Source organism: Nipponia nippon, unplaced genomic scaffold (genome assembly GCF_047370975.1).
Source record: "Nipponia nippon isolate SJK-2023a ecotype South Korea unplaced genomic scaffold, ASM4737097v1 scaffold_9, whole genome shotgun sequence".
Classification (NCBI taxonomy): domain Eukaryota; kingdom Metazoa; phylum Chordata; class Aves; order Pelecaniformes; family Threskiornithidae; genus Nipponia; species Nipponia nippon.
The window spans coordinates 3,077,587-3,364,082 of record NW_028262413.1 but is presented as its reverse complement, the minus strand read 5'-3'; the positions used below and the strand labels follow the sequence as shown (position 1 = coordinate 3,364,082).

General features: G+C 51.2%; 3 protein-coding genes across 15 annotated transcripts; all 3 read right to left on the bottom strand.

Moving 5' to 3' along the window:
• Nucleotides 1-2,316: 2,316 nt before the first annotated feature.
• PLXNA1 (plexin A1) lies at nucleotides 2,317-123,076 on the bottom strand. Of its 3 annotated transcripts, none has more exons than XM_087744426.1 (32): nucleotides 122,972-123,076; nucleotides 107,078-108,424; nucleotides 100,496-100,678; nucleotides 70,781-70,921; nucleotides 68,533-68,633; nucleotides 67,938-68,061; nucleotides 65,654-65,807; nucleotides 64,927-65,026; nucleotides 55,580-55,694; nucleotides 49,283-49,483; nucleotides 39,872-39,968; nucleotides 39,307-39,497; nucleotides 35,605-35,756; nucleotides 35,127-35,247; nucleotides 34,674-34,810; nucleotides 33,962-34,129; nucleotides 32,979-33,072; nucleotides 31,809-32,048; nucleotides 31,485-31,628; nucleotides 30,505-30,739; nucleotides 29,024-29,166; nucleotides 25,746-26,002; nucleotides 21,273-21,339; nucleotides 16,217-16,363; nucleotides 15,230-15,389; nucleotides 14,552-14,655; nucleotides 13,985-14,081; nucleotides 13,089-13,279; nucleotides 12,027-12,196; nucleotides 10,081-10,293; nucleotides 6,319-6,469; nucleotides 2,317-2,846 (listed from the first exon to the last, which is right to left on the bottom strand). In XM_087744426.1, exons 2-32 carry the CDS (start codon nucleotides 108,278-108,280, stop codon nucleotides 2,751-2,753), a joined length of 5,697 nt encoding a protein of 1,898 aa, XP_087600552.1. In that variant the 5' UTR covers nucleotides 108,281-108,424; nucleotides 122,972-123,076; the 3' UTR covers nucleotides 2,317-2,750. The 3 variants fall into 3 exon arrangements, with proteins under 3 accessions (XP_087600552.1, XP_087600553.1, XP_087600554.1); XM_087744427.1 differs by having other exon boundaries at nucleotides 122,914-123,030; XM_087744428.1 differs by lacking the exon at nucleotides 122,972-123,076 and adding an exon at nucleotides 120,766-120,916.
• A 26,588-nt stretch (nucleotides 123,077-149,664) lies between these two features.
• Nucleotides 149,665-264,879, bottom strand: CHCHD6 (coiled-coil-helix-coiled-coil-helix domain containing 6). 5 transcript variants are annotated; one of them, XM_087743525.1, is made up of 10 exons: nucleotides 264,703-264,879; nucleotides 262,105-262,234; nucleotides 260,818-260,887; nucleotides 258,440-258,584; nucleotides 229,961-229,981; nucleotides 224,355-224,438; nucleotides 203,376-203,446; nucleotides 187,335-187,470; nucleotides 164,675-164,821; nucleotides 149,665-150,217 (listed from the first exon to the last, which is right to left on the bottom strand). In XM_087743525.1, the coding sequence occupies exons 1-10, from the start codon at nucleotides 264,790-264,792 to the stop codon at nucleotides 150,194-150,196; spliced, it is 918 nt and encodes a 305-aa protein (XP_087599651.1). In that variant the 5' UTR covers nucleotides 264,793-264,879; the 3' UTR covers nucleotides 149,665-150,193. The 5 variants fall into 5 exon arrangements, with proteins under 5 accessions (XP_087599651.1, XP_087599654.1, XP_087599653.1 ...); XM_087743528.1 differs by lacking the exon at nucleotides 164,675-164,821 and adding an exon at nucleotides 158,971-159,013; XM_087743527.1 differs by lacking the exon at nucleotides 164,675-164,821.
• Nucleotides 264,880-266,433: 1,554 nt separating this feature from the next.
• On the bottom strand, nucleotides 266,434-285,698 carry TPRA1 (transmembrane protein adipocyte associated 1). Of its 7 annotated transcripts, none has more exons than XM_087743520.1 (13): nucleotides 285,464-285,597; nucleotides 280,755-280,957; nucleotides 280,484-280,616; nucleotides 280,240-280,287; nucleotides 277,883-277,969; nucleotides 276,185-276,257; nucleotides 275,078-275,157; nucleotides 273,770-273,880; nucleotides 273,285-273,345; nucleotides 272,135-272,237; nucleotides 271,408-271,488; nucleotides 270,085-270,320; nucleotides 266,434-266,567 (listed from the first exon to the last, which is right to left on the bottom strand). In XM_087743520.1, exons 2-12 carry the CDS (start codon nucleotides 280,943-280,945, stop codon nucleotides 270,086-270,088), a joined length of 1,203 nt encoding a protein of 400 aa, XP_087599646.1. In that variant the 5' UTR covers nucleotides 280,946-280,957; nucleotides 285,464-285,597; the 3' UTR covers nucleotides 266,434-266,567; nucleotide 270,085. The 7 variants fall into 7 exon arrangements, with proteins under 7 accessions (XP_087599646.1, XP_087599647.1, XP_087599648.1 ...); XM_087743521.1 differs by lacking the exon at nucleotides 266,434-266,567 and adding an exon at nucleotides 267,414-269,958; XM_087743522.1 differs by lacking the exon at nucleotides 266,434-266,567 and having other exon boundaries at nucleotides 267,414-270,320; nucleotides 285,464-285,698.
• Nucleotides 285,699-286,496: the final 798 nt, after the last annotated feature.

The window sequence follows — 286,496 nt, the reverse complement described above, 5'->3', positions numbered from 1 at the left end:
CTTTGGGCCAACCTGGCACCAAAGGGAGCCGCGGGCACCCCTCTGCCCCATTGCAGCGGCAGCGAATTCTGCAAAGGACCCCGGGAGGGTTTTGTCCCACCGGAGCGCCCAGGGAGAGGCTGGCAGCCGGCGGCGGCCCCGGCGCGGGGCGGGCAGGCACACAGCTGTCCTTTAAGGCTCTCCGAGTACCACATTTGAGATGTGAACCTCTGAATTTTTTCTTTTTGCTTTGATTTTTTTTTTTTCTTTTGGACAAGAAAGTGACAAATTAATTTCAAATAAAAAAAAATAGATAACAGGTCTAAACAAACCTCTAATATTCAACACTTGCAGTTTTTTTGTTTTATGGTTTTTTTTTTTTCTTCTGTTTCTTAAAAAGATCAACTCAGACTAAAATCTAGCACAGTCATGCAACAGCCCACAGCTCTCAGAAATCCAGCGACAGCTCAGGGTTCGTAGGTTTGGGACACAGTTATTACTTTTTTTTCAAACATAGTTTTGCTGTTGTGGTTGGGGTTTTGTTTTTGTTTTTGTTTTTTTTGTAATCAGCATCTTCTCCTTTCCCTCCTTATTAAAACAAAACAAAACCAAACAAAATTACAACATAATGAGAGATGCGCAGGCTTCAAACGATTGTTCTGCATGGTGAGAAAGGCTTGGAAATTTCTTCCAGACCATTTGGTATCCTTTTTTTTTTTTTGTGTAGTTGTTGTTTTGTTTTAACTGGCTGTGTAAATTCATTTCATATTTATATTGGTTCGATTCTCCTTCAGTTAACTATACAGCACCCCACTGGGGCATGAGAATTAGATTGTAACCACATATATATATATACAAACTTTTCTTCTTCTTTTTAATTAAAAACTTCATTATTTCATTATTTCTCCCTCTCCCCCCCTCAACTTGCGATTTAAGGGAACGGACAGAAATCAGCTGGGCTTCTTTCCACTTGGATTTCGACAGCCACCCGCTCCTGGCAGAGTTTGGCCCCGTCTGCCGTGGCCCAGGCAGCGACGGGAGCTCTCGGCACAGAAAAGGGAAGGGTTTTGCTCATTTTTTTGGAAGTTTTTGGTTGCCTGCTGCCATTCGGGGCAGCATTCGGCACCTTTTCATCTCTGGAAAGCACAAACCCGCGAGGATCTGACATTACGAAGGGAGCAGCCGAGGGAAGAGACCTCAGGTTTCCAACGAACCCCCCGGCAGGGCGGAGGCGGCGGAGGGGAGATGGGGTGACAGCGAGGAGAGAAAGCGGGAGAAAGAAGGAAAAGACAGAGAAAGAAAGGTCAATCTTGGGCGGAAAGTCCTGCACACATTTGGGCTTCCCGGGTGGAGGAGCGGGCGACAGCCCCATGGCGGCCGAGCATCCCAGTCCCTCCGTGGGCTCGTCACCCAGCGGGGTTTGCCAGGGGGATCCCGGTCGGGAGACGCGGATGAGCTGCCTCCCCTTTCCCTGGGGATTTGGTCCCTTCCCCTGCATCAGCACAAAACGATGATGGGGGCTGGGGGGAAAAATAAAGGGGCTTCGTTAAGGCTGCTCCAGCGCCAGGGGATTTGCCAAAAAACCCCAGGCTGGCTCTCCACGAACCCTCCCGACATCCCCCACGGCCCCGCAGCCATCCTCCGCCCCGCATCGTCCCGGGACAGGCAGGGGCAGGCAGCGCTGCCCAGACCTCCCCGCGGCCACTGGACCAGCAAAAGGAGGACGAGCTCAACAAAACACCAACCATCTCTCAGCGATCCCCCAGGAAAAGAAAAACCAACCTTGGGATCTCCCTTCCTCTCTGACCATGACCTCCAGAACCACTCCAGCAGCATTTAAATAAGAGCATCTATTCAGCTAACAAAACTCCCACCTTTTTTTTTTTCCAATTTTTTTTTTTCCGCACTAAACAACATTCAAATAAAACATGGCACAGGACATATTTTAAGAAATATCAAAGCTCAGGGATTTCTCCCTTTCCTGCCCACCCCCACTGCCCCCACCCCCAAATCTCCCCAGCATCAGTCCTTTAGCTTATTTTTTAAAACCGTTTTTGTTAGTTTGTTGCAAAAATTTAGCATCTTTTTTTTTTTCCCCTCCCATTTTTTGTTATAATTTTTTTTTCTTTAAATTAAAAATTTTGTTTGTCTCGTGTAAATTGTGCAAATATAGCAGTTAACACTAGTGGCAGAAGGCCAGAGAGAGAGAGAAGGGGGAAGAGACAGAAAAAGAGAGGAGGAGGAGGAGGAGGAGAGGGGGCGGACAGCTGGGGGGAAGGAAGGGAGAGCAAGTCAAGTACAGTAAAAATAGGAGCCCACCCACCCTCCCTCCACCAAAGTAACAACAACATCCAAACGCCGTCCTAGAAAGCCCCGCGGTCCCGACCCTCCTTCCTCGCGGGCTCCGGGGCTCTGCCCGGGCAGGGGATGCCCAGCGGGTCCATGGGGCAGGCGACCCCCTTCTCCTCTGCCCGGCATCGCCTCTCTGCAAGGTCCCTGCTGCATCCCGGGTGGATCGAGGGGTTTGGGTGTGTGTCAGGGGGTTTTATCGATGTTGCTGCTGCCGTCGGGATTTGTTTGTTTGTTTGTTTTTTTCCGCTAAAGCGCGAGGTTTCCTTGTTCGTTTGTGGGAAGCGTGCGGAGGCGCGGCGGCTCCCGCGGGTCCGGCCAGCCCCAGCCCCAAAGTCGTCTTCTGCCCGCGGCTGCCGCTGGCCGGCCCTCCCTCCTGCCACCTCCGCTGCCCGGGATGCTGGCACCACGCCACCGCCTTCTCAGCTGCTTAAGGCCATTGTGTCGATCGCCTGCTCCAGCTTACTCCTCAGCCGCTGCCTCCGGGCCTGCTCGTCCTTCTCCAATGCAGCTAAAATCTGGGGGAGAGAGGGGAGAAGAGAGAGTGAGGAGATGCCCTGCTACCCAAAGTGGCTCCTTGTTGCCTGTGGCCACACTGGCTCATCGACGGCATCAGGGCACGGGGATGTGGCCCCATGGCAAGCGGGGCGCATTCATTCCCGTCCCTAACAGGGCCAGGAGGCGCGAGGTGGAGGACACCGCTCCGAGCGCTGCCACCCCGCAGACAGAGCCTCCCAGGACCCCCAAGGGGCTGCAGTAACACCAGGGACCTGCTTAATACTAACGAGAAGCCAACTTGCACATGGGGAAATGAAGAAAACCAACACCCATCATCAAATGGAGGGTGAACCCCAAACCCAAGATGACACCTTCCCACCACGTCTGTGACTCCAACAAACCTGTAACGTCCTAGGGAGGCAGAGGCTGTGTTTCAGAGACCATGATCAAGCCGTGAACTGGTTCCATGAGCACAAAAAGACCAAATCCATGAGGCTTCAGCTGCCGCCAGTGGTAAAACCCCGCTCATCTCTCCCCAGGGTGGACAACTGGGGGGCACTGGGGTGATGGAGGGGGACACGAGATGGATGCACCAGCAAAGCCTGCCTCGCTGGGAGCCCGCAGTCCTGTGTAAGGGGTGCACCCACAGACATCCAAGGATGACCTTCCTCCCTTGAAATCCCCTTTCTCTAAACAAGCTCCTGGCCGTGATGACAGATCACAGGGTGGAGGGACGGTCCCCTGCCCTGTGCTGGATGCAGCCATGCCTCCAGGGCCGGGGAAGGACTGGCGGCAGCGGGAGGGTGGAGGTCGAGGCTCAGAGTGGGGAGAAGGGAGTAATGAAGCATAAGACAAAGGGGCAGTTGCCCTCCCAGCAGCCAGGAGTCTCGTCTCACTAACATCACGCCAGCAGAGCAGAAAAGCTGATTTAAAAAAACAAACCTGACAGAAATCTCATCTCCTCGGGTGAGCTAGTTGAGAGAGCAAATTTTTTGCAATTAAATATCAAGGCATCCGTCAAAGGGGACTTGATTAACCATTTCATTGGCCACATAATTGGAAACAAACTGTTGTATAATTAATAGACTTACTAGGAGGAAGGCAAAGTCCATCAGGAGCCCTACAGGTAACTTCTTAATGGGGAATCAGCTCCCTTTGATTAAGAGCTGCTGCAGCGCCGGCGGGTTGCGGAGCGGCGCGTGAGGCATGCTGTGCAGCATCCACCATGCTGCCATGCAGCAGCCTCCGGCCACCGACAGCTGCTGGCTCTCCACCAGGCTTTTTTGGGACAGGACCAGGCTGGTCCCTGCCTGCTGGGACAGTAGGAGATGCCCGATGGGGAATCTGTTCCCAAAGGAAGGGGGAACACTGCATCTCGACACTGGTGCCAGCTCCCTACGAGTGGGAAGATTCGCCAGCGAGAGCCAGGCACATCTGATTTACCTCCCTTGGCAGCAACGACCCTGGGCTGCAGCTGGACTCACGAGAACTCACAGATTCTGCCACAAAACCTGCTGCTGGGGACACTCCCCCGCCATCCACCTCCGCCGCCACTGTCGGCCGTCACACTACAGGCAGAATAAAATAACTATAATAACCCACGTGCCTGAAAGGTGGCTGAGCTGGAACCAAATGAGATTGGTCCAAGAAGTGGAAGAGGAGCTTCCTCCGCCTCTCCCAATAAGACAGCCGTATCCTGGGATGCCGAGGTGTCGAAAGATTCATAACCTGTCCCTGCATTTATTTGCTCCTTTTCTATCTCAGCCTTATTGGCAACAATGCAGTCAAAGGAAACCTGTGCCGAGCATCGAGAGACACCCAGGTTTGTCACCTGCTGTAAGGAGCCAGGACCACTGATTACCAAGATGCAAGTACCCAAATGAAAATTAATTATGATTTTCATTCACAGCCAATGACAGCATATTATTGCACTGAACAACAGGAAAAATTATTCTCTCCCATTTTGCATCAAAGCGGGTGCAATCGGGCTGCATATAATTGTGCTTAATGAATGAAAACAAACAAAGGGAACAGCTGCGATTTATTAATCCTATTACAAATAATAAAAGAAGTTCCTGAGAGCTGTGAACACACTTGCGATGCTCAGAGAGCGGGCAACAGCAAGGTGCTCAACAGATGTCAGGCTGCCGTTAGCGGGCAAGAAGAGGACCTGTGCCCCTAAAGAGCAGCTCGTTAATGCCACACTGTCCCCTCCCTGCTCTCACCAAGGCTTGGAGGATTATTTAAGGCTTGGGGGATTTTCAGCCTGGAGGAAGCGAGCACTTGATGATGGCTGAGGGATGATGGCTGCCCTACAGCAGATCTAGATCCTCCAGACTGCTCCTCTTCCACTCTCGTGGTAGCCACAGAGCTGTTGTACAAACTGTAAAACCCCCAAAACCCTTCACAGCCAACTCATCACACAGCTATGGGGACCTCCTGGATGTGCCATCCCAAGTCGTTTGGGGAGTGGCAGAGCGGTCCCACCGGCATGGTCATCAGTACATGGCCAGCAGCTGCACGGTGGCCACCACGCCACACCCTCCCGAGCACCAGGGTTTCCTCCCATCCCTGTAGGCAAGCCAGGCCCTCCTCCTCCTCACCCCTGCAAAGCACATAGCTCCACAAGGATTTTGGCCACCATGGTCCCAGCACTGACCTTAGACCCAGGGGGCAGGCCCATGGATTCCCTAAATTCACACCTCAAAGAGGTGCTGGGAGATGCCTCTCGGGATTGCTGCGGGGTATGACGGGGACCCGGTGCCCTCTCTCTGTGGGCGAGAGGCTGGCTCTCCCGGCTCTCTGCGAGCAAGGAGATGTTCTGGCACTCTGTCACCTAAATAAGCCGCCATTCCAACACAATCGTCAATCCCCCCCTTTATCGGGACAATAAAACATATACTATCATGTTATATGTACAGATCTACATTTTACTGTAGTTACATATTTTATTGCTTTAATAAAAAGATGCGGGGTGTGGATTTGAGCAGTGCTTTATGAAGTTAATTTGTATAAATTACAACAAAGGGTTTTTTAACCATTCTTACTGATGTTCACAAAGCAAGGACTGAAGAGGCCACCACATCCTCTAGCATCCCCGGGGAGCGGAGCCAGACGCTGCCTGTATAATCACACGGCATTGGTACCGCTGCGGCGCCGGGCCGGTGGCAGCGGATGGGGAGGCACACTGAGATAATGCCGTGAACTCCGCAGCCCCGTGCAGCTCGTGTGCCAAATGTGTAGAAAAATAGGTGTTTCCTACATTACTCACTGCAGAAAATATGGGGAACGAAGCACTGCCTACACCAGCGCCTGGCTCCACGCCTCCCAAACCTTTCCTTCCCCACCAGCCCAAGCACAGACACAGACTATGTTGCTCTTTCCCGCATTTCACGGGGTGTTTTCCTATAGGAAAAAGTGAGGGACTGCAGAAACGCGGGCAAAGGGACACGGCTCGCAGCCCAGGCTTGACTCCCCATCGCCACGTCTTACCTCATCCTTGTACTTGGTGATGTAGGAGTAGATCTCGTGCAGCGCACTCATACTGTTGAACTGGCTGAGGTGTAACCGCGACTGCTCCGCCAGGTACGCGCTCATGTCCTGGTCACTGATCGCTGGCATTTTAGCTATATCTGCATAATATCTGCAAGGGAGAAACAGAAGAGTGGGTCGAAAATAGGGACAGACAGAAGGGGACGAGCCCCTGCTGCGACGCTCGCTGAGAACGGCCTCTGGAGAGGCAAGGTGAGGAGCAGCTTGCCTCCAAGCGGTGACGTACCACGATCACCATTATAACGCCGCTGCTCATCGAGAGGTCTCCGAGCACTCTGTGGAGTGGTCAGCATCATTAGGACCATGCTCCCGATGGAGCAGCACCAAGCCCAGCCCAGCCCACCATGCTGGGAAGCCAGGAGCCGCTGCTCTGAGAGATTTCCCAGCCTCTCCTAAACCACACATTTTTCCTCCTTCCCATCCCGCTGGCATGTTTTGCCACCAAACCGCATCCACCAGAATACTCCATGTCCGCAGCCACATGTAAGGCTTTGCTACCGTTCTCCTAAGGTCACCGCGTCGCTAAAGCCAACGATGCCCCTTTGCATTCAATTAAATACTTGGTGCGTGGACACAAGACAAGTTCACATCCAGCACTTGCAGTGATACACGCCTGCGTGGTTATATCGTCCTCAGCAACAGGCATTCAACACAGCCTACGAGTGCCGCTGGCCATGCTCAGAAGTTACCGCTCACCAAAAACCTCAAGGAGCTTTCGTTTTCAGCGAAAACAGAGGTTCTGCAGATATGTCTGTGAACTCAAAGGATCCTGGGCAGCAGAGAAGGTAGCTGATGTCTTAGGGCATGCCTAGGTCAAATGACTTGGTGCTTTTCTACCTTCTTTGTGCTTCTCTGATGGTTGCCACCAGCAAGATACTACCTCACATTTCCTAGAACACCTTAAGATTCGTGCTCACGGCTGCCTCGTTGACGGGCTCCGCAAATACAGAGAAACCCACACACAGCTTACATTGTCCAGAATCGTAGTGGAAAACCAGAATATCCCGTTTCATCAAAACGCAGAAGGGTCAAAGCCTCAGCATCCCGTTGCAGCAGGAGGGTTACACCATGTGGATGCACCAGCAGACTGGCCGCTGAGGTCCTTTTGGAAACCAGGGTTGTGTCCACAGGTCTCTTATTAAAAAAGAAACCTTACTCACAGCAAATGAGCCCTGGCCGCTCCCACCACCTGGAAACAGAGAGTGCCAGTCTCTTCCAGGTTTGCTTTACTCCTCATAACTCCTCCAACTACTCAGTGAAGTTTCCGGTACAGTGATTAGCGTCATTAGCATCATCAGCCAAACGCTGAGGTGGAACACGGCTGAAGCACTTAGATAGGAGCAGATGGCGGCAAGACCACTTGAAGAGATGAATATGAGGATCCACTCCATCCCACGGCGCTGAACTCAGCTAGTGATAAAATACTTGGGCAGTTTTTACAAGGAGGCTCGTTCACACCCAGAAAGTGATGTGAGAGATTTCCTGGATGCTGCCAAGAGAGTCTGAGGTGAGGACCTCTGATTAAACCAGGCATCAGGAGATCCGCTCGCTATGCCACTAGAGAGATCACCCCGAGTGACATCTCCTAAAGCTGGCATTACTTCCACCTGCGCTGAGGAATATTAGGGACAATATGCCCAATGTTCTCAGTTCCAGCCAGCTTTGATTAGCAAAGAAAACCCATAGTGATCCTCCTGGCCACCCTTTAATCCCATAGGTGAAGGGCCCTATGGGGAGGGACTCATGGGAGGTGAACGTACAAGGGAGACCTGCTGAAGAAGAAAGCTTTTGTGGCTGCCGCAACAAGATGTCCAGGTAATATGCAGCAGTTTTACATTCTGGGGTTTATCGTGACACAAAGGATGGCAGGAAACCATCATTTTTCAATACAAGTGTGCATGGCTCGTGCGGACCAAGATCCCAGTCACACCTACCATTTCCAGAGGACACCTGCCACAGCCATCACCCCGGCAGCAGTCCCCTTGGGTTTCCCCAGGCTCCCCACCTCCCAAGCCCTTTACCGTGCTATTCCTGCCTCAGGATGCCCTTTTTTCAGCTGGTGCCTGAACCAAGGCAGCAGGCAGACCTGCTGTTGGGACTAGAAGTCCCACTCAGCCACCCATGCACCGCTCCCATCCTGCCTCTGCAAAGCCTTGCGACCATAACCGTGCCAAAAGGCAGGAATGCTGATTACGCCGTAAATCCTGGCAGCAGAGAAGAGGTAGGAGATGCAGTCACACCCTGCACGGGGCAGCTCTGCCCCCTGCTCAGCTGCCTCTGGGACCGCACCAGCGGTAAGCGATGGCAGGAACATCTGTCACCGGTGAGATCTCCCACCTCCTCCCCAGGGACACAGCATGTCTAAACCAATGCTTCACTCTGGAATGGTTTTATACCTGTTTTCCTCCGGGCATACACAGAGCTGAATATTTTTGTCACAGAGATGGCAAGGTCAGAGAAATTCACCTTACGAAGTTTGTGATGTTTCTACAGGACCCCACTCCAAAGCCCCCCGCAAAGAACTTTCTCCTATTACAATGCAGCTCATCTCTCATCTCAGCCATCGTATTTCAGGGGCATCTTTTCTGCTGATCCAAGCCCTATCTTCCTCGAGGGAAGAAGCTTGTCTTTGTCCCTGCCTGCAGAGCACCAGGCATGCCAGTGGTGCGACAAAAATAACTGTGTACAAGCGAGTATCCAAAGGATGATTTGGGCTACAAAGTCCCACGCCTCCAAATTAGAGAATATGATGCTTATTGCTGCCTGGACATCTTTCATTTGGTTCATTCTGTATCTGGTCTGCTGAAAAAGGGAAGGGTCCTCAGTTAAAAAAAAAAAAAAAAAAAGAGCATGATCTATAGCACAGCATATCAACACAAGGGGAAAGTTGCATCAGCAACCTGAAATCTGCCATTTTTTAAGCTTGATGAAGTCCCACTTTGCCACACAGTACTATGTTAACAGTAGCTCTATTTGGAGGACATCTCCTAGGTTTCTCTCCCAAAAGGATAAAGCTAAACACAGCATTATGCCTGAGCGCATCAATTTGCAATCAGTAGCATTCAAACCCTGAACCTTTAACACTGAATTAATTCAGTGGGACAGAAGGATGCCTCTCATCAGCTAACAGCGAAGGTGGAGGGTGTCGGAAGGAGTCAGGGAACCTGCTCCTCTCCCTGCTCCTCGGCACAGCGACAGCAGCCCGAGCACTGCCTCAGAGCATGTGCTCTCATCAGGATCCCAGGCGAGATGTACAGATGGATGAAAGATGGGAAATGGTAATTTTCAACCATTTCAGCAAAACCTGTGTATATTGTCATGGTACAAAAAAGGTACTTCTCTAGTCCAAGGCTGACTTCTCGCTGCTCTTCGAAAGCAATCAAGGGAGGTGTTAGCAATTCCCTAGCACAGACCAAGTTTTTACAACAGAAAACGTTAGACAACCTGAAAGTGGAGGTTGCTTTTAGCACCCCTTAAGCAAGTCATAAACGGCTCTGTCAAACAGTCTTTGCAAACTCATTCCAGGAGACAATCACGAGAAAGCATCATCTCCCAAACGAGATCACCTTCCGCAAGCGTTAATACGATCCCTCTTCAGACACTGCCAAGAGGAGACCTCCCAAAGACCCAAGTCCCCACACCCACGTACGTCCATTTTAAGTCCTCCAGGTGACGCAAGGAGATATTGCCAAATCTACTCACCTTTCTACCCAGCTCTTGTAGTTGGGGATGTCCTTGGCGTACAGTAGTTTGTTGGAGGGAGAGTCTTTTCCTAGCTTGTGCTCAGAAGTTGAGCAGGAGTCCATGAATGTCTGAGCCACCACGGATAGGCAGGCATCAGTAATACTGTTCTTGTGAATGTCAAACACAAACTGGGGGTTCTTAATCACATTCACCCAAAAACGTAGAGGTAGACTGAGAGAAGAAGGAAACAGGAGTCAGCACCTGAACCGAGCTCTGCGTGGCAGCCAGGGCACATGCATCTCCAGTTGCGGAGGAGCAGCTCCCCATGACCCAGAACTGGGTGGGATGCTTTTCCCAGCACCCCAGGAATGCCACCAACCTGGGGTAAATGGCTGCTCCCCTCTGCCCCATTGCAATAGCATCACCCCCACATGGCCACAGCTCCCCGTGAAGAAATTCCTCAGCACTGCCAACATCTCCAAAGGTAAACGAGGGCAGCGCAGACCTGCAGTTTCTCCAAGGATCCACTCATACTGAAGAGCCCTTGCTGAGCCCCTGGGCCAAACCAGGCACGGTCCCCTTCTCTTGTATCAATAAGCCTGTCTACAGCGCCGTGTGGCATTTCACACATCTCTCCTGTCGGAGGAGGGGGTTAACTGGACTCCTCAAGGGACTCATTAGCACATTTAACACCAAAGGAGAATTTAGGCAGCCTCAGACGCTGGAAATAAAGCTCTCAGCTGTGGAGGTGGGAGGTCTCCTGGTCAGCCACCGACTGGATGTTCGCTGCGTACTGACACAGGTGCCACTCTCCATGTCTCCGTTTCCCAATCCTGCTGCCCCTCTCCTCTCCCAGGAGCATCTCAGGGTCTCCTCCCACCAGAAAGCCTCTCCGCTCTGTCATCCCTCAGCACCAACACCCAGCAAATGCTTTTATCTTAGACAAAACACACTTCATTCCTCAGGACTTTCCTAATGAGGGTACCGGGTGCATGTACATATTTCATTTGTGAAGGGAATGGCCTCAAGAAATTAGCTCCACACGCCGAATTAGCGCCCAGAGATAAGCACAGGCATTAGTATGCAGGAGCCTGCACGCCCAGCCCCTGCGGAGTGGGGCTTTTTTTTCCTCCCTTGCCTTTTGCTCCTTCTTTTAATATAGAAAACCGAGTTATAAATCAGTTCCAAGCACTTCCACACTCTCACATCTCCATTTAAAAATGTTTCTTTTCCTGCCCTGCTAATTGCCAACAGTTACTGAACTATACAAAAGCAATTTGGCTGCCATTTAACAAATGCCAGACACGGGAATGTACGTACCCGTCTCCAGTAACAGCAAGATCAGAGAGATGAAATCAGTGAGGCAGCAGAAAAGAAAAATGCCGGGGGGGGGCTGCGGAGCAGGAGCCAACGCCTGCTTGAGCCCTGGCCCCAGCACAGCACTTAGGGAGGTCTCACCAGCCGCTCCACCCCGCTTTTCAGGGAGCGATTAGCAAAGCCGACGGGCTGGCTCTGCGGGCGAGCTTATGGAGGATGCATACAGGGCTTTACGCTGACTTTGTTAGGGCACGCTTGGCCAAGCGACAGGAGGGAGCATGGAAACACCTTTAGGACAGTCAAGATGAGAATCGGGGCTGGCATCTCCGGGGGAGCCCGGAGGGTGGAGAAGCCTGAGCTGCCTTTGCTCAAGGTGAGACGGGAACAGAGCCGCCGTGGTCCTCGGCCGACTCCAGCCATCAGGGGGAGCGTGGTGCCTGGGATTTGGGGATGGAAGGGCTGAGGGAGCATTGCATTCCTGGGATTTTTTTCTGCTGGAGGAAGGCATGCGAAGGATTTACCCACACCCGAAACACAGAGATATGGGCCTCTCTTGTCCTGGATCATTTCCAGGAGCATATTTCTGCACCCTGTGGGAGGGGTTGGAAGTATCGTTAGCTTTGATATCGTTAGCCCCTCTCCATTACCAGTTACTCTTCCAGGTGTGCCTGACATCGTAATCATTGATCTGATGCTTATCAGCTTGTTCATCCAGGAAATCAAACATGTACTTGATGGCGAGGGGCAGCGCGCTCCCACGATGTGCTGTGCTGAAGATGGTCTCAAACAGGTCATCCACGAATTTCTGCAGGGTGCCCTGAAGAGGAGAAAGAGAGAAGGGTGGCTCAGCAACACCCAGCACCAGCAGAGAAATGAGCTTTTAACTAAAGGTCGGCCTTTAAACCAATTTCACTTCTATTCCTACCACCTGGAAGAGAAGCACAGTACAGTCTGTGTAACCCTACTGGTTCTCAGTGGTTTATACTGGGAAACAGACACTGCAGTGATATCTCCTTCTCTGCACGATCTGGCATGCTAAAAGCATATAAATAAAAGCACCATATAGAGCAAAAAACAAGTGAATGTATGTTATATCATGGTCTTTTTTGGGTCCCATTAAGGTACCCAAGACCTGATGACAGACATCGCTGAACAAGCCCTTGTCCCACGAGGCAGGGAGCCAAGTCAGAGGGGAGATGGCTGCGCCCAGTCTCTGCCATTCTGAGCCACAGCCCTCTGCTCCTCTCTAGGGACATCTCAGACACACAGCACCCGCTCGGCACTAGAGAAGGTTTTGTATGTGCTGAGGGAAGGGAAACCCGCTGCGATGCCAAATGCCCCGGGTAATTACCCTTCCCACATCACTGATTTTGCAGCTTTATCCCAAACGCCAAAGGGGATGCGGCACCTGCCCCAGGGCAGCTCTGCTTTGCAGTCCAGCAGCTTCTCAAGGATATAGGGAACAGTAACAACACCAAAGGGTGCAAAAAGCAAACAGGACAATCCAGTCAAGGGATATTCACTGAGGGTTCTGACACAAACAAAATCACCCCCAGCTCAGGAAAGAGACCAAGAGAGTAGCTCCTCCTGTGCTGAAGCAGCAGGCTAACAAAAAAGCAGTGCTTACCACTTTTGGACAACCCAAATCACTACTTTTCCCCACTCAGATATAAAAAGCCAGGCAGCAGCTCTGCGTCTCTGGGCCATACCTTGGTGGCTAACAGGCGGGTCAGGTAGATTTCGGAGACCATCTTGCTGCCCCGGTCACCCTCCCGCTGGTCCATGTGGTCGTGGTTTTTCACCAGGTGCCAGAGCTTGGTGCCGCTCTCCAGGTCCGGAGTGATCATGGGGGTCCGTGAGCGCAGGCTGTCAGGGCTGCTGGCTGTCCGCAGCATGCTCTCTGCAAGCACCGAGCAGAGGGGGACACTCGTACCCTGCCCACCTCTGCCTCGCCGCCAGCCGCTCCGTCCCCCTTCCCTCCACTGCGGCTTCAGGGCACGTCATGGCCATGAAACAGGAGCTTTGGGATCCAGCCTCTGCAGTCACCATGGCCTGGGAGCTCTGCTGGGACCATCCTCACAGTCTGCCGGGCTGCGTTCAAGCCTGGCTGAGGTACAGGAGCCAGGACCATCGTGGAAGGGTTTCTGCGGAGGTCTGTCCTGCTCGCAGCACGCAGCTGCCAGGATCACAGATGCCTCCTGTGTCAGTCTGAGCCCACCACACCATTCCCTTCCAAACCAAGGCTGACGTGAGCTTGCCAGCATGTTCGCTGGAGTCCTCAACTCTGCTCATTTAAGCACAAAGTGCCTCTGTGCCTATTTTAATTAGATTTCAGGGGAATAAAAGGGAGGGGATCCCTTAGCAGCAGCCATATGACACGTGTCTTTCTCCCCCGAGTCTGACACATTGCAAAGAGAGATGGCTCTGAGGGCATCTGCTCCCTCTCCAACACCAGAAAAAATAGCATGGTGCAGGAGAAGCGGGGGTTTGGAGGACCTTGTTTACGTGAGCCAGTTACAATCACCCGCCCTGTGCCTTGGTCTGCAAGTCCAGCCCAGTGCTGCCGCCCCTGCCCGCACAGCGGAGGATGCCCCTGCGCGCTCACCGTATCTGCTGAGGGACTTGGTGAAGGTGGAGGAGTTGGAGATGTTGTACGCCGAGTTCTGCTTGGGCACCAGGGCTACCGAGGAGCCATCCGTCACCTGGGGGCAGAGATGGCATGAGATGCGATACCGGAGAGGCACAGGAGGAACAGCTCCGCAGCAGGGAGAAACCAGCCCAGGAGGGATGAAACTACACTGCACCCCACCCCAGGGACATCCATTTCCAGCAAAGGAGACCTACGTGTCTACCTCTGCGACAGCTCAGGGGAAAGGGTCAGAACAGGAACGCACCAGAAACCTTGGCATGAAAATGGCAAAGTAAGGTCAGAGCAGGAAAGAGCCCCTCTGAGTCCTGGAGATGCCTCGTTTAGTGCTTCCTTGAATGGAAGGACCATAAACATGGGGCTCAGACAGGGAAGTCCCTGCAGACCTCCTGGCCATGACCCTGCATGAGCAGCATGGTCTGGAGAGCTGAGCCCAGGCCCTCACCAAGCTGAGGAGGGAGAAGAGATGCTCAAGCTCAAAGCAGCTGGTGATTGCTCAGTGCTCTCCACCATGGACAGCCTTACCTGGTAGTGGGCCAGGGTGTTTAGCCTCTTCCAGTCATTGTCGATCTTTGTGGTGACATCTTCATCCTGCAGTATGATCCGGGCCATCCTGCCCTGCCGCCACTCTGTCCCCATGAGGGAGAAGGGCTCATGGTTAGGGCGATAGGACCACAAAGCCGAGGGAAGGGTAGGAGCACGGTCTGGGCATCAACAAAAGAGTGCTCCCACCACCTTCTGAACCCCAGGACTGATGATTGTCAATATGGTGTTGGATGTTTCTAAGTGCTCAAGGAAAGACAGCATCGATTTGACCCTGGCGACCGTTCCCTTTGCTACTTTCCTCTTCATTCTCTTGCCCCTCCTTTAAGAACAGGACTATTAACGCTGTTCTCAACTATTACTGCCCTCCTCGGACCTCAGCCACCTCAAGCCTGCAATCCAGACCACAGCCAGAGCTGAGGAGGCTCCTCTCCCCATCCTCTCTACTGGCAGAACCCACACTCTCGTGCCAGGGGTCCCCACACACAGTCAGTGCCACCAGCACAGCAAAAGCAGACTGGACAAGCACAAATGCTCTGGTCCTTCCAGGTCCCCTCTCCCGTAGGAGATGCAGATTTTCCTGCCTTGAACAGTTTTTTTGGCACTTCTGCTCTTAGTCACATCCCTGCTCCCCACAGGGAAGTGCCTGGCCTCTCTTACCCAGGTCCATGTCTCCGGCTTTGGGTCGCTGGGAATAGGGCACCCCCTTGTAGACAGCATCCAGCAGCTTCTCTTTCACCTGCGTGATGGTGTCGCAGTTCAGCACCTTAACAGGGATCTCTGGGGCGTTCTCATTCTCGGGGTTCACACAGTTCAGGGTCTGCAGAGCACAGGGGGGCAGAAAGGCTCGAGAGGTTGTGATGCACTGGCTGCAAAGCCAGGTCCATGGACACAGGGCTACAGCTGTCTACAGGCCATGTCTTCTCACCTCCTGGGCCGCTGCGGAGTTGCAGCCACATGGCACGTTCCTGCTCCCCCTTTCTCCCCACCTCTCCCCGCCACCCTCAAATCTCCAGCTATTTCCAGAAAGGTAGCACAGTATCAGTGAAGGAATCCTGGGCCAGCAAACCGTGCCCAGCTCACCAAAACCAGTCTAGCCTGAGCGACGCCCGGGCACACTCCACTCCCCTCCCAACCCCACCCCAATGGAGACTGAGGTGGTGAAGAACCAGCTGCAGGCTCAGCCAGGGGAAAGGCCTGGTTTATCATTCAGACAGAGGAGTTGGCTCATATGGGGGAAGAGAAGTATCTCTCCATCTCCTGCAGTAATCTCAGCTTTGATCCCCATCCAACATGAGCCGCTGGCTGCTCCAGGTAACATGTGCTCAACAGCATCTCTGGCCCCATATCTGTCAGGGCCATGAGGTTTGCTGGGAGAGGCATGGGGGGGGGGAATTCAGTTCATGTTTGACTTTCTCAGCTCCATGGCAAGAGCAAACCTTGCCATGCAAAGGCCCCATTTCTGACCCTAGCTGAGATGGGCACCACAAAGGCAGGGCAAGAGGCACCCCAGGGATGCCGGAAAGAAGAACAAGAGACAAACCACTCTCTGCAAAGTACTTTGGGTGCCTCCAAGACCTTGTTAAATAGCTGGACCTAGCAGTCCTGGCAAGCACCACTACCAGTGAGGCTTCTGCTTGCACTAACCAGCATTTTGTAGTCAATCTGCTGCCGGATAAGCTTGTCTTCACTGAGGGAGTAGCGAGCCTCTCCTGTGATGGCATCAATGGGTCCCTTCTCCATCTGCTGCTTGATGGCGCAGTAGAGCATGAAGAGCGGTTCCCCAGCACACTCCTGCAGAACAAGGGATGGAGGAAAGGGAGAGAGAGAGAGGTGAGAAGGTGCCGGGCACCAGCTTTGCCTTTCAAGAACCACCACCGTGTCAGGAGCCTGCTGTAGCCCTGCAGCATCGAGCCCCATACGCAGCTGTATAAAGAGTCTCCAGCCCTTGCTCAAGACCACAAGGAAGGGGGCACATGGTAAAATTGGTCCCATGGAGGAACTCATTCTCTCCTTCCAAGCCCACTGGAGATTGTTCTCTTGTCTACCAACCCCTAGGCTCAGCTTCCCAGAGTTTCCAGGCACTCCCCAGTGAATTCTTCTCATTCTACAGGCCAAAAATGAGCTAAAAAGGTTAAGCTCCGGGCTAGTGAAGAGCAGGTTGGGTCTGGGAACTTTGTGTATGGGATACAGCCTATCTTTTGAGCTGGCCCAGCCAAGAGAAGCACCTGAGGACTGGGAAAGGCACGCTGTAGTGGGACAGCCTGGGGGCTCTTGCCCAGGTATCACGATGCAGTTCTGGCATCTGCCAGGAGCCCAGTCTCATATGAGAGAAAGTCAAAGGAGGTTTCTCCATATGATGGCTGGGCACAGCCAGCCAGATCCACTGGGAAGGAAAAGCAAGAGAGCAACTCACTGACAACCCTACCCTGAGTCTCCAGCTGATGGAGGGGACCAGGCAATGAGGTTTCCTGCAGTCAAACCACTTGCCACCTACATGGCCCCACTGCCAAACCCCTATAGTCAGGCCAGCCTTAGCCACCAGGCAGAGCCACATCAGCATCTATCTCACAGGTGGGAGGAAGGGAGAGGGAAACTGGACCAGGTGCTTCACCCAAAGATGCTGGAACTGCAGTGACCCAGGAGCAGCAAAGGACCCAGCAAGGGTTGGAGGCACCAACCAGCCTGGAGCCATGAGTTGGCATTGGGGGGCTGGAAGTGGACACCCCTTTATCACCTAGGGCCCAAACCTCTCCCCTGAGCTGCATCCCAGTGAGCCCTTCCAGATACAGGCATTAGCCCTAAGGGAGAAAAAAGGGTACAATGGGAGCAGAGAGGACGGGGAGAAGTCCCACCAGATTTTACCCCACCCGCCCTCGCCCCTCCCTCTCGGCCGCCTCACAAATAAATTGTACTTTGGTGCAAAGTGCGGCTGCTCTCCCTGTCACCATATGCTGTTAGCATCTCGTTAGCATCTGCGGTAATTAAAGAGACAGCTGCTAACGAGCAGGAACAGGCATACATCATCCCCAGACCTTCCAACAACACGCATGTCTTTGAAATTATGTTTCATTTGCAAACTTGGCTTCATTAAGTCAGCTTGAAAAAGTGAGAGACCCAAGGTGGGTGCTACGCTGCGCATCACCGGCCGCCCGGCAAGGCGGGAGTGCCAGGCTGGCCGCAGAGCGGTGAGCCCCCGGCGGCTCCCACGGCACCCCGAGCCCACCCCTCCGGCCACGGTGGCATGACTTGTTTCTTTCGGCTGCTTGTAAAAACTCCTTGTAAAACTTCCAAGTCTGTGGAAGTGGTGTGGATAGAAGATAGCCTGGAGCGGGATTCCTGCTCACATCTGGCACAGCTGCTCCCGTCTCAGCCCACAGATTTCCCCTCTCCGGCGAGGCATGGTTGCTGCCCCGCCCGTCTGCAGCGTTGTGCCCACCTCTGGGGATCCCCCACCAAGAGAGGTCGGTTCAGCCCTTCCCACACTGGCAGTCCGGCTGTGCTTCGGGCACCACAGCATCACCTCCTCTGCTCCTCGGGCATCAGCCGGGCTGATGGGGAATAAATCTCTTTTTGGATGCTGGTCCTATGGCTTCCCCAGAGGGATGGAGGCATCAGTGGTCCTGGTGATGGATACATCACTCCTCCAGCACCATGCAGGTTTTGGGGGGCTCCTACAGGCCCCAGGATCCTCATCTCCTTCTGAGCTGTTGGGTGCCCTAATGTCAACCGAAACAGCCCCTCTGCCCTGTCCCCCTGACTCTATGAATCCTGCACATTGCAGCTTGGCTTCCCCACCTGTTCCACATGTGGGTCCTACCCTTAAAATGCAAAACCTCACTCCCAACCTCACTGTCCCCACCAGCTCTTGAGGACGGGGGCTGAGATGCTGCTGTGGGTCACAGCTTACTAAGCCACAACAGATGAGGATGGTTTAGGGCTCATTCCTGACAGAGACCAACAAAACGAACAGGGACCGCAGAAACCAGCGCCAGGCCGTTGCCTCGAGATGATCTCCATCGGGTGAGATACAGGAGGGGACCGCTGAGATGGGGCCGGGCGGCTCCACAGGTTGATGGAGGGCAGCCTGCCCCCAGACGCGGCCGTGCCCACACTGCCAGCCCCAACGCAGTTTGCTCGCTGCTGGGGGCCTGAGGGGGACTTTGGGGGGCTCTCCATGCCAGCCGAGCCGGAGGAGGGCGACTGCAAACACCCCCACGCATGCACACGTCAGTAGATTGGGAGCAGGCTGAGGCAAGCCAGCTAACGCTCAAACTGTCTTATTGACTAGATCTAGCTCATCAGGCACCTAATATCGTGCATTTTTCAGCACTTGTCTCGATTTATCCCTCTCCCTTTCCCCAGGGTGTCTCATTAAGCGTCTGATAAATGCGACTACAGGGTCCCTGTGAAAGTGCCAGCCCTCGCTGGCTCCCCACGCTGCTGGCCCTGGGCAGGGGGGGCTGTCCTGTCCCTGTCCCTGTCCCCGTCCCCATCCCTCGCCCCAGCACATAACAGCCGCGCAATGCCGAGCGCCCAGCCCTGCTCCGGGCAGGTTTGCTGAGAGCTGATCTGGCAGCTGGGCACACGTCCGCCTGCCTCATTTACATGCACGATTACCGCGGTTTGGTGCAGTTTCCCTGCTGGCAAACTGCCTGCTGTGATACCTCCCCATCCACTCCATGGGTTCCTCCTGCTTTTGATGCCACCTGTGATCCTCGCTGCTGGGAGACAGGCGGCAACAGCCCCCGTGGTGTCCTCTGGTGGGACCGACCCAGGAGGGGCCATGAACGCATCCTCAAGTCTCTTCCAGTCTAACTCAAGTGACCCAAGTGATGGAGTTTCAACCACTTTCCCAGGGAGATGATCCCCAGCGTAACAAATCTCACAGCCAGCAGGTTTATCCCAGCCCTCCGCATATGTTCCTCCTGTAACGATGCATCTAGATCAGACTTCTCTCTCCTGCTACCACCCAGAGACTGCAGGCGTTTTCCCCCGCCAAAGCCATGGCGTAGTCAAGGACTTTATAAAAAAGCATTGCCCTGGTCCCATCCCCACGTCTCTCTCTCCTGCTACTCCTTATCCTCAGACCTGCCCCGCACTGGCAATGCGCCCAGAAGCCTCTCCAAAGGGGGACAGAGCTGTACCAGGACAGATGCAGGACAGTGGTGGCACAGGAGCTGATCCAAAGCAGCTTCTGAACAAGGTGAACATGCCCCCATCACCTCCCCACATGGCCCAGCCCAGCCAGGAACAGGACAAGGGCATCAAGTCACGCACACTAACGCAACATCCCCAAACGCCTCTGTGGGCGTTCAAAGGCTGTGCGCTGTGCTTTGCTCGGCCAAAGCACAACCTTGTCCACTTCAAGGAGCCCTGGAGGAGTTTATCCACAGTGAGAGCTACTCCTGCCTGTCCCACCGACCCCGCAGAGCGCAAAGAGCCGTCTGCCGGTGTCCTGCCTGATCCCACCGGGCACTGCCGCTGCAGGGGCGGAGGGTGGCCCCGCTGAGCAAAGCCCCGGCACGAAGAGACAGCGGGAGGTTTGACATCTCCCCGCGACCAGCACAGCTTTTCTCCTCTCCCACCCCTGGAAAGCAATCTCCGCCACACGCTACAGCTAGATTTTTATAGATACAGGCTATCCCTCGACAGAGGCAAAAAGCCAAGTGCATGTAAGTGATATTATAAATCACCTCTCGTTGACGATCACTTGAGTTCTGCACAGACTCCTGCTCGCTCTCATCTCTTGGCTGGAAATGGTTCAAACCCTCTTTATCTTAATGAGGGATGAAATCCCACAAAAACGGCTGCGTGCCACCCAGCCTCGCTGCGCTGACGCCAGGCAGGATCCCAAGAAACAGCTCTGCTGACTGACAAACCCATGGTGGGACCAGAGACGCCGTTCACTCCACCGGTGTCATCCCGAAGCAGCAGCAGGACCGAGCCGGCGGTCCACGGGCTGGAGCTGCAGCTGTGTAACCCGCTCTAGCAGGTGGAAGCACCGGTGTTGATGGGATAAATGTTCTCAGTGTGGGTTGGGTGAACCAGAGCTAAAAGCAGCCCTTACGCTTTGGCATCCCTGGCTGCCCACAGGCCCCACGGGGCATCCATCCCCACCGGGTCGCCTTTTGGAGGGGAAGCAGCAGTGGAAGCGGAGATGCCTGGGGGAAATGATTCCCCTACCAAGGAGCCTCAGTGTCAAAGAGATGCAGCATTACATGAAGACTGCAGCACATCAAACTACAGCTCAAACAGGCAGAAATATCCTTCAAGCACAGTGATGTCTACAGAAGGACCAGATCCCGGGGCTTTTTCCTCCCGAGTTACACAAGCAGAGGCGAGGAGGGAAGAATGGGGACCGCTCCGAAGAGATTCAAGACTCAGCTGAGTTGCTTCAGCTTTATCCTTTCTCCAGGCACCGTTTTTATGAAGATCTCAAACCCACTACGCATTAAGCAATCCTGGTCTGGATTTCATTTCTCAATCTCAGCTCTTTCCCCAAAAGAAGACCCAGAATCACTAATCACATCTCAGAAACACAGGATGGGAACGGAGGCCTGGGAAGCGATCTCTGCTCCGGGAGGGAGCGGCAGCACTCAGGAGCACGTCCGCCCCGGCTCTGGGTACCACCCCGCCTGTCCCGCTCAGGCAGGAACCACCTCCCCACCCACGCGGGGCTGCCGTCCCTTCCCAAACTCACCTTCAGAAACTTGTACAGCAGAAACGTGAACCAATTCGTCAGCATCTTCTCTGCCACCGACTCTGTTCTGTAGGGAAGGCAGAAAGCAAAGCTGTCAGGAGAGGATATTAAAGGTCTCTGATCTCACCCATTGCCACCTCAGCCTTGGACTGTGGGTAAATTATTTTTGCCTTTAAAAGGTCACATCTGGAAAGGCAGGAGCCTCAAAGGAACGGGGCACAAGCAAACAGCAAAAGCTCTAGTAAAAAGCCTGCCCATCCACACGGCTGAGCCACAGCAGCCCCACAGGACGGAGAAGCAAATTGGTCTCCGGCGTATTTGGAGAACCGGAGGGAGCCGAGCATGACCTTGTCCCATGAGCAGTCTCATCCAGGGGATGACCAGCTTTCTGCTTCTCCCTGTTACCTTCTACTTAAATGAAGTTTGTTTCTTCCATCAAATCCCATTGGAACCAGACAGCTCCCTCCACAGGAGGATCATATGAGACACCTAAGCCAGGTAAAATGTCACCGGACCTATCTCAAGCTCCCCAGTTAAAGCACAACCTGAAGGGAAGAGCTGAGGTTGCAAGGCAGTCAGATCCTGACCCCCATTCCCGCGACAGGAGCACCTCCTCCCACATCGCCAAGTGCCGATGGAAGCCCCCCTCCCCACCTGGGAGCTGCTGCTCTGACCCCTGCTCCTGCAAGGCTCTCAACACCGCTATCGCCCTGCCACAGGCCCACCACTACTGGGTGACATGGGACATCCCAGCAACACCCAAAGCAGCCTTTGATCTCTACAGCCTCCAAGCCCAGGAACCGCAGTAGAGCAAGAGGACAATCACCACCAATACTGGAGGGATGCAAAGAGTTTTCCCCAGCAGCCTGCACAAGGTCTGTTCAGAAGAACCGCTGGAGGAGAGGACACCTGGTTCTTGGCACTCAGTGGCGGTGACAGCGAAGCTTTAGGAGGCCACGCTCTGCACCCTCGCTTCTCTCCATGCCCCTGCCCTTGGGCCTGGATCTGGGTGGCTCTCGGGCAGGGATGCAGAGCCCTGCAACGCAGAGAGGGCACCAGTCCACAGGCACATGGCCTTGATTAAAGCCACCACTGGATTTAGGTCTGGAGACTTTGATCTCAATATGATTTTGGTCAAACTTATCCCCAGTACTAATTCAGCTGAAAACAAGGGGATTAAAGGAGGAAGAAGTAAGAGCAGTGGTTGGAAGCTCAAGCTGTTTTCCATGTACCTTTGGAGCACTGTGCAAAGACGCTGTGCCAGGCTTGGGATTTAACCCTTCCCTGCCTGCATGGTGGAAATCCTGGGTCTCTGTGTGTCTCCTCAGAGTGGGGTGGTGATGTAGGAGTTTGTAGCAAACGATGCTGCAACCACCTGCTCAAAAAGGAGCTTAAAAATGGAGCCGTGCCTCTCAGCTTTTGGAGATGCAGTTGAAGGAAGCAGCCAAAACTATCTTAAGAAAACCTATAACTTGCCCCTAGTTTCCTAAAGCATGGTTCAAATCCAGATAGCAACATGCTCCAAAGCGGCATGGCCGGGAAGGTCTGAGGGAGTCGCCTGTGCCTGTTTGGGACCACCACCGTGCAGCACGTGCGCAAGAGGGAGAGCAGGATCCTGCAGGATGGGGGTGAGACGTGGTGGGTCTGAATAGGACGTGGGGACCTTGGGGTGCTGGTCCTGCAGCCAGGACGTGCCGCACCAGCAGAGGAGAGGGACAGCCTGGCATGGAGGGAGCTGAGGGTGACGCAGGATCCAGGTGAACCGCGCAGCCCTACAACGGCAGCTGAATGCGCCTGTCTCTGCACCGCAGCCTGGTCTTGCTGCCATAAGATTAAAATTCCCTTTAACACGTCCATTATTTTTAAAGTGGCTTTCACTTCCTTTAAAGTAAAAATGCCAGCCAGCCCCTCGGCCCTCTCTGGTTAGGCTGCTTCAGCTTATCCACCCATAAATCATCGGATCAGCCACTTGCAAACACAGGTGCTCCTGGAAGCACAAGCAATACCGATAACCTCAAGGACGTGGCTGCTTTCCTGTTGCACCAGGGGAACGGACACAAATGGGCTGACTCAAGAGACAAAACCCAGAAGGAACCCAAACCTCAGAGCCACCGCAAAGCGTCCCACTGCCCAATGCCATGCAGTGCCCAACGGCAATGCCATGCCCAGCAGATGGGACAGCACCAGTTCCCAATGGCCAGATGGCTGGGGTAGGAAATCCACTTTCCCATAGTTTATTTAAGCTGATTCAGGGTCGTATGGTCCCAGTCCAAGGCTTTCTCTTGTGCTAATGGGGCTTAGCCCTTTTTGCCCTCCCTGGAATAGCACAGCTCTCCTTAAACCATTAGGGGACAGTAATACCTGAGTCTCCAGAGGAGGGAAGCCTTCCTGCACCCTGCCAGGAAAGATGAATCCATCAAGGGGAAGGAAAAAAGAGAGAAGGAGAGGGACGTGGGTAGAAAGCCAAGGGACGGGGTGGACTGAAGCTATTCAGCAGACACCCTCCCCGGCCCCAGACCAGTCCTTCACTGACAAGCCTGTAACACTCAGCTGAAGTGCCACCACCCGGGCTCTGGCATATGTTTGTCTATATCCGCGACGGAGCCAGATGCCACAGCAAAAGGGGGATTATCCAATAACAAAATAAATAAATAACAGCCCTCGCCAGTTAGATCAACATTAATCCAGTTGCCCTGGGCGGTAAGCACACTCTCGCGCCCAGCAGCACGGCTAATCAAAAGGACGGAGGAAGCACAGCCCTCAACATCGCTCGCTCTATGCCACAGCTGCAGGAAGAACAAAGTCTCTTTAAATATGACTCTCAGAGGCACAAGCAAGGTACCGGCCAGGGGACCTCGTCCCTGTCCTAAGCCTCCCGCAGCTCCACCTGTGATGGACCCCCAAGCTCCGCGGCTGGGGACCGATAGTCCTCAGGCTGCTGGCTCTTGCCGCGCCAGCGCGGGCTGGGCTGTGCCCTCGTGCCGTTCCCACAGCTCAGCCACTGCAGCTGCTGGCCTCCCTGCACTGCCTTTTATTTATATTTTATTGATTTACTTCATTCCGGAGCTTTGCTCCAATGGCAGTGGCTTTGTGATGCTCTGAGAGACCCAGGAGCTGGAAATGCAGTTTAAATATTTCAGTGAAGCCTGGCGTCATGGAGGGACAGTAAGAAGGGAAAGAGCCTAAGGATGCACTCGGGAAACAGAGATGGGGGACAGGGGACGGTACCTCCAAGACCCACCCCTCTCCTGGCGAGCCACGGGTCTGCGCTGCACCCCCCCTCCGGCACGTTGCTAATGAGGTGCTTTGAGAAATTAAGGGCTCCCTTGCAACGTGATAAATGAAGCAGAGAGAGTAAGAAAGCAATGTGCCTAAAGAGACGGGCAAGGGGAAGGTAGCAGGGATGTAGCTGGGATCAGCTCACATCTGCGTCCACTCCAGGCCTCTCCCCAGGGCCAGGCACCAAAACCCAACAGGCTTTGTCCGGTCTGGCCATGCTGTGAACATCGGATGATGTTTGAAAGATGTTCTGGTTTTCTCGAGCCTTTCTGGTGACATGCCAGCCCTGTGGCCCTCAGCCATCCCTGCATCTCCGCTGGAGGCTGGTGGCATCGGGCTGGTAGAGGCGGAGATGGGGAGGCACAGCACGGTGTGCGAAGGGAGAAGACAGCACGGAGGGCCTCGAGCTGGGCTGGTGGACTTTATTAATTGTTTTTGTTCAGCACTTGGTGTATCTTTCAATATTCATCAGCCCGTGATGAAGGAGAGCTCAGAGCTATCGTTAAATATTGATGGGCCAGGCAGACTCACAGCAGGGCTTGGCAGGCTGCCTCCTGCTCGCGCTCCCCTCGGCCCCAGCGAGACTCCCAGTTTGAGAAGATCCACTTGGCTTTCCCAGGAAACCCGCCACGTGCCCAGCAAGGTGGGCAAGCCCCGAGGAGGCAGTGGGCAAAGGAGGACTCTGGCCTGCTGTGAACCTGTAGAGGCACCCACACAGAAGGTCGGCAGCAAGGCAGCCACCAGGCAAGGCGAGAGCCACCCCAAGTGCTGGGAGGCTTGGGGGACCGCCTGGTCACCTGGAGAAGGGAAGGCAGGTGGGAGCATCGCTGCAGCAACACGCAACAGCGCCTGACACCAGTGCGCATCCTCCCTGCACCAGCCTACACAGCCGACAGCCACCGAGCCTCTTGCTCCCTCCTCCCCAGACAACACGAACCTGCACCGGCCAAACCAGAGCGAGAACATCCCATGGGCAACTCCTGAGCTGGCTGGGTCCAGGTGGTCCCACATCCCTCTCATACTTGCATGCAGACAGGCAAGGAAATGCTTGACCACAGACCCAGTGCCGACATTGCCACAGCCAACACCAAAGCCATCACTGACGGCATCCCTAAAGGACACCAGCTCATGTCCACATGGTCAGAAGAACCTGGGCACTGTCCCACAGCTCCAGCCTCTCGGATGGTCACTCACCTCCGCAAGAGCAGCTTGGGGTGGTTCTTACTCTCCAGGTTCTTCTCGATGAGGTCAGAGAGGAGCTGCTTCAGCACGCCCGTGGCGTACTCCATCTCGCCCTGCAGCGCCGTCATGATGAGGGAGGCCACGTTGCCACGGTCCCGCATGGAGAAGCTCCGCTGAGCCTCCAGAGTGCGGATGAAGGTCAGCAAGAAGTGCTTCTTGTTCAGGAGCTGCCCAAAGAGGGTCAAGGACTTCTCCACATTCGCCTGTACCTGCAAGGATAGAGCAAAGCTGGGAGATGGGCACGAGGGGGAGGGCGATGAGGAGAAGGTGGCTGGGCTGCATAAGAACCTGGATTCACCCTCATCCCCCAAGAGGAAAGGATGAAAAAGGGTCAAAAAGCAGCTGGATTTGCTCTCTCCATACTGCTAAGCTTCCTCTTTGGCGATCAGCCTCAGCTCCCTCCAGAAGTATTATCTAGTTTGTAACATCTCAGCATCAGGTTAACACAGTCTCAGGGCATCAGTGTGTATATATATATAAATGTTTATATATACACTCACACGCTTCCATACAAAGACTCTCTCCCACGCGTGTGCAGACACATACACGCGCTTCCCTCCCATAAACAAACTCTCTCCCAAACACACACACCAATTACAATTTTCAATTTCAGCTAACAAGCAGCTCAATTCCCACCCAAGTCACTGCAACGTGCACTTTGGGTATTGCACAGAAAGCAAATAAAGCCACAATCCTAAGCTCCGCCAGCGGCAAACCCGCCTGGTTTTGGGGGGCTGGATTTCAGACAGCGAAGCAAATAGCAGAAACCTGGCTCTGCCCCACTCCAGACACAGCCTGAAATATTCCCTTTCCTCTTGAGACGTTTGAAGATGTACTTCTGGCCTTACTTGGCCACGGAGGATCCAGCAGGGATTGGGGCTGGGATTCTTTCATCCCCATGCTGCCATCGTCAGCCCAGCTCTGGTCAGCCCTGACCAGGTTTCTTATCGGAAATGAACATTTTTATAACACAACGTTTTCCCATTAGAAAAGATGGTTTCCTCTGAATAAAAGCCTTGCTGTGGTAAAACGTCAATTTTAATTCCCCCCCCCGCTCTGTCTTCCTGATTTGGAGAATAAGTGAAAAATTTCATTTCATGTCGATATTTGGAGACAAAACAACACTTTTCATTTCAAAACACCAACTCAAAATGAAGAACAGGGTTTTGACACATCAAATCATTTCACTTCAATCAAAACTTTGGATCGGCGCTCTTCAGTTCAGAAAAAATTCCTCATGGTTGTAACCTCCCCTCCAAAATACTCTCTCCCACTGGAGAAAAACCCTGTTTCCCACCCGGTCCTTGTTAATTCTGCAATACAAGCCCCCAGGTGCCATTGGCACCCTCATCATCCCGGCGAGGGGGGACGCCTGCCCCAGAGCAGCCCCGAAGGGCGATGGGGGAGTGACAAACCCTGTCCGTCCCTGTCCCTCCCTCCAGCCTACGTGGGGACGCAATGATGCTGGTAACTCCGGGCATGCAGAGATGCCAGTTGATTCCTCAGCATGGGAAGACCCAAGAGCTGGCTGGAGACCTGCCAGACCCACCAGTAAAACCGGGGCAGAGGGGGATGTGCTGCATCCCCACCCCTGCCAAGACCAGGCAAAGGAGACCAAGGGATGAAAGGCTTTCTCCCTTCAGAGAGGTTTTCTCCCTTCAGCAGAGCTTATCCCTCGATAAGATGGGAAACGGGTCCTGCCCAACAGCGAGGATCCCATTGGAGCCTTGGCAGAGAGCACGGGAGGGCATGAAACCGCCACCACAAGCAGCACGGCAATACCTAAGCCCCCCACATGCCTGGCGCCTCCCTGGGCCCCTGTGTTTAATTTGCTGATCATTAGCAGAAATAAATGAACAATACTGAATTAAAAATTTAATCAGGCTTAAATTCACACAAAGCAACAAACCTCCCCCCTCTAAACGTAAAGAGAAAGGGAGCTGGTACCGACAGCGCAATGCTTGCTGCGGATTAGCCTGTGCGTGAGCAAGTGCCGTTTCCTTCCCGTCACTTGCAATAGCTAATGTTACACTCTGAGTAAAGAGACAAATAAAAGCAAACCTGATTAAATTATATGAAGCTTACACAACTGTAGTTGCTTTATTTAATCTCTTTTGGGGATTTTTTTTTTTTTTTTTGCTCCTTTGCAACTTTAACCCCTTGTTTCCCAGGCCAGGCTGAGCTGGTGTGCTCTCTCGAGTGGGATGTTTTGAATTAGGAGCTGGAAGCAGACAAACTCCCACCCAGCCTGCTGCGGCCAATGCAAAATTCCTCCTCTGCTATCGTTTTTGATACCCTTTCCACCCCTCTCTCTTTAGGGAAAACCCTTAAGAGCAAGAGCAGAGGTGAGAGGAGAGCCAGGCGTTTGCACAGCCAGGAAGGGCTGTGCCCCAGGGAGGGCTGCAGGCGGCTGGGAGCATCCGGAAACCCGAGCTGCAAGGGGAAATCCATGGAAACCGGGGTTCCCGCCGCCCTCCGGAGCTGGGATTAGGGACCAGGGAAAGAGAGCAGGCAGCGGGCCAGGGCCCCGCGCTGTAGCCATGCTGGCGTACACCACCAGCACGTGTGCTTGCAGTTGGTAAGAGCTTGTTGTGTTGTAATTAGTGACCGTGCATCTTGCACCAGGGCCGATTACTTCTCCTAAATACATTGTGAAGCCCACGTCGACATTAATTACCGTGCCAGGTCAGCAGCGAGGGGAAGCTAAGGTCACCCCCCTCCTTTCTCTAATCAAGAGCGGCCTCGGCAGCCCAGCAAACGAGAAGCCAATTGCTGTGCAATTGCACGCACTAAATTAAACAGAGGTGGGGAGGCCGGGAGAGGAGAAGCAGCTGGTCTGGGGAGCAGGGGAAGGATGCCAAGGATGGGTTCTGCGTGGGGAAACGGAGCCAAGCAAGCAGGCGATGTCGGACAAGCCTGCTAGAAATGAGCGGCCGGTCAGGCATCAAACAAACCCAATTGAATAAAGCAAGTGCTGTAGAAAATGACAGCAGCAATGATATTAATATAAATATTGATACTAATGTCAGAGAGTGCAGTAACCGTTCGGCAGCCAGTCCGCATTCACGTCGGCTGCCACGCAGCAAGATGCTCTTTGCCGCGCCAGCCCGGGCCAGCATCCGACCAAAGCATCTCTCCAGCTCTATGCGTGCGGCATGAGGACTCATGCAGGGCCACATCCCCAATGTGAAACACTACAGAGACAGACAGACAGACAGACGGTACCGCACCTCCATCTCCTTCAGCACGGGGTGGTCTTCTATCCCTGGGAAGAGAACCCGCATGGCGTAGGTGCGGTAATCCAGAAAGGGGATGCCAGCCCCATCCAGGTCATTGGTCAGCTCGTTAATGTCAGTCTGCAGCTCAGCGAAGGCTGGGGTGGGAAAAGAGGAATTAAGCACCACATCCCGGAGTCCCAGCACTGGCACCCAGCCTCCGCCGCACCCCCCGGCACCCCAGCCGTGCATCAGCTCCGCATCCCTCCCGCTGGCAGGCTGCGATCGCTGTCCCCATCTCACAGATGGGGAAACTGAGCTGCGGAGGGTGGGGATGACTACCCCAGAACATATCAAGTGGCAGATTTGGGAACAGGACCGCTGTGCCCCAGAAGGCTCAAATCCCCCCTGCTCAGCACTCACAGCCTCCCAGGGATGTTGGGGGCAGCGGGGAACAGCAAGGCTTGAACAAAGCCAGAGATTCTGGGGGAAAACATTAGCCTAAACCACAAAAATGTCCTCATTTCTTTTTGACCTAAATACTACTGGAGAGAAGAGCTTGAACACACCCACCCCGGCACCTCCCGATCGGAGCAGAGGCAGCTGTGACTCCCAGGGGAACGCAATGAGGGGGGGTCCTGAACCTTTAATTGCACCTACAGGGAAAAGCTGACGGGAGAGGAGTCCTGGATATGCACCAGAGAAAGGGGTTGGGGCGGGGGGAGAAGACCCTCAAAAAATCAAATTAACGGCACTTTAAAGGGAGCCGAAAGCCAGGCAGAGGACTGCAGGCACATCAGCCTGACGAGAAAAAACAAACCGTCAGCTTGAAAGGCGTGCTATCTTATCTGTAACTAGTGGGACTAGAAAAGAGAAAAGGCAGGGAAGAGATTGTGCCTTTTAATTAAAAGCAGATCCTTTTATCTGCCAGCTGTGGAAGACAAGACACCATCCCCTCCACCAGCTCCCTCCCCTCTCCCTGTCACCAGTGCCATCCGCAGGCGTGTGTAGGGATGGGGATTTGGGGGACCAAAGGGTTCTTCTTTCTTTCCCCTTTTTATTATCTTGGTTTCGGTACCTGCTCCATCTGCAGCAACTGGGCTGCTTGTGGCTGTGGCTGGCAGGGTCGGGGCCTCTGGAGCCAGCTCAGGGGGATAATGGGCAATTAGGTTTTATCAGCAGGATCATACAAGGAATTCTGTCCAATTTCACAGCATCCGTCTGTCACATAACAAGAGACCGACTGCCCGCTCACAGGTAGCCCTCGCTACCCTCCTTGCTCTCTTTTCTCCCATTTGGAGAAATGGAGGGGAATTCCTTAACTTGAAAAATCCCCAAATCCCACCCAAAATGAGTTCTCTTCCTCTGACAAAGCAGCTTTGCCTGTTCCCATTCCCGCTCCGGAAGGCAGCGGGAAAACAGTAGGAGCACGCCGAGCCTCAGGAGGGCACGAGACCCTCCAAGAGCCCCACGTTAGCGGCACAAGGATCCCTCACCCTCTTTGCACTCCAAGGCCACCCGGGACTCCAGGTTGTCCATCTGCAGCTGGAGGCGTTTCAGGGTCCGGTCGGCATCCCGGGACTTGCGCTTGTAGGCGATGAGGACAATGATGATGATGAGGAGGAGCAGACCACCCCCACCACCGATCCCGATGATGGCGGGCAGGGTAAGCAGGCTGTCCGAGTAGATCTGCAGCGTCCCCGGGGAGAACTCGAACCCTCCAGCCTTAATCTGTGCCACGGCGGGGAAAAAAAGGACCTGGAGTCAGGAGGCACGTGCCCAGGGCAGCCCTCCCTACCATGCCCGCTGTGCTGGGAACTGGGGAATCACTCCCAGGCCAGGGTAAGAAGGATGTGGAAAAACACAGGGATGGCAGGAGCTAGTCTGGAGCAGCGCGGCATGCTTTAACGGGATGCAGGACACACGCTGCCAGCGTGTGCGGAGCAGGCAGAGGGTTTGATGTCTCATTCAGACAACATTGCAGTAACAGATGGGATGTGAAGTGAGTTTCCCCATGGGTGGGGAGCCTGAGGGGGGACTGCACCGGGTCCCTTTCAACCTGGCGGGGTCCCGGAGCATGAGCACTGCTGTGCTACAACCGCACAAACAAAGGAGCCTTCCTTACGGTGCGAGCCGGCACCGTGGGGAAGGGGTGGGAACCCCCCTCGCCTTGGCACCGGCTGTGCCTTGGCACCCAGCGGGGAAGGGAGGTTGTTGGCAGGGCCAGCCAGGGCGCAGGAACGCCTGGCTGAGCACGCTGGGGAAGGGACAAAGTATTTGGTCCTACCAAACATGTAATTAGAGAGAGCAATGCCCAGGGAGCAGGGAGACGCCTCCTGAGGATGCTCCTGCACGTGCACCCACTATCCGGTCCTCATCTGAGGACGAGCACGTAGCAGGGCCGGTGCCAGGATAAAGACCGAACCTCTGCGACACACGGGACACGAGAAGCAAAGGCACCGGTGCCAGCACTTACCGTGACTTTGTGCTGGCCGGTGAGGTTGGGGGACTCGCAGAGGAGCTGGGTCTCGGAGACGGTCAGGGTGCAGGGAGTGTCTCCGATCAGCACCGTGTAGTTCAGGCGGGAGTTACCAGCAGCCGGAGGGAGCAGGTTCCTGCCCTTTGAGGGAACAAGGAAGGAGACTGTCAGTTCTCATGCAATGGGGAACGCTTTAAAAAAAACAACATAAAGCAAATTCGTGCTCTCGCAGTGCAGGACTTTGCCCCACGACAGACAAAAAGCCACCTCCACAGAGGGATGCATACCTAGCCCTCTGCCCCTGGGTGCACGCTGCCTTACCTTGAGGATGAGGGGAGAGCTGGGCTTCAGCTCCAGCATTCCTGTGGGGCTGAGCGGCTCGAAGACAGGGTCTGGGTAGTAGACGAAGTTGGTGGTGTTGATGATCAGCAGCGCCTGGACGTTATCCATGACAAAGCCGATCTCATCTGGGCGGTCACCAATCTCCGGAGGGCTCCGCACGGGGTTGTCAATGGAGGGTGCGTAGCACACCATGGTGGTGTCGTTGTAGACAGTGCAGTTCTGCAGGAGGCATGGACCGAGGTCAGACCTGGCTCCCGACAGGGAGGTCAGGATCCGACCCCACAAGGATCTCTGCAAGCAGCAGCTCTGGACACAGGGTTTAGACTCAGGATCTCCTGTCCTGTGCTATTACATCAAGAGGCACCACATTCAGGGCCACAAAAATGATCAGAGAGCTGGAACACCTCTGCTGTGAGGAAAGGCTGAGAGAGGTGGGGTTGTTCAGCCTGGAGAAGACAAGGCTGCGGGGAGACCTTATTGCGGTCTTTCAATACTTGAAGGGGGCCTACAAGAAAGATGGGGACAGACTTTTTAGCAGGGCCTGCTGAGACAGGACAAGGGGTGATGGTTTTAAACTAAAAGAGGGTAGATTCAGATTAGGTATAAGGAAGAAATTTTTCACGATGAGGGTGGTGAAACACTGGAAGGGGTTGCCCAGAGAGGCGGTAGATGCCCCATCCTGGAAACATTCAAGGCCAGGCTGGATGGGGCTCTGAGCAACCTGATCTGGTTGAAGATGTCCCTGCCAACTGCGGGGGGGTGGACTGGATGGGCTTGAAAGGTCCCTGCCATCCCAAAGCGTTCTGTGATTCCACCCCAGGGCAGAGAGAGAGACTGCTGTCTGCAACGGATGTGCGACGGGTGGCAGGTGGGAGCTCGCTGGGGACGGGCTCTTTCTGTCCTACCCTGCAGACAGCCCACAAACCTCCCATCAGTTTTGCATGCTCAGATCTCAACCCTCTCATGGCAGCACCTGGCCGGAGGCCCTGCAGTGAGATTGGTGCCTCTCTTTGGGCAGCAGCCCTAGACCTCAGCCCTTCCACACCATCACACCTGATGGGCAAGGGATGCACGTTCCGCTCTGCGCTGCAGAGGGACGGCATCCCTCCTCCTTGTGCTCTGCTCCCCTCCCCAGCCAGCACCACTTACGTTCTCCCTTTCAGAGTTGCAGTACTTGGCCCGGATCCTGGGCTCTTTGATGGTGGCCAGGTTGGTGCCAGTCACGGTCAGCAGTGTCCCACCACTAGACACATGGAGACAACGGGTCAGGAGAGGCAGCTTGGCACTGGGTCCCCACTTCTCGGAGGGAAGCACCCATCCTCAGCAGTCAGATGCCCATCTGCCCCAGCCTGGGTGCACCCAATGCCCCGGGGACCTTTTATCCCACCCAGATGTCACCACAGCCAGCAGGATCTGGCATTCACCACCACCGCATCATCTCAGCTGACCCAAGGGCCAACTAGAGATATAAACCCTGCTAATTAACAGTAACATCCCACCCTGTGTCCAGGTTTGGGGTCTGAAGGCAGCTCCCAGGCTAAAGGAGACCAAGTGTCCACAATGGGAAAGCATCCTGAGGAGGAGGAGGTCCATCCTGCCACCGCCTTCTCCACCATGCAGGCAGCGAGTGGCAGGGCAGGCTGAGCCCTGCCGGGTTTTCTCCACGGCTTGGTGTTAAAAGCCCCGCAGTCCCGGAGAGCTCGGCCATGCCCCTGGGGAGCTTGCTCCTCATCAACACCCTGGGGAAGGTTTCCCTTGGCGCTAGCGCTTAATGGATTCCTTCGCCTCCTCTCCAGGCAATTCAAGCCTTTTAGAAAAATATGTAAACATTTCAAAAAATCCCCCGATGGGAAATATTTTAATTTTATTCACTGCCGCCAAATGTCAAGCTGAAATTAAGCAGATCCAAAGCGCTCTCTGCTCTTGCCCCCTGCCAGGCTGAGCACTGCAGGCCAGGAGTTAGCAGGACCCCAGTGCCAAGCTATTGCTCACACTCCTCTCGCCACGTCTCTGGAGCACGGCGCAGCGGCTATCGCAGCAGCACTGGGATGTACCCATCAGGAGAGGGGATCCATGCGGAAAACAGCTCCTCCCACATCCCACAAGCACCCTGCGGGCACCCCTCAACTCACCTGTTGATGCTCCACTCAGGATCGATCTTTTGGATGGTGGGGTCCTCTGTGTAGTTGTACTTCACCTCTGGGTTGCTCAGCTCTGCCCGGTTGATGTTGATGAGGATGGGGGAGCCGCCGGGGGTGTGCCCGGGGGGGGTCCTGCACCGGATCTCGCGGGCGCTTCTCCTGGGGCAGAAACGCACAACCTGTCAGAGCCCAGGCAGGAGGAGGCGAGGACGGCCAGGGGCGGCCGACGCTGCTCGTGAGCCCCCTGCCCCAGCCCCTCTCCCCTGCTGAAACTGCCGGGGGTGGGGAGAGAGAAAGGAGGAAAAAAAGAAAAAAAAAAAAAACCAAGAAATGAAACAAAAGGCAGCCAGGAAAGACTGAGCAGCTCCTGAGCGTTCCCATCGCGCGGCTGCTGCAAACAGCAGCGATTAGGGCTGATAACCAGTAATTACCGCAGGAAAATATTTAAAGAGCCGCTCCATTATCATCCCTAATCTAAAAATTATCCACTTCATGCCTCAGGGCTTTGTGCTTTTAGAGAAAAATCCCCGTTCTTTGGGCTCTTCCTGCAGCCTCTGACACACAGAGGTTTCGGGGGGAGACGCCTCCGGCTGCCCACGGGGTTTGGCTCCTGGGGTCCCTCCCAGCCGCTGCTCTGTCCGGGGGTCCTGCTGCCTCTGGAGGTGCCTGTCACCCATCCTCCGCCACCCTCCGTGCCCCTCACCATGAAAAAGCACACGGCCGTCCCCCGATGGTCACGGAGACGTTGCTGCCAGCATTGAGGTGGCTGCCTTCGATGGCAATCCAGGTGCCACCAGAGAGAGGGCCCCGGGCTGGGACCACGCGGGAGAAAGTGGGTGTCTGTCAAAGGAAAAGAGCATCCTTGGCATCAGATGGTCCAGGGGCCAAAACCCGCACCCCCAGGTAGCCCCAAGCAGGTGACAGGGATGCAGAGGAGAGGAACCCATGGGACAGCGGCATGAGAGCTGGCAGTGCCAGCGTGACCGCAGAGAGGCAGAGCAGTGGCAGCCTTGGAGAAATTCAACCAGCGTGACCCAACGCCTGCCCAGAGCATCCCCACCTGCCCCCCAGGGAAACGATGGCCAGTTTTCCAACTCGCCTGGAAAACCACCCCAAATCAGCCGGGACCAGCCCTGTCCCCCGGCACAGGGCTTACCACAAAGGTGAAGCTCTTGGGGGACGTGGCCCGGTAGCTGGGCGAGCAGTCACGGATGCACACTTCTACCCGCGCCTCGTGGACCTTGCTCAGGCTGGCATCTCCGATTTCACACACGATCCTAAGGGATGGGGAGAAGGAGCCCTCAGTGCCCCGGCACCAAGATGCTCCCTGAGCCATGGGGGGGATGGACCGGCTTCAGAAAGGGGCAGATCTGGCACCAAGAGAAGGTCCCAGGTGCCAGCAGGGTCCGTGAGAAACTAAGGCGGTGGCTGTTGGCACTGCCAGCCCTGGGGGGAGCTTCCCAAAGCCTTTGGGCTCCTCCCAGAGTGACCACAACCAGCAGGTACTTCTCTCCCAGTCCAGCCCAGTCAGCCCCGTGTCTTCTTGCAGCTGTGGGCAGCGTTTGAGCAGCAGCACCCCGACCCCCACGTACCAAGGTGACCTGGAGCACACCCACCCCTCGCCAGGCACTTACTGCTCAGCGCTGATGTACTCGCTCTCGATGGGGATGCACATCACTTTGCCAACTCGAACGCCCCCGCGAACGTCGTCAAACTTCAGGCCCAGGTTCTCTCCGGTGATGGTCAGACGGGTCCCTCCTTGCCTGGGGCCGGTCTCGGGTGACAGCTAGGAGAGAGCATGGCCTGTCAGCTGAGGGAGCGGAGCCACAGGGACACCTCGCTCGGGCAGGCTGCATCCCAGGCAGCATCCCGTGCTCCTCCCCCATGAGCAGCGAGGACAGATGGGTTATGATAAATGCCAGCGCGTCTGCAAGGAGCACACAGAGTGGGAAAGACCTCCTGAATGACAGCCACGTCCATAAATCCTCCCAGGAACAAGACAGAAGATGCCAGATGTGTCCGAGCAGAGGGTTGGGATTTGGACGCCCTGCTGCAGACGGAGCTGCCTCACAGGTGACAAGGACACGGACAGGAAGGAGACAGGGCAGCGTCAGCCATGGCTCCAGCTGAGCCATCGAGGAAGCACGTGGATCTGCTTGGCTTTTGGCCAGGTCCCACGTACCCAGGGATGAGGTCCCCACATCCAAGAAGTCCCCAAAGGAGAAAGCATCTCCACCAGGTCCCCGTGTATGGCAGGCGGGGGGGAGAAGGGTTTCTCTCTGCCAGCAAACCCTGTGCTGAGGCCGGCTGGGAAGGGAGGGCACCTCACCGCGGCGCTGCGCCTCATTTACCAGGATGATGCCCAATAAAGCAGACAGGTGTGGCCTGACAGACGGCAGCGGGATGAGGGATGCCTCCAGCCAGGCAGTTCTACACCAGCACTCGCCAGCCCCAGGGCCCAGCGCCCATCTGCGGCGCTAACCGGGATGAATGGCAGGGCTGCACACCCGGGCTGGGACCGGCAACGGGGCTGGGTCACCGGTGACACCAAGACGGAGCAGGGGAAAAGCCAGCCACAGGCATCAGGCAAGGGAGAGAGTAACAGGGGCTGGGTCGGTCCAGGAGGAAGGTGCGTCCTGAGCCAGGGAAAGGGACGGTTTTGTTGGAGGTGATGCCCCCCTTGGCTCGAGCTCCGGCGGCGCTGGCCCTGGCACCAGGAGGCATCTCTGCCAGTGCTAAGCCCAGTGCCTGGGCAGGCTCACGCTACAGCCGTGCTCACGCTGCGACCAAGCACGTGCCAGCTCTTTGCATTCCTGGCAAATCTGGGCGGCTGCAACCCTGGGGCCTGAGCCAGCTGGAGCCTCCTCCTCCTCCTCACACAGGGCTAGTCCTGGATACCAGCCCCGCAGCGAGGAAAGGTGGACAAGCACAGGGTGGGAACCATGCAGCGGTGGATGCTGTCCACATCCCCAGCCCTGATGGACCACGCAGAGCTGGGGACCATTTCTGCAGGGCCCCACTGCAGCCATCTCCTCTCTGGGGTTAACCACCATCCTCCAGATTCGCACCGGGCTGATCACCTTCAGCACGCTGGAACGTGGCAGCCAGTCCCCCCTGCATGCAGGCAGCCTGCGGGACATGTTCCAGGGCAGCGGCAGAGCCGGGACCGGTGCCTGGGGCCCCGGCTCCCACTGAGGCAGCCACAACTCATGACTTTCATGGCAACAAAACCCTTCGGGGCTGTGGAGAACTGCTGTTTGCCTAAACCCAGCTCAGCCCCTGCCCAAGTCCGGGATCGGGGCTCATTACAGCAACTGCAGCCAGCATCAGGTTGGGTCTTCCCCCTAAATCGAGCTCTGCCGGGGAGGCTGGCAAGAAGCGGCTGTTTGTTTGGCGTTTCTAAATGAGTGTTAAAAGCTGCTCTGGCGCGTTAGATTTCTCCTCCTCCACGGCAAAGCTGACAAGGGCCATGCATTTGGGGAGAAACGAGCCTGGGAATGAAATCACATCGTTGGCCACCCAGTGCAGGAAGGTCAGGGCTCAACAAGGTACACGGGAGGAAGGAGCTGGCCGGGAGAACTGGGGCTGCCCCCAAGCCTCCCCTTTTCCCCCTCCACCTCCAAACCCCTGGCCCCAACAAACACTGATGCTCTTCTGCTAATTGGTTTCACAGAGTCCTTTCACATCAACAAGCAAACAGCTCCGGTGGGCGCAAGCAGTGGGCTCGCTCCCGGCTCCAGTGGCCACAGCAGGGCCAGGAGGTGCCGAGGCCGACGTGTTCTCCTTTCCCAAGGGAAGGAATATCACTCTGAGGGTCACAGCCAGCACCGGGCAGGACCCCGCGGAGGTTTGGAGGGGGCTTGTCCCTACCACTAAGCGATGGGTGAGTGATTCTTCACCCATGGTCATCTCCCAGCCGAGCCCCACCACCCATGAAGACGCCTGCACCTGGCTGGCTAGGTTGGAAGGAGGCTCCAGGTCCTCCCAAAAACACTGTAGGAGATTCCTCTTTTCCCCCACCACCCCATGGTGCCCTCTCCACACCAGGCTGCTCTCTGGACCATTTCCACGCCTGCCCACTGCCCAGGGTGCGGGACAGGGGTTGTGGGAAGCAGCAGGCACGGGCAGGCTGCCGGAGAGCATCACACCAACAGCTACGCATGTCCACACCGACGACCAGCTCCCAGGGCAGAGCGGCACCAAGGTCAAGCCCACCTGCTAACAGATCCGTTTCTGCTGCACCTGCAATTACTGCAAAATTTCCTAACAATTCAGGGGCAGGAGAGCTGCTACCGAGGCTGGACACCATCAGCTGCTGGGAAGCTGCTGTGAGCAGTGTGCATGTGGATGCCCACAGCCCTGGCCACGCGAGGACAAGAGAACAGGGCACAGCCTCCAGCGAGGCCACCCCGGGCATGAACCGGCCACCACGGTCTCCACTCCCACCATCCCCAGGGGTCCAGCTTTGGGAAGTTTAGCCTGAGCATAGTGGGAAGCCATCGGGGACACAGAGCCCTGCAGCCCCACACACAACAGCGGACCTCCTCATAGGGAAGCATGCTCTAGGGCTCGACTCTGCTCCCCCAGGGAATGGATCCCTTCCACCAGCACTCTGCCAGCCCCAGGCATCTCTCTGCAGGCAGTACTTCTTGCAGGCAGGGCTCTTTGCAGGCAGGGACGTGCCCGGGGAAGGGGGCACCCCCCTCTCCCTGCGCGGCTGCCACCCTGCAGACCCCTGCGAAAGGCAGGCGGCGCTGGGGAAGGCACAACTCTCATTTCCAGCTTCCATCAGATAAGACACTGAAACCCAAACAGATCAGATCCTGCGCTAAGACTCTGGTAATTAACACCGGTGAGGCCTGGCCAGCCGCGAGTAAACAGAAGGTATCCAGCAGAAATACCCACCAGTCCCTCCTCGTGCCCTTGGAGCCCGGCCCAACAGGCACGTGTACATTAATATACGCAATCTTATTAAACGAAGGTCATAAAAGCTGTCAGGGAAGGGGGATGACGAACTACCGGCACGCATAGTGACAAGAGGAGGAGCCACACGGAGCTGTGGCTTTCCTGGGATCCTCCGGCTGTGCGCAGGAGGAGCGGTGGCAATCTCGGAGGCGGGCCAGAAAGCCCAGTGCACAGGGGTGGTGGAGAGAGGATTTTAGACTTGGAAATGAAAAGTGGTGACTGGAGATGCTCAGTCCTAAACGCCGAGTAGATTTGGCTGCCGTGAGGTGCCACCGGAGAGCCCCATCCCCATCTCCATCCCCATCCCCATCTTCCATTTCCCATCCCAGTCCCCCAGCATGGGACATCACTGCCCATCTGTCCCCGCGTACCTTGGTGATCTTGGGGTCGGCGCAGCGGCTGTTGCCGCTGCTGGCGTGCATCCAGCTGCTCTCGTGGGCCAGGCAGTGCTGCCTCAGCGAGCAGCGTCTCTCCAACACGCACCAGCCGCACTCGAAGCGCGGGTCGGCCTTGAGGCACAGACCGCAGCTCTCCCGCAGGGCCGAGCACTTGTACAGGTGGGCTGCAATGGCAGGAGGAGCGCGGGGGTCAGCATGGCCCCCCCAGCCTACAAGTACAGGGTTTTGGGGAGAAGGGCACCCGCTTTCGCCCCCTCCCGCTGCATGCATGCCACCAGCTCCCAGGGGGACAAACCCCCACAGGCAGGAGGCACCAGCACCCTGGACTCAACGCCAAAGCAGAGCTTTGGGCTCCCTCCCAAAGCTTCTTGGAGAAAAGGCTCTTGCTTAGAAACCCATCTGATTGATGCAGCAGCAGCATCGCTCCCTTCCCCAAGGCACTGGTGCAAACTGCAGTCGCAGCCAGGGGAGAGGGGTGGGCTGGAGGCTGTGGGAGGCACTGGGCTGCTTTCCCACCCCTGTCCCATCCCTCACTCACCCTGGATGTTCTGGGGGTTGTCGATGACGAAGTTCCCATTCCAGACCACAGACAAGTTGACCGGCAGGTCGCTGATGTCGTTCCCTTCGTAGAAATACTGCAGGAGGGGACAGAAGGAGGCAGAGCCCGTTAATCGGCGAGGCGAAATGCCCCAGTGAGGGGCACGGAGAGGTGTACGACCCCGTTACGCAAATGTCTCCCATCAACACAGAAGAGAGGGATGGGGCCCTGGTTTGGACTTGCTGGCTAGGAACAGACAGGTCTAAGAGCCACTGGTCAAAGCATTGGACACAGCACATGCAAACCAGTAGGCTGGACTGGTGAAAAAAAATAAATAAGCAAAATACAGGGTTTCTAAATAGACCCAAAACCCATTAACCCAAAGGTCTGAAGCTGCTGCTGCTGGGAGAGGAGGAAACAGATGGTGTCTCTGCGGCACACATGTACCTCTCCCCGCCAGGCACCCGAGCCCTCCCACATGTCCTCCCCGCTCCAGGGACGCTCAGTCGGATCTTTGGGATCACATCTGGGATCACACTCATCACTAGTGAAGCTCAAGGAGGACAGGCTGGGCACATGGCAGGAGCGGATTTGGTAGAGCCACCCCTGACACCTGGTGGGAGGAGGTCCCCCGCAGTCCCCTCCGGCCCCATCACCCATAACACAATGCCACGAAGCCATGGCCTTGCGGATGTGGGTGGGATAGAGCCAGGCACCAGCCCGGTGCCATGCCAGCCCTCAGAAAGGTCGTGGGAGAGCATCCCTCCCCCCCTCCTCGTGCCGCTGCTGCACCCCCAGCCACCTGATTCCAGCCCCACACTGTGCTTGGCCATCGGCTGTACCCCGCTCCGGGACCAGCATCATCACCCCGATCCCCTAAGCTCCCATGCGGGGAGGTGACACCAAGGGATCCTGCCCCTCAGCTCCAGAGGACCCCAAACTCAGGCCCCAGCACCCGCTGCTGTCCAGATGTACCCATGTCCATTGCTCCCTCCAGCCCAGCCAGTGCCTCCTCCCCACCCAAACCCCTCTCCCCTGCCTCAAAACCCAAGCCCCAGCCCTGGCAGCCCCATCAATATTCCCCGCACAGTCCCTGCATGCAGGCGGAGAGGTTTAATCGATACAGAGGCAGGAAGGCAGTCGGAACCATCCCTGACAGCTAATGACCTCCTTCAGCAAGAGATTCCCCGCTCCTCGCCCGAGAAAATGACAGGCGTGTCAGAAGAGATTAAATGAATGATTCATGGGTTGCTGGAGTTTGTTAGGGAACGGCGGACACGCCCTGAGCAGCTCACCTGGCCCTGGGCTGGCCACAGCCCTGCCACCACCTCCAGCCAGCCCAAGCATCAACTCTCACAGCCCTGGTGCCACACCTGGAGGAGTTGGCCTCAGAATCTCCTCCGGCACTGCCCCAGCTGCTGCCCCACAGAGCACATTTGTCCCTGCCAGCGTCAGGGACCCCTCCGGTGGGTCTGCTCTGCTCGACCCCCTCCGCGGGAGGCAGGGACATGGCCCACGAGAGAAGCCAGCGTGCCCAGGCGGCTGCAGGAAGCAAGAGGTGTTGGGTCCTTCTCGCCTCACCATCAAAGCTGGTCCCTCCCGTGCTGAATCCCTCCCAACCGGGCAGCATCACCAGCCACAGTCCAGCATCAGACACAGCTCCAAAATGGGGCACACGCCCGATGTGAGACATGGCTACGGCAAATGAAAGGCCAAGCCTGGTCCTCAGTTACACCTCTACAGCTTCTGGCTAGTGGTCCTATGTCCAGGGGCCACCCCACCCAAACGCAGGCTGGAGGACCCCAAAACGCAGCCCTCCACTGGGAAGAAGGCTGCTGCTTATCAACTGTACACAGCAACTGTAAGGCACGAGACATCCAACTGCAAACTCAGCCCTTTCTTGAGCACCCAACAGCTCCACCATCATCTCCCCTCTAGAGGAAGAGCCCCATCGCCCCCCACCGTGCAGCCTCTCGGACACGGCACCTCTCGCAGTGTTTGCTCAGAGGACCTTCAGCCACATCTGCACCATGCACCATCTACAACCAGGACCTCTCAGCAACATCCCTATCACCAGGCCTGGGAAGACGGAGCCAGAACCGGGCTGGAAGTCCAGATCTGTTCACCTTCCCCTATCTTACACCCACCCAAGGACATCCCCGACAGGACCATGATGAGGAGCTGGCCAGACCCACAGCAGCAAGCAGAGACCATCCCCTGGCAGCAGGAGGGAGGGCGGCGGCGGCACCGGAGCAGAATTTAGCTGTGACGAGCCACGTGGCAGCGTAAGTGAAATTGGCATTTTCAATTTGTACTCTGACATGTCTCATTTAGGGCCCTGGCATCTCGGGAAGGCATCCAGCCTGCAGCTGTCCAAAACACTTATTTGCATCTCTCTGCCCCGGCTGCTTTTGGAAATTAGTTCTTCTGGGAGGTGGGTTGGAGGAAGAAGAATAGGGGGAGAGGGAGGGAGAGCATTAACTCTTCATGCACCAGCCCTGAGACAGCACATGCACAAGAGACCGTGTCCCTCCGAGAAAGGACGGGGCTCCTCCTCCAAACCACCACGCTGAAGATGCTGAATTTGCCAGGGCGTGGAGCTGGAGCGGATGGTGGGTCGCTGCTTCGGCAGCCGGGAGCACAGGGCTGCCCGGAGGGAAACAGCAGGCAGGAGCAGGAGTTTCGGTGCTGGCTGGCATTTGTGGTGTGGGATCACCAAGGGAACATGGATAACAGTGAAAAATGCGTCCTCGGCATCTGTGTCCCACCTGCCCTGCAGAGATGGGCAGCGAGCCGACGGCTTGGATGCCATTACTGGTCCCAGTAGGATGCAGGAGCTGGAGCAGCAGCTCAGCTGCATGCGGGCAGGAGCTGTGGCTGCAGGGGCTCAGGGCTCAGCCTCCTGGGATGCCAAGATCCATCAGATCCCTCTCTAATTTCCAAAGCACCTCTTATTTTGAAGGACATTTTCAAAAGACCTCCCTGCAGCTGCTCTTGCTGTAACGTGGGCAGGAAGGTGCCCTCTCCACCCACGGCACAGCCACAGCCAGGGAGGCAGCAGCAGCCCGGCCGCAGCAGCTGAGCAAAGCAGCAGCCGCTTTCCAGCCCTGAAAACCCCACAACCGGTGCGGATCAGGCCGGGGGGGGGGGTGCTTACAAGTCTGTACATCCCACGGGATCCAGACAAGAGCCCACGGGCAGCCAGCAGGTCCCATCACGCTGGCTCCTCCCTGTTTCTGGCTAACACGGTGCTAAACATCCAATAAACACTTAACCATTATTAACTTCCCGGTTAATCAATTGCTGTGGCTGGCAGCGATCTGGGATAAGTCGCGGAAGGGGAGAGGAGGCCAGGGTGGGTGCAAGCGGGGGATGCGCCTACCCAGGCAGCCCTGCTAGGAGACCACCTTTCACTCTACAGAGGCCCCCGGGACCCCCCAGCTGTGCCGAAGGATGGTGCGGCACGGCAGCTGCTGCAAGGACAAGTTATGGATGGGAAAGGGACGTTTGATCTCGGAGCAAAACATGTCAGGCACAGCCCTGAGAGCAAACCACCAGCACCCAGAAGAGAGAAGCATGCTCGCACAGCAAGGCCCGCAGAAGGGGATGGGAGAAAAAGATGTCATCGAGTGAATCAGCAACAGAGACGTGTGAGCTTCCTGGCTCCTTACCTAACCCAGCCAGTCTTTCAGTCCCTCTCTGGAAGAGCCTGCAAGGTGCCGACGGAGGACACACCAGCCCCACCGACCTGGATACGGTATTCCCAGCAAGGTCTCCTTCTGCAGGGACGCAGTTCAGGCAAGCAGACTCCTCGCCAAGACCTTCTCAAGGCTCTTCACCCAAAACTGACCTCAAGCATTTTCCCACAGCCGAGAACCTCGTGTGCCTCTCGCGGCTCCCATTCTCACACCCGCCCCATCCCCCCGTGGCAGATGCCCGCCGGCCCAGCACGCTGCAAGGGCTGTGGGTGCCACCTCCCCTGAAGGTCTCACATTTGGTTCCAGCAAGCCCACTGCTCACCTGCCCACTGGCAGCGATGGGACCTGAGAGGCGTCCAGCTCCCCTTGGGGTGAGGGATTCAGCACTCCGAGGAAGCCGTGCTCCCAGGGGACAGAGCCGCAGCCAGCGAGGGGGCACCCCAAATCTGGGGGTGGATCACACTGAGATGCGCTTCGGGATGCTCATGCAAACACCGTGCCAACTAGCCAAAGGCACTAGCCCTTCCCAGCCCAGAGGCAGGGTGGCCCCGTGGCCATCCCACCCCTTGCCGCAGGGCATCCATCCCACTCCAGCCACAACCCGCACAACCCAGCGGGTGAAGGAAGGGAGGGACCCCGCTCCCCAGGGAAGGCAGCGGAGGGGCTGCTCCTCTGCCTGCTGCGAGCAAACCCACACATCCAAATTTCCCTTGCAACCCCCCTCCCTCTCACATGCACCATCCCCCTGGGCTGCATTTCTGGAGGAGCGCTTGGGCTGCAGCTGTGTCCTATTTTTCTGTAGTTGATGACCTCAACTCCTTCCCTGCACTACGGGGACGGCAGTAATGTACATCGCGTCTCGCCAGGGCTCAAGTGCAATTCATCATTATTTTATCTGCTGGAATTTAATTGGATCCTATCAAACTCTCCTGATACTCCCTTTTCACTTTAAACACTGCTGCAGGAAAGATAAATGTAGGCATCACTAGGACGGAGAGCACGGCTTTGTTGGCGAACGGTGCTGGAGTTGCGGGCTCCGGTCCTGTTTCCCTCTCCATGGCTGGTTAATTAGAGATACATATACTGGAGGTGCGCAGCGCTCAGAACAGGGCATGTGTGTATGATTTATGTTCCTCTATAAATACACCCTAGGCCTAGTAAAATACCGTCATCCACACAACAGCACAACTTGACGGTAACGCTTGGCCTCTGATTCTGGATCTCCTTTTCCTCTTTTCACATAAATCTCCTCCTTTCCTCCCCCACCACACACAAGCTTCTTTGCCTGGATTCCTCCTGCCCGAAGTTTGGCAGGGTGTAAGTGAGAACCCGAGACCCTGGGAATATGTCAGAGCAACACCCAGGCTCCACCGCAATAAAAAAAATACCCAGAAAATGTAAATCTACAGGGTCTTGCCTGCCTTCCCAGCATCCACGCCTGAGGCTGGGCACCCCGGCCTCAGCATCCATGCTGGGTACCACTCCCGTGCCCACCCCGCCAGCCCGGCTTGCTCTGCACCCACGTCACTTTGTCACCGGAATAAGTCGCTCCCGGGTGAACATCCCGACCCGAGCTTGGCCGGAGCGGAGCAACCTCCGGAGCTGCAGCCAAAATGGGTGGGCAGGGTGGGCTGCTCGGGCCAGGGGGATCGGCGAGGAAGGAGCCAAAAGGGCACCAGGGAGGTGACACAGCTGCTCCTCGCCACGCGGGGCTTTGGTTAAAAGGAAAGGGAAATAATTGAGGCGTGAGGCTTAATTTAAAGAGCTGAGATAACAAACTCAAATGCTCGTGGAAAGGAGATCGAGGTTCTTCCTATTTTTACATTTAAAGGGAAAGAGCAGCTCTGGGGCTATTTCAGCCTTAAGAGGAACATTCTGGAGAGAAAAAGCCAAACCCCTGGCAGCAAGAAGCACCTGCAGTCATTTTGCCAAGGCCAGGACTAAATCGGATGAAGTCCAGTGTTACAAGCAGTAGTGCGGATTCAGGACTGTGGTACTTTCCAACAATAAAACTTTTTTTTTTTTTTTTTTGTAGCAATTGGAAGGATGAGCCCCGTTTAGGGATGGCAGATGGGAAAGAATGGGCAAAGGCAGGGATGCCTGGAAAATGAAACTCAGTAGCGTTATCCACATACATTAAGAGACAGGTCACCATTTCTCCATCCTCCGCTGCAAGAAGCAAGCCTGGAAATATCTGCCTCCAGAAGATTTAAAGTAACCAATTAACAAAAAACTAGTTTACTGGCAAAGAACTTATTTTCTTAGCTAGGCTTGTCTTTCCTATTTGCTTCTTTACAATGCATGCAGAAAGCCTTTAGGGTTGTTTTCGTTTTGAAGAGCAGAAAGAGACCAAAGTGAGGAGGCAGAAAAGAAGAAAAGGGGTTTTTCTGCTTGCTTTTTGCCCTGGGATGCATGGGGAACAGCAGGCCTGGTCTCCCTCAAGTTTGCTGAAGATCTATTGGGTGTCTCAAATGATGTTTATAGTCGACACTCAAACCTTAATGAATGGACTGCTGAATATTTAACCAAGATGTCTTTTCTTCAAAGTGCTAACAAGTCATTGGAGTTTGACAAGCACTAAAAATAAACAAAAGACAAAGAGTTTCAAGCGGGCTTGACTTATTATCCCTTCCATTCACCCACTATTCAGGGAAGCATCCCTAATTCCGCAGAGTAATTAACCTCTTGTTTAGATCCCATTGAACTCCTGGAAAGAAAGTGTGCTTAAATGCCTTCCCTAGGCCAGGACACCCATTCCTCACTAGCTGGCTGCGAGGATGTCATCCTTTCCTTATTTTTCCACTCACCAGTGTCCTCCACACCAGGAAAGATCCAAAATCCTAACCCAACGGATGAATCACAATGGAAGAACCGGGCGGGTCATGGGTGGGTGACTGTGCGGGAGCCTGAAGGGCTCTCCACCAGCCAGACGGACCGCAAAAAAGATGGGGAGGAGACACATCACAGGAGCAGGAATCTGAATCCCCCACACCATAAAGCAGCCTGGCCAAATGCTCTCAAACATTAAAGCAGGTAAGCAGACCCTGAAAGCAAGACAGCTTCTTTCAAGCCAGAACTTTCTTCTTCCTTCTGTGAAGCCACCCTGCTCCTGAAAGCCAAGTCTCCCGCCTGCTCCTGTGCCCACGCAGCCCCCAACACCTCCCAGTCTCTGCGCTCTCCAGTCAATTTGCTTTGCTTTCTAGGTGTCCCTGGCAATTTTTTAGGTCAAACGTCCACCACTGTCAGCCCAAGAGAAGGTGTCGGTCACCTCAGCTCTGGGGGGAACCGTAGAGTGGGCAGGCACACTTCAAGCCGTCCCATCCCTTTGGAGAAGAGCTGCAGAGGCCGTGCAGCTCATGACACCGGTGCTGGCAACCACGGCACCCCTTGGGAAACACAGGCCATGTTTTTTGCTTCTGCCTCTCTCTCCTGCCCTGCAAGTTGAAACTTACTGGGGAGAAATGAGTCCAAATGATTCAGACCCCCTGCCCTGAGCCCCACCTCTGTCAGGGAAAGGCTCTGCTCTGGCGCAGGCACCTCTCCCCCGACACCCCGCATACCGCTGCCAGCACCGTGCAGCCGTGCTGCTTCTCTGTAGGGAGCATCCTGAGCACACACCGTCCCAAACTGCTTTTGAATGAACTAAGCCAAACCGCACGCTAGAGAATTGGGCAAGAGGGAGCCGCCGGCTCCGCCAGCTGCAGGCAGGGGAGACCTGGCAGGAGGCTGGGCTGGCCGAGGGGCTCCGGGAGCCAGGGCAGGGCCCCACAAGACTTCCCATGCCCCAGGCGGAGGCGGTTTTGCCTCCCGGGTGCTCACACATGTCTGCACCCAGCCGGGGTTGCCACAGGCTGGGCTCTCTGTTTGGGACAAAGAGGCCCCATTTCTTCCACCCTTTGCAACAGGGCGATGGTTCCTCCAGCCCGTTTCCAGCCGCAGGTGCTCCGGCAGTGGGGCCAGGCACGGGCACATTGCAGAACAGCCCTCGGACAACCAAGCAGGTAGTGGGTGTAACCAGCCTCCTGTCAGGACGAGGGCAGCTTGGCTGAGCTCCAAGAAACCTTCCACATGGCTGCGACGGAGACAGAGCAGCCAAGCTTGGCTACCAGCAGCAATGAGAGCCCAGCGAAGGGACCTGCACCAGGGAGATGTCTCTCTGCACACACATCCATCATGTTTCCCTTGAAGCACTAACACGGAGCCGTGTAGGCAACAGGCAAGACTGGGTCCGGGGGCAGTTCCACGTGGTGAAGCCCTGGTGAGGGTCATGATCAACACCAGGGACAAGCAGCCAAGCCAGCTCTGCTGGGCAGCGTTCCACCTGGCTTCTTTTCTTCCCTGAACGCAGCAGCAAGACGACAAACCTTTGCTTAAGCCGCCTCGCTAATGGCTTCTTACAGCAGAGCCCTGCAGGCACCGCTCCGGTCCTGCACCTCCCCAGAGCCTGCACTTTGTGCCGCTGCCTGCATTCACCTCCAGGCCAAGCACAGATCCACTGACAACATTTCCAGCTGGCAGCTCAGGATGGGGAGCATTTCTGCTCCTCGCAAACCGCGTGTCGCTGAGGAAGAGCCCCGGCAGCACGGCATCCCCCCGGCAGCACGGCATCCCCGTGGCACTGCCGCCCAGGGCAGGAGGCAGCGACTCGGGATGCTCCTCCTGCCCAAAGGCTCCACAGCCCCAGGAGCGCAGGAGGAGGGAGGCAGCTAGGGCTCATTTTCAATGGCTTCTAAATGTCACTCGTGCCACCAAAGGACAAGGGAGCAGGGATCGGTGCTGCAAATGAGTTTTCACAGTGTGAGTGATGGAAAACAAATTTTAAAAGGATTAAATGGGAGGGAGAAGGGAGGAGCTGGCTCCATGCAGATGAGGGCAGGTCAGTGCAGAGCCCAGCGGGCAGCCAAGGAGCTGAGCAAAGCCGGCTCCCAGGGGGGCGATTAACACACTGGGTGGGTTTGCTCATGGGCTTGGTGCTCCCTGCACAGAATTGCTGCACAGCAAGGGGCACGCACACAGCTCACTGAGGGGCCGCAAAACACCCTCTCGCTTAGGGATAAGGCAACCGGAGAGGGCAGAGCAGGCAGAGCTGCATGCAGGAGAGAGCTTAAGTGACAGAGCTGCAGGGAGCAAGGACAGAGAGGCAGGGAGCAATGCATCAGCAGGGCCGGGATGGAGGGCAGGCAGCTGCCGGTCAGAGCCGGCGACGGACAAGGGCTGCAGGGAAGGTAGGGAAGCGCTCGGGGGGCTGGCAGGCATGGCTGCATGCAGAGAAGTGTGCGCAGCAGGACAAGGAGAAGGTGTTAGCTCAATCCCGCCTGTAAAGTGGGATGGCTTGGTGTCAGGGGGAAGCAAGCGCAGGCAGAGGGGAGGGGGAGGCAAGGCTCCGGCATGTCCGGGCCAGCTGGCTCTGGCCCAGGCAACTTTCTTCAGCTTTCCAAAGCCAATTTCCTTGGAAGTGCTCCTAAAGCCTGGCGGCTCCCCCGGGGCAGCTCTGGCGTTGATCCTATCCAGAATGACTGCAGGCAGCAGCCTCCCCGTGCACCTGGGGGAAACATCGGGCAGCCCACCCCACACCCCCCGAGCACCAGAAACCCCCGTTACCTGCCCACGGGAGAGCAAACCCGGCTGTGCAAGGAGCCGGGAAGGTCCCGGGGCAGGGCAGGAACGAGGGGCCCACAAACGAAGCACACGCGGAGGCAAGCCATGCACTCACCGAGGTGTTCTGGCACTGGATGCTGGTGCTGTTGAAGCGCAGGGCGGTGACACGGGTGGTGCTGCCAGGGATGTGGAAGATGCACTCGTAGTTGCGCTGGCCGGACTGCGGCTGGGGCAGGTTCTTGGCCGTCAGGGTGATGGGTTTCACTACGCCCACGGGGATGTAGATCTGGGTGGAGGGCAGGATCTGGGGGCAGTCCTGCAAGGCGTACAAGCGGCAGACGATGAGAGGGGAACACCACACAGCCTCCCCCAGCACCCCTGGGACCCCCACCCTTAGCTGGCAGGCTGGGCAACGTGCTATGAAAATACCACCTTGAGTACACGCTTGAGTAAATCCTTATGTGCAGCCAAGCCCAAACCAGCATCTCATGGCTGCTCGGGCCAAAGCCCTGAAGACAGAAAAGGAGAGCACATAGAAATCTGGGGCAGGGCAGTGGGGTGTTTTCCACAGCTCGGGTTGATCCAGGCGGGAGGTGGGGAAAGGATTCAGCTATGGGACCTTCAACCTGGCACCTCGACAGCAGCACGTTTGGATGAAATGACTGGTAACAAGATGGGCTTTAACACCATCATTGCAGTCAGTAGGTTTCAGAGCTAACGCCCACTGGGCTGTGCATTGTCAGGCTACTCTCAGCTCTCCTGTTTCCCTTACAGCCTCCATCCCCCTTCCTTCCCGAGTGGATGGAAAAGCCTTTTCCCCCTTTAATACTGCAACGTGCTTCTGCAGTGTTGCAGAGAACCTGCTCTGCAGCAAATTTTGCTGCTGCTGCTGCTTCTATCTGTGGCCAGCTTGAAGGAGCATCACCCCAACCAGCCTGGGTGCAGGCTGCCCAGAAGACAGCACCTTCGACCAGGGGATGCTGGTGAGTCCAGGCCGGGGAGGAAGGCAAGGGCAAGGGGCTCGGCACCACCCTGCCAGCCCCCCACGCTCCCCAGGGAAGGAGCTGTTGGAAGAGCAAAGCACTTGACTTTTAATAGCCACGGGCTCCCAGCTGCTCCAGGCGAGCCAGTAAGCCTTGCATGCAAAGCACAGGGGAGCGGGATGGAGCAAAAATAAATGAGCTCAGGCAGCAAAATAGCTCCGTGGCCCTGGTGGGTGCCACTTCGGCAACAACAGCCTGATGCAATCCCACGCCAGCCTTGCCGAGCCTGGCGGAGGTCTCGCACCTACGGCAGCGACTCCTGGAAGCGTCGGCTTGAAATAACGTCAAGGGGGAATAACGTGTACTGAAACGAGCTGCTCCGAAAACAGGAACGGCAACAGTAGCGCCGGGGGTGGACGCAGCCGCCCTCCCGCTCTCACAAGGCTGCTGACGGCCGCAGCGCGGCTGCGGGGGCAGCTCTCCCCCAGCAGCGAGCCGGGCCGGACCCTGCACAGCACCGGGCTTTATCTCAGCCGGTAGGATTAATCTAACTTTCAAACAATGCAAAGAAATGAACAGGAAATTGTTTCATTTAGCAAATATTGAAAAACCCAGCTTGTTTTACTCTTTAAGTTTCCTGTTCTTCACAAGCCAAAAGCGCAATTTTTAAGGGAAGAAACTATTTAGCTGCAAAACATGCTAAACAAAAGGAAAGCAGCGAGGAACAGTGGTGCCAGCCCCAACCCGGAGATGGTGACAGGGCTGGGACAGTCTGGGGATCCTTGGCACTGGTCTGCCACCTCCCTGCTCCATATCACGGCTGCCCCCCGCTGCAAAGCGGGGCTGAAGTTGCCTCCCCTTTGAGAATCAGCTCAGGGCTCACAGCGGGGAGACCCCACGTGCCCGCTGCCATTTATAAGGAGCAGTCCCCACCGTTGCAAGGCGGTTGCTTCCCACTGGCTCAGAAGTGCTGACAGATGGAGATGTCCCCGTCTGCTTGATCCCCCTCCGCATTGCAGGGGGACCCCGTGGGTGGCACACGCCTTCCCCGCGGGGCACGCACACACTCGGCAAGGATTAGCTCCCAGCTCACTCTCTCTCCAACACTTTTACTTCCTCATTTTTCCTTAATTATTGCTGCCAGCCCGGCCGGGGCGGTGGGTAAGTCCATGTCACCCCAACTGGGCTCACCAGGGATGCTCACAAGACCAGTGCCCGGGGAGCACGGCAGACACGTGCGTCCCTCTCCCTGCGCAGGCAGGCAGGCCGGCAGGCAGGCAGGCAGGCGGGAGCGTTTTGCTGACTCGCGGTTTGAGCCGAGTCCCCCCGCGACGTCACATGCTCCGCATCTGCCGGCAGAAGTGTCTCATCCAGCAAAAATGTCAGCCTGCGCTCGAACAGGAAGCACCTGGTGCTGGTGGGCACCCGGGGTGCCCGGAGGGGTGGGGGCACCCGGACAGCTCATTTCCCCTACAAGCAATTCCAACCACTCACTCCGGCACTGCCCAGCACTTACATCCCTTGGGAACGCTCTGCACAGCCCATGGAGCTCCCTGTCCTGCCAAAACCAGCCCCCCCGCCCGGCAGAGCCCCGGCTCCTAGAAGCAGGGAGCTACAAAGGGATGGGACAAGCAGAAAAGCAAGACCCTGACACACACATTCCCAAACATTGCACAACTCGGATTTTCTCCGTCAAAACCGATTTTCTAGCTGGATGAGAACATGACAAGGGTGTCCAGGTTTGCTCAGAGAGGTAAGAGCTTTAGAGTCACCCTGCAAATGCTGTGGTTTGGGTTTCTCTGCCAGCTCCCAGCTCCAGCTGCAAGGCTGGGCCATCAGCAGAGATGGGGATGAAGGCAGCCTGGGGCTGGGCTTGACCCTGGCTTTTGGGGGTCTCTCACAAAGTCCTCAGCCATTCCCACTGGTGGAGGAATGAAGAACAAACACAAGCTGAACCTGCTTAGACTGAATCAACGCACTTGGTCCCCGCAGGCCAGGACCCTTTCACCCTCCGCGGCAGCTCTGCATCAGCAGGGGCTGGCACAGGAGAGCAGCTTTTTGGGGTGGGAGAATCCAGCACCCATCACTCATCACCCTGTGGCCACTGCTGAGCACCATGAGCAGGGACAAGCAAACAGCAGCCTGGGCTGCTTCCTCACCCCTTCTCCACCCTTGAACCCTGGGGCAAGCCACAGAGGAGGGCGATCTCTGAAGCCCAGGGTTCAAAGCCACCGCAGCCGGCGGGCAGGGACATCCTTCCTGCTGCCACCATTCCCAGACACATTTACGTGAGTGGTGGCTCCTACCCACGCCCCGTTCCTGCCCCACCACCCGCCAGAAATACACGCAAACACCCCACACACCCCAGACAGAGTGCCGTGGGTCGCTCTTTGAGTTTTCCTACAAAACAGCTGCTTTCCCACCCAGGAAACCGTGGTGAACCACCCATGGGAACCGTCAGAGATGGAGTTAAGCGCTGCTCTGAACCCCCATCCCTGCCTCTCCTGACCAGTGCCCACACACTCCAACAAACACAGACAGACCAAATCCTGCTTAAAATAATCCTCCCAGTTAGACATCCTCCCACAGAGGGGATGGGGCTGGACGTCCACCATGAACTTGTCCAGCGGTGCCATGGGCTGGCACCAACTCCCCCTCACTCGCCGCACTGCCCTGCTGGGGACCGGGACCGGCCAGGAATGGGGACGGGATGTCTCATCCCAGCCTGGACACACAGCCCACAGCAGAGGCTGGTCTGAGGGTGTCTCGCCATCCCCACCGGGAACTGTCGAGGCCACACCAACGTGCAAACAGGCTGAGCCAGGCGCTCCAAACCTCAAGGCAGGCACTGCTCCAGGTCCCAGTGCGGCCAAAAAGGTCTGCCGGGGAGCAGCCTGCCCACGCTCAGGAGTGACACGAGTTCCCAAGCAGCTGGTCTGTGGGAGAGCTGCACGCTTCCCAGAGACAACACCCCGGAGGGGTACAGCCAGATGCTTTTGGGTTCACCTGGCAGGGAAGGGGGAAAGCCCAGCAGCCTCCCCCGTGCCCTCGGCGAGGGGAACGGGCAGATGAGAGCCGCCAGGCTCCAGTGGTCTGGACACCACATGTTGCATTTGCAGAAGCAACGCCAGGGCTGGCTGGAAGCGCGACCTCAAGAGCAGGCTTCTGGGATGCCTGGGACAGGCCAGTTCCTCGCCGGATTTCTTCAGGGCACAAGCTGGGAGACAACAGCTTTTTCTCATCTTTTAACATTACTGAATGCCCCCTCGTGTGGGGCCGCTGGGCTGGGCTTGTTCTGGCCCACGCATCACACGCTCGAGTAGCCATGAGCACAGTGCAACGCCCTTGCACTTGGATGATACCTCCAGGGAGGTGAGGGATGGTACCAGAGCCCGGAGTTTGGCCATTTGGTGGAAGGGGCGGTGGAAAGCCACCACCATGCCATCCGAGAGGCACGGAGCGCTGGTGGTGGGGCCACAGCACAGCCCAGGCAGCTGCACGCTCGCCGGCAGCGCGGGGGCAGGAGGGGCTGTTTGACAAGCGGAGTCTCGTTCCTGGCGCTCGCCTGTTGCTGTGCAGAAATGGCAAGCGCCAACCCCGCCTGCCCACGTGCGGGAGCGATGGTTGGGCTTTTCCAGCTCTCCCGATGCACTTGGCTGAGAGGCAGCTTCGCTCAGCTCCACGCCCAGAATAAGGATCATGACAAGAGCCCAGCACAGCCCTGTGCAGGGACACCGCCATCTTCTGCAAATCCATCTGCTCCCAAAGTCAATGGAGGCTCCAAACTGCACCCAAGTATGAGACCCAAGCAGCTCTCTTTGCAGGTTGCAAAGCCCAAATGTTCCCCCACAGACACAGCAGCTCCCCCGGGAGAGGCAGCAGGACCAGGCGCTCCCTCCGGTTTTCCACAGGAAAACTCTACAGAGCAGCTCGGTGGGCACCCAGCATCCAGCCAAGGTCAACCCACCCCAAGGGAGCAGGGAAGCCATGCAGGGCTCAGCCCCAGTACGCGGGAAGGTGCTCCTCCATCCATCCCATCCCAGCACAAGAGTGATGGTGCTGCTGATGGCTGGGCAATGGCTGAGTAACGGTCCAGCTTTCCTGTCCTCTTCTGGAGGGCTTTAGCTCCTCAAGTGATGAGGGAGGCAGAGGGGAGGAAGAGGAAAAAATTAACTGGGGCGTCTTGCACGCAGATGGATCCATTTGACTCCACGTGTGCTCCCAGCCCAGCACAGAAGCAGGGGGACACAGGGAGGACAACAGCCCTGAGCTAGAAGGACACCCAAGAGCCCACAGGTCCTCACCAGGATGAGGGCAGACCTCAGAAGACACGAACTACAGGGGATGGAGATTCACAGCTCCTCCCGAGCAGGGCGATGCAGACGCAGGCTTCCTCTCAGTGCCGGCCAGGATGGCAAAGACCTTGTGGGACATCTCAGCTGCTTGCCTTCACACATGGCTTGTCAAGTGGAGACAAGCCTTTCTTGTTCACCTCTGCTCCTGGGGATCTGTCCTGGCCTAGGAGGCTGATGGAACCTGAGCTCTGCTGGAGCTCAGAGACCAAACTTTATCCGAGATGATCTGGGCAAACGCTTTCTCCAGGACAACGTCCATTTGAGCCACTCCCGTGAGGACAGCATGTGGCTTTGCTCCAAGCAGCAACCATCAGGCAGCAGGACCCTTCCCCCTGGGCCCTTGCACAGGCAACTGGACACCCAGGTAAGTTCAACCAGAGCCCCCTTCCAGGACAGGGACAGGGGAGAAACTCTCCTCCCCAAAACTCTCCCTTCTGGACCCGAATCAACACTTACTGTACAGCCAGCAGTCGCTGGCCAGACCTCCAGACCCAACCCAAACAGCCAGTGATGCCACCACAGGCTGGGGACGCCGGGACCTCCTGCGAGCGCCCTGCCAGTGACAGGTTTCCCCTGTGGGCGGCATGGATGCTGTGCAGGATGAACCCCCGCAAAAGAACAAGTTTCTTAGCAAAGCCTTTGAGACGAAGAAGGCGTGAGGTGCAGTGAAACGGTTTGTTTTACAGACTTCAACCTTCCCCTCTCTGGAAACAAGTTGTTCTGCAATGACAGTTCAAGCTTGCTCCCTTCAAAAACATCAAAGCAAAATGCTTTAGCGTCTCTGCCTTTGTTTTTTCTTTCACTCAGCCTAAAGTGCTCTCGGCTGTGCCCAGCTTCCCAAGCAGCCTCTCCACAGCGGCACTCCTCAGCCACCACAGCCTCTCCCCACCGGCACGCCGTCCCGGCAGCGCTTCCCGCTCCTCCCTCGCTGCTTCCCAGGCAGCCCCAGCACCCCGGGCAAGGTGGTAGGAAATGTTTCCAAAGCAGTTTGCCCTCTTCTAAACCCTTCTGTGTAGGGTAGGGGGGCCGTGACAGGACTGGGACAGGAGAGGGGAGCCCGCTTGCGTCACCTACCTCGGAGAGCTTGACACGTCCCTCCAGGAAGGAGCAGTCAGCGGCGTTGTGGGTGCAAATGTGGCGGTACTTGCACCAGTGGCAGGGGAAGGAGCCGTTCACGCAGGACAGGCAGCTGCGGAGAGAGAGAAGCAGGCAATGTTAGGGCAATGACGAGGCAGGGTCCACCGGGGCACTTCTCGGGCTGCTTCTGTGGGACAGCATCCATAGGTGATCCTGTATGATCCTGTATCACTGACACCTCATGTGTGGGGCGAGGGCTGTGTGCCGGCAGGCTGGGAGGGGAGATGCCTGCACACCCTGGACCCCTGGGCTTTGCCCACGGCAGGGCGAGGGGAAACGGCCTTTCTGGCACCGCAGGATGTGTGCCCCAGCCAGGCCAGCCACGCTCCCTCCTCCGCTCGGCAAGCTGACCCGGCCTGCCCTGCTCCTGGGGTGGGGCCGAGCTCCAGACTTTGGGAGCTTTATTTGGGTTCCCTGAAAGGCGATTTTAGCAAGAGGAGGCAGAACAAGGGCCCTGCACCGCAGGGAAACAGGGGAGAAAGGGCCAGATTAATGCATGCACATTGAGAGGAAAATTATAACTGGCAAAAGGTTGGGTCAGATTAACATTTCAGGACTGTAGTGCCTTTCAGCCGCTCACAATAGGTTGTGTGTGACCCCCTCCCTCGGCCCCCTCATCCTCAGCCCTCCGCGGCCGCGCGTGCGTGTGCGTGCACGCTTCCACCCCCTCCCTCTGGCCCGCAACGTTTCCGTCTCTCTCCCCAGCCTCCTCTCCGGGCTCTTTGTGCCATGGGATCGTGCATGTCCCCCTCTCCCCACCTCTCCTGGGGGATGCTGGGGGCACCCGGGGGTGCCAGGAGCCCCGTGCTCTGCTCTGCACCCCTCTTTCCAAAGAAACAAGCCCCAGGGACCTGCTGCCTGTTCCCTACGCAGGAGGGGACATAGAGAGGCCCCTCCTTGTGCAACCATCCACACAAGCAGCACCAAAACAGCCTGTCCCCTTGCTAGCCCCCGCCAAAAGCACACCCTCCCAGCACCATGAGGCATCCCTGTTTGCAAGCACAGGGGATCCCGCGGAGGTCCCCGGGCAGAGAGCAGCTTTCAGCGCCCTCACCCTCTGGGTATGGAAGGGGCTGAGCCCCCCCCGGCCATGCTGTCCCGGGGCAGCAGCGAGGTCCTGCATTAATGCAGCGAGACTCCACCGGGCAGGTCTGCACCAGGCATGTCCCGTGCAGCCCACGCTGCCCTCCCAAGGAGGAGACAGGGGAGCTGCTGAAGGATAAGCTCGAAGTCAAGAAAAAGAATCAGCCTGGGTTTTGCCTGGGTTTTGTTTTTTTTTTTTTTTTTGGGGGGGGGGCGGGAGAAAGAGAAAAAAAGAAAGCAGCAGCACCATTTTTCTCCCTAGAAGGCTCATACCTGCTCTCACTGATCCGAGCACGAACAGGATCAGGCCCAAAGCAATTATATTTAAACAAAGGCAGGATCTTCTTCTGAACACAGCTCTGGCAGGAGGCAGGCAGCCCTGCCCAGCCTGATCCCGCTCCTAAATCTCATGCTACCTCTCTGCCTCTACCCCCGGGGAAATGATGGGGAAATCACAGCATCACCGTGCGAGGCGGCAGAAAGAAAACCTTCCCGGAGAGAGGGATGCTCGGGTGGCAGGGCCTGGCACACCGAATCCCTTGCCCTCCAGCAGACCTGTCACTTTGGAGGTGTGGGGACGGCACACGAGGGAGCCGCAACGGCGGGCAGTGCAGGGTGCAGGCAGTGCAGGGTGCAGGCAGCGCAGGGTGCAAACGCACACCTAAGGCTTCGCAGGGCCACCGCCCTGGGGTTTCACACATCATTACATATACAGCAAGAGCTTCCCAAATCCACGCGCACACTCTAAGGAAATATTTAATTAAGCTGCTTGCAAAGGGGGCTGGAAGTCATTTCCATGTTTCGCTCACATTTTCACTTCCAAATGAACAGCCCTTTTAGCTTTACCCACAAATATGCTAATTGAGATGCTCCTTATGCAAATATATGCAATTTTATTTCAGCTGCAGAGATTCAACTTAAAAGCAGAGCTGTAGCCTCCCATCTCTGGTTGCTTTGATGGAGGGAGGTGCAGGGGGTGGGGGGGACACAAACAAAGCGAAAGGACCGCTCCTGCCCTCCCGATAAGGGCTCAAGCAGCGACCGGTGGGCAGGCAAATCCGAGATGTGGAGGCAGCGGGGCAGGGAAAGCAGGGGTTAATCCCCATGGAAGTAGAACAACCACAGAGAGGTCATTTAAGAGAGGAGCCTGGTCCAAGCAGTTGCAAGCCACGCGCTGGGGCATAACCACCAACCCTCCCATGAAATCAGCCCTCCACAAAGGACAGATTTTCCAGCCATCAGGTCTTTCAGGGTCTGCAAAAAGACTTCCCAGTTCCCTCTGCACCACCCAAAAGCAGCCGGGAGAAGCACCCGGCACAGCCCTGCCCCGGGCACCCCGGCCCCTGGAGCTGCAGCTCCGCTCTGCAGTTCTTCAGCCAAATCTTGGCTATTTCAGGACCCTCCTCACCTGAGGGTCTCGTTTGCTGTTTAACTACTGCAGGTCCCAGCCGGCCTCTGCTTGCCAAAGAACCTAAAGCATCTCCCATTATCCTCCACATACACCCCGAGGTGTGTGGTTCCCCCTCCTCCTACTTCAGCCCTCTTGGCTGCTTCTAACTCAACCGAGCCATTTCTGAAGCCCCATCCTCAGAGATACATTTCACACTCTCCCTTCTGCCGAGGTTCTCCATCTGCCATAAGGACATCAAACGCTGCTGTAAGAGCACTCACCACCACGCGTCTCGCTCCACAGCGTCTCTGCTGCGTTTAGAGCCTGGCTGGGTCAGCACCCCGCGGCTGGCCAAAGACTCTGTCAAGTGGCAAGCAAGTCAGCGCCCGGGTGCCAGTAACACGGTGACACCCCATTTCCAGCCTGCCTCGGTCCTGCCGGCCTCGGCATGTCCGTTTGACTGCCCCAGCTCCCCGCAAGGCTGCCCAAAACCCAGGGCAGGAGCCGAGGCAGGGCTCCCCGGCTGCAGGTCAGGCTGGGCGGTGTGGCCGGGGCCGTATCTCCGGTGTGTCCGTGTGTCGCTGCTGTCTGTTCCCAGCGCAGAAGCAGGTTGCTTGGCAGCATGATGCCATCTGTGCCGTCTCTCTCCTTCCCACGGTCAGGCACTCTTCCCTCATCACTTCTTGCCTAAGAGGCTTTCATCACTCCTGATAATTAAAGGGAGGCTCTCCTTCATGTGTTGAAGTCTCCCCCCCCTCCCCGAGGCGTGCCGGGAGTGCGAGAAGCCCAGCCAGGCAGAAAACCGAGGCTGGGGGTGCAGCGCAGACACGGACCCACAGCTTGCTCCCCATCTGCCTCCTCCGGAGCCCTGCCAGGGGCCAGGCGGAGAAGCCCAGGCTGGGCAGGGGGAAGGGGGTCAGACCCACCAGCAGTGCCCCCTTCCCTCCCAACGTCCTCGTGCAAGAGGAGCGGCACCAACCTCAGACCTGCATTTCAGGATCACTCTGTGCAAAAAGTGCCCCATCCAGAAACAAGTCCAGGCTCACTGCCTGCCTGCAGCCTCCTCCAGAAAGAGCAGGCAGCCCTGCAGGCACCAGGGCAGCTCTGCCCACCTCTGAGTAACCCAGGGGCAAAGCCAGAGCCTCCCTACAGCCTCCACGCTTGCCCCCGACTCACTACACAGCCGGGTCAAGACCTCCTGACGTTCCTCTCCTCCACTTTCCAAACTGATCCTAAACTTGCTGAGGCCGTGCTAGGGAAACACCTGACATGGCTGCAGAAAAGCAGCGGTGCGGAGAGGGCGGCAGGACAGTGAAGGAGCATCTCAGAGCTGGGCGCATATCCAGGGTGGGTGCAGGATCATGAGCATCGCTGCAGGACGAGCTCAGCCCCAGGGGTGGCTTTGGAGACCGGCTTCTCGTTGGGTGCACGGGCAGCTCTGCAGAAGGCACGTCCTGCCGCCACGGCGAGGTCGCAGCTGTCTCCACGCCTGATCCGAAGCGATGCTGCAGCTGATGGGAAGCATGGGAAGCCAGCAGCACCGGATCCAGGCTCCTCGCTCACTCTCCTTCCTGCGCTCCCAGCCCCAGGCACGCTGTGCACGGGGGACAAGCCCGCTCCCTTCTCTGATCTCCATCCCGAAGGAGTTCAGAGCTCTTCAGCGCACCGAGTGGGGAAGGCAGAAAACCAAACCGGCGTCCATAAGCCTGAGCAGCAAACACGAGAGGGACAGGGGGTGCGAGCATTGCACACGCACACTGAGGCTATTTCCATGGAGCAGCATGCTCCTGGAGGAAGGACGTGCAGCAAAGGACAGGGACGAGGGCAACTTCAACAGCACCAAGAGCAGAGCACGGGAGGTCCACTGAGAAGAGAAATTATAAACACGGTGCTGATGGAAACAGCATCTGCGCACGCACAGCACAGCCTGCCTGCGAGCCCCCCGACTGCTCCTCAGACCTCCTCTTGGCAAGGAGGATGCATCCTTAGCGAATACGCAGCTCCAGCGTAGCCCGCATCTGGAGCAGCAGCTGTCAGGGGTGAGGGGCTGAACTGCCGTGCTTTGGGCTTTATATCCATCTCTCTGCCCCAGGGAGCAGGGGGGGAAATCCTGAAGAGCAGCAGTCAGTGCCCCCCAGGCCCCTACACAGACCTAGGAGCAGCCCTGCCCTCCCCAACTGGTGCCCAGACCCAAAGCTGGGAGAGCTGCGGGGTGGGAGATCAGCTCTCGCCTCCCTCCATCCCTGCCCATCTCAATCTGTTTCTGCCCTTCCAGCCCAGTGTTTTTCCGTCCCTGCAGGGTTTTGCCAAGGGCCTTACTCTCAGGAGAGAGGGTGGGCACACAGACCCGCTGCCTGGTGGTCCAGGGCATCCCCCATCACGCTGGCTGGAGGATGCAGAATCAGGCCCTGATTTTTAAGATGGCCAGAAACATGTAATTCACTTGAAACACCTTCAGCCACCTCCCCTCACTGAAACACAACACCCTGCTGCACCAGCCTCCTCCTTCACAACAAACATGACATAAACCAGGTTATCCTGAGCAGTCTTTGGGGCAATCCTATGGGATTTTCCACCTGCCCCAGCCCAGGAGTATGCAGGGATCTGTTACCGCCTCGCAGCTCAGCCGTGCTAACTCAGATACACTCACTCTACTGCTTGCAGCCATCTGTCCATATCTTCGAAAAGAAAGCAGCTGTAAGCATCTGGAAACAAGCAGCACTGGGCCAGCGGAGAAGCAGCCGCGCTGCGTGCGGGCAGCCCGGGACACGGCCAGCCAGAAGGGCCGCAGCGAGGAGCCCAGCGGCACGAGGGCTGGCATCATCCCACGGATGCCACCGTGTGCCTCCTCGGCCACCAGAGCAGCCCAGCCCTGCTCCCAGCCCCTGGGGCCGTGCATTAAAATCCCATTTACTTAATGGAGGCTTATAGGGAAAGCCTGACCTGTGGGGCAGGGCGACAGCAGAGCCACATCTCTCTGGCCGGGAAGAGCTAGAGCCACTTGCCACGTCTGCCCCTTGCTCCAGCCTCAGAGAAATTCAACACCCTGCCACTGATGGGACTTGGGTGTCACAACCGTCACCGCAGCGAGGCACAGCCACGAGGCTGGTACCATCCTGACCACCTCCCGGAGGAGACACAGCGCAGGCAGGCACCGGCACAGGTTTCCAGGCTGTTCGGATCCCCTCTCGGCATCAGACCTGCTGACCTGTGATTTTCCCCCTCTCCAAAAAGCCAAACCACAACAGGAATTACAGACCATTTTCCAGAGGAGAAACCCAGAGAGCAAACATGGATATACTGGAAAGACATACATCTTGGTACTCCCTGGAATTGCTCGTTGGCTTTCTGGGCAGATTCCCCGCTCACCCACCTCGCCAGCAAGCTCGGGCTCTGCTGGAGGCAGGCAGGGAGCCTGGTGTTACGTCTTTATCTTGAAAGGGGACTCATTTCCCCATGAATGCTTTGAAGAGGGAGTTTAACGCTGACAAAGACGACCTCAACATCTGCCCGCGCACGCGCTGGACACGGGCTGATTCATTAGACGATCAAAGGTGCCGAGCGGTCTTTAAATGCCTGCGCTTGATCAATGTCCCATAGGAAACCCTCAAGGGAACCCACCCCGGTCCCTGCCACGGGGTTTTCCATCCCATCCTCCATCACAGGAGCCACAGCCTGTCCCCAGGAGCTGAGCCTGCATGGGCAGCCCTGTTCCCCCTCCATGGGCCTGCAGCGACCCTCAGCCACCCACATCCCCCTTTGCAAGGACTCACTTTTCTGCACCGACCTCCAAGTTTCCACTCCCCCATTCAATGCATCTCTCACAGCTCAGCCAGAAACACCCCCTGCATCAAATGCACAAACCTTCACGAGCAAGATGCCCAAAGGATGCCACTGCCTGGAAACGCCTGCCTGAGCCCCACAGGAGCCCCGAGGCTGCCGGGGTGCGGGTACACCAAGCTGGGACCCCTAGAAGCTTGCCAGTGACCCTGCTGGAACAAGGAAGGGTGCGAGTCCCAGACCAGGGGTCCCAGAGACCCTGCACGGAGAAGCACCCCAGGAGCCAGCGATGCTGGTCTGCAATGGGGACAGTCCCGTCACACCAGGTGACACTATAAAGCCCTGCAATAACAGATGGGACAGCAACATGCTCTACCTGGAAGGCAATCCCTTGGCCTTGACCGTCACAAGCCAAACAAACGGGCAGCACAACCTCCTCTGTGACCCTCCTTCCCTGCAGGAGAAGGGGTTAACGTATCTTCCCTTTTGCGACTCCTCCCTGGACCAGCCTGGTTCCAGCAGTCCTTGAAAACCCACAAGAATTATAGAATCATAGAATCATTAAGGTTGGAAAAGACCCTTAAGATCATCAAGTCCAACCGTTAACCTATCACTGCCAAGCCCACCACTAACCCATGTCCTCAAGCACCACGTCTAACCGTCCTTTAAATACCTCCAGGGATGGAGACTCAACCACTGCCCTGGGCAGCCTGTGCCAGGGCCTGACTGCCCTTTAGGTGAAGAAGTTTTTCCTAATATCCAATCTAAACTTCCCCTGGTGCAGCTTGAAGAAGAAGAGTTTTGCAGGGCGGTGAGAAACAAGAGAGTCGGGATGCTCACCCAGCAGCAGCATCAGCCCCACAGCCTGCAAAAGGGCTTTAGCGGCGCAATTTGCTGATGCCTTTCCAGGCATCTGCTCAAAATAAGAAGGGTCAGACTCTCCCCTGTGTACATGGTGGAGCTGTGTTGGCTTCCCTGGAGCTACCCCAGCTTACACGAGCGATGAGCTGCCTTATAATCCTCCAACCTCTCCGTAGCCATCTGAAAAAATCTCACCTAAACGTTTTGTCCTGAGCTGAGAAATGATTCGACACACAGGCCTCTGGCTCCCAACCTAAGCAAAGCCGCCCAAATATAAAAAGAAAATGTAATGCACGGTGATCAGAGATCTCCACAGGAAAAACATTAGCCTCGTGGAAAAGCATACTGTTCCTAATACAGAATTTATCAGGCTGACGTATAGATTTTCCTCCACAAAATATGAAACCTGGTTCTGAAAGGCTATTAACTCCGAAGAGATCCATTAAAGACGCCTGTCTGCAAATGGTATTTAAAAGTATTGCATCATCCTAGGTATTGTCATGCTCTTTGGCTATGACTCGACTGCAGGTCACATAGTTAAAACTGCCTCCAAACCCTAAAATTCTTGACGTAAAGAAAATAATAATAATGTTCACCAGCCTAGAACATGGACTTTTCTATCAGCTCCAACCGGAGTCCATAAATATTAATGCATCCATAATTAGCCTTTTTAAATAATGCATCCAAAATTAAACATCAACGTAGTAATAAATCAGTCAGGGCTCTTTGTTGTAGGTTTGTTTGGCGGGGGTTGGGTTTTTTTTTTCCCTCCTGTGTCAGGCATATAATATAAAATGCCAATTCCCTCACCACCTCTTCCCGCTGGACCAAAATGCCGGAGCCCCAACTGGACCGAATCTGATGCCATTTGAACTTAAAAGTCGTCTTTCTTTCATTTAGAAAAATAAAAGTCACATCTGCTTTTTGATTTGCAAAATAATGACATGCAGCCAGCCCGAGCCAAAGCTGAGCTAATGTTATTGAAACCGCACGATGTGAAGGGAGACAAAGCTCATCTCGGGAGTCAAGGTGAGGGAGAAAGTCAAGTTTGCAAACTCTCTCCTCCCTCGCCGGCACAGCGCTCCCTGTGCAAAGAGCAGGCAGGGCAGAAATCCCCGTGGTGCACAAGGTTTGCAGGGGCTCTCTGACGCATCCCCCTCGGAGCTCACCGCAGGTACCCAGCCGGGGTGCCCGCATCCCACCTGCTTTTTCCTGATGAAAGAGGAAAACCCAGCTCATTTGCCAAACAGGCTTTGGAGAAGCCATCTGCAGCAGAGCCCCCGAGCCAGCCTAGACACTTCGCAAACAGCCGTCCAAAAGAGAGCACTCTGCATTTGCTTATCTATAATTACTGATCAGCCGGAGCGCCACCATCCATGGGAAGTTTCTGGCAGGGTAATGAAATCACTCGCATTCTTGAGCTCCAAATTCTTTGCCCAAACACACCCCAGCATCTTCTCCAACGTTCCCACAGCAGAGCCATCTCACCGTCCGCAGCTCCTCATCAGGAGCTCGCTGTTAGAGGCTTTAGACACCCTGCTTAGACAGCACATCAATAACCCACACCTCCTCTATTTCATTACATACATATCTCAAACTGCCTAAAAACCCCTACGTGGAGCAGATTTCAAGGCAGTCTGACAAGAAAGCAAATTCACAATTACTTCCAGTTAGGAAATTCTTGGGTAAACACCTCAGGGCATGCAGCATATTCCATCCCGTGTTGCTGTAACTTCCCAGCTTGCTCTCCAGCAAGCCTGGGAAGCAGGTACCGTTGCAGGAAAACACAGGCTTCTCCTTTTGCATCTCCAAGTCACTCCTATTAACTGTTTCCAGGAATAACAAGATGCTTGGCATTTTCGGTCACATGGATTGCTACAGCCTGCAATGCAGTAATCTCGCTTTTTCTTCCAAAGCTTTGCCAAACCCAAAGCCCTGTTTTTAAGTGAGGTTTTGCCCTGATACTACACATTCCCACATGCCCAAAGCCAACTGTGGGTGCTCTGGTCACCATCCCAGTTTACAAGGGCAAAAGGAGGAGGTTTCTCACTGCAAATGCCCTTTCCTCTTGCAACACCAGCACCCACAAAGCTGAGATCTCTCTCTCCCAGTCTCACGTTGCCCCACCAATCTCTTCCCGGAGCACTCTCGCGAAGCCCAGGCCACTTACGACTGATGGACGCTGCAGTTGTAGAAAACAAAATCCACAGAGGCAAACTTCTTCCCCGTCTCCTTAGATTTCAGGTAGAGCTTCACCACTCGCTTGTCCCCTGGGAGAGACCCAAGCAGAAAAAGGCATCAGAAGGGTCAGAGGGCATGGCCCAGCATTCAGCCCAAGGCTTGCGATGGGCTGCAGGGAGCAGAGCATCACCAGTCAGCCCAGTTTACTAACAAAATCCCCCGAATCTGGCAATCAAAAGAAAGTATTCACCCACCCAGCAGAGCCCCCGTACAACTCTGGGCCCCTACAGCTAACGGCAACCTGCTGGCATGGAGGCAGGTGCCTTGGGTTGTACTGGTGATACTCAAGGGGAGCTTAACAGTTCTGGGGTCACCAGAACATCCTAGAGCTCATGGCCACCTACAGCACATCTGGCCAGGAATGGTCCATAGGCAGGAACGAGGCCAGGGTGCCCAGGACTGGCGCACAGACCGCCACAGTGTCAGCAAGTAGCTGTGCCCATGGCTTGGAGGAGAGCAAGGACCAGTCCCCCATGAACAGCAATGTCCTCCTCCTCCTACACCCCGAGAACGCAACTGGGGTCCTGCTCAGGGGCCAGGGATCGCTGTCAGGGGAGGACTGTCCTCCTCCACATCTGGCTGTGGGGCAACAAGGGGGGAAAGGTTTGTCTCGGGCTTTCTTCCCACCCCAGGGGAAAAAAAAAAAAAAAGCTCACCGCGGCCCCTAGTGATGGGGATGACATCCTTGGCAGAGGGAGAGCTGCAGTAGATCTTCCCATCTTCAATGCGGCTCTCGGACTCGGTGAAGTCTTCAAAGGAGCAGTTGACTCCCGCCGAGAGGTCTGGGACGTTCCAGGCCTGCAGGACCAGCTGGGGAGGAGAGGCAAGAGCATCAACACAGAAAACTAGCAAAAAAAAAAAAAAAAAAAAAAGGACTCCCCCATGTCTGCTGTGTAAGTCCAGCCAACAGAAAAGACCAGGGGTGCGATCCCTCCTCCACCACCCACATGTGGTGGGGAGACCTGCTCCGGGCTTTTGCAAGCGAGCCCCCCATCCATGGACCTCCTCACTCAAGCAAGGAGAGAGGATGTAAACGGGTTAAAAGATGGAATGACTCACAGCCTCCCGTCCTTTGCCCTCACTGTACCACAAGCCATTACGCCTCACCTCTACAGAGACCAAGCACAGCATTGGGCTAAAGAGTGTTTCACGGAAAGGCATCTGCTCCGGCAGAGGCGAGGAGGGGAGGAATCCACCTCTTCCCTCGCAAAGTCATTCCCGGGGTCAGCAGTTCTCACTTTACAAAACGCTTGCCTTATTTCTAATTTGAATTTTTCGCAGCTTCCAGCCATTAATTCTTGTTATGCCTTTCCTTGATAGATTAAAAAGCCCTTTAGTCCCTGATATTTGCTCCTTGTAAAGGCACTTATACTCTGTAATCAAGTCACCTCTTAATCTTCCTTTTGATAAGCTAAGCAGATTGAGCTCTGGAAGTCTCTCACTGCAAGGCATTTTCTCCAGCCTTCAACTCATTTACATGATGTTTACGGGAGGTTTTCAGCCTCCCCCTTTCAAAGCCGGACTCCAGCCCGAGCGCAGCATCCCCATGTCGACCACACCAAACCTCGGCGCAGCATCCTGCCGTCGGTCAGGGAGATAACCACCCGAGAGTGAAAAATGCCATCCGGCTCCCGGCTTCACCCGAGGCGCACTGAGAGCCCCACAGCAAGGGCTCGGCCCTGGCACTGCTTTCCAGGATGCCGGGCAAATGCCTTTTCCCTCCATGTCTAACTTTAGACTTGGCAATATCAAGCCCCAATTTATCTGCTAAACCAGTCCCACTCAGACCCAACCGCTCTGAAGGAAATCTCACCCCGTAGCAGCCCCCAGCCCCAGCATCCTCCGCAGGTCCCATCCGCAGCCATCCCGCATTTATCTCCACATCACCAATGAACGTTAGGCCTGCAGAAGCACTTTCCAAACCGTTTCCATCCGGTGACAATTCCCCTCTGATGGGGACTTTTTGAGATCTGTCACGGAGCCAGTTCTTAATCCACTTAACACGTGCTTTATCAATATTGTATAATGCTAATTTTTAATCAGAACGTTGTGTTGTACCAAGTCAAATGCCTTGTAAAAGCCTAAAGACATCACATCTCCGCAGTCCCTCTTCTAATTCAAGTCATAATTTCACCGAAGAACAAAACGTGGTTTGTTTGACATAAAACCACATTGACTGGCATTAATTATATTCCTATCCTTAATTCTTTATCCGTTGTACCCTGCATCAGTTTTTTTCCTTTAGTTTTTCTAAACCTGATGTCAAACTAAGCAGCCTCTGACCATTTGGTCCTTTCTGCATCTGGGCAAAAAAGGAGCACCTTTTCTGTTTCATGGGCTTTTCTCAACATTCACTTATTTATTACAAAGTCATATTATTACAAATATCCACAGGCCACGGAACTCCTCAGCCAACTCCTAGGACTCCTGAGTGCCAGATATCCAGACCTGGCAGTTTTCAAAACTTTATTGCTAGTATATGCTGTTTCATATTCTCTTCACGGTGCTAATGGCCTGGAAAATACTTCGGGGAAGTCCATCATGCTTTCTGTCTGCGCGGACAGAGCAGCAAGCTGTGCATCGAAGTCTCATCCCAAAATATCCACTGCAGGCCAGGGTCACAGACAGGCTATTGAGCTAGACAGATCGCTGGCCTATGAATGGCATCTCTGATGTCGGTGTTTGTATTACGGAGAAATATTTATTGCTCGCTTATGTCTTTTCTGACTAATCATCAGCTGGTTTATTATCCCCATCAATAGGCCAGCCCTCATCAATGCCCTGCACTTTACTATGTTTTATTTGTCTCGGACCTTTCTTCCCCTTTCTCCCTATTTGTCGTATACTCATTACTTATTTTTAATTGCCGCCTCCCCAGCCATCACCTCCAGAGGGTCAGGAGGTGGCTGGGGGGGTCGGCGGGCAGCAGAGGCGGCTTACCGGGACCTCCGACATGGTGACCGAGATGTTCTTCGGCTGGACAGTGAGCTGGACGCACTGCCGCAGGTCGGAGGCGAAGCGCTGGGGCTCGTCCGCCCGCTCACACCGGTCCTTGCGTGAGCATCTGGAGGGGGATGAAACCACCACGGTGAGGAGGAGAAGTGGCCGGGGTCCTGCGCAGCTCTGGGCTGACGCCACAGCAGACAGACCCTTTGGCACAGAGGTGATGCCCAGCTAGGGACCTTGGGTGCCTGAGGCCTGAGCGGGAGCTCTGCTTTCCCCTGGTGCCAAGCACTGGGGATTTCTGGGGTCTTTTATCTTCAGCTTTTGTTTTTGGCACAAAGATGCCGAACCCGGGAGCCCATGGGCAGGATTAGCGGGCCCTGAGGGCAGCTGCACCACACATGGTGCTTGTGAGCACTGCCTGGGTGCCAAGGGAAGAGATGACGGACCCCTTGGACCACTCCATCCCCCCACGGTTCAGGGCCAAAGTCCAGGAGGGGTCTCCTCAAGGAGACCAGTGGTGGGGACGGACACGGTTTACCAACCACAGTTCACCAACCACCGTTCTCAGGAACGATCCTGAGGTACTTACATGTTGTGGAGGACGCACCAGCCACAGTGGGGGTCCCGGGAGCCCAGGCACAGCTCGCAGCTTTCGTACTGCTCACAGCTCTCCACCGGCACCCGTGTCACCTGCGGGGAACGGGCAGGGAGTGAAGGAGGACGGGCTGTGTGTTTCCCTGCTGTGCCCATGCCTGGACCGCGCAGAGACAGACCCAGCACAGATTCACCCTGGTCTGTTGGAGAGGAGGCAGCAGCAGGGAGCAGGCTGAGCCCCCTGCCATCACCCACTCCTCTCCGAGGCCCAGGCAGCACATTTGCAGGCAACACCTCCACCCCAGGGAGGCTTTTACCCCAACCAAGCTCCTGCCACCATTGCATCTTTGCAGGGTTGTGGGAGCGGGCTGTGCCGGCTCAGCCCCACACCGGCTCCCAGCGCCGGCCAGGCACCCCATGTCTGCTGCAGCCCTGCTCTGAAAGGGTTACTGGTCCTTTATTAATTGCTCCTCCAGATTTGATTAAAATCCCCTCATTCGCCAAGCCCTTCGAGCTCTGTTACAACTGTTCACTTAATTACTTTCCACCAGCACTCTGATAATGCCGAGCTGTAGTAGGGAAGAAAGCGGGTTTTATTAAGGAGAGGGGAGGAGAAGGGGCGGACGGGGAGGGGGTGCAGAAAGCAGGGAGCTGCCTGCTCGCCTGCCGCGAGGAGCCGGCAGCGCCAGGCAGCTGCCCGTGCCTCAGTTTCCCCACTGCTGCCACAGGGCAGGACTCAGTCGTTAATTAAAATTTGCAAACTTCTTTATTGAAGGCTAAATCCGGGGTGCCCTCTCTCCTTCCAGCCCAGCAGGGGATGGGCTCAGCATGATGCCTACAGAGCTGGGATAAGGCTGGCCAACCAGTACCCTCCAGTTTGCACACTGATGAGGATACCTATAGCATTCCCATTTGTTTGTCCCCAACATCACTTCAGGCAGGCGGTGGCGAGGGGGTCGGCAGCGGGTCCCCCCCAGGCAGACCCCGCACAGGCGCCTGCCGGCTCCCAGCAACCACATTGGCCCTTGGGGGAAATCCATGGCCCCCGCATCCATGTCTCCAACATCTCCCCCGCAGACAGGAGGCTTAGCTGAGCCAGGCCAAGGACAGAAACACAGCCAGGGACAGAAACACAGCCCAGGACAGCTGCACGGAGGAGCCCAAACACAGTTTCTGCCCCTCCTGGAAAGCTACGTGTTTCCTGCAGCAGAGCAGAAAACAGAGACAGGCGCTGGGAGGAGGAGGGAAAGGGCTCTGCTTTCCCCGCGGGGCTGTCTAGACAAATCCACGGCCCTACTCCAGCATCCTTCCCCCTCCCAAGCCCCTGGGCTGGCGGCCAGGAGACCTGCTACATGCTGAGCTCAGCCATGGTCCCACCCGCGCACACCTCTCCTGAGCAGAGCAGTGGAGATGCTGTGAGATGCAGGCACGCCACGTCCCTGCATGGCTGCCTTGCGTCACCCCACCAGGCACGGTGCACGTCCCCACTGATGCCAGATCCAAAAAGCGCCACCGCCATGGCACGAACCTTCTTCACCTGCTCCAATGCAGCCCACGGATGGATGAACTAGCACCAGCAAGCTCTCTGGCAGGTCAGGGATCACGCAAACAGTTGCAAGGCCAACCAAAACTTCTTATCGTGAGCCCTGACCGCGCTGCCAGGACAGCAGTGCTGGATCTGGATTGTGTCTGTGCCTCTGGTTAGCTCGGCAGGAGCAGAGGCAGGGACCGAGGTGTGCATGCTGGGGTCTGGGGGCACACAATCACCTCCACCCCAAGGTGCAAAAGCTGCCTCCCCGGAGGAGAAAAAGCCATTTGGAGCAAGGAGCTCCTGCTAACCTGCAAAAACCCTGCTCAGGAGGGGATGGCCAGAGCGGGGAGGAGGTTTATGGCCAGCCCCCTGCAGCAAGGAAGGGTCAGGCAGCCCTCGGTCCCTGGTGACCACTGGGATTTCAAGCAGCTGCTGCAAACAATTAATGCCTGGGGCACAGCCCCAGCGAGGAGAGGAGCAGCAGGGCCACAGGGTCAGTGCCTCGGGGCAGTGGTTTTGCAGAGGAGCAGGGAGGAGCTGCCTCCGTGCCCTGGGACAGGAGTCCCCAGGCAGCTCTGACCCCGGGAAGCAAAGGCCAGACCCCACCAGGGAGCTGCCCAAAAGGCTTCCCAGCACATGGGACTGCAGGCTGGGGCCCCAACGTGGGCTGCCAAGTCAGGAGAGCGGAGGGGCTGCCCTTCCCTCCCCTTACCTGTTTCTCCGTCATGGCGTAGATGTGCTGGCGGTCAGGGCTCAGCACCAGGTCTCGCAGGATGGAGCTGCCCTCGTGGGCCACGACGTTCTCATATTGCAGGGCTTGGTGCTTCCTCTCAGCCGGCAAGTCCACCAGGATCTGCGGGGAGAGCAAGGGGGGTGAGCATGGTCCCACGCACACCTCAGCCCCCACTCAGGGAGTGGGATGGGGAACACGCCCCGTTAGGGAAGCCACCCCTCCATCCCATGCCAGCGTGGCCATGTCACAGCCACCACAGCACAGCAAAGCAGCAGCCGCTCTGCAAACATCCCAACCCTTTCCAAAAGGCCAAACTCCAATGTTTTCTTCCCTTTTCTGCATTTGTCCCATGTTTATGCTGATGGTGTTCACCTCTCTCCAAGGAGGGAAGCCACATCCATGGTTCTCACGCTGTACTCCCCTGCATGCTGCCCTGCTTCCCCCACTGCTGCTCAGCCCTAAAGCCCCTCCAATGCGCAGCATGGCACAGACGAGCGCCCAGCTTGCAGCAAAGCAGCAAACCCCATCTTGCTGCAGCGGTACTGAAAGCAGCCCGCATGCCGCACCGCACCGAGCCCCGGCCAGGCAGGACGCTGCAGGACGCAGGCAGGGCTCCCACCTCCCCATCCATCAGAGGAAACACTTGGGCTCGTGACCGGGAAAGTCAAGAGGGTCTCAAGGAAGCTGAGGGTCAACAGAGGTTCAGAAAGCGCCTTTGTTCCCTGAGCAGGAACGTGGCAAAGGCTTTAATCCCCTTACGGCTCACAATTACATTAAAGCTCTTCCTAAGCACACAGGTTTCTGGCTGTACCAGCAATAACCACATCACGAGGCACCATGGGGATGGAGGCACCCACCGAGCAGGAGCTAAACTCAGCTGCGCTACTTGTCATAACCTGGTTGCCACCTCCACGAGCAAGAGACTCTTCCTGCTAATGCCATTGCTTGCGATACCCCCGGATTCGGGCACAGGGCAGCCTCGGGGAGATAGTGCTGGCGAAATGGATCGCCTCCCCACTGCATGGGGCTAAATCCACTGCTCTGAAGCACCCTCCAAAATGCATCCCACAGCCCTGCCCTGATCATCACACCCACTCCCGCGGCCTGGCACAGACGTGCCCAAGCCCTTGAGCCCCCCATGGCAGCCGCGCTAGCATCCCGGCCGCCTCGTCCCCCTCCTGTAATAAATCGCCGCTGGCATTTGCATAGTTCCCAATCAGGAGGATACGGGCCGGGAAAGCAGGATCCCGGTGTGCAGCTGATTAGCATGGAAATGTATGCGGCTCACAAACAAACCGGGGCCCGTTTAATTAGAGCGGCGCCTTTGATTCACCGCCAGCCTCCTGCATGCACCAGCCCCGGATTATTTTTAGGCAGTTTTACAAAACAAATGTATTTAATTAAGAAAGAGACCCCTGAGCAACCAGAGCAACGAGTCCTGCACAGCAGTGAGCAAAGAGGCCACGGTGACTGGGCTTGCAGGGCCAGGCTAACTCTTAGGAGCCCACGGCACAGCCAAAACCCCCCCGTACATCCTGCCACAGGACTGAAGAGCCTTTGCCATAACCCAAACTGGTCCTGGTACCCACCCACCTTCTCAGCATCCTTTGCCAGACCCCTACACGGACTCTGCTCCCCATCACCCCCGCCCTGGGTACCACTGTGTGCTGGGGAACCTAGAGATGCCAAAAGCCCATCCTAAAGTGTGTCCTTTTTTGGGGGGGGTGGGGGGTGTTCTTTCTCTGCTCAGGTCCAGGACCACATTCGCCTCTACTCCAAACATCAGAGATCAAGCCCCAGACACCTGTGGCACAGGGCCCAGGACACCCCCTGCCCAGCGGTACCCAGCATCACCCCCAGGACCCAGCCCTGCCTCCCCGCATCCCCTCGCAGGTCGCTCCCCTCTTGGCTCTCAGCTTCTCCCCTACAAAGTCCTGTCCAAGCCAGTTCACCAGAAGAGGGTAACAGGGAGCATCCCCCCTCCCCAGCGAGGCACTGTCTCCCCTCCTTCCTACAGCAACGTGACAAATACACCTTTCCAACCCTTTTATGGGCCGCAGTTGCGGCGCAGAAGAATCGATATAGTTTTACCCTGGTTCTAAAATAGATCTATGGCTGGATGTCGCGCTGGCAGTAATTTTTAACTAGCGGGGTAATTTCCCCATTACATTATTGCATTGCGCAGTGCTGGGAAAGAGAAAGAGATGTATTAAAAAAACCAACAGACGTGAAGCACTTCCAGTTAATTTGAGGCTCCAGGAAGAACCTAAAAATACTCTCGGTAGTCAAATGGGGCTGGAGCCCAGCCTGCCGCACGTCAGGGTGCTCTGATGGGGGGCACGGGGCCACCCCAGGCATGCACACGCAGGAACCCTTCTCTCTGGCACCTCTCCTCCCCCTAAGGATGCTCTATAGGTGGGTTTGCGATTCCGGAAAATGAAATTTGGAAGGCCTGGCAATCAAGTTGTTTTCTAGTTGGCCAAAAGGCAGGGCACGAGGGAGATTTTGAGTTAGCTCGTGTAGGCAAACCCATCCTGCTGCTCCTCCCCAGCATCCGAGATCACTGGCAGACAGACCCCAACATCACCCCACGGCAGGAGAACCCGACTGCCCGCAATGCCTGCTGCTGCGCGGGCAGAGGTGGGAACCTGGCATCAGGGCCTTTCCAGCGGGATTAGCCTGATGGGAACCTGCTCATCCTGACTGGCGGGAAGGGGACAGGCTGTTTGGACCACAACATGGTGCATGGGATGCACAAGGTACCTCCCATCTGATCTCTTACAGATGCTGGGAGGGAGGGACCGCTTCCCCCCCGCTCCCTGCACCCGCGGGGTAGGAGAGGATGCGGTTTAATCAGAGCAGCCCCCCTCGGAAACACGCTCCTTCCTGCCCACCCCGCCTGCCTTCCCACCCGGGGGAAAAGACATTTACCAAAAATAAATAAATAAATAAACCTATTAACCTTTCTCCTCATCCTGACGCTGATATAATTACCCAATACTAATAATTACTCGCACTAATTTCTCGCTCAGGATTCCTGCCCTCGCTCTCGCCTGCCTCGGGCTGGCTTCAGGCAGCGGCTCGTGGTGCTGCCTCCTGCGAGGGCTGGCAGGAGCCCCGGGGGACGGCTGGACCCTGGGGCCGTGCCAAGGCAGAGGAGCAGGATCGAGGGTCAGCTTACTGGGCTGCTGCCTCATTAAGTAAATGAAGGAGACCAGAGGCAAGAAATTACAAGCTCCCTGCTGGGGTGAATCATCTCAAAGCAAGCCCAGAGGCCGCCTTCTTCCAGAAATCCACATGCATGCCCTCCCCACCCAAGCAAGGAGGGCACCCCATGGGGTGAGCACCCAGCACAACTTCACTCTGAAGAGGGAAGGGTTTCAGACCTGGTCCCTCAGAAGCCAAGCAAGCTGGTGGAGCAGCGCAAGGCCAGGAGATGCAAAGGCATCTCACCTCACCAAGAGGCCCCTCGCCTCCCAGGCCAGCCATGGAGAACCCCGGCAAAGGAACGATGAGGAAAAGGACAGCATGCAATGCTTCAGCCCCCGGACACCCTGGTGTAATGAGTGACAGCGCACAGCACGCCCTGGCTGGGCAGAGGCAAAGTCCTCCCCCAGGAGGCCCAGAGAGGGTTCCTGGGGATGGTCTTGTCTTGGCTGGAGAAGGGAGTTGCCATCCCATACAGGTTTTGGAGAAGAGCAACATCACCTTGCTAAGAAGCATGCAGTCGTGCAGTATCACGGCTGGACAACAGCACCAGCGGGTCCTGCTGCTGCCTCGAGCCCGATGCTCCCTCGAAAGCTCAGCTCTCCTTTACAAACCATGATGCTGGAGCATCCAGAAGCTTCTGCAGGGCCCAGGCCCCACCACAGCCAGCGGTAGTGAAGAGCCACTGCCCTGAGGAGACAAGGCTGGGACCTGAAACCCATGTGAAAGCAAGGGGAAGCGAAAGCGCCGGGAGGGCAGAGACAACACATCAGAGGAGAGACGGTTCCTCCCATTGCAGCACGCTTGCTCCCCTGGGGAAGACGCCCTCCAGGCTTGTCCAGATGAAGAGGCACCTCCCTGCTGCCGTAACCGCTGCCTGACTGCTGCTCACCAAACCACCACGGGGAAAACCTCTCAACATCCTTACAGCCACCAGCAACGGGTGCAAGGCAGAGAGGGGCATCTCCCCAGGGCCGCCTTTTGGAAAGACGGTGGTGAGAGGAACGAAGGGCAGTAGCTGTGACCTGGTGGTCACCCAGTGCTGGCAGTGGGTCCGGACGAGGATGGCGATGGAGGACAGGGCTTTACAGCTCAGCCAGAGCCAGGGACGCCAGGCAGACAGGGAAGGCAGCCGCAGACATGCCAAGGCTGCTTTCGGATTTAACGCGTGTCGGCAGGGGTCTGGCCGCAGCCCGGGGGCTGCTGGGCTGGGCCACCAGCTCCCCGCAGGACTGAAAACAAGCTCTCGGGGGCACACGTGGAGGGTCACCAAGAGACCGGGTCTCGCTGCAGGGGACAACCCCCAAGCCCACCGCTGGGAAGAGGGGGCTCTTCACCGCTCCGCAGCCGGTCCCCCCGCGGGGCTCTCCCACCCCAGCCCTCCATCTCCCCCGCTCCGGAGCTCTCAAGCCCCCATCCGGGGTCCCAGTCGGACCCCTGCAGACCCCTCCTCCGGGCAGGAGAAGTGCTCAGCCACGCTTTGTACTCTTATCTGTACAGGGCTGTGATTAATTCACAGCGGCTGGCAGCAGCTACAAGAGGAGGGCGCTTTTGCCCACCTGCCACACTTCAAAGGCAGGGACTTATCTGCCTGAAACACACACTGCAGCCTTTTCATGGGGACCCTTTCCAGTTCCACGGGGCTCACGTGGCACTGACGGGCAACGCAAAAGAAAGGCTTATTTACGGGATTGCATTTCAAAGCCTCCCCACTTCCCTCCCAACATTCACTGGGGGAAGCGGAGAGTCCCCCAGCCCCAGGGATGTCCATCGGGGACAGAGACTGAGCAGGGGGGATGAGACAGGGCTGCAAGGAGAGGATGCTGGATCAAGGTCCCTGTCCCACCTTCACCCACGCCCTGGTCCCCTCCTGGACCCCATCCTCTTGCCGGTGAGCAGCTCCGTGGCACGTCCCTGAGCTGGAAGGAGGAAAAGGCTTTGACCTGTGCAGAGGGCAGAGCCCAGGACCAAAACCTTCCCCTCCCCATGCCACCGTGCTCACGGCTTAGGCACCACTGAAGCCCGGGGCTCCTGCACCCAAACCAGTGGGTGCGCATCCCGCCTCCATGGGAGCAGGGCCGTGCTAACAACCCCAGCATTCTGCTTTGATTTTGGCACCGTCCGCCCAAAGGGCACAGGGCAGAGCAAATAAAACCAGGAGAGGAGCAGGTCCTGGCAGAGTTGACCCCCAAACCATGGGGCCACCTCCCAGAGGCAATAGAGGACCCACACAGCCTGGCCACCCTGGGGCAGAGGTGACAACTGCCGGGTGGTGTCAAACACCGTGCTGACGAGCCTACAGCCGGAGTATCCCGTGTCCAGCTGGGGCAGCTGGCAGGGGAGAGGGACCCCCCTTGGGATGCCAGCCTGCACGGCCCCTCCCGGCACGTGGCCTGGGCTCACCCCGAGGCAGCAGGCAGCATGGGGACGGGGACATCGGCTGCCCCTCCACATGCCTCCCCCCGCCAGCCGTCCCCCAGGGAGCAGCAGCACTGGCAGCTGCCACCTGCACACCCCTCTCTGGTTTCCAAAGGAGGGTTAAGGGCTTAAAAATGACATTCCTGGATCAGCTGCTCCGGGGAGGATGCACACCTCTCCCCCACCCCACGCCGGGAAGGGGCAGGGGCAGGGGCTGCCCAGCGAAATGCGGGTCCGGGAGCAGCTGCAGAGCTGTGGCATCAGCTGTGTCTGGGGGGCACAGCTGATGGGGACGGGGGGCTGGGTGCTGCTGGAGAGGGGGACACCAGCATGCAAGAGCAAGGAGGAGGCGGTGGCTCCTGCTCCCTCCCGCTGTATTGTGGTTACCAAATTTTGGCATCCCAGGGGACAAGGATACGCTTCCGGTTTTGCTCAGGCATCAAGAAAATCGCCACCAGGAGAGCCCCGGCCATGCTTTACCGAGCGGCACACCCAGCCGAAAGGGTACAGGCAGCCAGCAGCAAGGGCACAGGCAGGGTTTTGGGGATGCATCTCCCAGAGGCTCACACGCGGGGCTGGGGACAGGACGGCCCTGCAGAAATATCCCAGCTATGCGGGGTGGGCTGGCAGACGGCACCCTGGCTACCTCCACTCCCCGCCGGCCGGCCACCCGCCCCGCCAGCTGCCTGCGCAGGAATGCACCAGCCGGGCGCAGATCAGACACATGCCTCCTCCCAGACCGGCAGGCAGCTGCCTGCTGCCAGCTGCTCGAACCCGGCATGCCGGGGCCCCGCAGAGGTGGGTACCGTCCTCCCGGCCCCCTCCGCGGGGAGGAGGTTTCACCAGCCCCTCGCATGGGGCTGGGATGCTCCTGCCTCATCACTAACCCGCCGAAGGAACAGGGCGAGATGTGCTGCCTGCTTCCATTCAGGGAAACCCATTCATTTTATAAAGATGAATACAAGCAAGGCTTTCATCCTGGGCCCAACATCGCCCTGAGCCGGAGAATATTGGGACTTTAATTATATCAGTATAATAAAGCAAAAAACAAGGAGGTACTTAATCTAAATCAATGCTCACAACAGCAACAAATGCCAGCGACTTGCCAACACTGACAGGTATGACACCGGTTAATCTAACCGGTTTTGAAACCACGTTATTACTGGTGCGTCATCCCCAGGCAGCATCCCGAGCTCGGCCATGCGGACTGAGGACAGACGCACTCGCTGCACCTCTCTAGGGAGGTGGGCTGGGAATTGCGTGAAGGCACTGGGGTTTGCCATAGGAGAGAGGGGGAGGCAGGGGGGCGACGCTGCCCAGCGGGACCCCGAAACACAGCACCACCTTCCCCAAAACTCCTCAGCTGCCTTTTTCTTTCACTCAAACTCATTTCCATCTTTTCCTCTTGTTCAGCCACCCACACGAGCGGTGCTCCCCCATGCCGAGTGGGCTCGGCAGGGCCGGCCAGACCAGCACCAGCCCACGCGGCGTGGCATGGCACGGCACAGCATGGCACTGACTGGTCCCTCACCCACTGCCTGCAAACCTTCCCAAAACCTCCCCTGAGCAGGTCTGCCTGCATTGCTCCATCAGCACGATGGGGAAGTACAGCCCAACACACTGCTCCAGCAATTTTGACAGAACTAAAACACTGTCAGAAAAATCTTTTCAATCTTTCTGTACCAAAATGGAACTGCTGGAATGAGGGAGAGAGTGCCAGGGCACCGCGCGGGAGCGGTGCCTTTGCTGGAGTCAAACCCGGGTGCAGGAGGGACCCATGGAGGCAACAAAGCAGGGGAAGGAATTACAAGCACCCCCCCATTGGGAGCCACACGGCGTGGGCAGGTTAAGGCACTTGTCCTGCTCCCCTCCCAGCAAAGCCCCAGGTCCCGTCACCGTCCCCCACCAGCCCCTGGCCCCGCGGCCGCTCCGGCGGTCTTGAGCCATTGATTTCCCAGCTTTGCCCTTCAAAACTCTCCTGGCTCAGCGCCCGGTTCGTACCGTCTAGTCACTCAGGAGCAAAATATCTCTATTATTATTGCAATTATTTCCCAATCAGCATCACTCAGGGCTGAGGCAGTCGGGGGGGCCCCCCAACAAGCGAATCGATGGGCAGCCTCTGCCCTGGGGGCTGCCGGGGACCGGGCGGGAGGCGCTGGCAGCTGCCAAGTGGCACGGGGAAGAGCGGGCAGAGGACAGGGGAACCCAGGGACCCCTCCATGCGATGCCGTGGCCCAGCAGGGTGGCAGTCCTCCGTCTCTGCCACCCCTCAACTGAGCAACAGCAATGCAAAATAACCTGTGCACGGAGTGTGCACGCAGCCACCGAACCTGCACATGCTGGATGCGATGCAAGGCTTTACCTCCGAGGCGATTCACGGCTGCTAAAGAGAACCGACGGGAGCTCCAGGGCATCCCCGGGGACGGCGCACAGCTGCTGGGGCATCAGTTCCCTGGGGAGGGAGCAATAGAGCACCCCAAAACTACCCCTCCAGCAGCAGGGTGCCCGCACCCGGCTGTGCCCTCTCCAGCGTAAATGCACAGCGAAAGCCCAGCGCCGGCCCCTCACCGCAGACACGTCCCTCTCGAGGGAGGGGAGCGCAGGCGGGTAAGCGAGTCCCGCTCTTTCTCAAGCCACGGGAAGAGAGGAGGGAGCTGCGGAGGTAGGAGAGCCCGGTAACAGATGGGGAAGGAATTTTAGCCCTGCAAAATGGAAGGTAAGGGCAGAAAAAGCACACAGCGAAATGGGATGGGGACGTTCTCACTGCATCCCGCTGTTCCTCTCCGTGCAGGAAAAAGCCCTGGGTGACAGCAGTGAAGGGCAGAGCACATCAGAGAAATACAGGATTATTTTTTTCCCCGTTTATTAATTACTGTAGGCATCCCAGGCGTCCCTGCAGGCCCTGGGTTCTCTGAAGCCATGGCGATGTGTCACCCTCCTGGCTCCCACGGGACTCAGACTACACGTGACCAGCCTGGGGTGAGTTAATACCTAAACGTCCCAGAGAAGTCCCTGGGAAGAAAGCTCTTGCCTGAAGGACTCAGTACTCAGTTTTCCAAACAAAAGCCATCCCTTCACTGCCAAGGCACCGGCTCCTCCAAGGAGATCGCATCCTTCTGTCCCATGGGGACTAGCCCAGACCCTTGGCTACCAGTCTCCTGCAATGCACAGCCCATCGCCCTGGCTGGTGAGCAGAACAGACCCAGAGCCACCATCCCCAACCTCTCCACAGCTTAGAAGTTGCTATTTCTCCTGCAAATCTAAAGCACCATGTATTTTCCTCCTAACAATGCTGCTTAGCTCAACAGGGCGGCACAAGTCCCCCTTCCCGAGCCTCGGCACTCTTCTGGCCATGCAACCAGACCAAGACAACCCCAACACGAATGCCAAGGGTTTGTCCCACCACCTTCACCCTCCTGGTCGCTTGGGACATGCCTATGGCCAGAGGCTCAAATCCCCGCTGCCTGCCAGCAGTGATGGGGATGCTCCCCTTTCCCGATCTCCATCAGGGGATCCCAAAAGGCAGGGAGGAGGCAGCAGGACTTCGCCGAGGATGCGGCGAGGAGGAAGGACAGGCTCCTGGGGCTGCAGCACAGCTGGAGATCAGCTGGATCCTTCCTCCCCCCTCGGCTCCAGGAAAATAGCTGTTTCCTTCCTGGTCCCTAAAACAACACAGCAGCAGGACAGGAGCTGCCCGAGGACAAGGCAGGGGCCGTCGGCCTTGCAAAGAGAGGAGGCAGCAGCAGGAAAAGCCCACGCAGGGGAGGCTGTGGAGGGACGGACCCCAAGGGGAAGGGCTGCTTCAGGGTCCCCCCGCGGCCGGGTCCCCTCCCACCCCAGCACCCACACCAGCAGCCCCACACACAAATTCCACACCAGCCAAGCCCCCGTTTTGGTGGGGGCAGCCTGTGCAGCCCTCCCAGGCTGCTGTGCAGGGCACCATGGCTTGCATTTGGATTTACCCATCCCTCAGACTTCCCGCTGGAGCCCTACATCTCACAGCATAACCCCACAAACTCCAAAGCCTTCTGCAAGCCCATCTCAGCAGCTCCCAATTCACCCAGCTCCGGCCACGTAAGTGCACCAGCCGTCACTTCCACAACGTACAAGCCAAAAGCCATTTGCTGCAGCAATACATTGCAGCAAGGGGGATATTATAGGAACTAAATCTGCTGCCCGTTCACCTCCACCCAGGGAGAAGGACAACACTGACTGCACCAGGGGATTCGGCTTCACCTGTTTAACACTGGCTTTCATCCCTCCCTACCGATCAGGCCTCTTGTTACCACAGCTCTGGGCTGTCCTGGTGTGTTATCTCCACGGACAAATCACACCGGACTGCCCAGGAAAAGCTGATAAGCAATAAATGATCAGGGTCTAAACATTGCAGGGCACAGTGACAACATTAAATATTAACACCCAGCACAGGACATGCACCCAGGACTGGACATGCAGAGTCTCTTAAAAATTCAATGCCAAAATCATACATTGCATGACGTACTTCATAGGAACGTAACCCATGGTATCGGGAGGAGGCAGAAAGTTACAGCCATAGCTTTTTTAAAAATTTTTTTCTTTTTAGATCAACATCTCCACTATTGACACGTCACGATCAAAACTCCAGGCTCTGCCTTTCCTCCCGAAACAGTTCCTGCTCCAAACATAAGCACCTCCAAGATTAGAGGGAAAATCTCCCACCACTCCGCACTCGGTGTTCCTGGCGATAACAGACAGCTAAGCCTGGCTTCGGGCTCAGTGCAATGGAGAGCGCCTGCAAATATTTTGCTTCAGATACGCTCAGACCCTCTCGCTCGCTCTACCTTGAGCTCTTGATGTGTTTGCTAAAATTCCCTGCTCTCACCTTTTGTTTGCATTTTAAGGCTTTGTTCCCACACCCTGAACCTCTGGCCCTCCTACAGCACCTCCAACCCCGAGAGCCGCATCCCTGGCTACACTATACCCTTCTCTGCGTCTCCGTAAAGACAGGGGAAACCTATGGGGCCACAGCTCCCCACTGTGCAGAACCTGGAGTGATGAAAAACACTTCTCTGCAGTGGGCTCTCCGTTCAGAAAATTAGGCTCTTCAGTCTGCAGATAGGAGCAATTTCGAAGGAGAGATTGAGAAGATTTAAATATAGAGATTGCTTTCCCCAAGGATGCTGCTCAAGATATTTAAGAGCTCAGATTTTACACGGCGTGGATTTCCTTTGGCACCGATGCAGAACTCCCCGCCCTGCTTCCCCAGGCAGCAATCCCTTCTTCAGGCTGTCGGGGAGCACCGGGTCCCGTCAGCTAACGCAGAGCACGACGGCGACCGCAGGGCTCGCTTGGGAGGTAAACTGGGGTGCAGGGGGGATGGAGCCCACCCGAAGCTTTCCAGGTGCGACAGCACCCAGCCACAAACTGTTGTAACCCTGGCTTTTGCAGGTCCGTGTGATGGGAAATGAAAAGCCCAGCTAATTCTAAATAAAGGACCCCTGGGCAGGTGAGGCTGCTCCCTGAAAGCCCAGCTCTTGCCAAGACCAGAGCACACGCTGCATTCAAACCCAAGTTCTGAGAAGATCTTTGAGGAACACCTGCCGCCCTCCCCACCATCCCCACCGCCGTCAGGGGACCTCAAGCGGAGCTGCCACCCGCTGTGACTTGCTGGCACCGTGGCCAAGGAGCTGCTCCCAGCCGGGGATGCAGGTCGGCACCCAGCAGCCCGGCAAAAGACGGGCAAGCAGCAAGCACGGTCGGACCTCACCGGCCCGATGCTGGAGGGAGAGGAGATGGGGATGGGCAGACAGCCCCCGGATAAACAGCTTTATCCCAAGATGCAACCCTGGCAGGCACCCATCGCATGCCTGAATATCTGTAGAGGGAGGCCAAGGGGTGGGAAATGATGTTAATTAAAGTTTTAATTACTGTAACCAAACGAGTAGTATAATTACTTTATTCTCACAGAGACTTCAAACTGATTAAGGACCACGTGCGCAATCTTCGGGTTGATGTGGTTTTTAATTAAACGTGCCGTCAAAGACAGTGAGAGGGGTGGGCAGGACGATGGCTCAGCCCTGTCTGCTCCTGCCTGGACCCCCCCAGAGACCCCATGCCAGGAGGGAGCCCAGGCTGGCAGAGACACAAAGGTCAAGAGCAGCAACCAGTGCCAAAGGCCAAAGGTAGCTGCTTTGGGAAGACCAAAGTCAGGGGGATGCACACAGGTGTCTGAAAGCAGAAGCTCCTCTCCTATACATCGGCCCTCAGCTTCACATTCCCCCAAAACATCTACCTTTACGAACATCTCCAAAACAACCCCGCACGGGCCCCGAAAATATTAATGAACTGGTGCTGCCAACTGGAGGGAATGATTAAAAAACAATTTTGCAAAGGTATCCTTTTCAAATAATAATAATACTAAAAGACAAAGCAGTAGAAATTAAATTCCCAGTCCCCTACCTCAAATAAATAGTATCAGAATTTGAAATGAGACATAATTACCCCGGCAAGGTTAAAGCCGCTAATGCACGCGGAATACAGAATCACCATCCATCATAATCATATCTCATATCGCAGCCATTATTTATAATTAGGAGAGACGGTTTAAAAAACACATAAAGACGCCCATGCAATGCAGTAATTCTTCTGTTATTGCTCCTGGAGGGCCAATCCTGCTCCGACTTGCGGAGTCCAGGATCAGGCAAAAGTAATTCCCCAAAAAAGCCCAAAAGCCATTCCCAAAAAGCTCCTTGTCGGGAATGGAAACCCACCTGCGAGCCCTGCCTAAGCACCGGGCTGGCGGCAGTAGGACACAGCCAGGCTGCGCTGGCTCTCTCCCAGCCATGTCAAACCCAAGCAGGCTCACAAGGCATCCACCTAGTCCTTCTCTCTTAACTACACTGAATCTGTATTTTTTTTCCCCAAATGCCAGAGCAGGAAGAGCAATGCTGAGCAGACACCAGAGCCACAACCCGGCTCAGCGAGGCGATGGCCAGCCTGCTGGGCTTTGCCTGGGCTTTCTCACCCGCTGGGTGGTTTGTTACCTATTTTTAAAACCACAGAACGAGTTACAGCAAAAGCTGGGGAAACCAAAAGCTAACCCCAAAGCTGCTGAAAGCTGCCTTCCTTTGAAGCACGGGCTTTGCAGGCTGCCCCCATGTCCCAGTGAAATATTAACAAGCTCCCAGCAAAGCAGGAGGAAATTACCCTAAATAGATTCTGGGGAAGGCCGCAGATGGCGGTGCCTACACGGCACAGCCCGGCTCTCGAGGTACCCACTTCCAAATCCCTTCTCCTCCCAGCAGCGAGGAGCAGCGAGTCTGCAGCCCCATGGGGACATGCAGTAGCTCCAGCGCTGAAGCCAGAGCAAAGCCCTGGCACAGAAACGCACAAAACACCAGGACGCAGTGCGGTACGCAGCTGGTTCAGAGCCCCAGGAATCTGGGAGAGGTGGTTTTGCACCCTTTGGTGAAAATTAGAAAGCAACAGCAGTTGGAGAGGGTGTCCTGGGGACACAGAGCTGCGATGGCAGAGGCTACAGCAGAAGCCCAGGGATGAGACTGTGGAAAGGACAGACAAACGCAAGCACACGTGCGTAAATCTAAGCTACAGTGGGTCTGGAGAGGGAAAAGCAAGCTGGGATAAGCACAGGGGAGAGCTGAGGCACAGCCAGAGAGGCACAAGTCCCCAGCAGAAGCAGCCCCGAAAAGGAGCTCAGCCCCACCACTGGCTGCAAGCAGCCCAAGGGAAAGAGCCAAAGCCAGCTCGCCCCACCAGTCTCATGACTCTTAATCACAAGCAGAGCTGCACTTTCTCAGAAGTTTCATTAAGCTGTAAAACAAGAAAAAAATAGGGGGGGGGGGTGGTGGCAGGAATCAAAAAAGCCAGCTCGCAGACGCATGTACAAACACATGCTCTCCAGAACCCAGGAAACGTATTTCTCATGAAGGCTGAAGCAAACGCAGCGAAACACCAGCCGGAGTTTCCAGCCAGGGTCCCCGCACCAGAGGTGCCGCGCTCCTGCGGCACGAGAGGACAACGGCGCAGGGAGCAGCTGGCAGGGGGGCACGTCCAGAGAGAGGGGCTCTGTGCAGAGCAGCACCAAGCTGCTGCCACCACCGAAGCGGGGGGATGAAGCGTTTTGGGGATCAGCCACCGTGCCCACCTGGCTGTCAGCTCTCCCAGGCAGGTTGTCTTCTCGCATGGTGGGTACCAGCCTATGCGCCCCATCGCTCTGACCTCCAGGGCTGCACACGGGGGATGTGGGGCATCTCTTGGGCTTGCCCTGAGCATTTTCCAGCTCCTCCTCTATTTCAGACAGCCAGCACACTGCCCAATGTGCCAAGGATCAGGCTAGTCTTGCAGGATCAGATAAGTTTGGGGAGGACCACCTCAGTATGCCGGAGAGGGGATGGTCCACACGGGGCTATGGAGGAGGAGCACCGCAAAGCCAAAGGGGACTGGGTCATCCCCCCGCAGCCAGTACCTCCCCAGGCCCTGAAATGGCCATCAGCACCTCGCCGGGCTCTGGCTGCCATCCTTCAGCCGTCTCAGCCCTGATGGCACACGCCAGAAGGATTTCTAACATCAGTGGCGGCAAGTTTACCGCAACCAAAAGGAGCAGAGAGAGGAGGAGGTGCTTCGCAGGATCGGGCAGAGGATCACTATTTGCCCTTCCAAGTGAAAACTAATCCCCCCTTCCCCCTTTTTATCCCATTGAAAACTTGACAGAACCTCCTAGCGCTTTGCAGTTGAAATTGGCAGGTCTTAAATTAATTGACTGCAATTTTACACAACAACATGTTTAGCTGCGAGCTGGCCTGCAGCCCGCTTGGCTCGCCACCACTCCCCAGACACATTTCAAGCAACCTCCAAAACTTCATAACACATCTAAGGCAAGGCGAGCAGGCTGCCAACGTGACCCGCTCCCTGCCAAAAACCAGCCCTGCCTCCCCGCGCCCCAGCCCCGACCCTGCTCCAGCTCCTCCGCTGTTTTCCCCCACTCTCGTTAATGGCTTGTTAAATTATTCTCATCATCTCCGAGGATTTTTGCTCCTCCAAACGGCGAGGAGCATGGGGCAGGCTGGGTTACGGGCCCGCTGCTTTGCCATGGAAACGGCAGCAACGGGACGAATGCACGCAACAGGGGCAAGAAAAGTCAGGGTTTTTTTCTTATTTCAATCCATCCTGACGCATTCCTGCTCTCCTTCCGCTTAATACCCCAAAGGATGGCTTTCACTTTGGGCTTCGACAACGCAGTGGCAGATCTGCAACGTCCCCGTCTGGGGTAATGCAAAAACACAAAACCCCGGCGCCCAGGAATGAGACGGTGCCTGCAACCCACCTCCAACCCATCCAAAAAACAACTGCACTTTTCTTAGGGGAGAGTCTGAGCTGGCATCGCCGCTCGCACGGAGCCTGCCTGCAACCCAGCCCCCAAAACGCGGGGCTGGTCCTGCCCGGTCCCGGCTCAAGGTCTCCGAGCCTCGCCGCGAGCTCCCGCGAGATGCTGCCGCCGCCTCGGCCAAGCGCGAGCCCCAGCGATGAGTCAGCCCCGGCTCCCAGCCCTAATCTAATCCCGTCCCCGGTGCCGGGCCGCTTTCCAGGGCATGTCCACAACATGAAAGGCGCGCTCTCGCCGTGCTGCTGGGTCGAGAGCTGGAGGAGGAGAGGGGAGGATTGCTCCGGCTCTGCCTAGGACTTGGGTTGAGCAGCTGATGCTCTGCAAAAGCCAAACTGGGGGTGGGTTGTTTGTGTGATTTCATTGCTTGAACAAACAGAAACATCCTGTATGTGATTAAGGGCCTTTATGAAAAACACACCAGCGCCGAGTCCCGCAGCTGGGGCCGAAGGTACGGCTGCGGCTGGAAGGCAGCGCGCAGCAGGGCTCGGCTGCGCTGGGGTGAGCAGAGCTCCGAGGCAGATTCACACAGCCACAGCATCCCAGGGACGTTTCAGGCCATGCACGGAGACAGACATCCCCCACTAGGAAATCATCTTCCCCAAAAAATGTCATTTTTTTCATGCAAACCTCCCCAAGCCCTCACTTGCTCTATGGAGCAAGAGGCACAGCAGCGTTACCAACAGCCCACGAGCCGCAGACGACGGCTGCATGGGGAGAGGCAGCCAAGGCGCTAACATCACTCTGAAGCATTAATTCTTTCCTTTATCACCTTCTGCCCCAGGATATCAAAGTACTCCACACACGCCTATAGCTTGCTCCTCCTTTTGGCTGCCGGCATTGCCATCCGCAGATGGCACGGAGGAGAAAGGGGTAGCGCAGGCAGGTGAAGCAAACGGACCACAGTCCCCACCGCCGAAAAAGGGAGGACTCCAGCTCCTGCCAAAAACCGGGACTTGCCTGGACTCGTGCGGCCGTCACCTCTGCAGCCCCTGCCCTCCGCTCCGGCAGAGCTGCCTCTGGGGAACCGCGCCAAGAAAACACATGCTTTTGTTTAACGAGCACAGGCTGAGGGAGGAAAAAGAGCTCTTAAACATTACACACACCCCAAAAAAAATAAAATTGAAGTTTTGAAGTTGTTTCTCTTTGGCAAGGTTCAAAATAGGGCAAGGTTTTTGTTTTTGCTGGGAGGCTTTAAAAAAAATGTATTTCATCCAAACCATCCTTGAAACATTCTTGACATTTACTACCATAAACTTTTCCTCCAATTAATTGCTTCTATACAACTATCATTTTCCTGATGAAAAACATCACCAGAAACTCGCGAGCTATTAAAAAAACGCTCTCTCTCTCTGTTTCTCCCTGCTCACGAGCACAAACAGAATTAGGGAGGTTAGGGGGGTCAGAAACAACAGTTTTGACTCAACAGCCTCGGCCGGCGAGAGCTGCCACCCGCAGCTGGGACGCCGAGGGCAAGACTCAGAGCTCACTAGATGCTTGGAAAAATACCCTGGCTCCACAGGTACGAGGTACCACCTCCAGTGCTGACTCAGAAATGCACGCTGGGCCAAGTCTCAGCCAAAAAATGTTCTTAGGGATTTAGGCTGGGTTTATAGGCAAGGCTTTTGCAGCATGGTGATGAAGATGCTCGTGCAAGGACTGCAGCACATGGAAGGGGGGGAAATGAAGCCAAGCAGAGGTGAGCGGAGATACTCCCATCCCAGGAGGGAGGCACCGAAAGCCACCTGGGCAGATACGGTGTCAGGGAGGACCGGAGCTGTTCGTCTATTCCTTAATTGCTTCCATTTCCAAAATGAAGCCCAGGTCTTGTTTCAGCAGCCCAGGCGAGCAAGCGTCGGGCAGAAAGGCATCCCCGACTACGGTCTGAAAGGATGAGGCTGTGGAGGGGAAGGCAAGCCGTGATGCTGGACTCCATGAAGGAGCACAGAGGAAGCCCCTCCACGGCTCCCCACCCCTCCTTAAGCTGGTGGGATGCTGTCGCTCTCCACCGCTGGGATCAGCGGCTGAAGGGAGGACGAGGCGCAGGGGGATGCACTCGAGGCACCTCGAGCAGCGCATGCCATGGGGACCACGGGTGGCAGGTGCCATCCCGGCTGTGCCAGCCCCCACACAGCCTCCGGCCAGAAACATTGACAATGCCATACAACTGAGTTACCGCCATTTAAGGAGCCCTCCTGCAGATGAGCGGAGGTACCACATCGTCACGCAGCGTGCCCTTAGTCACCAAGATGAACCACGCTTCGAACCTCGAGCAAGCACATTTCTCCCCCTTATTCCCTCCTCCTCCATCCCCACACCAAAGGTAGCAACTTTGCCCCCCTTAAAACAAGAAGCCACCAGAGAACAAAGCCAAAGCTCACAAAACTGAGAGCCCAGCCATCCTGCTTCCCCGCAGCATCGAAGCCGACTCATCCTGCTGGGAGGAGAACCCAGGCATCCCATTCCCAGGTTATTTGCTCCAGCCGCAGGCTCACACTTTCCCACCAGCAGATTCGGGGGGGAAGGAGAGACAGGAAGGAAACCCCCAGCTGAGACGGGGAGTGCTTATCTCACCTGCTAGAAGAGAAACACATCTTTAATTTTAAACGTTGAGTGTAAAAACAGATCCCTCGAGGCTCATAAACATACCAGAAAGAGAAGGAGAGTAACACCAAGAAACCCTGGGGAAATAAACGGAGAATTCAATTTGGGAAGTTCCCATCCCTCGTGCAGGGCGGGAATCAGCTGGCACAAGCCATGCAGGCGAGGTGTAGTTTTGAGCTTTTTGGTTGTTTTTTTTTTAAGGATTTTGCTCATTTCTCACAAATACCATTAAATGCATCACCCCGCCAGGAAACCAAGCACCGCGGCGGTGAGCCCAACCCCATCCAGCATTGCCATCCGGGGGGCAGAGGCTGCTCCCCTCCCTCTCCCGCAAAAGCTGCCGGTACGGAGCGCGCCGTGGGAGCCCGCTGCCTGCACCCCCCAGCCCTCCAGCCGTGCCCGCAGCCCCCGAGGTCCTGCGCCCTGACCTCCTCATCGGGGCCGCGGAGCCTTTCTGCGTGGCTGCGTACATACCAGCCTCGCTAAGACACCCGTTTTCCACAGCTAATTACAGGCGCAGTCACCCTGGCCAAGGCGCAGGCCTATTTTTGGAAGCTTTTAAAGAAAAATAAATACATATATATATACACACATCAAAACTGCATCATATTTTTACTCTGTGAATTTTTTCAGTTGCATTTTGCTCAACAGCTGCTTGTTAATTTTTGACCGCCGTCAATGGAAAGCAAAAAGCCAGGGGAGCCAGGGAACAGCCGGGCGCTGACCCAGCCTCCGAGAGCAGCAGACCTGCTGCCTTCACAGCTTCCAGGACTGCAAACCACTCTACAAACCTCAAGCTTGCCCGTAAGCACCCCTGCTGAGCCCAAAATACACTCTCGGAAAGATTTTACTGCATCTTTCAGTGGAAATTTTGCTTTAAGTTCTGGTTGGGAAGAGCATCACCAGTGACACAAGTTTGGTGGAGCTCAGGTTTTGGCAGGGGAGGACTGGGGGGACACAAGAGGGCTGAGGAAGACTTCTGCAAATGAGAAAAGCCCTGCTGGAGACACACGGATGCCGTCTCCTTCGGGGTGGGAAACGGGCCCGTTTCCCACCCTGAAGGAGACGGCATCCCTGTGCCTCCAGCTCCCTCTTCCCCAAGCTTTACCGGAGAACAGCTCACAGCAAAATCATCCACATGTACATTTAAAATCGTCCCTTCATCCGCCACTGCCCCAGCTCCCACCCACGCAGCTCCAGAGGTCCATCGCATCCCACAAGGACACCAAGTTGTCCCCAAAAAGGCAAGGAAGCCCCTTACCTCTGCAGCCGCCCGGCCGAGCGAGCGGCATTGCCAGTGTTAAGCCTCCAGCTACTGCAGCACCAGGTTTGCTCTGCAGATGCCGACACATAATTAAGATCTACCGGGCTCTGTCAATCACTGAGGGGAAAGAAACAGCAGGGAAACCTCCCCTGGGACACGGCAGAAGCCCACGCGTTACTGGTGCCAGGGTGCCCGAGGGATGGCGGTGGGGTGGCACAAATCCAGTCCACCCCTGGAGCAAGCAGCCAGGCTCTCCACCCTCCAAACTGCCTCTTCTCACCTGCTTTGCGAACTGTAACCCCCCCAAAGACAAGCCTGTGCTCTCCCAGCGCAGCATCGCTCCTAACGCTTGCTAAGATCCAGCACAAGGAAATGGCTCCTCTCCCCACTCCGCCTGCTGCCTGCCCTTGCCAAGCGGCATCCCCAGGACCAGCAGGGACAAGAGGTCTCCAGGAGCAGCTGGAGACCAGCAGCAGGATGGCCAGGAGCCCTTCGCCTGGACCCATCCATTGCCAAACTCTCCTCTGGTGCCCAGCCCTGGGGGGCAATTCCCTGGCTCTGCCCTCAGCAAAAGGCCCCCCCAGCAGGGACCCCCCTGCTAAGGGGGCTGGGGGCGTGAGGGGACCTTCCTGGGGCTCCAGGCAAAGGGAGGAAAGGACCAAGGAAAGCAGAGCCAGCAGAGAGCAAACCTCCCCCTGCCCCAAAACACTCTCATTAACCCTTCCCCTCCCAGCCAAATCACAGAGCTTGGACCCACCTGCTTTCAGCCCGCACCGCAGCAGCTTCACGGAGCAGGATGGGAAAGCTGCACCCCAAGAGCACGCAGAGCCTGGGGAGCAGTAGGACAACCCCCCCCTTATCCCCAGAGCATCAACCTTTCCCCGGGACTGCCCGGCGGGATGAAGCGGCATCCCCGCTACCTCTGAGCCGTGCACAGCCGTGCTAGCGCACAAATTGCTTCATTAAATTTCATCGCATTAAGCCAGTTTCATGAATTTAACATTGTCCCCGGACTATTGTTTGCCTGAAAATTAAATTACAGCAACATTTGTTGTTTCAACGAGTCTGTCAGTCAGGGACAGGGCCAGAGGAGGGGATGCAGGCGCAGGCGGGTGATGCCATTTCGGCGGCGGGACTCCTCCGGGTGCGTGGCTCCGGTGAAGGTGGGAAACGCAGCCGTGGCTTCCTTCGCGGGGGAGGGAGAAGGGAAGAATTAAGCTTAATGCGCTGTTTCAACCCAAGCCAACCACGCCAGATACGGAGAGGCGAGCCAAGCTGCCCGGAAAGGGAAAGCATCGCCGTTTTGGAGTGAATAAAGGCTCCAACTGGTCCCAGCAGCCACTGGCCGGCACAGCAGAGCACCATCCCATACCCCTCCGGGCTGCACGGACCCTGGCTACGTCCGCACGAGGAGCTCGGCGCAGCAGTCCGGGGCTTTTTGATCTTTCCAGATTACAAAGCTTTGCCACGTACAGGAACACTCTGAAAAATTTCTCATTTATTCTTCCTTTTCCCTTGAGCAGCTCCTCTCTGCAGTATCAGAAACAAAGGTGACAACCTTTTGCTTTGTAAAGAAAACCGTCAAGTGAAGCGAACTATAAATAGCACCCAAAACTGACCCGCATCCCCAGCCGAGGGGAATGAAATGAAGACGAGTGAACGAACAGCTTCAAGGTCAGAGAGACTATTTTTTTTCCCTTTGTTCAAGGTCTGGTAATTTTTATCCACGCAGGAGAGCAATACAAAATACATCATTAGGGTTGTAGCTAATAAAAACCACGCGGGTTTTTTCATCTGGGCGTTGTTTCCTTCACCCGTACGGGGATTACGGCGGGAGGGAGATGCTTCCCCCGGCAGCGGCTCTACCAGCACGACCCCTCCCTGCATCCCCACACCGAGCGCCCCGGCCGTGCCAGACCTGTCCCGGCACAAAGCAACCAACCGATGCTGCCCTCAAGAGCACGAAGCATGGCAAAATTAAAGCGCTATCAGATCACCCTGCCTTTCTCCGCGAGGCTGTAGGGATGCTCCCCACCACCATGGCCCGTCCTCCGTCTGCAGAGAGCCGGCTTGTCACATTGTGCTGGCTCTCTTCCTTCTCTCCAGCTGCTAAACGGCATTAAAAGAACTAAGCATCCATTAAATAAAACTTTCCCACTATTGCTTCCCATGTAGACAATTGCTCTTGCTGCCACAGGGAGGTTTTGCGCCGGCGGCTGGTCCATTGGCGCACAAAGAGTGGGGAGGTGCCAGAATGGGCTCTGGTACAGCATGGGCCACCCAGGGAAAGCGCCTGGCAGCCCCAAAATCCAGCACCAAACCCTGAACGATGGCACTCCCCCTGCCCATCATGTCCCTCGCTGCGTCGCCCTGCAGCCCCACCCTCCCCCTCCAGTCTTAACCCAATTGCAATGCTAAGGAAAGGGGGGGGGGGGTATGGGGAAATTTCCTAGCTTGGAAGCAGCTGGGGGGGACGCAGGGAGGTTTACTCAGTGCAAAGCCCTTTAACACAGTTCCTCCGAGGTGAGATACGGGACCCACCAAGGGCAGGAGAGGAAGAATGTGGGGCTGGTGTGCAGCAGCCAGAGCTATTTTGAGCACTGGTGGGGGAGGAGAGATAAAAGAGAAAGGCAAAATGGAGGAAAAAAAGTAAGAAGGGGAAATGTTTCCATTCTGGGTAGAAAGAGAATGAAAAGTGGACGCAGTACTTGCAGTCTATCCCATGGACTCGGGGCTTTGATGCGCCTCCTGCCCCTGCCTGAGATGCTCTGTCCTGCTATACCGCCCAGCTCTGCCCACCAGCCTGCTCCGGTTCACCCTCAGCCACGCGGCTGCGTCCAGTCAAGGGATTAAAGCAAGAACCCATCGAACTCATTTCATCACAAAGCGCCATCATGTAAAATGCTAAGTATCCTCCTTATTGTGGTGGCCTAAGCCAGGATGAGCACGCACACCCCCAAGGCTGGGAGACCCCTTACCTCAGCCGGGCGGCACGTCTAACCCCCGTGCTGCAGCTCTGGCTCTGCCGTCCTTTGACGAGCAGAGCTCCCAGGTATTTGCTCATCCGCGAGGCACGGCAGAATTACGAGCACAGCCCTGATGCCCGGGTTTGTTTGCCCTGTATCACGCAGGCTAAGCATGATCCAGGCAAGATGCAGGCTGAGCGCTCCGGTCCCACCCTGGGTGCTTCTTGGGTACTCAATGGGGTGGGGTTTAACTCCTGTCCCACACCCTGCCACCCCAACAACATCAGCCCCTGGGAGAAACAGGGGTGCAGTCCCAGGGGTCTGCACCCTTACCACCACCCAGCGCCTGCCCCGGCTCCTCCATCTCCATGTTTCACCCCACAATGCTGATCCCGTGGGGCACCTTCCTGCTGCCTTCCCCGTCAGTACCAGCCTGCCATTAGCATCCGTTCTACTCCTCCATTTCAGAAAAGCCCATAATTAACAAGGGCAGAGGATAACAGAGGCCAAACAGCAGCTCTTCCGAGCAGCCTGGGGCTGAGCACTATCCCTGCCTGGACCTGCAGCAGAGACAAATGACCCCTGCACGTATCAAAGCCTCGAAGATGGATGACAGGCTCCAGCGGCCAGCAAGGGGTGGCTGGTGTCCACGTCCTGCATCCCGAAGTGCCATACCGCACCTCCACCTCCCTCTTGATTTATGATGGATTTTCCTCCCAGTCTTGGAGGGGAGGACCAGGGAGGTCAGCCCACGGGGACTGGGGATGGCTGACCTTCCCCGCTGTCACCTGAAGCGGTGCTGGGACACACAGAGACCCAGACAACATCAAAACCAGCTTGGCGGCCCCTGTTGCACATGCATCTCCCCCTCCTCCAGCATCCTCCCTCCTCCAGCAGGCCACGGGTGCAGGGCAAATCCCCCAGGCACCATTAATCTGAGCTAATGGGGTTGCACAAAGGCAAGGCAGGACACCAGCACTGCCCCTTCCCACCCAGGCGTACATGAGCCGCAGAGCTCCCTCATCCTCCCTCTTCTCCTCTGCCTTTGGTGGGAGGTCAGGGCTATTCTCCCACCTGAAAAGCCAAAATTAGTCAGTGTTCAAGCCTGTGAATAGGCACAATGGCTCCAACAGGAGGGACCCAACAGAGCTGGGGCCTCCCAGCTCATTTCCATCTCAATGGGGTGGCTTTTCACCCTGCCCCGTCCCCATGGGGCCACCGCAGAGGTCCCCAGCAAGAGGCGAGGTCCAAAGCAAGAGTCGCACTCCCGCTTTTCCCAGCAGAATAGGGGTCACAGCCCTGCATTCGGGGGCAGAGAGATGCAGAAGGAAATGCTCAGCAACTTCATGCTTCACCAACCAAACCAACCCCGCCGGCCGGGAGGGAAAACCCGGTGCTCGCTGCCAGCACTGCATGTCCCCAGCAACGGGCACGTCCAAACACCCCTTTTCCTAACGCAGGTCCCCAGCAACTCTCACCCAGAGGTTTAGGGGGGCTCAGTGTCCCCACCAACAACCCAAAGCATCGCTCTTCTGCCTTGCTCTCCCAGCGCTGCTGAGCCACGGCCACCACTGCCTTACCCAGCTCCACAATGACGGGGCAGGACCAGCGACAGCATGCAGGCACAAACCTGCAGGCTCTTGCTTTCTCCTTTCCCAGTCCTATTTCCATCCTATTTCCAGGGTGGCAGCCCCTGCCAGGGCACAGGATGGTCTGCAGGGACCTCTACAAAGGTGATGCTGCTGTGTTTAGCTGGTACAGACCTGCCAGCTCCTGAGTACGCCCCACGGGGCAGCACGAGCCGGCTCAGGGGGTTGCCAAGAGGTGTTTTGCCCTCAAACCCCTTTTTCAGGGTGACTACAGAAGCCAGGTTCGCACCCAGCAGCCCTTTTGAAGACGTGGGGTCTTAGGGATCCACCTCCATCCCTGAGCCTCCTCCAGCTTCTGCAACATGCTGCTCCCCAAAAGTCACCTTGCCCCAACAACAGCAAAGCCCGGCAGCGATGCTGCCTTCCCCATCGGCGGCTCCGTGGCAGCCGGAGCGGGCTGATGGATTGGGGTTAGGCAACGCGATGCCTGCGGGCGCCTGGCGCCGGAGCCAGGGAGAGGCGAGACGTGCACCGTCAGCGCTTTCGGCAGGGAAGGTTGGAGCAGGGCTGGCTGCTGCTGCTTCCCCGGCTGGCCGGGCGCCAGGCTCCCAGCCCTCGCTCACCTGCTGGCTTTGTGTGGAGAGCAGAGCAGATGGAGGGGGAAAAAAAAGAGGGTTATGGCTTGTGAGTCAAAAAGCCTGGGGGCATGGGGGGTGGAGGGAGCGGGGTTTGGGTGGAGGGAGCTCCCCGACACCTCCTCTCCCTCCCTGAGGCTGCGCGAGCATGCCGGAGCATCCCTCAGAGAGCCAGGAGCATGGAAACGCTCAGCCCCATCCATCCCGCACGAGGCAGGAGCCCGAACCCCGGCGGTGTCCCCCTCCAGGAGTCACTCGAGGACGGAGCTGGCAGCTGTCTGCAGCCCCGGCCCCGCCGCCCCGGCCGGTCCCGGAGGCCAACGGTTCACGATGAATTTCTAATTGTTTCCTCCAACAATGAGACATCCTGTTCGGAGCCAGGCGGCTCAACAAAGCCCGACGCAGGCGAGCAGGGCCCCTTCCTGCTGAGCAGGAGTGAGGCGATGCCGAGCGCTCCCCACCACAAGCGGGGGGCCGGGGAAGGCTCCGCCGCCCCCTCCCCACTACTCGATCCACTTAACACGCCAGCTCTCCAGCCTCCACCTTGATTAAAACAGCTTAACGACTCCGGCGAGAGCTCTCGAGGGGGCGGGGAGCCGACAAGAGGTATTTGATGGATTCACTTTGGCAACCGTCGGCTACCTTGTCATGCCAATAAAATTATTGCCATTGATCGGGGAGAGGCACGGACGCATGCTCCGAGGAGCTGATCTCCCTCCCGGGGCTGGGAGCAGGCGCCCACGGGGGCTGTGTGCGTTGCAGGGAGGGGGCAAGGGGTCCCCAGGGAATGGGATGGGATGGGGACGGAGCAGGAGAGGGCAGAGGGAAGAGGCAGGAGGAACAAAAGGCCCTTGTGCCGGGCGGCCAGCTGGGGAGAGGCAGTAACACGGGCAGGAGAGAGGATTTCCAGGGGCTGCGATGGGGTCGATGCTTGGGGAGTCCTCAAGGGTCACCAGCTGACACTGCCGAGGCCAGGGCAGGCTTCACACCCCAAATCTGCCCCCCCAAAAAAGCCTGCCGAGGTGCAGGCAGTAAGCAGGGTAGCCAGCAGCGGGGTCACGAGGGGGGCCGAGCCCTCCCGAGTGCTCCGGGAGCCGGATTTCACGCGCCGAGACACAAAGGGGCCCTTCTGAGCCGGAGCCGCTTACCCTGAGCGCTGAGCAGAGGGTGACGCGAAAGGACCCGCGGGGACGGGGACCGGCAGAGCAGTCAGGGAGCCTGACGGCTTCTCCTTCCAGCTCATGTGGACCGCAACTGGGTCGTGCCTCGTACCCGAGAGGCCAACTTACGGGGGCTTTCATTATGGGAAGAGAGCCAGCAGGCAACAGGGAAATTCCCAAAAAGCCCCCAGTCAGCAGCTCCCCTTCCCCACAGCACCTATTTTCAGCTCATACTGCCCAGACACACACCAAGGGTTGCGAATGCACTGAAGCATCCTTCTCCAAAGCTTTAACACAACCCTACACAAAGGGGGTGCTTCCACAGGCTGCCAAATCTGGCCCCCCAAAGCACCCTATCTCCCTGCCCTTGGCAGGACAGGGGGCTGCAGGGGAGCTCCTCAACCCTCCCCAGGACAGGAGCGCCACGTCCCGTTGTGTAGGGATGGGGATGACCCACTTAGCATGAAGAGGTTATTTATTATTATTATTATTAAAGTGGAGAAACCAAAGAAGCCAGACGTGGGGCCAGTTCAGCTGTGCTTTCCGTGGGAGAGAATAAACAAGCTGCGGCAAGCTTGAGCCCCGGGGGGGAGCAGATTCCCGACGGAGACATGTCTTGATGTGTTCACACCCGAGGCCAGCCGGTTTCAGGACAGGGCAGGGAGCTGCAGAGATTACGGTGGTGACTGGGCAGCCAGATAATCCTCCAAAAAATGAGAGCTCGGCTGGCTGCGAGGGATGTGTGGTCCGATGTTATCCTGGCTGGGATGCACCGGCTGCACTGTCCCACAACCAAACAACCTTAGGGATCTCCAGTGCCTGGACCCCAGGTGGTGCTGGCTATCTCCTGCAGGGCCGCGGCAGGAGGGACAGCTCGCAGCCTCCTTGCTCTGCAGCAGCCAGAGGGACAGCAATGGGCAGGGAGCCACCAGCTGCTTCGCTCACCCCCCCCAAAAATAACCAGGAGGCACCCAAAACTGGGTCAACCCACAAGGGCCACACCGGAGCTCAGCGGAGCCCTAAGGCGGTGCCTTGTTTGTATAACGAAGAGCAGATGGCAAGCTAACGAGGGCAGCCCGGTCTCTGTGCTGCACTTCCCAGGATGCCCCACCGCCCCATCTCTGAGCCGCCAGCCCAGCTCGGTGCAGTTACTGGGAGGGGGTTGCACCATCAGCACATCCCCTCCAGTACCGCCCTCCTTCCCTCTCTCCATTCAAGCACACCCAAAATCGAGTCCTTGGCACACATAGGTTAAGAGGCGACTACGGGTGCAGAGTCAGCCGTGCCTTTCCAGCACGTGGCTGAGCACTCCCATTGCAATTACACACACAGCTTTCTGTCCACCCGAAAAATGGGGAAGACAACCCTGGGAAAACCACGACCACCCAATACAAAGATTGTCAAGCAAGGTCAGGTGGCTTCCAGGAAAGAGCCAAGCATTAGGAAGCAAGCCTCGCTTCCCTTGCGTAAATATCCCCTGGACATCCCCACCGCAGCGTGCTCATGGCTCATGTCCCCGTATCACTTCCCCATCCACAGCACCCTCAGACCGCAGGGTGCAAGGCCGGGTCCCTGACGCACCAGCTCGGGAGCGCGGAGGAAGCGGCTCACCGCCAGCCCCAGCAGCCCCAGAAGTCATCCCCGCATTGCTCACCCGGGCAGCGGCAGGAATGCCCCAAGCACCCCAATCCCATGACTGCTGGCACAGAGGACAGCGAGCACGTGGGGCTGAGGGCTTTCCAAGCCTGGCCCCTCCACATAACTTGGGGCCAGCCAAAGATAACCGCTTGCCTGGTAACCCTGCGGGGACAAGCTGAGAGTGGGCTGCCATGGGTTTTGCTGCTGTGACCTGCTCAGCATCCCAGGGGGTCCTGTATCTCCATCCACCCCAGTGCCGCCCCATCCCAGCCCACAGCCAGTTTTGCAAATCTGACATTGCTTGCAATATCCTTCCACCCCCCCGAAATTAGGGTCTCCCTGCAGCTGCGGCGGCAGCAGGTGCTGCCCAGCACCCCGGCCTCACGGCGGCAACTGTTGGCGGCAGGGCCGGGGAGAGGCTGCAGGGCAGCCAGAGGCTCGCGTGGCTTTTTTGGGGGGGACAAAGGAAGGCTCTGTCTGCACGCAACAGCCTGGACAAATGCTGGGCATGGGAGCTGCCATCCAAGGAAAATCCAGACGTGGCAGTGACTCTGCCCTGACCTTACCCCGGCCCAGATGGTGAGATCGGTGCCCCCTCAGCAGAGCAGCATCCATTCCAGGGCTCCTGGGGATGGGGAGGGGAGCACCCAGCTGTCGGCACAGCCCTCCCTCCCCAAAGGAGATGCCAGAGAAGGGCAGGGGGGACCAGCAGGAGGGCAGAGAAGCCACCAGGCTGTGCCAAGCCTAACGCAGGTGCTTGCCAAGGGGACGGTGGGAAACGCCAATGGTTTAAAAGCAGAGGGATTGCAGCCACTGCTGAGGAATGCACCCCTCCTGCACCCTCTGCCTGGGGGAGCCACCTTGGCCACACTGCTGCACCCCTGCCAGGCATCCCATCCCCTGGTTGGGGACAGGTCGGCACCATGCGGGGACAGGTCAGGAGCCCCTCTCTCACACTCCCCAGGCAGGGGGGAGCCCTCCCCTCCCTCCAGCCCTGCCAGCAGCCAGGCAGCAGGATCAGGTAGCTGCTGAGGCAGCACTTTGCCGGGCTGGCCAGGCAGGGGCTGCCGCAGAAAGGCTGGGCTGCCCACCCCAAGGTCACAGCAGGCGACAAGGGGGGGACCTGGCAGCGCAGGGCTCGGAGCCTGCAAAGTGCTTCCACACTGCCATCGGAAAGCTCTGCGACCCCAAACGTTTTGGGGGCTCCAGGCAGGACGAGTCTACAAAATCTGCCCAGCATCCCAATGCTGGGACAGGACCGAGACCCACCTCTCCGTTCCCCATGGAGCTCCTGCTCCATGTCCTCGTGTCCTGCAGGGCCAGAGAGCCAGACCAGCTCTTTGGGGCACCGAGTTTAGAAACCAGCAAAAAGAAAACTGGGGAAAGCCTTGCAGGAGAGGAGGATGCTCAGACCACACCTGGGCTCCAAATCCTGGCCTCAGCCATGACTTTGCAGCATGCAGCCTGCACCCCAGCCAGGCACCCACCCTAAATTGCTGCTTGAAAGTGGCTCTGAAGGTGCAAAGACCAGAAAAACACTGAAAAAAGGAGGGAGAGGAAAAAACAAAACTGCCGTGTAAAAAGCAACTACCAGCCCCCCTAGACAAATAAGGAGCTAGAGGTGTAACGTTTTCCCCGTGGCTTTGTGAACCCTCCTCCCAAGGTGCCCCTTCCTTCCCATCCCCACTTAAAACCTCCCATCTGGAGCCCAGCGGCAGGAGAAGCTGCCAGCAACGCGACACCGGTCCCTCCGGATCCCTCATCGATCCGGAAGGGAGGACGAGCTGCCTCCGTCAGCTCCCCGCAGCCCTGCTCAGCCCTCACCATGCCCCAGCTCCCCGAGGGCTGCAGAAAGCCAAGCAGAGGATGCGGGGCTGGAGAGGACCACGAGCATCCCACCCCCCACCCCAACACATGCTGCCCATGTCCCCCCTGCCCCTAAACGCGCTGCTAATTGGCAGGGTTGCAGGCAGGTCGGGCGTCCAGAGGGAACACGGGCAGGACGAGCAGAATGTATAGGGACTATCGCTCGCAACAGCACCTGCGCCTGGTTCCTGCCAGGGAGGTCACCCTGCCTCCTCCAGGGCACCCTGACCAGCACAGATCAGGAGAAACAGCAAAAATGCAGGGTGCTATGCCCAGGATGGGGTGCTGAAGCACCTCACTAGCCACAGAGCAACAGGCTGGACCTCCCGGCCAAGCTCTGGTCCTCCTGCCCCTGGCAGGGACCATACCACAACCTTCACGCTGCCTTTCCCTGGCTGAGGATGCAGTTAATGCAAGCTGTGTTTATACAGGGCATGTACAGCTGTAATTATAGGCACGATGTTATGATAACAGGAAATCCGTGCCCTGTGGAGATGCAGGCAGAGAAAGGCACGCACGGAGCCATTTGCTAATTGCCACCAACAAACAGCCTTTTGTGCTGTGGCGGGGTACGGGAAGAGAAGTCTGCCCCACGCCGGGCTGAAGCCAGCAGCACCCACCTCCACCTACTCTGCCCAGGTCAATGGCAAAGCCGTACGGACCCAGACAGACAGAACCCACTCCATGGCAGCTACAGGCCAAAGCCACCTGCCCTGAGACACAAGGGGACAGGCTCTGATCCACCAGCGGCCAAGACTCAACTTCCCTAGGTTATAACCCTTCCACAAGACAGAGGTTTTGGTTGGTAGAGAAGAGCAAGGGGAAATTGCCCCTCACTGGCCCTTTGCACGTTACCCCCAATATATCAAGTCATGCTATAATGGAGGCATAGCCCTACCTGCACCCCCAAAGGGCTGGCGAGGTAAGCGGTCACCCCTCCCCATCAGCATCACTGAGGGCTTTCCTACCTTTTTGATCTTCCCACTCCGCGTGCCCGCAAAGACGACAGTTTGTCCTCTGTAGTCGTAGGCCGCCACCGAGGTCATCCCATCCTCCTTATCCACAAAGAGCGGAGTCCCCTCGATGGTGACGGTCCCGCCCAGCGGCTGGTTAAAATCCTGGCCGCAGAAATTGTCGTCGATCTGCAGCGGCTGTCGGAAGAAAACAGAGGAGAGATGAGCTTTTTCCTAAGGCCTTGACATGCCAGACCTCCCAGATGGCCATCAGCCATCTCCCACCTTCACCCCATCGGCTACGGCAGCTTCAGCAGCCCCATCCCTTGTCCCTCCTGCTCCAGCCATCCCACCTCACCAGTCAAGGGGAGGGATGAGCTGATGCTTCCCTAGAATTCCCTACACGCTGATGTAAAGCACTTGGGACACATCCAAGGCATGCAGCCCCTCTCTGCATCTGAACAAGCTTTGCAGACCAAGACCAAGGCTCTCGGTACTCTGTATCTTACAGAGCAGCACTTACAAACCCAGCGGGAGCCAGCGCACCATCCCTACTCCTCCTCCATCCCTGCTGCTGCCATCTCAGACACGTGGGATGCCGGCACGAGCTCCCCAGCACACACACGCTCCTCTCCTCCTCACCCCGGCGCTGACTTCAAAAAGAAAACGGCTTGGCAGTAAGGCAGGAGGGGCCGAATCCTGTGCCCGAGCCTTCCCCCAGAGACAAAACATTTCCCAGCCAAGGCTGTGCCAAGACAAACGGGTCAAGGCTCCTGAAAGAGCCTCACTTCACATAGCAGAGCCTCCAGCAAAAACGCTACCCACCTGCCAGCTCTGTTCCTCCTCCCACAGGAACGTCTTTGGGAAATCCCCGCATTTTTTTCATGCTGCCTTGCCCCAGACAAGGCGCCTGGCTCAGCCAGCTGCCTCCTCGGTTCAGCACTCGCCCGCGGGTCTGGGAGAAGCTTTTGCAAGCTCTGCCCGGGCAGAGGCAGGGCTGCAGGGGCTCCTCTCTGCCCTCGGGGCTGTGACGGCAGGGACCTCCGGCGAGGACAGTCACGCCGATGGGCAAGGCAAAACCAGAGGGATGCCCCCCATGAAACGCGGGATGCAGGCAGGGGAGCGGGACCAGGACCAGCTCCGCAGCACTCACCCCCTCCATCGAGCATCCTCACCACATTGCCCTGACCTGCTGAGCAGGACAACAGACCCTGGCCATGGGTATCCAGCCTGGAGGGCACATGGGCCTCCCGGAGGTCCCACGCTAGGCAATGGCCTCATGCGGTTGCACAGCACCACCAGCATCCACCCCCAGCAGCCCCCGGCCCGTCCCAGGCAGTGAGGGGCTCTGGCCAAATCCCCAAGGGTGGTAGTGAGCCTGGGCGCAGGAGGTTAGGGCAGCGAGGCAGGCACGGCTGACTGGGAGGCAGCCTGCTCTGGCCACAGGATTTTTCTGCTTCAAAAGGTTCCTTACATAACTTTGAATTTAAAGGGGAGAGAGGTTTTTTGGCAAGCAGCGGCCTCCAAATGCATGCCAGTCCCCAAGGGGTTTTAAATCCATACAGCATGTGCACGGAGCATATGGGAAAATGCCGAGCTCCCGAGCTCCACGTACACAAGGGCAGTACATAGCTCCGTGATTCCCACTCACCACTGCCCGGGAAGCGAGGGTCAGCCCGGACCGGCTGCCACCAGCAACCCGTGGTCACCCACGCGGAGGAGTGAAAACACGGCGCTTTCCCGTGCCCCGGCGCAACGCACTCGCAGCCACAACGCCTTCAGCCTCCTGCAGCCACGGCCAGGCTGCTCGCCCTCCTCGCCGTGCCGCCATGCCGGCCCCAAGGCCCACGGTCCCGCTCCTGGCTGCAGTGGGGACTCAGCGCCGTGCCAGCCTTCCAGTGCGGGAGGACCAGGAATGATGCCAGCTGGTCACATTTGGCCTCCCCAGGCGGTGTGGGGATGCTGGGCTGCTTCCTCAGTTACTCTAACTTCTGTTTTTGCTGGGTGCCTGAGTTAGTGTACAGCCAAAGACAGCCTCCCTTCCCCATCTGACCTTTGCTCATCCTTCCCTAAACTGGGGGAACTCCTACAGCCAGGTGCGAGAGATGCGGGGATCCCCAAAACAGGAATGTGGGGCATCAGGCGCCTCTGCAGCCACAGAAAAAGGGGGGGAAGGGGAATTAGGACCTCTCCACCCATCCTCTGAATCCCAGCCTTGCAAGCGCCCTCTCCTATCCCTCGGCCACCACACGCACAAAGCATCCTCCTCTGCATCACCAGGCTAGAGATTTTAAAACAGCAGATCCAAGAAAATGATCTTCCCAAAACCATGGAGTGAGACAGGAGCGATGCTCCAGCCAATACCCAGCTCCCATCCAGATACCTGGGACCCTTCAAGCGCTTTGCTGGGAAAAAACACTCTCTGGCCCCGACAGCCCCTCCACCCCGGTAAAGCATCCCAGCACCTCCCACCCAACCGCCAGCAGAAGCAGAGGGGTTAAGGGCAATGCCATGAAGGTATTTAAGCCCTGGCAGCCCCTGGGTGCAGTTTCTGCTCTCTCCGCACTCAATCTGCAGCTTCCCCAACCCCTCGGCTGCTGAATATGCAAGAGGAGAGATGTTTACAGTGTTTACTCCTCTCTGCTTTGTCTCAACAAACTCTCTGGGAAACGACAAATACAGCTGCGCTCCGGGACCACGAGGAGCGCCCGCCGCTGCCGCGATGCCGACACCACCTCGATAAATAATTACGCCGACAATTAGCTCATTAACAGCAAACTGCCTCGTTAGGAAAGCGCAGGCAGGCAGCACAGCGAGGTCGGGCCAAGGGCAGCGGTACAGGGGTTATGGCACCAACCGACATCGGGATGCGGGGAGAGGCAAGGCGGAGGGATAGAGGGACAGAAGGACGGAGGGACAGAAGGACAGAGGGACAGCTGTCCCCCAGCCGGTGCCGGCAGGGACCGACACGCACCACGGCACGCGAGGGCCAGTGACCTTGCAGCATTTCAGCTTGCAGATGCTGGGATCTGCAGGAGGCATCGAGCTCTGCCCGCTCTCCCATTTGCACGGGTGTTTGCAGGGACTGTGGCCTCAGCCCATTGCAAGCAGGGGTTGTTTGCTTTGGGGGGTTGGGGGTATTTTTTATTTATTATTATTATTTTTTTTGTTTTTATTTCAGTGCTTTCCTTTGGCACCCTTCTTGGCTGCTCCTGGCCCCCACACACCCCAGGCCCCCACCTCTGCGGTGCTGCAGCCTTCTCCTCTCTCCCAGCACTAACCCGCCTCCCCAAAACAGGGTCAGGAAACTCGGATTTCCCGGGGGAAGCAGCCTGCCGGAGCGGGGAAAGCAGGCCCGCAGCACTGAGTGAGCAGGAGCAGGCCATCTCCTTGACGTGCCTTGTCTCATTGCCTCCCTTCAAGCCCACTTACGAAAGCAATGAGGGAGCAGACAGCAGAGGCGAGGCTCGTGGAGCTCAGCGTTATTAATTAGCCAGTAATTCGCCAGTTAACACCATTACAGGCACACCCCATCCCCCTGTGCCCCTCCAGGGGCTGCCATGGAGGATGCAGGGGACACAAAGAGCCAGGGAAGAGGTTGCAGGAGGCAGGGACCAAGTGCTAGGCTGGGATGCCAGGCTTTTTGCACGTTCATCACTGCCCAGGAATAATCCCAGCGTGGTAGTTTGTTAACATCTGCATTTCTCTGGCTGTCCCTGGGAAGGATCTGGCTTATCCCGGCCCAGTTTGAGCCAGTTTGTCACCAGCCATCACCCTGTGCCAGCAGGCTGGGCAGCGAGCCCAACTAAGGACTCAAAACTCATTTTCCCCCCTGGGTGATGCTGCTGGCTGCGGGCACTGGCTCTGCCCACACTGCCAGCCTGGGGGTCGAGGACTCCGGGAACCTCGAATCGCTCCCTGCTGCAACATCTCCACTGCCGCTCCAACTTGCTGCCCTCTCCCAGCCCTGCTCCATCAGACCCTCGTCCCCCATGAACAGGGGGACAGGCGTGCTGAGGAGATGCACTGAGCGTATCTGGCCACAGGCACGCAGAACTCAGTCCCTGCATTGCACAGCAACAGCAAAGAGCCGAGCTACACAACACCGAACCCCTCTTCAGTGAAACACCGCGAGCAGCAAAACCTCTGGACAGGCTCAGGAGTGATTTAGGCAGCGAGGCTGGCGCAGGAGAATGGACCCGACAGTCCCGCGAGGTGCCTTTGCCGTGCATGCGAGTCCATGCATGGGTCTGAGCACGCCAGCACAAGGGGTGTCACTCGCCTTCCCGCTGCCGGATCGCTGGATCCCAGAAGGGGAGAAACAGGAGACAGGAATTTGCTCTGCTCGCCAGCACTGGGGAGGAACCGCTAACATCTCCCGAGCTGGCTGCCAAGCCTGGCGGCCTCTCCTCCTGGCTCCGGCACCGGCTCCAGAGAATTGGAGCTGCCCTGCAGCACTGGGGGATGAGCATCCTTCGGCCCCGTGCTGCTCAAAGTCTGGGAACGGGGCACCGGCAAAGCCTCCTCCAGCACGGACCAGCCTCAGCCCCTTGCCACCGCAAAAGAGCGGAGCGAGAGCTCTTGGGACATTTTCCATAGGGAAGGGGTGTAAATCCCAAGCAACTACTGACTTAAGCAATGACATTCTGCCTCCTTAAAAATAAAAAAAACCAACACGCCCTTTATTTTCTGGCTAGCCCTCGCCACCGAGAGATCCATCACTGCCACAACCCGCCCCAGAGGTGGCTGCATTTTATTAGGGGCACAGAGATGCCTGCCAGGAGGAGGTTACATGCTCCACAGGGTCTGGTTTGGCTTGTGCTCGGCACAGCGGGGGCTGAGGGCTTGACTCATGATCCAGCCATGCCTTTCTGGGCTCTGCTCGGCAGCTGGAGCAGGACGGGGACAGAAAACACCACCTGGCTCCCCTGGGGAACAGCGGCACCCCCCAACCCAACCCATTCAAAAGCAGGAGCTGCCCCATCCCGGCACGCATCCTTCCACCCTGCAAGAGCCATGTCTGCAGGACCCAAAGAGCATCTCAAGATCCACCTACTCATGCAGGCTGGCCACCAGGTAGCAATCCCAGGAACCTCCTAACACGAAACCCCCCCAAAGGGGTCAGAGCCCCCTCCCCAAACCCAGGGGGCACAGTGCTGCTGCGGAGCGCCGGGGGAGGCAAGCCGGGAGCGCAGGATGAAGCGGCGAGCATCTCCTCCGCCGGAGCCAGCAGCTGCGCAACCCAACAGGCAGCAGTGTAATGATTTCATCATTTTCCAGCAAAATTGAATTAGTTCAAAGCCAAAATCTGATTTGCGAGCCCAGCGCTCTTGACAGCAAACCCTTTACTTTGTCAGGCAGCTGTTAGCTGTCTCCTCCGGAGCTGCGGGGAGGACGGTGGGAGGGAAGGCAGGACTGCTCCGCAGGGACGCCCTGCCCACCTGCCTGCACCACCAGGCACCCAAAACCCTGCTCGGGCAGGGCTGGGGGCTTGGTGATGGGTGCTGAGCACCAGCAAGCGGGGCTGGGGGGAGGTGGGCAATAGCAGGGGTGTCAGGATCTCCACCAGACCCTCCCAAATGCGGACACTGGCACCCCAAAACCCCTCTCTGCCAATCATCTGACCCTGCCTGGGAACTACCCAGCCCAGCTTGGTGATGCCCAGTGTAAGACCTCCCCGCCACCCAGAGCCGTAGCCTCCTTGCAACCACTCGTAGTTTATAACATTGCCTGGAAAAAAATCCAGCAATAGTAATAGTTCAGCTGGAAAACAAACCCAGTGAGCCAAGCAGGGAGGTCCCCCATTCCCCACCATGCACAGGCCCCACACAGAGCAGTTGAGCCACAAGCAGGGGCCAGACGTGCCCATGTGGGCACCAGGCAGGAGGACACATCTCTGGGGACAGAGGGGAGTGCTCCCTCGGTTCGGAATTGCTGCTCTGGGATGCCAGCGCTCACCTCCTGCACTTCTGGATGACAGTTTGCACTGGCCACACTCAAAACCCACGTTCCTGACAGCGCCCTGTGCCCTGTGTCCTCTCCAGCACCTCATGGAGAGGACGTGGTCTCCCCATACTGAGCATGACCAGCTTCTACCGGGACCGCCAACCTCCCCGCCTCCCTCCATCAGGTCTGCGCTCCCCATCCCCGACATCCTAATGCCCCCAACACCTTCCGCTCGGCCACCACCAAGCCCCAGGTGAGACGACACAAATTCACATGCCATCTGCAAGGGATTCCCCAGCAGAGCCACAGCAGATACCCTGAGGGCTGAGCATCCCGGCCTCCCAGCCCAGCTCACTGACATCTCCCAAATCCACAGGGCAAGGGAACCAGAAGCAGGCACCTGCATCGGCACAGGGCCCCTTGCTTGGGGCTCTCCATGTGCACCGATGCAACCCAAACCCAGATAGTTGTCCCGCACCGAAGCAGTGATCTCCGCGAGGAATGCTATCGAGCAAGCCGAGCACCCAGCCCTAAAGGCACCAGTCCTCCCACTGGAAAAACACAGCTCAGGTCACTGGGAAAGGTTCAGCCAGAGAGCACCACCAGGAGCCAGAAACAGCCTGGCTTGGGTAGAGACAAGCGGGAACTTACCGAGTTGATGCAGCCCAGCTCCTTATTCAAGAGCCAGGGCAGCGAGAGTTTCCCTTCCCCTCTGTAGCATGACTGGATACGCTCCTTGATCTTATCCTTGATCTTCTTCAACGTGAAGAGGCAGAGCACAGACTCCTTGGGAGGCTTAACCCTGTTTTTCTGGCCCTGGGAGAAGATGGTGAAGAGGATATCCTCCCGCTCCGAGATGCCCAGGTACTTGGCCAAAGCCTTGCCAGGCTTGGTCAGGTAGGCGTCCTGGATCAGGCGGTACTCGATGCCGTCCTGCACGCAGCCGATGGGGAACTCCACATAGGAGTAGAACTTGGGGTCATCCACACAGAGGCGGACAATCTTGGAGGTGAAAAACTGCTCCCCGGTGGAGTCTGGCGAGGTGAGCTGGGTGTCCAGCTGCAGGGTCAGGTAGTAAACAAACTGCTCACTGCTGAAGCTGTAAATGTAGTAGATGTCGAAAGTGGGGAACTTGGAGAGCGTATCCGAGGGGATCTTAAGCTGGGAGGAGACAAACTCGTCCTGGTAGACAAAGCCAAACATCTCCGCGTTCTCCTCGTTGGCCATCAGCTTGCGGCTGGAAAGGGTGGGGAAGTACTCCGACTTCCCGTCAATGGGCGTCCCAATGAAGAGCTTGTTCTGCCCGTTCAGCACCTCGATGATGACCCCAGACATGGTGCCCGACTCGTTGACACTGGAGAGGTAGTGCTCCTTGCGGTGGTGGGGCTCACCCAACTTGAAGAGGTCGTCCAACCGCAGGAACTGGCAAATACCCTGGGAGGCACTGCCGCAGGCGATCAGCCGGTTCCCCGAGTAGTCCACCAGCAGCAGTTTGTTCACGTTGTTGGTGGTGACCAGCCCGTGCGGGCAGGACTGAACGCTGGGCGGAGGGTAACACTTCTCATTGTCCTCCACGGGTCCCGTCACGTGGGTCCGCAGGAGCGTGAGGTTATTGGAGAGCTTGTAGATCCGATTGACAGCCCCCACGTAGACCTCCCCGGTTTTGTTGTGGACCACCAAGTGTGTCAAGCTCCAGTCTGTAACCGGGAAAGTCCTAAAGGGAGACTTGGGGCTGCCTTCCGCCAGCGGTAGCCAGGTGCTCCCCAAGAGCAGTAAGGTCCAAACGTTGATGGACAAGTGGTGCTTGAGCCAAAGAAGCCACATTGCAGCAGCCTCACATCCAGCCGAGGCCATGCCCAAACCCAGCCACAAAATAAATAGAAACAAACCCAAACTAGAGGGATGAGGGAGGGAGGAGGAGCTAACGGGACACAGTCTCCTCTGCTTCCGCTGCGCTCGGCATTCAGGGCATCCTGGGCACAGCCAGTTCGGTCAGCCCTAGAGGGAGAAAGACAAAAAGAGCGGGGTTAGGAGGCTTCCCTGCATGGTGTCAAGCCTGTTCCACCCCACCCAGCAGAGACTCTGCCACTTTGTGCTTTTCTAGCAGGCAGCCTAACAAAACGTCCCCCATCACCTCCTGCCCCGGAGGAAGACGCGTCCCCAGTGCAGGGACCAAGGGAGCCTGCGAGATGCTAAGGACAACCCCACCTGGTCGCACACCACGTCCCAACCAAGGAGCTGCCATACACTTTGTCTCATCATCCCAGCCTCTGCCACCACCCAGCAGCCCCCTTCGAGGGGCAGCACCCTGCCCTCGCCCCCACCCAAGCCCCCTCGGGAAGAGCAGCAGCCGTTCAAGCGTGCCTGCAGCCGCTGGCTGCACCAGACCAGCACGTCCCCACAGGCAGCGGCCTGGTGATGCACGCCAGCACACCTACCGCATACAAACGCCTTGGCAGGGCGTAGCTGGCCCTGACCTGCTTTTACGACCACCAGCAGCACTGAAGTGATAGCCGGGGATGGCTGCTAACAAGCCTCGAGAGGAGCCCCCAGCCTGCTGCCCCTGCTCTGCTCCACCGCGGCACTGGGAGTGGATGCAAAAACCCAGTTTGCAGCAGCACAGCCTAAGCCCCTACACAGAGGGGGATCTCAAAAGCACCTTTAAAAGGAGCTGTGAGAGCCGAGAGCCCTGGCACACTGCCTACCTTCCCTGCCACCTGCCTGCCTGACAAACCCCAGGAGGGCCATGGGCAGGAGGAGGTGGGGGGGAGCAAGCGGGCACGGCAAGGAGAACCACATCCTTCTGGCATTTATATGCATTAAGAAAGGCAGGGCCAGCCATCAGGCAGTTGGCTTGAGAGGCTCCGGAGGGACGAGGAGGCACACGCAGGGAGGACAGAGAGCTCTGCACGCTGCTGTGCCACAGCTGGGGCTCGCCAACACGGAGCAGCAAAGCAGGAGGAAGCCAGCCAAAAACCCCACACCAGTGTGACCTTTGCACCCACAGCAGTGGGGAGGAGATGGCCACAGGTAGCCGATGCAGATAGCTCTGCCCTCCGTGTCTGCTCACCAGCCCCTCGGTTACACACACACACCCCCCATCTTCTCCATCCCCCTGCACAGGCACGAGCACCCCTGGGCTAACCTGGGGTTGTACAAACCCCCCACAGCCTGTCCCACCGACACCATCACGGCCCGTCCACCCGGGGTGGGACCATCGCTCCCAAGGTCCGCAGCCAGGACATGAGCTCAGCCCTCAGCTCCCCACCCCAGCCGCCGCAGATAAGCCGCTCTGAAAGCGAGCGGAGGACGAGAGCCTCCCTCTCCTTATCGCCCATCTCTGACTCAGCCCAGGATAACCCGCAGGAGGATCCGCACCAGGGAGTGGCGCGGGTAGGAAATATGGCCCGCGGTGACTGCGCGGCTCTGCCGGCATCGCAGACCGGGCAGGGTGTCATCAGAGGGCAGCCAGCTGCACAACGCCGTAACGGCAGGGCTGCGTGGGGCCGAATGGCTACCCCAGATCTCGGCAGCCTGCTCTTAGCAGGGCTGTGGGACCCACCAGCCAGGCCCCACGCAAACCCTGGGGGGCTGCGTCGTCACCAGGCCGGCGGCTGGGCCATACCGGTACCCCAACATCCCATATAGGATCCTTCAATTCTGCTGCCCCCTTCCCAAGCCACGGACCCAGCCAGGGAGAGGTCTGAGGGAAGGGAGAGACTTCTTCCCCCTTCTCCCGCTCCCAACGAACACAAAACCCCCCTCTCCCTTCCCAGAGCAAGCCTTGGCTGGGCCCCCGGCGCTTTGGGCAAAGCTTCTGCACCACTTCCAAACCCTCTCTGCAGATCTCGCCACCCTGCTCCCTTCTGCCCCCCAACACATCCACCTCCAAGGCAACAGCCTCAAGGGAGGTCTGGGCAACAGCGTATGAGCAATGCTGAGACCAAAGCCAGGTGCCACAAAGCTCTGTGGGTGTGAAGACAACCAAAGCACGAAGCCACCAGCCCTGGAAATCATCCCCATGGTCCTAATCCTAATTCCTACCACCTTTTCCAACATTGGGAGCCTCCTAGCAAAGAGCATGCAGCCACACCACTGCCGGGGCGAGCACGCTCCCGGGGACAGCCACGCTGCCCGGCATCTTCATTTTTTGGGAGGTTTCCCATCCCAAGAAGCCAGCATGGCTCTCACCAAGCCGCTGCAAACCATGCGGCTGAGCCCCTCCAGGAACAGCATGGCCGGCTGCCTCGCAAGGAGATCACCATCAACACAAAACCCACACACCAGTGACACGAAAAAAAAAAAAGAAAGAAAGAAAGAGGAGCAGGGAAGGCGGTGGAGGTGAAAGTGGGAGCTCAGTGCAGCGTGGGGATGCCAGCCAGAGCATCGCCCTGCTGGTACGGGTGAGGGGGGCAGGGAAGCCACTTTCTGAGTGCGTTTCTATGATTCATCGCTTCTATTTCAGGGAGCGGGAGATCTGGAGGTCGGGCTGCTGCCACAAAGCAGGGCTAGAAAGCCCAACAGGAGATTCCCAAATTAATGCAGGAAACTGCTACTCAGGAGCTGGAATGAGAGCAAAGCGAGGCAGAGCTGGGGCGAGCAGAGACGACACTGCAGAGCTCCTCCGAGATTTCTGCTCCTAAATATACATTAGCAGCAACATCTTGTCCTAGTGCCCTGACGCCAGCGGGGCTTTTGTCCAGTCCCGCTTAAAACCATTGCAGTGATTATTATAAAAAAACAGCAGGAAAGGTTAGCTTGTCTGCTTTCTTCAGGATTAAATGATCTGGGTACCTGAGACTCAGATCAAATTAAAGTGGGGTCCAGCCCCGCAGTGGTGAGGGCAGCAGGGAGCCCTGCACCGGAGCACAGGCGCCTGCGTGGCCCCAGCTCCCTGCCCGCGGGAGCAGCCAGGGAGGAGCGGCGCGGGGGCCAAAGGGCATCTCCCTCCCGTCACACCGCCTCCAGCACTCCTGGAGAGGTCACGGTACAGCTAACGGCAGGGCAGCTCCTCCGCCGGCACACACTTCAAACCGCACCGCACCACCCAAATCCCATGGGGCTGTGTCCAAGTAACACCTCGCCCTGAGGAGGACCCAGCCCAGGACCACCACGCCAGTGCTGCCGGGAAGCCAGACCCGCACTGCACACACCGCCACCACGGTCCCAAAGCACGGAAAACCCCGAGCAGACACCCTGGAGCCAAGCCCAGCCCTGAAATGAGTTGCAGTAAAATAACACACCCCAGACTGGAAGCACGTGTGCCAACTGGGAGAGCAGGACCAAAAATACGCCCCGTTAGACTGCCCGGGCGGCAAGCGATGCAGTGCAGAGCATCCCAGAGAGCATCCCCGTGCAGGGCTGGCTCACCCCACAGTGGGGCCACGCTGCCGGCGAGACAGCACCACAGGCTTGCGTTTGTCTTCCATGCACACACCGATAGATAGATACATACACAAACATATAACAGGAAACCTGCCGTCAGAAACAAAGCTGGTGAAGCAATCGCGCAAGCACCAAATCCGCCCCAGCCCCTTTCATCCCACGCCAGAAAGGACATTTGCTCATGGTTTCACCTCTAAAGTGGCCGCCCTGAGACAGTCACAGCTGCCGCATGGCCTGGATGGTGCTGCCTGCCTTGCCACGGTGAACACCCCCGTACCCCAACTTCAAAACAGCCTTTCATCAAAAAGCCATCGGCTTGCCCCACAAATGCCTGCATCCCACTTGCTCGCTGCTAAAGAGGTGGCAAGGGGCTGCAGCATTCATCTCCCGAGGCTGTGGGCTTCCCCATCCCACAGCGTGGCCAGAAACCTGGGTTTGGGATGGGAGATCACGCTTTGAGAAAATAATCACCACTTTTGATAGCGCAAAGCAGGAGTACTGGGATGGAAAAACTAACCTTAAAAGGCAAAGACTGGACAGAGCATTAAGGACCAGCTCTCCACTCATCCAGGCAGCGAATCCAGAGCACTGACGGATGCCGAGTCAGCACGGGCAGCTAGGCTGCGAAGCTCAGCCCTCACGGAAACAGCCAAAGCTGGGGTTTAAAACATGCCGATGAGCACAGAGGTGCACATCTGGCACCCGCAGACCCGCTTGCCGTCCCCACTCCTGCATCACCAAGACCCCAGCAGGCTCACATCGCCGCTGCTGCTCGCCGCCACCACACAGACCCCAGGAGGAGCCCCGCAGGGGTCCCAGGCGGGTCTGCATCCCCAGGGCTAGGGAAAGCATCGTTTGTCTTGGAGAGAAGCTGCTCTCAAGCAGTGGGACGAGGCTGCAAACTGCCCCAAGAGCTTTACAGCCTTGCACTTTGCAAGGGAGGCTGGAAGAGTGAAGCAATGGGATTGAAAACCCCCATATAACCGACCCTGGAAAGGGGAAATGGCATTTAATGCGTCTTTACCTGCAATCTCTCCAAGTCACTTGCTGCTCTCAGCAACAGGAAACAGTCTGAGAAGGAACCGGCTCCATTTTCAAACACGCGAGCTGCTAGGCTGCCAGCAGTTAGCAAAGTGGAGAGAGGGGAGATTATCCAGGGGAGAGAAAAGCCCGCAGGCCACAGGAGAGTCAGCCTCACCATACAGCTGGTGTATTTTTAGGTTCTTCTGCCTGGGAAAAGCCTTGCAACAATGAGGAAAGGCTGGTGGTGGTACCGAGTTAGAGCTGCACTACATATGCAATCGTCTGCAACAGAGCTAAACTTTAACTCCTTCCTTCACCACACACAGTCATTAAAAACTATTTGGCTGGGGTCTCTCCCTAGCCAGCGAGTTAAAACATTACAAATCTTATCTACCTGGCTCGAACCACACCCTGACGAAATCAATGCCAAGCTCTGAAGCCGCCCTGCTCCAGTCTCCATTACTATCAGGAGTATCTTCAGCATCTTCAGTTTCCTCCCGGGATCCTACCATCGCCCGGGCAGGGGCCGAGGACCCCCTCCTGCCCCATCACCGCAGCGCACGTGGGCACAGCAGCTTCCACTCCTGCCCTGCAAGGATCTTCTGGTCAAGGAATTCAACCTCTTCTGTCCTAAGAAACATGACAAGGAGAAGCAGCCATCTACTGCCTGAGGGCTTCAAGAAGCAGCTTGACCCTCAGCAAAAAGGGGCATAAAAGAACAAGTAGCAAGGAAATTAAATAGCATTTCTCCAGCGTGCAATTCCCCTTCCCCAGTCCACCACAAGAAGTCACGTCACGCCAAGGAGAACGGCTCTGGAGCCACCGCATGCTCTCACCATCAAGAGACTGCACGCTTCCCTGCAGAAAGCCGTTCCCAAAGAGGCTCACGAGCATTTCCGAGACAGAAACGCAGGCTTCCCCCAAACACAACGGCCCAAGGCAGAAAGGCATGCAAGGACAGTCTCAGCGGGTCCTGCCAGGACTGCTTGTCCCTGCTACGGAAACCAGGCATGGACCAGGACCTTACAGGTGTTCTCCACCTCCATTCAGCTGTGCTAGAAGTGCAAGCCGATGGCTGTCCTTTGCATTATTCTCACAACTCATCTAGCTATTGAAGTCTCTATAGGGACCATATAAGGTCTGCCAAGAGGCTTTCTATATGCAGCCCACAAGCTGGACGCGTACTTCCCAGGAGGACAGTGCACCTCGCCCTTCCCTTGAGCTCCTGCAGCCAAGGGAGCAATACAAAGCCCTGGACCGACCGATGCCTGGGATGGAGACCAACGCACAGCCCGCGGCTGACCATCCGCAGGGGACACGGCCTGCTGCCTCCCAGTCCTGCTTCAGGAAGCATGTCCATCAACACACATGGAGCAAAACACCTCACCCCAAACCCCTCTGCGCCTCTCGTCATGCTGCAGACCATGACCCAAGGCGCCAGGACCCCAGCTACGGGACTGTGTCTTCCTGCTACCAACACCAGGCCAGCTCAAGGCTTCACACCCCAGACTGATGTGAATTTTGCCACCTTGATCAGGACGACTTAACAACATTTTGTCCCCAGTTTCAGAGCAAAGTCCAGACCAAGTCCCCTGAAGGCCACCTTCCACCTTGGCTTTGGCCCATGCACGCCAGACCCCAGTTCTCACACCCCATTGCCCCATGCAAATGTCCCAAAAACCAGCCCAAGGTCACCTTGGTCCAGCTGGACCTGCAGAGAGCCAGAAGGTCACCCACAAGCCAGGTCTCCCAACAGCCAGCAGAGAAGTCCAAGGAGAGGTCCTCTGGCCACTGCCACCCTTCCCTTGTCTGATCTCGCTCCCTGTGGCATAACACTTCGCTCCTCACTCCCCAACCCACTGCTCCACATCCTTCACCGGGCCAGGGCAGCCACAAACACAGTCCGATGACCTGACCCTCCCCAGATCAATGCACCTCTTCCAGCCCGGCTCTGCGGGGAGGACTTTCCCCTCTCCGACACGCGCACACACACCTCCGCACCTCCCAACCGCCTCTGCAAGGCCAGCGGGAGAGCTGCGCTTCCCCCAGATCTCAGAGCGAACCCAGGGAGCTCCCGCTTTGCAATGACACGCTGGCACAGGAGGATTCCCGGGTGCTGAACCCCCTCTGCTCCCAGCAAAAGGAGGTCGCTCTGAAGCTGGCTTAATCCTGGCTGAGCTGAAATTCCCATGCTTCCGCCTGGCCCCGTGCTGACACCAGCGCTTGTGTCATCACGTGGCGAGCTGAGCACGACCGCCGCCAGAGTTAGGTCTGACTAAAAAAAGACCACAAAACTTCTCCAAATGAGGTTTCACGAGCTAAACCCCAAGCTGTGCCTGCCTTTCCTTCCCCCCAGACCTCCTGTCCTTCCCTCTTTCCCATCCCAGCCGTGCTGCCCCAAGCGCCACTGCCGGAATCGGCTCAGGTCCCAGCTCCGCTTCCCCTGTGGAGGTCCCAGCTCAGCACGGCCCCACTTGCCCAAGGTGGAGCAGACCCATGAGCAGTGAGTCAGCCCGAGGGCTAGCAGAGCCTCGCTCAGCTGCGGGACGGGCAGAGAGGGGAAGAGCCCGAAAGCCTCCCCACAGCAACACCACCACAGGGGACACTGCTCCGAGAGACTAACGGGGGCTTCCTTTGCAGCAGGACGGGTGCAGGGCATCTGATAAAAACGGAGGCATGGCACGCACCATGGCAGGGGCCGTGCCTGCGCTCTGCCCTCCGGCTGGCAGTGCCGCCCGGACCAGCGGCACCGGCACGGCCCCCCGCTCCGGTTGCCCATGGCAAAGAGGTCTTACCCAGCCGACTTGGGCAGAGCAAATTTCAAAGCGTGAGCACAGAACTGCCCAAGAGGCGGTGGCTGGGACAGAGAGCAGAGCAGTGCTGCTTCTCTCCCTGCAGATCCTGGTTGCAGCTCCAAGCCACGATGGACACAGGCGTGCTGCTACGGCCTGATGCTGTGCACAAGGGGCCAAGACGCCAACAGGCGTTAGCGTAACGGATCTCCTTATTTGCCATAAAACCGAGAGGACGCAGCTGCCTGCCTGTGCTGGGAGGGCTGTCCAAGCACCTCTGCCAAAAATCCACTTTCTGCTAATGAAGGTGGCTGGATGGCAGCTCCAGCGAGCACCGTCACCCCACAGAGGGCCAGAGAGCCACGCAAGGCACTCCCGGTGAGCCAAAAGACATCCTGCTCGGAGTCCCGGTGCAAGCTGGCACACGCCCCTGGCACCCACGCATCCCTCCCTCCCGCCTCTCACCCACGCAGGCACGAGGCCATGCAGAGCAGGACCTCTCTCTCCCACCCGTGCCGGCAGGCCTGCGGGCACCGCCGCCGTGCCGATAATAAGGAATAATAACGGGTGTCGGTGGAAGCCCAGGCTGCCGGCAGCGTCACAGGCTCGGCGGCGGCTCTCCTTCGGAAGCGGCGTTGCCTTCCTGCCTTCCTCCTCCCCCATTTCTTCCCGATGACATCAGCCTGAAAAACAGGTTCTTGACTTCAGAAGGGCTCATCTGGTCCCGCAGGAGAGGGGAGAGCCCCCCCATGACTCCAGGAAGGATGCAGCCACCCAGGAGCCGGACCCCGAGATAAGCAGCGGCAGGCAGGCAGGCTGGGCATGCCAGCACTTCTAGGAATAAAAACCACCGAGGAGGAAATGGGGGTGGAGGGAGTGCGACGCTGTGGCGCTGGGGAACAGATTTGAAATGTTTTACAGAGGCCTCGGCAGCTGTAAGCTTGAGCTTGGGCTCACATCCCGGCTCTGCCACTGCTCAGGTACGGGGTGGACCGACCCACCCAACGCAAAAGCCAAAACCCAGGGCTGGCTCCTGGCCCCCTTTGGCTCCCAGAGGCCAACAGCAAGTCCTCAAGCTGGCCAAAATGACAAGACAGGACTTAACACCGCCCAGCAAAGCCTTCCGAGGGCCACAGGGCTGGACTTGGACCAGCGGGGAACATGATTCTGCGAAACATCCTGCCCACCGTCCAAGCTCGAAGATTATTTTTAAACTCCTCCTAAAATATTTTTGGGTTTTCCTCTTCCCCTGTTGAAACTAACAGTCTGCACAGGAAGAGCGAAGCAGCCGCCTGTACACAGACCACGGCCGCACGCACAAAGCAAACAACTTATGGCCATTATAATTACCTGCGATGTTATCGGCAGCTCTGACAGGGCTGGCATTCGCAGAAGGAAATGTGATTTGCACGTCGTGTCATTCGAAACGCGAGACCAGCCTTCCTCCCACCCTGCCCGAGGGGTCAGCCACCAGCAGCGCCCACTCGCGCCGAGGCGACGTGAACGGGGGGAACAATCCCTGGACACGTGGCTACATCACGCAGGAATTTTTCTTCCCCCCAACACAAGCACCAACGGGAATCTGCCTCTCCTCTCACCAGGGATTTACCTTCTGCAAGAGCCTGAATATTTTGACATGCAAGCAGTTGCTTAACTAAGCACGTAAAGCAAAGGGACTCGCAGGGATCCTACAACGACACCAAGATTTGCCGGGATGCTGGGGTAGCGACGGTCGCGTCCGGGGCCCGATCCTCTGCTATCACAGAGGATCGGGCCCCGGACGCGACCGTCGCTACCCCAGCATGCCGGGAGGGCGAGCACCCCAGCTGGCTTCCTGGTAATGGTGGGAAACCAGCCCTGCCCCTAAACCCTCACGCACCGGACCACGGCTCTGCTACACCAAACTCCCAAGAAAATGCGAATCGCTCAACATTTATCCGTTCAAACCACCCGTACAATTAGCAAGGGTTTTTTTTTTCCTCCCTCCAGTATAATTATATACATTTTAATGCAATTACCACCTCTGTATTTTGTACATTAAACAGTAGGCAACTGAAGGAAGAGAAGAGGCTTTCTTTTTCTTGGCTTCGCCTTTCTGAAAATAATAGTATGTTGCAAAACAGCTCCGGCAGAAGGGCTTATCTTTACCGGAGAAAGAGGGGGAGCAGATGGAAAATGGGAAGGAGGGATGTCCCGAAGGGAAAGCAGAGATTGCAGTGCCCCTCCATGCTGCCCTCGCCCTCCAGTCCCTACACGTACCTAGACCTGGAAACTGTCCTTGATACCAGGGGCAGGACTCGGAAACAGCTTCAGCCTCTGTCCTCCACCGCCGACAGAAAGAAAAACCAAATCAAGCAAATGGTCATCGGTTACTCAACTCCCGAAGCTGGGGTCATTAGCCAGATTAAAGTTCCTGAGCTCCGGCCGGCAGCACGGATAGCAAAGTACAGCTAAACTGCCCAAATTGGATTACTACCGCTCCCGGGTCTCCGTGCCAAGTTGGCCAGCGGATTGCGGGATGCTCAAGACGGGGAGGCAGGCACCGAGCCCCGGGGCTGATCCGCAGGCTGCTGGGGAGGAGGAGGAGAAACGGGGAGGAGATAGCCCCCGCACAGCAGGTCCCCCAGAGCCCTGCAGCCCATCCCTGGCAACCTTGTCGTGCTCTCACCCTGGGCACTTTCTCCAGCGAAAGCCCTCGCAAGCTCAGCTCAAGGAGCAAAGAGGATATCGCGCCGTGGCTCACACCGGGCCCCGGATCCACCCCAGCGATAACAAATCTCTGCGGTTCAGGCGGCTCAAAAGGATCTTGGCCCGTGGGCACAGACCATCACACAGCAGCCCACAGGGCAGGGGGGGACTCAGCTCCCGGCACCATAAGGACAGGAGGGTCACCCAAAATAGTCCACCTTACGCCACGCAAAGAGGCTTCAAAGCAGAAAGGAGCAAAAGCGTTTGTAGAGTGCGAGCCCAACAGTCTGGACGTGGAGTTTTTCTCCAGACTCAAACATCTCAGCACATCGGCAACAAGGAGGAGGTTTGCCAAGCCTTGGCTAAAGGAAAAATAAACTTTTAAATGTTTTTAATTCAGGGTTTTAAGTGGTGGCTTCCACTTGGAACAAAGGCTGGAGGCAGCCACGGACATGGGATGCTCAGAGAAGCGGTGCAAACAAGGACACCGCCCCACGCCCGGCCACGCTCCCGACAAGCTGGTGGGAAGACGTGTTTTGGCTACACGACACACTGAGCACAGGGGAGACAAGCCATGTCTGCCCGTGCCTGGCATGGAAACCATCCAGATTTATTTATTAGCTGGAGCTTTTCTCCTCCATGACGTACAAGATGCTTGTTCAAACTTGGCTTCCGAGCGTTGGCCACGTTGGGGTATCTACATGGCTCCCGTGCTGCATCCGTGGCCAGGACTAAGAGGGGCACGGCTGAGGCTGCAGGTCAGAGACTTTGTCAGAGCACACGTGTTCTCCCCACATACCACCTACCCGTGGTGGGATGTTCCCCATAGCGCTGCCCAGAACATGTCGTGGGCTACAACCAGAGAAGGTGGTGGCTGTCTCCAGCCTGAAGCCAAACCAGCCACCCCAGCGCTGGACAGTGGCAAACACTCGCTCCTCCCCATTCTGCATGGAGCCACAGCGCTCAGCACCTTGCTGGGAAAACAGGCCCCAGCCCAAACCCAGGAGACGTGAGGGATCACGGGCCACGCTGAACCAAGCCCCCCATCACTCGTGATTCCCAGCCCTTGTCCCCAGGACCTTCCTCCACACGCACGGCAGCTCCCCAGCCCAGCACTGGCCAGGAGCCCTCTGCCCACTGGTTTCTTCCATACAGCACAAAAGTGCCCAACGACACAATCTGGAAGGGGCATCAACAGATCACAGAGAGCAACAACCCAAGGTTTCCATGCAGGAGAGACCACCCCCCAAGGTACATCGCACCAGCCCAGGTCAACACCAAATCTGAGCTTGCTTGCAGGCAGCAAGGATGGCACACGGGCACGGGGGTGACCCACGCCCCCCTTCCCATTGCCACACAGTGGGATGGCAGCACCCGCGCTGCCCTGCCTCTTCCAAGGTCCACCTTCCTCCTGTCATGCCAGAAAACATGACCGACCCCTCGCTGCGGACACAAATGACCGCAGCACCGAAACACCCTACACGGAGAGGCGGTCACAACAAAGCCCCGCGGGACTCAGCAGAAGCCCGATGCTGCGGGCAGGCTCCCCTCGGTTTGCAGGGAGCTGGCAGCGCCAGCACCGGGCTCTTCTGCTCGGAAATTCCCAGCTCGGGGCCAAGTCCGGCTCTCGCCGGTGGTTAGTGCTACAACCAGAGCAAGGCAGGCAGCAACAAAGGCCCTGACCCGCGCTCAGCCCAGAGAATAAACACGTACAAGTTTCCTTCATTAAGCCTGATCCCAGGGCCGGATCCTTCCCTTTGTTCAACGGATGTCAAACGTGGCGAACCCACCGAAATAAATTGCCCGGCGTGACATTTACACCCGGGGAGCAGGGCAGGGGCCGGCCCCGGCTGCTGCTGGGATGGAGGAGGGGAGGCAGCCCTGCCAGCACGCAGCAGCGTCGCTTTTATTACCCTCTTCCATTTCGGCTGCGCAAAGCTCCTGCGAAACAACGCTCGCCCAGAGCTGCCGGCATGGCCCTCGGCCCCGTCTCCGCTGGAGTTCGGAGTTTGTTTATCTCTCGCAGGGCCCTCTGCCTCGCAGGGGAAAAGGGCTTTGTGTTACGGAGAGGCACAAGGGCTCTTCTCCACGGCTCCGTGCGCAGCCCGAGCGCGCACGAAGGTGGATGCCTCCGCTTCGCTGCAAATCCAATGCATCTGTTAAAAAGAAACACAAGCCAAGAAGGGAAAACTCTCACCGGTGCCGCTATCGCCGTGCTAACAAAAACGCCACCGAAACCTTAATCTTCAGGATACCAGCTGCAGAAAGCCCAGCCACCCCACGGAGCCGGAGCCAGCCAGCCCCCGGCGCTGCCTCCCCGCAGCCCCTCGGGAAGCAGCGCATCCAGGCTCGCCGCTCTCGGAGGAGCGGCACCGGCAGCCGAAGCCGCGGGCGGATGGGGAGCACCGGCTCACACGCCCGATCGGGTATTTTGAATCCAAACTTCCTTACCAGCCTTCCTTACGGCCCCGTGCCGCCGCGCCGCTGCCAGCACCGGCATCCACCGGCACCAGCAGACCGCGCCGCGGTGAGCAGGCAGAAGCAAAAACCCCTCGCAGCCGCTTAAGAAATTATCCGTGCATCCTCCCAGAGGCTTCTGCCCCGCTGCTTTTCCTTGGCTTCTCCACCTTTCCATCCCGTTCGGTCACCAGTGTCTTGAGAGACAGACATGGAGTCACTCATTTTACCCACTGAGTACATACAAAAGACCCTGAGATTGTTCAGGAAGCAATTAGCCGCCGTTCAGAGGAAAATGGTGTTTTCAAATGGATAACCTTTGATGTAGTCAATAGCCTCGGCTCCTCTTTTTTTCTTTTTTTTTTTTTTTTTTTTTTTTTCTCTTGCAGCCGCACACAAAAGAAATAACCACACACACAAAAAAAAAAAAATCTAGTAAAAGGCTGGTAATTCCCCCCGACACAGCCCTCGCTCAGCAAAAAGGGGTTTTCTCGCCAGCCGAAGGAAAAGCAGCTTCGGGAAGGCAGCTCATCTGCCCAACTTTTCTCCCCTCCGTGTCCCAGAGCACAGAAGGATCATGAATATTCATCCCCCCCGTTAGCAGGTTCTGCTTTTGTTTTGTCCTCCCCAAAGCAGGAGGCAGGGGGGAGCTAACAAGTGAGGTTAATGCCGGTCTTTTCTCTCCCATCCATCTCCTCTTTAACCAGTGACCTTCACGTTAAGCCCTGTTTACACACCAGCCCCCCTCCCCTGGCTCCCCCCACCCCGGCGCTTGGACAGGGGCAGGAGGAAGAATTTCCCCGCAAGGAGGACAAGGGAGAAGAAGGGATTCCGGGATTTATTTCAGCATGCCACAGAGATTTTGCAAATCCCTCCCCACTCGCACGCCGGAGCTGCCGTGTGTGTTCGCAGGGCAGAAATGGGAAAGGCAGAGGGGTAAGGGACGCTAAACGTGCGGCCAGCCAGCTTTATTTGCCACCTTCCACGTTAATATCGGAGGCGGCAGGCGCGCACCGGCACGCAGCCCCGCACGCAGGTATCGCAGCCTCCCACGCCTCAGTCGGAGAGGTGCCCAGGCGCTGCGCTGCAAAACTACAACACGATCATAATAGTAACGATTATACCGAGGGTGACGGCAGCCATCCCACGGGGTGCTCTGCCTCGCTGGGCAAAGCCGCCCCCGTCTGCCAGCATCCCCCCGGCATCCCTCCACCGGCTGCTGGGGAACGGGAAGCGAGGGGTCAACGGCAGCTCTGCGGGTTTTGGGGCGAGCCCAGGCTGGATGCCGCGCACCGCGCCCCGGCGGGATGCGGGGATGCAAGAGCGGGGATGTGAAGCAGCGAGGATGTGAGAGCAGATGCGGGGATGTGAAACAGCGAGGACGCGGGGTACCAGGAGGCAGGGATGGCAGCGAGGATGCGGGGCAGTGCGGATGCGGGGATCCGAGGCAGGGATCCGAGGCAGGGATCCGAGGCAGGGATCCGAGGCAGGGATCCGAGGCAGGGCGGCCGGGAAAGGCTGCGCCCCGCTCACGTCTCCAGCGGTGCCGGAGCCGGGCGGGCAGCGGGCTCCCCGCGGTGCGGCACTAGGGAAGCCAACCCCGCCGAGAGCCGGGGCGGGCTGCGGGAGACAGGGAGGGAGAGAGGGAGGGGGGCGGCCGGCCCCGCCGCCGCGCCGGGCAGGGAGGCAGCCCCGGCCCCGGCACCCCCGCGGGACCGCCCGCCCCGGCCCGAGCAGCCCGGAGCAGGGAGGCGGCCCCCGCCCGGTCCAGCCCGCACCTGCCCGGTCCCCGGCGCCCCACCGCGACCCCCCCCCCCCCCGCGGGGGCGTGGGGTGGATCAAGAACAAGGCTCGGTCCCCGGCGGGTTTTCGTCCCCCCGCGGGAGGCGGCTCCCGCGGCCGCGCTCCCGGAGCCGCGGGGCGCAATGCGGGCTGGCCCCGGGCGGCAGCAGCGCGGCGCCGGCCCGGCCCGGCCCGGCCCGGCCCGGCCCAGCCCAGCCCGGCCTCCGCGGCCCCTCCGCGCCCCCCCGACGGGCCGCCGCTGCCCTGCCCGGCCCCGCACCGCTTCCCCGCCGCCGCCGCCGCCTATTTTTGGGGGGGGCGATCAAACCAAATCCGCGTCTTTTTAACGACCCAACCCACCGGGCGCGGAAAGGCAGGCGCCGCGCCCGCGGAGGAAAGTTGCAACCGGGTTACTCACGGCTCCGCTCCCCGCTCGCCTCCGCCGTGCCAGCCATAACCGCATTCCACACCGGGCCGCCCGCCGGGCCCCCTCCGCCGCCGCCGCCGCCGCCTCCTCCGCCGCCGCCGCCCGCCGCCGCCGCCCGGGGCTCCGCGCCCTCCGCGCCCGCCTCGCTCGCGCCGCCGCCGCCGCCGCCGCTGCCCCGCATGAATGGGACGGCGGCGCGAGGCCCCGACGGAACGCCCGCCCGCCGCGCGCCCCCGCCGCCCCGCGCGCGCACGCACGCACGCGCACACCCGCCCGCACCGGCGGCGCGAGGGAGAGGGGAGTGGCTCCGCCTCGCCTGCAGGGGGCGCCCAAGGGGAGGGGAGGGGGCGAGGGGGCGGGGCCTCCCCGCCCACCGCCTGCCCTTAAAAGGGCGATGCGGCGCGGGAGGCGGAGCTCTTAAAGCGGCCACGGCGGCGGTGGGCACCGGGACCGGGACCGGGACCCACACCCACACCCACACCCACACCCACACCCACACCCACACCCACACCCACACCCACCTGAGGGCGGAGCAGCGCGGAGGGTCCTCCTCGGCCTCCCCCCCGCAGCCCACGGCAGCGCTTCCTTGCGTAAGGATGTCCATTCAGCATCTTCCCACTGGCACCGCATCCGCTCCGCCTAAAAATAAAATTACAAAGGGGAAAAAAATAATAAAAGCCATAAAAAAAGATTAACTGGGGGAGCTGAGGTGATAATTTGTCTTTTTTTAAGCATGCTCAGTGCCGGCCACTCTTGTCACCTTCGTTCCCCACCGTTACGCCCTCCCATTTGCTTTTCCCTCTCCCCATGCCAGCCGTGGCTTCCCTTCCCGCAGGCAGCGGGGCTCCCCTGCCTGCCCCTGCCCGCCCCTGCCTGCCCCCAGCACAGCACATCCCCGTGCAACGGGGTCCTGCATGTTTCCGTAGGTCCTGCAGAAATGCTCCGTCATCTCTCAGCTGGGAAGGGACCTTTGTAAAGATAAATACAACATGTGTAACCAGGCCCTCCACCGATTTCATGAGCGCCCTTTGGGATGGACGCGGCAGGGAGCAGCTCCATCCAGACCTGCCCACCAGGAGATGATGCTGCAGATGGTTATGGTTTACGGGGGGCCACCCGTCCGTGGGCCACCAGTGCGAGGTGGCTTGTTCACCCAGGTTGTCATGGGTGCAACCGGCCAGATCTTCATCCCCACCGGCTCTCAGCACCGGGACACACTTTGCCCTTTAGATGGGGACACGCGGTTGGAGTTTGGGAGTTGTCCATACCCATGATGGAAGGCGTGTGCTCACCTCGCGTGGGCACGCGTGCGCAGACCTCCGCCGCCGGCACCCCGGCAGGAATGCCTGCCTCCGCCTGGGCCGGGCTGCCAGCCCCTGCGCGGCTCCTTGCCACGGCTGGCGGGAGGAACCGAATCCCAAAGCCGTGGAGAGCGGGAAGCCGCCTTCGGCAAGAGCAGCACAGAGGCCACTGCAGGTCCTCCGGGAGAGGACACGGAAGGAGAGCAGGGGGCTCCTGGTGAACCCTAAGCACCTGAACGGAGAAGGAAAGGGGCTGTCAGAGGCTTCAGCAAGGGTAGGAAGGAGGATGGGACAGAAAATAAGAGATTTGGCTGAGCACAACAGCGGAGGTGCTCTTTCCTTCCTCCGCACCTTCAGCACCTCAATGCTCACACCTTGCTCAGAGCCCGCCCGAGAGCGAAGGTGACGTCCCTGCGACTGGGACAACAGGTCCCTTCCGACACAAACAGGGTTTGCTCCTCAGTTATCCCCCCGCTCTGCCCTGCCAGCATCCATCTCCGGCAGGCTGGGAGGAGCCGGGAACAGGCGCATTCCCCGGGGATGTCGGTGCCTGCCATTCTCCCACCTCTTGTTGTGCACAGACGCATATGGGGCCCAGACTTAAAAGCTTTCGAGACAGAGGAGAAGAGAAGAAATCGCTGAGCTCTGCCGGCAGGGAAGTGACTGAGGTTTGGATCACTTCCCCCATATTGAAAGAAACGCTTCTCTTTTTTTTTTCTTTTTTTTCCTTTTTTTCTTCCTCCGAGAGACTAGATTTAGTGAATTCCTTTCACATTAAAACTTGTCAGGTATTCATATCCAAAGAGGCTGCTGCTGGGGTCTCTCAGGGGAGTTACCGAGACAGAGAAACCTCTTAAACATATAAAGAAGAAGGGAGAGATAGTCAGGCAATCTCCCACCACTGCTTTTAAATCTGCTCTCTCCCAGGACCGGTGCACAGGCACCTGGGTCTCAGGGCTGCCGTCTCCTGTGCAGAGGCAGGAGGAGAGGGATGAATCCTTCTTCCCCAGGGCAGGACCGAGCGATGCAGCGGCACCGACCCCTGGGCCACTGCTGCCATTCCCCCGTCCCCCTGCTCAGCACCGGTGGGAAGGAAACCGGAGCGATTTATTTGTGCTGAACGATGGATTTCAACATCCAGCCAGCATCAAGGGAAACCAAGGTGGTGGAGCTGAGAAAAGAGCGGGCGTCCCGGCTGCGGGCACACCGCCGGCCCCCTCCTGAGCCACCAGGGAGGGTCCAGCCCTGAGAGAGGGGAATAAAAAAAAGACAGCAAGAAAAGCCAAGCATCTTCCATGCCAGGAGCCCAGCGCAGGGTCAGGGAGGGACCTGGCCAGGGAGCATCCCGGGGTTGTACCGGGTGGGACGCAGCCCCAGGCTCACAGTGACCCAAGGGCTCACACAGCCGGTCCCGTGGCTCATCCAGCACCGTGCCCGGCGGGCACTGGGACACGCTTGTCACTCACATGGCTTCCCCCCGGGTCTGGCCACCTCACCCGCACAGAGAGACCCTCGTTATCTCAGGAAGCCTGGCCTTTTATCCTGCTTCCCATGGGGTTTTAATTGCTCTGTTCCTTCCCCGACCTCCTTGAGCATCCTCACCCCCCTTCCCTGACAAACCCCGAAGGCTGACAGCCCGGCTGTGCCCCGAGGACAGCCAGCTTGAGTGGCACCTCAAAGGCACTGGAAAGCTCCGAGCTCAGCGGGGCGCTGGGATGAAGGACTGGAGGCAGAAGATGGCTCCGGTGGCAGCTGGACCCAAAGCCCAGAGGTGAGGGGTTCACCCGGCTCCTTCTCGTTATGCTAAAAGCTGACTCAGCACTTCTTACCCACAACTTTGACCAAAATTACATTGAAAGACAATCTGTTCTCGGTGTGTCTGGTGCGCTTTCCCTATGTTACCGAAGAGACCGAGGGGCATTTTGTTCTCTAAAAGCAGCCTGACAACTACTTTGTAAAAAAGAAACTAATTGGGAGAGGATTAGGCTGCTGGAGAGAGCCCGGAGAGATGGGGAGGCTCTCGTGCTCAGCTCACTGGGTTAACCCAGTCCGAGTGGTGAGGGGCTAAAACCAATCAGCTAAATTCACGATTTTTCAACTGTTTACAGTTTTTGCCTGCTAAAGATTTCTGGTAAAAGGCGGACTCCTGCACGGTGTGCCCAGGTCCTCAAGCACGTGCCGCCTCCCTTGGTTATCGCCCACGGACCATCGCAAGACGGACCCCCCCCCCCCGAGAAACTGCAACCACGGTTTAAACCCCCCTGCGCCGAACAGCAACGGGTAGGGGTGAGAGAAACCCCGCGGCCTCAGCCCAGAGGCTTTTGGGCCATGAAATCTAGCTGGCCCAGGGAACAGCCAGCAACCCCAACGTGGGCTTTGGGGACCTTCACACCCAAACTCCGCAGCTCAGCTCTGCCCAGCCGGTCCCAGGGCACCCTCCGAAAGGGCAGGGGCTCCAGGAGGAGATCAGCTCTGACCAGATGTCAGCAATGGGTTTTTTTTCCTCCTCCCATCCTTGCAGACGTCTTTGCTAATCAAGACCCAGGAACAGACCGGCTGGGGAGGCAGCGCTGGGTCCGACCAGAGGATTTGTCAAAGTTTTCCAGGAGGCGTCAGCAGCTCTTTAAGCTTCTTGACAGCCAGGATAACAAACTGTGTCTGCAGAGCTCTGGGGATTCAGGGTGAAATTAAAACGGGTAATGAATAGAGCCATTTTTCAGGGGATCACAGCTGCAGAGGCAAGCGGGGCCAGCGGGCAAAAGGTGCTGAAGAGGCACATGGGGAAGGGACCCGGGGTGGCACCGGGGCTGTCACCAGGGCGGCGTGTGTTCCCGGCTCTGCCCGAGAAGGAAAGGACTTTGCTGCCTGCCAGCCTGCCTTTTACCCTGCGCCTGCTGCTACGGGCGCCCTCCGGAGCGGTGGGGTCTGCAAAGCATCACTGGCCAGCGGCCCCTTCCTCTGCCCCGCTGTGCTTATGTTCCTTAAAATGGGGAATTTTCTGTTAGAGGCCTCGGTGGGCAGGCAGCGGCGCTGGTAATTACAGCAAGAAGCTCCCAGGGCCAGTGCTGGGAGGGAAGGGGTCTGCGCACAAAGTGGGTCACCTCGAAGAGGATCGGGAGCAAGACGGGTCTGGGAGCCTCCCTGTTTCCCCAGCCTGTCACGCTGGCAGCGATGTGCCCTTTGATTTGGGAAGAGGTTTGGTGGGATGGGCGCTGGGAGCTGCGGTTGTGGGAGACACCCTGGGGGACCCTGCCAAGTCTGTAACGGGAGGTCTGGGCACCAGTGCCAGCACGCTGGACCCAGGAGAAGACACACAGCCGCCATGGGAGAGGACGGACACCCGGTGGGACGGCTCACTCTGCTCTTCTCAAAGCTGATCCCCAGCTCCCAAAAGACTTGCCTCTCCCCATGACTGTGTATCCACCAGCCACGCGTGCACCAGCCCTTCCCCAACGGGCAGGGAGGTCCTGCAGAGAGCCCCCCTGGCCATACCTGCACCGGCTGAGCTCCTTCCCGGCTCCTTCATCCCTCGGCCTCGTGACTCACAACGGTGCTTAATTAGCAGGAAGCCTGATGCAGACACCTGTCAACTCCTCCGAGACAACCAGCATTTCACGTTAGCTGCCCCGGGGCTGTTCGGCAGGAACAGCTCGCTCTCCGTATTGATATTCTTTCATCTCAGCCTATTTTCCAAGCCGTCAAGCTGCCGTCTCAACCCTCCCAGGCCCGGCAGTGCTGGGGAAAGCGGCCTCGTGTCCGCCAGCTCCTGGACTCCGATCCTGCCTTTGCAGGGGCTCAGGAGCACTGGAACCGCTTTGTGCTTCCCCCTGGCAGCCCCAGGGCTCCCCGCCAAGGGAATCAGGCAGCCCTTGCTGAGCCAAACCCCGGTGTCCCCACACCGCATGCACCAAACGCAGACTTCAAGTCAGGGCAACTTTGAAGGTAGGAAAGAAAGTCACTGCCTGACTCCCCAGCTCCGCAGAGAGTCTCTGAGATGTGGACCTCTGCCACCGTGGATGTGGCATCACCGCCCTGGCCGTGGCACAGGGATGCCCACCCCACCCGGAGCCACGGTGGTAGCCAGTGGAGGCTATATGGCTGTTTTGATTTGTTGCAGCCGGCAGAAGGACACAGTGCCATCGCCAGCCTGTTTAGTGCCTGGGGCATTTTGTGACACAGCGGTGTGCCGTGGCTGCTGTGCCGGGTCCTGTGGCAGGTTACCTGGGGTGGGCTGAGGCTCGTGGCCAGTCTTGCAGAGACGGGAAAAGGCAGGACAATTGACCCGATGGTTCCAGTTGAGGTATAAAGAGATTCCCTGTTAATTGCAAAAGGTGTTAACTCTGAAACCTAATGGTTGAGAGCTGAATAGCAACCTGAGGTCAGTGCTCACCACCTTGGCTGGCCTGTCACCAGCTGGAGCCAAGCAGAGCATCCCTCCTGGGGAAACGCCACATTCTTCGGAGCGTCCCTCCATCCCCTCTCCACCATAGCCCACCGCACTGCTGCTTACTCCCACCTGCCCCGTACCTTCCCTCGCCAGGGCCAGCTGAGGACCCCTTTCATGGAGCAGATTCGCCTCCTCCCTCACCATCAGGATGACATGTGTCATCATCCGCTTCCCAAAGGCTTTCTGGTCCTCCACCAATGCCAGGAGGAGAGATGCTGTGCTCAGCATGCGTAGGGACAAGATGGGGTCGCAGTGGTCTAAGAGCATCCCCCCTCCATTTCATGCTTGAGAAGACAGAAAATGACACAATTAAGACCCAATGATGCATCCATCAGCCAGACTGAACCCCAGGCCATAGATGCCCCTACTTCTAGGGGCCAGGCTCCATCCCCAGCCTGGCTGTTTCCCCCACGACTCAAGTCAGTGGAAAGATCGACACCAAAGCCTTCGGCAGTTCAGAAATTCACCTTCGTCACATGGAACAAGTGGGTGGCCATGAGACGCCAAGGAGTCCCTTCCCTTTCTCCAGTGCCCATGTAAAATTAAAATGGACAAGGAAGAAGCTGCTGTAAATAATACATCTGTGGTGCACTACACGGCTTCGGGAGCACATATTCATTGTCTAGTCTTATTTAAAGAAACCCAGCCCTGCCTGCATCATTAAAAATGCATCCTGGTTTCAGCTTCATCCCATATACACCCACCACCGTGAAGCAGGTGGCTCGGTGGCTTTTTTTCGTGCTTTCCCACTCTCAGCTGGTCCCGGGCAGCCCCACGCTGGTACGAGCGAGGCCTCCGGGTCACATGAAAAATTCACGCGCTTGGCACCAGGCAGTTTCCATCCCTATGCTCCCTGCTCCTCCCTCGCACCTGGGCCTGAGGAGCCGCTCTCTGCCGCTGCCTCCCAGACAGCGGCGTCCTCCAAGCTAATAAAGGATGCTAATGACTCCAGTCTGGCCACAGCATCCATCCCACCGCTTTCCCATCCTGCTGCCTTGTCCTCAGCTCCCTCTGGCCCATCTTAATTCTCCCCCGCACATTCTCCTTGCTCGCACCCTGCATCTCCTCCCCACCCACAGCCCCACACTGCGGAGTTCACCGGCTCTTGACCGGGTGTTAATGGCCAACGGGAGCCGAGCCCGCAGGGAAGCGGTTTCCCTACAGCATCCTCCTGCCTCGCCGGAGACAGCAGTGAGGAGTTGGGCCCCTTAGGACCCGCAGGCTGCGGCAGTGCGTTTGCTCTTCATTTTCATTCCAGGGACACGGTGCCCGAGGCTGATGTCTTGCACAGCTCCTGGCAGGCACCGGAGGGGATTTAATTCGCCCTTGGTGCTCTGGAAATGGTGGCTGGGGACGAGGAGGAGAGGCTGGACCCAAGGCTGGGGGTGAGAAGTGGCTGAAATTCACCGTGTGCTGTTCAACAACCAGGGCGGCCACAAGCCCAAACGCCTCTTTACTGGGGCAGCGCTTCAGATAACACGGCTGAAGCAATGGCAGCTCATTAATGATGAAGATCCACCGCTGGCGGGCTGAGCCGAGGCAGGGCGGTAGGAGCAGGGCTGCGCGCAGGGTGGCAAGGAGGGCAGCCACGAGAGCTCTGCACCAAGGGCATCGCCCGCAGGGATGGTGTGGGACCTGCAGTGCCGGGGAACAACCTGCGTGGCACTTTGCTGCAGAAGCAGGGCAGCCCTGAGCCACTCCAGAAACTCCCAAATCGCCTGCCCTGGGCTAGCATAGGATTGAACATAGGTGGGCCCCTCCAGAGGTCCACCAGCCAGCCCTGGCACAGCAGAGGCTCTGCAGGGAGGCAGGGGGAAACCCGGGGGGTTTCCAGCCCCGACCAGTGCTCTCACCCCTTAGCCAGGCCACGACTAACCTATCTGCACCCCGACCAAAGGCAGAGACACCGAATCACGCTCAGCCCATCTCTGCCTGGCGGAGGGAGCACGTGGTCAACCACAAGCGCATGTGAGACCACAGCAAAGCCTGGGTCAGAGGCGTTATTCACAGCTTATGACATTTATCCCTGCTTGCTGCTCACTGCCTCCTCCTCTCTGGGAAGCGCTGAGCCGGCGGCCAGCCGGAGGCAAACCGCGGGGTGGGATAAGCTGGCAGCATCGCTCGGACACACGGACACCCACCCACAGCCCTGCGCACGCAGCCTGCGCCCGCCCGGGCACCCGCCTGGATCCTCCGCATCCCCCCGCGGAGGAGCTCCTCCAGAGACACTGCGAGAAAACCTGGGAGATAACACATGCCTGCGACATTAGCAATTAAGGAACATTAATTATAATAATAATAATTATCACAAAATAGCATTTTTATGGCACAATATTATGCTGAAGGATTTACAACATACTGAATCATGAAGTTCGTAATTAAAGTTATTTTAGTTTCTAATTTTGCTTTAATTCTATTCCAATAAAAGATGTGATAAATATACCTTAAAAAAACCCACAGAAACCATTACTTAAGACAATTTCCCTATGCAGGGATGCTATATTGCAGCACAGAGATCCCTTGAGGAGCATCACAAACCTCGTCGAGGAAGAAGTGTCCGGCCCTGGGAAATACGGAGCTCCCGCAAGCCTCGCCCCGGGGCAGCAGGGCGTTTGCAGCCTGCAATGCATCCGCAGCCTCTTGGCTTTCGCTTCCCGGCCACGAGACCTCCTGAGACAGTTTTGTAAGTCACCGTGTTTCTGCAGCTGGTGGGACGGGAGGGACGGGAGAGCCTGGTATCCAGCTCCCCGGGAGGAGCCAAGCTGGGTTGATTCCTCACGCTGCTGCCAGAGGAGGCCTGGCATCACCACTACGTGCGTAACACTGCCCGGACGGAGCAGGGATGTTTCGCTCTGGCTCCGACTTTAGTCCATGCACCTATAACGGTGGGTAGGAAAGAGAGAGCAAAGACCCAAATCCCAGCCTTCCCAACCTTGGAGATCTCCTTTCCCCCCCTCAACTTTTTTCCATAAGAAAAATATTGATTGACTAAAGAGGTTTCACCTGCAATTGTTTTGATGAAAGTTCATCACCACAGTAAGAAAAGGGGAAAAAAAAAGGACAGGGAAATTATTTAGACGTGGTCAAAGATCTACGTCTTGGAAGAGATATTCCCATTGTAAAAGGATGTTTCAGTTCTGTTTTGTGAATAAACTCCGTAACATTAACAAAGCCAAAATCAGAATCCAAGGGTTGACGCTTGCCACAGAAGCCCTCTCCGACTGCCCCATTGCACAGGAATTTCGAGTAACAAGTGTATCGCCCCGCTGTGGAGCAAGATGCCTTTTGAAATCTCAGGTTCTCCCCCCAGACAAACAAGCCCAGCCTCCACTTTGCTGGACCTGCACCGTAACCCAGCGGGACACGCGCGGGCCGCCGGGCTTGTGCCGGTTCCGTGCCAGTGCCACCATCCCCGCCTCGATGCCTCGCTGCATTGGGAGGCACGGGGCCACCTTCGGAGGGTCTGAGCCCCCCTCGCCTGGGAGCTGCGCCCCGCTCTCACTGCCGACACCAAACGGCACAAGAGGAGGGAAGGGAAGGGAAAAAGAGGAGCTGATGGGCTTGAGAACCCCTTTGCCTCCAAACCCCCCAACACCGTCCCCATGGCCCAGGCAGCCCTGGCTGTGTCCCAGCCAAAAGCCACCATGGGGTGCGAGCAGCTGAAGGTCCGTCACATCCATCCCTCGAGAGCTGGCATGGGCCCAGCTGCCACATTGCTGTCCCGCGGTGGCAATAGTCATTTGATTTGAAAGCCGGAGGACGTGCCACAACTCCATGCCCGCAGTGCCATTAAGGAGCCCTTCCGCATGACCCTGGGGGGCTGTGGTCTAATGCCGGAGCAACTCATCACGCTGATGGAGCAGCCGCAGGGCAAGGCTAGCAGCCCTCTCCCCTCCCCAGCTTCCCCTTAGCTCTGCCCCTGCCCAAAGCGGGCAGCGCAGCCGACTGCCTCCGTGCCCAGCCTGCAGCCCCGCTCCTCCGGGAGCCTCCCCGGGACTTAACTTCTTCATAATGAATTTAAGTGCCTCTGTGCATCGCGCTGCCCACTGGGGCCTCCCCGCTGCAGATTGCCCACCTTGCTGCGGACGCAGGGAACATTACGAGCGGGTCTGGGAGACGCTAGGTCTTGGCTCCCTGACAGCCCGTAACTGATGGCTGGATTGGAAGGCAGCCGGGGCAGCGCCGATTCCCAGAAAAGCAGCGGGTCTGCCGGAGGGCGATCCTGGCACCCACACTCCTAGACAGAGAGGGACCCAGCCTCGGCTGGGAGGGAGATAGGAGTCCCCCAAAAGCAGAGCAGGGGTGCGTGCTTGACGGCAGGGTGGGGGCTTTAACTAAAAGAGGCACCTATATTACTAGCAAGGCTTTTAATTGATTCTGGGAGAGTGATTTCTAAATTATATCCTGACGCGTACACCGCAATCAATAAATGCATTAAAGCAGAAGGAGCCTCCAAGCCCTTCGGTTGTGCTGCTCCACGCCAGCCCCACAGCCCGTACCCCGCTCCATGCCCCGCGGGGGCTGCGGAGGGATCCCCCGCGTGCAGCGGAGCCGGGTGCCGCAGCAGCTCAGGATGTGTCCCCATGGAGCATCCCTCCCCGAGCAGGTCTCCCGTGGCCCAGGAGGGAAGCAGGCACCCCAAAATGCTGATTTCTTTGAGGTCACACCACGGTTTGGTGGCAGAGACAGAAAAAACCTCACTCTAGCGCTCCAGGCTGGACCTCCCACTGCAGCCTTGAGCTCCTCCTCTTACCCTGCTCCCCATCTCCTGGCTACTTCTTACAAACTTATTTGATCTGGAAAAGCAAGAGTGACGCAGCCTGGTTCTTTCCATAAGGACGTGCCAGAAATCCTGAAAAGCTCGGCTGCCTGCCTATTTTGGGATGACAGATTTAGGAAGGGGTTTACCATCCTTAGGAAGGGGTTCAGTGGTTTGAAGAAGCCGCCTGGAAGTTGCCATTCTCAGTGCACGCTCCCCTGGCACATCCCCGCTGCCCGAAGGGAGAGCTGGGAGCTGGAAAAACAAAAGCGAATACAAACACTTCAGCCTATTTATAAAAAAAGTTTACAAAATGATGAGTGAAAGACAGCTAATGATGCATCGTATGGTTAGTGCCAGGGAAAATGCTCTAAATTAAAGTCCTCAAATATGAAAAGAATCAACATTTAATAAGACAGTTAATGTATGTTATTTAAATGTCACTTCATTATTAAAAGTGTATATTTTTTGAGGTTTAATAACCATGTAATTGAGGCATCTTTTCTATAGTTAAACCTTGGCAAATATGTTTTTCATAATTAGCTGGTATTTATTTAACATGCAATAACCATCCCATTAAATTTAATGACTTCAATTAATAGGTACAGAGGGGCCTTTTTTAATGTCAATATGTATTCTTAAAGACGGCTCCCGACGCAGTGCCGCGAAGAAACTTGGCTGCCTGGGGGTGACTGGAGAGGGCAGGAGCCTGAGCGGAGCCCGGGGGCTTTGCTGGCCCCATTGCAGGCACGGAGACCCCGGGGAGCCCATGGCCAGGGAGGGGGTGCTGCGTGCCCCGGCTGGGGCTCGGCATGCACAAGGAGGGGGATGCCAGCGGGGACCCCACGGGGAGCCCAGCCCATCCGTGCCGGGCACCTTCTCCCCCCGCCAGCCCCACCGCCGAGTCCGAGGAGCGAAGCCGAAGGGCAAACTTCGCCGGGGCGGTGAAGCAGAAGAGGCTCAGCCTGATGCAGCTGTGGCCGAGCCTTGTAGCCCAAATTAGCAAGCCGCACAGGGTAAATTAACTCCTGTAACAAACCATCCAGTACAGAGTTATTAACCAGCTTGTTAATAAGCCCGGCACGACTCTGCGCACGCTGCAGCCACTGGGCTCCGGGCTGTAAAACCCCACACCGTTAGGGAGGAAACCTCCACCATGCGTGTAGGCACCACCTCCGCTGCCCCAGCGCCTCCCCGGCCCGCGGCAGGGGCTTTGCCGATGCCTCCCAGACGCCTGCACCCCCAGGGGCTCTCCCTGCTCCCCCAGCCCTGGCAGTACCCCCAGACGCCTCTCCTCCATCCTTCGGGCCCCTGCTCTCCCCGTGGACCTCACCCACACGCCGGGGGACTTGGACGTGCCTGAAGGCAGATGTGCCCGAGGAGCTGAGCGGGGAAGAGCGCGCGTTTCCCCGTGCGGCAACCGGGGAAGCGTGCTCGGGAACACAGAGCAAACCCCTCGGAAAGCAATTACCGCTCACGAGAAGCGGCGCGCTAGAAACACATCACCTTTCTGACAGAGCTGCGGCAGCCAGCCCCGGAGCAGGCTGCAAGCGAGGCGTTCCCCCGGGGACCCCGAAACACCGATGGCCAAGGCCAGCACCCAGCACAGCCCCCTGGCCTGCCCCGTGTGCAGCTGGGGGGACCCCAGTGCTCCCCAGTGCCCTGTGGCCACCCACCCATCCCTGAGGCCATCTCATCCGAGGACGTGATGCTGGCTGCAGGCACCAGGTCAAGTTGTGTCCTCCCGCCTTGCAAACCGGTGAGATGACGCTGGAAGTGCTCACTGCAGCGAGGGGACCCCAGGGAGGCGGTAGCTCCATTTTTCCAGTTGTCCTGAGCCAGGAGACTGCTCAGGAAACACCAGGTCCTTGAAGGCAAAGGATTATAGGTTGGGCTTGTACCTCTGACCAGGCCGGCCTGGGTTCAGGGTGACTCGGTTCACCCTAGGGCAGAGATCCAGCTCTAGCAGAGCTCACGTCCCCAGAAATACCCAGCACATGGCCCTGCGGCTTTCCTTCCACTCCTGACTTCTCCCTGCCCCTTCCAGTCCTTTCATGGCAGCACAGCAGGGGCCACAGGGCAACCACCATCTCATGGCCTCGGTGTCCCTGGCACCTCCGTCCCCAGCTAAAACCCTCCAAGACCATTTGCAGGGGATAGCCAAAATGCACCAAGGATGGAGCAGACTAGGGAAGCATATGTCCCCATGTATTTCCCCAGGCACGGAGCGAGGTGCCAGCAGTGCCACTGGTCTCCACCGGGCAAGACACCGGCTGCCTGTGCTCGCCTGCCCCGCAGGCAGCGAGGTAGCAAGGCTTAGCAGCGATCGATGAATGCCATTTAATTGCAGCATTGGTAATTAAGGGATCTCATCGGTTGCTCCAAGGCCACCATGAGCTGGCTGCAGCCATCTGCTCCCCTTGCCCAGGGACCCTGGTGCCCACAGGGATGGCGAGAGGGGCACAGTGATTCCTGGGCCTGGGGGCTGGGCGGGAGGACTCCCACCCCACTGCCCTCCTACCTGCAGCTCAGCTTGGGCAGCATGGCCGGGATAGGGAGCGGAGCCGACGGGATTATTTAGCGCCTCAACCCAGGCACAGGTGCCTGGTGGTGAAGCTGCCAACCTGCAAACAGCCGCCCGCACCGACTTGGCCATAAATTACCCGCGGAGCCACTGGGGACCCGCGCCGGAGGGGAGGCGGTGGTGGCACACAGCCCCGCGCAGGAGCGATCAATCCTCGTTAGCAGCCTGACGGGGAGACGGGCTTTGGGGTGTGCGGCGCAGGGCGGCTGCTCCTGCAGCGGGGCTCGCTCCTCCGGCACCGCTGCCCGCTCCCGTGCTCCTCCATTTGTACCCCTCCTTCCCCAGCGTCCTCCTCTCCGTGCAACTCCCCCTTCTCTCGTCCTCCCCCTGCCCTCTCTCACCCTCGTCTCCTCCTGCCTCGCTCCATCCTTTCTTCCTACCTCTCCCTCCAGTGCCCCGCTCCAAAGATGCTCCTGCAGCACTGCTCCCATCCCCGAAGCAGGGGTGAGGCTGGTCCCTGCCCGCCACGCTCAGCTCCCGGAGGGTGCCCGCCAGCCCTTGCAAAGAGGCGGCTGCGGGGACTTGGACACCCTGTGCCACAGCCTCGGCCACCGACCTCCTGGCTTTCCAGGGAAAGCGATGAAACCAAGAGGTGCCAAACCAAAAGGCCACTGCCAGAGCCCAGACCCGCCCTGCTGCACCCCAGCCCTCGGGGACGCGAGGCTCGCCGGGCAAGGGCAGAGCGCAGCCGGGGCAGCCCAGCAATGCTGCGCGGGGATGTGTCACCCACAGCGTGACATCCCCGAAGCGAGCAAATGCCGCTTCTCGCACAGCAGATGGCAAATCCTACAGCAGGGAGGGGAAGCAGGGTGCCCATCAGCACCCCCAGCTATCACCTTAACTCTGAGCCTCCCTTGTCAGGGCTGGGAGCCAGCAGCGGGCTCCCAGGCTCTCCCCTCCGCCACCCTCCTCTCCCCAGCTCCAGACGTCCCCAAGGACCCCCCAGGGCCAGGGACCAACCTCCGCCACCTGCCCCCAGCCCCCTGCTCCATCAGCCACCGCTCCAGGAGGAAGCATCGAGCTGAAGCAAAAAAGGACCTTGATTTTTAAAGAAAATAATAATTCTAGAATAAATAAATAAATAACAAGCCCAAGCACAAGTCTGCTTTTAAATTCAAATGTGCAATATGGCCCAGAGCCTTGGAGCCAGAAGGAAACTACAGATTTGGGCAAGGAAACAGGGAATATTTCACTTCAGCTCAGTCCAAGCCGTCATGATTTACACAGCAGCGAGGGCGGTGGGGAGAGCGCTGCTCCCCGGGGGCTCTGCAGCTCCGGAAAGCGTCCCCCTGCCCGCCGCCCCCGGGCTGCCGGCCCCGGACCTAAAAAGTTTCTCCAGGTTCTCAAATCCCGCATCAGCTCCCTGTCAGGTCCCGCCAGCTCCGCTTCAGGGCCGCGGCTGTGCCAGGGCAGGGCGTCCTCCCCGGGCTCCTGTTTAATCCTCCAGCGCCTATGGGCACAGCGCACTCCCGCCCCACCGGGGCCCAGGACCCTCCAGCCCAAGCGGGGTGCAGAGCAGAATGGTGCCCAAGCTGAGCTTAACTCCCAGCCCCTGCTCGGGGGCTGTTTGGGATCACAGAAACGCCGGTGGCCACAGCGGCTGCCGTCCAGCTCGGGCTGGCGTTTGCACGGGGCAACAAGGCCAGGACCGTGGCTGCGTCCCGGCGAGGAGGCTCCTGCCGCTGGCGGGGGCTGCAGCCCCCACCCTGTCCCAGGGCAGGGGACGAGCCCCTAGCCCCCGAGCAGCGCCCAGCCAGCAGCGGTGGTCAGGTCCTGGCCCTTGGACCGCTGGGCTAACGCACCTGCCCCGGGGGCCCAGGGCCGGGATTCACGTCCCCTGCGGGTCACAAGTGACACGAGTCCGGACAGGCCTCAGCCCACATCCCGCAGCTGGGCGCAGCCAGGCTTTCACCTCTCCCGTACCGGGCAGACAGCGCCTGCTCTGGGATGCTCACAGCGATGCCTCTCGGCTTTCGGCAAGCGCAGAGCCCCGCCGAGGCCCGGGAGCAGCGCCCGCCCCCCCCGGGGCTTCCCCGGCCCCGAGCCGGGCGGCGGCACCGGCAGAAGCGCGGACCGACAGTGCCACCTTGTGCCGCCTGCCAGAAGGGATGCCCGGCCCCGCCGCCCGCGGAGCGGCCCCCAGCCCCGCGGAGCGGCCCCCAGCCCCGCGGAGCGGTGGGCGCCCGGCGGCCGCAGGGCCGAGGCCGGGGTGGGCGCACCGCACCCCTCGGGGCACAGGGCGGCGGGGGTCTGGCACAGGGGACCTTGTGGCGAGGGAAGCGATGGGGAGGTGACAGCGAGCCCAGAGCAGGGGGACAATCCCAGTAAATGCCCAGCCCTGCTTTTCCACCCCCACCAGGTGCGTTACCCCCACCGCGGCCCCGCACCTACGCAGGGGTGCGAGGGTGAGGTGGGAACGGGCATAAGGCGACGGCCATGCCCACGGCTGCATCCCGAATACAGGAGCTGCAGGAGCCTGTGCCCAAAAACCAGCGACCCCGACGCACACGCAGGGCCCAGACAGGGGCGCAGGGACGTCCCGAGAAGAAACCCCTCGGCCCTGCTCAGGGAGCTTCAGGGCTGCTGCTCTCCGTCCTGCTGGGGCGGTGGCTGCTGGTGGGGCTGGGGAGAGGAGCCCTCCCCAAACACAGCGGGAGCCGGATTCCCCTAAAAACACGGGGGCAAGATGGCACAGCACCACCTCGGTGCAAAAAGAGCAAAGGCAGGGCTGCAGAGCCGGCTCCTGGGCGGTGCGAAGGCACCTGGGAGGTGTCGGGGACAGCTTGTCACCGTGCCACCCCATCCCCGTGTACAGCTGCTGGGGCACCGCGGCCCTGACGCAGGGACGGAGGGGCTGCAAAGGCCGGGGGCACCGCCGTGACCTCATCCCCCACGTCCCCGCGGCCCACGCCGTCCGGCGAGGGAGGGGGGAAACCAACTGCGGGGCGGGGGGAAAATCTGCTTCACAAATTACCGTTAGCACCAACTGTCCCTTCTTATCAAGGCTGGACGGGTATTCAATTTTTCTCTTCAAACGCCTGCTTTCTGAAATGGTAATAGAATTTCAAATCTAGGGGAAAAGGGAGGGGAAAAACTGAATATGCAAGGATTAACAATGAGAGAGAGAGACAAAGGAAGAAATTATACCAAAAAAATATAGTCGAAGCCTTTGCAGGAATTAATTAAATACAAATATAAAGAGAAAATTAACAGTCTCATGCTTAGGAGGGGGGAGAAAAGGGATATTTTGAGAGTTTAATTAACCTTTTTTTGCCAAGAACAATGAAGAGGAAGGGGGAAGGGAGGGAGGGGAGAGCAAAGACTCCTAGTTGTTTTGCCTTGAAGGAGATGATTACAGGAGCCGGCAGGGTCGGGGGCTGCCCACGCGGGTTTGGGGTGCGTGGGTCCGTGCCGGGGCTGCGTGCGTATACCAACTGGTTTGTCGGTCCTAACTGGTAGGTAGGTGGGGAGGAGCAAAGGCAGAGCTGGGCAGCGCCATGGGGAGGGAGAGAGCATTTGGCATCGGTGGGAGAAGGCTGGTGGCCACGGCGGCCGGCAGAGCTGTGAGATGACCTCCGTCCCCGCGCTCCCAAATGTCTTGTTTGGTATCTGCGGTGCTCGGAGGCATCAGTCACGGAGGGGCAGCTGGGGGTAGGATGGGGTTTTGGAGCAGCTGGATGCCAAATTAACCATCTTTGTCACTACTGTCCCCTCCTGGGGAAAGCAGGGGAGCCAGGCAGCGACAGCAGGATGGAAAGCGACAGGACAAGGAAAGGCAAGCAGCACGGTGCTCCCTCTGGGCTGCGGGCCCTGCCGGATAGCCGGGCTTGCAGCCGCAAGCCCCACAATAACATTTATGGCAACTCACATACCACCAGTGACCAGCAGTGATAGAAATGGGCCACTTGATGCCCCACGGGCCGCTCAATCAAGGGCCGATGAACGGCACCGTTCTCCTCCTCTGGGCCTCGGTGCTGGGGCTGCTCGGGGGCAGCGGCTCCCTGGAGGGAAGCACGGAGCTTCGGGGCTGAGGTGCTGCCTGCAAGATGCCTGCAGGTGCTGCCTGCACCGGGCGGCCGCGAGCCAGCAGCGCGACGGGTTCCCCTGCACCTTTCACTCCATCCTTTCGACACCTCGGTGCCACGAGGTTCGGAGCGGGACCTGTCTCCCTCTAACCCCCAGCCGGGTGACACAGAGATTTCCCGAGGGCTCATCACACATAACCTGGGCCACCACCCATGGCGACGCCCCCTGCACCACAAGCTTTCCCAGACACGTGCAAAGCCCCCTCCTCTCCCTCCGCCCCCCTCGCCCCGATCATACCCCCCACCCATCACATACGCACTCGGGTGGGCGATGGAGGAGCCGGGGTCCGCGCTCCTGGACGAGGCCGCAGGCAGCAGGGCTGGCTTTCCAGGCGGGGTCGGCTGAGCTGAAGCCCGGTTTCCACTGGGTGACAGAGGGAGAAATTCATCGTTCCCAGGCGGAAGGCTCCCGAACGGCACAAGGCAAAGACCCGGACCTCTGCGTGGGACTGGGCCTGCCCGCACGGCGTCGCCCAGAAGGACGCACACGCGGGCTATGGATTACCCGGGAACTGGGATGAGGTGATTAATAAGCTAAAACCAACACCAGCAAGCGTTTATTTAACAAACGTGGCTCCTTATCTGTCCGGGAATAGATTGCAAAATTATTCAAGAGTCTTCAGTGTAAATTATTCTCGGTATAAGGATTGTTTAAATTGCAAGCTGGAAATATTACTGTGAAGTGTACAAGGTATGTGGTAAATTATGTAACCAATTTACGTAATTTATAAATTGAGTTACATAAATTAGCTACACAAGGTACGGCGTGAATGTCAAATTGTATACTCAATTGTCAAAATAATAGCTTAGCATCAGATTAGTTTGAGGATTAATCCAGACAGTACAAAGTCGGGATGTTACAAATAAATATAAATATCAAACTGTACACTAACAGCTCGAACTAGAAAGTTATTGGCATTAATAAAGTGCAGCCACTCAATTACTTGTTGGGGGGGGAATAAGGCAGAGACAGCAGGATCGGTTTGCTTTTCAGTTCGCAGAGACGTTCCCATAGTCAGTGCCCTGCAAAACGCTTTAGGAAGGGCAGAAACTCCCCGAGCCTTCTCCAGAAGTTCATGGCTCACCCCTGGGGTCAGGAATATCTCCATCAACAGCAAGGGGCTACAAAATCACCGCTGACTTTGCGATTAAGAAGTTTAGACTAAGGGCACCGTTACGCTACTTAATTCACTGCAGGTAGGGCCAGGAGTATGGAAAAGCCCGTGAATTTATTGCACAGCTCTGAGACTCACCTGCCATTGCGCGCTAACCCAAGTTTTCGGGACTCGGAGGACCCTTCGGAAACCAGAACCAAGGCTGTTCGTTTTCCCCGAGTTAACAAAGGTACATTTCAACCGCTCCTTTCCCATCAGCATTTCCCCTCCGCTCCCACGAACTACTCAAGCCCCAGGTTCAGCACGGGCAAGACAACCCTGGGCCAGGCATGGCCCTTTTGGACACGGGGACACCATGAGATGAAAGGTCTTGCAGTCTTCAAGTAGAGCGTTGACAGAACCTGAAAACCTGGGAAGGGTTTTGGGGAGGATACGTGGAGATTTGGAGCAACAAGAGGAAATATGACAGACTGGCTTATAAATTACTTAACCTAAAATCTAAGGCTGGAGGGAAATAACTGCTTTGGACCAGGAGAAGCAAGGAGAGCCAGGAGCTCTCCCGGGGAGCCGCGCTCGCAGGGTGGCCCCGTGGACACCGCGGGCAGCAGCAGGGCTTTTTGCTCCACTGTCCACGTTCTCAATGGATGCTGAAGGCTTCCAACTTTCAGAACTTTTCACCTTGTACTCCTTATTAAAATCTAATTTTCTTTCAAGTTAAGAACGGCAAAATTCTGCTCTCCTGAGAACAGCTGTGATTACGTTGTCATCTACTTGCCCAGGGGTGCTGCAAGGTCTGTGGCAGCGTCAGAGCATCAGCTTCCAGTCCCAGGGGTGCCTAGAAAGCGACCGAGAGCACGATTCTCTGAGTACAACTTACTAAAACCTCCCCGTTAATGGGTGTGCTTGGTTTTCCCAGAGAGCTGAGTGTGGACCTCCCAAGCAATCCCGCGAGGTAAGCGCTGGTGGGCAGCGACCAAGGTCACGGTCAGAAGGATGATACAATCACCTTAAAAATACGGCATGCACACGGGTCTCATTTTTCTGTGCAATTCCTTGCACCGTTGAACGGATATTTTTACCCAGGAGCAGAACCACACCAACACACCTGGCCCATCAGGCACAAAGGATTTCCTTTCTCCTGATGCCACACTTGTATACCATCACCTTGCCGTCGGATTCCTACCACCTATATAGATCTAACCCCATCCGTTGGCTGCAAATAGCCTCGAATAAAGCTACTTGAGTTTGTATCAGCAACAAGCAATGCAGGACCACCTGCAGCCTCCGAAGAGGACATCTGGTTTGTTCTTTGAGGAGCTGAAGAACCAGACCCTGCTGTCTGAGGGTGCTTCCAAGAAGATTATCAGCTTAGGCTCTGAGGCATGACTTCTCTATCTGCTTGGCCACAGACTAAATCGCGACCCTTCCCTTCAGACGGCACAGTTCGTTTTTCCTGGCGACGGGGAGGTGAGGCCAACCAGCGGCTGGGGGGACCAACAGCTGGCACTGAGGTCTCGTGGCTGGGTTTCATTAGGATGTTAGGGAAAGCAGCCATGGAGTATATTGAATATATTACCGTGCATATTCCATTTTCTAAACCGCCGTCCAGCCTGGGAACGTATATTTCAGGGTACCAGAAGGCACTATATAAAATAATTCGAATGTAGTCTTGAAATAAATGGATGAGCATTTTCTCTTTTTGTAACCTCTTTAACTTAAAGATCCCACAGCACTGCACAAGCACCCGATTTAAGTTCGGAACAAACCTAGCACACAGGTAAGTCTACCGGTCTCCGCTGATGCTGTTTGGAGAACCCCGTCCGCCTTCCCACCGCGGAGCCCCGAGACGCGGTCGCAGAGCCGTGCTTGGGAGCAGGCGCGAACCTCACGGCAAAGGGCGGCTTCGGATACCTGCAACGCGCCTGGGTGCCAGGCTCAGCCTGCGCAGCCATCACAGATGCATAGCGCTGATCCATTCAATCCGATAAATTGCAATCCAAGGAAGTTATCCTTAGCTGGCAACAGCGCCCTGGAAGCTAAGGAGTAGAGGGAAAAAGTCCCAACAGAAAGGCGGCTTGCAAAAGAAAAATACGTAAATAAGGATTAAAGGGACTATGAAGGCTGTTTCATTGAAGCAGCCCATAAAGAGCAATTTCTCTGCCTTTTGTAAGCTTTTATTTTGGCTGATATGATTTAAGCTAAATCCTGAACTGGCATTTCCCCCCGTCTTGTTAAGAGCCACAAAGCTTCGTTGCAGTCACCAGCCAGACTTCTTCGGCAGCTGAAAGGCTACTAAAGGAAAAGTAAAGAATTAATTTTTAAAAAGCCATGCTCGCACACAGCTTCATTAAACGACAAAAACTCAGATCTCTCCCTTGGTTCAGCCGCTCAGAGGGGGAATGCACGGCAGCACTGGCAGAGTTCCTGTTTACTTGTTTTATGATGGTTGTAACGAGGAACCCATTAAATTAATAGCCATGCTTTATTTTTAGTGTTATGTTTAGCTAATCCTGACTTACAGTGGCACTCCCCATTCATAGAAAATAAAAATAAAAAAAAAAAAAAATCAAACCCACAATGATGATGGACTCCATCACCAAGAGAGCGGACACAGAGGGATGTTCAAGAGGTCATAGGAGGGAAAATATACACCCTTCTCATTCCTTCTGAGGGAGCGTCACTCGTCCCTCAGCTGCTGCTCGTTACAGAAATTAGCTCGGGCAGTTCAAGGACTAAATAATACAAAACTGATCTAAAGCCATAAGGAAAAAAACAAAGCGCCAGACAGACCCATCCCAACTCCACGAGCACCTCAGCACCAGGTACCGCAACGCAGAGGCCCTCCCGCCCTGCCCCTGCGAGCACGGAACGCCTCGGAGGGCTCAGCGGCGGGCGGCTGAGCGCTGGCGTGCCGCCTGCCCGCCCGTGGCCCCAGCAGATATTCTCCTTACCTCTCAGGCTGGAGTTATCCATCCACGCACTTCTGAGTACGTGCACCCAGGTTAATGATGCAACGGGGTCAAAACGAGCCGTCTTAGATCCGAGGTGGATCTTGGGAACAGCAGCCCTTCAAGTTGCTTGTTCAGTGACGCTGGAGAGCTTGAGCAGCTCTGCCCCGTGCTCGGGAAGGAGGCTCAGGCAGAGCCGCTCAGGCACAGGCAGGCACGCAGAGGGCACGGCTGGAGCGTGCAGCCCGGGCACCGAGCGCTCTCAGCCGTATCACCCACCAGCGCCGGCGAGGGCCGACCAAGGACGAGCGCACGCCGTTAGCAATAGCCGCAGCAGGAGCGCGCTGGATCAGGGAGAAGCAGTTCAAGCATGCTCACCAGGTCCACCTCCCGCTGCCGGGCACCGCATCCCCGCGAGAGCGGCAGGCGGAGAGACTCCGAGCACGCAGCGCTCAGAAGACAGCAGCTGCCTCAGAGCCGGTACAACTCAGGTAAAACAAGCCCTTTTTGTTACAGAGAAAACTGGGAAGGACCACATGCAGAGAACCCAGGAGGACTCCGAGTTTCCAGCATGATGCTCGGAAAGCTAGGAACCACGGCAAGGCTGAACGGCCCTCCGATAGCTGCTCCTTGCCCTTGGTCATTTCCCACTTGGCAGTCCGGGTGACCCAACAGTCTTTCCTCGTCTTAAACAGCGAAGATTAGTTTTTTTAAATTCTGTAGAGAAGGAAGTAGGAAATACATAGGACTGAACTGCATGCGCCAGTTTGCCAGGAACGTTACCAGTAGATGGGAATGAAGACAGCTTACGCTGCAACTGCCAATCCACTATTAACTCAGTGTTCAAAAAGGATTTTGAAATTAAAGCTTTAAGGGATCCATAGGAAGGTGAGCAGACCCTAATTCCTCAAAAAGAGCCACATGAGCCAAAGGGCATTGCCTGGGCTCATGCTAATCAGCAAACCTGCTCCAAAGATATCAGAAATTATATTTATTTCTAAACAAACTTTCTGAAAACAAAGGAAGATGCAAAGTAGGAATCAAAATGAGACTCCAGGTCCCTACTGCCCCTTCTCCTATGCTCCCTGGGACAGCAAATCTTCCATGCCGCAGCTCCCACAGAACACAAGCCAGGGCAGCGGGAACCAGACACGAGTACCACCACCATCGCACAGCACATTGCCCAGACAAAATGGCTGGGTCAAGCAGAAGCTACTCCACCGAGTGCGAGCAGGGAGAGCATCTAATTTAGGCCACTCGCAAGGGGAACCCAGCTTCGGGAACAGCGCATTACACAGCCCAGAGGGAGCAGCTGGTTTCGTCTTCAACTTGGAAACAAAAGTTTGTTTGCTGCTCTCCCTAGGAAGACGACAAAGGAAAGTTCTCTGCCATGTGCTGACCTCTGTAAAAAGTCTGACAAGAGCACACGTGTCATTAAATCCAAGACACTCTTCTGACACGGAGCCCTCCTGAGACCAGCGGCTGCTCCATTTGCTCCCTCTGGCTTTGCCCCAGGCTGTGCAATTACCACTCTGCCAGCGTAATTACGTACCAGAGCCGGAGATGGAGGGGCGTCGTTGCTTGCCCTGAACAACCTCCGCAGGAAGATGACTACTGGTCCAGGCTAATCACTTCAGGCTGCCTCACCCTTCACCCTCCCAAGGCATCAGCCCAGAACTGGGGAAGTGACAAGAAGCCAAGACACGTACCAGCAGCAGAGCGATAAGGCTGGCAGATAAGGAGGGCAGGGGATTCAGTGCAGGAGTATCACATCCATCTTCTTCAAGTATTAAAAAAAAAATAAAAAATAAAAAAAAAAAAAAAAGGGGAGCAGGCGTGGGGATACAACCCCACAGGACTGAATGGCCCTTCAGGCTCCCGTGGGTTCCCGAAAAAGGGCTGGTACCTCTACGGTGCTGGGTGCCACGGCTCCCTGGGGTGGCAAAAAGAGCTGTTGCGGTTGTAGGCTGTATTTTACCCAGGTGCATCTAGTTACAGCAACTCTTAGCGGGAGTGGGAAGGAACAAGTGGAGAGTCCTCGTACCTATACTGCTTCTAACCCCAAAAGACCAAGTCACCAGGCAAAGAGAAGAAGAACGCGGTCCTGAGACACGCACGAGACTGGCAATGAAGCGTCTTAGGGAATCAGACATAAACAATTTATCAACAAGCTACAGACAAACACTTTTAACCAGTTTGGAAATAAAAAATAACAACAACTTGAAAGACAAATTGAAAAATTCTGCTTGGAAAAGGAGCACACAGCATGAGATCACAGGATTCAGCAGACTATAAAATAGGAAATGAGACTTACTCTTCTTCCCCTACAGCTGCACAAAACCCTCCCACATAGATTACAGACACGCTTGGCAATTGCCTTCCTCCTCCAGCCTCTCCCGTTATGGACAAGGCAGAGTTGGTAGCAGCCTGAACGCAGAGAGGATATTAGATAAAGCATCTTGCAAAGCCAAGTGTGAAATATTAACAACAGGAGGCAATGGGTTGTGTTTTTATGCAAGATCACAAATTTGGTGCTTAGAGAGCCTGAGATGTTCTTGCACACTGGCATCTCAAAGTGCTTGTTGAATGTTTCATTTAAAAAGCTATTGAAGCCTACTGGAAAATTTCTATCAGTCCTGTTATTTGCTGTATCTTCTCTCCTTCGCTGTTTTTGTTCTTTTTCCTTCCTGCAACGCTAAGAAATGATGCGTAAATGAAAAGGTTGTTCCTTCCATTCATCTGCCCAGTTTTAAAACAATTCATACTGGTAAAGCGGGCGCTCTGCAAGCCTGTATTTTCACATGAAATTACCACAATTGTGCACATTGCATCCGAATTACCGGATGCATTTGTACACATAATTACCCAATTTGCACACAGAACTGCAATAACCGGGCAGGCAAAATGGACATGCAGCTGTTCAGCTGAATGGAGCACCTCGCCTGAACGGCATCTGGCACGGGGCAGGTTTGGTGTCGGTAGATGAAACAGGTCACAGATATTCCTGGACACGACAGAGCTCCTTTTTATCCAGCACATGCAGCACAGACAGCAGCGTGGCTGCCTGCCCCTGCCCTACCTCAAACTTGCCTTTGGAGGAAGCTGCCTCCAATTCAGCTTCTACAATGGCTTCAGACTTTGTTCATCCCGCTGTCCTAGTCGCCCATTAATGCCAACTGCAACGGTAGCTGTGTGATAAGGACATCTATTCAACACTGGACACCAGGCTCCAGGAATAACGATCGCTGCCACTTTGGAGCGTAACTGACACCTGCTGTCACAATCTTGCATGAAAAAAAATCATGCTCCGAATATCCAACAAGCAGTCAAGGAGAAACAGAAGGAGAAGGAGCCTAAGAGAAGATGCAGGGCTTCTTCCTTCTTGCAAGGGCCTCGGTAGTGTAGGAGCAGCAAAGGGAGGGGGAGAGAAAACACTCACTCAAGAAGCGGTGTTACCCGTGCATTTTTTACTCAGATGGCAGCTGAGGCTCTGCAAACTGAACTTCATCTCTGGCAATTGCCCATCGACATCTCTGCTCATCTTCTTTTTCCCCCCAGGCTCAGATACCTGAGCTGATGATTAGGGCAACAGCAGCAACAAACTGCTCCCGGGCACTAGGAAACGCCTGAAAGGCAGATGGGACCACAATCCCCACACACACCATCACCCAGAAGTTTGTAGACATTCATCACCGAGTAAGCTAAAATCAAACCCAACATGGCAGGACAGAGGAGTATCCCACTTCAAGGCTACACGATGAGCTAACGTCTGTCCTCAGAGACCACCAGAGACAGAGTCAGGCAAGCCACTGCTGAAGTGCAGTGACACGCAAGAGGGATATTTTCAGCTAATAATCAAGCAGTCCCTCATCTGGAGGTACTGGCTGGCCTTAGAGTGCCACTTTGTCCTTGTTGGGCTGCAAAACAGCCGCAATGCACCTGGCCAGAATTAGCTGGAGATGTTACATTTATGATTTTATAGCAGATTTTTTCCCCCTACCCTCTATCAATTGAGTTCACTGTCTGAACGATCACATCTGTTTATGTTCCACAGACACCTGCGTATCTTGAGATGACAGCAACTCCCTGAATGCTGTAATCAGTTATTTCTCAACAGAGGAATTGCCAATTTGGTAAATAAAGCTCATTATAAAAGAACATGGAAATGTATTACAGTTGCCTAACAGAGAAAATTGTCCAGTGCCGCCAAATAATCAGCCCTGGCATCACAGTCGTCCCCCCCAATTTAGGGCAGCTGAAATAATGACATGCAAATTACGCATGCCAAGGCAACATTGGGTAGGGGGGAGAGGAAAATGAGGGAGCGTCAAAATAGGTACTTTTCTCTTTAGACCAACAACAGTTTAAAATCTAGTCAGGGATAGACCTTGGTGCTCCAAACTTCTGCGTGCAGACTCAGAAGTTTTGCGGCTCTGTAGAACCTGGCTATTCCAAGCAGATCCAAAAGCTGGCACGGCAGCAGCAGCAAAAGCCCAGCCACTACTGCTACAAACAGATCTGAGGACACCAAGTGTCCTACTTTGGTTTGGAAAACTTGCCCTTCCTCCCTTGGGGACAGCAAGTTTGACCTGCACAGTGATAAAAAGCTGGAATTTTTACAAGATCTGAGACTAACAGAGATGAGCCAGGGGTAAGCAAACATCGCTTCTGAGAAGGAAGAGGGTTGTGGCATCAGCTCTCCACATGAAGGAAAGGCATTTTGTTGCTTTAACGAAGACGTAAAGCACTAAGTTGCTGCCTAAAGGAAAAAGAGACGAAGCAGAATATCACAGAAAACAATTCTCAGCCCCCCTCATCCATTTTCATAAACACTACATTAAACTCTGACATGACCTCCAAAAATCCATGTTCACATTCTTCAGAAACTGTCAGATACAGTCAGAGAGGACAAGAGCAGCAAATTCTGCCAGAGGAGAAGCTTTAGCCAGGGAAGGAGAATCAAGTTCCCAAGCTAGACCTGCTCCCCTGGGCTGCTGACAGCTCTTTTGCAAATCCGCCGCACCTACCTCTACGAGGATGAGATGCCAGACACATGCAGCTCCCGCTGTCCCTCGGCTCCGCAAGGAGAGGGCTCAAAACAGAGCTGAAGGCTGAAAGGGATGGTGGTTTATGGCAGACAAAGCAGGAACCGCACACGAGAGCTGGTGCAAAGAAAGATAACTTGGGCTCTGCATTCAGCAGGCAAAGGTTTTTCAGTATGGTTCACCAACACCCATTCCCTTCACCCAGGACTCTTCCAAGTACTTTCAAATAAGCCAAAGTCATTCAGCCCAGGACCAAAACGAACAAGTTTTGTGATTTATAAACTGTGACTTGAAATATTTCTATTCCTCACACTTGTTTGGAGTTTTTGTTGGCACAGGTAGTAGGCAGAAAACAGCAATTTACAAACTCATGGGACTGAAAGTATCTCACAGCACAGAGTGACCATTAAACACTTTATTGTTTAGGAGGGAACCTTGGAAGGGAAGAAAGGCGCCTGCTGGTGTAACCGATGGGAGCATGCTAGGAACAGTTAATCCTAACAAGCTAGTCAGGGTTACCTCCAAATACTTCGGACCCCTTTCTCCAGAGCAAACAGACAAAGATAACAGCTCTTGAAACTCAGATGTGGGGCGGTGAAACCAAAGCTAGCACAGGGTGAACCAGGCTCGTGTTGGCCAAGCTTCCAAGCTACAAGCTGTGCTGAAAGCACCTGGGGTCAATATGATTCTTTACATTGTAATAAAATAAAAAAGGAAATGACAAGGTCCCCCTCTCCCAGGACCCTCCTCCCAACTCCAGGAACATCCACCGAGACTGATACATGCAGGCAATTAGAAGAGGAATCACGTTGTTGTCTTGGACCGCGAAGGGCAGAAGGCACCGGTTTTGGTCAGTGTCTATCCAGAAGGATGCTGGGGCTTCCAAGGGCGTCTGTGGTCCTTGTCTTCTGCTCTTTGGTGGCTGACGTTTATCCAGAATTAACTAATAGCTCCTGGAGGAAAAAGGAGACAAAGGAAAAGGCAGCAAGTTAGTTATGCAGCTGTTGACATGGGGCTGTTTCCTTCAGAAATGAAGGAGTAATGTTGGTAAGGTGAAAATCCCATGGAAAAATCGTCAGGTTTTGCCTGCTGTAAAACACAAGACACTCAAGGGGACAGAGGACTGTAGAAGCAAGGCAGCAGGTCATGATATCAAAGGCGAGACCAATTCTGTGAACAAGAATATATAGTCAGTCACAAATGATTAGGGTTTATATATCCTGTGGCCTACAGCAGGAGCTAAAGGCCATGGTCTCAGGCAAGCCTCCAAGCAGCTGGGTCGCAGGAGTAAGTGTAGCTCCACACCAAGCCCCAGCAGGACACGGGAGCACCTGGATTAGCTGCCATCAAACATGCACACACCACTCACTCATCTCGGAACAGGATCAACCTAAGAGCAGGCACTAGAGAGGGGAGAGGAAGAAAGAGAGGGACCCCGAGACTGCCCTAACTCCTGACATGTTTGACAGCCTTTATCCTATTAAGACCCAAACCCTCCTACAATTCAAAGCAAAATCATGCTGCTTTGTCCCCACAGCAACCTCCTGTGACACATCCTCAGATCCTGCAGGTATCTGTGTACCAGCTGTGGACTTCCTAGGGATAGAAAAAACAGGCGGCTTTCGACCTTTTTAGGATGGCGATTGCAGAGCCTGCTATGGTTTCTTCCTATTTTTATTTTGTCACTCCTATAAAGTCAAAGAAATCAAACCAACAATGCCATCAGCAGTGGATGAGAACACACCAGCTGTAACACCCCTGCCTCTGCGGATCGGGGGTGTTGGTGTTGGACCCTGCTTCAAAACCTGAGTAATCAGCTCTCACGCATCGGCAATGGCATCTCCCTATCACTGAACTGCTGGTGTAGCTCCACGAACTGCAGAATCGCACAGGGCGAGCCCATCAACAGGCTACTTTTTCCTCATGCTCTGGATAGGCGCAGTTCCATTTTGCAGAGCAGACAGTACTTACCCATGTTTAGAGGGCCCTGCTAAAGCCAACTACAGAAAGACAACTGAATAGTTAGCTGCACGTGGTCTCTCCACCCATTTTTACTAGGGCTGGATGTGAGCTCGGTTCTACTCTCTAGACACTAGCCTTTCTTCAGAGAGAAGCTGTGCTTCCTTGAATGTGAATCAGAAAGGAGAACATCAAGCTAACGACGCTAGCACACTCGGCAATATCTGTCAGAAGGTGAGGATGTCATTTGGGCTACTTCTGCACAGCAGGCTGATATCCGCTGCCTAACACCTGCAAGGTCAGCATATTCAGTCTACATTGACCATGCATCTCCAAAGACAGCCCCATCTCTAACAACAATGAACTGGAAAAGCTTCAAAGAACTCAAGAATAAAGAGAAAATTGTTTGCCAAATTATTTAGACAAAGCTTATCCGGAAATCTGACAAACGAACCATCAATATTACCCAACTGACTCTAATTTCGCAGGTAATTTTTCTCATCATTAGTGACTTAAAAGTTTTGCACAGAGCAATACGTTTTAAAAACTCCAATAGCACTCACACAAATTGCAATGAGCGAAGCAGCAACAACTCGCAATCAATTTTGTAATAAAGTAATTTGCTGCATTCACACTGTAACACTTCAGTGAAGCATCGAGGAACGCTAGGTTTTGTGAAAAAGCCACTGATGTGGCCACTCTGTGGTTAACCCTTACAGAAGATAATAAAACCTTTTTCTTTGAAGTAATTTTAAAGAATGTTACAAGTACACATTTTCATGTTCAAAATCATAACTACATATTTTTACTCGTTTCAGGAGAAAATGCAAACAGACAGCACTTAACCAATCAATTCTTTCCAGCCTAACCTACCCACGTACCGGGGACGCGTCGAGCTGGAGGCTCACAAGCATTCCTCGTGCAAAAACATCAGGTTCCATCTCACTCCGGGTGACTCAACTTTCTCAAAATCTTTTTGCACAGTGAGCACCGGACCCAGAACCGATGGGCTGCCAGCAGGCCAGGCACCTAACGCCCTGCTGCTGCGCAGCTCTCGCCAAAGGAAGCTCCTGTGAGCAAAGGCTGCAGGTAACGACGCAGTCGATCAGCCCACGCTGCTCCCAGTAGTGGCCTGATACAATTACATATATGACCAGCCTGTGCTGGATGGAGCGACTAATTAATGTCCCCTCCCTCATCAGGGGCATGGAGTGCTCGTGAAGGTTATAGGGTTGGCACTTTTGGGGAACTGAAGCACTCCCAATACACAACAGCCTGCACAGAGGGATAATTTCCCAGCTGTTTCAGACTTTCCTGCTGAGATGCCAATCCAGACCTCGCAGCATTTGCCGTGCCAGCGCAGACCATGACCTTCCTGAACCCTCTAATATTGCTAAGGTTCAATTTACAAAGAAAGCGCAGCCTCTGGCTGGCTGTGAACCCGTGCTCCTCCGGATCTTCTGCAGAACGTGCCGTGCGGCGTGGGCCCGATTAGCAGCGAACAACGCTGGAGGCCAGCGGTCTCCTCTGCCAGCTACTGCAGGGCATCACACGGCCGTTGCATGCTGCACAGCGGAAGCTCTGCAGGCCTCGTGGTCTGTTAGCCCGTCATATAAGTCTATGCTTGTTAGAATACGCCTATAAATGTTTTCACTGTTCCTAGGCCATCAGTTTATAAACCTGTGGCTAACTACTAAAAAGCACAGTTGCATCAATTTCATGCCTCACATGCTGTGTAATAGCATGGAAGGACGCCATATCTCTAAGACTAAACCCCCTCTTTGCTAAGCTAACCATTTACAGCAGTGTTTTAATTCCACCTGGCATTGCAGCCATGCCCATTCAGATTGGGCACCTCTTCATTTCCTTCCAACCTGGAATCCTCCCTGCAAGATGCTACCAGGTTGCTACAACACTTACCTTGAGCAGAAGGAGCCAGGAAAGGGAAGGAGAAGCTTTACCTCTCCTACATGCCCTTATCATTGCATATGCACCAGACAAGCTGCATATGCAACAAGTCCAGGCAGCTTGCAATCACATGCTGTTCCCACACAACAGGATACTTGCAGTTAATCGAGTTTAGGCTCAGCCTGAAGAACTTCGATGCCTCATCACAAAATAACTGCCCCACAGTTGGCATTAGCTGGTCTCTGCTGCAGTCTTAGCAGAATAACGAGTCAGGAAACAAGCAGCCTTGGAGCGCACGCCACACTCACTCTAATGAGGAGGGCCGGCGCCCTTCTTGCACAGGAAGGGTAGATTATTTTAATGCCACTGCCAATGCAATGTCAGGTAGACACCAGGTTGCAGTCTCAATGAGCTCTAGCCCAGCGCCTCTACATATGAATACTGTGTCCACACAAAGGGGTCCATACAAAGGCAATTCCTCACAGCTGCAGCTGCAGCACGGACAGGAATGCCAATCTGTTCGGTCCTGACAGCAAACCCAGCTGGAGGGCATGCAGCGCGCTCTTCCACGCCTCTCCTGGCAAGCAGGACCTTGAGCTGCTAACCCATGCTCTTCCACCATAAGACCCTGCTTGGGAACTAACAGCAGTCAAAATTAGCTGGCTGCTCAGCTGACACAGCCCGCCACTTGGCAGCAGCTGTGGGGAAGCCAGTAGCTTTCCAGTTCTGGTTCCAGTTGAGCGAGGAGAAAGGGTTGAGCTCTGCAAGTCGATCTGCTCCACACATCTCACCCCTGCTGAGCAGGGAGTCCAGTCAACGCCCAACATGGTCCTCCTCCCGTAACAGAGAGCCGAGGCCTTGGTACCAGCATCAGGGCAAGCGAGTCGCAGCAAGATTTTCTAAGGCACCGCTCTCGTCTTCCTCCTGCTCCTTCTTTGTCAGTCTGCATCCCAGCATAGGAGCTCGGGGCTGCCTGGCGAGCCGGCACCATCCTCTCCGCCTCCCGCCGTCGCTGGCTAGCTCTGCGCCTCAGCTCTCGGCCTCGCCGGAGGCTCACAGCCAGTGGAGGAATCTCCCTCCTTGAAAGCCCAGACCCTGAAGAGCTTCCTCCCCCAGTGTTTGCCAGAGGTGCTGTTTGCCAAGCCTCAGCTGTGCTAAGACACATTTATTTAACCAGCCTTTAGTCTCACGGGGTAACCTCTGCAATTTTCCTCCAGTGAGTGCCTTACCTTTGTTCTAATATTCCTTTAAGCAGTCGCACCACGGCGCTCGCCCATATGGGCACTGTGTAGCTATGAAGAAATCAGAAAGCAGATCCCCATGATAAATGACTCGGTGCATTTGGAGTGTCAGTGACAAAGTAGAAACTAATCTCCATAGTTCCAAGTTCCCTGCCGTGCGCAGGCAGCTCTCTCAAAACCAGAATACCTGTTGGCACACGGCAGGCTTCAGTAACGCAACCGCACAACTTTTTCATCTCAGTTAGTCTGGAAAGAGGCACTAACGAAATACAAAAATCCTGACCTGTCCTAAGATGGGTGTTCAAGGCCTTTCCACTCGATAAGGCATTTGTTGCGGGGCTATTAGCACCCCAAAGTGCTGCAAGGGACATTTGAGTCACTTTGGCTTGATGTATGCTGTAGGTATTTTTTGGTTATGTGCAATTTGTTCTGTTACATTCAGGGTATTGGCTATTTTGTGGAGCAGCTGTGCTGACTAATGGATCACAGCACTTCTGTGCCATATAGTTATTGCACAGAAAAGCCTCTCTGTCTCTCTCATCCTTCAGGAGTCCAACAGTTGGTGTCCTTGGGGTTGGAATAAGAAGGGGCAGGAGTATGCCTGGCAGCAACAAAAAAACATTAATTCAAAAAGCTATGAAGAGAGTTTTGTTTTCCCCCTTCTCTGCACTGGTGTTGAGAGCTTTGCAAAGTTCACCAAATGACTTCCTGGCTACTTCCCCAGATGGCGTCTTCAAAGCTGGCTTGACAGCAGAAAAGACGCCTTTCAAAAGGCTGACCAGACACATTGTCAGAACACCCCAGAAAGCGCTTTCACGTGGAAATCCCCCGGTCTGCATACCCCACCAACGGAGTGCAAGGCACAGAAACAGTGTTTCTGGTTTCCTCTCCCCGCTCCTCACTCTCCCTTGACTCACAAGAGCCGACACTGTTCGCTGTGCTCTGCCCTGACACCTCCCACTGCTCCGCATCACCCGAACACCAAGTTATTTACCAGCACAACTCATCTCTGGCTGTTCCGAGACTCACCTGCTTGCTCATGCATTGTAACATTGATTTCCTCCAGACGATTGTTCTGATCATTGTTCTAACTCGCAGAGAGCTCCCGTCATTAGCCTTGCTTAAGAGGAAATGTTTTGCCACTGACTGAGCAGCTCTGCAGTTACGAGACTGCACGAAAAATCATCCCGGTTGGGGGGCTGCACCTCCCCGCTGAGCTGGTAGCCCCAGACATCGCAGTAGGGAACACGCTCAGTGCTTTTGATTTTGGACATGTGCTAGAAAATACCGGGGCCAGGAGGAACAAACACCGCTTTACAAAGGGCCGCTGCTGAAAGGATGGCTGTTAATTAATCGGCATACAAACTGAGGGCGGTTTTTGTTCAATCAGTGTTAATTGCATTTCATCTCGTTCTCACCATTAAGAAAAGCCACCAGGCCAGGCTGATGTTGCTAGTGCCTGACATGCAGATTCCACCCACGTTTGGGAGGCAAGGCGGGAGGAGAAAAGTCATGGAAAGAGAGGAAATAACCCTTCCTCTCCCCTTCTGCATCACTGCACAATTTCATTGGGTCTGTTCCATTATTTAAACAATTTTTGTTTTGCAATAACATTACAGAGGAGCTCAATGGATGAAAATCAGACATGGAGCATTTCACTACTAGTTATTCTTGCTCTCCTGGTACTAGCTTAGAGCCTTGCTAACCCGCACAGCCCTGCCTATTCTGCTTCTGTAAAGGACCGAAATACAGAAAATCGCTTATGTGAAGCAGTGTCTGCTTTTTATTCCCGGGCTGGTCCCAAGAGACCTGTCCGTGCCCCTCAGTGTGACCTACAGCTGCTGACTGCCACCTTCCATCAGCTGTGCCAAAGTCTTTCTCCTCACCTTGCTGCTGACCACAACGCCACCAGGTGCCAAAGGATGCTGAAAGTCAGTCTTCCCCTCACGTCTTAGAACACCAAACAGTATTTGCTATTAAACAACCTCTGACCAAATTTGCCTTGTAAGTCAGTGCACGTTTGAAGCCTGAACTTCCCAGGCAAACCACTAGTGCATCCGCCAGCGACTTGGCTCTGATCTGGGGACACCGCCACTATCTGCCCAGCCACCTGCTTGGGAAACAGGAGCGGTCCTCTTGCCGCTGCAGGAATCAAGCCTGGGGGCAGAGGGGCAGCTTTTGCAGCAGAGGATGCCCAAGGTGGCGGATTTCATGACTACTGGCTTATTGCTTCTGCAAGTGCCTTGCGTTTTTCCAAATCAGTATCAAGAACAATAATAATAAAGACTGGGCTCTGTCTGCGCCTTCCCTCTGCGGCAGCACGCAACGCTTGCCCAAAGCCGACGCTGCGGTTTATCATAGATTTTCTTTATCCCTCGACAAGTGTTAGTCCCATTGCCTCTCACCGCATAAAGTGGACATATCACAAGTGCCATGAAGGACTGGCTGAGTTTTAAGTGGTCTGAAATGGCTCCACTAGACTTGGTCAAGATTGCTTTAAAATCATTTCCCATTAGGACTGTGACCCTCTCTCTTTACAGCCAGCATAATGACTCTACCTCAGGGGAAGATAATTACATCCCACTATCTATAGACATCAGAAAAATATACACTACAAACACTACCGTGCCTTTCTGGTACAAGCGAGAGAAGGCAAGGCAGGAGGAAAGGGAGGTGATGCTGGATGCCCCTCCATCCCGCAACTGGAGTCACCCTGAGCGTTTCGCAAGCTTGTGGATTAGCCCCCGGGAGGGATAAAGGGATCCAGAAGGCACAGAGTGTTTCTAAAGCAGAACAACGACAGCTCGTACAAATCCAGCTCTGGTTTTGCGAGGATTAAAATGAACTTCACCCAACTGTGAATATCCGTTTCCAGAGCCAAAAGGAATGGGAAACCACTTACTGATGCAAGAGCATTTCATTATTTCAAACCCTAAGCCCAACGCTTCCAAAAATTAAGGACGGGCAACAGCAGTGTTATTGCCGGGGGACGTCAGCTGCAGGGGTTTAACCGCTAAACTGCCAAGCCGTGCTCCGAGCACAGCGTAATGAAACAGCATGCACAAATACAGGCAACTTCACCATGCTCTCATTCCTGCTCTTGCTACCAGCCCCCAGGATAATCAGTGGGAAAATAAAAGGAAAAAATAATCCCAGAAGCCAAGAGACTTTGGATTAAGTTGTATAAATGACCTGTTATCTCCTAACACAAGGAAGAAAGAAATGCAATAAATACCTGCAAAGCCATTCCAGTATTTTGGATTAAATGGATTACAGAAATGGAAAGTACATGATGCAAGATGTTATAAAACAAGATGCCAGCAAAATGCAGGAATTTGAATCAGGCTGGCAAATGATCCCTGCAGACTATTGAAGAAAATTAATAGAGAGAAGGGGTAGAGAAGGGATACGGTAAGAATACTGACTGATGAACACTGTTGTTAGGACGTGTAAATTCAGGATGTCAGACTTCCACTTAAATCTGCTTCAGTCCTGGAACAAAAATAGCAAATCCTACTGCTAAAAAGCACTGGAAGTAGAAAAGTCAGATATGCCAAGCCTCATTTCAGGATAGGTTTCCCCTGTGCATCCCTCAAGATTGAAGTTTGTGACTTTAATTATTCCTGGAACATTGTGTATATAGGGATTACTAGCAGGATCCTTGTTGTAAGTGCCACTTCTCAAACAAATTACACTTCACTGCATGTCGGTAACATACACAAGAAAACAAATTAGATAAAGGCAACAGGACAGCAAGATACAGATCTGGTGCAAGGACATTTCACAAGGTCACCCAGAAAAATAAGGACACTTAGAATAAACACTCCTACAACGTTTCTAATTCCACAGGGCATTAAAGCTTCACGTGACCCAGACACAGTACACCTTCGGTACACCGATGACTCCACACAAGTCCGAGACCAAGCCTAGCTGAGACATGCTTTCTTGTGAAGAAATGCCATCAGGGTGGGGGTGGAGGGAGAGACAGACAGGAGACAAAGAGCAAGCCCAGGTGTCCCCTGAGCTCCTAGGGTTCACCCCATCCCACCCCTTGCCTTCGACTGTTCACAGCCAACGGGACGGATGGGAGAAGCCAGGGAGAGAGGATGGCATTTTGTTTGGAGGCAGATACAGCAGCTCCTTGGCTGCAGGGCTTCTTCACAAGCTGATCCCAACTTTACATACTGTATTTTGCCTTTGCAGAGCTCATCCTGGAATAGATTACTAACCTGCATTGGTTCTAACGAGCATGTCTTTAACTCTGGGAATTGTCATGAAGATGGAAGCAGAGGAAAGGCCAGTCCTTGGGTAGGGTGCAAAGAGCTGCTGAAAACCTTTCACAACCCCTCAGCTCCGGCACCATGCCTTTGAGATGGGACCTCCATAGCGGTGGTTAAATTCTCATCCTGGGGATTTCACCTGCCACTTGGGAGCGTTTCTAAGCCCCGCAGTTTTCCCATGCGCTACAGGAAGGTAAGCCCTGCCTGGAGGGCCTGAGCCTAGGCTCTCTTGTCAGACTCCTCCCAGCTTCGCCCAGCAGCTGTAGATAAATCCCCATCCCAGTTTCCCTTTCTGTACATAAGAGTAATGCTACTTACCAACCACACAGAGGTACGGTAATTATTCACCAAGCAGAAGATGCTAAAGAAATGCAAAAAAAAAAAAAAAAAAAAAAAAAAATCACACGGTTCTCAAGGGATCCATCCCTCTGTACAATTTGCATTTAGGCTTCAGAGGAAATCTAGTGCTTCATCTTGTCCCTTTCTGCCTTGCTTTACCAGGCTCCTGCACCGGATAAAGAGATTTCTTCCCCAGGTCAGGGTAGCATGTCCACATTTAAGGTACGGCTCACTCTTGTCTAGTCCAGCTTCGTATAACAAGCACAGAGGCAGACAGAGACGACTTCTCCAGATATCCTTCTTCTACGCCTAATTCTATTTCTGCTCAGCAATACAGTGAAATTCCACGCAGAAGTATTATGAGCTTGACTGGGTTTATTTGTTTAACAGTTCACATTTTCATTAAGCTGTTGCTATTCGGCAGCCAGTAATTTTATTTGTGTGATAGCCATATTCATCTCACCCGCATGGGTGTAGATGTCGCTCTCCTTTTCTTCTGGCAGAAGTGGCAAAAATCAGCAACGATAGAGCCAAGAGAGGACTGGGAATTCTCACGTCTGTTTGCAAATAGGTGTGGGATATAACTTCTAACTGGTTTTGTGAAATATCTCCTAAAGAATAGGGTCACAGTAAAGAGCCTACAGGTAAATTAAACAAACAAAAAAAAACAAACCCAAAAAAACAAAAAAAAAAGAACCAAAAAAACCCCAAAGCTCTACTGGGAGACTACCTCCACTGTCCAGGTACAAAACCAAAAACTGAAATATCTTTGAGCAGAATCAGCCCCTTTGACTCAGCACTGCAACTCTGCCGCACCAGAAGCTTATTGCTGACTGAGCATTTACAGTATTCGAGTATCAGATTTTAAAGAATTAATTATGTCTAAGTCTTGCTAATCTTTAAGTATCTTGAAATATCTGGTCCCAGGAGCTGCAAGATCCGATTAGATCGCAAGGAAGAGAAGCCTGGTTGGTTGGCCCGCGCCAAGCCCCAATTAGACAATCTTCTACCAAGTTCAGGCAGCCAGACAGAGAATTAACAGGCGTTTTGAAATGTTAATGACCTGAACTGAGACAGTCAAATGACTCAACCACACCTCTTAGATAGAGGTTTCTGAAGTCACCCCAGAAACCCTAAGCATTTCACTCTGCCACTCCCCTTTTCCACCGTGAAGGAGCGGAGGAGCAGGGAAGCTGCGTGAGCACTGGGTTGGGAATCCGCATGCGCTCCGGGCGGGAGAGCACTGGGCGTTCCCGCCGGGCACGACAGGCGAACTGGAACGGGGAGGCTGCGGACGGGTTGGGAGGCCATGGAGATCTTCAGTCATGAAATGACGTGCGGATGCCCAACCGCAGGCACACCCGGGCAGCAACCCGCGTGAAGCTGCATGCTCAGCCCTGAACGCAGAAGCCATCGCGGCCAGTATCTCAGCAAGATGGATTTGTTACGAGCAGCTGCCCACCGGCGCCCAACGTAACCAATGCAATTAAGAGAACAGCAGATAAGATGCCCTACAACCTGAAACATGGATCTGAGCAAACAAAGGGAGAATGGCGAACACCGGGAGATGCATCGTTATTTCTCAATCAATGTCTCCTCCTGCGTAAATTCCAAATCCTTCTTTCAAGATTAAAAACCTTTACCAAGTGAAAAACAAGCTCAGCATTTCCCTAGCTCCTTCCTGCCCCTTTCCCTCTTCAGAGGGCACCCTGGTAGAATACCAGATGCTGGAATAAGCCACAAAAGCCTCCTGAAGAATTGTGTCCCACCTCCTCCACTGCAAATGTATAGTCCCGCATCTGCGTCAGGACAGAGACCTGCTTCCATCTGTCTGAAACACATCTTTTACAAAGAGGACCTAAAGGTGGAATGTTTAACGGGAGCATTTGAAAACGTATTAAGAGACTGGAAAAGAAAGCGACAGTTTCTAAGCGTGCTGTTCGCTTGTCTTGTGGACGCTGCTCAAGTGGAGGGGGAGAGGGGGAGCTTTCTTTTTTTTAAATATGACAAATGATGCTGGTCCCATCTTGTAACTTCCCTCAGTATGCAGCATGTCTGTTCGTGACAGATACCAGTGCAGCTGCTTCGGTGTCCGTTTATCTGCTAGAAAAGTATTGTCTATTTGGAACCAACTCATCCTAAAACAGTAGCCCCAGAGGGGGAGAGAGAAAAGCGAGGGGGAGAGAGAGACAAGGGAGCTGTCGACTGGGAATATGTCCATGCTTCTGCCGCAAAGGTTCTGGCAAAAAGCAAGCATCATATTGAGTTTTAGCTACACCCTCTCTCTCCCCCTCCTAGACCATTCTTTTCTAGTGTCACTCAACACCTCTCTACACCCTCTTCCCACAAAGACCTTACCACTAACATACATTTCATTCCATACTGGCAACCTGCAGAAACAAAGGAAGCCCACAGCCTTCTTCGCAGGTCTGTGCCAGCGCAGAGGAGCTCTCAGGTCCCAACCTGAACAGTTTGCAGTTGAAGATAGGTAAAACGTAAAAGGAAAACAAAACAGAAAGGATGGGAAAAGAGAGAAAGAAAAAGGGAGGGAGAAAGGACCAAAAAAAGGCAATCAAAGGGTATTTATATTTTGTGTTTAAAGAGACTTTAAGCAAGAACTTGCCAATTTTCTGTCGCCAGGATTAGAACAGAACAAACTCAAACACTTCGTCCTTCTGCAGAGCCCTCCGAGCTGAATTTTGCCCTCCGCAAAATGGCCAATATAGAAAGCAGCTCATAAATCCCTGTGACGTAAGTAACTTCACATTATTCTTGGGGAAACGGAGGCAGGGACAGATTCATTAATCCAAGCAAACGAATCTGTGAAGCAGCCTGCATTTCTGAATCCCCATAATGTCCCACACAAGAAACAGCACCCAGGGCCCAGCAATTTCCATGCCATGCTGCCCGGCACAAGCAAAGCAAGACACTCAAACAGATGAGAATGTTTTTAGAGAGGAAAAGGAGGGTCATTACCTACACCTGCTCTAGCCAGGTAAGCATGCATTCTTATTAAAACACACTTAATTACTTTAAAATGCCTCCCACCATTTCACTCCTTGCATCGTCAATACCAAAGTCCAAGGTCACATCTGTAAGACGCTGCCTCAGAAACCTGCTGAGTAGCAGAGAGCTGCAAAACCTGCCTGAACAGGTGGGTACGTGTTCCAGCGGCTCAGCGCTGCCAGGGTTAGCCTGCTGGTAATACCCGAGGTAGCGAGGTTAGGGCTGGCTTTGATACGTCATCGTTATTCTGCAGCCTAGACTTATCCTGAGATGATGTTGCTACGGGCTGGTACGCTGCCTCCGGCTTACCGAATACAACTTCCATGTGTGCGCAGAGGAAAGCTGGCTCTTTTAAAGCTGTTTAGACACTTATATCTACACAGAGAGCTTTATAACACTTTTATGTTAAAGAACTGTTAGAACCAGCACTGAATTAAAGACTTGATGTTTAAGATAAAGAACTGTCCCTTAAAAAAATGAATTTTTTTTTTTTTTGGTGGGGTGGGGTTTCTTTGTTTTGAACATAATGAAATTCCACATGCAAGATGGTATCAGTCAGTTGAGCTTAAATTGTGTAAGGTAGTTGTCATTACTGTGACCTAAACCTGTGATTCGCTTTCAGAAAGCTCAATGTTTATTGTCTCCCAAAATTTAAGTTCACAGAAAGACTGGCTGCTCCTGCAGGCGGAAGGCTAATCCTACCATCTCTCATCCACCACCGGTCCACAGCTACATTCTCACACATGAATGGTCCTGAGTGGATCTACCAACAGCTACCAAAGCCTTAGCTTTTCAACCAGCCTGGGAAGCAAACACAGGCGTGCAAACACACACACACACCCGGCACGGGGGGGACAGGCCAGTCACTCGATTTGCAGAGAGCTTTTCCATTTGTCCCACTGACTGCAGTGTCCGAGCAGACAACCCACTCCCCTTTCACATGCTCTGCAGCGGCCATTCCTCCAGAGCTGCCCATCATTTCCTTATCAAGCAGTAAAAAACATAGGATCGCTAGAGACACAGCTCAGCCTTGCTGAGATTTCACTCTCTCAGCAGGTTGTAAATGCCCCTATAATGCTGGCTTTTTTAATCTTGTGTTATTATTACCCACGGCTGTCATTCAGTCTGCAGAGAATAAAGCGCCAAGGCTTTCAGGCCCCACAATGGCTCTGTGCATTTGCCAGCAGTTGGACAAACAATACCTCTGTGTTTCAGCTTTATTGGAAACCTTTCTGTTGTGGGAGTCTGACTGCATGTGTCCCTCTACTCAGGCAACGCAGAGGTGCGAGCGTGTGCCTACGAATTCATCGGTGATTTCAGGAGCACGTGCCTCCGCGGCTGCCTATAGAACCAAGATGAAAGTGTGTGGGCAGCTGCCTGCAAGCCCAGCGTCTCCCTGCGAACCTATGGAGGGACACAGATAGGGGCCGGCAGAGCCAGTCGGTCTTCTCTATAGATCAACCAGGGGGTACGAAGCTGAACAGGGCCCCTCCGTGAATAATTACGTTCTTCTCTGTGTAAACGGTGTTGCCGGCTCACGTGGAAGTCTGATGATATATGACATAGCTATGAAAATGTCAAAGCTCCACTTCCCAGAATCATGTTCTTACATGAAATCTTGGCTTCCGCTGAAAACTACAGAGGCTGAGATCCTCCTGTTTGAAAGGAAGGCTTGAAAAGTGGAACAACCGAAAAAGGACAAATTAGAATGCAAGCCAGATTTGAAAAATGCAGGGCTCTTCTAATTTGGGGAGACTGATTGCTTTGGTCAGTTCGTTATTGCTTGCAGGGGACACTGCAGATGTGTGGACTCTTACAGAGCTGCAAATATTCCCTCACTCAAGAAAACGAGCTGCGCTGCACACTCCTCACATATTCAAACCCCAAGAGAGAAGTCAGACTCCCCAAAATACACAAGGTTGACTTGTAAAACTGTTTAGAAATGCACTGGGGTTATTTCATTTGCCTTCTGGTTTTAAGCACCTGTGTCACCTTCTCATACCACTATTGTCTAGGCAGGAGGGCTAGATTATTTTATTTATTCTTTTTCTTTTTTTTTTTTTTTAATAAAAAAAACAGAACTAAGATTCTCACATACTTGTAAAACTTCAGAAACAACTCCACAAAACTAGGGCAATAGAAAACATGCCAAATACTTCAAGGCTTGGCAACAGCGAGTGCCTGCCTGTCTCTCCGTGGCAGGAGGAATGTCTGTCTGTCTCAGCCAATGTTTCCGAGTAAGAATGTCTCATCCCAGTAGCCCGCGTACATATAAAACACCTATGCTGTCAGCTCTCCAGGAAGAGACCTTGACATTTTGCAGAAAACCACATCCCCATCTCCCCTGAATATCAGCAGAAGGCAGAAAAAGCTGGTAGATCTGAAAATGTAAGAATCAGGTGTTGTCTTCAGCAAGAAGTAAAGTTAAAATGGAAGAGGCAGTGGTGAAATGAGCACAGGCCAAGTCACTGGACTTGGAGTACCAAGGAACCGACGTCCAGGTTTCCCGGACCCGATCCACAGCTGGCCCGTCCCACTCCCTCTCTTGTGAGCCGAGAGAAGAGAGATTTGGAAGGGGAGGAAATTGAGGCTTTGCTATCTTAAAAAGAGTAAATAAAAGGTTGAATGGTTTCAGCACATACTGCGTTATCATTGCAATATTATGTGCCTCACGCACCTGGAGAGATAAACCGCAACCTGCTCTCTGAGCTCCAACTTTATGGAAACCGGGCTGGCACGGGAAGATGAGCTCTGCTCTCTGCAGACACAGTAAGGGGATTGCAATGTTCTCTTCCCGAAAAGAGTAATGAGGTGCCCAGAGAGCCTGCAGAGGTGTCAGAGAAACAGATGCTGTTAGACCCTTCGCAGGCCAAAGACAGATATAAGAATAACACAATACCGGCATAACAGGACCTTATCAACAGCCTTGCAAGCGCTAAGAAGCGGGAGCTGAGCGAAGGCCCTGACACCTGCCTGCATCGCAGCCCCGCTATTACTGCCTTCCGACTTCCCGCACAATCCAAGTGTCCAAACGGCTTTGAAGCAAGAAACAGCAAGACAGGCAGGTGAATCTGAACTCTGATCAGCTGTCTGAAGAGACGGTATGAATACCTTACATTTCAGTAACGCTTTTCATCCACAGCGTTTCCCAGACATCTATTCAACCTCAGCACTCCAAACCACAGAAGTAATATCTGCCCAGGTGGAGACGGGCAAATAAACACAAGTTAAATGACTGTTCAAGGTCGTCCAAGGACTACGAGACACGCACGTCTAGCAAGTAGATTACTCTTCCCTTTTGAAAGGCGCACAGACACACACACGCACGGGGGATTGAAACTGCTTAGCCAGGTGTGGAGCCTGCTGTGATCGACACGGCTTCACTGAGCACTGGCTCTTCTCGCTGCTGTTTCACTGGTGCTAAAATGTAAAAAAAGCAAACCTTTGTACTAAAATTCATTCAAACAGATGCAAATAGGGATGGGGGATTTTGCATCTGGGCTAAGTTACTACAAGCTACACATCCTATTTGTCTGCTAGTTATTAAATTACTCACAAGCCATCAACAATTCAAGTCTCTCTCCGAGAGGCAGAGATTAACTAGGAATTGCTATGCAGAAATGTTGCTCATCTCTCTCTCTCTAGCGAGATCAGCCTCATGATGAGTTGCGGACATTTGGGAACAAAGGTGAGCTTTCCTGCAAGAAATGAGAGGCACAGAAAGATGGGAAACTGCTGCTACGGGGAGGAGAGGATTTGCAAGGCAAGACTCTATCGGGAAGGGTTTCACGCACACGCTGCAAGCCGCGGCCTCTGATCAAACACACCCGCCTATCTGGAGCGCGGGAAGCCGCGCTTCCGTCCAAGCACTGATGCAAATGAGATTTTTCAGTGCACGACAATGAAGCCAGTATGTAAATATTAATTTAACGATCTAGTTGACAAAGCCTCAGCTGATCTATAAATAGCTGGTTTATCAGCAGGTGATGCTGAAGGCAGCTATCCTGGCTCCTCTTCCCACAGTCCCCTGTGCCATCTTGGTTTTATTGACCCCGGAGACACGACAACCCTTAACTGCATGCAGCTTGCTTCTCCACCGCTACCTGCAGAGTAGCTACGAACACTTGACAATGCAATACATATTTATCAAGGCCCTTACACGACAAGGATCCTGTGGCACTACGGACACAACGGCTCACGGTCCTCAATTAAAGAGAGCAAATGGTTTAGAAAAATAGAAAAATCATGCAGCCTTGCTTTTAAGCAGGAGGCAGGTGAGGAGGTGGCCACTCAGGTACCATCGGGCATTTAGGGAATGACTGACACAGATCCAGAGCCAGGCACTGTCCGTTCGTATTTACGCTGCAGGCTTGGCAAATTAAGCATCGAGGATAGCAACACCTTTAGTAACTCTAGGCCACCAAAGAAGCATTTTGCCATCTCAAAACAAGATGTCAAAATCCTGATCTCTTTCTACAGTTTTATTTCATCTGGAATTATTATTTTTATAACGTGTAATAAATCTTACAATTCTTTACCATCTCCTTGGGCCGCACATGCAGGAATCCCTTCTTTCACACGGGCACAAAACAGCTATTTACCAACGGAGAGCCACACCACACCAGAGTTTAGGGCCAGCGGTCACGAATATTGCATCCTGGTAAAACTGCTGCAGCATTTGGATCAACACAACAGACCTGCCCTGACTGCAGGATGGCCGGCATCCACGGGAACCACGGGAATTATGATGTTTTAGGCTATTCACGCGGATTTGTATATATTCTCCGGGAGTCTTCTAAAGCCTCAGTCTTCCTCTTGCTGCAAAGAACAGTGACAACATACTTGACAGGCTGGGCTTGTAAATAGGCAGATTGAATTAGAGGAACAGAATGGACTTTGTTAACCCTCCCTCCCACTTGCTGCAAGTTTCTAAAGAAACCTTCTGAGCACAAGAAGTTACTACGTTTCTCCTAGCCGTATGATAAGCAGAAGGAAAAAATACAAAAACGCACTATCAATACTCCCCCCCCCCCCCCCATAAGGCCCATCACACTCTTCCAGCTTGCACAGTGGCAGGCCCTGGAGTTTCACCCCCCCGGGGAACCTGCTGTGCCGGGCATATGCGGTTAAACTGATATTTTATATGATTGCAACCCTGTGATGGTCTTACAGTCTGGCTTTTATGACCACCAGGGACTGCGGAAAGGAAACTTTTGCAATAAAGTTCACTTCCTACACTATCTTTTCCAAGTGGACATACTTCTGTTTCCCATTATTTATGGAAATAAGATAGAGGCGTTTGACTTAGCATAATAGAAACTTAAAGCCATGCTCAGAAACCCTGCAGAATTTAGCAAGAGAAGTGCTACACGTTGCCAAATTGATCGTAAATAATGAGTTGTTCTCATTAATCAGCTAGAAAAAAAACCTAGTATAGTAATAGATTTGCAATCATCTTTACTATATTATTTACTCTAATAAAACTGCCATAAATCTAATAGCAATAGATGTAAGCAGCACCAAGGAAAAACTGAAACGTTTCACATAATTCAGTCAATGCAGGACGCTGCAACAAGGCTGCAGAATAGCCTTCCCAGGAGAAATCCACACAGCTGCTGTCTCCTTTGTCTTTGATGTAAAGCTACACATAAACCTGCAGTGCCAAATGACCCAAAAGGAGCTTGGTCTCTTCCCCAGACCTCTACGTGTGCCATTCCCTGGAGCTCTTGCAAAGTTGCTGCTTCCTTTGTCCGCTGTCTCCGTTTCGTATCAGCGTATCCACTGCCCAGATCTTCGATTTCACAGCCCAGCCAGGCGTAAACCAGGAGTGCTCACAAGCCAGAACCCGAAGAAAAGTTTAACTAAGTTTGGTTCTCTCTGAAGTAAATTTTGAGCAACTAGAGCACAGATGAAATCCAACTTATCCCGAGGAATTCATTCTTCACACTTGTTTAAACAGGGTCACTCACCGAGGACAGACTGGCAGCCTTCTCGGCGGGTTGTAGGCTCCACCGCTCTGCCAGGAGCTGCGCTGAGACAAGTCCACATCACACATCAGTGGAGATGGACTGCACCCTTCAGCTCTGGGATGGAAAGATCAAACTGCTAGATAGGTTCTCTTCCTTGCCGGGTACACTGATTTTTATCAACGGGAAAAGCCAATTAAAGTTGATAAAGACATATTCTCTGCTGATTTTTCCTTACTGCCCACTGCTCAGTGCTAGTATAATGGATAATGTTCTGCCTGTGGGTGTATTTTCTAAGATCTGTCAGTTCTGACAGCATTTTGGCACCTGGATAACTCAAGATTTATACCGAGGGTCCAGGAATGCACCATCTCTCAGTAGCTGATGGGTACATTTTTCAGCAGGGCTTCCCTAATTAAAGGGCTAGAAAGAGATGGAATCAGATTGATAGGTTTTGCAGTCAGATGTTTTACGCTTAGTTTGATGAATTATAAATCACCTTTTGCAACTTCTGGAACACGTGAGAAGAGCACGTAAGAGAAACTACAGCAATATGTCCAAAATATCACAATATAATTACTTATTTTCAAACTCCACCTCTGTCCCTATGGCAAGGCCGTTAAAGAAATACTCAAGAAAAGCGACGCTCATTGAAAAGAAAAAGTTTTATATATATATCTGTATCTATCTATAGATATCTATATATCTCTCTCAAAAAGAAAACTGATGCTATGAAATGAGACACTGCTGCTCTGGAGGTGCTCCCACGTGGAAGCGTTTTGCCCCAGAGGGGACCCACGAGGTGCAGCCCTCCTCCTTGGAGCATCACCCTGGGCTGGGAGCACCGCGCTGGCACGGAGTGCCTCAATCAGCAGCCTCCCTGCCAGAGCAGCGGGAGGTTTTGCCTTGTCCTCAGCTGCCACAGCCTTGTCTCGGGGCTAGAGAAACCACTCTTATATTTAATGCTTTGACTTTAATACCTGCAAAACTGCATGAAGACAACGTATTCCGTGCTGGCTTCGTTGTCTCTGTCAGAGCCCCTTCCCTATATATAGTGAAATATAACTCCAGAGAGGCCAGTGGCAAGATCTTTCAGAATAACCACAGCTTGTTCTGGCCTTAATGGGATGTACAAGTACTGAGCTCCTCTTGCGGGGGTGAAAGGAGAACAACAGCAGCAAAAAAAACCCCCAAAAACCAGGATGTAAGAGCCCAGTATCACAGAGTGAAAGTTCACGAGTGCCTTGCCGCTGAAGCGTTGTTCAGACCAATGCAGCCTTAAAGCCATAGAGAAGAAAGTCATAGAATAACCGTCTGGAATGGGGAAAAATATTTGTTGGTAATTTAAAACACAAACTGAGGAAATACAATGCAGACCAACCAGGATGTGAAAAGCATTTCCAGGCACTGAGAGGTTAAAACAATTATTTGAACAGCTGGGAAAATTAAAATGGTAAAATAATAGCTACCCTTCAAAATTCTACAGATGCAAGAGACTCTTCAATGAATAACTGATAAAGGGGAAAAAACATTTTAAAAGAGAAACTGTTTCACGCATGAAGGTCATATAAGTAACAGCTCCTCTTAAGAACCTGGATTTTCAGACTTGGCAAGAGATGAAGTGGTGGGGTTAACACAGCAGCCTTTTACCTCTAGGGAGCCAGGGTCAAATCCTGAATGCTCCAAGTTACACATGAAAGCGACTTTGGGCATAGCCTTTCTACTGCTTTTTTGAAAACTGTCCCCCACCACAGCAAAAGCAAGGTCACAGAGGATCACACTGGAATTGTTGTAGCAGCCTGTTTGCTTTCCCAAGGAATTCTCCCAGCACTGGCAGAGCCTCAATGGCTGCAGCAACTGGGGCAACCTTGGAGCAGACAGTTCAGGCGATTTTACTACCCTGTTATCCAGAGCTCCCCCGTACACACAGCCTGCTCTGGCAAGAGTATGGTGGTATGTAATTTCTTAGGAAAATTGACAGTCTGTAATGAGCAGCTTGGCTATTCAGGAAGGGTCTAAGAGGAAGAATAATGCCAGTCAGGACTGCGGTGTATGAGCCGTGGTGTACACGATGCTGCTCATCGGGACGGCACACGGACACATATCCAGGGGACTCAAAGCTCCAGCAGAGCCATCTTCAGGGCAGGGAGGAGCTGAAAGAACACAGCTGGGGAAGGTCTATCTGCCACCTGGCTCCAGCTGTCCTTCTCGTAGACAATGAATCCTCTCCCTCTGCTAGCTATTTTAAAACAAGAAACCAAAAATTTTCAGAAAGTAGAGGAAAAATTGACAACTGAATATGTAGCAATGCAGAGAAGAAATGAGCTGCACGGTGCCAGCTCTTGTTTCCGTTCCTCACCCACTTCAAATGCACAACCTCTTCCACATAAATACTGAGCAAACTGTTACAAGGACAGCAACTGAACACACCTCATCAGAGTCCAAAAACACGGATCCTTTGGCAAAAAAAGGCGGAATCAGAACAGAAGGCCAAATCCATCCACCCCAGCAGTCAATTCTTTTATCATTCACACATACCATTTCACCAGTCTCCAACTGGAAAGTCTTAACTACTACTTTTTTCTTTAAGTCAAAGAAAGAAGTTAGACAGCATAAACGCTGAGATCCTCCTAGAAGAGGACTTTTTCTCCCACCAAAAGAATTTGTTATTCCAGCATTATTATAGCATTTCTGAAGAACTAAGATGTAGCCTCCTCAATCTGTATGTTTCTTCTCTCTCCAGAGCAGAGCCTACTTCAGCCTACTCTGAACACGGTCATTGTACTTCTCCAGTTGACAGTCATCTGGCATTGAGTCCTGATGCTGCCAGGTGTCTCCTCTGATGGGTTAGGCTGCTCACGAGCCAATGGTACTAAAAGGAAACATGAAGATGAGCCTGCAGCCTCCCCCACGCTTCTTGCCTGCAATCACCTTGAACACCCCCAGCTACACAGACCAGCTTTGACCACTTTAAGGATCAGAAACGTCCAACATGTGGCAGAATGGAGTAGTTCTTACTCTGTGTCTGTGCCAAACCAAAGTAGCCTGTGACACAGAAAGTAACATGGCTGACAGAAGGTTTCCAATACAAGTCTTGACCTTCCCATGGTCCTGAGGGACCCTGTGACACATTTTTACAAGAGTTAGGACCCTGGTATTCTGCCAAACTACATACATTTGGTCTAAACTAAAATTATGACTGCAGCTTTAATTCAATATGCTCTCCTTCGCTTCCGATCCTAATCGGCTGGCAAGAGCTCTTGGACCGGTAAGCACCTGCCTTTTTTTTTTTTTTTTGCCCTTTAGGTGACTACATCACTGCGCCTGCCTGAAGAGATGCCAGGAGCTAGAGTTGCACAGCAAAACCATTTAGAAAATTCACCAGCTGGGTACATAACCTGCCTTAGTAGAGCTGCTACTCATACTGGGAAACCTGCAAATCCATCTCTGGTACCTCGTCATGGCACTGACAGAACGTGGAACTGGGATATCCCAGCTTGTCCCCTCACCGTACCAGCGTGATGATCAGTCTTTGACTTGCCCAAGGCAAACAGCATCCTGCAAGGTTGATGTATAGTTAGGTAATGTACTTTGGGATCCTTCAGGGTTAAAAAAAAAGCGCATAAATCTGACAGGATGAGAAAGAAGCTGAAGCAGAAAAAGAAGGTGTGAGGCTTACACAAGCACCCACACCTTTCCACCCTCCTTCCATGGAGTCTCTGAATCTTACCGATGTTTCCTGGAGTCAAACTCCCATGTGCCAAGCAGCTTTCATGTTCAGTGAGGAACATAGGGGATGCAGATGCAGAGGATTACTCTATGTCCTTAGGAACTTCCAGTACTCAGAACCCAAAGATTTCTTTGCTCCTCTGATCAGCCATGTTCAGATGCATATTTAAAAATAAGACAGACACTGAACTCTGTCTTGCCCCCTGAGGGAACTGCAGCCTCCTCTTTCCAAACCGCCAGTTCGGTGCTGCAGGGAATAGGCAGCCTGGTGTCAGCTCCAATACAGATTTTAAAATGAAAGGAATGCAAACAAAGGGGACAGAAGAGAGGAGAGGAGAGGAGAGGAGGGAGGGAGGGAGGGAGGGAGGGAGGGAGGGAGGGAGAGGGTGCAGCGACACTGGAAGGAAGCAGGTGAAAAAAATGCAGACAGAGGGGAAAGGAAAAATCTGAGCCCAGACTCTAGAAAGAGGTGAGTAAATAAAGAGACAGAAGAAGGAGGAGGCAGCAAAAATAGGCAATAGCACATGTCTAGCTTGCTTGTACAAACGACAAGAAAAATCCTATAGGTGGCCAGAACTGCTCATGCTAGGTGGTGAGGAAGATACCACTCACTTACAGTGATACCGCCAAGCCACAGACAGTTTAGAATATACATGAAATGCCCACAGCTTGTGTTTCAATCACAAAACATCACAGAAGAGCCCTACAACGACTTATTCTTGCATACAGCTCAAATATTTGCTATGCACTGCCCTGAACTGATGGAGACCCACCCCAGTGCTAGCACGGCATTCCTAACGAACTTGAATTCGGCACACCACAACACAAACCAAACCAAGGATACCACGGAGAAAATAACTTGGCAGTGGTGTACAGCACTTGATTCCAGTGCCAGTGGGCCAACATGGGGATTTCTCAATGCTGCATGCTTCTAGATCCTGCCCAATAGGGTTGGCAAATTTGGGGTGTTTTTAAGCTTAAGACAAAGATTCCAGGTAGTTAACCTCAAGGAAACAGTTTTGAAAGCCTTAAGACACTGTTGGTCTATTAAGGGGGGGGGGGGGGGGTAGAAAGAGAGAGAGATCAAGTGCATACCTAGACGTAAACTTGCAAATAAGAAACGCCACGTCTGAAGTCAGGAGGACAGGTTCATACAGCTCCTCAACACACAATTCCAGAAGCTCATCAGAACGTCAGTGGCACTTGAGAAGTTTGTGCCAAGATCAAGAAACACTTCCAACTGTTGATTCCAAGGCAATTATCAGGAAGAACGCAAGCTTGCCTGAGGTGAAACACGCAGCATGGTGTGAACTTACCATCCTCTTGTCAGGATGGACCAGGTACCATGGTCAAGTACAAATCAAAATTGACGAAGCCAAGGGAGGTACCAACAGAGAGAGCAAAGCAAGAACAAAGACGGAGCAAAAACCAAGGATCATGAGGAAGAGCAGGCACAGTTACAGCCTAGAGGCTTCTGGAAGATTTCAGAGCCACTGAAGAAATTCCCTTACGTACCCAGCTGATGGGTCCACACATCAGACAGACCCAAACCTGCTGGGGAGATTAATTGCAGACAGCTACAGATTAACACACAATCCTTATAACCTCTTATCCACATGACAGTGTACTAGACTGCTGTGCTTTGGAAGACTCTTCTCAAGGGAAGATGCCTACTTCAACCTTCAAGCACCACAACACTCCTACTGCTTTATGTTGTCCCTTATGAAAAGCTTTTCATAGCAGCAATGAAAGCTTTTCGCTCTGAACAGCTGGAACCAAAGTCAAAGCACAACCTGGCAGTTTTCTTGGCTGAACAGAGATGCCACTGAATCTCAGAGTCACAGGCAAAAAGCCCGTATTGACAAAGGTTTGAGACAGTGGCTCAAGATATTAAGAGAGTCAGAACTGCAATTCGGAGGATTTACAAGAAGAGTATTTTCAGCCTTATCCTTCTGATACAGCTGGCATCCAGGGATTATCTCCCTTCCTTCTCTCCTTTAAATAATTTTTTCCGTAACACCTATCAAAGCCACCATCTTCCCAGCAGGAGCAGCCAGGACTTGCTGTCAGGTCTCCCCAGAAGCTCAGATTAGCTAGCTCTCTTCTCCATGCAGGAAGTCTCAGATCCCACAACTTAGTGAAGCAAGGATTTGGATCCGAGATTCAAGTTTCCATGAGGGGATTTCTGTTATTATAGCAGATCTGGTTCCAGACACAGCCACTGTGAACTATGTGACAGGATATGAATCCTCTGCTATATATTCCTGCTGTGTGATCTCACTCTTCATTTCTTCACATCCCCCTTTTCTCTATAGTATTGCAACACTTCATTGATTCAACATAATCGACAAGAGAGCACGAAGGCAGAGGCAGACTCTCTGATTGGAACAGCTGGTTTTCTTGATCGCATCACATCCCAAAGAGAGGTAAGGAATCACAAGAAAAGAGACTGCTTAGTCTCAACAGTAAACAACTCCACACTGGAGAAGAAAGCACAACCCTGCCGACTGTGAGAAAAAGGCAGCAGTGGGATTTTGAACATATTTCACACTCCTTGATGGATCATGCCTGAAGATTTTGTGGGAAAGCGGAGCACAGAGGAAACCACGCTTCAAAGCCTATCACTGTATCACAGGGCCTGTGAAAACTTTATAAACACGATCCCCTGCTATACTGTCCAAAGCCCACATGCAGACCTGCTGACACGACCAATTCCTCAATGACCACACTCCACAAGTATTACGCCCCGCTCCCATTAAGCTTTGGAATAAGCTGCTGTCAGTCATGCCAAAGTGGGCTTAATGACAGAGGGACAAGGATGACCAACGGGCACTGAAAAAGATGGCCAGAAGTCACCGACCCTGTGACCAACCTCTGAACAAGGACTGCTAGACGTAACAGCCACCCACTTCACAGCCCACTGAGTGCCCACCCGTGAGCTGACAAATCTTAGGCTGTTCCACTCAAACACAGCTGTCTCTCGCACTAGTCCTTGGACACAGGAGTACAACATTGCAAAATCTCCTCTTCCCCCATCTCAACCGCTGTCCTCCCTCAACACCCAGCGGCAGAAACAAGGTACCATGGAGCTGACCACTGCCTGCTGGTCAGGAGAAGGCGCTCAGGCCAGCGAGGCTCAGCACTTGCTCTGGGCCCCTGAGCTTAAATTTCCCCAGCATGAAACATTTGGCTGAACAACACAAAAAGGGGTGCAGGAAGCAAGACCACAAGCTACCTTAAATCCATGAGGTCTTTTCTTCTTCCAGGTTGCTCACACCTAATACCATATCTTTTATCTCATCCTAAGAGAATGTGCATTAAAGGATCAGGCTATTAACTTCTGAAAGCTGGGCCCTTTCCAAAGCCCTCTCTTGCAACAAGGGCTTTGCTTCCATTTCTCAAAAGCAAAGAAGGAAATCTATACTTGGACAGAGAAGGCATATTCCAAAGAACAGTCCCTAAAAAACAAGGCTGCTCTCTTTTCTCAGTTGCTGCAGTGCCACCCTTGTTGAGTGTCTCCAATGAAGCTGATCATAGTGGTAAGGGCACGTCAGCCCCTCAAACATTTAGGCAAGCCAGAGGCCTCAAGTGGCAATAAGCAGTTTCCCGCGCAGCAGAACTGAAGTCACTTGGATTCCTCCAGATTCGTGTCTCAAAGTTAAGTTCCTCTGTGACCAAACCGATGTCTAATAAAGGGTGAGTCAATACCATTCCCCCCTGCACAAGCACCGCTGGGGTCCCTTCCCTCCACCTAATTGCCTGCTTTCACAAGACATATAGGAACTTATTACTTCAGAGCCTTTGTGCCTTCTGAGGAACATCACCGCAGCTCACCAGCAGGTTCAGAGCAAGCAGAGAGCGGGACAGAAACCAGGCTCACAGACGCACAACACGGTTACGCAAGTCCCGTTTCCTTAATCAGGGTAAAACTCCAGACACGGCAAGGGGGGAGCCGTACATCCCGGGGAAGTGCCGGCACATTAAACCCAGAACAGCGTTACCCGTGACACCTGAGCAGGCTCTGCCCTGCTCTCCAGGAGCTGCTCTGTATATGGCAAAGCTCCTGACCTTCCAACATCTGTTCAGTTTTTATACAAAAGCAAGTCAGGGCCCTGTAAGGCAGTACAACATCTTTGTTGACATTTCGGTCCCTAGGAGAGCAGCTCTCCTTTGGCTTCGTGTCAGCCACCTTTGGCTATGTCAGAAAAGAGCGCATAGCCTGTTCTCTCAAGCAAAGCCGTTTGCCTGTGCAAAGGTTCCCAGCAAACAGACAGGAGGTGGCAGCTGGAGAAAGGAGACCTGGGATCACTGCACACAATCTCACCTTTTATTACTTATCCACATTTACTGAACACAGCCTGGCTCTAATCCATCAGTACAAGAAACCTGCTAATATACCTACATGATTGGAGAGAGACTTCCCTACATTTTATGGGGCTCTATTGCAGCAAATGTCAAGGCTCAGCAAAACAAGGCAGCACTAGGAACTGTCTCACACAGCCTGGGATCTCCCTTGCTCACCTCCCAACCAGCATACATTTGGAACTGCATTAAACAAGGAACTTCAGAGCACTCTGTTGTCTCAAGTTCATGCCACAGCTTTGCGTGCACATAACCCCCCCCCCATCAGCACAAGCTAGGACAAAGTAAGACTTTCACATTTAACAGCTTCCAAAATGCTTGTTCTTCTTGAACAAAGCAGCACCCCCACATGCCTCAGATGTTTGGTAAAAGCTGGAAAGAGGGGAATTCATTAGAACATTACACCCTGTCTGTCCTCAGTAATGAACCTGCTTCTGCTCCAGAGAGATCGATCTGGAGTCTGTACGGATGCTTCAAGGTTGGCTTTTGCAGAACAATAATCAGTGGTCACTCGTGCAGCACAAATTCTCCACAAAAATTCCTCTGGTGTGCTCCAGCCCTATCACAGTGCCCTCATCATGTCAGCTCAAGGCACACACAGCCGGGAAGAATCCTACCTGGATCACAGCGTCCAGTACATTTTTCAATGGCTGTCTACTTCTACAAGACTTGAGAAGATTTCCTGAGCCTCAGGATACTCCTGAACACACTTAGGCTTGGTACTAAAAGACGAAATACAACTTTGATGTGCCACAGGACCTTTAAACAGTACTGCCAACATCCTAGGGCCCAGAAATATTATGATGCTTGTTAAATGATGATAATCCTAAGCAGGCCACCTTCAGCACTACTGAAGACAAAAACTCTCAACTGTTCCTGCTGATAAAGCCCAAGGGAACCTCTTGTGTTCAAACTCAGCAGTTGGTGTATACCTGAATCCATGAGAGGACACAGAAGACAGTAGTCACGTATCAGAAAGTCGGGAGGATCATCAGAAGTACCCATATAATTTACTGACGTACTGTGTTTAGCTGCAGCCAGTGCTTCAAAAGTAGTATATGTTTTCTCCTTTCTTCTGCCCATGAAGAGGAATCAGCAGTACTCAAACATGGAATCACGATGGCATTGAGATGGGCAAACAAAAAGTCATTCAGTCTTCTTACCAATTCCTTTGGAGAGATCAACAAGTCTCCATATCACATCTATAACCAGAAATCCCCTTATGGTGTCAAAGAACTTCTTTCATAAAGTTATCAAGTACATAATTGAAACAGAGTATATTACTTGCTCTGCTGCCTCACCCAGAAGATAAAAACCTCAATTCTTTGATATTTAGAAACTTTCTGATTTTTTTTAATCTTATGCCAATAAACTCCTCTAAATTACAGTTCTTCCTGAACTTTATACCACAAAAATGTGTTTACTTACAGTTTTCTTCTGAACCTCTCTCTGTCCTGAAGCATGCAGATAATCACTTTGCCAACTATAGTTTCAACTCTTGATCCAAAGGCTTACAGTCCTAGCAGCAAAGAGAATCTTGCAGAAGAGTGTCTTTGAAACAGCAGCAGGGCAGGGACCCATCACGTAGCTGGGCACCGCTTGTCTGATCCCCTACCTGACAGGCAGCCACGCAGAACCCACAAGTCACTTCAGTATCACTTACCTAATTCCACAATAGTCAAGAGATTGCTACATAGAAAAACCTCAAGAACAGAAAGAAGGTGCTGTTAATATAACATCTAAAGAAGAAAGGTGCATCCTAGACAGAAACTTAATTGCTTAAGTAGCTGGGCTGGGGCACCACACAGTACTAAAGAGGAGAATAAGCTCAGAACAACTGCAAGTCATGAGTAGGAAACATCATTCAGAAAATAAGGCAAATGTAAAAGTTTTACAGCAGTCTGATCTGAACGAAAGGGGGAAAAAATGTTGTAGCTGCTATCATCTCACAAATTTTTAAGCTTGCTTTTTGTTCAGTTATCTGATTTCCTGAGGATATATCTTGTGAATGAAATGTCAAACAAGCAGAAAGGAGATCTGAAGATCCCGGAGTCTGCACAGGTGGAAGGAACTGCAATGGGAAGGCACCATCTCAGACCTGGCAGAAGGACACTGCCCGCCGCCAAAGGCTTGCATGACCTGGATAAGTGGGTGCTCCTTTCAGTTTTTAAGACAGTGTCCACAGCACATAAGTCACCAGAACACTTGGAATCACCCTCACCGACAAACTCAAAGAGGAATCCAGGGAACAAGTAAACGAAGAAGAACGTTCTCCATTTCCATATGAAGCAGTTAGATCAGGTCAGGATTGAAGTACACACTCCACAGAGAGGAAGCTGGAATGATCACTGTGCGCGCTTCAACCTGTTCAGGAGTTAATACGTAAATCTCATGATCCTCTTTCACCAATGTTAAATTCATTCTGAGAAGGGAAGTAGGTACGGCAAAGACACAGAAGTGCTGCAGATGTAGTGGTGATTGTTCAGAGCTCCCAGTCCCCCAGTAAAAGAACAGTGTAATAATGCTTTACTAACAGACCAAACCAAGTAGCCCTTAGCTTTCCGTTACATAGCCGAGTGAAGTAACCCAACAGATGATCTGCTCAGAAAAATAAACCCAGTCCTTGCGGGCAGCAAACGTGGACGGATAAACCGAGCAGGAGAGAATTCAGAGGCAGATGGGTAGAGGCAATCGGAAACGACAGGAAGGTAAGCAGGCAGAGGGCAAGCAGAGAGCTTGAAGGACAGAGGTAGAAGATCTGAGATTTTACAGTGTACAGGTATTTGAAAAGTTCAATCAACAGCTTTCCAATAGCATTATTTTAAAAATAATTCCTCCTAATATATGCAGGGAACCAGCTGCTTGCACAATGACCTTTAAACCCTACCTACCATACCTTATTAGACTAATTCAGAGCTGGAGGTTGGCTGATCCTGAAATCCATTTATACAGGACAAACAGGCATTCAGCAGGGACAAAGAGCAAACACATTGTCAAAATAATTTTGTCTCCGTTTCCAGACGCACACTCAGGCTTAACGCAGTAGAGCAGCGCGCTTCTCCAGCTTCAGAAACAACATGATACACTAGACATGGCAGCACCACCCGAACTCAAGGCTTCACTACTGGCTCTCCCCACCTTACAAAGGTAACAAACTCTAATTATAACAAGTGTTGGCCTTCTGGACAGCTTCTGTGAATGCAGAAGTCTTTAAGAGCCTTTCACCAACTCCTGAAGGCCTCCAAAGGCCTCTAACCAAAAAAGATGTTACAACCAAAAGAAAGTTTCTTGCCCGCAGACAAAAGATCATCAGCAGAGCTAACTCTAGCAAGCTATATTGAGATCACTAACACAGCCTTCAACATGCCTTGTCGCTATATTTGAAGCATTGGTGTCCAGAAAGATTACTTAAACTGGCTTGAGAAGGTCTAGCTAGGACTGATACCTTTAAATCGCTTTGGAAGCATCACAAGCATACTAGGAAATATCTCCAGACAAGGCCGCCTGTGGGGCAGACAAGGGGGTGAAAACCAGAAACTAAACGCAGGCACGATGCAGAAAGAAACCTCCCCAGCAAGTTCAGGTTTTGTAACAGATGAATGCTCCACAGTCTGGGACAGAGAGGCTCTGTGGAGAGAACAGACACTAGCAAGCAGCATCAGGGCAACTTCCCCAAGCCTTCTCCTCCAACATGCCATAGCTCTGACGAGAAAAGGATTGGCTTCCTACTAACAGGAGGGCTCGTCCATCGTTCATTAACTTCCCGGGTTCTCTTTGGCACCACAAAGAGGGGCTAGTTACAGCAGTCTTGCTTGCTTGGTAGCAACTCTTCCACTGGACTGGGACCAATGCCACCAGAATAACCCCTGTACATGCTACCTACACAGACACATTCAGGTGATTGGTGAAGGCTTTAAATCCTATTAGTCCTCAAGGCGTTCAGCCCCAAGACCTGCTAACAAAAACAGCTGATGGATGGTGTGTGGAAACTGCAAATTGCATGTAGCTGGAAACCATCCTGTGCAGACTACAACCAACGAGGAGCGTAACAAATCTTTGGTTTCCCAGTTTGTCATGAAGACTTCGGCATCACTGATATAATTTCCCAAGTTATAGCCAAGTTGTCAGAGAATGGATCTAACATTAGCACGGAAGTTATGGAAGTCAGGGCTATTTTGGAACTTCTTAGGAGTCTGAAGGCATTTGACCACTGACCTTGTGCTTCTAACCAGCAGTTGCTATCGACAGCAATTTTTGTGGATCTGTTTCAATCTAACTTCTGCAGCAAAACACATAGTTTAAAAATTGGAAATCAACTTCTTTCTGTCTAAGACTGCTTGGTCATCAGTCTCCTGGAATTAATCTGAGTAAGAATTTCCACTTCCAACTTGCCAACACAGTGCTACAAATCTTTTGTGAAAAAATCTGGCATTAAAACAGCATGATGTATCATAACACACTCTCACCCCCGAACAACTATTTCCCAGACTAGATAAGCCCAACTGAACACAGGCTACAGTTCTCAGGAAAATGCTGCCTAACACACCATACAGAGAGCACGCAATTAGGGAAACCTGTTAGATGCAGTCGATCCATGCAGGTCTTATTAATTTAAGCAAAAAGAGAAATAATTTTTAGAGAGAGAGAGAGAGAGAGGGAGAACAATACATCAGAGAAACACATTCCCTTCCCGATAGTGCTGAAGCTACTTTGCTTGAAATTTTGATACCCAACTTCAAAGGAGCCTTTTCGGGTTCACCCACTCAACCACCACACCACAGTGTCAAGTCAGCTACGACTTCGCATTCCTGAGTGGCTAGCTCTTATAGTATTTTTATTATAGAAAAATTTCTAGATTGCTTTTGAACAGGTTCAGGCAAACTCAGTTTTAAAACAAGAACAACTATAGCACAGACCACAGTTTAGAAGCAACAAAACAGCAAGTAGTTCAATTTCAGAAGTTGTAATGGTATTCTGACTTCTTTCCCTCTTTTAACAAAGTTGCCTTCAAAACCATCTGTGAAACATGCATATTTAGATTAACTTTACCTGTCACTATACCCGAGATCAGAACCGTCAAGCAAGAAATTAGACCCAAAGGCAATTCTGCCTCGCCGTAACAATGTCAAAAAAACCAAACAAAACCCAGAAAACCAAAAATAAAGGCACGTGGACTGTGCATTGGACTGTTGGACAAGAGACTGTTTTTGAGAAGAGAAATGGGGTCAGAAGTCCTCCTTCCAGACCAGGCAACAGAGACAAGAACTGGAGAGGAAAAGATGATGCAAAGTATGGGCTAAGTATCTCTGGAAGAGGAGCCTTGAAGCACAGCCAAGTGAGCAGAAAAGTTTTAAGTTTATTTTCTTCAAAAATGACAAACTCCAGGAGGCGCCACGTTTGGGCTTATGTGGACTGCAAACAGCAGACAGAGAGAGGTACTTGTTCACGTGGGTTAGGAAGTGCTGAGGACACGCCAGGCGGTGGGGAACACCGGGGCTTCGTCAAGTGCTGAGACACAGAGCAATTAAAGAACTTATGCCTCCAGTTCCGTAAATACCGGGTGCAGGCAGCAGCCATTTTCATTTTAAGTAGGCCAGCATCTTACTCTGGGACATGCCTCATATATTAAGATGGCGGTTTACGTCCTTTCAGGCAGCTCTGTATTTTTAGTTTACCCACTGATGAACTCTTGAGGATATGAAGTGTTGTGTATGGACCCAAGACTCACCAGAACCAAGAACTGCTGCCTTAAAAAATCAAAACAATAACTGTTTCCATCCTTTATAATTAGAAGGAAAATATGGATCCTTTCCACCTTTGCAAATAACAGGTCAGGGTATGCTCGGGTACGGTTAATCCACTGCTGCTCTCCTCTGTGTTTACGACTAAACAAACAGCAGCTGCCTGCAGCTTGCAGCCTCTCCACCAGCTCCCTTGTGGGGGCCATTTATTGAGTCATAAACTCCTCTGATAGTGTTATCACCACAGCATTTGCACAAATAAAAGTTGGAAGAGAAAGAGTAAAAAAGAATTGACTTTGTAGAGAAGTCAAGAAAAACACTTTATAGGTATGTTTGCTTTGAGCGAGGACCGACCGACGAAAGGCCAGGCAGGCACACACCTGGCTGAGGATGGCTGGGTGCGTCATCCTCCAGATATGAAACAGATTTATCTGAAACGACAAAGCTGAATTTCAGAAAGCTCAAACAACCCGAAAGCCTTCCAAGTGAGATGTATTGCATTTCAAGTAGCATACTGTGTGATGTATTTGTATCTCCTTGATGAGACTTCAACAGGTAAGATCTACCTCTGCAGAATCCTGGGAGAGGAGAAATCCTGGCGTTTCTCAAATACAGATAGGACCTCACTACACCTGGCCAAAACTTTCTTCCCCTAGTCGCACACACTGACTGCTACTCTCTACCCCAAAAAGTACATAAACAATCTATGAAATATTTTGCAATCCATCAGAATGGAAACATCTCTTTAACAAGAGCCTCATGATCCAGAATGATCACAAATACCTGCAGTGCAGCCCATGGCATCCAAGGAATCCTGAAGCTGTTTCTCTTAAGCAGGGAGAGATTCAGGTTGCGGAAATGACAGCTCCCAGCAGGCCACGCTGCAGCAGGATCCAAAACGCTTGAGCGAAACTGCTCCGTCAGGATGGGATGCTGGATGACTACCTGCGGCATCTTCTCAGCGATCTAGGCCACTGCCCACAGGTTAGAGACAAACCTCCAGCAGAGATGCAGTGCTTTGCTGCGTGTGCCAAACGGGAGCCGCGCTTTCACAGGGATCCCTTGGAAAAGTAGGAGCAGTAAATTGACCACATTCCTTTTTATTACAGTCAAGGGCAAAGAGGAATGCAGTCGATTCAAGGTTATGTTAAAAGTCTACCTCCGCTGGAACCTGGTCAATCGGTGTTTTGCAAGGGCTTGTTTGCATAGCAGAGTGACTCACAGTAAACCAGTGCGAATTTTCCCTGCACTTCCATTACAAACCGAGGATGTTCACATACAGAGAAGCTGCTGTACCATAAACGCGCTCACTAGTTTATTGCATTGTAATTTCCTTATGTAGACAAGCCCTAAAGCCTTGACAGAAGTAGGTTTACCTTTGTCTGTTATGAATAGCAGACTTGTGAGAAGCTGGCCACAGAATAGGGAGAAAGAGCACAGAATTATGAATGGCTCCTAGCTCAATGTATACAGCTCCTATCGACAAGGGAATACATGTGTCTGAGTATGCAGCTCTTTATAGCTTGGTTTGGCCAGGAGCTAGAGCGCAAAAATTTCACCTTGGTCCCTCTGTGAAAGACAGGCACCTGGAGACAGTAAGAAAACATTTGGAAAGAAAGGGATACATGCTCTTCACTAACAGACATTTTTCTGCACGCAGTCGCAAGAAGCAGGTTCCGTTTGAAATCTCAAATCACGTTAATATACGGTCACCAGAGGCTGCATTTTTAAAGTGGCAGCTGGTCGGAGATTCCCTGGTATAACCACCAATTACGCAACAAATTCACCAACTAACATTCGATGGAAATTCAGGATTTGCCTACTGGTGTGAACAGGATGTAAGGAAAGCAGAATGGGTCAGAAAACAGCCTGAAAAGCTTGCATGTGAGTGCATATTTGCAGGGGGAGGGAAGCAATTCAGTAATAGGACTCAGACTTAAAAAAAAAAATAATTTGTTTTTCCCCTCCATCTGGACTCAAAGTAAGAAATTACGCAGATTTCCACTGCCCACTCTCCTTTTCCTTCCACACCCTCTTTTCATTGGCACGAGATAAAACCTTGGGGAAACAGCAGCAGCAATTTTCAATTCTCATTATCTAACGGCAGCAGTAGCTCTTGGTGAAACTTGCGGTCAATAAACTACAGGCAATTTTAAAAGACACAATGGGAACTGCCCCTCCCACAGCTGTCCCATTATCCCAGCTTTTATTAGATTTAAAGCTAGCAATTTTTATGCTGTAGCTGAAGTTCTGCAGAGCCACGAAAACAGACCACCAGAAAAGATAAAACACTCCCAAATTAAACAGGAGACATTACAGTAACGTACTCTAAAGCCAGAGAGCTTCCACATAAGCAAAGCACGGGACGCAGCAAGCAACCCAAGGCTGAAGCGGGCTGACAGCGCTGCAGCGAGCCAATGGAGACGCAACCAGAACTTAACATTCAGGATGGTATAAACGGCAAAGTTAGAGAGCAGGGCAAGTAGAAAGCATACGAGCTACAAAGGCGGACAATCAGAGCAGGATCCTGCTCCCATAACTCTATGAACGTCCCACTACAGGCATTAACTTTGGAGTTCAAGGTCCGGGTGTGCCTCCCAAGCGGCAGAGAGACATACTCACTGGTGGACGGCAATTCAGCCGCCCTGTTTCAGGTGACTGCTTTAGGATCAGATGGGCCATGCTCTAGCGGTGCCTATTGACTACGAAAGAAGCCCTGATGGGCAGAAAACATATGAAACAGGTAATGTCAGTTATACCCCTACCATGCACTACAATAAAGTAACCTGTTGCAGTAAGAGGGCCGGTACGGGAAATGAGTAGAAAATAAATGTCAAAACCCATTAGACGATTACCTGATATATTTGTCCGTGCGGCAGAAGTAACTGAGGGTGCCTCCCAGCTCCTGGCTCACAGATGTGCACAGCCATAGGCAAAGGGAAATGGGCGCCCAAAGGAACAGTCTCAGACCAACGCAGTAAGGGGGAAGATGCAAAGAATTATTCTCATCCACTGTAAGCTGTAATTTTCAGTCTAGAAATCTAGAGCTTGCTTTCTCTGAGCCTAATGTATACCATGCCCTGGAGACGTTTTTACCAGCCATCAAAAGGAACTTGCAGAGAACCAGATGCTTCATTAAAGAATATTCACCAAGCCTTATAAAATCTTTAGTAAAAAGCAGAAGAACAAATCACCAGCATGTAAGTGAGCTGAAGTCACACATCCAGCTTTCATTACAGCCTCCTGTACTGGAAAACAAATTGTGTTTAGAAAAAAGGAAAAAACCACCCAAGAAATCAAGAGATTCTGGCCTCTCTTTCCCACATTCCTCCAACCTGAATTTCCTGAATGAGGAACGCGTGAGACAAAGCCATTTGGTAGAAGATGCTAATTTAAACTTAAAGAAAAATAACAGCTTTAAAAGGGGAAGGGAGGAGGGAGTTTTAATGCTTCATAAAAAAACCACAACAGCTTGTGATCGTTACGTATATCTCAGGAGTCAGAGGACTCAGTCAGAGCAGTGAGGCAAATTGTCAGGGATGAGCTGTTCTGGGACAAAGGAAGCTACAGAAGATGCACTGCCTTACACAAGTTTTATTTGAATTTGTACTTGCAGAACCCTCTAGCACCTATACCTAGCTGCAAGGTTTAGTTACCTATTCCTTAGTCTCTCTCGCCCCTTCTTAAAACATAGCAAGGAGATATTCTGCCACATTGCCATCATCCACAGCAAATTCATGTCCTATGCACTGCTCTTTTCAGGAAGTTTCTATAACAGCGGGGAAAAAAAATCTCTGAAGTTCACTGAACACTCTGAGAAGCGAGACAACCCCTGGTTTTTGGTTCATAAAGAAAATCTACCAAAAACCCCCACCACCACACAAATCCAAGAAAGATCCAAGTTAATAGGATCTTTCACTGCCCTCTGCTGTTACCAGTCATTTAGCTTCCAATTTACTCTTTAATAACGTCGGGCTGGGGCTCAGGGCTGGCAGCGTCCCAGCCCCTTTCTCAGGCGGGTTGGAGCCGCAGCTTGCAAATATGCTGAAGTTTAATGCAATCTGTCTTCTTTGGTAATCACATTCCGCCCGCACTGCATGCAATAAAGATGTATCGGTAAATGCATTTGCTAAAGATATACTCCACTGAAAAGGCTACAGGCCTGATTTACAGGAGGCAAGGAGGAAGCATCAGGTAAGGGAGGCTGGCAATAGATGCGCCAGTGCTCTGCGCACAGCAACAGAGGGCACGGATTGTGCAGCGGCAGCGCAGGCACCGCTTTACTTTAAAGCTGAGAAAGAAAAAGAAACCACACGTTTTGGGAGCTGGGGACTTCAAAGATATCAGAGAAAAGCCCTTTCCCTGGCAGCTTTAACCTTGCTGATTTGCAGACATACAAAGACCTTCTTTGTAAACAGGAAGGAAAAAAATTCCACTAGGACTAGCAACAACATTTGGTCTAATATATCCTGACAATTTTCCCATCTCCTTCTGTCGGGCTTCTTCTGGGAGCCGGCTGGCAGCTTGTTTCATGTTATACTTAAATCAGGCATACAGCTTCCCCTTACAATGCTAATGCGACAGAGAAAGACTGCTTCTATGAAATCTCCGCCTCTCCCCCGCCCTTTGCATCAGTAATCCCATGAGAGGAGTCTCAGTTTTCTATTCCCGGAAGGCTCCATCCTTTTCCCCAAATCCACCTTACTACAGTCTCAGCACCTTTTGGAGAATTTTCTAACCCGCCCACAAAAAAAGAAAAGCCTGCCCTTGAGGGACACCTGACCCACTGAATTCTCACGTGGGGAACAGCATCCTGTACGCTCCAGACATCCCAGGCAGCAGCCTAGGTCTTACCACTCACTTTTCCCAAGACCGTATCCTAGTTGTAACGTCCAAATACTTCATTTTTCCTTTCTCCTTCGCTTGTTTCAATAGCCAGCAATTCTTCCAAGGTACTGAGCAGCCGCTGTCCTAAGGCATCAACAGAACCTACTAGGGCTCTGCACCGCAGAAGGAAGAGCCATAAGGCTTGCTGGCCCCCCGCACAAGATGAACAGTTTTTAGGAGTGTGCAATTTTCTTAACAGGCGGCAGCTTTGCCCAGTAAAGCAGCTTTCCTCATGCAGCAACGAAAGGAAGCAAGACCTCCAACTGCGAAGTCCCATAACAGGAGGATGTTTAGAGCCCATTCAAAATGTTGCTGATACTGGCAAAATGGATTTGCCTGCTGTTCGCGATATACAGCGTCCAAGAAGGCAAAACTTGGGAAAATTATTGTGACTGACTTTGAAACCTAGGAGCATCAGTGCTACTGTTCTGGGGGCAGCTGAGTATAACAGGACCCACTGACAGGAGTGAAGCTGGGCCGTACCACAGTGTGACTGGGAAATGTGGAATGAATGTGGGAAAACGGATCCCAAAGAAAAATTGTCTCCTATGAACATTGCAATTTGACTAACAGATACCACAGCTCTCAGAAACACTTCCCATGCAAAACAAGACAGCAAAGCCAGCAAGTACAGCAGGGAGGCTTTTGTTACCTTCTGAGCTGCACTAACGCAGCGCTGATACTCCTTAGCCAGCTCCGAGCATTTGAGCACTTCATGTTTGTTTTCTTGGTAGCACTTCAGAATTTCAGATTGCAGGCTTGCACAGACAGGATCAGTGTTCCTCCTCCTGCAGGGAAAACAAGCACAGAAAGATATGTGAAGAGGAGTTTTCACCCATTTACTACCATTTTACCAGTGACACACGTACTAATCTTGTGTTGGAGTCACCTAGCCCTAAAAAAATAAACTGGTGGGAACAGCAATCACCACAGTGGGTCAAATGACCGACAGTGTCTTTCAGCCAAAAAATCCAGAGTAGTTAGCAGAAAGAAGGAATACTTTCTTTCCAGGTTGGTGTCGAGGGCTGTTTTACCCTTAGATAAAACATTATCTCTCCTCTGCAGTCGGGGGCGGGGGGGGGGGGGGGCTGGTATATATATCAGTTCCAAGAGGTTCAACAATTTCCTCAGCTCACATTGGAAATCTTTGGCAGAACTCAGGAATCCTGGCTGGGCCTGCGCTAGATCTGTAACAGTCTGACAAGGAACTGAACGGACTGGTTGAATAAGCCGCTTCAATCTATTGAATTCTCATCTATTTAAACACTTCAAAAAATCCAACGTGTTTGGAAGCACTGCAATTCTAGTGACTAGAAAAAAACAGAATAATAGCAAGACCAGATATCTTCTTCTTTGTATTTGTGAAGCAATTAGTACTCGTACCCCCTAAGTGGCATTGACAGCTACCCAAGAACAATTAGGGATGATGTTCTTATACTCTAATGTGCACATGTACATATGGCACATCATCAGCAACAGTACCAATGAAGGGGAAGGTCGTTGTAAAAAATACCGGCAACAATGGCACAAACACAGTAACAACAGTGTCATCAGCTGCACAGACAGGCAGACACAAATTGCAGGAATCTGCAGCACAATTGCCATGGTATGTTTTACCAGAGAACAAGAGAACATATGCTTAGGTGTAGCAATCCTCAGATGTCGCCTCCTAAACCATAAATCCATTTAATTCCTTGCATTTTCTGCCCCAATGTGCTTAGAGAGATCTGTGCCCAAATATCAAACGCACCTCTTCCTTCCAAAGCGCTTGATGCTACAGGCAGGCATTAATGCCGTGCTATGATGTATTTATTCATTTCCACGTAACAACAGGCGCTCATTCAGCAACAGGGCTTCAGTAATCAGGCAGGAAGAAAACACGGCCTGATCCTGGGCAGGTCTCATTCTCTCAGGTGGAACAGATTTCTAAAAAAACATGAAATCTTAAACCAAGATCTTCTAAAAGCTTTTGGAGAGCTCAGATATGAGTTTCCAAATCACGCTCGTTTTTGTAAGGTGGTCAGGAAAGCAAGTAGAAAAGGCCAAAAGAAGAAAAAAAATGTCTGTCCTTTCCATATCAGCAACCTGGTTGCTCCCTCAAAGTAGTTTGGTTGAGACATACTCCAAATGATACTTCTTCACTCCTCAGTCCTACTGCCAACATACATGGACAGACTGAGAATTTATCAGTAACAGGATGACAGCCACACTCTAAAACACTGAGGTTTGGATCAGAAACCACCAAAGATACTACAGAGACTTCTTTTCCCACCTCTTCACTAATCTTACAGCTTTTAGAAGAAACTTATTCCATGCGCAGTCCCTAGAGGCAAGTGTGCATTTCTAATTTCTATGTTCGATAGCAAATCACCTTTAAAGCCTCTAAAAATCCATATTCTAAAAAATCTTCAAATTTTGGAATAGAAAAGAACCCAGGGAGAGCTTCAGAAACTCATAATGTTGGCATTTTGCTTTGTCACTAACTTTAATATCACTCTAATCAAATCAGCGAGACTGTGGAAACGATACCAAACAATACCAGGTCAGGAAATACCACCAAATCCCTCAATTCATTGAAAAAGTTAAGACTTTTAAAATTAGGTTTTTTAAACTCAGCCATGTTAAATTGAAGGGCGTTTTGTAATTTTCGTGCAGAGAGCTGGAAGAGCAAAAAGGTACAGCGTTCCACAAAACAGTCTGTGTTCATCTGAACCGAACAATACGGTACAAACATCTCGGAGAAATATTTAGAAGAACGCTTGAGGTTGCCATTGTCGGCATGGAGAGCGATAGGAATTGTGCAGGGTTTTTTTGTCTGTTCCTTCACTGTCCCTCCTACAGCATCAGTCTTCATTGCCTAGAGTAAATATAGGACCCATCTGTGGGCTCAGACAGTAGTGCAAAGTCCGTGGCCCTCTTCTCTAGGAGGCACCTTGATGTCTTTAAAAGCCACGTTGTGGTGAGCGAGAAGCCACCCAGTGAGTGTTGCCGCCTAAAGCCTACCAGGGGCAAGGGGTCAATTGGCACAGAGCGGCATGTGTGGCCCAGCGAGTCCCTAAATCAGCGTTCATACATGCCACTTCCCACAACACAGAGGGGATTTACTGGATACCAGGTACCCAGAATCATAACAAGAATATTCTCCTTTATTTCTTCAAAATAAAATCTCAAACTGTGGTTGTGCATCAATCGCACCAGCTTCTCAAAACGGATTTAGAGAAACTAATCAACATGATGCCAAGTTGGTTAAGGTAATTATCAATACAAATTACATAAACCGATACATTAGTGCATTCACAAGTGAACTGGAAATTCAACAGAACCAGTTAAATCCCCACTGAGAATGACATTTCACTTTGGAGCGGGAAGCTAGCGCCGCTCGGGAGATAACCGTCACCGTGCCCCGCCATGCAGCATCATCTAGGAAGCGAAGGGACCAGAAGTAAACGTGAGCTCACCATAAGGAAGCTTATCCTGCAGAGTGCAGGAGTACACAAGCCACCCACGTCCAGCAGACCAGTTCTGGTACCCATCTGGCCTGGAAAGGGTATCTGAACTGCTTTGGTGAGCAATTGCTCAAGGAGCAATCACTACTCCTGCCCTGTCTGACCAAAAGGGATGCCACTCTTCTGCTCGCATTAAGCCTCTCAACTTCAGGTTGCAACATTTCCACGCAAGTGGGAACTACAGCCCTATATATACACCAGCTGCACCTTACAGCTGTCTGGCTTTACTCGTACACATCTGAAAGGAAAAGGAACTAACCACAAAAAACCTGATGGAGACCAGCAGCATCTAACTACAAATATCTCTGTTGAGAGCAATGGCACATTGACTTCCAAGGGACGTGGAGGACCTTCGCCAACTATCTCCCTTCACCCTCAGCCCAGCTCAAGGCTGTTGGCACTGACTAACCTTCAGAAAAATTCATCTTCTGGACACTCCGCTACAATGCTCTTGGTAAACGTCTCATTGTTTAAGGGGTTTTATTATTATTTCTTAAACAACAAGGGGGAAGGAACATGGTGGAGGAGGGATGAGGTTTGAATACATGAAGAGCAGAAGACTAGTATGCTTTGGCCTTTCTTCTAAAATGGGTCACAGTTTTAAGCATAATATGCCACCACCAACTAAGGTAGACAATTAGCCTCTGTCTAAAATAAAATGCGTTGCGATTGCTACTGCTATTATCAAAACAGATATAAGAGGCTCATTTATAGCAGCTAGGAGAAAGGCAAGAGAGAAAGGCAGGGCTGGGAAGGGCTAGGACAATACCTGCAGACAGGGAAGTATGGGAGATGACAATTCCTCGGAAATAAAAACAGGGCATACGGAATATGAAAGATTAAAGCAATAACACACGCTTTCATCTGTTTAAAGGAAGAGGAAAGGAGAAAAGATGACAGGTGGGGAAATGGAAAGGATGAATCTAGAAATAAAACACATTAGCAGTGCCTCCCCCATCATAGCGGGGAAAGAAACCTTTGCCTCGCCACTGTTCAATGGGAAGGCAGGCTACGTAGACATGAAAATCCATGATTTCCAATCTTCCTCTCCCCCTCCCATGGAGGGATCTAAATCAGGTCTTTGTCTGGAAAAGAAGGGAGAGGTTTTCTTAAAATGAAACAAAGGGCATCCTTCTCTCTGCTATCCCTTGAGGTAAGACAGAACAAGCATGATCTTGCTGCATTTTGACACGCCGAGAGTTACCAAATCCTCTCTATCACTGCGTATTCCCCTTACTTTATTTAATAAATGAAATCTCATCAACTTATCCTTCTTCTATTATCACTGCTGACATCAATCTGATAATATTGGCTTGGCGTGGAATCGTGCTAGTATATGTCCTCTTGATATTTAATTTAAGAGAAACGTCTGCAGTGGGGTGAATATGTGAAGCAAGCTTTTTATTACTGGCAGCAGTAAGGACGCTGGGAGTGAATTAGACATTCATCTTAGTCAGGGCCAATCTAGTGGCTCAGAAGAGGTTTTCTTCTTAACCCTCTCCTAACTGTTCAATAGCGGCAGGTAATGGCTGCTCCAGTCAATAACTGCATTCATTTGTCTTGGCAAATTCATTTCTACATGGATATAAACCCCATGAAGAAGTGCTAAGCGTCTGGGAGGTTAAAGCAAGGTTCTTTGAGAATTTCCATCATAAGCTCTGTGATAGTAGGAAGAGTGCTGGTCTAAATGTCCATCAATTAATCAAGAAGCAACACAGCTTCCAAAGACAAACACACAAACTTACTGCAAGAAGCTATTAAGGCAGTATCATCAGGATACAGACCCCATAGACAGAAGGTTTCAAACAGAGCACAACGGCTACCAGCTAGTTGCTGCCGACAGGTTCCCTTTTTGGAAGAAGAATTATGGGCTCAGTATTGGAAAGCAAGGGAAGGCTGGAAGATGTGTATGTATTTGCTAGTCCTTCCACTCAGCTGAAAAAATCAGACTAGCCAAGCAGAGATACAACTTCAATGCTTGAGGACTTGGCAGCTCTTTAGACTAGTGCAAAATCAGTAGCTCCACAGTGAGTACCTCACCACCACTTGGCTTTACCGGGTAGAGCAGCAATTCCAGGTGGAGTTAAGAGCAAGATCTTCTTTACCTTTTACTCTGGGAAACCATTCAAGCTGAGAAAAAACCTCAAGATAGAGACTGATGGTATCTAAACCTGGACATTTCGATACCTCTGCTCAGAAAGTGAAAAACGAAGACACACAGGGTCCCTCGCATAAGCCAACTTTAGAGCAGCTAGCTTCAGCACGCAGCCGCAAGCAGCAACCTAAATGGGGCAGCAACCTGGAATTTCCTGTGGGCTGCAAAATCCAACAACTGGATTAGCTGCTTTCTGCTGCATTATTTGAGTAAGACCAGTGTCTGAGCCAACTTGAGCAAACCGCATTAGTCACCACTGTCACTACAGTGCAGGCAGCCTCAGAGGTCAGCAATGAGGTGCACAGGCAGCACTGCGAGCACAACCCAGGGCACAGCAGCAGATTCTGCATGTCGGGAAGGAATCAGAGACGTGTCCTACAGTTGGTGAGCATGTTTCTATATCCAGGGTACCTTACATGCATTTCAGACTAAGCTCAGTGATGCTCTGGTCACATAAATGTGGTGCGCTGCCATGCTGTACTGTACATATATACAAACCGATAAGTGGTTAACTGACCTGTAAAACTGCATTCTCCCTTGGGTAGCAGTTGGCTCTGATGGCTTCTCTTTAACACGTCAGAAAAATAACTCCAGACAGATGCAATACACAGCACATAGAAAGGTTCCATCCTCTCTCATTATTGCATCCTTGACATTTACAGCAGAAAATTAAACACAATTGAAGCATTTCATTCGCATATAACAAATTCATCAGCACAGAACAAACAGCCAGGAAAGCTAACTTTCAGCATAGGCTGCAGGATGCTGCACTATCACAAAGCAAACACTATGGCCTCGCTACAACCTATGGGATTCCCTGATCTGGCACGTCCGCTTGATAATGTGGCTTGAATGAAAGAGGGAAGAGTGCTGTTGCAGCTGTTTGGCAAGAGAAATAAGAGATGAAAGAAGCTTAATAGATTATCCAAATGTCTACTAAAAATTCAGTAATATTTAAGCTACATAACCTAGCACTGTAAACAAACTGCATGCCTCATGAGGATAAACTAATGTGATCAGGAAGGAAATATTTCTGATCAGCCTCATGTATTCCAAACACTGCTCATCGGGCTTTGCCACTGACCTGGATGGAATACAAGGCTTGCAGAAGTAACATGCTGTGTACAGTCAGAGGGGATGTACTAAAAGAAAAGGTGAAACCTCGTGATAATTTTCATGGGAAGAGGGGCACTACCTCCAAATCTCAGCTGAAGCGGTTGTGTTCCTGTCTTTCTAAATCCTTCCCACATGCCTTGTCACACTGTCTGTCTGCAGCATGCCACGGCACAGCCACAGTATTTCCCCTCTCTTTTTCTCCCCCTTGACAGCTGCGTTTCAACAGTAGGTCACCCGATTCTTTTTCCCTACCTTGTCCATGGAAGTGCCTAGCGAATGCATATTTATAAAGTACTATGAGTTTCTGGATGACTCTGTGACCCTACAAAATTTGTCACTCCAGTACCTCCCAATCTCCATTCCTGTTCTGACAGCTTGTTTGAAGCTGCCACGCAATTCCCCACTGCAATTCGTGCACTCGGCGCACCCTTGTCCTTTCCAGGACAGATACCTCCTTTCCTTCCCATCACAGATAGGCAGAAGCTGTTCTGAAATCTTCTCCTCTGTAAGTAATTAGATTCTACCACTGAAAACAAAAGTTAACAAAAATGTCCAAATCTCAAGTGTCAGCAACTTGTGTCACTGTGCTGCATTCAGTGAAAACAGCCTGACCCAACCACATTTTCTTCATCAAACAAAAAAAACCCAAACTCTAACGCATACAGACTGAAGTGGAAAAATAACTAAAATTTAGCAGTTCTCTGTAACAACCTCTAATTTTGGAAACACAACAACAATCTCTCCATTTCAGTGATGAAATGGATGCAAAGAGATTGTGTGACCCATCCAATGCTGGTTCCAGCTCTTACTCCAACGTATCACAGACTCCCCTGTCCCCCTACACGGTTTATCCTCACGCACAAGCGGTCCTTTCCCGTTTGACCAATGGCCCATCCTAAAAGACTTCAATTTATACTTCATTGTGCTTTGCCAAGTGCAGTTTCAACCAAATTTCACTGGCTTCCTTAGCACGCCATAAGCTGCAGGCACTGGGGTTTTGGTGGTGGGCTGTGGGTCTTTGAGGGAGGAGGAGGGTAGCAATATGCAAAATACCATACAAAACCATACAAAATTAAATTATCCCTATCCTACTGAACCTGCAAACGCAATAACTAATCATCCCTATTAGCATTCTGCATGGCAGATGGCAAGTGGTTTGGAATAATGAGAGACTTTTCCCCACAAGTGGATAATTCCAATGTACATTTGGATGTAAATTCTTTACTGATTATGATGGTAGAATACTGAGTTATGAGAAACTGCCAGTTTGGAAGATGAAAGGAAAACTACTGCCTCTTCCTTCACTTGCCAAGAGATACAGAAGTTAACAGAACTGGATCTCCTGCCCACAAAGCCATGCACCATTTTTTCCAAAGATGCCAAGCTACTAAAAGTTGACTAGCAAAGATGAAGAGCCTAAAGTTAGCAGCAAAACGGTCTCTGGAAGCCAAGCAGGAATGAGTCAGAATCTTGTTGCTGGAAGGAGTTCTCTGAATCAGAAAGGAAGCTGGCTCAGCTCCCACAAGGCAGAAAAGCAATATAGCAAGCAATAACTGAATCTGAAAACAACACACAGCCCAACAAGTGACCCGAATAGGGATTTTCTTTCTTCAGATAAAAAACAACATCCAAAAACCGGTTAAGATTTCAGGTCAGGAAGGGAATGCAGGCAGCTTACAGAATGCATGCAGCACTGGCCCTAAGAATATATGGGTCGTGGTAGCGCTACGAGGTCTCGGGGTTAGCTGGGGAACTGCCTGCCGGGAGACTGCTGGGCCCATATTCTTTCTTGGTCTATTAAACCTCTCCCCAAAAAGTCTTCTAAAGAAAGTACTGAAGATGCGATATGCTGATTTCATATAACCGCGAGACATGAGGGACAGACAGGGTCAGTAAATTTTTCCTATGCGAGATGATCTCATAATGATGTCGGACTGCTAACAAAACGTTCTTTTTAAAAGAAAACCCTGACCACTCGTTTGAACAGCAGTTACTTTTCTAAAATGCCACTAAGCACTGTACTAGGTCCCTACAGTTTCCACCAGAGTACACAAAGGGTATCAGCAACGGACAAAAATGTGAGTCCATTAGTATATTCTGCACTGACAGAGTGGCATATCCTGCCAAAGGTGCGGAAACAAATTTTCAGAGGAGAATGAAGCTGCCAGCATTAAAGTTCAGGTGGGATCTGAAGCTAAACATTCACCTTATTAAAAAAAAATCCCCTTGCTTCTGCCCACGTGCTCTCATCTTCAAAACCACAGTGCCCCCTTTTACCACGCTGTGCAATTTGCCGAGTACTGACTCAGCAAGATCCCCACGAAGCAGCTACTCATCCCCCAGCGAACATCAAAAATGGTGCTTTCAAAGAACACACACAAAGCCTTGAAGTCTGTTTCTGGGGGGAGGTTGGGAGATTTTTTTCTTTTTCTTCTTTGTTTTTAAATAAATATTATCATTTCAAGAAGTACTTATTATCATTTCAAGAAGTACTCAGAGAATTGAAAAAATCCTTATAGAAAATAATTTAGGTAACATGGTTTTAAGTTTGGAGAAGAGCAGATGAAATGTCTCGGGTGAGTTAATGAGACCCATGCCTACTCGAGGCTGCTCCATCGCGCTGTTAGTGGCACTCACAGTCAGCACAACGCCGAGCTCTCTCCGAAGAAACAATATTCATCCCTGAACAAGCAAGTGCTCCTGTCTGCCAAACGCCACTTTTTTGGGCCAAACCAGTTACGATTGTGGTTGGTGAGGTATGTGTTTGTCCCAGACAGGCAGGCAAGAGACGCTTCCAGGACTAACGAGGACAAGGAAAGGATAGGAAGGAAGAACCAGCCCCAGCAAGGTCATCTCACAGTCGGCTGAGTACCCCCGGATCTTGAGACTCCAGAAGCTGATGGGACCCCATAGCCTAGAAACCTATTTTATCAGAGTAACTTCATGAACTATCAAAATCACACCAAATAAATAAATAATGAAATAAATTAAGTCATTGAAGCCTGGTCTGATGGCAGAGATGGTTTTTCTCTCCCTTTATGACGGAGGAAAGGACCTCAATCTCTCATCAGCCAACATCAAACACCACCAGCTTCCTCTGTGCAGCCGGATCACCACGACAGAAGGCGTCCACAGCTGTCCTGCCACAGTCCTTACTTCCTCAGAAGCTGGAGATACAGAAGCTCTGACCTGCACAACAAACTATTTCTCTCCTCAAATTTCCCCCACTGGTACTTGCCTTTGGTCTCTCCTGTCATCCCTCCATCACTCCAGGGGACGACTCTGACTCAACAGTAAGTAAAGACATTTTGCACAGCACGTATAATCCAGAATCAGGAATACAATTACTGTTCAAAATAGCAACATTGCCCTTGAAATCAGTTGCTACTGAATTAATGACCAGATTGTTAGGAGCGTTACCTCAACTTTGCCTTAGGCTGCTAATTAGCAAACAAGTCATTAATTCACTGGTAACAAGTGGTTTCTCAGGCATTATTGCTTCTGACATCTTTAATTCACCACTCTTTTTGGAAAGCTTCCCCAGACAACTTTAACCTCAATCCTCTACAAATCAAACCCGTGCCACTGCCACCAGCTCACCATACACCACACGCGCTGGAAGACAGAGGCAGAAAAACACAGCAGGAATAAGCTGAGCTGGGTCATTAATTAATATTCATCATACTTTCCCAACTCAGGCCAAGAGGGGCGGGGGGACCAAAGGCACAATAAGCTCTGGACTTTGCTGTGGACCTGGCGTTACATCTAAATACACAAGAAATATTATGAAACCTGGAGAAACCTTGCTTCCACCATGGTACACAGTGGAATATGTAATTCCCCATCTGAGGGCAGAGATCTGCTTCTATTTTCACTGCATTCTCCATGATAAAGAGCTTTGAACTGAAATATTTCATGTACTCTGATGCACAAAGCACGTCTGAGGTTTGTTTTAACAGCTGCACAAATACCCATGCTTTTGAAAACAAACTGGATTTGGCCTGCCAACAAACCCTGATCTAAGGGTTTTATAATGGCAACATTACTGCAGAATACAAGTGCTTTCCATGTAAAAATCGATTGCAATGGAAACATCCCTAATAGACTACACGGAGTCTTTGGCACCTCTCCCTTTGCTATTCCAGTCTTTGCTATTCAGGTCTTTATAAATTCCCAATCCCTACCAATGCACCTTTGAAGAAATGCTCTTGCAATTTTGAAAAGATGTATTAATATTTTACACAAGTTTCTCAGCACTAACAGAACTGCAAACTCAGTTCATTGGACTGATTTATTAGTCATCCCTCATCACGCATGATATCATCATGCAGACGATCCTGTGAATACTAGATTAGAATATAATTTTACTAACTGGGCAAAAGGAAAGTCTTATTTAGAACCGGCATCTGTGTAACCCCCAAGAACTGAACTTCAGAAAGAAGATTTGACAGCTTGGATAAAGTATACAATCTAATAGATTTGCAAGATTTAAAACTCTGTTCAAAAGAAGAATAATCTGGCCCAACTGGAACATTTACACAAATCCATTACACACATTCGACTTCTATTACCACATACCATATTCCTGAAGTAGTAGGGGAACATACCTTGCTTGGAAATCAATGCACTGGTACAAACAGTTGCTTAACAACAGGCCTTCCAGAACTCCTAAAGTAAATGTTTACATGGTCATGTACATGAATGAAGGTCTTTGGGAAGCAGAACTGAAAACGATCAGAAGGTTTTCCTTTCGGTAAAATTCACACCATGTAAAATGACACAAAGTCAAAATGGACCCATCTACTCTTTTACACTCTTTTGAAATAACTTTGGGGAAAGTCGTGCCTTATAGCCTCTTACAGCAATATTCCAATTTCCTACTAAGAGCAACTTTATAAACGTGAGAAACAGCAAAGCTTCGACTAATAACTCATCTCTTTAAATAAAGATTACATGAAACAGACCCAGCACAGACAGAAGCAGGAACAACTAACAGAAACCAAGCACTGAGGGAAGACCAGGACTGGGATGGAGCCAGGGCGGTTTTTGTGAAGGTATCATTATCGCAGGGCACAAAAGCACCATGTTGAGATAAGGCTGGGGATGAGCTCCCAGCAGTAATCAGTCTTTCATTCCTGAAAACTCTTAAATCCCTATTGCAGAGGCTCTTAATTTCAACACTGAATTAATCATTTATCTAATCTAATGATAGGAGAAATCCCAGAGCAATTTTGTTTGAAAACTATATTGTCTTTACCCTTCTTCTCCTTGGGCTTCACGACTGTCCACATAATAACTATTTCAGAGCTTGACTCCTGGGCACAGCCCTCTGTTGAGATACCTGAGGCCTCGTAGTAGATTTCAAGATTAATAAACTCAAGTATCACCACAATTATCACCACATAAGTGTCTTATAAACTTTCCAGATCTACACAAACAAGAAAAAAAAAAAAAAGAAAAACAAAAAAAGAAAAGGCAGTTCCTCTAGGTTGCAGTTAGTGTTGCCAGTTTAACTGAGGGGCCACCAGCCTCCTAAAATTTTATGCAATTCAATAAAACCTTCATTTCCATGAGTACTGAAAGCTAGCCATAAAGTCCCTGTTCCCAGCAGACAGTCCATCTATGAACTTTCTCCCTGTGGTTCTCTGCTCCAGGTTCAGCCCAGGAAGGTACTCACTACGTGCCCGTTTCTCTAACGTAATCACCTTAAACTCTCATGTCCATTAAGTTTAAAGATCTTAGGACCATTAAATGGAACTCTTAGATACTAAGTCCCATATGGAGTAAATCTCTTTGGCAGTTTCTCCACTGGAAAGCTGCCTTGGATTCAAGGCTGATCTCTATCAGGATGAGATACCGACGTTCTTTATGCACTCCTTGATAATGGCGCAAAGCATATGCAGTCCTCTCAGCACAACGCGCAAAGCAACACAGGCATCGGTAAGCAGCTTCAGAAACAATTCTGCAAACTATAAGGAGATCTCAGAGGGAAACTCAGCTTCAGAACAATTTTATCTTTTAACAGCTTCCTAATCCCCTCACCCCACTCCTGCAGCTTTACCTTTTAGAGACAGTCACACCCCCACCCATGCCAATTCTTGCATCCAAATTTAACAACTACAAAAATAAAATACAAATGTGATAAAACAACCTTCACAAAAGAAAATAAATCAAATTTTCAAAAAAACAGCATTTTGAGGATAAACCTAGAGTGCCTGCACTAAGCCATAACCTCTTTACTGATGTTTTTTTCCTTCCCCTTAACAGATTCAGGGACTGTAATGACATTTAATCCTCAGAAGCTAATCTAAATGTAACACTCAAAAGAAAACAAAGACAACGCAACGGAAAAAAAAATTTGGCCACTGCCTTTTGGGAGTGCTGCTTTATCCCCGGAGCGAACACATTAATAGAGCTTGGAATGAAATGCCATTTTATTCTCTGTAGCGGGGAGGGGATTAGCAAGTTGTCTTCTCTAAACCCAGTCTGAGTCATGGCTCTATGAACACTGAGAAAAGGACGTGGAGCAAAGTGAAGGGCGGGGAGCACTGGCTTTTTATTTACACGCTGCTTCCTTTGTGGGTGGTTACTGATGTGCACAGCTTGCTAACCAGGGAAGGAAGGGGGAAAAAAGTTCTAGGTCCCCAGACTTTAATTCTGTTGGTTAACAAAAGAGAAAAATAATAATGCAGCAATTATAACAACATCATTGAGACAATATGTCCGTGGCAACTGTCCAATTCACCACAGCATGTAAGCAACAAGGGCAAGTTGCTTAAGGTGCTGAAAGCTGTGCTCGGTGCTTTCTTGTTGCTAGGATCTTCTTCCTGGGAGAAAGAAACAGGTTGGACAGAGCCCAGAACAAAGCAGGAGATGCTGCGGTAGGAGGAAGACGGAGACAGGAGCAGGCTGGGTTCAGGTGAAGAGATGAGGAACAAAATCCATTGCACAAGTCAGGCCGTGCAGGCATCAAGCCTAGCGTCCTGCCTTGAAGTAGAAACCAAGAACTAATGACTGTGTCAGTGATTTTGTATGAAGCTCAGCACTAAGTACTTCACTTATGTTTCTGTACAAAGGGAGATAGGAAGGTTTACCTGCCTGCCTCACAAGCGTGCTGTGAAGGGCCACTGGTGGAAAGCTTGTACAATATTCTTAAGTCCTGCAATGTTTGATAATCATTGAGGAGAAGAAATAGTCTGTGGAACACTTGACCACTTGTGCAGAGCTGTTGGTGTTAATAACGGAATTACAGAAGTCAATAAATGCCAAGAAAACATTGGGGTTTTTTTGTTTCAGATATTTCTTATTTTTGCTTCAACGTGGACTCTGAAAAACAGGGTACTTGCTGTGGACACAGCCCAGCTCTATTCCCCTCTTCCTCCATCAGCTATGCTGATATACAACGGCAGAAGACAACAAATACAGGGTAGATTGGTCTCGCAAGGCACAAGTGCCAGGGGCAGGTCAGAGTTCAGTGAAACAGGGATGAAATAAGGTGGGGAAGAGACACCCTGGGAAGGACACGCACTCTCCTCTGCAGATGGAGAAAGTACCGCTCCTGGTTACACTCCTTTCGTTACAGGAGCTGCCGCAGTCCAGCACTGGAAGCAGGCAGACCTGCGCTTCATTCATACTTTGGCTATATTCCAGTTCATGTAATTTTGCTGGAGTGTCAGTTTATTCCTGTCAACCAAGCTACCAGATCTGCGTAAATCAGTCTTACCTATCTTAGCACTTACTGTGCTTGCATGTCTAATACGAAAGCGCAAAACAGGATGAGCAAACTATTCTTTCCACTGAAGTCACAGGATCTTGTAATTTATTACCATAAACAGGCTGTAGAAAGGCTTGAATGTATGACACCTAACAAGAGGACCTCACAACACGCAGACTTCAAGTCCTACCAATTAAGCATGAACGCCAACGTACGAAGGAAGTTTCCGTGTCCCTGTCCCAGCCGTATCATGACCCACACCCGAGGCACGTGTACTCTTTAAGAGTGTTTGTACAGCATATTGTACACCAGGGCAACGGTCCCAAAAACGATCACTGCGTGCTGCTGGAAGAGATGCGTACGCTGCAGGCTGATGGGGCAAAGCAATGATTCTTCCTGCGTGTACAATTATCAAAGGGCGTTATCAATCCCAGTTCATGCACTCCAACACGCAGCTCAGTGCAATCCTGGCTATTACTGGCAATTTCTGCTGTAAAGAAGTAGAAAGTATGATGTTCACTTTCTCCCTCAGCTTCACTAGTGCCACACAGCTTGTCCCTTCTCAAGGCATCCCCCAGCCACATTGTCTTTTCACACAAAATTCACATTAGGGCAGGCGTCTCTTTCGGCTGCAAGGAAGACAGCCTAAGGAATCTGGCCCTTTATGACAGCTCAAGTTCATATGGCCTTCAAATAGAAGGGCATTGTACAATACAGCCAGAAGCCAGGGACCGGCAGATGATGAAGGCTCAAAGCAAAGGGGAAGGAACCCCTAAGAGACCATAAACGCATTTTCTGAATCTTGAAAGAAAGAAGTCGTTGGCATTTGTATTGGTCTCGGCCACTAACTTTTATGAGAAATGGTGGCGTTCCAGAGTTTCCTACATTACCAGCCTTCATCTCCACAAGAAAACAGAAAAGACCAAATGAAACTGAAACCTCAGGAACCAAACGTAAGACTACCGTAAAAAATAGGTTAGTTACAATCCGTAGTAGCAAGTAAAGAACATAATCCAAGGTCCCAATCTCTTTCTTTACAAAGTCACAAGGATAAATCATTGCTACATGCGTTCCCAACAACTGATCGCACATCTGCAGAAGCAAATCCAAGAAAAGACTGAACTGATCAAAGACTGTCAGAACTTTATGTCCTATGAATTTTTAAAATTTTTATTTAAAAAACAGAATTTAGAATTCTACTATGGAAAACTGCATGAAAACACACGCAATGTGTTAGCTGCCTTGTTTTGGCTTCTTTAGCAACTTATTGCTTGACTGTCCAAACAAAAATGTGAAATTACAACAGGTTATGTGATGCTTTGGCAGCCAAACATAATTTTAAATAAAGACAGCACAATATACTGCACACCCCACTAACATATTCATCACTACTATATTATCTATTTATGCAATTAAGTATCATACAGTCTGGACTGGACCCAACTGGACTACATATGTTGCTACTCCAGTTTACTGCGTGTTGGCCAACTGTTTACCCAACTGAGATCCGCATGCTGCTCTTGACAGTGTAATTGCTTTGGACTCATTAATATTAAAGAATTATAGAAAATATTTTTTCTTGGACAGCTGTTAGTGCATGTGGAACAATAAAGCTATATAACACTACTGGCAAATACAAATGGAATTTAGACACAATTTAAAAAGACAACGTTAAAGGTCCACTAATTGTGCCAAGGCCAATAAAAAAAAGTCAGAAAAATCATTTCACCCATTCTAAGAAAACATTCATGATAATTACAGCTCTAGTTTGATTGATATTTACAGGGCTAAGATTTAGGCTGTTTACCTTTTTCCTCCTTGGACAATGAAAACTTTGGAAGGGGGGCCATCCTTCCTACTCCCACGCACTAGCCCAATGCTGCAATGTGTAGCTTAAACACGTTGGGTCAAAGTTTGAACAGATTGAACATGTTCCATTGCCATTTTGAAAACCCTAGCAAATATTCCCATTTAATGTGAAAGTCCATGTCTTCTCCCTCATTCTCCCTTTTAAGATCTAACAACTTTATACTAAATTCTGTCAAGCTTGGCACAGAAAGAGAGGATGCTAGCTTACAACTCCTCAGCCCCCTAAATACCCGACGGGAGGTAACTTTACACTCCGTTTACGGGACTATCCAGAGGCTACACGCAGAGCGTTCTGAAATGCAACTGCTGAAAAGAACAAAAACAGCTCCTCACTTTATCCACTCCTCTGCCTTGGTGGCTGCCTCCTGGTACTGCTCGGATGTCAGCTTGTAGATCTCTGCATTCTGAAACAAAGAATATAATGCTCAGCTCTAAAAATTAAAGGCGTCTCAGATCTTATCCCATCACAAAGTTATCATCTATAATTAATAACGATTTCCAACAACAAACAGCATATTCAGTTCAAAGAACACAAAAAATGCTTAAAAGTTAGTTTTCTTGTCAGCAAAGTGCATCAAGGCCACAACGTGCCTCCCTTCCGTGCTTCACCTTTGCGAAGGGAAGAGGGGAAGAGGTCGCTAACAACCGACCGTCAGCTTCGATTATTCCATGGAAGCACAAAACCAAGGTGTTTCCAGCACCGAGTTATTTTGAGTTAGGTTGTGTTTTGTTCTCTTTTTTTCATTAATTGCTGTGAAGGATCTTGTAAGTTACTGACGTGCAAGTATCAAAATTGGCTGCTAGCACTGGAAAATCCATTTTACATTTCAGTGCTTCTACTTACGTTACTTATTCTTTAAAAGAAAATTATGCAGCCTGTTTCCCTTTTAACAACACAGGGAGGCGTATCAGGTATCAGTTAAGGCACTGCCAAACAGAGTCTGGAGTGTCTTGCTGCAGGGCTTAAGAGGTTTGCATTAAATTCTCCTGAGCTTGCACGGAAAGAGTTTTAGTTCACAACTGCTCAGCCGCTGAACATGGAGGATGAATTCCTCCTCTCGGCTGCCCTTACGAGCCTCCCAAGCACAAACAGCAGAAAGGAATGGCTGCGCACCCCCAGCGACTTCGCTGCAAGGTCTTGTGCTACTGAACTGCTGATAAAGCTGCTTTAGGCAAAGCCTCTGGACTTTATACTGAAATAGCTGCAATTGCCTCATTCAAAACTCATCTGCAAGGCCCTTAGTCTGAAAAGGCACATGCAGAAAATATGCAATAATCAATCAAAAAAGTGACAAAATGGTATTGAAAGCGAGGACAGCTATTCATTTAGGGCCGGTTCTAGCTGCTATCTCTCCCCAAATTTGGTCATTTTATATAGAATACTATTCTTGCTCTTCTTCATTTATTTTCCCATAAATGCAGCTGTGGTCCTGCGCATGATGAGACGCCACATATTGTTCAGTGGTTAGAAAAAGGAAAGGACAGATATAACTCAAGTTCTATTAGCGGTTCTGCCACTTGTGCAATCTTGGGCGAGTCACCATTCTCCATCTGCAAGCGAGGGATAACAGCTGCCTGTACCACTGAAGTTGTGTGAAGCTTAGCTAATTGGAAGGTTTATACAGGTTTTCAGAGCCTAGGCTTCAAGGTGCTATATTTAAGCGTTTTATCTCTGGAGCCTGAATTTATGTCACATACCAAAAAACCCACAGAACAGACTTTGCTTTTCCAAACTTTGACCTAGGAGACAGACTTAAACTGAGAAATCATGGATGAGTAACCACTTCAAAATGCATTTTGCCAGCAAATTGTCATTAAAGTTTTCATTTACTTACTTGTTACATAATGGTCAAACTTCTAAGCTATTAAACCCATTTTACTCCTTCCTATAATGAAAAGTTCAGATTTTAATGGAGCCTTTTTCTCTGTCCTGTAAACAGACCTCATGACTTTCAGCTCCCTGCTGGTACTTATTCACACATGAAACCACAAGACCTGTGCTTCATTAATTAAATTTGCCATTAAAAATTAAATAATGTGAATAAGTAGATGTAAGCGTTATCTCCATGGGTTTCATAAGTCTCACCGTTTCTCCAATTACTACCCAAGCAATTTTCATATTTCATACTGTCTGATTTCTCAAAGGGACTGGATTTGAGAGATCAAAATGAGAGAAAGTGGGAAAGAGAGAAAGCAAGGTAGTAAAATTAAACATTTTTCAGGCAATAGGAAGTAGCCCCGTCAGATACTATTAGCCTGCAGCACTCTGCAGTGAAACAGCAGCAGGAGAGGAAAACAGGAATGAGTATGTTGTACGTGAGACCCAGCATGAGGTTGGCATTTAACCCACCTAAAGAAAGAAAAAATAGCCAACAGACTCATTTACTGGTTGTCCTGTCGATTAAAGTGGCTGTGGCACAACCTTGCCCGGTTGATTAGAGAGAGTTCAGCTGCCCAGTACTCTGGTCAGCCCCATCTGCAACATCGACTCCTAACACGGTCAAAAATAACTGGGAAAGAAACCAGTATGAAATAGCTCCGGACCCTAAAACTGATGAAAAGCAGGCAAGTGAGAACCTGAATGGAGAGGGAAGAGTCTCAGTGAGGGAAAGGAGGAGAGACCTGACCTCAAAGAAACCACAGGGCACATGGCACGATGCGAAGATCAAGGAGGGGCACAGAAGACCTTCAACCCGAAGATGAAAGCTGCTGAGTTTTAAAAATGAAAAGGCAACATCTTTACATGTGATCCATCTGGGCCTCTTGCCTTTGAGTCAAACCTCTCTGCCTTGTTCCCCCACCCCCTCAAAAACCCTAAAAACCAATGAAGCAGTATTTCCAATGCTATGAATTAATATCTTTAAAAGCTTCCCCGAGTAAGAAAAACAGAGTTTTGCCATTTAAACCTGAGTTAGTTCAACAACCAGACTTGTTAAACAGGTTTTCCTTGGCCTCTAGGCCCTTTCATACTTTGAAAGTCGTGTTTGCTTTTGTCCTAAACACTAAGTGAGCGACAAGTGGGCTAAAGGAGAAACAGGCCTTTCGGCACGGGCACAGTCACGGCAGGATCTGGGATTTGGGGCTTCTACTTACAGAGAACAATTTTCCAAGTATCTTCATCTAGACTTCAAGATGCAAGATCTGCTTCATTTTCAGTATTTTACCCTGTCACCCTGTGGCGGGGAAGAATGTTCCAATGGCCTACAAAAAGGCAGGACTTTATAATAAGGTTGCAAAGGAGGACCCAAGCCAGGAACCAGCTACGTGGCTCCTGTGACTCCAGCAGAGCCGCCCACGCACGAGGGCAGTTCAGCAGGATCAAGGTGCGGTATTTGCACTTGAAACAAAGCCTGAGCTGCCCCTGGTCTTCGTGAAGTCCTTTGGCTTCATAAAGCGATATTCAGTTGCACAGTAAAAGAGAGAACATTCAACGCAAAATTACAAGACATCAATGCTGCTTTTAATTTACTCTCACAATATTTGATGCTTGAGATAAAATGGCAGCTCACAAAAAGAAAGTTGAACATGAGACCTCAACTATTATTAAATAAAGCTCCTGGCAGTCTTAGTTGCAGAAATAAGTTTAAAAACATGACCAAAGGACACCATAAGGGCTCAAATAACAAGAGACACAGAAAGAATGAATGAACCACCTAAAATGTTTCACTTCTCTCAATAAAGCTGAGCCTTAGGGGAGCCAACTTCAGAACATCAGAGCTTTGTCATATGGGGAGAGAGCTCTCCAGAGAGGACAAACAAACTAAACAAAGAAATGTTAGTTTGAAAGATTTTCCCCTGCTATTAAATGATGGTTCGTAGCAAATAATAAAAACACCAAGAAGTTATAAAAATACATAACTAAAGCCTACAGACCAACAGAACCGCTTTCTTTTACCCTGCTGCTTTTCTACAACAGATTTGCTGCTATAGCCTTGCTCCCCACTCCTCCCAAAACACCCTTGCACTAAAAATTCCCCTTCCAGAGGGAACCGATTTTAAAACTTTGAGCTAAATTTGGAGTAAATTTTAATTCAACATTCCTCCTTGGCTGCAAACACGCAGCGCAACTCCAACACTCACTACTACACCTCGCTACACTGCCCAGGCCCCTTCCGCAACATATAGCAAAGAAAGTAAGAAAACAATATAGCAGAAGACGGAGTTCTCAGGGTTATTTCAGGAGGGAAAGTAATTGAAGCATAAAGAGAAAACCCTGCCAGCTCATTCTCACATTGACATTAAACCACATTCCTTACAACTTCAGTGAAACATGCGCTACTTGCAGTAACACGTAAAACAGAGCAACGCGAGCGTGAGGAACTAGAAATTAATCAGATTTGAGGCGAAATTCTTTGTGAACATCAAGCAGCAGCAGCAAAAACCTGACACCAGGACACAGATTTCTCCATCAGGTTCAGTCTGGGTCAATAGATCAGAAGGTGTTTGGATTAAAAAAACCAACCCCAACCACCATCACCACAGCTATCTTGAGATATTTTGACACCTCAGAGTATAGAAGCTTGTCAGTGGTCACAGTGCTTAAAGATACAAAGAGGATTAACAGCTGTTGAAATGCTGCCAGCCTAGATGAATGCTAGTGATACCTCTGATGAAACGGAGCAGGACAGCGGAGGCCTTGACAAATGCTGCAGACGACAGCCGGGGGATTAGATGGCACAATCTGCCTCGCACCTGACAGACGCGTTGCTTCGATCCCCTCTCCTAACGTCCGCGCTCGCCAGCTTCCAGCAAACCTCCCGCCACGAGCCCAGCACGAGCCGAAAGGAGCACGAGAGGCGGTAGCAGGGGGAACATGCGGTGTGCCCCGGCAGTAGGACACACCACAAATCGATGGATCCGCTTCCACCCGCTGGATCGATGGGCCAAGGCCAACTGTATGGGGTTCAACAGGGCTCAGCGCCCGGTCCTGCACTTGGGTCACAACAACGCCATGCAATGCTGAGGCGTGGGGAGGAGTGGCTGGAGAGCTGCCTGGCAGAAAAGGACCTGGGGGTGTTGGTCGAGAGCTGGCTGAACATGAGCCAGCAGTGTGCCCAGGTGGCCAAGAGGGCCAACAGCATCCTGGCTTGTGTCAGGAACAGTGTGGCCAGCAGGACCAGGGCAGCGATCATCCCCCCTGTGCTGGACACTGGTGAGGCCACCCCTCGAATGCTGTGCTCAGCGCTGGGCCCCTCACCCCAAGGAGGCCATGGAGGGGCTGGAGCGTGGCCAGAGCAGGGCAGCGAGGCTGGGGCAGGGGCTGGAGCCCAAGGCTGGGGAGGAGCGGCTGGGGGAGCTGGGGGTGCTCAGCCTGGGGAACAGGAGGCTGAGGGGAGCCCTCATCGCTCTCTGCAACTGCCTGAAAGGAGGCTGGAGCCGGGGGGGGTCGGTCTCTTCTCCCCAGGAACAAGCGATGGGACGAGAGGGAACGGCCTCAAGCTGCACCAGGGGAGGTTTAGGTTGGATATCAGGAAAAACTTCTTCAGAAAGAGAGTGGTCAGGCCCTGGCACAGGCTGCCCAGGGAAGTGGTGCGATCACAGTCCCTGAAGTATTCAAAAAACACGTGGATGTGGTGCTTAGGGACACGGTTTAGAGGTGGACCGGGCAGTTAGGCTAACAGGTTGGACTCGATCTCAGATGTCCTTTCCAACCTTAATGATTCTATATTCAGGAGAGAAAGGGGAAAGAAAAGCAAAAGGTTACTTCTCACGTATGAAATATCAACCAGGAGACATTCAAATTCCTGCTTCCAGGTGCTTCTAAAGGAGAAACAAGACCTCAGACCATCCTGATAAAGCAGCACGACCACCGCCTGCCCGCACGCACTTGGGGATGGGGAACAGGCCCGGGCGCTGGACGCAGCTGCTGCCACGAGGAGCTACAGAAAAACTCCAGTTAGCGCAGGCTGCGGGAGCTGCCTTCGCTCACAGCCCTGCCTCGGGCACCACGCGCCTCACCGGGTCGCTGGTTCACACGCGCTATAAATCAGGTTTCTCGTTCTCATCGCTCAGAAGTCTCATGCAAATGGCTCCTAACAGATTTGAAAAATTATCCCATCTACTTGCACTCCTCCCGCAGGTACGGAGGCAGATGAGCTGAACCGACCTGTTCACTGGACGACCCTTTGGATCTGTTAAAATCAACCTACACAATCAATCACCGCTATCAACTTTGGTCCAAAACAGGGAGTTTGGGAATTTCAGGACACATTGCAAGAAGCAACCTCTTCACCTCCTGAGCTCGCTCCTCTTCAGTCCCTGCTCAGCCTGTTTGTTGGTATCAGCTAGCATTTCGCTAAAAGAGATCATTCACGTTTTCTCCTTCCTATCGAGCGCAAGTGCACATACACAGAGAAGCCGATTAACAAGGAAGAGAAGTATGCATATAAAGTGTACCACGAGAGCGCAGAAGTCGAGGGTTAAACTGCTTTTATGCGAATTCAAATGTTTTTTTTCTCAAAAGGTAACAGAGGAAAGATGCAAGCAACTACAAACAGCCTGCTGATCCAGAGAAAAGATTTTTTTTTTCCCAAAGCCAACTTCTAAACACAGCTCTGTTGTTTGCTGTTCGTGTGTGGGTTCATCCACTCCTCCCACTGAGACCAATAATGAAACGAGAGCATTGAATTTGTGTCATTCTATTCTTTCCTTCGGCAATAGGCTGTGAGATCATAAATTTTGGATTAAGATTCAGAGAGGACAGAAAAAGAGCAATGTCCACAGTAACACTGGAAAGTTAAACTAGTCATGGGCAGAGGTATATTCCTGTTTGAACAGGTCTTCTCACGACTGCAATGTTAACCTGAGTTGAAAGCAAAATATTAATTCTCTAGCATACCTAGACAGCTTCTCAAAGATAAAATCCCCCAAAACACCAATCTTCACAAAACTTTAGGGAGGCAAAGCTGGGGAGAAGGACCACAGCTGGGTTTATCCTGTGGATAACAAGCTAGGCACAAAAAGTTCAGCCACAGCCCCTAAAGCACCCAGTGACTCAAACAAAGCTACGCACCCCAGGACTTGCCAGACCCAGGTCCCACACCGAGACCCTCCACCTGGGTCAGAGTGGGTTTACAGACCCAGAGATCGCACGGCAGAGCCAGGCTGTCTCTAGGAAGGTACCCTGGGAAGAGCCCAGTTAAAACAGGTACCTCACAGAAAGCCGGTGTTAGGAACTTCTCCAAAGAGCTCCAAGTGCCTCACTGGAAACTTGCAGAAAAACCTCATGTTATCTTCAACTCAGGAAGCCAGCCAGCCACAAAGAAATTATTACTACGGAGGTGATTAAAAGGGAAAGAAGGAGCAAATAAAAAAAACCAAACCAGAAACAATTAAACACTGCGTTTATATGAGGTTGCTTTAAAGCACACAATTCTGAAAGACTGCAAATAAAGCATTAGTAATTCTTTAAACGCCAACTCTGGAAAGTAAAAGCACTTTCAAAGAGAAAGGCCATAAAATGTCAGCAGGCAACCCAGGCTTTCTGACAAGGACAGCAACACCAACGTGAAAGGCCCAGATTAACGCTAAAACTGTTGTAGGCGAGTACCGCTCTGCTCTCCTCCTAGCTGGAAGTTTAATATAGGAGCGAGAAGTCTTCGGTGAGGAATTCACAGTAAATGCCCGAATCAATTATACCTGACAAGTGCAGGTAAACAGGCTTCCCAGGCATTGATTAAACATCAACGTTTTTCAGCATCTGCTTCAGAGAAGTCCTACACCTGGCTGACCTGCAGAGATAACATAGCGTCCATGACTTTAAAGGCACGGCAATGCCGGCTAAATCCCTGTGCCCGGGCTGGGCAGCTGCACAACTGCTCCCGTAGTGATACCCGGGTCCCATCAGCCGATCCGTCACTAAACCAGGATAAACTCCTAGGTCACAGGACGCTGCCCCTAACAACCGGGCATTGCCCAAGGGAGACCGACAGGCGTGCGGAGAATGAGGGAATTGCCAGAATATCAACAGCGCCAAGGCACGTAGCTGAAAGTTTCACTAGGAGGCTGACCAGTACTTCAGAGGAAAAAAAATAATTTAAAAAACCAGAAAATTGGCAGTCATCAAGTACTTGTCATATATAAAAAAAAGATACTAAGTAAATTCCCCTGTCAGGCCCATCACAGTAACTTATTTTGGGAAGGGAAGAACGTTATAGCTAAGGTTTGATGCCATCGTGCCAAAGCTGGTATTTGACAGAGCCTCCAACAGAACTCCCACTGCCTCGGACGGGCACGCTGCAGCTAAAACTCCCGGCTTTCTCTGCTGAGAATATCCCTAAGCCCCATTTATAAACTGCAGCATCTGGCCCAGTTAACAGTTCCTGTCCCAATTTTAAAAACCTAAATTACAGTCATGACCCCATCCTTTCCCACAACAGGTAACCAAGGAATGCAATTCACTGGATTCCCAGAGGAAGCCAGAATAGGAGGGACCCGAGGCAGGAGGATGTGCAAGAGGACTGGAAGAAAATGCATCACATCCATGCACTTGCATGGGCAAAGGGAGCTGCACGGAAGAGAGTCACTGTAAGAAACAAACAAAAAACCACCAAAAACCAGAAGTACACCAAAGCCTGCAAGTTCCACCCCCTCCCAGGGTTTTTCCTCTACCCCTAACTGCAAATTATTCTCCATGTGCAGTTTCTAGTAAATCAAGCTTTGCTAAATAACCCCGACATGTGCAGGGCTGAGAACCAGCCAGGAAGCAATGATGAGATGTCCCTGGAATGATTAAGGAAAATGCAGACATCTCTCAGGTTACAAGGAAGCCTGTTGTACTCTCCCCTTCGTGCATATGCAATGCTGCAAGCACTGTTCCGAAAACCTCTGATATTCAAAGGCTCATTTGGTTGACAAGGAGCCTGTGGATTCGTGGACAGATTGTCACACAAACTGTCAGGTTTTTAGAGAGACTATCAGACCTCTCTTTGCCTACGTTATGGAGCACATCAAAGACACAGAAGATGAACCAGACGCAGACTGCACAGATCTGACAGAATGGTGGGTGTACATATTCAGAATACTGTACTGCTGGGGGGGGAGGCTTAATGTGAATAATCAGGGGCTGAAAGTTCCAGAAATGTGACAGTTTTTGGCAGCGATTCTCATCTTTGCATTTATTTATCGAAGGGAGAAAAACTGCCATACTAGAGGCAAACTTGGGAGAGGAAGAAAAATTGTATCAGCAGCAATTTATTTTGCCACCGTACTTTTTCTTTATTATTATTACTCCCAGAGCATTTTCTGAAGATATTTGTATTTTCAGTCAGGGTTCTCTCACTACGCTTGCAGCTTCTCTTCCCATTTCGTCCTGTAGGAGAGGCTGGTTTAGTGATTACAGCCCAAAAGGCCGCTAGGACTTTACAGGTCACTGTACGCGGTTAATGACACAGACAAACCCGCACTTCCAGAAGCGCTCTGGGCTCCGTCTGGAGGTGCCCAGGAGCTCATTATTCAAAAATTCAAGCTCAAGTTATGGGTAATCAGCACATCTGAAGAAATATACCATATCTGGACAACCAAAAAGTGAAGTAACAAAAGCTATTATAGAAAATACTAACCGTAAGCATTAGGGTCTCACTTTTTAAATAAGGACAATGTTCACTTATCTTCCAGCAAGCAAGAAACTTCAGTTAATGAGTACCTGGAAAAAGTTCCCAGCTCCACAGCTCAAAAGTAGTTTTACAAGGATAACTTGATGTCATTCCCCTTTATTAGTAATACTTGGACAAACATTATAAAGCAACGGTATATTTATTTTACAGCTAGCAAAAGTGTTATTAGACTATTTCTACCAAGAGGTATTGATTATTGCTTAAAAAGGAAAAGTAAAATATAACATGAAACACTGATAACAAGAAAAAGAAAATGGATTAACAGAGATTCCTTTGGCCTGCCTTTACAGTACCACTGCCACATAACCTCCAGTTCTCCCTGCAAGGCATCAGTTATTCCAGAGAAAAGCACACTAGTATCTTTTTGTATTTATTCTGCTATTCGAAACATTTAAATTCTGCACACAGTAAAGAGAAAATAAATACGATGTTTGTCCTAAGATAAAAAAGCCAAGGAGGACAAAGGAGAAGGGATGGCAAAAAGGATAAGAAAGAAATCAGAAAATATTTGTAAGCAATTTCCCTTCCATCGTTTGACAGTCTCATTCTCTCTGCTTTTAGTGATCTTCTCTTCCACATGTTTTTAACGGAGCAGTTTTGCCTCCTCTGAGGAGGATAAGGCATTGAAGAGACATCTCTGTAGCTGGCAAAGAGCTTGAGAAGTCTCCAAAGAGAAGCCCAGGAGGACCGCAGACCATCAATCAGGTGGCGAGAGGCATGTTCACAGCGGGGCTATTGAGACGTAAATATTAACATAAAAATCAAACACCCACGGAGAGCGGAGGCAGCCACACAAGGGCTTCGTTCCCCTACTCGGGCAGCGACCACTCCTTCGCAGTCGATGACTGTCACAACCCTGGTGCATGATGGCACCCACGGCCTTCAATAGCATTGGGTCACCATCAGCTTAGTGTCATACCGTCATTACAGAATCCAGGCGGAGGAAAGGGAACGAGGGGTTTCTCGCTTTTAGCCCATTACAGAATAATAAGAACAATTACTTATTAACATTAAACCAGAAAAATCTCATAAAGCCTTGCTGCCAAGGCATCTCGGGAACATAAATGAAAGAATGTCACACGTATGGTGTTCCATACACCCGTAGATGCAAGCTAAATCTACTCTCAGAATTTAATCTCCAAACGCCGTCTCTAACAGTAAGGAACACTACATGCAAACAACAACAGACCTTGACTTTGGGACTAAACAAGGAAGAAATAAAAGTAGGCTTAAAGCTCCAAAAGAGATATTTTGGTATAAGCATCTGTAATCATCTGGGGTTTGTTGCTGTAGCTGATAAATGTTGTAACAAGAAAAGGCTTGGGAAACAGTGTTATAAGTGGATTTTGCAGGCTCATGAAAAAAGTAGTAGTTTTTCACCTCTATCTACCGGACAAGACCAAACAAGACATCCTAGCCCTTCAACTGGGGACAGCTTGGGCTCAGAAATCGGGCAACAGGAAAGCAAAGAAGGGACAGAACCATTCTTTTGCTGGGGAACATCAGGAGGGGGAAAAAAAACCAACAAAACCCAACCACCACAAACACTGCAGACCTGGAGCCAAATCCTCTCTCCGCAGAACAAGTGAACACACAAAGTTAAAACCCAGCACTGTCCTGTTTTCAACCGGCAAGGACGAACTCTGCGTTCCTCGCCGGGACGCCCTTTGCCTATCACAGAAATTGACAGCTAGGACACAACTAGTATTTTTTTTTTGTTATTCTTCCTGCAACAAACCCTTGCCTCTAACTGGAGGAAGAGTTGTTATCTCGGTGCCACGCGAATGAGTGATTAGCCGTCAGGAAGTAATGGCTTTTTGCTGCTGCTAACAGAAGCTGTATCTCAACAAATGACCTAAAGGTGAAAGGTCTCATATACTGCACTTAATCCCCTAAACAGCCAGAGGAAATTTTGTGGTATACACAACTATGATGAAAAATGAAGTTAAAAAATTCATATACATGCCCAGGCGGGCACATGATACAGCATTTTCGCACGCCCTTATGAATCGTCTTCTCTGTTTCAAGAGCCACAGTCCAGCCAGTTCAAGGCTTGCTGCATGTCAAGGCAAATTAGATGATTTCTGTATGCCATCCAATACATCACAAGACATCTCTAGGGGAAAAAAAAAATCCAGGCACTCCTCGATTGACCCAGGCATGCAAGCTCACAGCAACCTTGCAGCTTGAAATTATATAAGCAAAAATTTGGCTTCTGTTCAGAAGAATGGAGAGGGAGAAGGAAGGAGAAGGAATTAAGCCTTTTTCCTTACAAAAAGACCTGAAATGCAATAATTGGGAAGGAAAAGAAAAGCTAGCTCTTCTCTTAAAATAACCTGGCTATTACAAGTCTTCTCAAATCAGAAGCTTAGAGTTTTATCTCAGCTCACGCATTTCCTTCTCCCGTCGCTCACTCCTCTGTGGCCCCTTGGAGGCCGACACAGCTTAAGTGGCCTCTTGGTGTTTTCTGGCCATTCCTTGCTGTCGCTGCCCTCTGTGCAGGGCAGCATCTTTTATCTGGTGGCTACTCCACCAGCGAGTACCGAGCAGGGCAAAACTCTCCAAGCATTTGTCAGGGTTCGACCCTACAGAAGGCAGACAGTCCTAGCGTGTATGAGATGTATGTTTATTATTTTTATTTAAAAGAAAACACAAATTCAACCATTATTTTGTATTTACTTACAATGGGGCCGGACTGTGAATGAGCAAGTCGGGTAATCCTCGTTTGAGTCAAGGTGTTTAATGGCAAACTGCCATCGGGATCATTCTCGGTGCAGCAGAATATACAGCCAAACCACCAGCTAACCCCAAAAACAAGCAAATAAAAACCCCACCACTCATCATCCTGGGATCAGGAGAGTCTGACAGATGAAGCAAATACCATTTGCAGTGGCTCAAGACCTCACGGCAAGCCTGATGGTGCACATATATTTAAGAACATTAAAACATGTTATTTACAAGCTACTTCTGAGTCACTCTGGTCTCTCGGGAACATGCATTATATGTTCAAGAAATTGGAATAGCTCTTTTATTTATGTTTAAGATGACTGGCAGATGGGGAAAAACCTTCAGAAAAGTGGCCCTAGGCTGTCATGAAACATGTATTTAACACACCCACAGTAAATGACTAAACACACTCACTTCAGAAGGTACAGCTGCTGTAAACACGGAGTAGTCCCTTTTTAAAGTCTGATCTCTGGGCTACTTAATTCAGCACAAATTTGAGATGTTCTGTGGAGTCTGCCCAATTCACAGAGTAATTCTTAGCCACATTTTCCATTAGCATGATGACAGCATATCCTGTAAGGGCAGAGCCATAATTTTAAGGACCTTTTCAAAACGACCCCAGGCCTTGGCTTTATTTTTAAGTCACAATAGTGATGCCTTTTTCCCTGCCACATGTGGGCTGCAATAGAAATCTCAGATTCCCAAAGTCAGGCTCTTATGCAAGCGGATTCCACACACACAAGGAAGTTTTGTCTACCTGAAACAATTTCCAAGACTAAGTCTAAATCCGGAATATCCAAGAGAAGCGCAAGCTTCAATCATCCAAATCCCAGCAGACACACAGACTCCAGCCTAAGGTCTGGAACATATTTAATCAATTCACTGTGCTAACTCTCTACAGTTTCATAAAATAGCCAACACTGCAATAACAGGGCCAAAAATTAATTGTACACTGGTTGGCGAATTACACGGAAATAGCAGGCAGCACTGGTATTTACTGCAGCAGGATAATGTAGTTGGTGCTAAGGTACAGCTACACTGCAGTAAAAATAGGTGAGAGTGTGTGTCTGCACGCATGTGTGTGTATGTATGTGCATGCGAGCGCTGCTTTCCATTAGAAAAGTAGCACTGGTTTTACTGGTAACAGTGCTACCCGTATATACACACATTTATAAATACCATACTGCTTATAAACAAGCACATAAACAAGCATATAAACAGCACAAAGAGGGAGAAAACAAATTTAAACTATTAGGCAATAAGAAAATGAATGAACTGAAGGGGAAATTGGGTTGAATAAAAATGTCAAGGCAGGGTATCAGAAATATTAGATAATGGGGGAAGCTCTCAAAAGTAAGACAAAAGCACCCCTTGTTGTGCTCTTTTTGGACTAGACTTGACAAATGCTCTGGCGTTGAGTTCTAACAAAGAGACAAGATCACATTCTAGGTCTTTTTGTTCTGCCTTTAACAAGTCTTCATAGTGATACACTGATGAGACCAGATACCAGATTGTTATCTAAATTCAGCTGCTAAATTCAGTGTTAAGACACTAAGTTCAAACCACACATTGCCACATTTATTTCACAAGTCGAGCCTGAGGATGGATTCCTCCAAGATGAAGCAGCCCATAAGCATCATTCTCTCCCTCTGCGAAGGTACTCTAAATGCCAGGGAAACAAAATCACCGTAAGGCTCTGACAGTTCACCCTCCAGCACACAGACTGCGAGTGCGTCTCCACGCTAATTGTCCAGACCGAAGGGGAAGCAAACACTTAGTTGCTGTTTGCATAGAGGCTGCTCGTAATTTGATGTAATGTTCTGTACATCAGTCAACACATATTGAAGAGAGAACATACACACTGCAGAGAAGGCAGAGAGGCAGTGCTGACATCTAACACATTTTATTTACCCAGTTATAGATGTTCTTTGAGTTCATCAAATTACCAATCAATTTATCTGATCTCTAAAAGCTGGTGTACTGAGGTATATTAACTACTAAACTTTACAAGCTTTCAGCAAAACAGCCATTAAATGGGCGAATCGAGCACAGGGTACTGGAAGTCAGTTTGCGCATTGGCCAACGGCAACAACGAAGCGACCTCTCCCCGCAGACAGGGAGATGACGGAGAAGCATTAGGCAGGCAGCCTCCCTGAGATGCTCTTCAGCCCGAACGGATACCAGCGGAAAAAAGGAATTATGGATGCCGCACTGCCACCTCCTCCCCCAGCCTGACATTTAATGTCTGTGAATAACTGAAAAGAGGAAGAGGATGGGAGGTCAGTACCGGTTCAGATGACAATTTCAGGTTCGTTCTTTTTTCATTTTGTTCCCGTTCAGAAATTTAATGCACACACGGGACAAAATCTTCAGTTCTCTAAATATCAAAGGCTGTGCCCTGAGAGACTTCTAGAGCCACCACCACCTGAAAGACAACGTCCACACAGCCTCGGACAGACAGCCCGAGCGACTGGGCAGTGATCTGGATGATTAGGACGGATCTTATCAGCCTACTTCAGAAAACTATACCGGGGATTATTCTTCTTGTGTTCAGAAGATTAAATCAACAGTTCAATGAACTGGATGCTTCGTTATATTGCTCCACCGGTCTGAAAGGCAAACTGCTTTTTTGGATCACAGCTGTTGTAGGTTCACATCAAGCACTGCTGGGTCTGTGGGAGAAAGGGTTTGCAGCAGGGGCAGGGGGTGAGAAGAGACCTGAACGTATTGGGTAAGAAAAAAAACCTGGAAATTGTAAAGAATAAGGCCTGATTACGAAGGCAGGGACAAGTGATACTTCTGAAAGGGAAACACATTTTTTGAGACCAGACCTTGGTGTCACGCTAGCTGTTCTTCCGCAAAGTACCCTGCAGCACTGGCTGGAGTAGTAAGCTAGCGGCTGACAACACCGTGGCTGGAGGCAAACAGCGCAGCCCTTACACACAGCAATAGTTCACACGCAGCCCTAAGATGTTACAGGCCATTTTACTGAGAAAGTAAATGGTGTCGGTGACGCCTGCCAAGACAGATCAACTCATTTGGAAAAGGGCACTGAATCTTTAACTGCCACTGCGAGGGCAGAGGGTTCGGTTGAAGGTAACACCTCAACACGGCTTGCTTTTTCAAAGGTGGGTGAGTGCTCTCTAGATCTCCTGGATATGGACACAGCCTGGGATCCCAACTCAGGGAACTGATTCCTCGTCCCCTTCAACAGAAATCCCCGCCACCTTGGCCAGGTGACATCAGCTTGTTCAGCCCTGCAGGATCTGCTTAAAATCGACCATGAAGACCCAACATGAACATATTATTCTGGAAGGCTTTTTTTTTTCCAGGCTGCTGTCTCTTTCTCCACAGAGTTTTTATTGAGATGAGTAACTGGCCAAAAAGCGTAGAAATGACAGTGGACTCACATGTAGGGGTGACCTTGGTGCACCAGAAGTGGGAGACTGCTCCAAGAAGAAGGATCAAGGCCAATAAGAATAACAAACAAAAATAAGTTCGCCTCCCGTTCTTTACACATGCTAAATGCTTTACAAACATGAATTAAATGGTAAGTGCAAGGGCAAAAGGAGATTAATTTAAACAAACCAAACAAGGTGAATGCCACACACAAAATTACAAGATTTGTGAAGCTAAGCAGAGAAAAAGGTGCAGTCTACCTTATTAATAAAAAAAAGTATTTGTTTAATGCATTCCTTTCCCACTTGCATAAATACTCTACAGCTTATGAATACCTCCTGTGCTACTTACTGTACTGAAAAACTACAAGCAGAAAAACGTTGCATATTAATGTACCCACTGCTCACAGTAGTCCACAGCCGCCTAATAAAAGATAACATGGGAGCCGGAGCTTAGGAAAATCCAAAGAAGAGATCCATCTATAGCAAGGAGTTTCACTTCACCTGCCAAGATTACCTTCAGCCTTTCTCTGCCATTTTACACCACCCCACAGAGCTGCCCGTGTTTTGCTATACTATAGCACTGCCCTTAACCTTTATCAGGTCAAACCCAGCAAGAGGCCAAACAGCAAAAGGAGTCAAACAAATATTTACTTGGGAGAAAGGATACAACTAATATGCTAAATGAAATCTCCTGGCTTCTGAAGGGTTCCAGGAGAGATGGCATTTCTTTCTTATCATACTTTTTAAAGGATGTTTCTACCATTTGGACAAAGCAGGACAATGCCTACACAGAATCCTTCACAAAAATCCCAGTGCTGAGCAGTATATATGTTAACTATTTATACCAAGCTCCCTCCATCTCCCTCCCTCCCTGCTCCTCAGTAACCTAAATGCATGAAAGACCATCAGCTTAAGCTTCTAAATCGAGTGTTTCTAAGGTTTTCCTTACAAATTATTAGGCCCAACTCTCATTCTTTCTTCCCAGAGAAACACTACAGTACAAAACCTCCTTCAAAACAGCTTAGACAAGACCCACTTTTTGTGACACAATTCCAAATTACATTGATGAGATGTAAAATTACTCTAGCAAGTCAGAGTTAGAAGTTTAACCGCTAATAGCCAATTACCCAGGTCTCATTACTGGATTACTTATTGGAGATTAGACAATCACACTGGAAACACAGGTGTGGAAGGGAACGTCTGCATCACCAGCTCCAAAATCCTGCAATTACACACAGTCATATAAGAAATAGTCAGCTCAAAGGATCTCTTCCCTGTAATTTTCCCGATTGCCAAAATACTTCAGGCACTCCAAAACAAAAACATACAAGCAACCCAAGAGACTAACACACACAACTACAACAAACTACCAGAGTTAAAGCGAGGGAGACCAAGGGCATAACCAGCATCCTGATCCTCTGCAAGGAATTTGTTCGATAAAATTTGATTTAAAAAAAAAGTCTAAAAAGCATGCACTGCAGGCAGAACAAACCCTACCAGCCCTTCAAACACACACAGCCCCTGACAAACTGATAACGAAGGGCACAGTGGGAAGAATACCTCCCAACAGCAAACCAAAACATTGGTTTAATCCCAGTATAGCTACTTCATGCATTCAAATCTGCACTCAAAATAGCTGAATGCTGCTAGTAGCAGTAGTGCGTGGCATTTGCTCAACAGAAGTCAGAAGTGCAAATCAAGTATTAGGGACTACAAAGAAACAGAGAACCAAACCGCGATTCCGATACAGCTCCCGTATATATTCATGGCTCACCCCTCTCGAGCACTGCATGCACAGTTCTGGGTCACACCTCTCCACGAGGATTAAACAGATGTGGAAAAGTTTCAAAGACAACCAGCCCGGATGATCAAAGCATTTTGGGGCAAGTGTCCCCTATACTTGCCCTTACCTTACGCTGACTCCTGGACATCCACTTTAGGTCACAGTCAGGACCACATGTTGAACTAGATGGATCTGTAGCGTGAGACAGCACTGCTGCACTCACCCTCTTACTTCTTCCAGTGCGTTAATAGAAGATGTAGGGAAAAAACCAAAAAGCTGAAACACTGACATTATTTTTTCATGCATGCCCTTTCCTGTGAAAATCTTAATAAGACTGTCTAGAGAAACTGAGTTTCTCAAGATCTATTTGAAATAAGGTACACCCATAGTTCATCTCACCCAAAACTAAAGGCAAAGCCTTTTTAGCATTTCTATAGCTTTACTGTTTCACAACACTTTGCCCTCCCATTATAAGCTATTCCATCATATAGATGGAATAACTGAGATAGATGGACTAAGTAATTGTTTCAAACTCCCAAAAGAGAAACAGCTATTAGAAAATGAGCAGTTTTTTGCTTCCAGTTCTGTGCTCTGTCCAGTAGATTACAGTACTCTTTCAGAGATTACAAAATAAAAGGATAATGTATTCACACAATCTGCTGCATTCAAGGGAACTACTGAGTTCAATTCTGGTCAATACATCTCAAAGACAGAGCCGCAAGGGGGAAAGGGCCCAAAGACAAACAAGTAGAATGAGAAACCCGGAAAAAAAATCATTCACACAAGCAGAGGCTGAAAAGGTGAGGACTGCTCAGCTTAATGGGAAGGTAAAAGAGGGAACAGAAGTCTACAGATAATGAATAATGAAGAGAATTCCTTTTCTCTCTTTCACATAAAGGATATTAAATGAAAAAAAGTATTTGAAAGCGGTAACAGAGAATTTACAGAGTATGTAAGTTAACCTGTGGCACACACTGCCACATGATATTGGAGGCAAAGAGCTAAACAAGGCTTCAGGAAAAATGCCTGAGACACATCGAAGAACAATGGCAGTAATCCAACTTCCATTACAGTGAACAAAAACACTGAATGAAAATAAACTCTTTTGCAGCAGGGCATGTGTCAGCCTCCGACTGACAACACTTAGGAAGACTCTTCTCAAAGTTGTTCTCCAAAAGTTTTTTTTTTGTTGTTTCAGTGAGGGGTTTTTTGCATCTTCCTTCAATGTCTTTGCAAGCTGACCACTGTCAGAAGAAACAGGACAGTCTCCATGTCTGATTCAGTGCAGAGGCTACTACGTTGTAAGGAGTACATAACACAATTATTCTGAGCATCCTACCGGGAAGGTACTGCGTTCTCAACATCAACAGTTCAAAACATCCTTCAACAGCAAATCTCTAAGTCTCCTACTGCTGAATTCGGTTATCGTGCAGAAGTGGAGACAAAGCCAACCAGGGGTTATAGGCAGGCACAGCAGGGGAGGAGGGGGGGAATTCCTGACAGCCTGGTCCTTAGAAGGAGAAATTTCAGCTTTCTACCTCCACACCGAGCCATCGCATCCAGTCACTCCCAGCCCAACACCCCCGAGCTACCAGTGACCACGCTCCAGGTGACCACCTTCTCTGACAACAGCGGAGAAAGCAAACTTCTATTTCAGAGCTCCTCCCCACCTCATCCCCTTACCGACAAGCTTTCCTTCTAATGTATACACACACACATACACACAGACGTACAAAAATATATCTAAGCCTGAGTTGGAAGGTTTTAGCACAGTGGAAGGAAAAAATAAATAAATAAATGTCAAGGCCTGCGTGTATTCAACAAATAAAAGCAGAATTATATAAAAGCAACAGCTAATAAAAAAGATTGTTCTGTGCTGTGTTTTCCATCTTTCCAACCATTATAGGAATAAAATTATCCACAGAGAAGATCGAAAACCTTTTTCAAAACTAATACAATTAAGCTTTATTACACTGTTTCGAGTACATTTCTCTCCTCTCCCTTCTAGCCCCCCCCACCTCCCACTCCAATCCAGACTAACGGTTGGAGGCATTCTTCTGTTTTATTACCAGCAAAATGCTAGTGTTCAAGGGTCAGAAACTATCTAGTGTTTCAAGAGAGGAAAGAAAACCTGTCCTTTTTATCTACTTGCTTTAGTACACGTAACAACGAGAAGACAGTTTCCATGCAGCTCTGCAGTTTGAATAGGACTATGGGCAAGCCACCGTACTCCCCTGAGAAGACGCCGCACTAAAATATCCACCACCTTGTTTAAAAAGTTACCCTGCAGCAAGGGACACGGACCTGAAAAGGGAAACACAAAATCCAACAAAAGACTTCAAAGAGAGGACAATGCAGCCCGGACACAAGCTTCTCCCCACTCCACTGTCCACAAAGGACAGGCACACATACAGATTTTCCCTGCGGTTTCCGCTTCATGAAACCAGATCCAGAGAGAAGAATATAATAGAAGCACACAGCATGAGACCAAGAAATTGCAAAAAATTCCCTTTGCGTATGAACATATGGACAACTGTGATAATTAGAACGATGGCTGCTAGATTGTTTGCAATTTCACTGAACAATCCCCATTATCTAGAAATAGAATTTAAAAATCTGAATGCAACACTGAGTGGTAGTTTTAATAGTTTATTTTTTTAATGAACTGTATGGATTAAAGCGTTGCAAAATTGTATCATGTGAAATTGCTCATGGGCATGTTTTACCATCAGTGGCTTAAAAAAATGCTGCATGGACAATCGTGCAGTAGCAGGGAATGAGAAGGGGAATAGATGTGCCGATAGTATCCCACCATTTCTATAATCTGCAATTTTCCCATGTTCCATATTCACCATCATGCTACACGTTGGTAGTAAGGCTGATTGATTCCTCTGTCTCTGTACAGCCCACCTTTTTCATTGTTTGCATTTCTTTTTAGTCACATAACACAACTACGAGTCGGATGTACGCAACTCCCTGTCAGGAGGTCTAATTGGTTCAAATTGGAGAAGATTATTCTCCACATTTATTAAAAAATAAAGACTACTTATAACATTATTTCATTTTGCCAGGAAGTGAAAAACGCATTAGTTCATAAGGAACAGCATGGCTGCTCCTATTTTTATGGCATCAATTTTTAAAAACTCATCATGGTAAACAATTAAACAGAGAAGCAAATCCCACGTTTAGGGGAGAGATTCAAATCCCTAAATGGATTTTTCAAAGGTCATTTCAGGCTTAAAAGATGCTTGACAGTCTCTCTTTAAATCATGTTCATTTCAAAGGCTTATCCAGCAAGAAGCAGGCAGTGCACTCCAGCACCACTCTGTGAACTATCAGGCTCCCCAGAGAAAAATTAATAATACAACTTTAATTCATATTTATAGCAAGATTTGTCGTGTTTTTTTTGTTTTTTTTTTTTTTTAATTTAGGAAAGGATTTTTAACAAAAGAATAAAAAAAGAGGCCACTTTTTTTTTCAATTTAGCTTTCACCTAAACCCCATGGTAAAACAGAAAATGAAGTTTGAACTACTAGAAATCTTTTTTTAAAAATCATCCAGTTAAAACCCCCCTTATCTTTCAAATGCATGTTGCTCAAAAGATTTAGTTTGTACAGCTTTTTCATCAGTTAACCATGTAAGGGTGGGGGGCAGATAGATACCGGGAGCTGACAGTCCCAGGTTTCAGCACAACGCTTCTTGTTTCTCTGCTCTTTGGATCCACACAGATCTGCATCCGATCCCATTAGTATGCAGAGGCCCCAAATAAAAGACACCTTAGCCTTACCTTCCTCTCAATGCGGCCCAACTGCTCTTTATAGAAGGCTTCTTGCCGCTTCAACTCTGCCTCCCTGCCTCGCAGCTCCACGGCCTGGGAAGAAGAACAAAAGAGCATCAGTAGACGAAGAAATTAAAAAAAAAGTGCAAGTGCAAGGAAAGCACCTGGGATGCAGACTGGAAGGGACTAAAAAAAAAAATCATTGCTCAGGACTGGTGTATGGGATCCCTCTCAGCAGAACCACAAACCTTCCATATTGCAGTTCATTTTGGATTATCCCCACCAGTTTGAAACACTTACTAGTATCATACTCAAACTCATAACCTTGATTTTATTTCTCCTTATTAAATGAAAACATATAATCATAGAAAGGTGACAGCTTCCTACTGCCTTGTTCAGAACGCCACCTTATCCAAGTCTGTTTTTCATGAATCATGATGTTTATTACTCCATTTCAATTTTCTTCACCTTACCTTAAAAATAAATCTCCAGTCCTCCACTTCATAAAACACTTGCCCGTTGGAGTGTCAGAAAACTTCCCTAGATTTAACATATCACTACAATCATGAAGAAAATCCAAAATACAAGGCAATGTTGTAACATCTTTATAGCAACACACATTCTCACTGACCACGCATTTGCGTCTGCAGACATATATAGGACTACCCAGGTAATTTGGTACTCTCTCCAGAAGCGCTCTGTGCCTACACCACCGGCACCCCCAGGGCCCCTCTGCCTGGCTGTTGCAGATTTGGAGAGGAGATGGGTGTCAGAATTTCTCTTCCATCTTCCGAAGTATAAGTGTGACACTTCCAAAGCAGCAAACTTGGTATGCAAGCACATGCTTAAGCATAACCTGGGCATCAACTAGTGCTCAATTAAAAAAAAAAAAACAACCAAAACCCAAAAAACCACTCTGTGTGGTTACAGCAACAGATTTTTGCCTTTTAGCTCCTTACAGCCAGCAGCACTTCATTGCATCCCCACCCCTAAACTGAACTAGCATTAAGAAAACATGGCATTGATGGAACTGAACCAAACTTTTTCAGTTTAAAAATAATAAGCAACAATAGCAAGAAGAACGGCACTTGTGTTTCTTCCCCCATCCTGCCCCAAAACCCTCTGGGGTCACATAAGTTATCACCAGGCATAAGACCTTTCAAAACCAGAATTATTAGTCTGTTTAACATGAACACAAACCCTGCTAATCTATAGCATCCCATCAGCATTGCTCTTAACTTTTAATGATGATGGTACAATCACAGAAAATGCTGGTCCAATATGATTAAGCAGCTGGGACAGAAACATCCCCGTGGGCTCAAACCTGTCATTTTACGGCCAACAGCCATTGTTAATGAGAAAAATTACATCTGAAAGCAAGTTGCTGTGCATTTCCTTCTTTCTGCTCCCCTGCTGATGGAAATACAGTGGTATAATAGGGCTTAGAAGAGATTTTAAGCTAGGTAGGGAGAGACGGTTGATAAGTAAGCAAGAAAATGAGTACATGAAATAGGGGGGTTGTAGGGGTGTGCTGATGGCCTTGTCTGTTTGTTTGCTTTTAAAGGAAAAGGAAATATTTTGGTTCCCGTGTTTGTCATCCCAGCCAGCAGGGCCACAGTAAGGCACAAGCACTATAGACTCGTATCTAAATCCTGTTGCTCTCAAAGACGCTCGATTAAAGGCAAAATCTCTGGCTCTGGTTTAACCAGAGCTGCTATATATCTTCCAGCCTGCAAACCAGCTGAACTAGGATGGGGAGAGGGATGAGCATGAGCTGCCCCATACGTGCAGCCTGACCAAAGAGATACCACAGCAACAGCAGGGGCACTGATGGGCACTTTGTGAGTGCCAAAATTATTACCATTTTCTGATAGGAGAACCATCGCTATCCTTCTGAACCAATATCCATCTTCTATACAGAAAAGGACTAAGCAATTTCGACTGAAATGAAACAGATGTAAGAAGGCAGGGTGGTCTGGTGGATGACGAAAGGACCCTGATTCTCCTGCTGATTTTCTGCATAACACCCATAAAATCAGATTATTAAAACAAGTGACTTGTATTTCCTTAAGGAGAAATAAATAAGGAAAAGAAAGAAGAGTAACATAGTACTGACCCCTCTGCACAATTCAGATGGAAGGTGCTTTTCATGTGAAGTGTAATACAAGGAGGAGGGAAAAAAAAAAAGTCCAAAGATGAACTCTTAAAAACACAGGAAAATTTCTGCTTAATCTAAATAAATTAATCATGTGGCAGTGCTACTCTCCTGGGGTAGCAGACTATTCTGGGAGCACAAAACCAATATGTGTAACAATACTGGTGGGCAAGAGGCTTTATTCTGTTTCTAACAAGACATGGATCCATGTACCCACACACCCACTCATCTTTTCAACCTATGAGCTTGCCTGACCTCATTCCCCAAGAAATTCAGCATATTTATCCATATGACAGCTCTGGAAGGGAACACAAACCAAATACCTAATCTCTCAAGTAGGGTGCTGAGATGCAGACACATTAGAGGTGTGCTGATCTGCATGACGATGACCCATGGACTCCCAAGCAGACCTGACTGGAGCTGGGATGCCCACAGCGAATAATGCCTCCGCACCAACGCGCCCTGCAGCAGACAGACATTCTGTTAGTGACTTCCCTAGGCTCTTTCAAAATTGATATCAAAGAATCAAAACCAGATCTCCCAACTGCAGACTATGACCTCAGCATGCTCACCATTCTTCCCCCTAAGTAATTTCTCCCATTATGTCCCACTTATTGTCCATAAGTTGTATGAGGAGCTTGCAAAGAAAACTTTTACTCGCAACTCAAAACCTTTTCAGTGCCTTGCTTGTTTTCAAGAGCTGTGGATGTTTCAGTGCATTGAAGTATACTGAGAAACATTCTATTTGTGACAGATCTGCTTGAAAGTTGCTTTCTGTTTCCCTCTATCCCCAGCTGTTATTACTAGAAAATTTAGTACACTTTACGATGATGTTTGAAGTATGAATGGTACAGTCAGAGCATGTGTCATTTGAAATACTCACTGTTCCAAACTGAGTTAGGCAACAAGGGACATTTTGTATGAATACAGGATGTTTATTAAGAGTTCCTCTAGTCCTGCTGCTTATTCCCTACCTGAAGTCAGAAGCCTGTGATGTCCCAGACAGAACTGGCTGCTATGGAGATGATTACAATTTCACAGGGAATTGAGATTGCAGGTGCCAAACAAAGCATCAGATACACTTTTCACAAACGCCTTTAGAACTAAAGAAGGAAGGAAAAGGGAAGACACACGTGATAACATATGGGTTTGAGAATCATGTATCAGAAAGTGGCATTTCACATCCACGCTGCAGAAGCTACATCTGAGCTTGAACATATCATTCAAGAGATGACCAAAGCCCAGAGATGACACCTAAGAAACTGCAGTGTAGAACACAGCAGAGTGTGATGTCCAAGGAGTATGAAGACAGAAACAAAAGAGAAGGAGGGAAGAAAGAGTGTAGTTAGTTGTAGCATACACGAATGCACCCAAAACTTAGAAAAGTAGCATGGGACAGCACGTATTTGCAAAAGAGAATGTATGCAATAGGCAATTGCCCTCTGTACAAAAACTAGGTATAAGATATATTCAGGAAATGCTCCACAATTCCCTGTGATGGTGTCAGAAGTTACAAGCACTGCATTCTCACAAAAGGACAGTGAAGGTATACTACTAGCATGCTACTACAGCTTCCATGGGCATGAATCGGTTGGGGCCTCTTTCAAATTCTTCCTCCGTTTTATCTTTACGCTTTTTCCACAGCCCAAAGTTTTTTGGGTTATCTCAGTGCTGCTTTGAATGGTGACAAAGAGCCAGGGCAGAGTCATGTGCGATTCCCTGCCTCCTCCTCCTCTCCCTTTATCAAGTCACCCATTTAGAAACAAACTGTGAAAGCACATTTCTAAAGCTATGCATTCATACTGGCTCAACTAAAGAATTCAAGCACCAGCCTGCTAGCTGACAAGCAGGCCAGAAGAAATATATTACAAGCCTCTTAATTGAGGTAATGAAATATTATTGGTTTATTCCCTATGAACGAACCAGACACTCTCAGCCTCGTCCTGAACTGACACCAACGTGCAACACATCAGACTGTGCAACCGATCTTCTAGAGCCGGGCTTCGCTCTAGCTACATCCATTCACAGATTAGCTTTGGCTTTGCCCATCACAAAATATCACCAGATTTTTATTATTTTTAATAACAGTCCCTTCTCATCACCTTGTTAAACATGAGAACTAGGAAGGAAATCTGCTTTAAAAAAAAAGGGCTTATTGGCAGGGTCAGATTACAGTAGGGAAATGTAGCACCCAGGAATAAAGTGCAGCAATAGCACAGCCCACAGCTGACTGCTACCATCAGGCTGTCTCTCTGCAATACTGTTGGGATTCTGAGATTTGGGGAGAGGGCATGGAGAAGACTCTTCAGAAGGAAAAAAACCCACCCTCACTCTGCAAAGGGCAAGCCGAGCTAGAAGGAAAGGTCCATACCTCAATCTATAAAGAACTTCCTCAAAGGCAAGTTACAGCACTTGGCAAGATTATTGCAAAAATATTTATCTTCTTGGCAAAACACATTCACCAGTCACAGACGAACTAGTGAGATGACGCCTAGAGAATCAGTCGGAGGCAATCCAGGGAAAGAAGCTACAAGGATAAAGGAAAGGTCCTTAAGTCTCTACCAAATGCCTTGTTTCTACATCGTCTGGTCTTTGCTGAGAGGAGCTATCAGCTTCCCCCCAAGGTATCCAGTAACATCTCTGCAGCAGCACAGCAGCGATGTGTTGGCTGGGTACCTCAGCTTGCCACACTTCACAACTGCAAATTCTTATACCTCATGCTTTCCCATGTCTCTTCCAGTCCTGGTAGCAGTCCAGGTGGCAGGGGAGAAAAAACAAATGCTATTAAAGGCTCCAAGACTAGAAGAAGGAATTGACAGCAATGCACTGAAGAACAGAACTAGCTCCAAAATTAGCTAGCTGGCATGTTCCTGACCAAGCCCAGGGCTACACTGAAACAGCAAGAGGCAGCCTGCGCACATCACGCCCGAGACCGAACAGCAGAACTTTATGGGGAGGCTCGTACCAGACAAGTAGCCATGGGGAAGCCTTGACTCAACTTCCACTTGCATCAGCAGAAATATCACCACTACTGCAGAGCCGCCTGCAGTCACTATTCCAGACACGCGAGGCCTACAAAATCACTTGCTTTTTGTCCTTTCTCTCGTTCTGTTGAAGGCAGGTGACTGGGTTTTGTTTTGTGTTAGAACCCAGATGCAGACTCGTGGCCTTGAAAAGCAGTACTGGTGTAACCTTCATTTCCTCCCGTTTCTGCTACTCTCTTAGCCAACAACACACATCACCAGATCAAGTTTGGTTTCAGCAGCTGTAAGCTACACAAAAGGAACCAGTGAAAATCTTTATGGAGGAAATAATATGCAATTTTCTAGCTGAACACCTTTTAAAATGTAATGACAGAAAATAAAATCCTGCATCTGTGCTCAGCAATAACAATCTGTACGCACGCAGTAACAACATGACACTTGGAATAAGCAAGATCCAGACAAAAAAGAGAGCTTACCCAGGCGTCCAAATCCGCAGGCTTGGAATAAAGAGAGTGCAAGAGAGAAAGGAAGGCAAAAGAGAAGAAAAAGAGAAATCAGTGATTTATGGAGGCCGCCTGCTGCTGCACAATATACCTTTCAGGATGACAAGTTTAGAAAAGTTCCTTAAAAATGACAAGCATCTTAAGCAGTGCAGTGCTGTCCCCTGTTGGGAACTGTGCTACTAAAGCAAAACAAAAGCACATGCACCCCTGAAAATAAAGCAAAGCCCCCAAAGATCGCTGCCAAATGCCCCCATAGGGTGGAAGCCAAGCAAAGGCAGCTGTGAAGCAGCCAGTTCCAGGGAGTCACGCAAGGCGCTGCACAACGTTAGAGATGCTGATAGCCACAACGTGCACCGATGGACGTGGCGGTGCCGGGCATACTCAAAAGGAGGTGGCCAACAACTGCGCCGTTTCCAAATTACCTGCAAAGTAAAAGTATCCTTTTGCAAGGGCATTTTTGAATGCACAAGCTGACCTACAAAGCAAGTCATCTTCTTTACCGGACAATTTCAAAAAGCGTTTCCTAATAGGAAGCCAGTTGAGTGATCAGATTTCCAACCAGATCCCCCTTCAGAGGCAACTGAACACATCTTTAGTGCACAGTTCAAACCTCTGCCAAACCCAAGCCGCCTTCACCTGCTCCTTCTCTTGTCAGCAAGCCTATTTAAGTATGAAGACACACAGATGAAGCAGGCTGCAGTATCACCTCTTATTTACTTACTACTATTTTTTACTTGCACAGTAACCCAGCAGCAGCAAAGCAAGTACAAGATGATAAACGTTTCATGCCCATAACCACCTCCTTCTGAAGCCAAGGCATTTATGAGGCAGCCGCAGCTCTCGTTTGTTGTCAAGGGCTGCAAGCCTTCCCTGCCTCTCAGGGCTACATTCAATCAGCAGCACGTTGGCTAAGCAGGAACTTCAGAAAGGCTGGCCTTTTTTTATGATGATTATTTATTTGAGGGGAGTTGACAGGGCAGGAAGAACTTTCTTCTTGGTCATAGTTCAGTGCCAGAGGGAGCAGACGGTGGAGTGCAATGTGTTTATGGGATCTGCCGTCATTTTAATGGCACAGAGCAACCACTTCAGGTAACCGAGGGATGATGTGTCATCAGCTACCTGTGTCGTCCATCGTCATCCTTTGCAACAGCTGAGAGGGCTGGAACCGAACATCCACAGTTCAATTGGGGGAAGCCAATTCCCCTTTCTGCAGACAGGTTTGATATAGCACCATCAAGTCCTTGGCCAAACAAACCAATACACAGCAGGTGTTCACCAGTAATCACTGGCCCATCTTGACAAAAGCCTGATTTGAATAACATTTTTATTCCTGCTGATTTTTACAGTGGGGACAGATGTGCTTAGTTTTGGTTTTACATTTTAGCAATTGCAAGGCTGGCCACTCTCAGCAGATGGACAGGACGAACAGAGGGCTCTTTATGGTGCACGTTATTATGTCAGCAGGTAGGTCATGCACACCAACAGCTCTTTTCTGGATTTACGTCTGTCATCCTTGGGGTGCCTAAGTCATTAACTGTCACATTCCTGGTGGACAAACGCTTGCATGACAAAATGAACACGAGGTACTAACGCAGTGGCACTGGCCAGCTGGGGAGAAGAGAGGAAGGAGAAGGAGCCAGCCCTATCCCTGACAGGTGGTCCCTCTCACACCCCCTAAGATATAATGCACAACAGCAGAATTAGAGAAGGATAACACTGTTACTAACCACAGGGCCTCCCTTCTGCAGGTACTACCAAAGGCTTTCATTTTGTCACCTTTCAGGAGGGGGGAAAATTGTTACTCCAAGAATAGACAGACACACTCCACTGAATGGGAACAGGAAAATTGAAACAGCTGTAGATGCAGTAGGACATATTGCTGTGTTGGGAAAAAATAACTACATTTGGAGTGAAGCACAGACTAAATCAAATATAATAATAAAATAATACAAAAATGAAAACTCAAGAGGGCTACTGGTTTAAGTTTTGCTACCTCCTAAGCAGGTGGCAAGATCTCTTTGTAGACCTACGTTTACCAACTTTGACAATAAAAGACACAGTGTGTCCACTAATATTTTCAAACTTTAAGTAAACTGTTTGAGAAATGAGCAACACCTGGGTTCCTCGCTTCCTAACCGCGCAAGTTGCACTTCCAGCTCCCAGCGGGGGGCTTGTGAGTTTTATAATCCCAGCCCTGGGACACAGGCCATCTTTTAGCGCCCGTGGTCAATACTGCTGAACTCTTCTGCTAAACCAAGGGTTCATTTCTCTCCCAGGTAACCCACTGGATAGCAATCATGGGAAACTGAATAAATACTGTACTTAAGTGTTCAGGTCAAAACCAAATCAAGATATTCCTCTTGACTGTATCAGAGGCAAAAGGTTATTGAAACAGGATCTCAGGCCAAACCAGCAACCCCTGTCCTAGGTGTTTATACAGGGGGGGAAAAGATGACACAGTCCACTTGGAGAAGACTCTGGCTAGATACGGGAGCCACGTAAGCAATGCATCTGTGCTTCTGAAAACTTCACATTGAGCACTGATTATTCAGGCGGGGATGCTTTCCCACGTATCTATCAACGGTCCAACTTCCAATGAAATCGAGAAATACAGCGCCAAATCAGTATTTCACACACACGGCCAGTTTCCAGCATCTTTTCCCAAACCCATACACCACATCACCCATACGTGACTGCCGTAACGGGCACATCACTCATGCCTGTCATGGTCTGGGCAAGCGTAAAAATGGCAGTGAGCGATCAAAACAGCTCTGTAGTTGGTGGCGAGGGAGGAAGGGAGCAGCTCGATAAAGCAGCGGCCTTAAGAAGGGCAATGCCTTCATAACCTGACTGGAGCCAGCTTCACCCTAAATGTCCCTTACCTTGCCACAGTCAATAACTGTCATATATCTAATTTCACTATAGCATGACCAGTGACTCAGGAATCCAGACTACCAGCTTGGTAGAGATCATCTACTGAAGAACTCAGTACAGAGTATTTTTAGGGGCACTGCCAACTTTGGGAGTAGAAGATGGAGTGGGAGATGCGAGAAATGAGAGGCAGCAGGTGCCCAAAACCCAAGACAGCTGCTGGCAACAACTTTTGCACTGATGTCAGTATCTGAAGAGCTCTGCAGCACATATTCTAACATCTTGATGACCAGACTTCATCGCTGAATGAGCAAAGAGTCATTTCTTCTTAAGGCAATAATCCAGCTCTAAACTTTTCCACGATGATAGGAATTAAAGCATTTAAAGAACATATCTAGACATTCAGTATCCACTCCAGACCCTTAAACGCTTCCAGTTTAGTGGAAAATTGAAGCAGCATCAATATCAAATGTAACAAGAGTCAGATGTAACCAACTGACAAGGGAGAGGCAGCGGGAAGAGTGAACTGAACAGCAATCAATGTTGAGCAAAGGCTGGGGTGAAATTGCTCAACTCTAATGTATAGAGAGCATACACAATTCTGTAAAGGTGGAGATAGGAAGACAGCAGAAAAAAAACTCTGCCCTTTTATGATTCAGGGACAACTGCATTTCTAATACTTATGGCATTACTGCAAATAGGTTTGCAATGCTGACAGTTGATAGTTTTCATTTAAAACAAAATAAAGAGAAACCTATTTTATAAAATCCAAAGTAAACCATCTGCTTTCATTGCCTGCTTTAATACTTCAGCCCATTCCCACATTCTCCTTTTCCCATCACCACTTCTCTACATGCATACATACATACAGAGTTTTCATTTTGTAGACTGCCAACAGACAAGGCACTCCATGTCTACAGAAATCTTGCAGAGTGTAGGCTCTCGAGAGATGGATGCTCAAGACACTCACATCTGATAGCAGGTGAGTCAACAACTCCCTCTAAATTTTTACCTCCTTGCTTAAATTCCTACTCTGCCTGTTAGACATAAGAATCTCCAAGTCCCTGACCAATTTAGCCAAGAGAACAAACCACCCCCCCAAAAAAACCCAAAAACTCAAAAGAGGGCATCATAAAATTCTATATTAATTATGACTTTCTACCCCAAAACATATTTCAGACCCTACTGAGTCAATGAGGTATCTTCTCATAAAGCTAGAATCAAAGGCCACTCAACTCTTCTTGGATTATTTCTAGCTCATAATCATTAATACAGACTCCCATTATGCTAGCCTAAGGGTGGCATATGGCTTTCTAGGGATAGGACAGACGGGGAAAAATAACAGTTACGCATGCCTACATCCCAATCTCATTTCTGTGCCTGCATATGGGGACATAGCTTTCTCTTGCCAGATTCTTAAATACCAAATACATTAGCTTCCGAGTCAAACACATACTTCAAACAACCACTGTTTTGCAAAAAAAAATAAAAAAAAAAAATCAAGATGACATGCATAATCAACCCATGTGCCTCCAAGCCCCAAAAATGATGAACCATGTGAGTTCAGAAGGAATTCCCTTCCCACACTCGCTCCCAGACACTACAAGCAATTTTTACCTGCCTCTGAACAAACCAGCTATTTATAGGCACCAGCCAAGGGATACAGGTTTAGTATAGTGCAGTGAATACAGAGTTCCTGCCACAAGATTAGAAATCTAATTTCTTTTTATTTAAAAAACAGTTTCTCTCAAATACTATACAGTTTAAGAGAAAGAGTTGACTTTGGGGCTGCTTTTTAATACAGGCAAAGACTGTCTTTATTACATGCTTGAGTAAGAAGATTCTTGAAAGCCTTCAGTCATGGTCACGCATCCCCTGTCAGTCTCTATGAATCCTTCCGCAGGTGGGCATCAGGTGCACTTTCAAACATCACGGTTTACATTTTCACCCTCTTGTGAATTTTCCTGTTCTCCCTGCTCTTTCATCCCTGACATACGCAAAGCGCGCTTTACACAGCGTTACGCGTTTGGTGTCTTTCTGGGGGCAGAATCCAACCTACCAATGTAATCAACATTTAGTATAAATCAAACGGATTCCGAAGCCTTACAGAAAGGACCACAAAAAGCATAGGGGACTCAAGTTAAAATAAATGGTTTGGGCTAGCACACATACACAGTCATGCTTGCAGTAAGGTGTTACCTATGGAGTAAAATGGAGTGAAAATATGTAGCAAGATTAATCAGAGACTGCCTAGAAAAGACAAAACAGAAGTGAGGAATTTTGCTGCAATCTCCCTCATTTTTATGATCACGAAAGAGAGAGACAGGCAGTCAGCACTAAATTTCCCTACAACCAGTTCTAAAAAACGTATCTCGGTCTTTGCCTGCAGCATTCCCTACATCCTAGGCCGCAGTCAGTGTTATGAAAAGGCTGCCAATTAAGTTGTGGTTTTGAGCTACAGACAAAATGTCCACCAGAGACTCCGATTCTTGCTTCCAAAGCACTTGCAACCCACTGTGCGTTTTAGGCAGAGAGTGTACTGGTTCTCAGATAGATGCACTCTCGGCTCCTCACAAGGCTGCGGTCAGAGAAAATGCTGCAAGGTTGCATCTTTTAATGAAGTCCGAGTGTATCATAATGAAATCAAAAAGAGTGTAGATTCAGCAACAACAAGGATTTCAGGCTATTGTAAAACTGTATTCTTTATTCTTACATTGCAATCTCCAGGGCATGATTGTATCAAGAGCAACTTGCAAATCTATGTCACTGCCAGCAAAATTTTGATTTCCATTTGATAGGACAATTTGCAAACAGCGGTTTTCCACATTGTGGAAGCGCTTAGCATTTGTAAGAACTACAAGAATTCAATGCTGATTCCATGCCCTTTTACTGGGCAATGCAACACCCTCTTGCTCAAGGCAGACGGCTTGGGAAAATCAGGGGCGGGGGGGAAGCACCCTCTCTTTCTACGAAGGAGCAGTACCTGGTAGTCTCTCGGCAAGGATCGCAAACCAGGTGTTGCTGCTGTCGAGAAGAAGAGGGTACAGACTGGGTGCAGCAGGAAGAGTTAAGCCGTTTGAGGAATTTTCCTTAGGAAAAGAAAACAACATTTCGCTCTCACTGGAGCTCCTGAAGCTCAAAAATGATGTCGCATGCTAAGGAACCAGAGAATTATTTACTCTTGGACCTTTTGATCAAAAGCAAGAAGCTTGAAATTTAGCTTTAAAACAGTGTATGCTCTAAATATAGCAGTCAGGTGACCTGACAGAGCTAAGATTCATGCTTCATGAGTTTGCAAATTGAAAGAGTCAATCCAGTTCAGAGTATCATAGAACCCTAAAGACAGATTGCTGTATTTATTGCAGTAGATACTATTTACAAACATATCTCCACACTGTTTGCTCTCTAATTATAGTTGGGGCACATACAATCATTTACCTTCTGTGAGTTCATTTTGTACACTACACCTCCAAAATCAATGAAAAGTAATTTTAAGAACCTGTTGATTGATTTATTGATCAAATAAGTTGACCAGTGCAGTAGACTAGAAATAACCAGACAGGCAAGTGATTTGATAAATATTCCTGAAGACTAGTCACTATAGGCACTGAAAGTCAGGGAAAAAGAAACCCTCGAAGGCAGGTTCAGGCTTTTTTTTAGAATCTATATTAACAGTTGGCCCTAAAACTTCATTCCTTACGCAGGCCTGCTTGGTCAAGTGTGCGCCCCAACCAAATGCTTGAGATAACTCTGTACCATCCAGTATTAGTTATCAAATTCAGCAGAAGCCATGTGCAGAAGTTCAGCTCCTATTACCAAAAACGATGTGAGAAGGAAGAGGAAGGGGGGGTGAGTACGTTACACCAGAGTTTGAGGCAGGAAAGGGATAATTCTGTCTGACCAAGGCCACGGGATGGAAGAAACGCAGGCGGAGGTCATCGTCCACAGGCAGCTTCCAGTGCCTGGGACAGTTTTCTGACGATTCTGCGGTGGGACTTCACCACAGCTTTCACCAAGCTCCAACAGCAAGGAGCAGATTATGCCCCTGGCCAGCACGGAAAACCATAAACCTCACCTATCAAGTATTCACTGAGATGGCCTATTTTTTTCCTGTGGATTTAATTGTGATTTAATGAGCTTTTCAATGAAACATGTTGGCAGCTTATCATAATACTAAGCTGAATGTAACTTGTACTCCTTTACACCATCCGCTTGGTTGCATGAAGAACTGTCATCCAACTCGAGCAAGAGGCAAATTGGGATTCAGCTCTGTTGCATAGGAGTAGTTTCCTAAGAGGCAGAGGACAGGCACACTAACAAAGCAGGAGGCAAAGGGAAAAGCTTGAGTTACTGCTATTATTTGTACAATATTTAGATAATCTTTTGGCACTGTGGTTTTGGGGAGTTTATCCCCAACACAATAAAGGAATTAAATGTCCAGGAATGTCAATAGCTTTTTCCACAAGCATAAAATTAAAGCAGGAAGAAAAAAAAAAACACAAAACATTCAGGTGCAGGCAAAATAAATTAGCAAGATCAAATTCACAAGCTCTCATAACCTCTCAGCATTTTTGAAAAATAATGCCACACCTATCAAAATAACCTTTAAAATAAAAACCTTTAAAAGCTTATTTATCTCATAATATTCTCCTTCCTGCCTGTCATATAATATATATTACGTACATATAAAATCAAAAGAAAAATCCACTCAGAGAAACCAACACTCCAGTGCTCCCTTTTCCATTTAGTGTTAGTTGTACACCCACAGAGACCTTAAAACATTTTAAAGGATCAAGCTTTCCTTCTCATTAGTACCAGCACCGCATTGTTCTGAACTGTGGTCATATAACCTTTTGCACCTTTTCACTCTATTGAATCAATCTCCCCTGGCAACTTCTGGTGCGGCACTCCGCTCCCCCTGCCTCCGGCTCTTCTTCCCTGACTAATTCTGTGTTCAGAACTGTGAAGCACAAAATTAGACGTTTCAAATTAAGCAAGGAGAGAGAATGAGAGAACCTTATTAAATCAACATTAGCATCAGAGTGGCTTTAAAAGAGAAACTCAATTGCAAAATATTACTCGTCTCTGTAAAGCTCTTTACATTGACAGAAACAAGACAGGCAGCAGCTGAAGTCATCTTCCTCTGCCCCCACCTTCCTCTCCGTGCTGGTGGCAGCACTTGAGCAGTCGGAGCGGGATCCTCCACAGACCACAGCCCCAGGGGAAGCAGAGCTTACCTCGAACGCACAAGCACTGGAATTGCCAAGCGAAAAGGACAAGGTCTATACCGTGATGGTGGAGGAAAGGCACGCACACACAAAAAGCATATTAACACACAAAAGCAGACTGCCTTCTCCTCCCAAGCTTTCCACAACACCGGTTGTTCTCTCAAGTCACGTTACAAGTTACAGTCAATTCTTTACTTCTTGCAACAAGGCAAAGAGCCATTTCAAGTTTTAGTTTCCATTCTCAGTCCCCAACAATCAAGATTACTGGCATAACGGTGACAATCAGCACATTCTGTTCCAAAACACCTTAACTTTCTGAATGTGAACCTCCGGTTCCTGGCCAGATATCCTTAAACTCCTTTTTGAGATAAATCAGTGGAGTATCAGACCGTTCCCCCTTGCTGGATAATTAGACATGTTGTTAAAGCCAGAAATCACCTCTGAGCCTGCACGGTCTTTAAACATGACTTTCCCTTGGCACTTCTTGAATAAGAGTTGATACTTGCACCTTGTGTCAACAGAACGAGTGAGCACACCTTGCACCATTGTGCAGCAGGCTACGTACTTGGCTGTGGGGCTGCCACCTACACCAGAGAGTGTCTCGGCAGTGTCTTGTAGGGAGAGCTTGTAGTGCGTGCTGCTAAGGAGTCCTGCGGAAACAAATCATACTAAAACAATCTAAGTACAAAATATATATATATATACTTAAAAACTATTCCAATTAATTAAAATCAATGTTTAGAGTACCCACTTAATGAGGGAATACTATCCTAAGGGCAGGTGATACGAAACTGAAGCTCAATTCCTGATGAGAAAACAAAGCTTTCAAAGCATTTTTGGGCAAACCAGACACTACTGCAACAGAAACGGAGGCTGAGGCTTTTGATCGCTCTAGTCCTACCACGCAATGGAAACTTCTGTATCATCCAGACACTACTGAAAACTCTGCATTTTGCAGACGGGTTTCTAAGCGCAGACCCTCCGTACCAACAAAACGGCGCTTTGAGAAGCCAGGGGTGCTGGCAGCTCTGATACCTCTTCAGAGCTGCAATGAGTGACCATTGCCTCACCTGACAGCCAGGCTTAGATGCCATTAACTAAGCACTGGACAAAGCAGCTCCTACACCAGAGTTAAGACGAAGTGCACCAGGGAAACAGGAAGGAGGAGGAAGGTAAAAATAACACCCACAAGAACTAGTGATAAAAAGCTAACTTTGTTAAAGGGCTGTCTGGTCAACATCCTTGTTTCGTAAAATGAAATGCTTCATTTTCACCTCAAAGGGCAACAGGAGCAATACAAGAAAGGGTCCAATGAAAACGAGCAATTTACCATTCAATTATAAAAGCTGAAAAATGGGGAAAACAGAAAAGCCGGAGCGAAGCACTGAACCTGCTGTCCTAGGGCTGCCCTCGATGCCTTTTCACGCCAGTAAGAAGTCTTTACCGAAATGTACTTAACTGTCTGCTACATGCCTTTCTTCCAGGAAAGGACAGCACTAAGCAAAAATTGAAAACATATTTTTTCCTATATTTTGCTGCATCTAGTTTTCTCCTAGCCTTTCCCCAGCAGTCTGACACAGAACTCTAAGTGGCCTCCCGTTGCCTGCAAGTCCCATCCCTTGCTTGTGTAGGGCAATCACATAGCGCCTTTAATTCAGTGGGACAGTAGCTATAGTGATGGATGTCTAAACAGAATGATAACAGGGGCGTACGAAGTTAAGCGCTAAACATAATGATCAAAATTAATAAACTGATGTCCCTAAATATGAATGCATTAGTTCATGGGGTGGGATACAATTCTCCTGCAAGGCCCTCTTCTCTTGTACGCAAAACACCTAGAATGTCAAAATGGAGCAGGATCACTTCAGCCTAAGAAAAAGGCACTCTAATCTCAGAGCGTTCACCAGGTAGAGTCCGTTTTTCCACAAATACCAAGTAATTAGCTCGCGTTCACACGCCCAACACCTTCAGCTCTTTAGTGCCTCCATTCTGAAAATTTCAGAAACAGCCAACTTTTACCGGCCACACAAAAAGTGCAACCAAAAGAACAAACAGTGGAGACAATTTCTGTGCAACTTCCACCACCTAATTTTGTTTCTTAAAAATCAGAAGTCAGTTTGATAGCTCAGCATATACCAACCCCACAAGCAAACAATGAATACATAGGCACTTAAGGTCACTTGTAACCGAAAGCTTGGAAAAGCTTTAAAAGAAACGCAAAGTTTTAAGAACCCGAAAGGCATCAAGAACTAAACAACCCAAGGGTTCTGAGGGGTTTTAGTTTTGTTTTCTAAAAACGTACCATACTATCCACCTTCAAAGATCTCAGTGACTATCAACACATCATGACAACACTTCTGAGATAACTACTACGCCAAGAAAACTAAAGCACAAGCAAGATGCAATAATTTGTCCTGATTCATGCAGAAAATACTAGACAGGATCATGACTGATAACAGAGACCCAAACCACAGAAGAAACCAAGATTTTCATCATCCATGTATTTGCGCAGATTACCAAAAGGAAAACAGTCACAGTGTACTGATGCTTGCCTGTTAATATCCTCCCAAGATGGCACAATCAGAAAATTATCTCAGAAGATCTAAGTATAACGGAATGAAAGGTTACACACATTTGAGATGAAGGGAAAGAGCTGGAGCAGCAAAAAAAGCAATCCCTATTTCATTCTTAAATCTCTAAGGGCCTCGGGAAGCAGCAGTCAATGGTGGAAAGCCATCCACCAAATCCAGGTAACGAATATTGCTTGCAGTGATTAACTCAGCCTAGGTGTCAGCCCCCCACCTACTACTGTCAGGGTGGAAAATTTGCTGTAAGCACCCAGAGGATTCTGAAGAAAGGAACAGAAACACTGAAGAAGAAGAGGCAAGACAGGCACAAAACAACGCCGAGTCACAGCAGCCTTTCATTTCAGCAGTAACTATTGGCTGCAGCACTTCGCCCACTTCTGAGACATCAGTAAAATGGACCCGTCTCATCATCGTTCAGTTTTTTCAAGCAGCAAATCAGGAATTAATATTCACGGGTTCTATGACTGACATAATTGCAATTTAAAAAGGGCAATTAATCATCAGCCACGCTGGCGGCTGACTTGCCAGACTGGGATCCTTCCTCTCCACACCTGCCAACAAACTCACGGGAGGAAAAGCATCAGGCGTGCACACAGAGCCAAGAAGGGCCGTTCTCCCTCTTACCCCCAACCCCAGGCTTCACAGCCTATGCCGTGGGTTTTGTTATTGGTTTTTCTCCCACATGTGCCCCATGGGGATCATTCGCCCACCCTTTCCCCGAGGATGCCCAACCAACCTCCCTTGCCATGTGGATAAGGAATGCTCTCTCCATGTTGTATCTCACTCATGTCAGCCAAGAGAATTAAGGCAATAAGCTCCATCACCTCCACTACAGGGCTCGCCTCATCTCCCCATTTTCCTTTGTATCTTTGCATGAACGAATCTTTTTAAGAGTGACATCTCATCCCATTCCTACTTGGAAAGTGTATTACAGAGGTGAGAGCACAGCTCCAGAGAAGCAACTAACATAGGCTCACAGAAACTTCAAACCTGGCAAGTGTTTTTTATAAGATGAGTCAAAAAAAAAGCCACGAAGGCAGTATTTACTTCTGTGCTCTTATGGGAACGTTTTCAAGCACGCTTTAAACAAAACCAAAAACCCAAGCAATTGTTCTGGGTATTAGTTTTGCCACTTTAAAGTCTTTCTATGTGAGCATCCATTGCCAGATGTGGAAGGTATTTCAACCAATAGTATTTAGAGAAGAGACATTTGGAAATTTGTCAGTGGTGTTCAGGTTCCCAGAAAGAAAGTTCTGAGACTAAGTTACTGTGGGGTGAGTATATAACCTCCCGCAGGAAGTACAGTTCTTAATATAACATCCTTTCCTGGGAGGAAGAAAGCCAAACTGACCTCCATATTATGCCAGTCCTCTTATCTGGAAAGTAACACTATGGTGATAAATACCATAGAAAATAAGTATGGGATTGATGGAAAGATTTAGAGCTCAGCAAGCTGTGAGATCTTCAAGTGACATACTTAAGACACTGTCCTTGGGCCAAAGAAAACACACAACATACTTCTAGGGCAAAGAAATCTTGCTCCAACAGGTGCCAGCGCTGCCAGCCAAGTGCAGCAGATAGGTAGGGACTGAGGACGCGTGTTGTAACACAAGCTGTATAATCCTCCCTTCCTCATTCCTGACAGTCAGCAACCAGCAATTGCCTTCATCATAACAATACGGGAAAAGAATTCAATGCTTTTGTACGTGAAAGAGAATAATTTCAATCCTAAGAATTAAGTCAGGATGGAAGCTGGAACACAATTATGTATTGCACGTCTTGGTCAGAGTTCCAGACAAAGGTAGTTGGCAGAACGTCTCCGCCAGCAGATAACACCAATGAACGGCCTCATTTCCATCTATTATAAGATAATAAACAGGCTTTGCTTCCTCATACTGTCCTCATTTCTATCAGGTCCCTCTCAAGATTTGCTATCTTTTTGACACGTGCTCCAGATGTTCTTCATCCACAAACCTCAGTGCATCACTGCAAGTTAAAGGAGGTGTCTACAACCCACTTCTCAGCTTTGTGAAACTAGACAAGCACAATTATGAGCCCCCTCCAGCTTTTTCCTCATTCAGATTTCGCAAGGTTTTAGAAATCTCTTAAGGAGCATTTTATTCCCAAACAGACCTTTACCTTCCAACGACACAAGTATCATGTTGCCCCATGGTCTCTATTCAGCTAGGACTGACCTTGTGCTCCATTAACAAAACCACTCCCTAACAAACAAGAGTGCGGTGTTGAGAAACAGCAGCTGTTTCACTCGAGTATGTATCTTCTCCCAACCTAGGAGTAAATACCCTGTAACTCAGTTGTATTTCCTCATAATGACTGGCTGGATCAAAGACTTTTACTGGGCTCTTCTGCACTCAGAGGGTGTTTACCAAAACCAGAGTTGGTAACAAATGGAGAGGGGAGAAGAAAAAAAAAAGAAAAATACAAAGAATCTCTCTCAAACACAATCAGGGCTCCTCAGCTGCTGCCCAGGATCACAGATGCTTCATTTCCTACATTTCTTTAGAAGAAAAACAAATACTCATGCTTCCAAATTTTCCTAACACCTGTAAGTTTAATGCCTCCAATCAGCACTTGCTCACATCTATCTTCCAGCCCGTATTATGAAGTTTCGATAAGCTTTTTCCTTCCCAACGTCTCTCACTCCACCTGGATAAGAGCCACTAATAGAAGACAGAGACCAAAATCCTTGACTCTTCTATTGCCTACATTTAGCAATCAGCAACTGTCTGAGTATTGTGTGAGACCCAAAGCACTGCCGTGTATTACACACTTATCTCTGCAAAACCACCCTGCACAAGTGACAACTTCCAGGCAGGGGGGAGTGGGAATTGTGCAGCTTTGCAATAATTAAAGCATAGACGAGTGTCACTGCTGTAGATAATTATGCATTAGCAGTGAAATTACTTAATGGAATGAAATAAACTAAGCCAAATGTTTTGTTTTAAAGGGAATTTAGGGTCTGCAAAAGGCACCCAACCAACAGCCCAGGAGAGCGAGAATGACAGTCCTCCGTCATTCACAAAAACGATGCGACGCCGCGCCAGCCTGGCTGGCTTCCACCTCCCGCCCCGGCACGGGGGGGAGCAGAGGAGAAGTTAAAGAACATCGCAGCCTCCCGGTCAGTCAGGCTCTGATCCATCTGACGAGCACCCACACAGGTACCAGTCGGTCACTAAGTAGAGAGGAACAACTGACTGGGATCATTTCCTAAATAAAGATACCAGCTCTGATGGATTAATTCAACCCACAGATCCTCCATAGCCCACCCCCACAAGCCACCATCAGGAAAAAAAAAAGATGTTTAATCAGTGTCAGTACAGACAAGACTCCAACCAACAACAGAAACAAGGTAAGTAGGTACATGGCCGACAACAAAACCACCTCCTCCCACCAAGCCCACAAGGTCTTCCCCCATCCTCTCCTCTTGCCTCAACAACTGCGCACCTACACACACTCCCACCACCGCTCTGGCCTAGACGGCTCTCAACAGCGTCCTCCTGCTTGTTAAAACAAGGAGTCTCAAGGTCGGTCAGAATTTATAAGGCAGCCATTTCATCTTTTGTGCTTCTCTGGCTACATTCCTTCCTAAAAGCTGCTGAACATTGGAGATTCTGCTGGGTCTGAAAACCCTGCCAACACTAGGGCCAATTAGGAGTTTCAGGATGATGCATATTAAAGTTATTATGGGAGGCAGTTATGCAGCCAGAATAAATCTTAACTGAACCTTTAAGTGGTTTTTATAACTCTTGTTTCTCCGTCTTGAAAACAGATGAAAAGATACAAATCTCCTCCCCTAAAAATCTGCAGGGATTCCAGCCGACCACCAACTTCTCCCTCAAGAGAAGATTCTGCCCTCAAAGCAATAATTCATTTTGTCCAAGGCCAGCTAGATCATCTTTATGTTTTAAACTCCAAATCACTCAAATCAGTCAGAAACTTACAATATCGGTGAAGGCTGGCCTGAGATACTGGCTTCAGAAAAGCACTGCATATACATCTCAAACATCTGCTGAATTTTGAAAAAACAGTGTTTTTTCAGTACAGGCTTCCTTAGACAGTCTACGTAGTCTGCAGATAGTCAAAGGCACACAGATATTGCAGTCAATTTTTACAGACCAGATTTTGTAGGTAGTATTTAATTAGAAGGCTAGGATGTATGTCCAAACAGCGAATCTTAAAGAGGACCTGAGGAATGGAGGCAGCAACATCAGTTTTGATAGCAAGCATGAGATGTCATTAGGACAGCATCTGCTGCTCTCCTCTCACCACTTCCAAAACGAAACTTGCCCTCAGCAGCAGTTATCTACCCCTCCAAGAAGTACTACTATAAACCAACTAGAGAGCTGAAGACCAAAGAGAAATCTGAGGTGGCTGAGAACATACTGCATCATTTGTGTGGAAACCTGCACTGTCTTCACAACCACCTTGTCCTCCCCTCGGCAGCCTGAACACACAGCAACGTCACAAGCTGCTAGATCCTTGCATTTAAGCACAAAAGCGAGCCCCCAGATGCATGGCGAGAAAATGAAAGATAGAAGCAGGCTGACTCAACATACATCTCCGGTTTGTAAATTATGTCAGGCCTCACAACTCCAAATGATATATTTCTATAGCAACCAATGAACTTCAAAAACTTAGGGTAAACTCATCCTGAAAAATATTACGGTAACTCCTGGAGAAGCTATAGCCAGAATGAAAACAAATAAGCATAAAACTTAGACATTTCATTGGTATGCAAGCAATTTGAGGGCTCAGCAGTTCCCAGTCCGCCCCCGGAGAGGAGTCTTCATGGGTGTCCCTTCACTGCCACCCTCAGGAAATACTCACTGCCGCCTTGAAAGTGCTCTCCACACAGCAGGAAAAAAGTATGAACTCAGTGAAGGCATCGTCGCTGGCATGCGACCGAGATGCACGTTAAAAATCTTTAGCTCCAAAATAAGAGGTCTACAGCTAAAATCACGTCCCGGAGAACCGAGGAGCAGAGCAGAGAGTCTGCAAGGCTAATACACAGAGCAGCCGCCGGGCTGAGCGGTGGTTTTGACCCCAAAGAAGATACATAATTAATCTCCCAGATTCTGCACATGAGGCAGGTAATAGACTTTCCCAGATCCTAAATTCAAAGAGGTATTAATGAGGACATTCTGTTTATGGATTGTATATTAGACTCCATTTGCACCATCACATTTTAAAGGCTCACTTGAAAAGCCAACAAACTCCCTCCCTCAAAAATAATTTTAAAAAAACAAGCAAATCAAAACTGCATTGCTAATCAAAGCAGAAACTTTCATAAGAATTCAGAGTTGGTAATGAAGCGAAAAAAACAATGCAAAAAAGACCTTCTAATATCATTTAGTTACACACGTGTGCACAAGATGTACCTTAAGTCTCTGGACAGTATATTGACTTACCAGTAGATGACATGAATTATCAAGCAGGAAACTTAGTTCCAAATCAGTCTGCATCATAGCTCTTAAAATAGGCAAATGACTTGCTGAAGTGTACAGTGAAGCCTAACCAAGCTCAACAGCAACATCTGCTGGCCAATGAGCAACAGTACGAAATTAGTCTAATTATATGGAAGTTTATTATTCACTCTTACAAAGATGTGAATTTTTATTGCCGTTTAAGAATGCCCAGTAAGACATATTTCTTGTGCAGAAAGCAGATGTAACTTCTAAACATGTGTGCAAACAACAAGGCAAAGTTTTGCCTGCGCTCGCACATGCACGTAGTCAGAAAAATCTGTCATCTACCATTACCTGCCCACCGAGATACTTGACAGCAAAACACTGAAATTAAGAGGGACTAAAATTCATGTTAGTGAGACTATGCTGGAGGAAATCTCTTCTGTCCAGCTGCTTCAATCCCACTGAGGAACGCCCATGGCACCCCTTGAACTACTTTCTTTCCTAAGGGAGCAGCCCACATGTGCAAGGCCTGAGGCAGTGAAGTACTTATCAACCCCAGTAGTCCCATCTACAGCAGAGGAGAATGGCAGTTAAGACCATTAGAGCTCCTTTCCCTCCAGGTGCCTTAACACATTCCTTATTAACCTTAGAAAATAAGCCCACTATGGCAGAATGACATTATTGGAGCAGGAGCACGGCTAATGGTCCCCACTTAATTTGGCACAAACTGATACTCTATCTAGATTAACTACAATGAGAACTCTTATTTTTACCCCAGATGCATAAAATTTGATGAACTACTTCTAAACGGTTCTAAAGAAAACACAAGTGGCTGGCAACAGCTTCAAGACTGCGTTTAGACCTTCATCGTGATTTGGAACAAGGGCAGAGTGACCCGAGAGCTGGTTTCTGAACAGTCATCAGATGGGAAAAGGTGTTGACACATCCCAATTCTGTTACCAGTAGAGGAACAGTGTCGAGTTCTTACTTGACCACAGAGAACCACCTCTTTTTGCAAGTCGCTGTATAACAAGAAATCACAGGCAAGTAGGTTTTTAATAGAACCCTATGATAACCTTCAGCAGCACAAAGCGTAGAAAAATTACGCTGCAAAATGCTGAGCCTTGAACAGGAAAACACATGCTAGCTGGGGGGGCAACTTTTTAAATGATAGAAAACTATAGGCTGGACTGACATTCATTATCTTTAAAATTTTAGTTTGCTTTGCAGTTTAAAGCTTTCATGGTTTTTCAAGTTTTGTACTTGAAACAAAATTCTTTTACCCTGAAAAATTAGGGAAGAGGATTTAAGAAACATGGAAGCTTATTTGCAGCTGACATAAGTTTTTGTTGCCGGTGGTTTGGGGCGGGGGGGGATTGGTTTGTTTTTTTAGGGTGCTGTTTTGTTTTGTGGTGGTTGGTTGTTTGGCTGTTGGGAGGGGTTTTGTTGGTTTGGGTTTAAAAAAAAAAAAACAAAACAAAAATCAAAAACCAAACACATACCCTTACTCCCAATCCCCCTTTTTCCACATTTAGCTGGTAAACTAGAAGAGCATATCATATGAAAATACAAAAATGACTGATTGCTCAGGTCCTCAGCTGGGAAGAGAACAGCTTTTGTAAGGAACCATTTGTGTATTGGAAGTTTGGAAGCTACAGAGGTCAGTCCCAGTTTCAGCTTGACAGTGCCAATTACAGCTATAGCAAGATGAATACTGAGGAACAAACCTATTCTGCTCAGAGGCTGGAGAGAAAGGAAAAGGAGAGAGAAGAGATACGAGCCTATGTGTTTAGAAAAAAAAGGGGCTTGAAGTCATCTGCTAGACAGTGAACCACTTTTTCCATGGCAAAAGCATTAGGCTGAAGATCCAGTGAATGTGCGTGGCAAGCTCTCAGCCCTAATTGGAAGAGCACTGGTTATTTAACAAATGTATCCTTAGTCTAATGTACTATTCAAGTAGGTATTAAACTACGGAGCTTTTTTCTTTTGGACAGTAATTATACATAGCCCTGCTCTATCTGCGCTTGATCAATTTTTACTCTCGACTCCTACTGCATCATCCTTCAAGTTTGCCCATTATCACAAAGTCTTTGAGGCTAAAAAGGCTCCAAACCCCCAATGTAACACAGAGACAGGAAAAAGAAAGCCAGCTAACTCTCTAATTCCTTCCCTCCCTCATAAGCTTGCAGGTGTTCTATTTTCATTGTCTAAAATTAAAAAAAAAAAAAAGTCAGTCATCAGCTCATTTCCCCTCCCTTAGTACAGCCCCTTTAAGAAGCTACTTTCCATCATGTTATACTCAGTGCTCATAAATAATATAGATAATTGCAGATGGTCATAACAAACAAGCCGAGAAAGTATACCTATATAGTACAAAGGAAACAATAAAAATTCTGATGTGCTCCAAAAGCAGAAGGAATTCCTGGCAAATAGCAGCAGTTGCATCCAGGTCATTTTTTCAGTTGATGTAAGGCAATCGTAGAGCCAAAAATAATACAGGGACAGACTTTAGACAAAGCTAAACAAGGGTGCTGGCAGCTCCCTTCCCTCTGAAGCACATATTTCCTACCTCCTCCCCACATGCAACACATATAGCTATTTCTTCCCTAAAAATTTGCATTAGGAAAGAGGAATATAGCTCATGGAAAGATAGGTTTAAAACTGCTGAAACTCCAAAATACACAAGCAGCATGCAATTAGGCAGATATTATGCTGACTGTAATAAGAAACTCTGAGTCCACCCAGCTGCCCAAGAGTTAACGTTATGCGTTTCTCATCAAAACCTCTTCCAAGAGGTTAAGCACACAATAGACTATCTAAAGCACAGCTAGAAAGGCTGCTTGAAATTCCACACATGTGCCTCAGCAATGTATTTCTATTAATGTCCAGTGTGTGTCAGCGTGAAGATAAGGTACCAACATCATGTCCAACCAGCCAGCTAGAGAATGGGACGCCGTGTAAAACATTGTCTGATGCTTAGAATCCCGGAGAACGGTGGCGTTTGCAATCTCACCCGCTGCACACATGCCTGATAACGCCACCAACGAGGAGAGGCGGCAGGAGCAAATCGTCCTGCAGTTTTGGGAAAGTAAAAAGACAGAGAGAAAGAAGGAGAGAGAGGGAAGCAAACAAGAATGAAAATAAAACTTCATCAGCAAATAGAAGCAGGTTTGAGGATGCCCAGCTTTAGGAGAAGGTATAAATAAACTGGAAAAAGCTTCAGTGAAATTTACTCTTTGTATCAGCTTGCTTTAACTTTTCTTTAAAGGGAGAAATAAAGAAATAACATCAGTGCTTATTTTGATTTCTCCCATCATACCATGTAGACTCAGCTTCATCTTCCAGTACAACCCAACAAAGCTATTTGTATTGGGAGACCTGTGGAAGACATTGTATTTGAGGAAATGTGATCGTGAACAGGACACGTCTGCTCTGTTGGGCCCGGTACTCGGGGCCTGAGAAGCCCGTATGTTACCATGAGCAGCTGCTGTATGGGAACCCGCTGGAATACCCCATGCCGGTCCGTGCTGTGCGCCGATGGGTGTTATCCCACAGGTAACATTCCAGCCCATCAGGAACTTCCTACTAGCTGAACAGCTTGCTAATATCATCTGTAACTTGCCTGTCTTTGAGAAAGGTAAACTGTATGTGGATGAAGGGGTGGAATGTAGCGACCCTGACTGGGAGACCACTGCGCATCAAGGAGGCGGCGATCCGCAGAGCAGTTAAGCTGAGCAGGCGCAGGCCAGCCCTGCGTGGTGCGGCACATACAAATGCAGCACGGCCTTTGGGCCTGCCTTGTGCTGCACGGATTCCTCGGCGTTGGAGCAGAGGAGCCTGCAGGCAGCTGCCCCGTGGTACATGCCATGGGAAAATCCACCCAGGGTCTGTCCAACACTCATGAAAGCAGGGCTCCCAGCATCTGGAAGGATGTAAGATTTACTTGCTATCTATAGCCCTCTTTTTATTCTATCTTACTAAAACAGCCATTTTACCAAGCCACTTGTCAGCCTTTCTTATTGAGACCCAGAAAGAACCCTGCACCGTTTCTCTCACACCACGCCGCCGGTGCAGAACGCTCTGCCCATCTCAGCTATCTTCTTCACCACCCCTCTGTCGCCAACGAGGATTGTGTCAAGATGTACACGTTCAGGTTCCAAGGAAAGGTGGCAGAAGCACCAAAGCTCGTTTTCATGGCGTTTAGGGAATAGACAGAAATGACATCCAGTGGCAGGTCACCTACCTCGCATGCCCATCATCTGAGAGTGCCAGAGCAATCGAAGTGTTGCATTCAGTGCAAACTTATTTCCTAGCTATTATATTAGGCCTTTTAAATCATAATCTTGCTCCCTTTTTAAGTAACACTTTCCAGTTAGAGACATCAAGAAAATTTTCAGTGATCAAGGATCACTGATTCAAGATTCAAATAGTGGGAACTACATTCTTATAACACTCTCAGCCTTCATACCTAGGACAATCTCATACCACAAACCATACTGGACTTGACCAATACTGGCTCGTGGGAAAGGAAAGCCTACTGAAACCCCCTGATGCATTACCAAGTCTCTGTTGCTTGTGCCCCCAAATTAGCTGCAAAATTAGAACAGAATTCTGCTACTCCACAGTAGTCTGGCAGTAAAAAAAGATGCAGTCCAGCTTTGCTGGACCATTCCTGGAGAAATATCAACATATTATTCTCTTATTTCTTTACGAATTGAATATTTTGTAGTTATAGATAGGGGAAAAGGAAGGCTAATCTTATCTTTTGCTTCTTAAACGATGGAATGGCTTTACAGTAACCCTAAGTCAGAACAAATGAATCTGGAAGAAGTTTCTGTGGATTATATGAACTTGGTAGACAAAAAAAAAAAGTGTGAAATATGGGCACAGGAGAATTGAAGGCAAGACAGGGGAAGCAGGCAGCACCACAGACAACTTCAATTTGTTGCAGCTGTAGGATTTAAAAAGAGGCCAACCTTGTGATAAGGTCCCTTAGCCCAAGAGACTACAAAAATGAGAAGCTCAGACGACCATCAGCTGCTGAAATCTGCAAAAACTCTCCAAACACAAATTAACCTTCAGTCAGGAGATAAAAGACTAGCTGTAGAAATTGGAAGCTGTTAAAAAAATGCTATAGATGTCTGACAAATCATAGCAGCAGTAGCAGGGAAAATAAGGAGTACATACGCAGCATCTTACCCTTAGCCAGATAACAGCTTTGCCTTCCCTCAAGAGAAGATGGAGAAAGAGGAGGTTTTCTTTTGGTTTGGCTTTGTTTTTACTTTCTGGGTTCATGGTAGTACGCATTCTCCAAAATTGCTCTAGTTAAATTTAGATCTCACTGCTGCTCCAGAGACCAGAAGTCATTAGCTTGCTGGAGGCAGAAGACACATAGATCCTCACCATGCCAAGCAAAAACTTAATGCAAACCTTTCCGAAGTCCACCATTTAATACTGCAAGATTCCTTTCTATAGGGACCCCTTAAATGTTTAATGGTTTCATAAAAAGCAGAAATGCACCCATTTCTATAGTAGAAGGTAGCAGCCACAGAGAAACCCAACTGGGGGGGGGAAAAGGAGGGATGTTCTGGCCAGAGACTATAGAATAACAGACCACTAACTTTAAAGACTTCACCCATTAAAACATTTTCTTCAAAGGAAAGTCTAGAAAAGTATATCTTAGCTCAGACAGCAAGAATGAGAAGGACAGAAGGAACAAGGTCTGAAGCTACTCAGCCTAGCTATTTAAATCCCCCTATCAATAGCTTGCAACATTTCGTAATAAATCATTACGGCTTAAACCAAAACACACATCTTTCCATTTGTATCAACGCATTTAAAAGGCAGTTTTATTCAATTAGTGAAAGCAATTGAGAACAACTGCATTGCAACTTCTAGCCCAAGATAATGTCGCTCCTGCTAACCTAGTCGGAGTTCCCTAGCTGGTTTTGCATGCATGAGTGGTAGGTACGTGAGGGTTTGACACACAGTACATGGAGGTTCTGCAGATAGCCAAACTGCAGGGAACAACGCTCACCAGGAGGCACTGCCCCCACAGGAATTCAGTAACTAAATGCCCCAGTCATTTTCTAAAGAAAAAAAATCAATCTGAAAAAAAAAAGGTGTCATTCCTTTAGTAAACACATGTAGATACTTGTTGCTAATCGCTGTAACATCAATGAAAGTCAGACTTGGAGAAAAATAACTGAATGGGCTTTTTCCTCATTTTGCACTATTATTTAAAACAAGCCTCCATACTTTCTGATTTAAATCCATGTTTTCTGTTTCACCCACAAAAAACTTCAATCAAGAAACATTTACAGAAATTAAGGAACCACTAAACACTAAAACCCAAGATTTGCATTAGCAATGTCTCCTCCCAGAACCAGCCTATTTCCTACATACAGGCTTGCAACTTGAAAAAGAGAAAGGTTTTAGCTCAGTGTGCTACATTTCAGCTGCAGAGCAAACAGGACCTATAAAACCTGCCCTGATGTGCGCAGTATCCAAACCATAACGCAAAGCTCAGAGACAATACCTTTCATTACATCAACTCAAATAAATAGGGAGGAAAAAAATGACAAGTTTTGGCGGTAGAGGCCTGACCTCAAAAACAGCAGGCTCACTTCACTGACGGCCCCACGCTGTCACAGTTTCAAACACCACGCTGCTACTGGACCCCAGCCGGTCACTCCGGCTTGTCACAACGATACGAGATTACGCACAACAAAAACCCAGTCTAATCTAGAGATGCTTACCTATCGTTAATCAGCCAGGATGAAGCTGATCCCCAGCTTATCACAAAGTGAATGAAAGCCTGAACAAAACTAAATCATGTTCAGCACCGTTTTTAAAACCATCTTCAGTACCAGTTCAGCTGCATCTACAGCTGATACTGCTCAACAACAGTGGGCAATTCACAGCAAAAAATGTAGGCAAGATCGGCTTGAAGCTTCATCAATGACCAGAAACCTAAAGAAACCTTCCCATGAAGGGGCCAGTTGGATCACTCCTCCACCCCTACAGGGCCAAAAAGAAAACACTAGTCCACAATCAGTGGTGGACTGCTACCACCAAAATTCTCCATTGTATCAATCTATGAATGGGCTGTTTATGCTGCTTTCAGGAATTGTAAACAATTTAACCTCCTCATTCTTTGAACTGGAGACAAAAACTTACCAGTTAAAATGTCAGCAGACCAGTATGCAGTAAGCCAAGGGTGGAAGTGTCCAAAGCATGCCACAGGCAAAGCCCGGGAGTTCAGAATCCCACATTCACAAGATGACACCAGTATCAAAACCCACCGCCCTGATCAAAGGCATTCCCCATCACGCATTCTTCCCTCAGCCCTTCTCTCTTCAGAGCCTCTCGCCTCCCTTGTTGATTGAAGAGCAAAAAGATTATTTTGGGGCAAGAAATCATCTTAAAAGAATCCAACGGCCTATGACCAATTGTAATCAGCTACTGGAGCAACCAGAGATGGGACAAACCTTAAATCCTCGTATTTCCTCCCACACTTGTATTCTGTGCCACACTAATCACAACGGTACGATGCTGGGGCTACCAGAAAGCAAAGGTTGCCATCCAGCAAGCCAGTGGGCAAGGTGCGACTAGAAACACTGGGAATGGTGAGCTGTCCATCATCGACAGCTGGAGAAACACTTTCCCAGCAACTTAGGAGTTCTGTGTCCAGTCCGTTTTCGTGCAGCAACCAGTGCCCGTCAGTCTTGTCCGAAAAAGCTAATTATGGTGCAAAGTTTGTCCTACCATCACCCCATTTCTGAATTCATTCTTTCAAAGTGGGAAGGAAGACGACTTTTGGTCAATAACTCTGACAAAGCCATTATCCTAGGGGTATTAAATGGGGAGATAAGAACTTCAGGGCTTTGCACAAATCATATTAGTTCAATTCTCAAATCCGGGTAATGCTTCTTTTCAAAGTATTAATTTCATTTATTCTATTTGCTCTCCCTCTGTCCTGATAACACAGGCACACATGGCCCCTAAATGAGATCCTCCTATTTTGTAAGTTATAATCCTCCCTTTCTAGAGTAGTAATGAGATGTCTTCGCTTAATCGCGTTTATTCCCCCCCCCTTCTGCTTTTCTCCATCCCCATTCCACATTGATTTGTTTCAAAGGTTTCAGCAAAAACCATCAGGCAAGGAGTCACTGGCTCCAAGAGGCTCATGATGCATATGCTGCACATGCTGCACAGCCTTAGGAGATTACAAAAGCAGAAAGGAGAGAAAAAAAGAGCAGCTTTGCTTGCAAAGTTTCTTTTGCTGGTAAGAAGGAGAACGAAAAAAAGCCAGAGGAACTGAGAAGTTGAGAGAGGAGGTTTTGATTAATTGGAAAGGCAAACGGAAAGATTGCTGATATAGGGGAAAGGTGAGACTATTCACAACACAGTGAAGCAATTAAACAACTTCACTATGACAACTTTGGAAGTTCCTCATGCTAGAAATAAAAAAGGATTTAAAGATAGCTGTATTAATTCTTGGATATTTCACATGAGACTTAAGGCATGCTACAAGCATTAGTTAAACACCCTAGGCCCTGCTGTGAAGTACTGTACATGTAATCCTTGTTGTATTGTAAGTACCCACAGCATTAAATTATTCAGAGTCCAGTCAGCACCACGATCCTGCAGTGCTGTACAAACACACAAAACATTTTCTCTCTAATACAAATTGGTGAGAGTTCTTCTGCAGCAGCTTAGCAGACTGCTTCCATTTGAGCCGGTCCCACATGGTTAATCAAAAGCCGTATTCACTCAAAGAGGGAAGTGAATACTGCAGTGTTTCTACTTACAGAGCTGTTTTGCGTCTTGAACTAAAACTTCAAGGAGTTCTACTCAAAACTTAAGGTATCTAGAAGCCAAGTACCTTGTTCAAAGTCTTAAGAAAAAAAAAAGGAAAGATCAAGGTAAAAATACAGAACAGGAACCAGGTACTTAACTCTAAATCTCTCTTGTAACCATTGCACCACTTCAAGGAAAAAAAAAAAGCAACAAAAACCCCACAAAAAAAACCAAAAACAATGAGTTTTAATCTGCACACTACCCCATAAATGCTGAAGTAACTGGCCCCAGGAGCTGACAGCAAGTTCCTTATCAAAGGTTAGCTGTAGTCCACGCTCTCTTCAGGAACGTGCATTATATTATAAGACTGAAGAAGTGCTTCATAGAAATACTGCCAACAATAAAAGTCCGAGAATGAAAACCTAAAGAACAGATTAGATGACAAGCGACGTTCAGCACAATCAAAATTAAATGATTTCAAAATACAGCTATCATATTTGGATTTACGGCCTACAAGTGGTAAGGTTAGAGGAGAATATTGCAGCACTACTGGAGACAACCGTACAAGAGAAAGCTACTAATCCCCAAACTACTGATACGTTAAGGGCACAGGGAGGCTGCAAATATTAAAAAAAGAGAACAAAAAACCCAAGCCTTCCTAATTATACATAGCGTAATTTTCAATTTTTACTCAATTAAGTGCTGCTAGAAGCAAATTATTCATTTGTTATTTATTTCATAGGAGTTGCCCCATTTTTCTCTGGCTTCCCTAGTAGGTCACAACAACAACCACCCTGAAAGTTGTTCCCTTACAAGTTTAAGCAGATAATTTCCAGCACCATTTGCACCTGGACTACCACTAGGTACCTAGGGTTCCACTACTATCTTCCACCTGAAAGAGAAGACTGAGACAGAGGAGATGAAAGAGCAGCTCACACCCATTATTTGCCTCATATTCTAGGGCAAAAAAGCAGAAGAGTGAGCAAGAAACATTCAAGCCCTATTCCAAATAAAGGAAGAAAACAATACTGGAAGACAAAGGACATATATGATTTGAGTAGGGTTGAGACAACACAATAAGGTAACCATGCCCAAAAGGAAACTATAGCTGAGATATAGCAAGTCTGATAAGGATCCCAGTAATTTAAAAGGCTGGCAAAAACAGTTCCTGCTTAGGAAGATACCTAGAAGCCAACAGACAATAGCTTTGACCTCATCTTTGCAAGGACAGGCTAGACTATTCCATTTTTAAGGATCTTAAATTTATGACTGATCAAGAGATAGTTAAAGAGTGATGAAATTTAACAGCTTCTCTTTCTTGCACCACGTTCTGAGCTAACACCTCATGGTCACTATTTATTCTTTTATGGGTTACACAAGGAGAGCCTGATCAGATTTTTGCAGAGCATCAAGTATGCAATATCTGGGTATGTGACACTGCAGGATTAAAAGCTAATTCAGATAGTAGAACAGCTTTTGTATGTTAGAGGTCAGGTCCTGACTCATTTTAGAGGTGCCCTCTTTACACTTCACAAATATTGCCTGACTTGCTAGTCATATTTCTCCAGGATTACTCTGCACCTCACTGCAGGAGGGCAGGGCTCTACTTCTGAGACGGACCGCATCTTTAGATTGGACAATAAATCCACTAGCTTCTTCCCCACCCTCTTTGCAGAAGTCTGTTAATTGCATTCATAAAGAGAATATTCTCTTTCTAGTGGAAAGAGAGTTAATACTGCATCTGCTGACCCAGATGTCCTATGCAGAGGAACGGCAGTCACCTGCCTCAGACATCACTACTCTAAAGCTCAGCAATCGTGCAACTTCCCGTGGTTAGGGTACGATCTGCCACGAGGAAATTTCCTACGACACAGCAGCCGTTCACAAGCGATATCCAGGAGAGCAATCTCAGAGATCTACCAATCCAACCCCAGGCAAACAATACCACAGAGTCAAAAAGCACAAATGGGTCTAAAAACAGAAATGGACAATTTCATGGAAGACAATTTCATCAAGGGCTGTTAACCACCAAGGTGAAAACACCTATTGTCGAAGCAGCCCCTAAACCCCAGAATGGCAGAAGTTGCAAGGGCACACAGGTGGGAAATGCGGCTACACGCCTGCTCTGTTCTCATGCTCTCCATAAGCAGCTGCTATGGATCACTATCAGAGATGGACTATCACTAGAAGGACCTTCTGGCTGAACCACTATGGCCATTCTTACATAAATCTCATTTATTCAGCCCCCTAAAATACCTCCCTATTATAACCTCAAAATGCTTCACAGCCAAGTCACATGCCTGGGTAAGCCATGCCTATTAGCATTCAACATATAGAAAAAACATGCTCATGGAAAGGTTCTCCGGTTAAATCAAGCACATGCAACAGATCAGTAGGATGGAAGAAACACAATAAAGACCATCATTACTCAAGTCTGTCCTCTCCCTAAACCATCCTTTCAGCATGTACCAGGCAAGGAGAACTACTATGAGTCTCGTTCTCTCAATAAACAGTTTCAACATCACAGTCTAAACGAGCGAGCAATTTGAGCTCACTGTGGCAAGCACAGTCCCACCCTGACACCTCGTACCACCTCAGGTCGGGAAGAAGTGGCAAGCTCTGCATTGTTTACAGGCAGCACACGATTGCCATAGCAATGCTAGCATTTAAAAGAAAACAATATAAAATAGTATCATGTGAATATTAAGCACCAATGACAACCCTAATCTACTGTAGTGAAATAAGCCTTTTGCTCTGCTCAGTCCCATCTCACTGCACTTCTGCCTCCATCGCTGCTCTTCTCAGCACTGGTATGACAATGGCCCAAGAGGCCATCTCAGCAACACCGAGGTGCCTGACTCATAGTAAAGGCTGCAGCAAGAACTCCCCCAAAATAAGTCTGCCTACTGGGCAAAAACAGATTGGTTTGGGAGTCAGTGGTGTGTACAAAAAGAGTTTATGCTTCCTGGTCCCTAAAAATCAATCTTAAGCCTTCTTCAAAATGTTACAATACTTGACACTTTTGTAACAGTTCTTCTGTTACCAGCATCCTAAAAGACTCAAACAACAGAACTCATTATTACTTTTTATTAATTTGGCTATTTGCACAGTTATACTCTAGAAAAACAGAGCAAAGTTTCAGGATAGATCAGGTCAGCAGAATCTGATCCTGTATATATTGAAACACTCATTTCATACACTTGAGAGTTTAAAAGAGCTCTCTCTAGCTCAGACAACGACCCCAAATAGACACACCACACTGACCTGCCACAGGTAAAGCTGTCCCCAGCACAGTCGTTGCTTATGCCTTTCCCTGGAAGCTCGGCCTTAGCATCACCACATGACATGCGGCAAGTGTAGCTTGCCAGCTACACTGTAAGCCAAGCTTAAGTGATGAGTTGGGAGGTGATGCGTGCTTCAGCACAAATTAAAGTTTCTAAGTTCATCACACAAGTGACATTTAACAAATCCTCTCAAGCAGAGAGATTTTAGCCTGTACTGTATGGAAACATACTGGAGTTTTTTGTTACTCACCAGCTGGGCCGCTCTCTGCCTCTCTTCGTTAGTGTTGTTCCTTTCCCGCTGAAGGGCAGTATTCAAGGCCTCGCTGGCTGCTTCCCTTTCTCTCTTGGCCAGCCGGAGCAACTCCTCTTGGACCAGTGCCTGTTCTTGCTCGTACCTGTATGAGTGCCAAAGGCAAACAGAGAGAAAGTGATCAGCAGACTTCTGGCAACAGAGGTCATGGCTTAGCATGGACTATCCCTGTCTAGAGCTGAAACACAAATCCATAATCTATTTGACAGAAAGTCTGCTCATAGCCCCTCCATTATCAGCAGGAATTCAAAAGTCCAACAATCTTTAAACATGACCTGCAGCTTCAGTGAGGTACAGCTCTGGCAACAACTGTAGACTTAGCACCATATAAGCTTATACTTCAGTTATATTTAGCTCTATGAAGTGCTTAATTATCACCTGAAAACAGTGAGAATAGGAAGTAGTTGGCTAGATAAATAGACACTGCTTTGGAAAAGATCAAGGATGTACAATAATAAAAGGGGTTAGTCTGACAATGCTGCTCTTCTGCTCTACTAGGGAAAGAAAATCACATAAAATACATGCAGCAACAGCACTGAGAGAAGCTGCCTTGTCAGGTCACTGGACACCTGAATCTTAGATTGCCAAGAAGGAAACTTTGTCCAATTTGAGCCCTGGAAACCCCACGTGCAAGCAAAGTGAGATTAACATGAAGTGAATAACAGAATAAATTAGGTTAGGTGGAACCTTTGAAGGTCATCTGTTCCAGCCTCCTGCTCAAAAGAGAACTAACTTCAGGGTTAGATCAGGTCACTCAGGGCCTCCTCCAGTCAACCTCTGATGACCTCCGGCTGTGGAGATTCTACATCCTTCCTGTGAACCTGTTCCAGTGCTTCACTGCACTCACTGACTGGGGTTTTCTGCCACCCACCCTGCCCCAATACCCAGGCAGAATTTCCTTGCTGTGATTTGTGTCCCTTGCCTCTTGCCCTTTCAGTGCGTACCTCTCAGAACAGTCTGGCACTGTCTCTATTTTACTATTTTAGGAAGTTGAAAACAAGTTAGATGCCCCCTCTTCTCCAGGCTAAGCCATCGCAGTTCCCTCAGCCTCTCTCCTCCCGTGCCTCTAGCTTGCCGAGGTCCCTCTGAGTGGCAATGTTGCCCTCCACAGAGAAGTGGCCACCCCCTCAACTTGGTGTCATCCACAAACTTTCTCAGGGGGCATTTCAGCCCATCCAGGTCTGGTTCTGGTTTCACAGTTGAGCCACATGAATACGGGCTGCTCCTCCCTTTCTTGTCTTCCCTGCTTACCTTTCTGCTGCATTTCTGCCTCTACCTCCCCTTTCCCAGATCAGGTAGTTGGGATGCAGTTTGGCAGCTCAGCACTGAAAACTGCCAGCACTTTCAATTCCACAGTCCCCAAGAAAGCAAACCAGCTTTCCAGAGACTTCCTTGGTTGCATCTCTGGCTTTTCTAAGGGCAGTGGGATTGATGCAACAGGGCTTTGCTTCAACAAGTTTGGCCAGTCAGTTGTAATACTAAAAAAAACACCACATACAGAGACCACTTCTCATTGTTAACAGGAAAAGACCGATCTCTACAGCATCTTTAAGAACACACTATCTTTAAGATCAGGCCAGCAGTTTTGTAACAGAAAGCTACTAAGTTACACAGAACTGAAGTTCTCGCTGCCTTGCAATGCCGAGAACTAGGAGGAGACTGCTGTGGTTCTGACAAAGAGAAGAGGACAGTTTTCTTCTGCAATTTTCTCACCCTTACCCCCATCTTCACAGTATTTCTATCTTAATACATAAAATAACCTTGGATGAAAAATTCATAGCACTCTATACTGGCTGACAGGCATTATGTCCAGTCTAGGAAAAGGAGGAGGAATGGAATCAGATACATAAGATGGATCTGATTATTTTAGGTATAAACTGAATTAAACCTATCACCATGTTTGAGACTCCAAAATCCCTAAGGGAAGTATCAGGCACAGACTCCTTCACTTGTCCCACAAAAGGCAACTGTACTCAAGGTTATGCTCTATTGGTCTTCCAATGCTCATCACGCTTAAGTTTTGCATAGTTACCAGCTCTTTACATTGGTCATCCCTGTCTCTCCGAACACCATTCCAATTGCCCGCAGCTCCCCCAACTGCTCTTTTTGGCTAACAGACAGGCTTCCCAAAAAAAAAAAAAAAAAAAAAACAAAAAAAAACAACAGTGTTCCATGGCCCTTAACTGAACAAGGCTTCAAAGGGGATTCTCAGGCATTAAAACATACAGTCACTGCACTCAGACTGAAGTAAAACATATAAATATATATGTAGTCCAAAAGGAGCTAAACTATTGTCGTCTTCAAGAACTTCACCTCACCTCCTGTACAGTTCCTGCTCTGCAGCAGAAGACTTCTGACCAGAGTCACTTGCCATTGGTGGCTGGATTCCTAGAAAGAAGAACAGAAACCTGTGACAACTATAGTACAAAACACACTCCTTCATCACATCATAAGTTATTTGAGAAGAGGAGAGTATTTCATACGTGAGTGTTAGCTCATCAAAAGAAAAAGACAATACACCTAAAAAAGTCTCAAGAAAATTTAAGTTTGATGAATGGAGTTTGAATTCATGAAACAGAGACACTGACAGCATCGTCTTCAACAAGGCATGCTACAGAAAATTCTCAGTAAGGATGTTAACACCTCAAACCCCTGGTTTATACTGAAACATAAGCATGGGTTTAGTCCTACTTTCCATTTCCTTCCTGTAGTTCCATTAAGTCTTCCCATTGATCTCGTATCCTGGTTTTCCTGGTAATTACAAGCGATCTCACAAGTGGAGATGAAATTATTTGATGGAGCTTAGGCCACCCATAAGGCTGAATCCACTTTCAGGAAAGATGTAGGCTAACAGCAAACAAATCTTTAACAGCGAAAGCCTGGCTCCCTAACTTCATGTTAGTCTGGATGCCTTAAACAAATCCCCACTGATAACATATATCAACATAGTATATTGGAGAACCAAGAGAAACCAAGTAGTTTTCTGACCTGTAAAGATAAACTCAGAAACCAAGTTCTCACCATCCACTTGGCAAGCTGTGCTTAGTCAGCCTATCCTTCCCTACGAGCTTAATTCCAAAAACTAAAAAGCAGTATTTCCCCCACCCATCCACAATATACTCCCTGTGCATGGAAAGGACACAACAAGTCAGCTTGCCAGGGATGAAAGATAAAACAAAAGATTTCTGCCTTGCTTATTGCACGTTCATCTGAAATCCTAGAAACGTTCAGAAAGCGATGCAAGTTCATTAAAGTATCTGGGAAGGGTGGTATCGCAAAGATGAAGAAGGAAAGGATCTAGAAAAACAAGTTGTCTTACTTAAGGTCACACAGCGACAGAACTAGAACCATAGCATTTTAACTTCTCCAACTGCCAGGTGACATGGCTACCTTTCAGAAACATAAAGAGGATGTGACAGGACTGTAACATCCAAGGCACTCAATTATGCTGATATCTACACCCACAGAAGTGTTACAGGCTAATCAAAGAGCTCCTCTCACCAGGTAGTCTTGACAAGATACAGGCATACTACGTAACATCCAGTGGCAGCGCTGCTGAGAAGTGTGTCAAAACAGTCAGTAGACCTGAGAGGGACTGACAGTACCTGGAGATTTAGGTTTCCCTTCTGCAGCTGGTGAAGGTGGAGCTGTGCCATCAGATGCACAGGGCGATCTCTGGTTGTCCCTTTTACTTTGAGGAGATTCTTTCATTCTGTTCACTACATCTTCAGAGAGCTGAAACACACATACATGGGAAAGAAATTAACCAAGTCAACTCTTAATACATACATATTTGAGGATAAAATCTCCCCATCTGTTAGTTTCCATGCTACTGCAAAAGTATTGCCAGTTACTTCATTTCAATGCCACCGTCCTTCAAATCCAGGTGGTCAACATGTATATGTTGACTTTACATTTAAAAAAAACCATATTCTTATCAGTAAGTGATAAAACCTCTAATCTGCTGACCCTAAATGCTTCACTGGACAGTAAGAATGAATCTTCCACAAATACTAAGGAAGGCGGAGGGCACTGCTAAACAAGCCAGTCCCTTGAGTAGGGACATATTTACCAGAAGTGGAAGGAAAGGAACTAAAGCAGATTAAGTCCGTCCATCCGTCCTTCTCCCCCCATGCTTGCTAACCCAGCTCAGCATGGCAGAAGCACAAATCATACAGCAGAGAACAGCTGCACAGCCCTCCCATTGACATAAGGCTGCAAACAGTTTTGCAATCTCAACTTCATTCTCACTCCCTTACTTGGGTCCAAAGCCATGGAAAAGAAAGAAAAGTTAACTCGAAGTTTTCTGGCACTTCAGTCCAAGGGGCTTCTCACAGCACCATTAAGATTGACCCCTTCTTCTTCCCAAGGTCAGAGGTTTGTGCTGACTGTTCCGGCTCCAGAACAAAATGAAATGAGGCCGTTTCCCCACCTACATTTGTCACAGTAGAAGACACATCTTCAGCTGTGCCACTGCTATCCAATTTAACAGCGTTTTTGACATTATACATTGTTATCATGCCAAATTCCTGTTTACGGGAACTGGTTTTTAAAAACACAAATCTGTAAAAAGCCAGACTTAGTTAAGAGCAGGCTCAGTGGAACTACTTTTATATACATAGCTGCAAAAAGCAAATAACCTCTTTGGTAATTAGAGCGGGGAATGGTTATTTCATTTCACAAAACAAACAAAAGGAAAAGAGAAACTTTTACTTCAGGAAGTCAAACAGAAAGGCCTACAAAGACCACAGCTCATTTAACCTAATCAGCTGTCGTAAGATACACAGGGCATCTTCATCTTGAGCTCCTGGAGGTCATAAGCACACCAGTAACAATGAACACACATTGGTTCCATCAGCATCCAGCTGATGGAGCAGCTGACTAAATTAAAGCATCAAACACATTGCACCTATGGCAGGTGAGGGTGAGTCCTCAAGGGGCCCCCACCTACATCCTGTAAAGAGAAATGAAGCAAGAATGACCTTACCTCTGTCAAACACTTTAAAAAGGAGATTGGCACAATCTTAGTTAATTTTTGTCAAATGATTAGTCAAAATGGGATGAAAAATAAGTAACCACAGCACAACTCACTCTGCAAGCTCATTTCAGATGAATCTTAGGGGAAAACCAGATAAAAGCATGAAGAAGCAACAGCAATAAAGACAACGGTAGTAATAAAAAAAACCCTTAAATAACCTATGAAAAATAGGGAGAGAAATCTTGATGGGGAAGAAACGTTCCTTAATGATACCATTACCACTCTCCAGGGCTTGTTTTCACAACACGTATATGTAGATGTCCGATCAAAGTTCAAGAAGCAGCTTCCCACTGCCCCTCCTAGAAACACCCCTAATCCTCACTAATCCCTACAACCTCTTATGTCCCTGCATGATCAGACAGCGGTGCTTTGCCAAGGCTCTTGGTATCATTAATAAGGGCAGAGGTGTCTCCTCTTGGATGCCCTCAGAGCCAGGCAGGGTCTTGAGCATCAAACTGCTTGCAAAGCACAAGGCAGGGGCAAGATCTCTTGTCGGTCTCTTCTCCCAAGTAACAAGTGATGGGACAAGGGGAAATGGGCTCAAGTTGCACCAGGGGAGGTTTAGATTAGATATTAGGAAAAATTTCTTCACGGCGAGAGTGGTCAGGCCCTGGCACAGGCTGCCCAGGGAAGTGGTGCGATCGCAGTCCCTGCAAGTGTTCAAAAAACGTGTGGATGTGGTGCTTAGGGACACGGTTCAGAAGCAGACCAGGCAGTTAGGTTATCAGGCTGGACTCGATCTCAGACATCCTTTCCAGCCTTAATGATTCTATGATTCCAAGATGGGGTCGTTAAGCAGCAAGGAGGGAAAGAATGGCGAGAGCAGAGTTCGGAAGGGGAGATAAAAGGGCTGGCGTGTCAGCGCCCAAGAAAAGCCACGCTCAGGCGCTCGGCCCTCTTTCCCACCACTCTCCAGCCATCCCATCGCCTCTCCAACCCCCTACTCCTTCAGCCTTCCAGGTTTTTTTTCCTCCCCTCTTCCTTGCTGGTTTTTCTCACTCACCCCTTCCAGCCCTGTACCGCATCCCCTGACCCCCCTGCCCGAGCTCCAGGGCCAGCCCAGCAGGGCCTTCCTCAGCCCAGCTCCCCGCTCTCCAGCACCCCCGTCCCCCGCAGCCTCCCCGCCTCCCTTACCCGGCCCCAGAACACCCGCGGGCCGCCTCACCCTGATGCCCTGCAGCACCCGGACTTGCTCCCGCTCATCCAGCCCGAAGGAGACCTTCCTGCCGCCGTGGCTGCTCTCGCTGCCCCCCATGCCGGCGGGGCGGCCGCTGGGGACGCCTCTCCCCGCCGCGCCCCCCACTCACACCGGGCTGCCGCTGCGAAAAGCGTCTCTCCCCCTTCCGCCACCTGCCAACATACCCGCTTCCCATTGGCGGCCGGCTCCGGGACGGCCAATAGCGCGGCGCGGTGCTGGCGGCCAGCCGCGGTGCAGGCTGGGGGCTGTAGTCTGCCGGCGGCGGCGGCGCGGGCGGCCTGAGGCGGCCCCGGAGACAGCGGTGCTCCGGGGCCCGTCACCTCTTCATCCCCGTCCCGCCACACAGCCATGGCGGCACCAGAGCGTCTCCGGGCTCGGTTTCCAGCCCTTGGCCTCGCTCGGCTTCCTCCTGCCCTCCCACACTGTCCTCTGCACCTTGGCTTTGAACGCGGGACCCAACCGCCCCCTCAGCTCCCACCGCGATACACCCCGCTCGCAGCGGGTCTTTACTGCGTCAAAGTCATGAAGGAAGAAAACCAAACCATCTCTTCCCACACAGAAAATAAGAGGGGAAGGCACGAAGCTTATCTCCTAGCACCAAGGCTGAGGAACCACCCAGAGGTCGGTCGCAGAGGGTTCACGGCCAAGGAGCCCCCAGGGACGTCCAGGGAATTTTCCCTCGGCAGTATTGAGACAAAGCAGCCCCCAGCGCAGCCGAGCGAGGGCATCCCCCTCACCCCACCATGAATCCCACCTTCGCACACACCATTTCTCCACGCTCCTCGAGGGAGCTCACCACCCCGACACGTCAGCTCACGTTTCTCTGGTGATTATAACCAAAATTACAGTCTACGACTCGTAGTCAATTTTACCACAGCTGCTCTGTGGGCAGAATTAACCTCTCCGCTCCTTTCAGCCACCCTGTCCCAGCAAGACTGTGCCATTACCTGCCATGACGGGTCCCACCTTGGTCAGGCCATCGCAGATACAGTCCCCATCGCCAGGCACGGGCAATCCACAGCCTAAACCAAGGGAAAGAGAAAAAATATCTGTAACACACAACCACCGGACCGAGAAACAGCAGCTTTGAAGGCTCTTTTCCAAGTGTCTGCATTCCCAGAAATACAGGCCACGTGATGACCTAGACAACTTCGTGCATTTGTAACCAGACAGTTAACGAAGCCTTAGTATCGACACACTACTTATCTACTCCTTAGTAGCGCATCGGAACAGTTTTAACTGTTTAATGCTTATTCTTCACTGCAGTTAATGTGGCAAGCGCGGCTTTGACTCAGCAGTGGGACTCTGGCCAGCTTTAAGGGAGCACCTAGGAGTCTCTGCTCCCCAAGATATCCAGGCCTCTTCTACGGCGTGTTCCTGGAAGCGGGGAATATTTTTGTTATTTGTGCAATACTTCATACGATTCAGCCCATCGCTCGAGTTCTCAAGACGAGGGCACTGCATCGCGGTACCGTCTGCTGTTTGCACTGCAGTACGGAAACACTGCGCAAGAGCAAAGGTCTGGCTGAAGTCAAACCATGATTCCTCCCAGAACGCTCTCACCAGCCGCTTGCGCATTTCTCATCTGCCACCTGCTTGCTTCATTTGATGGCACCCAGCTTTTGTACTGAAAAAGCCCGCAAACAGTCATTCCTTATTTGCCTCTTCCGTCCTCTCAAGGTTTCACTGACCTGCGCCATTGCTCTTCCAGGCTGGCAAGCTCTCAACCATGTAATTACTCCTCCAGAAGTCTTGCCATTAACTTTGGTTATTCCTGTCATCCTTCCTGAGGCCTTTTTCAGGTGTAACTCCAGCCAGGTGGCAGGCATCATCTGCAAAGATCCAGGAGGGAGAGTGAGCAAAGGCAAACCAAACTGCACACCGCACCTACAGCCGTGCCTTCCTGGGATCGCCAAGAGCCTAAGGGTGCCCAGCAGGACCCACTGCCTGTGGGACACCGATGTGGAAGCAGTCGTGATAATGGTGGAGGAGCTGTACAGCAATTTAAACGCCTCTCCACCTCCGCAGGATCTCAGAGTTAACTCCAGCAGTAGCATCTCCTGGGGCAATCCCCAGTTTTCTGCAGGGAGCCCGGAAGGAGCTCGGAAAGGTTTTATTGTACAAGGGCATGACCCAGTCCCAAGGCAGAGACGAAGCTCATCCCACTTCCGCAGCCTGTACACCCCCACCCAAGTCATCCTGACGGGTGCTGACTACCGCCAGCACGCTGAGCTGTTACGCAGCAGCTAGCACATCCTCCCTGCAGCCAGAAAGTTAGTCCTGACACACAGGGTTCATTTCAAAGCCCAGAAAAAGAGACAAGCAAGAGTCAATTCCAACTTCCACATCAGCCTTTTCCCAAGCAACAGTAAAAGATATCCTATGGCAAAGGCCCTGATGCAAGGCATGCCCAGGAACAGCAAGATCTAGTTACCGAGAGAAGAGTCAACGGCTTCACTGACTGTTATTTAGACCTGGAGTCCACTCCCTGCACAGTCATCTGCTGTCCTAGTAACAGCCTTCCAAGAAAGAAAAATCCATCTCTGACAAAAGGACATCACGTTATTCCATTATTATCTGCCATATGTGTTCAAGGATTTAAAAAACAGATCTGAAAATTATTTTTTCTCCATAATATGGATGATTTGAGAAAGAAAGTATGACCATTTATGCCAAACTTAATTTTATTTCTTTATTTTACAAACAAAAATATACATTTATTCTATATTTTCTCTTTTTACCCCCCCCACATAACACACTTCTGCTCAAGGACCATTTTGAATATGGCCCAAAGCATTATATATACATAAAAATACAACAGGAGGAAGGTCAGTCCATGACCTAGCGCAGAAGCTCCTCAGCAGCAGAACGTGGGACACTCCAGAAATACTGGAGTCCTGCCAGCGAAGGACAGGATGGACACGTCGACCACCTGCGCAGGTGATCCTTCAGCACTGAATTCAGCTGATAAAAAGGCAAATTCGTATCCTGCTCTTCACATCACCAAGGAGGGCAGATAAGTCCTCTCAGGCAGGGTGCTGAGAGTCAGCAAATACTCCTTGGGACTGAAAAGCAGTTGCTCCTTTATTTCTCAACTGCTTTAAGACCTTCATATCTCTCGGCTCTGTCCAAGGCCCACCAACTCCAGGCGAGCTTTGCAGGTTTCCCCACGCTTTCTAACAGCAGCTCGGGATCAGCGTTGTAAGCAGCTTTAGGAGCAGGAGCAGGGCAATTCAGGCACCACGTCATTCATCTCTTCTAGAGTAAGCAAGCGTGGCTCAGGCCGCTTCACAGCAAGTGACGGGAGGAGCGTGGAACGCTTCTCTAACGCGGCAAGGGCTGGCTTGGCCAGTTGCTTCTCCAGCCCTTATGTAGTCACTGCACGGAGGGGAAATGTGAAAGGCTGTTTGTTGACCTACATGAGACAATTCAGCCCTCACGCACAAAAAGAAGCCTTTTTTCCTCAAAAGTAAATAAAAAGCGGGGGGGGGCTGTTTGTTTTCAAGGTGCCAGTGCTACTTAGAGGCCTGCAGGGCAAAGTCCACAGGCAGAACAGAGAGGCTGCATTGCTCATTAACAAAAAAGATAAGCAAAAAGGCCTGCATAGTTTTGGCAACCAATACGAACTTCGTGTTCTTACCCAAACTTTCTTTCCCTATGGTGGGAACACCTGGTAGCAAATGCTTTCCCCTACCTGCTCACAATCCAAACTAACACCTCCACGCTGCACCCTGCATGATGATTTCCCAGAAACTCTTCCCTCGATGTTCTTCAGGAAAAGCAGTGAGTTGGGGCAAGAGATTCACAGAGTCCTCAAACATTTCAAATTCCCTCTTTCTACCATCTCGAATGGAAACTTGCTATTGCTTATAGCAGATCTCCACCTACCTGGAGGACTCGGGTAGGAAGGCACCCCCAAAGCTAGAGGAATACACCTCGTTATCCTTGGAGAGCACAGTATGTCCCAGAAACCAGCCTGATGCAGCTTGCAGCTGAACGGTCCCTGGATTGGAACACGATGTCTTGAAACTGCGTGCTAGACAGCTCAGACAGCAGTAGTCCCTTTTCCGGCACGGAAGAGGTTAATAAGAAGTTCCAGATAGTCTTTAAATGAACCACGCTCCACATGCACCTAAGTATTTTCAACATATCGAGCCATAAAACCTATTCAGACCAACAGAAGTCTGGGGATCTTAACTGCAACATAAGAGAAGGACACTGCCAGAGAAACACATCCATCTCCCACTTGCCTCCAACTTAGAACAGCGGCCAGCTTGATTCTAGCCCACCTACGGTGCTTGTGAGTTTCCAGTCACTAAATGGTGACAGCTCAGGCTCATCATGGGCTTCTGCTCTGCCTCAAGCACCTGAACATCTTTGGAGCCTTCATCTGCAGAGTCAGCTTCCTCCTTCACAGCACTCTCTAAGACCCTGCCAGAGCCACGAAGCAGGGTGCAGATGGAAGATGCACCTACCTCACAGGTTTTATTCTTGAAACTCAGCCCTGATTCAGTGTTGTTACTTAGATTTCCCCATGAGTTCAGACACACAGTGGCACAGCCTCCATAGACTGTTTCACAGCTACTTCAGTTCAGACAGCAGCACTGTCTGTCCTTCTGTCTCCCTATTGTTCAGTCAGTTCACGTCCATGCCGCTAGCTACTAGCCCTGCAAAATGCTCCCAGGGCACAAAGACCAGTTCATTCCTCTTCACACCTCTCTTCTCCTTCCCACACACTCAGAACACTCCTTTTAACCCCTAGCAACTGCAACTCATTATTTGCATCAGCATTAGCTGAAACCAGAGATGAGCCCAGCTGACCAGCTTCCCTCTTCAAGCACTGCTATCACCACCGATGCCGTTGCATTACAACAAGACCCAGGCAACCATGCTGCTTGAAAAAGCCCAGGAAGACCATCTTTGGTTTCAACCACCAAACTCTTTCTATGTATGTACAACACAGCAGTCAAATCAACACCCTCATCCCTAAACGCCATTCCTCTAATTGGCAGACAAGTGCTTTCAGTCATTGCAAAGGCAGAGGTGCCGGTCAGGCCTGTCTTCTGGCATATTCACATCTGGAACATGGAGGATCAGGAAGGTTCAGTGTTTACAGGTTTATGACAAAAAACTGTTCTACATTGTTCTCAGGTAGCGACAGAAAATGTTCTTTCCAACAGGATTTGGGCTGCCAACTTCATTCCACAATAGGTTTTGGAAATCCTAAGGAAGAGAGGAAAGCCATGGCAGATAGGCGAGGACAGATTTCCAATGGATATCCTAACAGCTGTGGTATCAGGGAGTTTGGAAGGAAAAGAATGAGGCATCGTGTGAAGCGGGTAGCCCTGCCTTAGGCATTGATGGCTTTCCAGCGGTCACTGTCCATGCTGTTGATGCTGCCCACGTGATACGGCATAGAGGCCACGTCATCCAGGTAGGCTGTGGTGTCAATCTGCGTGCTCGAGTAGAAGCCGGAATCCATTCCCTCCTTCTTGGCAACAGCATAAGGGTGGGGTAGGTGCACATCCACGTCCTCGGGTTCATCCACCTGACATTTGTATGAGAAAAGGATCTTCGGTTCAGACCTGGAGTGATTAAAGATTTAAAATACATGTTTAAGCAATGTAGTGTCACAGCCACTTATCCTTAACAAACTCAGCAGCACTAAGAAATTGGGTATTCAGAGCCTAAAAACTCTTCACACGAGCTTTCAGTCCTGAAATACACTTAGCAGAGTAATTGCTGTAAATTAATGCTAAATGTAACTTTGGACTAAGTGACCAAAGAGAAATAAAAACGAGAGAATCCTGACTCTAGTGTGGGAAAGGTGTTCTCATCTTTGGGAGTTCCGAATTACTGAGGGCAAAGGCATCCAAACACCACTGGACTCCCCGGCAGCCTGGTTACTGGCACCAACAGGACAGGAGTCCACCTCAAGTTCCATCTGTGCGCATCAGGAAAACTAAAATACAAACACTTGCAGATCAGCAGCTTCCATCTCTAACTCCAGACACTGTTCCCTTCTGATTTCAGAAGGCAGCAGAGGCACATTTTGATATTTTATGAGTACTTCATGTTCTTAGTTATTTTAAAGCCTGCTGTTTCTTGCTTATGGACAAGAAAAGCTAAAGCCTACACTAAAACACTCAGGTTTTCCTACCAAGCTGCATCTCCTCTGAGTGGCCACACGGCGGCAACCCCGACCCAGGAATGGCACCCCCAAGTGCTTTTAACTGGGGACTTTTGGGCCCGTTGCAGAGGAGTCCCCAGCCAGAAAGTTACCTAACCCCTCAATCCTTTCTACAAACCTATCCCAAAACCCACCCAGGAGACCATTTAACCTTCCGGGACTCAATCTCTCGCTAACCATTCAGTTAACAACTTCAGTGGAAAAAACTTCCTGTACTAAACAGGATGCAGCCACTGAAGAAGTGATCCCCATAAACGTTTGAGAGGAATATAGCTACCAGCTCTACTTTGCATACAAAGGAGTCTTCGACAGAAGTGAGCAGCCCTGGGTCACACAAGAAGAACTTCAAGGCCAGAAATTAAAAACTGGTTCCCTAACTGGCATTCTAGTCCCTGCCTTTATTCTACCGACAGGGAGAACTTGAGTGCAAAACAATTAAATGACAATATATACTCTCTAAACTCCTGTTCCTGGCTACTCACCCAAAGAAGCCTTTCAGGAATGCCACATAGATGAGAGGTGCAAAGAAGCTGAAGTAGAGGAACGTGGTAGCATCAACACAGCTGTCAATGGCAAAAAGGAACATGAAGGAATTCAGCACTCGAGCACAATACAGCTGGGTAACACCAGCCCCATCCGCCCCAGAATGATCCAATTCCTCTCCTGAGTGTCCAAGCAGAGGACAAGAAAAGCCTTGTGCTAAACAAACTGAAACTGATGCAAAGTAACAGACGTGGCCATCAACATGCGTCACTGCTCCTGGACACTTGGAGGGAACCGTGCCAGGACCCAAGGTCTGACCAAGAGCACAGTCTCAGTGCTCCCAATCTTGACCCACAGAAGCGACACTGATCCCTGCAGAATGAGACTCCAGACGTGAAGAAGGGTATCTCCATGCTATTTCTAGCCAACAGCCTATTTCCTCCCTTATTACCTATGACACATGAGCCAATGGCCAGGCATCAGTGGATTCAAACTATTACTCTCACTCCCCACCTCAAGACCACTGCAGAGCATGCAGCTCCCCAGACCTCCCCGCTGTGAGTTTCCTGACCACTCAGGGGTCTTCTGGCACAAACCAGAACCAACAGCTTTGTGCCTTCTTAGGAACACACCACAAGTTTGTTGTCTTGGGAGAGGCAGTGTTGAAGGACACTCAAACGCAACACGAGAAACTGGGCTGCAGGCCTCCTCCCCCAGCATACATACCACAGTCCTTCTATGATATCCACGCAGAGGAGGGCACTGCCCAGGCCCTGCACCAGGTTCAGCAATGCCAGGATTCCAGCATAAACATAAAAACTCTTCCTGGCTGTGGAAGAAATATGGACACAGATGAAGCTCAACCTCATAAGCACCAGCCCAGTCCAAAGCTGTTTGATGGAGATGGCAAACCCAACAGAAGCATCTCACCATCTTGTCTGTTTAAGAACTGAAGAACTAAGACTGCATTTTCCTGTCCTATGCTGGCAGGATTGCCAGAGGCACAGTGGACAAGCCATACCCTCCTGCACGTGTATACACACACGATGGGTTTTGAAAACACATGGTCATGGCAACACATGCAAAGATTTTATAGGCAAGCACCTGGAACCAGTGTCAGTCACATAACTGAACGTGAGAAAAACAAACAAAACCCCCACAACGGAACCAGAATCTGTGCCCTTCCGATGTACAGCACTAACAAAAGTGCTCGGGAGACCTGGACAGGAGCAGCAGGGTATGCTGGACACCAGGCGGATCAGGCCCAGGCCCACCAGTGTGTGGCACGTGCCACACATACCCACTCCCTCAGGGTACCCACAGAGATGCCAACACCACTTAGAGAGAGAACAGCCCAACGCAAACATCTTAATAACAGCTTCCCTCCCTATTCAAGAGCTGCAGATATTCTGCAACAAAGAAAAAACAGAGGAGCATCTTAATAAAGTAAGTGCCCAGATAAAAATTATGAAGCAGCTCCCAATTAGCCTTTCTTTCCCAGGGGCCAACCAGCATGTACGCTTCGACATCATACATGCATTTCAAAGGAAGTTATTGTTAAGCCATTTCTTACGGCTCTCTAAAGATTATATATTTACATTACATCTGTACCATTAACTCAGCAGTAAATCTTGTTTTCTTAATGTAATTGTTTAGCTACTGAAGTAGCAATGTAATTGCTCTTATTTCTGCTCTCCAAAAGGCACAACATACTCTTTTTCCAGGGATAACTAATCAGTCCTTTGCCCTGTAACTGTACCCCAGGACAGTGGGATGTATCTGCAGCGCAACCAGATACAGGAACTTCTTACTCCCATCTGTGTTTTATCCTGGCGCCATCTCCATCTATACTACGGAACACGCTACAGTCACTTACAGGGCAAAGAAATCCGGTCTTTCAGAGGAGTTTTTGGAAGAATCACCACCAAGGAATAGACCTGTTGAGACAAAGAACTAACTGTTCCACGGCTGCTTGGCAACTGAACTCGACAATCTTTGCAGGGATGGTGTGTGGTGTCACACGCTCCCTAGGTGTCTCGGGACAGGGGCACAGACCCCTGACATTAAACCCGGTGCAGATGTGAAGGCCCCACCTCACCCCCCCCAGCACAAAGAGGCTGGTCACTGAGAAGCAAGGGAGTGAAGGACACCTGAGATCAGCTGGAATTCAGCTGCCACAGCTTACACTGCTCCCACCACATCTTTATTGCTTCAGCTTCCCCGCCACACGAGAAGCACCAATGCCGCACTGTATCAGGCAGGAGGGGGACTAGGGCCTTATCATACACAAATCATCCTCCTTGCCCTATTTAGAAAATACAAAGAAGCTATCAGAGTGCATAACATATGCCCAGTACTTACCAGAAAGAAGAAACAGGAGCTGGCAAGCCAAAAGTGTCTCCCTCCATGGCCATAGATGTTGAAGTCTTCTGCTGAGAGGTGGGCATCAGGGTACAGGATTTCCAGGGTACCCTAGGAAAGAAGTGGCACCAACGTGATTCTGTTCTAGGCAGCATCCTCACTAGACTCGGTGTCCGGACAAGGGAGACTGTGTTTAAAGAAGTTCAGACAACCGTTGTCCCTGCCACCTCAGACCCAACCATTGCTCTGCTTCGACCAAGTTAAGCCCACACAGAAAAAGAGGAAGAAACTGAAGACAAGAAACGAGGGGAAAAAAGTGGCAGGAATCTGCATCTGAAGGAAACCGGCACCAACGACATTCCGGAAGAGAGACTGCATGAAGGGATAGGGAATGCAAGCAGCTGTCTGTTTGAAATGGAGCTCTCGGTCTACTTCCATCTCTAAAGTAGACCTCTCCTGCTGAAACATCCAGAATATAAAAGCTCACACTTGTGCAAGAGTTGGGAAAGGACGCCGTCCTATTCACTTGAATTCCTGAAAAACGGTATGAACAGAAGCTACCTTACAGACAGTGGAGAGAGAAAAGTGCTTGTAAGCGCTACTGAACCCAGATATAGCTCAAACACTTGGTATTTAATGAGGCTCCTCCAGCTTTATCATGTGGTAATCACCAGCTCGCTGCCTCCACGAGCAAGAGCCTGGTCACAGAACAAAGATCTGTGTGTTATTCTGGCGCTTCCCCAAGTATAGAGACACAGGGCTGACCACTTACATACCGAGGAGAAGAATAAACCCAGACACATAGTGCATTGTTCAGAGAGATGGAGACACAGCTAATAAACTGAGCTAGCGAGCCAGCTGCTAGTTTGAAGGGAAGCAAGAGCTCTCAGCTCTCAAAGAGTCAGGAGACAAGAGGCCCACTGCACTGCCCTTATCTGGCAAGCACAACCTCAGGTCTCTCCATCTACTTTTCATGTCACTTGAGGCTAGATTCAGAACTTGTGGCTCAAGTATGAAAAACCTCTTACTCCTGTTCCAAGATTCACTAAACAAAGCAATCCATTTAAACCTCACCTCATTTCTTCACCTTGGCTGAGCCTTTCATGCCATAAAGGGGAAAAGGAGATACAGTCTGGTGTATGCTCTGGGGATTCTCACACATTGCCAGAAGCATCCAGTCTTCCCCCAAAACCTCATCCAAAGAGCAAAGCTGCCACTTTCCAGACAGAAGTCCCACACCTAACTGCCCAACTCCAGACAAAGTCCCCTCTTTTGCAAAGACTAATCCTTCTGCTCCAACGTACTCACCTGGGTGACAGAATATGCCAGAGACAGAACTGTAGTGATTGCCAGAACACGTTTCACACTTGACTTGCTCTCCAGGTGACCTGGAATTAAGGAATACAGAAGTGACTCAGGATGTGATGCCAGCCTTGGTAAAAATCAATTCTCTCCAAAACCAATACAGCAGAATATTTGTATTTCCAGAAGCCTTCAAGGGAAGGTTAAATCTCACTTAACTGCTGCAAACCGCTTCCCTGTTTAAAGAGTTGAGCCTTTCACAGACAAAATAGTACTTACAAAACAACAGGTTTTAACTTGCTTTCTTGCTGCCCACACTAACATAGAGACAGCAACTAAGTCCTTCCACTGGGGTTACAAAAAAAAAAGTCAGGAATGACTCCAGTATCTTGTACACTGAGATGTTGTAAAGTTTCTTCTCAGGAAAAAAAAGTTGATGGGAGACTGGGTTAGAGCAGGGGAGAAGAGCTCGCATAATTTAGAGAAATCTGCACTGGAATATGCTGGAGCAGACAATCTCCAAAAGCTCCTTCCAACCTAAATTATTCTGAGTCCTCAAAAGATGAAAGACGTAGTGCTCAGATGTCCCACTGGCAGACACAACAGTGACACCTACCAAGCCCTCCCCTCTACCTCTGATCCACAGGAAAAGGTGCTCCAAACAGCGTTTTCACTTGTACAACTGAAAAAAGTAGAGTTACAGATTGCAGGTACAGCTACAGCATCTGAATGAAGCCAGGACGGAATCAGACCAGCCAAGGAGGGGACAAAAGGACCCTCAAAGGAACCATCTTAAATAAAATGGGGTTGAAGCAAAGATCAGACTGTTGATCTTTGCATAAGTCACCTTCACCTAAGTTGTACGCTCCTTAACCACATGCATGCAGGACAAAAAGCACATATAAACCCTGAAATTGCACAAGCCATAGATCTGTAAATATAATCAGCCTTTCAGCCATTTCTAACTAAAACTACCCAATCTGTCCTTTGTCTTTATTCTAGAGCTCCTTCACTTTATAGAATCGGCATCTCCACAAACTTACAGATGCAGCCTCTGTGGAAAGAAAGGGAATAGGAAACGTTGAAAGCACTCAAAAACCTCCTGACACGTACCAAAGGCAAGGCCTAGAATCACCACACTCAGTTCAATCGCCAGAAGGAAGAACCTTGTGATCTCCCACAGGATCTGAGGGATAACAGAAACCAGACAAACATGATTAGACAGAGCCAGGAACCAGTTGTAAGTTAATAAAGTTAATAAAGCAAAACTCTCTCTGCTCCAGGGGATGGCAGCCTCTGAATGGAGCAGGTCATTTCCACAAACCTTCCTCATGCTTTGTAGGGATACTAATTACATGTTTGTTCCAAGCCCCGTCCATATCTGTGAAACAGAGCAGTTGTGTGGGAGAGAGCAAATAGCGTGCCTACGGAGAGAGGAAGTGGCCACGGTTCACCACACCTGAGGATCTGTCACTTCTCTCGGATGTGTTCTTTCTGCTGTACTCCCAAGGAGCACAAACCCGCGATGCCCTCAAAGGTATACTATTAAACATGGCCAGTTCTTAAAGCACTGGATTCTGCAGTACAGTTATGACTGAACAAACTCAGTATTCTGCACTCCTCCAAAGCTACTGGTCCCTAAATCTAAAGCATATTCAACTCTAAAGCCCTCCCACTTCCAGCTTGTCATTTTCATTCCCATGTCTTATTTGGTGAAACAAGACCAAAAAACCAGCAGGTGAGGCAACTTTCCAGGTAGTCATGCAATAAATCAGCGCCAAACCTAGAACAAGAACCCAGGTTCTGGCTTATTAATCCTTTTCCTCTGAATACTGAATGGCACTCCCTCTTGAAGAGACACAATATTTTGAGAGGCATTTGATGAGGCATTTCTAATCTCAGAAAATACACAGTGCGTGTGTATATGTGAAAAAAAATAAGCATAATAGGATAGAACATGTGTTTACAGGAAAACCTGACAGAGTATCCCTCTTACTGCATGACTTCCCAGCAAGGTGCGCTTAGCAGTAACACCAACAGAGCTGAAAAGCACCTTCTCACCTCTTCTCCATTATTCAAGTCCTGGACCTACATCTATTCAACAGAGCTGAATGAAAATGCTACAAACATCCAGCCACTCAGAACAAGCAGAGCATTACAATGCTTTGACAGGTAACGTTAAAGGGAAAAGCAAAAGAACCACACTGATCCCAGAGAATAAAGCCAGAAGACCTGTACTCTGTGGGTGGCTCTTGGTCCTCTAAGACCTTAAGAGTTACAGAGCTTTTTGGTTTAGGTAATATTCTGCTGCAAGTCAAATGACTATAACGGAACAGCACGCACGAAGCTATTTCCTGTTTGCTAAGGGTTCACCCTGTGCTCAGAGCGGCTGCAAGGACCTTCAGATGTCAGTCTCAAAAGGTAATTTGGGTTTGTTTGCTTTCAATACAAAATAATTAAATATTTTTCAAAGAGCCACTCAAATATTCCAAGAGTAACAAAGGCCAGGTCTTGCCTATCCACTAAAGGTGTCTGAACGCTTAGCTCTTTCAAAGCAGAGTCATTCCACACCTGCAACAGGGAAGTTTTGCTGCCACTATTTGCGCATCTATTTTAGGAAGTCCATTGTTTTACAGCCCTGGATGTTGTGATCATTTAGATACAGCTATCAGAACAGGATTCCAGAGTACACACAGCTATGAGTACTGCAAAAAAACAACATTCTTGTATGCACATAAAAGGGAAGCCGTAGCAGATTGCTGTGATCAGAACTGCACAAAGCAGAGCCTCTGAAATCAGCGCTGTACCTACCTTATCAGCAACTGTGGCAGCATCAGAGGCACTCACAGTCATGGAGACAACAGCACGGGCAATACCAACTAAAGCCACCACAAATACCTGCACAGAAAGATACCAGAAGTGAGCTCATGTCAAAAGGCACATATGCAGTAGTGACCAGAAACTTTTGGAATACCATTTCCAGGTCAGCTTTCAAGCCTACTAAGGATTGCCTCTAGCAGACTAGAGCTAATTTGCCGAAGAAGATTCCTCAGGCCTGTTAGACGAAAGAGTACTGGCTTAGAATTTAGGAAGGAACAAATTTCCTCAACTGTCAGATTAAACAGCTCTGAAGAAGTCTCATCCACTCTTTACAACAGTATCTTTACAGGCAACCAGTCTTCCCACCCTTCAGTCCACTGGGACAGGGGAGGAGAAAAAACAGACAAAAACCATATCCCTCCCAATTACAAGATCAAGTGCGCAGTATGACTGAATAAACCGATCACATCAGATAATAGAAGCCACTCGATGCCAACTACCACACTTTAGATCTGCGATAAAACTAAAATCTGCAGTTCTCTCGCTCAACACCGGCAATGCTCAGGAATAGAGAGGAAAAAGGTCAGCTGCAGCCAACAGCTTTAAAACATCTTACCCTGCTGCACAGTGCAACATAGAGATAACCCAAGTCAGCTCATGTACCATTCAAGCATGACAGCATGGAGCTGAGCAAGGCCAATTTACCAACTCCTGTGCTGTCATAGCCATACTATGCAATTAAGAGCTCAGCTGGATATACCTGCCCTCCACTGTGCAGGCTTATCCTCTAAGAAAGCAGATTTTTCCAGCTAAAATTCTCCGAGTCATGGGCTAATTCTAGCGATGTAGGTATGAGACTGCTAAATCTGTTAGAGAGTGAAAAGAGTTCAAGCTGATTCTAAGATGGTTGAAGAACGGAAATGACCAATAAGCCACCTATGAGTGTTTCCTCCTTAGAAAAAGAAGGGATGCAAATGGCACGAAAGAAGAATACTACAACATTCCTCCTGGGGTCAAAAACTCTGGGACAAAACACCGACAAAAAAGAAGGGCCCCTGAAGATAACAGTGTTCTGGAGCAGCAACAGCTCATTGGAGAGGAAAACACTCTTTTTGCTTCCTCTCTAAGTAGACAGAGACTTTTCCCAATCTATTAACTTAGCTTTAATCACTGACTCCACAAGAAAGCTTTCCTTCAAGACGTGACAAACAGCTGTTTCAAAGGAAATCCTCACAGAACACACTACATCCTCATTTCCCAATAACACACTCCAGAAGATCAAAACGAGTGAAAGCGTTTTCCTCTAAGGCCGTTTCATCACTTTCTGCTTCTCATTTCATTTTGAGAAAGTAAACAGCATAAAGTCAGTTCACTTTTTTCTTCCCTTTCGTTTCTCAGGAGTTTTGCTTTTCAAAGCCTTTGGCATGAACTTCTTACTGAGTCATGTGCATTACTGGAAGCATAAAGGAAGATTTAAATCCAGACTGGAAATGGCTGGTAATATTTTTAAAAGTTCGGAGCATTTGTGTGTATACCTGGTTATCCAAAACTGTGCACAAGCCTCCAGGCCTGAAAGAGCTAACAAGACTTCCCACCAAAGATTCAGCTGAGGCTACTAGCTCAGATTTGGTTTCGATGCTTCCTGGGTTTTGCCATGCCAGCACCCATACACAGCCCAAAGAAGGACGCCTGCCATCTAAACCAATTCAAACACACATTTACTTCTACAACCTGTACTAATCTCACCGAGGAAGAGCAAGCACATGATGCTACGCACTGAGGCAAGCCAGGATCTCAAAAAAGCACCTAAGATAAAGCTTCTGAATGATATTTTTAAACAAATTCAGCCAGGTCCTTAGCTGCATTTACCATGCCCTGTGAGCAGTATCACAGTTCATAGGTATAGTGTACAGAGATTACTAAAGAGACTACCTTAATGGGATCAAAAGTTGCCTCTGCCTTTTTAAACTGGGGAGAGGAGAACAGACAAGACCTTAGAAGTCTGAGAACTGTAACTGTACTGCCTATACATTCTGTTTCCACCTTAAGAAGTATCAAGAACATCATCAAGTCAGCAGCCACTTTGATACGATGGGAAAGAAACTAACAGGGTTGGGTTTCTATATTCCCAGGCTAAGCAAAACACGGTCACATCACCATTTTCTACAGCAGATGACCAAGCTTTTCAACACAAATTATTCTCCAGTGTTTCACCTTCACTACCTCAGTGAGAAGCTCATTTTGTGTCACGTGCTACTTACTGCACTGCGCAAGGAAAGTGTAAGATACTAGATTCCAAGACAACAAAGCAACAAGGGAAGAAAAAGGGAAAAGAAAAAAAAAATCACCACAGGAGAACAAAATCCATTCAAATCCAGCAGATATGGTCCCAGAATCTGTGAAAAGCAGAATTCAAACAGTGAAAAAAAAATCTGCGTCTACTTCTTGTAGTACACCTTCAACTAAAAATAATAGATTTTATCCCTGTGAGATCTGGTCTAGGCTCTCTCTCCGTTAGTTCAGTGATATTGTTCATGAGCGGTAATAAAAAACCACTCACTCATCAGTTCGAAAGCACAGAGCGGTACTCACTAGTATGTAGAACGTAGTGAAGATTGGGCTGGAAGTGACCCGGATTTTGGCCCTGGCAGAGGGCAGCTTCCAGAGAAGAAACATAAAGAAAAGCACATTGGGAACCAGGAGCAGAAGATCCCAGTAGCGGACTCTGCAAAAAGTAAATAAACCAGGTTTTTTTTCCTGTTCTTCAGCATCTAGAAGGGAAGGCACCAGCCCCAGTCCCTTCTCAACCAAACTCTTTCCCCCGGCCCAGGGTCAGACCGTGGTCCCCTTTCCTCCATCTCACCTGGACTTCCCAATGTCCTCATAGAGCAACAACAGGCACTTGTGCGGCACAGTGATGTTGGTGTCATTGACCACCTGCGTTGTTGTCGGGGACAAAGTTGTCACGTTATCCAGTGCTGTCACCAGGGCAGTCGAATGCGTGACGTTGTCAGACACAGAGAATCTCATCACAGACATCATGGACTGGAACATCCTGCCTTCCTTCTGGTCCAGGTCAAACACAGCACAAGACAACCACAGCAGAGACAAAAAGCAACATTAAATCAGTTATGAGTCAGAGCTAAAAAACACATCCCTGCCATTAGGCCCCTGCACAACTGCCTCCTGCTTGTTACAGCAAATTACCATCATCTGAAGATGGTATTACACAATGAAATGCCACCTGCCCTTACTCTGCACACAGCCATTAGGGTGGACAGAACAAAAACACTATCTTGTATCAGAGTAACAAGCGCCTTCAAAACAGTGTGATACTATGCTGGATTAAACTTTGTGGGTTTTTGAGCTTTGGCAGATTCATAGAAGAAATCAAGACTGAGCAGCAATACATGGCATCATCAGATGGAGACAGAAACCCTGCTGTACCAGAACATTAATTATCATTCTAGCTCTAGTTACAGTCAATGATTTGGTTTCACCTATTGCAAAGAAAACGTGAAGGCCCCTGCCTAAAACCTGTTGCTGTTACCAACCCCCCAGTCTGAGAGCAGGGAAAGCCTCACATACTTTTACCTAAAGGGACTGTACACTCTTATCTTCCAAAACCAACACTGGCAAAAGCCAAGATTCAGCATTTTTCTTCTGACCCTCTGCAAGACACCAGAACTATTCTGATTTTAAGCACAACAGTAACACTGTGAAAATACAGCACCTAAAACCCTGTTAGCATAAAGTTCTCCAGCTACTTTACATCCACCAGTCTCGATGGCATTGTCCTTCTCGGACACAGATCAGCATCGTCACTGGTAGTTTACAAATCCAGAACCAGACACAGTCCTGTCTAATAGGTTTCCTAAGGTCAAACTCTCAGGTGGCAGAGAGCTATGGTCAGAACCAGAAGAGTCATGGCGCTCAGCTCTTTTGTCTGCTCTAACTTATACCTCTCCTGCCTCTCAGAAAGATGACAAAACAGAACCTCCCATTCCCCGATGAAACTTTTTTGTACTGCCTTCCCCGAGAGAACATTCACACCTTTTCCACCATCTGTCCATCCCCCAGGCCCTACACTGCTGTGAAATTAACTGGCCCTCCAGAAGTTAAAAGGAAACTCTGCTCTGCCATCCATAAAACTCCACGTGCTTCGTGCCCGTGCTGACGGCTTTGGCAGAAACAGCAGCAGTTTATCCCTCTGTTGGTTCTACGATCACCTTGGAAGCTTAAGTGAACTATGGCACACAGTACTTTAGATCAGGATTTAATATATACTAGAGTTTTGACCTGATTTATCTTACTAAGCCTGCTCCTGATTTGATGTTTCACCTTGTGCAAATCCTCTCCTCTTCCCACCCTAAAACAGCAACTCTCACCACTTAAGGCACCTGACTAGCTACAAGCTGAATGCAAACACACACAAGGTCCTACCATCTCTCCTGGCATTCCCCAAAGAAGTCATCACAGACAACACACAGATTCAAAACAAAAGTGTCTTATCAACTGGCATCTTAAAGATGCACATCACCAGAGACAGTGCTCTAGCAGTCTGTGTGATATAGTCAATCCAGGATTCACACAAAAAAAATCTGCCTGTTTGACTTTAGCCCTGGCTGGCATGGCAAAAGCTGCCAGCCTCCCTGACAGGACTCAAGGTATTTTCCTTGCGAGGTTCTGGGTGACTCACAAGTTGGAAAGAATCAGCACAGCCCTGTGTCATCTGTTGAGCTTTTAGAGTTCGGTAGCACCTTCCCCACAAACTGCGCGAGACTGTCAGCCACAGGCTCTTCTTTCGCGTCAAGAGGCTGAGAGGGTAAGAGCCAACACCCTCAGCTAACAACCCCCCCCTAATTCATCCACGCTGACAGGTACTCGCTGAGCTGGGATTTTTCTTTTGCGACTGCCGTACGCTGTGCTGCCCAAGGGACGTCACGTTAAATAAACACATGCAGACCTGGAAAGATCAACTTTGTGCTGAGATGGCAAAATCCATGCCAAAAAATCCTAGTTCTAGTAGAGATTCCTGCAAACAACCTTCATAACCCAGACTTATCTCTCTTCCCTCCAGCTTCTCACTTCTCTGAATTGACACCGTTGAGAATGATTTTCTGTTAATAAGTTTGCTCCATTCTCAGCCTCTGAAACACCACTGCATCTCAGCAGCAGCAAGGACAAGTATGTTCACATTTGCCAATATAGAAAAAATTCTACCTAATTTTTAAAAAAAGCTGGGGAAGAGTAGAGAAAAAACCTCACAGAGCATAGGCAGAATAACATCATCAACTACGAACCATCACAACCTCCTAATATCTCTTCTGGGATAAAGAATTCGATCTGCCTGTCACACTGACAAGAGCTCAAGTATAAAGCTGTGAAAGAATTACATGGGAAAAACATCTTTCTCATAAGAAGAACAAACAGACTCCATTCTTTTTCCCTAGAAGCCACCACTATCACACAACAGCAGCGAGCTGCTGATAAGGAGAGGAGTTGGCCACACGTAGCAGAGCTCCAGTCACGAGTTTTCAAAGGGCAAAGCAGAATCAAGCTTACCTCTCAGCCAGGCTGCTCGCTACGGCCTGGTATTAGTATCCTATTCTTCCTTCCAAGACGGAGCATACACAAAGACAGAGCAACAGAACATCCAACACGATAAGAAAAGGCAACCAAAGCCATCAGCCAGACAGCACGATCCCCATGCTTTTCTAATAACTAAGGCCTACAGCAAGGATGTGGAAAACTGTCCCGTTCCTGTCAAAATCACTAGCAAAAATTCCGTGGCAACAGGACCAGGACCTGATGGCAAGGATCCGGCTAGGCTTCCTCATCTCCAGCAACACTGCTCCTTACAGCATACTGTCCAAACCCTTGCCCTGTCTAGTCCAAAATAAATCCAGTCAGCTGAGCACATCTAAGAGATCGCTCACCACACCCCGCCTCCACGGGGCCATTCGCTTCAGCCAGCCCAACCTACTCCATGCGGGTAAAATCACCCCGTAGCCACATCAGAGGAAACCAGTGCCGCAGTCCCGGTCTCCCTTTTTCTTCTAGCAGGCAGCTCTATTTACCATACACCAGAAAACAAAATAAAACAGTTTGCTACACTACAGCTGAAGTCAGCCTGACTTGGCTGAGGTCTATTCCTCTGTCCAGGCACCGGACTCCCAAGTTGCATCCAGATCAAGCACATCCACAGGACTCGCAGGTTGCTGTGGCAGAGTGCAGGGGAAGGCTCAGCTGCACCTTCAGGGAAAGTGATCCCCTCTCACCGAGGGGGTGTTGTTTCTTGATTCATGGCACCATAACCGTATCAGAGCCCAGTGAAATTCGGGGCACAAATCACTGGCAATTCTCTGTTCTCTCAAAGCCCAACCACATAAAGGTGAATCATACACAAGCAGAGTTTCAGCTCTAATAAAAAAATGAAGGTTTTCCTCCTTTCTGAAAACAGTACCAGAAAAATCTTGCAAGTACAGGTCATGCTAGGGTTAAGATTGCTCCTTAAAACACTGTGTTTGTGCAAGAAAAAACTGCACTGTCCAGATGCCTGCGTAAATACAACTGTTACTTCAACAACTTAAATGCTTAAAAAGAAAAAAAAAATAAAAATAAAAGCCACAGGTTTTTTCTTCTCTTCCTTTTTAAGACGGCTCTTCAAACCTCACTCCTGATCACCACAGTGGCATTTTGCATTTCGCCCCTGGAACTCACAAGGCTGTGATTTTCCACCAGTGACCAAGGACCTCTCTTTTCTTCACGTTTCATTCTCACATCTCGTTCTGAACTAAACCGAAAAAGAAAGGAACTGCAATGCTAAAAACAGCCAAAGAAAAATACCGAAAGCAGAAGTATCGACAATGAACCAAAGCCATCAGACAAGAGCATCCCCAGTTCAGGGATGTCTTTCAGAAATAAGTAACCTCAGGTTTTTTTGCTGTTTTGTTTTGGTTTCGGTTTTTTTTCCTCTAGAAGGCAGGCGCACAGACAACAAGCAAGAGGGCGGCAAGTGAGGCAAAGCAGCAGTACGCGGCCACTTCACTCTATGCTGGCAAGGAAGCGCTGCCTGTTTTAAGGGCTGCTAAAGGAACCAGAGAGCTGGGGAAAATCTTGAGTTACTTTCTACCCCCTATGCCAGGCAAAGGTGCCTCCGGACGCTGGGGCCACAGGAGGGCTCCCCGGCTGCAAAAGGAGGCCTGCAAAGGGCAGGGCAGAAGCCCAGCCGGCAGCGGGGTCCGCCCGGGTCACCGGGAACCTCCGAGCCGACGCGGACCGCAGCCGACGGGCCAGGCAAGGGGCGAAGCTTTTTTCCTGCCGGCCTCCCTGTGTGCAAAGGGCGGGCGGCTGGGCAGCGAGGCGCGGGCTGCCAGAGCCCGGCGGGCGCCTCCAGGCTCCCCCCTCACCGCGCCCGGAGCCCGGCGACCCCGCGGGGCCTCGCCCCGCCGCTCACCTCAGAGGGCCGCGGCCCCCGCCGCAGCCAGGCCCTGCGGCCGGGGCAAGCCCCGCCGCCCCTCTCTCCTAAGCCCCCCCTCCCCGCAAGTCCCCCGCCGGCCCCGCTCCTACCCGCCGCGGGCCCGGCCCGCCCGGCCCTGCCTCCCCGGCGACGGCGCTCACCGGCGGGGGCCCAGCCCCGCCATCCCAGGCCCCGGCCCCGCCGCTCCCCTCAGCCAGGGAGCGTCGCTGAAGAGCAGCACCAGAAGAGCGCTGCGCCGCCAGAGCCGAGGGACCGACGCCTTTTCGAGGGGGCCTGGTGGCGCTATTGAGAGAGGGTCCCCGAGAGCGGTGCCGCTCGGGCCAATCAGAGAGCAGCGCAGAGAGAGGCTGTCAGCGAGGCCACAAGAAATAGCGGCGCAAGCCAATGGGAAGGGGCGGGAGGCGGGACTCGGGGCGCGGGCCGGCCCCGCTTTAAAGGAGCCTGGTCCAGTGCCTGACTGCCCTGTCGGGGGAGAAGTTTTTCCTGATATCCAACCTAACCCTCCCCTGGCGCAGCTTGAGGCCGTTCCCTCTCGTCCCATCGCTTGTTCCTGGGGAGAAGAGACCGACCCCCCCCGGCTCCAGCCTCCTTTCAGGCAGTTGCAGAGAGCGATGAGGGCTCCCCTCAGCCTCCTCTTCTCCAGGCTGAGCCCCCCCAGCTCCCCCAGCCGCTCCTCCCCAGCCTTGGGCTCCAGCCCCTGCCCCAGCCTCGCTGCCCTGCTCTGGCCACGCTCCAGCCCCTCCATGGCCGCCTTGGGGTGAGGGGCCCAGCGCTGAGCACAGCATTCGAGGGGCGGCCTCACCAGTGCCCAGCACAGGGGGACGATCCCTGCCCTGCTCCTGCTGGCCACGCTGTTCCTGACACAAGCCAGGATGCCACTGGCCCTCTTGGCCACCTGGGCACAGTGCTGGCTCACGTTCAGCCGGTTGTCAACCAGCACCCCTTGGCGTGGAGCGGGCAGGGCAGTGACCCCCGGGCCTGCCCGAGCCGAAGCCCGTCCTCGCCGCAGGCGGGCGGCGTTGGGTGCTGCCCGTAAGGTGCAGGCCCTCTCTTACAGCCCGATCCCGTCCTCCAGGCCAGCCCGCACAGCCCAGCGCCGCACCCCTCCGCGGACGCGCGATC

What these genes read in the sequence shown, in the direction of transcription:
- PLXNA1 (XM_087744426.1), bottom strand. Translation starts at nt 108,280, where the DNA reads ATGGCCTCGGCTGGATGTGAGGCTGCTGCAATGTGGCTTCTTTGGCTC. An exon ending in GAGTACATCAGCGCTGAGCA is followed by an intron (nt 35,248 to 35,604) that starts GTAAGTGCCTGG and finishes CCCATCCCTTAG; the next exon opens with GATCGTGTGTGAAATCGGAG. An exon ending in ACACCCTGGCCCACTACCAG is followed by an intron (nt 14,082 to 14,551) that starts GTAAGGCTGTCC and finishes CTCTGCCCCCAG; the next exon opens with GTGACGGATGGCTCCTCGGT.
- CHCHD6 (XM_087743525.1), bottom strand. Translation starts at nt 264,792, where the DNA reads ATGGGGGGCAGCGAGAGCAGCCACGGCGGCAGGAAGGTCTCCTTCGGG. An exon ending in GCGTTAGTGCAGCTCAGAAG is followed by an intron (nt 164,822 to 187,334) that starts GTAACAAAAGCC and finishes ACACCTCTGCAG; the next exon opens with GCTCTCTGGGCACCTCATTA. An exon ending in GTTGCGGTTTATCTCTCCAG is followed by an intron (nt 150,218 to 164,674) that starts GTGCGTGAGGCA and finishes TTTTTCCTCCAG; the next exon opens with GAGCTATTAGTTAATTCTGG.
- TPRA1 (XM_087743522.1), bottom strand. Translation starts at nt 280,945, where the DNA reads ATGTTCCAGTCCATGATGTCTGTGATGAGATTCTCTGTGTCTGACAAC. An exon ending in GATTCTAGGCCTTGCCTTTG is followed by an intron (nt 275,158 to 276,184) that starts GTACGTGTCAGG and finishes CCTTAATTCCAG; the next exon opens with GTCACCTGGAGAGCAAGTCA. An exon ending in GATATCATAGAAGGACTGTG is followed by an intron (nt 271,489 to 272,134) that starts GTATGTATGCTG and finishes TGCCATTGACAG; the next exon opens with CTGTGTTGATGCTACCACGT.